The 281,139-nt window shown below is 52.9% G+C and overlaps 8 protein-coding genes and 1 long non-coding RNA gene across 14 annotated transcripts in view; 4 read left to right on the top strand and 5 right to left on the bottom strand.

Moving 5' to 3' along the window:
* LOC125443303 (zinc finger CCCH domain-containing protein 18-like) overlaps nt 1-1,002 on the top strand; it is a 27,005-nt gene extending 26,003 nt beyond the window's left edge. Inside the window, exon 10 of the mRNA XM_048515322.1 lies at nt 897-1,002. Within this exon, the coding sequence (XP_048371279.1) occupies nt 897-1,002 (106 nt within the window). The remainder of the gene's footprint in view (nt 1-896) is intronic.
* Nucleotides 1,003-32,907: 31,905 nt separating this feature from the next.
* Nucleotides 32,908-38,248, bottom strand: LOC125443770. Its single transcript, XR_007246174.1, has 3 exons — nt 34,876-38,248; nt 34,468-34,496; nt 32,908-33,617 (listed from the first exon to the last, which is right to left on the bottom strand). It is a non-coding gene; the product is annotated as an uncharacterized LOC125443770 (long non-coding RNA).
* Nucleotides 38,249-51,575: 13,327 nt separating this feature from the next.
* On the top strand, nt 51,576-59,090 carry CDT1 (chromatin licensing and DNA replication factor 1). Its single transcript, XM_048516122.1, has 10 exons — nt 51,576-51,910; nt 52,607-52,738; nt 53,069-53,298; nt 54,238-54,432; nt 54,575-54,723; nt 54,902-54,987; nt 55,437-55,625; nt 56,839-56,982; nt 57,685-57,886; nt 58,367-59,090. The coding sequence occupies exons 1-10, from the start codon at nt 51,578-51,580 to the stop codon at nt 58,528-58,530; spliced, it is 1,824 nt and encodes a 607-aa protein (XP_048372079.1). The 5' UTR covers nt 51,576-51,577; the 3' UTR covers nt 58,531-59,090.
* A 463-nt stretch (nt 59,091-59,553) lies between these two features.
* Nucleotides 59,554-63,474, bottom strand: APRT (adenine phosphoribosyltransferase). Its single transcript, XM_048516123.1, has 5 exons — nt 63,368-63,474; nt 61,533-61,636; nt 61,080-61,213; nt 60,808-60,886; nt 59,554-60,333 (listed from the first exon to the last, which is right to left on the bottom strand). Exons 1-5 carry the CDS (start codon nt 63,445-63,447, stop codon nt 60,191-60,193), a joined length of 540 nt encoding a protein of 179 aa, XP_048372080.1. The 5' UTR covers nt 63,448-63,474; the 3' UTR covers nt 59,554-60,190.
* A 1,746-nt stretch (nt 63,475-65,220) lies between these two features.
* Nucleotides 65,221-117,957, bottom strand: GALNS (galactosamine (N-acetyl)-6-sulfatase). Its single transcript, XM_048515568.1, has 14 exons — nt 117,757-117,957; nt 110,836-110,959; nt 109,169-109,243; nt 106,345-106,447; nt 102,753-102,896; nt 101,943-102,009; nt 101,714-101,841; nt 99,630-99,769; nt 99,097-99,200; nt 93,395-93,531; nt 90,635-90,737; nt 77,975-78,096; nt 70,295-70,412; nt 65,221-66,014 (listed from the first exon to the last, which is right to left on the bottom strand). The coding sequence occupies exons 1-14, from the start codon at nt 117,880-117,882 to the stop codon at nt 65,928-65,930; spliced, it is 1,578 nt and encodes a 525-aa protein (XP_048371525.1). The 5' UTR covers nt 117,883-117,957; the 3' UTR covers nt 65,221-65,927.
* Nucleotides 117,958-118,218: 261 nt separating this feature from the next.
* On the top strand, nt 118,219-123,517 carry TRAPPC2L (trafficking protein particle complex subunit 2L). The gene is made up of 5 exons (XM_048515569.1): nt 118,219-118,358; nt 120,610-120,785; nt 121,648-121,732; nt 122,098-122,177; nt 122,986-123,517. The coding sequence occupies exons 1-5, from the start codon at nt 118,326-118,328 to the stop codon at nt 123,029-123,031; spliced, it is 420 nt and encodes a 139-aa protein (XP_048371526.1). The 5' UTR covers nt 118,219-118,325; the 3' UTR covers nt 123,032-123,517.
* A 2,900-nt stretch (nt 123,518-126,417) lies between these two features.
* PABPN1L (PABPN1 like, cytoplasmic) lies at nt 126,418-143,483 on the bottom strand. Its single transcript, XM_048515321.1, has 12 exons — nt 143,369-143,483; nt 142,970-143,107; nt 141,995-142,138; nt 141,140-141,255; nt 137,999-138,240; nt 133,714-133,924; nt 132,980-133,085; nt 131,120-131,187; nt 130,638-130,744; nt 130,450-130,537; nt 128,927-129,072; nt 126,418-126,643 (listed from the first exon to the last, which is right to left on the bottom strand). The coding sequence occupies exons 1-12, from the start codon at nt 143,481-143,483 to the stop codon at nt 126,604-126,606; spliced, it is 1,521 nt and encodes a 506-aa protein (XP_048371278.1). The 3' UTR covers nt 126,418-126,603.
* Nucleotides 143,484-148,784: 5,301 nt separating this feature from the next.
* On the bottom strand, nt 148,785-173,269 carry CBFA2T3 (CBFA2/RUNX1 partner transcriptional co-repressor 3). 6 transcript variants are annotated; one of them, XM_048515980.1, is made up of 11 exons: nt 173,129-173,269; nt 168,194-168,271; nt 163,322-163,563; nt 161,236-161,325; nt 157,966-158,147; nt 156,094-156,344; nt 154,027-154,112; nt 152,750-152,948; nt 151,734-151,805; nt 149,906-150,096; nt 148,785-149,659 (listed from the first exon to the last, which is right to left on the bottom strand). In XM_048515980.1, the coding sequence occupies exons 1-11, from the start codon at nt 173,247-173,249 to the stop codon at nt 149,330-149,332; spliced, it is 1,842 nt and encodes a 613-aa protein (XP_048371937.1). In that variant the 5' UTR covers nt 173,250-173,269; the 3' UTR covers nt 148,785-149,329. The 6 variants fall into 6 exon arrangements, with proteins under 6 accessions (XP_048371937.1, XP_048371939.1, XP_048371938.1 ...); XM_048515982.1 differs by having other exon boundaries at nt 149,906-150,093; XM_048515981.1 differs by having other exon boundaries at nt 152,750-152,945.
* An 11,664-nt stretch (nt 173,270-184,933) lies between these two features.
* Nucleotides 184,934-217,629, top strand: LOC125443301 (basic proline-rich protein-like). The gene is made up of 13 exons (XM_048515320.1): nt 184,934-185,036; nt 191,591-191,604; nt 193,234-193,416; nt 196,480-196,617; nt 205,550-206,623; nt 206,888-207,406; nt 212,824-213,219; nt 213,874-213,929; nt 214,220-214,385; nt 214,591-214,759; nt 214,915-215,030; nt 216,555-216,706; nt 217,557-217,629. Exons 1-13 carry the CDS (start codon nt 184,934-184,936, stop codon nt 217,627-217,629), a joined length of 3,159 nt encoding a protein of 1,052 aa, XP_048371277.1.
* Nucleotides 217,630-281,139: the final 63,510 nt, after the last annotated feature.

Here is a 281,139-nt window from a genome sequence, read left to right as displayed (position 1 = left end):
TGGGGCATGTTCTATAATGTGATGGTGACTTTGAAACGCCCTGGTTGGAAAAAAATCATTGTTTGGTCATGGTGGGGGAGGGTGGCCACCCATGGGAGGGGCATCAAACTCAGGTTTTACCCAGGGCTCCAGTTTGCCTAGGTACGCCTCTGTTGTGGTGTTCTTCATCCCTCTTATGCTAGAAAACTTGTTGGTTGAGATCCAGTGTAGTACTGAACAGCCTTAAGCTCCTTCCCACCAAGTCAGACCCAGTGGTTCCTTCTGCCTAGTGCCATCTCTTCTGAGTGGCCGCAGCTCTCCAAGGTCTCAGTTAAGAGGAGGTGTCGGCAATTGAACCCAGAACCCTGTGCTGTGAACAATCCATGTGCTCTAACTGCAGTTCTCTGAAGTTATCACCTTCCAAATTAACAGCTACACCATCCACAGCTTAAGCTTCACTGCCAAAGGTCGTACGGAACAAGTTATTAAATTGCTTTGGCAATTATTTTAGTCATAACTCTCTGGTCAGCAGTGCGGAAGCTTTTAAAAACAGCGTCTGTTGGGCCTTGTGAGTGAACGCGCGAGGTGCTCAGGGTCCGGCCCAAAGCAGACCTGATGATCACGGAGAGGCAAGGAGGTGTTTGTGGTCTCTCCCCGCCCACCTGTGGCTGCCCCTGTGGAAGCGGCTGATTCCATCCACTTCCCCTCCAGTGGTCTTTCCTGGCGGCTTCCTGAGCGTGACCTGACATTGCCCCCTCCTCTGCACAGACCACCCCCACACCTAGGGGTAGAACCTAGTTGGTTCCGACACTCTTGCTGGCCTGGAGCCCCGGCCCTTCCGCAGCACAGCAGCTATGAATAGAGAAAAACGGCTGTAATTTAAACACCCAGCTGCACGCCAGGGACGTGTGACCCAGCCAGCCACGAGCCCACCCAGACCAGGGAGAGGGGAGACCACAAAAGGAAGGAGACCAGAAGAAGCGGTCCTCTTTGGCACTATGCACGCCCCTCTGTTCTGCCTAAATAGACCTGTGGGGCAGGGAGATGCCTAAAAGTAGAGGGTTGTGCTGACCCAAAAGCCGGAACTGGACTCAGAGCAGAAAGGGGCCTTTGCGTGTAATGCAGGGGTAGCCAACCTATGGTGCTCCAGATGTTCATGGACTACAATTCCCATCAGCCTCTGCCAGCATGGCCAATTGTGTAAGCGAAAGAAGTCATTGCCAAGTCTCTAATCAGCCATTAACCTGCTGTGCTTTGCTTTCAAGCAAGATACCCTCTCTAAGCAACGCTCCCCCTCCCCCCGCCATGTATAATATGTGAAGGCTGGTAAATAGCCACTTACCAGGCACTTTTGACAAACACAACACTGCATACAGAAACTAACAAAAAAGCTTTAAACAGTTTCTTCCCACCCACCCACCCAGTGGGGTTATAACTTTTATTTATTTATTTATTTATTTATTTATTTATTTATTTATTTATTTATTTATTTATTTATTTATTTATTTGGCCAAAGTCTGTTGCAACTTGGTGACACTTTCCACTATCAGTAACTTTTGTGATATTTGTAGGGTTGATTATGGGGATTACGCAGGCCTACCTCACAGGGATCTTGTGTAGATTAGTGCTGATTTCTCACGTGACAGACTGATAAATCAATATTATTAATGTTAACAACAACTTACAATGCTGCAGCAAGAGGCATGAATGGCGTGTTTGAATGTGTCTCATGTATAGGACATGGATACTATATGAGGCTCTCGCAGCAACATGCAGGGGTCTCGGCTTTGCAGAGAGGGCAGCTGCCCCCGGAAAACCAGTCCGGGGCAAAAATGTGTCTGGGTCCTGTATTCAAATTCATCCCCAGTTTGGCCTTCTCTGTTGCTGCGTAGTGGTACAATTAATCTGCGGTCTTGCCCCTTTTCTGAGTCTTCCCACATTTTCCCAGGAAACTGAATGCTTCTTTTCCACATATTTTGAAAGCCTTATCAGAGAAAAGGGATCTTTTGGACAGAAAAGCAAGGTGGAATGACTGTGAGAGCTGGGGTGAAGCATCTCTAGTAGACGCTGGGACCTTATTGTGATGCTGAAATTCCTCTGGCTAAATTCTGGCTAAAGCCTCCAGGGAGACGGCCGGGCAAAAACGCTCCCATCCTTCAAAACAGGAAGGATTTATTGTGCCTCCTATCAGAAACAGGAGGCAGCGCTGGCACGTGGCCAGGGCTCTGTCAGAAGGGGCCAGGCACGTAGAACTGGGCATGCTGCTCAGAAGCCCCTGGGCTGAGCGTCTCAGGAAGGAAACCGAGGCCAACCCACGCACGGGGGAGGAAGAACATAAAACAGGGGAAATGCAGCTCCACCTTCAGCATACAGAAACGCAGAGCGACACCAGAGGAGGGCAAAGTGAATTTTATAGCTGTGTTCTCCTCCCACGTGTCCTACGGCTTCTTCTACATTTCCCTCTGCTGCATTCGGTGCCCAGGATTGGTAGGAGGCCAGACAAGGAGGCTGACAAACACAGACTGTGGCAGACCATCAACTCTCAGCCAAAGGTTCCAAAGCTACTAGCCCAGTGATAGTGAACCTATGGCATGAGTGCCAGAGGTGGCACTCGGAGCCTTCCCTGTGGGCACGCACACACAGAGTTTGTCATGTGGGGGACAGAAAATCACACACACACCCCCACACACACATCTAGGCTGGCCTGGGCCACTGAGAACAACATGTGCACACCACAGTGAGCAGGGAGGACTCGGCTGGCAGGCCTGGTGCCTGTGCTCCGGGTAGCTTCTGCCCAAGGGGGGGGTGGGGCGCAGAGGAGGCAGAGATGCTAGAGAGGCACAGAGCGGTGCATGCAGTACTTGCTGGAGACTAGAGCAGGCTGGCCCCTGCTCGAGCGGGTGGGGTGGAGGAAGAGGGAGCCAACCGGTTTTTTCTAAACTAAAACCTCAGCATTCAGGTTAAATTGCCGGGTTGGCACTTTGCGATAAATAACTGCGGTTTGGGTTGCAATTTGGGCACTCGGTCTTAAAAAGGTTCGCCATCACTGTACTAGCCCCTCCCTCTTGCTTCAGTGACTACCAGGTGCCATGGCATGCCAGCGTTGTGCCCGAAAGGGTGAGGCGCTCAACCCTTCTCGCCTGTAGGAACGGGTATTTGGCTATTCACACCTAACTCATCCCTAATTGCAATAAATAAGTGAACACCTAACTAATCCCTAATTGCAATAAATAAGTGAACAAAAATCCTAAGAAATGTGCACAGGAAAACCTTAATTGTGTGTGTATATGTATATAAAAATCCGGCAACATATTACCTTCCAACTTCCACAGAACACAATACGTTTTCAAAAGTAGAAGTCAAGTTTCTAGATCTCATGCGCAAGCAATTTGCAGGATTATGTCACTTACAAATCTTGAGTTGCACAAAGTTGGGAATACCAAACACCTTGTTCCTACCCAGGTAGACAAAGCTGGACCAGTGTAAGGCTCTTACCTTTAATGCTGACTTCAGTAGGACCCAGGAACCATGGCAGGAGCAGGAGGTAGAGAAGATACACTAAGGAGAGGCCATTGAACCGGAAGAGGCATGCTGCGGAAATGAACAAAGAGAGACCAGATCAGCACCAGGGGGAAAAAAGATTCTTGAAGAGGAACAAACTCTTGCCTGGATTTTTCCAGGTTTCTTGCCTTTATGTTTTTCCATTCCTGTCCGTAAGAATTTGTGTGGGGAGGTGCTCAGGGGCTAAGACAGTGGCCTGCCAGGCTCCCTGAACAAGCTATCATTTTCCCAGGTCACACATAGATCAGCCATGGCTAACCACCCAGCAGGTTGGCAGAGAACAGAGAAACCACAGATGTTTCCTTCTGGATGGCTCCGAGTGAAGGAAAGACGGTTACGAAACCTGAGCAAAAGCCAAGTCCACGCGGACAAGGGCTATCTAAGGTCAAGCCACTCTCTGGATGGGCTGGCATTACTCAAGAGGAGGACCCAACAGATGGGACAAAACAAGAGAATCTGACAACACTTTAAGGAACTGAGTTTGTTACGACAAGACTTTTTGTGAGCAAGAACCTGTTTCACTAGAAACGTGGGATTCTGGAGGGATAGAGGGGCAAATAAGAACATAAGAACTAGCCTGCTTGATCAGACCAGAGTCCATCTAGTCCAGCACTCTGCTACTCGCAGTGGCCCACCAGGTGCCTTTGGGAGCTCACATGCAGGAGGTGAAAGCAATGGCCTTAAGAACATAAGAACGAGCCTGCTGGGTCAGACCAGAGTCCATCTAGTCCAGCACTCTGCTACTCGCAGTGGCCCACCAGGTGCCTTTGGGAGCTCACATGCAGGATGGGAAAGCAATGGCCTTCTGCTGCTGCTACTCCTGAGCACCTGGTCTGCTAAGGCATTTGCAATCTGAGATCAAGGAGGATCAAGATTGGTAGCCATAGATCGACTTCTCCTCCATCAATCTGTCCAAGCCCTTTTTAAAGCTATCCAGGTTAGTGGCCATCACCACCTCCTGTGGCAGCATATTCCAAACACCAATCACACGTGGCGTGAAGAAGTGTTTCCTTTTATTAGTCCTAATTCTTCCCCCCAGCATTTTCAATGAAATAATCTAACACACACAGATTCCTCAATACGAAGGCTGCAGGAAAAACCAAAGCACAAGGCAAAAGTCAAAGAGAAAATGGAATGCTCAGAACACATTCAGACAGCTACCTCGGGAAGGATGAGAACAATATAAAATCTGCATTTAATGAAGCATCGGTGCAGGAAGTGCAGCCAGTTGCTGCTGCACCTGATTTAAGGGGCGTGTGTGTGAAGAAACCCTCTTGGCAGCCAAAGGACCCAAAATTCCTTACTTAGGCGTCGAAACATGGTGTCAACCTCACTAATGCATTCCAGTCTTGTAGTTTCTGGTTTCAGCTGTCCCTGGGTATTTTTGTGCACGTTTTGTATAAAAATAGCAGCGAGAGACAAAACATTTGCAGAGGCTGAAATGCTTTTGCTTCTCCGTCTCTCCGGTCCCTTGTTATGTCAGCGAACATCTGAAACTGTCTTTCATCGAGTCATACCGTCTTTCAGTCTAGCTCCGCACGGCCTTCTCCGCAGTGGCACATTTTTCCACGAGTGGGCCACAGCTGAGTGTCAATCTGCTTTTGAGGGTTCCGTCTACATGCTGGGACTTTGTTCTAGCACAAATGGTTGAAAAGTTCGAGAACCAGATATCCCCCTCAGGTCATGGGCTGTCTAGGAACGACAGGAATCACAGGTCATCCAGCCGGCCCCCAAAGGAGAGGCACAGCCGTTGAGGACGTGACCTTACAGAGTGGCTACCCCCTCTGTCCCTCCCCCTCCCGGCAGGCTGTTAATAAAGGCTGTTCTCCATAGTTTTGCCAATGGCAGAGTCTGGCTTTCCCTCCCCTCAGCCCCATTTCCATTAAGGCAACCACTTAAAAAACAAAACAGAATTTGCTTGAAAGCAGCAGAATACACCAGACTCCCCTCTCCTAACGCCTCTACTGGCTCCACAGCTGTACGATTGCTCAATCGAAGTGCCCTGAAACTGCAGCTGCCGGTCACTCTGCCTCTCCCCTTCCACCTGGCTGGCTGCCAGCAGTGACTTTTTTTTACCAGGAAAAAACAAGCAGAACGGGTAAAGTGCAAAGTGTGTGTTTCTAAAAAATCAATCTGGGTGACGCTAAGTCTGGGCAGAAAGATGTTTGGATGGAGGGGGGCTGAAGAAAACTTCCACCAGGTGCCAGTTCATTGTTTCCTGCAAACTCCTTTCTGCTGCTGGCCCTTCCACCTCCGTCTCCCTGGAATAGCTCTACACCGACCCCAGACCTGGGGGGGGGGGTGCGTGGGAACGCTACCCCCTCTTCTCCACCTTCCTCAGAAGGACCTGTTCCTTGGTGTGGTGCTCCCTAAACTTTTGTTTGGAGTGTGAATGAAAAGGCACCTGGTTTGGGCACTGGAGTCACCACAAGACTTCAAAGGGCACACCTTCAATGTAAAGAGGGAGAATCTGAACTAGGAACCGGGAAGTCCCTGGTTCAAATCTCCTCTCTGCCACAAGATGGCCTTTGTCTTGCTGCGTTTTCCTATCCTCCATCTACAAAATGGGTGGTGACAGTATTTGCCTACCTTACATGGCTGTCGTGAGGATTAGAACAAGAAACATGCCTGGTGAAGCTCTTTGAACGTGCGAAAGCATTACAGAAGGGTTGATTATTACTACATACAGTCAACATATCATAGACTGCCACAGGAGGTGGTGATGGCCACTAACCTGGATAGCTTTAAAAGGGGCTTGGACAGATTTATGGAGGAGAAGTCGATTTATGGCTACCAATCTTGATCCTCCTTGATCTGAGATTGCGAATGCCTCAACAGACCAGGTGATCGGGAGCAACAACCGCAGAGGGCCATTGCGTTCACATCCTACATGTGAGCTCCCCAAGGCACTTGGTGGGCCACTGGGAGTAGCAGAGAGCTGGACTAGATGGACTTTGGTCTGATCCAGCTGGCTTGTTCTTATGTTCTTATGTTCTTACTGTATGCACATAGACTTAGGAAAGGAGTTGATAATAAAACTGCAAGGATTGTCCTTGCCCTTATATAAAGCTGTGGTGCGACCGCACTTGGAGTACTGTGTCCAGTTCTGGTCACCACATTTCAAAAAGGATATTGAAGAGATAGAAAAACAACAGAGAAGGGCAACGAGGATGATTGAAGGATTGGAGCACCTTCCTTATGAGGAGAGGCTGCAGCATTTGGGACTCTTTCGTTTGGAGAGGAGACGTCTGAGAGGGGATATGATTGAAGTCTATAAAATTATGCATGGGGTAGAAAATGTTGACAGAGAGAAATTTTTCTCTCTTTCTCACAATACTAGAACCAGGGGGCATTCGTTGACAATGCTGGGGGGAAGAATTAGGACTAATAAAAGGAAACACTTCTTCACATAGCGTTAATGATTGAAGATGTTTTGGAATATGCTGCACCACAGGAGGTGAGTGGTGATGGCCCACCTCCACCTGGATAGCTTTAAAAAGGGGTTGGACAGATTTATGGAGGAGAAGTCGATCTATGGCTACCAATCTTGATCCTCCTTGATCTCAGATTGCAAATGTCTTAGCAGACCAGGTGCTCGGGAGCAACAGCCACAGAAGGCCTTTGCTTTCACCTCCTGCATGTGAGCTCCCAAAGGCACCTGGAGGGCCACTGCGAGTAGCAGAGTGCTGGACTAGATGGACTCTGGTCTGATCCAGCAGGCTGTTTCTTATGTTCTTATGTACTGGCAAGGTTGGTGTACCTATAGGATCTGCTTCCTTCACGAGTTGCATGTTGAAGAATTTGCGCCCCCCCCCCCTCTTTCTTTTGCACAAGTGAAAAAAGTGCCCATTCCCTCTTTGGGCAGAGACTGAAGGAAATGGGAACCTATCATTGCAGCTCAAACACATGCTAGAATGAAAATGTCCCAAAAGAAAGGGGGGGTGGGGGGAACTCCCACAGATATTCCCTCCATCATCCCAGGTCAGCTCAAAATCTCAGCACTGGCTTATTTGCAACAAATTTAGGTGCAAAGGAGTTTGAAAGGAGCTGGCCACAGGAGAAAACTGCAAAGGGCACAAGTTTAATAGTGGCTTGACAAAGGGATAAGTTGGTGCTGGAAACAAACCCATTTGTCTCCTGTTAAGGACTAGCTGCTTGGCCCAGTTCTGAAAGACAACCCTCTTTCTGTTTTAAGTAGTGACACTGTCCTACTGCAATACTGTTTCGAGTAGTACCACCATCAGGCCTCAGTGTGTGAAAATCTGGAGAAATCTAGACACAGGTTTGGGAGGGGTTTTTTTCACTCCTTCGTGTACAGTATCGAGGCAGCGATGGACAACTCACAGTTTGGGGTTTTTCACTGAGCATGCTTTGGTCATGACGTTAAGCTCCAAATCACAGGAGCATCTGTTCCAAACAGAAGAGTAGGCACCAAAAATCAAGCAGGGCTGAAGGACTTCCACGGCACCCTTTTCTGTACATGGGATAATCCATCAGGGCTCAGCAGCCTTGGCCCTTTCCCCACTTACCCTTGTCAGAGGGTTGCTGCGCGCAATTCCCAGCGCGCACAATTCCTGGCGCATGCCCTGGCTTCCCTACGACCCTGCGCTCTGCGCGGGGTCATCAAAAGGCGCCATTTGAAAAGGCGCCAGGAATTACGCGCGCTGAGGAGGCGAGAGAGAGGCAGCGTCGGGGCGGCTGCATTCTCGCCGCCCCTGAAGTGGGGAGTGCAGCTGGACCCCGCGCTACTTTAGGAGAGTAGCGCGGGGCTTAAGGTAAGTGGGGAAAGGGCCCTTGACTCAGCAGCCAGCAATCTTCGGACTCTCCAGTTAGCCTGACGCTGTTTGTATTTTACTTGTTTTTCTAATCTCATATCTGCAGCGCAGGTCGAGTGAGTAACACAGCAAAGAAACTAGCAACATAAACAGCTTCACAAAAACAAACATTATCATTACATCCGGAATATAAGGCTACCCACCATGAGCACCCTTTTCCCCAAAGGTACATTTTTGTGGTGTCATCAAATTGTACCCCACCTTTGGTGACCCCCGTAGGGCTTTCAAGGCAAGTGACAAACAGGTGGCTTGCCACTGCTGGTCTATGCCAGGGGTCTGCAACCTGCGGCCCTCCAGATGTTCATGGACTACAATTCCCATCAGCCCCTGCCAGCATGGCCAACTGGACTCTATGCAATCTGGGTTTCCTTGGGGGTCTCCCATCCAAGTACAAACCTGGGCAGACCCAGATTAACTTCTGAGATCTGGGGCCTTTCCCCACTTTACTTCTTTTGAGTGCAACGCCGCAGCGACCCCGCGTAGAAAAGCCTCAGCGGCTTTTGAGCGCGGAGAAATTGTTCCCCACTCATTTGCCATTCATGAAATAATGCGGGGTTCCAGAGCAAGAGTCCCGTGGCAATCGAGCGTTCTGATTGGCTGGCACGCGTGCGCGTCATGGACACGCAGAAGTGGCGGCCACCCAAAGGCGGGCCTCCATTTTGATTGGCTGACACGTGAAGTTGTTTTTGATTAGGCTGCGCCGCGGATGCGTGCGATCTGGCGAGCGTCATCACAAAAGCTGGGCCAGCGTTGTTTTTTGAGCCGTCGACACATGCAGGCGTCGCCATAAATCAATTCGCCAGTCGGCGCTTTCTGTAGTCGGCCAGCGCGGGAACACGTCATCAACAGTCGCGTTTAGGTGTGAAAGCGGAAGCCCCCTCGCCTTTCCTATTCCTCCTTTTTCATCTTCTCATTCGCTCGTTGGTTGCGCCAGGGACGGGGACACCCTCCCTAAACAAAATGGAGGAGCCTGTTGCCTGATTGGCCGGAAGGCTGTGCGTCACAGCGAATCAACCACGCGTAAACAGCCGAGGTTCCCCACCACCCTGCGGCAACCATGGCGTTTTTGAAAATGTTGCTGTTTGAAGAGGAGCTAATTTGACGCGCACCAAGGAGGTAGGAGAGCAACAGATTCTGGGCAGCTGCGCTGTGGCCGCTGGTGCGGTGGGGAACGTCCAGGATCCCCGTGTCTTTTCAAGAGGTTACCCCGTGGCATATGGTGAGTGGGGAAAGGCCCCAGGGTGAAATTGGGCTAGCCTGGTCAGGCGACCTAGGTCAGGGCCAGCTACACTTTAGGGTTCCACAAATCTGAGAGAATCCCAAGGGCTGCAGAATAATATGAAATGTGAACAACAACGGGGGGGAGGGGTTAAAATAACAACCCTCCACCTCCAATTGCTGGTGTATTCTGTCTGTTGTATACTGTATTCTCTTCTTGTTCAACAGCTGGCTCTGCTCCATTTTAATAGCCAAGAAGGTGTTTGCTCTTGAGTTAAAGATAAGCTAGAAAAACACAATTGTCCTATTTAGTCGCTAATCAACAGCTGCAAATGAGCCGAGCTACTCTGTGAAATGGCAGGCTTCCCCTGAGCCTTGGCGCTCATTCACCTATGCAAACGCGCACTCAAGACAGATCAAGAGCTTCACATCCATGCAGTCTCACTGCTCTGTAAGTGCAACCAGCCTCCTTTGCATGCCAGCCAGAGCGTCAGAGCCAGACGGCAGGAGGACAGAGCTGTTTTGAGCCCCCATTTCTGATACTGGCCTCATGTCCACAGGCAACCAGGCACCCCAAAACCTCACAGAGTGGCGCAGGGGATCCAGAGCTGCAGGGTCACGTTGCTGGACACTAAGGCCTCCAAGCCGTCACAAGATCAGCTTGCCTCTTTGCTGGGATTTTATTTTTAGGCAAAAATTACAGTTTCATTTTTGGAGTAAAAACTATCTGGCCAGCACTAAGCTGGGGAGAGGAATGTAGAGCAAGGGTTCGACAGACGGCCTCGGGGCATTCTTGTGACTTATCCACTGATGGCACAGAAGCAGCAGAAGCAGCAGCAGCAAACTGCAGAACAACCCAAGCAACTATCTGGAGCTGCAGGCCATACACAGACTGCCACACAGAGACACCACTCTGGACAAATTATGCCAACAGTAGGGGGACCGGAAGTTTCTGTGCAAGTTTATGATATTGAAGTCAAGTGCCACTGGGAACTCATGAGGAGAATAGCCCTCACCCTGATTTCTGTGCCTAGCACCTGATACTGCAAGATACACTGCCACTGAGCCTGCAGGTTCCATGCTATCATACACACATCCCTGGGGACTCAAGGTCTTGGGCCACCAAGCATATTGTGCCCACCAAGATTGCAAATAATCTGGAAGTCTGATTTGGCCTCCAAACATATTTCTAGCTCAGCTGTCCACACACATACCCGGCGGAAACATCTCTGGTGCTTTGATGGCTAGAAGGGAAATAAAAAGAGTTCCTTCCAGTATTTACAAGTTTCCCTAACCTGGCTGTTTGGAGGTGATTGTGACAGGTGACAGGTGAACACAGAGTGTTCATCACAAACCCCCAAGCCCAAATACACATTTCCACTGGCTGGCATCACCTTTTCGCCACTTTTGGGTTTCTGCACAGCATTTCATTCACAAATATCCAGAATTTTAATGAATACTGCCAAAGTCATGACCCGTGGGTTTCATACATGTGTATCCAACCACTGGCAGGAACAGGGAAAGGGCCTGAAAGTCAGGTAAGGTGGCACCACCCACCGTTCACCCTGCAAACTGTGACAGTGAACACCAACAGCCTTACTTCCTACATTCTTGCACCAAGGGCACAGCCAATCCTGGCTCCAGAAACCGTAAAAATGCAGAAAGCCCTGCACGCATGCAGGGGGAGGGAGCACACCAACATAACCACACCCTGAGGAATTAGCAGGAAATGCTCAGTTCAAGGAAAGTCCCCAGACACTCACTGCTCAGGTAGCAAGGCCCACTCAAGAGAGACTGTTAGCCGCAGAGAATGCTAACAGCCTTTGTATCCCTCCCTTACCAGAGTACTAGTAGTAAATGTCAGTGGTGGCGAACCTATGGCACAGGTGCCAGAGGTGGCACTCAGAGCCCTCTTTGTGGGCACGCGAGCTGTCGTCCCAGTTTGGGCGCTCGGCAGGCGGGGGTGTTTCGGGGCATTCCAAGGGCATTCCAGGGCAGGGTGGGGGCGTGAAAGGGGCACAGGGCGCACATGTGCCCCAGGTACAGTTTCCCCTCGCTCCGCCCCTGGCACCCGGCCTCTAAAAGGTTCGCCATCACTGGTATATGTGCTGCCAGAGTACTAAAGGTGTGAACAAAAGAGTATCACTTTGGGCTTAGAAGACAGGAAAGGGGGGGTGACTACCTCTCTATCTCTGCTACTTCATGAAATCCCCCTGATGTTGCCTCCCGACACAGGGATTCAGAGGTTGACTGCCTCTAAACATGGAGGGTCTGTTTAGTCACCATGGCTAGTAGTCTCTGAGACCTCTGCTCTGCCACCTACATTCTCTGGCAGCAAATCCCACATTTTTAATACTTCTTTGTGTACAAAACACTATTTCCCTTGGTCCTGAATCTCCTGCCCATCACTTTCATTGGTTGCCCTCAAGCTCAAGTGTTCAGGGAGAGTATTTTGTTGGCCAGGGTGCGTACTTGTAAGGCTGTGCTGCTAGCTAAGAAGCAGCGGGCAGAGCTTGAAGGAGGTCCCGGGCCTGGCAGCAAAGCCCAGCACCTCTAAGAGTTCCTAAGTCAGTGATGGCGAACCTATGGCACGGGTGCCAGAGGTGGCACTCAGAGACCTATCTGTGGGCACGCACAAACAGAGTTCATCATGTGGGGGGGAAATCGCCCCCCCCCCACACACATCTAGGCTGGGCTCAATTATTAGCATTAAACCTAAGACCTAGTTTTGGGGAGGCAGTGTAGGTAACCCTGTTTAGCACTGTTAAACCCCACTGATTTTCATGCAAAGAACTAAAGCGTGATCCTTTACCTGGGAGTAAGCTTGGTTGCTGGCAATGGGCCTTGCTTCTGAGTAAACCCTCCTAGGGTTGTGATTCACCCGTTTGAAGAGTTGCATGGTTGCTTCAAAGCAAAGCCACCGACTACCACCAAGCTTATTCCTGAGTAACGCACGCCTCAGAGCCAACCATTTTTTCTTAACTAAAACCTCAGTATTCAGGTGAAATTGCCGTGTTGGCACTTTGCGATAAATAAGTGGGTTTTGGGTTGCAGTTTGGGCACTCGGTCTCAAAAAGGTTCGCCATCACTGTCCTAAGTCATAGGTGTCAAACTCGCTGCCCTCCAGATATTATGGCTACAGTTCCCATCATTCAGATGTTATGGACTACAGATCCCATCATCCCCTGCCAGCATCATGCTGGCAGGCGATGATGGGAACTGTAGTCCATAACATCTGGAGGGCCGCGAGTTTGACACCTGTGTCCTAAGTACTGATGACCTCATGAGCTGAAAGTGCCCATGAAGCAAAGATGGAGCATTCCTCGCTGCAGCCCAGAGTTCAGTAGCTTCTCCAAGCACCAGATGCTGAGTCCCTCGTTGCTTGCTGGACCTCTCTGGCAAACCAACAGATTCCTAGACTGGGTGACCCAAGAGACTGACTGACTGACTCCACCTCGTCAGGAACTGCAGGACCTTGCCAGCTGTGCGTTGTGTTTATAAGGCACGCTACAAGCGGGAAATTCGGTCCGCCAGGGTTTCAATGGCCGGATTCATGCGCTTCTCTTACTGTCCTACAGAACACTATTCCACAGCTCAACTGACCCTTCCATTCCCCTGACAAAAGAGCCACCGTTTGTCCACCCTCCTTGGCTGTCATCTTCCCCCACAACGAGGAACGTTTAGCATATTCTATAGCACAGCAGCTGCTTTGACAATCAAGCTGAGATTGGCAGATCTCTCTCACACACACGTACATCTTGGCTTGGAAGAAATGACAAGGAAAAAGAACTCCACCCCAGATCCTGGACAACACACACCCCTTTGAGGGGCCCGTGTAGGTGGCCAAGCCCCGCAGCAGAGTTTGCAGTTGAAGGAATGAAGAAACGCTCCGGCTGCTGACTCAGAGCCGAATCTCACCCGTTTGGAGGCGACCTATGAGCAAGAGGCCTGAAGCAAGCGCTGCTGAAGGCACCAATCCCCCCCTCCCCGCTTTGCTCCAAGGCTAATAGCTCAACCATATTTGGCATGGAAGTTGGAAGCACCAGGAACATTCTTGATACACGCCCTTGAAAAAGAGCTCGCACCTTCTTCCGCTTAGATGGCCGGGCCTCTCCTCTCCCATAAACCCCTACACACACCCCTCCCGTTGTAAATCCTGAAAGCAAACTTTCTGCATGTGGTATCCTGCCTGGATAGTGGGCCGAAGGCCTCCCGAGGGAGAGTTTCCCTCACCATTGCTCAGGGAGATGGCAGAAAACACTGTCCCTCCCTGGACAGAAAAGAAGTCCAGGAACAGCTCAGCCTCTCGCTTGCTGCTCCTGACAGCCCCAGTAGAACCGAGCACAGCATCCACACTGCCACCACCTGTGGCCATCCAAAAAGCAACCAGGTCCCCAACTGTCTGGATTGCACACTGCGTGAGACACCATGTCTGAGACTTCCAAACTGCGCATTGTGGTCACTTGGACAGCCTGAGTGTCATGATTCAGAAGTGGCCATTTGCCACAAGTGTCATTCAAGGAAATCCACTAGTTGACTTCTACTGAATGGCAGAGTTACTGAACAGCCAGGTTACACCCACTGGAATCGACAGCCTTATGTACACAACCCCTTGAAGCCTATCAGCAGCCCTACTCTGCGGGTACCAAACTGAAGGGCAGGATGCTGAGCATGCAAACTGCTCCCACTGGATGAGTGCTGAAGGCACTTGGTCCTTCCTCAGCAGCACTCTCCGTATTGTCAAAGGTTTTCACAGCCAGAATCACTAGTGTGTTGTGGTTTTTCAGGGTTGTATGGCCGTGTTCCAGTAGCATTTTCTCCTGACGTTTCGCTGCATAGATGCAGGCAAAATGTCAGGAGAAAATGCTACTGGAACACGGCCATACAACCCTGAAAACACACAACACACTAGCACTCTCTTCCATCTGACTTGACTTGTACTGGGGCAAGTTCTGACTCTGAAGGTCGATGCCAAGGCCAAGTTCCTCCTCAGAGCCTCCTTCTTTGTATGATGCCAGTGACCACAGATGGTCAGTCCATGAAGGGAGCCGGACAATGGCACCAGGCCCAGAACTAAGCTGGAGTTGCCCTGGCTTTCCACAAATAAAGCAAAACTGAATTATTCAAGAGGGCTTTTCCGTGCAAGTAACAGGGTGGCGTTACACAAAACGGTTTACAAAGTAACTTAGAAAAATGATAAGGAGCTGTAGTCTATACTACCATGTATAGCATACTGTAAGTAGGATTCTACTATGTAATTTTTATGCTGTTTAATGTGTCAGTTGTGCTTTGCTTCAATTCTATTTTTAGATTCTTTGTTGTTGTTGTTGTTATATATTTCATTAATTTCATAAATCCAGGAGCAACCAGGCAGAGTAAAGAGGGCAGAAGGCTTCAGTGGTCAGCTGCCTGCTAGGATGGACACGTGAGGCTGAGAACTGAAGTTGGGTCCAGGCTAAGATACCTTACAAACAACACTACTCCCCCCACCACCACACACACACCAGACAACTGCCCATAACTAGCGAGCAGCAGTCAGACTTGCTGTAGCAAAGAAAAGGAAGAGAGAGGTCAGCTGTCTTCCTCAACAGCTGTCAGCTGGGACGGAGAGCAAAAGCAGAAGAATAATTATGGACAGAGGGACGAGAGCTTGAAGCTACAGCACATGACCAACAGCTACTATTTATTCTGCTTATTAAAAACATTCCTCACTTTTTTGCTCAAGGGACCCCCTCCAAGCAGCTTCCAAATATAACCCAAATGCTAAAAAACAAACAAACAATGACATCAGCAACACAAGAAAAATACACACACATATAAAACACTGAAAAACAGTAGCAACAGGGAAACTCCAAACAAACATATCCCGGAAACGAGGAATATTTGTTTTGAAACATAACTGCAATTATTTATTGATTATCAGAGTTGGAAGGGAGCCCCAGAGTCATCTAATCCAACCCCCTGCCAATGCAAGAGCCACAACGGTAATACCCCCAACAAGTAGGTATTCAGTCTCACAAGGATAGACTGATCAATGACAGGATGTCAAGGCAAGGAGGGCAGTGAAGCTCCTGAGGCAATGAGTTCCCACATCAGGGAGCCACCACTACCAAGGTCCTGCCTCACATAAGCACCCTCCCTTCCCTCAGGTAGAGGTGGGACCGAGAGCATGGGCTTAGTCAAAAGATCTCAGTGCACGGGTAGCTTTGGCGAGAAAGAGGCTGCCCCTTACAAAACAACCTTCAGCTAAGCATTGCAACGAATCCCAGTTAGCTGCACCCTTTGGGTATGTGGAGTGCATCATGTATTGGCAACCTCTGCAGGGATATACAGGAGGCTCCCTGCAGCATAGAAGGTGCCTCCCCCAGCAATGAGGCTTGAGCTCCCACAGACTGTAAAAGGGCAGGGACACAATGGGGAGAGGCAGAGAGACTGCCTGGCACACTGACCCAGAAAGAGGAAAGCTCTGTGGCCTCCCATCTCCCTGCGCCAGGGTGCGCCCCCAGTCTAGCAACAGCACTAATCCAGATGTTTCTGCAGCAAGGGATGTTATTAGAAGCAGTTACGAAACTCGCCCTCCGTCCCAGAAATGCATCTAAAACAAAGAGTGAAAGATGACTCATGAGGTCATTCTTTGAAGTCGGCTGCCAGTTGTCTTAGACTTTAAGACTAATGCTCAGAAACCCCCAAAGAGAAGATTCTGCTTTTTGATGATTTTCCACTCTGGCAAACTCCAGGCCAGAAGGACAGGCTAATTGGGCGGTCTACCGTGTGCATTTTTAAATTTTAGTCCAACCTTCCCCTAAGTAAATCAGCACATCTTACATGGCTGTCTCTTCCATTTTATCCTCCCAGCAACCCTGCAAGGTAGGTGGCTGGATGAAGGCTGTGTGAAGCTCTGCACAAAAGGATGCCTTTTAATCTGCGGAGCCTCATTTGGCTTTGCTCACATTCTGAAAACACTTGGCTGGTGCCACAGAGGGTGTTGGTGGATCCAGCGTTGGGGACGCTTGCTCTACACCAGTGGTGGTGAACCTATGGCACGGGTGCCAGAGGTGGCACTCAGAGCCCTCTCTGTGGGCACGCACAGTCGCCCTCCCCCCCCCCACATACATCTAGGCTGGCCTGGGCTGTTGGGCTCAATTATTAGCATTAAACCTAAGACCTAGTTTTGGGGAAGCAGTGTAGATAACCCTGTTAAGCGCTGTTAAACCCCAATGATTTTCATGAGAAGAACTAAAGCACGATCCTTTAACTGGGAGTAAGCTCAGTTGCTGGCAATGGGGCTTGCTTCTGAGTAAACCCTCCTAGGGTCGTGATTCACCCGTTGGAAGAGTTGCATGATTGCTTCAAAGCTAAACCACCAACTACCACCAAGCTTACTCCCGAGTAACGCACGCCTTGGAGCCAACTGTTTTTTCTAAACTAAAACCTCAGTATTCAGGTGAAATTGCCATGTTGGCACTTTGCGATAAATAAGTGGGTTTTGGGTTGCAATTTGGGCACTTGGTCTCGAAAAGGTTCGCCATCACTGCTCTACACCATTAAATCACACTGCCCCTGCAGCTGTTCTCGGAAATCCTCAGCAGCTTCGCCAGCAGCATCCAGTTCAGTGGAGAAAAGCCTTTTCAAACAGCTTCCTTCCCTGATTTTCCACCCATCCCTGCCCTTGCAAAAAGATTTGAGCTGCAGGCCTGCAGAGGTCCACTTGGGGGCAAGAGCAGAAGACCCCTTTGGCATTCCAGGCTGTCATGCCGCAAGGAAACGGAGGGCTCCATCCAGCCCAGCACAGAAAGCAAACAGACGCTGCTTGCCAAGAGTAGCACGCAGCAGGGGAAAGCCAACGACCTCTCCGATGGAAAAAACTCTGTCCAAACACATACTTCTCGGGGGCTGCTGTTGCCCAGAGTGGAATGTTTATACAAACGGCCCAGGATGGAAAAAAGAATGAGAGGAGTCCCCAAACAGAAAGCAATTTTTTAAAGAGAGAGAGAGAGAGATATTCCTGCTCTGTAATTCAAATTATTAGAAACATTGGGGCAAGCACAAAGTATGGCCTCTCAGTGGAGTTTCTCAGGTGTTCTGTGAAGGCAAAATGGCGGAAGGGGGGCACTCAGAGCTCCTCTATGGAGAAGAGTGAACATAATAGGAGAGCCAGGAAGGTAGAGAGAAAATTTAGGATGCAGAGACACAGGTGGTCAGAGAAACACATGGTCGAAACAAACAAAAGCACACTTCCCCCTTGTTTTGCTTCTCCAAAGAAAATCTGTTTTCAGTTCCATCAGTTCCATCAAGGAAGGCTTTGGATCCTCTGAAGATGCCAGCCACAGATGCAGGCGAAACGTCAGGAGAGAATGCTGCTAGAACACGGCCATACAGCCCGGAAACCAGACAGCACCCCAGTGATTCCGGCCGTGAAAGCCTTCGACAATACAAGGATTTGATACTGGGCAGTTTCTGGCTTCTTCCAGCAGCCTTGAAAAGTATCTTTTCTTTGCCTGGGAACTGTGTGCTGTGAAGGCCATGAAGAGGCACTTAAATAATTCAGACCAAAGAGGGGAGAAAAAGAGGAGAGAACTCCAGGAGAAGGAGGTGTCTTTTGGCCACCTAGTGCAGGAGGCGAAGGGGGCCCTGACCTTTCTGGCCAAGGAGCTTCTATTGGGGGCAAGCAAGTCGTGCCTATGTTCTCAATCCTTGCAAAACACCCCTCCTAGGACCTGCCCTGCAAATGTCAACCAGGGCTTTCCACAAGAACATTTTCTCAGCACTTGTGACAGGCTGGAAGGGGCAGGAGAAGCAAACCAAGTGGGACTGTTTGAAGCTGGGAGGAGCAGAATGAAAGAAAAGTCCAGTGACACTTTGCATTTTATCTCATAGAATCTGGGGCCCCCTCCGCACACGCAAAATAATGCGTTTTCAAACCACTTTCACAACTGTTTGCAAGTGGATTTTGCCATTCCGCACAGCTTCAAAGAGCACTGAAAGCAGTTTGAAAGTGCATTATTCTGCATGTGCGGAATGAGCCATAGAGTTGGAAGAGACCCCAAGGGTCATCAAGTCCAAGCCCCTGCAATGCAGGAACACATAATCAAAGCACTCCTGACAGATGGCCATCCAGCCTCTCTTAAAAAACCTCCAAAGAAGGAGACTCCACCACTATATATACTACAAAAGACGAACAACTTGAAAAATACAGTTAGAGAAAAACAGCCAAGAATGCACATATGTGACTTTGCGTTAGGATTTTTCAAGTCCCTACTTCATTCAGTCAAGCAAGAGTTAACAGCTGAAGCCACGTGCCTGTGTAACCCCCATGCCCTGAATGGATTGGCCCAGAATGGGTTGACCCAGTAAGGGGGTGGAGACTCAGAGCAGCAGAGAGGCTGAAAGAGCTCTTTTGCAGAAGAACAAGGCTACCAGACTCGGACCTTGATTTCTATAAGCCCTGAACACCTTGTTAAGGTAATTTCAATATTGTTGGGAACTACTGGGAAGGTAGTTGTTGTTTTGCTGTGTTGTAAATGTTGGAGTTTATTGTTTCAGGGTTTTCTTTTTGTGGTTGTAATGGGTGAGAGTTCTCCTGGAGACCTTCATCATGTTGCAACCTGTTCATCAAGCCCTTGGAGTCTTCAGGAGCCAGCCAACTTGCAAAGAAGAATTTGGACCTGGCAATATCAGTAGACTGTAAATAGAAGGACTTGAAATGCAACCTGAACAGGACCTTGAATTGTAACGTTAAATGTTGATGTTTTAAAAGTGTTAATTGTAAAGAAAAGTAAACCATTTTGTTGTTTAAAAATTGTTGTTGCAACTCATTCCAAGTACTGCCCCACAGAACCCACAAGCTGAGGTTACACCTGGAATCACATAAGCTTCTGGAAAGATCTCTCCTTCCTTCTTCCAGCAAAAAAGGAGAGACAGACACAGACTGAGCAGACACCCAGACTGAGTACTTGCATAAGCAGAGTTTGTTGTTCCTAATTTAATGTCAATTCATTTGTTATCTAGTAAAGTTCTACAAAATAACTCACATCTCTGCCCTATTATTTACTTTGCTAATTCATTGCAATACAACATTGGCATAAGGGCAACCACAGTGATCCATGATGAATTTCTCTCCTGAAAAGTGCTCCACAACTCAAAAAGTCTGGGAATACCTAGCTTAAAGTATCACACATTTGCTGCTGCTCGTACTGCTGGGAGCTCCACCTACAGTGGCAGCTGCCCCTTCCCCAATTTTGTCTGACTGGGGCAGCCCACCTTTTCTAGGGAAGGACTGAGATTGGTCTCTGGTTCTGGAAGATACATGACGAAGCAATGCAACAATCCCAGCCACAGACGTCCTCCTGCGAAGAAAGAAGACTGAATTCTCCAGTCACTTTTGGAGTCTGGTTACACATCGGACAAATATAGATACATATATTAGGACTCCTCTGCAAAACGTGTCTGGCGTTAGAAATGGGTGCATCTGGAAGATGAGCTTCTATTTACAGTGTCATGCGACTTGGCTTCTGGAAAGGACAACAAAATTAATCAGAGAGAAGATTTTTGCCTGAGAATTCTCACACCTGTGAAATCTGAGCCCAACAGAGCATCATTCGAGCCAGAGACACAGAAGACATCATGGGAGGTCCCCACTCACTCATGCTAGAGGTCCTCATTGCTCCATTTAAAGTCCAAGGACACATCTGAACAATGTCCTGTCCTGTCTATGTACTGGAATGAGCAGGTAATAAATAGAATGGGGGGGGGGATTTTTGCTTGTTATATGAACTGGATGCAGAGCACACCTTCTGCCCCAGAAAGAGGACTGTGCATCAAATAGTAAGTCAAAAGGTCTGGAGTGCAGTTGAAGAGTGCAGGCATCCCAGCAGTATATACCTGACTGACAGAACAGTACCAGGAAGACAAACTGACATGGCTTTTCCCCTTGGCAGGAGCAGGTGAGGAGGGAATCCACATTCAAGCTACTGCTGAACCACAGGAACGGGGTCCCATCGTCTCATGGGCCTCTCAGCCCTCCCTCTTCATTTTACCAGGCCCTCAGTTGTAAAAAGAGCATCCCAAATGGGGGTACCTGAGGCTCAGAAGAACGGCAAGACTTCTTTCAGTCGAATACATGAATCTATATACTGAATTTATTATGAATCTATCATACTGAAGCAGACCACAGGTCCTCTGGTTTCTCTCCAGATCGTATAAATCTTCCCTTGCTTTTATTGAATCAGAAGACTGTGCCCTGAAAAGACTGCCACGATAGTCAAAACAGAGAGTCAAGAAAAGCAGGGGAAGCAGTCCTGCCCCCACTGCCCCCATCATGTTTTAGCGTCTGAGACACCTGTGAAGGTGTAACATAGCCCAAGGGGTGTGTCAGCATCCAAGAAGATGGAGCCTGCGATATCAGTGCACTGGTAACAATTCTGCTGCCAAGCAGCCAAGCTGGGACGGGGCCAAACCCTCTCCTTCTACCACACAGGACAACAGGAGGTCACGGATATTTGTCTTGCAACACAGCAGCGCTCCTCGCCTGTTGTCGGGCGCAGGAAGGCCTTTTATAACCCAGCCCCCAGAGGGCAGCTGCAGTTCAAAATAGCCTCTGGCCGGCTCAGTCGGTCAGCCCTGCCAGACTTTGCCGGCTGCCAGAAAAGCAAGGCTCCCCACAGACATTCACGCAGCCCATCTCCTCCACAGAGAGCTCGGCTGCGCTGCCACTGCACTTTTGCCAGTAGTACATTTGCAGGGAAATGCGCAGGGCTCTCTTCTGGGGGTGAGAACCAGTGGAGGATTCTGAGCCTCAGAGCTGAAGATAAAAGGTGGCTGATCCACCCCACAAGCGGCATTGTCTGGTTTGCCCTGGGGTTTTGCCTGCCTGCTTTGACCCTTCTGCTCTCCACTTGAAAAGTTCATTTCCCAAGCAAAATGGTCAGGATTTAGGATCAGGGCCCCCAAAATCAAGAGCAGCATCAGGAGCAGCAGTGGCGTATGAGGTTAAGAGCTCGTGTATCTAATCTGGAGGAACTGGGTTTGATTCCCCGCTCTGCCGCCTGAGCTATGGAGGCTTATCTGGGGAATTCAGATTAGCCTGTGCACTCCCACACACGCCAGCTGGGTGACCTTGGGCTAGTCACAGCTTCTCGGAGCTCTCTCAGCCCCACCTACCTCACAGGGTGTTTGTTGTGAGGGGGGAAGGGCAAGGAGATTGTCAGCCCCTTTGAGTCTCCTGCAGGAGAGAAAGGGGGGGGGGGAATATAAATCCAAACTCTAAAAAGGCTAGATGAGAAACAGAAATGGTCCAAATGTAAATGGAGGAAGTTAAGCCATTTTGTCCAGCTGACCAGGAGAATTGACTAGCAGCAAGGGAGGTTGGCCCAAGGTTTCGGAACCAACCCAGAGGCCAGTTATTTTGGGATGGGGGAGAAGAACACTGGGTCTACCAGAACAATTTGCCACCCCTCCTTCCCACAGAGGCCCCCTTCAGGGTGTCTGCCTCAGGTATTTCACATTATTTTCCATCACCTGGTCTTTTTAACAACAGGTGGCAGGGAGTGATCCTGGCACCTTCTTCATGCCATGCAGATGCTCTTCCCCTGAGCCACGGCCCCTCCCCAACCTGCCACACAGATTGCCATCCTGTACATCGCAACCCTGGCAGTTCTGCGGGAGGTTTCCCTTCTCCAAAAGCTCAATTCAGGCTGGGTCCCTGAACGCCACCGGGCACAAGGGCAAAACAGGAAAAACAGCACGTGGTTGCAGCAAGAGGCACACATGTGGAGACAGGCTGAGGGATAAGATGTGACAGAAATCAGCAGACGATCTTATGGCAGGCCGGGCTCCAGTGCTTCACCCAAGCTGCAATTTAGGCAGGCACCTGTTGTGCGAGAAACCTGCCCCTTGAGAACCACACTCAACATGACCTCTGCTTCAGCCGCTGGACGGCTGCCAGACCCTCCTAATCCCCTTCAGCACAAAGCGCACTGCACACTCCGTCGCACAGCCCGTCAACACGACTATTAGCTCTCCCTCAGTCCGCACCGTTCAGCAAAGTGAGAGAGATGTTGAAACCAAGTTCAGCTGGGCAGACGGAACAAATCTGGCATGCTTGGGAGCGAGGGGGCGTCAAGGAAGCAGCATTTTAACTGCAGCACAGCCGGTCCCGAATCCGGACAGTAAAAACAAGCTAGTGCTTGTTATGATGACTCCCCAGGATGTGAATTTCAGTAACTCTGAGAGGCCCGTCCACCAGCAAAGAAGCAAACGTTCTTTCTCCTGGGCCTGCCTCAATATCTCCACCCCCAGCCACACAACCATGCTGCTGCTGCTGCTGCTGCTGCATTACACAGTGCCCAGTGCAGGGAGTGTGACAGGCACGGTATGGCAGGGGAACCTCCATAGTCATGTTCATCACATACAAGCTAAAAGGGTCCGTGCTATCAGTCACAGACCAGGAAAGGGATTTGGGCGTCTTAGTGGATAGTTCCATGGGAATGTCAACTCAGTGCATGGCAGCTGTGAAAAAGGCAAACTCTATGCTGGGGATCATTAGGAAAGGAATCGATAATAAAACTGCAAAGATTGTCATGCCCTTATATAAAGCAGTGGTGCGACCGCACTTGAAGTACTGTGTCCAGTTCTGGTCGCCGCATCTCAAAAAGGATATTGAGGAGATAGAAAAAGTGCAGAGAAGGGCAACAAGGATGATTGAGGGACTGGAGCACCTTCCTTATGAGGAGAGGCTGCAGCGTTTGGGACTCTTTAGTTTGGAGAGGAGACGGCTGAGGGGGTATGATTGAAGTCTATAAAATTATGCATGGGGTGGTGAAAATGTTGACAGAGAGAAATTTTTCTCTCTTTCTCACAATTCTACTAGAACCAGGGGGCATTCATTGAAAATGCTGGGGGGAAGAATTAGGGGTAGTAAAAGGAAACACTTGTTCATGCAACGTGTGATTGGTGTTTGGAATATGCTGCCACAGGAGGTGGTGATGGCCACTCACCTGGATAGCTTTAAAAGGGGCTTGGACAGATTTATGGAGGAGAAGTCGATTTATGGCTACCAATCTTGATCCTCTTTGATCTGAGATTGCAAATGCCTTAGCAGACCAGGTGTTCGGCAGCAACAGCCGCAGAAGGCCATTGCTTTCACATCCTGCATGTGAGCTCCCAAAGGCACCTGGTGGGCCACTGCGAGTAGCAGAGAGCTGAACTAGATGGACTCTGGTCTGATCCAGCTGGCTTGTTTTTATGTTCTTATGTTCATGCCACAATACCCTCTTGCCCTGGTGAAAGTTTTCATCCACAACAAGGAACACGAGTTCAGGATGGTCCTCTGTAACCACAGCTTGGAGGATAGTGGCTCAACATTATTTATTTCCATCAAGGATTTATAGCCCACGTTCTCTGCTCAGTGTAGAGAATCCCGCAAGCCACAGCTTGTCATGACATCCGTAGCAGCAAACCGCAGCTAGCACCTGCCCTCCACAGCCACAACCCGAAACCTCCGTTTGATGAAGAGAGGCTGCGGACTGGAGGGAGGAGGAAATGTGGAAGTTCGAACGATCAGTTATGATCTTGTGGTTGCAACAATACATTTATCTACTCTACTCAGCCAGGAAGCTCCAACTATATATCTTTTTAATTTGGACAATCATCTGAATGGAGCAAACCACGACTCAAGCCAAGGGCTAACGGGAAACTGAAGCTTCAACACATGTTGAATCAAATCAAACCTTTGGTCCACCAAGGTCAGCACTGCCCATTCGGACTGGCAGCGGCTTTACAGGGTCTCGGGCACAAAAGGGTTTTCACATCACCAATTGCCTGGTTCTTTTCACTGGCGATGTGGAGGGTCAACCCGGGGTGCCTTCTGCATACAAAGGAGAAGAATTTGGATTTATATTCCCCCTTTCTATCCTGCAAGGAGACTCAAAGGGGCTTACAATCTCCTTTCCCTTCCGCTGCCCCCCTCCCACAAGAAACACCCTGTGAGGTGGGTGGGGCTGAGAGAGCTCCGAAGAGTTGTGACTAGTCCAAGGTCACCCAGCTGGCATGTGATGGAGTGCACAAGCTAATCTTGTTCACCAGATAAGCCTCCATAGCTCAAGTGGCAGAGCAGGGAATCAAACCCAGTTCTCCAGATTAGAGTGCACCTGCTCTTAACCAGTATGCTACGCTGGCTCTCAGTCCTTTCTGTTTGCTTGCCGCAGCGCAGATATCCACCAGAAAGCAAATGTAACTCTCTTTAGAATAGAATAGAATAGAATAGAATAGAATAGAATAGAATAGAATAGAATAGAATAGAATCTTTATTGGCCAAGTGTGATTGGACACACAAGGAATTTGTCTCCGGTGCATGTGCTCTCAGTGTACATAAAAGAAAAATACATTTGTCAAGAATCATAAGGTACAGCACTTAATGATTGTCATATAGGTCTAGTAAGCAATCAGGAAACAATCAGTAGTAATGAAAACATAAAATGTAAAATCCTCATAGATAATAAAAAATAATAAAATAAAATGTCAAAGCACAGGCTATAGTCATACACAGTCAAGTAAGTGGGAGCGGGAGATGGGTAATAGGAATGATGAAAAAAAAAAAAAAAAGAGTAGTGCAGTAAAATTATAAGCATGATAAGTATATAATAAATAGCTTTAACATTATCGAGGGAATTATTTTGGTTTAACAGAGTGATGGCATTTTGGGAGGAAAAACTGTTCTTGGCGCATGTCTAGTTGTCTTGGTGTGCAGTGCTCTGTAGCGAGGTTTAGAGAGTAAGAGTTGAATCAGTTTATGTCCAGGATCTTGCGGTCATTACCAATATTTTCACAGCCCCTTTTGACCCGTGCAGTATACAGGTCCCTCAATGGAAGGCAGGTTAGCAGCAATTGTTTTTTTTCTGCAGTTAGGATTATTCTCTGAAGTCTGTGTCGATCTTGTTGGGTTGCAGAACCAAACCACACAGTTATAGAGGTGCAGATGACAGACTCAATGATTCCTCTGTAGAACTGTATCAGCAGCTCCTTGGGCAGTTTGAGCTTCCTGAGTTGGCGCAGAAAGAACATTCTTTGTTGTGCTTTTTTGATGACATTTTTGATGTTAGGTGACCATTTTAGGTCATGAGATATGATGGAGCCTAGAAATTTAAAGGTCTCTACTGTTGATACTGTGTTGTCTAGTATTGTGAGAGGAGGTAGGATGGGAGGGTTTCTCCTGAAACCAGGGGTTTCCCTCTTTCTTCCAGGGTTTTTTTAAAAAACAGGTTTAGTGAAGCACTGACTGATAAAGCAGTTAAGCGACCTAGAACTAAGGATCCGGGTTCAGAACACCATCTGTGTTTGCACTGCACTGAACTTTCACACCTTCCGCCCTTGTGAGAGACCCAACCTTGTGCTTGCTGCTGCAGACAACACAGCTGGAGGAAGCTGGAGGCAGGATTATTTTCTTGTGCAACCACATTGCTGCCTCTGTGAACAGAGGGCCCAAATCAAACTTCACCTCTGTACCGTCCCAGTCGCTACCCAAGCAGAAGACAGCCTTGTGCAGACTCTGGACCATTGACACAGACTGCCACACTGCTTGGAAAAAGGCAGACCAGAGTTAGAACAACAACGAAGGCCCTTTCCCCACTCACCGTCAACCACCCTTGCTGCGCGCTACTCTCCGCGTGCGCCATTTCTGGCGTGCTCCCGGGCTTACCCACGACCCTGCGCTCTGCGCGGGATCATCAAAAGGCACCGTTTTGAGGAGCACCAGAGGGGGCGCAAGAGCGGCAGCGTCAGGGCAGCTGCGTTGTCGCCACCCCGCGCTACTTGGCAAGAGTAGCGCGCAGCAAACAGTGAGTGGGGAAAAGGGCCGAAGACACTGCCCCAAGATTGTGACCTTTGACAAGAGCCCTGAGGCACATGCCCCCACTTCACAGGCAAGGAGGAGGGCTATGGAGAGCGGGGCCTTCTCTGCTGTGGCCTCTTGGCCCCTTCCCGGGAAACCAAACCTACTGTCCTTCCAGTGTGAAATTAAGGCTTGTTTGCCAAGGATTTCCGGATTGCCAAGCCTTATTTTTCAAGGCATCTGAGAGAGGCCTTTGCTCACGGGGCTCATATACAGTTCTTTCAGCTGCTACTCTTAATTATTTTTTTCTGCTGACTTTCAGATTAAGTTTTACATACTGCAGTTTTGGCCCAACTTTTAAACTGCTTGCTTTTAAAGCTTGGTACTTCCTCCGTTGCATCCAATTCCTGCTGCAGGCAGCTTCAGGGCTTTTTGTTTTGTTTAAAGTTCAGAATGCAGAATATAAACATTTTAAACAAACAAACATGGGCTGCTTCAGAGACACAGGATGTTAGTCAGTGTGGAGGAGTACAGCAAAACGCTCCTCTTGAGACCCATCAATTGGATCTTGTTCGCTGAAATGGCAGCAGAGGTGGCAAACTGGTGTCTGGGCCACACCACCTCAGCCTACCAAAAAAACCCCTTCCTCTAGAGAACTTGCACATCAGGAAGGTCAGGCTACAATCCCTATCCCTGATGAATTAGATTTCCATGTGCAGAAAAAGCAGGGGTTGTATTGAGCAATATTCCAGTGCTCTCACATGCAATGTGAAGGATTAAATGCAGACGCCCTCATCTGCCAGATAGCCAGCTCTCAAGGGAACCAGGCTATGAAGTCTGGAAGCTATGAGGTGCTGTTTCATTGGCTATGTATCAGGCCTTTAAATTGACTGTGAGTGGAACAAATTTAGTCCAGTCCCCTGCAGTCCCCTGCTAGATTCATCTTCTGCAAGGATGGCAGTCGATCCCAGGAGGTTTTCTTGGTGGTGGTCTCCAAATCAGGGAATTTATCACCCATGGAAGTTTTAGGCCCTTGGCTTTCTAAGAGGGTTTTCAAAGACTTGCTTATTTGAACAAGTCACTTTATTAAACATGGCTATTTGTTTTTATGGCATGCTGTAAAATTTGCCTTTTCTGCTTATTATCCCCTTCAGATAGTTTGGGCTGACGGTCAAATTGTATCTTGGCTTCATTTTTGCTCTCTGAAACACAAGATGCTCATTTTCTAAATAATCACAGGGAGCGGCTGCAGTGGCCAACAGAATGAGTTGTGGCATGAGGATGTCCCAGCCTTTCTTCTGTCATGAACTCCTGAGATAGCTGGAGGTGAGCCACTGACACCCAGCTGCTCTCTCCAAGCTGCAAACATGAGATTTACAACACTGTCCTACTCTGCAGGGCTGTTGCAAGAATTAGAGCATCAAAATGCCTGAAGATTTTTGAATGCTAAAAGCACTGCACAACTATTAAGGGCCATTACTACTACTATTATTATTAATAACAGGAAGCTGGCCTTCCAGCCCTGCCAGATGGAGCAGAATATGCCACATCTCCAAATCCAGGGTGCAGAGACCCCAGGCAGGAGTACGGTCTCAGCCCAATCCGGAGACACACACCAGATGAGAACACACAGACCCAGAGCAGGGGAGGGCTAAAAAGCACAGCCTGGGACTGGTGGCTGGAAGTGGGAGCTGGCCTCCTTCTTAGAAAACAGAAGGAAGGAAGGAAGGAAGGAAGGAAGGAAGGAAGGAAGGAAGGAAGGAAGGAAGGAAGGAAGGAAGGAAGGAAGGAAGGAAGGAAGGAAGGAAGGAAGGAAGGAAGGAGGAGGAAGGAAGGAAGGAAGGAAGGAAGGAAGGAAGGAAGGAGGAGGGAGGGAGGGAGGGAGGGGGGAGGGAGGGAGGGGGGAAGGAAGGAAGGAAGGAAGGAAGGAAGGAAGGAAGGAAGGAAGGAAGAAAGAAAGAAAGAAAGAAAGAAAGAAAGAAAGAAAGAAAGAAAGAAAGAAAGAAAGAAAGAAAGAAAGAAAGAAAGAAAGAAAGAAAGAAAGAAAGAAAAGCCACCCAGGCTGTGGACTGGCTTGGCTTCAAACCACACAGACAACTTTACTCAGCAGTTTACAAACACCAGGCTGATCCCTGGCGCTGGTCTCCAGGAGGCGGCATTAGGAGGAAAAGCGATGCCTTGAAGGCATACAGGGACTCTGAGCAGACTGAAGAAAGGGAACTGCCACATTTGGGCTTGACGATCCAGGAGGACAGAGTAAAACTGTGCGATGGACAGGAGGCAGGAGAGCAGCCCTTCGAAGAAAGATATTTTTATTCTCCCTTCACATCAGTCTCCAGGTGTAATCTGGAGAACTGGGTTTGATTTCCTACTCCACACGAAGCCTGCTGAGTGATCTTGGGCAAGTCACAGTTCTCTCAGGACTCTATCAGCCCCACATACCTTGCAAGGTGTCTGCTGTGGGGAGAGGAAGGGGAGGCAATTGTAAGCCACTTAGAGACTCCTCAAAGGTAGGGGAAATCAGGATATAAAGATCAACATTTCTTCTTTTTCACCACAGGGCAGGTTCCAGGTTTTGGGGATCATGGGAAAGTGCTGTCCTCTTGCAAACCTGGCTGAGACACAGCCAAGACAGGTAAAAGCCCAGGGTCACTCTTCCAAAAGAATCTGCAGGCAACAGGCACCAACACAAAATCTCCCTCATGGGGACATTAAAGTTGCAACTCCCAGAGATGCTGTTTTTCAACAAGGAAACCTGAAAGGGACACAACCGTGTGTGTGTGTGTGTGTGTGTGTGTGTGTGTGTGTGTGTGTGTGTGTGTGTGTGTGTGTGTGTGTGTGTGTGTGTGAAGTCTGAAGTCGAATTTATCAATCAGCTTGACTGTACTTGGTTTGACCTCAACTGAGACAAGAGATTTGAAGTAAACCTTGGTTGTGATAATTATATCACCCTTATTATTAAATGCAGAGTTTGTGCAATAAAGAAGCAGAGGCAGTTGCTTAATGAAAATAAAGTTTACCAACTATAAAAGAAGGGAAGGGTCAACTTGGATATAAAAATAACAAGATGCCTTTCTAACTGGCTAGCTCCATTAGCTAGCTTCTGCTCGGCTATCATATGGCCAATAATCTACAAGAGAGCATGTGCAGAGAGGGAACAAAGAATACCGTGTTTCCCCGAAAATAAGACATTGTCTTATATTAATTTTTGCTCCCAAAGATGCGCTATGTCTTATTTTCAGGGGATGTCTTATATTTCTGTATTCTGTTCGTCGGGCACGCTTCCAAACAAAAACTTTGCTATGTCTTACTTTCGGGTGATGCCTTATATTTCGCACTTCAGCAAAACCTCTACTGTGTCTTATTTTCAGGGGATGTCTTCTATTCGGGGAAACAGGATATATACCTATACCCTACATACAGATCCGCATGTATCGCATGCCGGGTCTTATTGACCAATAGGGGTCACTGAATTCTAACCTCACTAGCTAATTAGCATGCACAACATTGACTCCTTACTGGATTGTGTGATTGGCACTTGCCAATTCCTCAGGACAGGTATTAAATTAGTTCAGAACAGCTACCCAAACGATGTTTTCGCCACTTGCTGTTTTCAATGGTCACCACACAGAAATGGCTTGCATTTCATCACCTCCCTTCCAGATCTTTCATGCATCTGAGCCACAAAACCTGCAGCCACAATTCAGTGTTGAATTTGCTTCAGAAATGAGCAGAACTTGACTCAATCCTAATTTACCTCACAGGGCATTAAGAAGAAGAAGAAGAAGAGTTTGGATTTATATCCCCCCTTTCTGTCCTGTAGGAGACTCAAAGGGGCTTACAATCTCCTTGCCCTTCCCCACCCCCCACAACAAACACCCTGTGAGGTGGGTGGGGCTGAGAGAGCTCAGAAGAACTGTGACTAGCCCAAGGTCACCCAGCTGGCGTGTGTGGGAGTGTACAGACTTAAGAAAGATAAAATGGACAGGAGAATTATGTAAGCTTCCTTGGTGAGAAAGGTGGGGTATAAATGAAGTAAAACATAGCACATCATTCCACAGAACAGAAGAGAAAGAAAACAGGCAACTTGCACAGCTGTCTGCTCATCTGGTTCTGGAGTCACGGAAGTTAAAACCTTGTGGATTCTGGAGGAAGCGATCCCAAAATTGTGTGTCCAGTTTTGCAATCCCTGAGCAGTTTCATGGACCCATGCACTGGACAAAGAGCTTCCAAGTGCTCAAAATGCTGGTTTCCACAAGAAAGATAATGTGTTTCCCCGAAAATAAGACAGTGTCTTATATTAATTTTTGCTCCCGGAGATGCACTATGTCTTATTTTCAGGGGATGTCTTATTTTTCGGCTCCACAGCTGCATGCTCTGGTCAACAGGCATGCTTCCAAACAAGGACATTGCTACATCTTACTTTTGAGGGATGCCTTATATTTGGCACTTCAGCAAAACCTCTACTATGTCTTATTTTCAGGAGATGTCTTATTTTCGGGGGAAACAGGGTATGACAAGAGAGAGGGTGCCATTAAGCCTTCCCACTGACTCCTGCCCTGAGGAGATTTTTCCCTCCAAAATTCTAATGGCCAATTATGCTCTTTCAATCATGTTCTTTCATATGTCAATATGCCACTCAGTAGCATGAATGTGGCAATTTAGACTTTGTGCATACACTTTGCATTTTCCCACTTTTATAAATTAAATTAAGCAGTAAGAATGGTCTTTGCTTGTTCAACCGGACACCTCATAGACAGGAAGATGGGCAGCTCTTTAGGGACACCAAAATAATATTTTCTGACATCCTAATGTCAGAAAATAAAATAAGAAACCGGAGTCTTGTACAGTTTAAACAATCAAATGTTTTTGTTTGTAAGAAACAAAACAGGAAGTTTTTTTGTCAAAGGATGAAATTGCAATTGTATACAAGAAGCTGAGCTTGGAGGGTTACTCTTTTGTACAGCTGAATATCTTATATTAGGTTGATACCTTTGAGACAGTAGTTTCTTTGGACATCCCATAGGTTGGTTTACAGTCACTTAAATTCTCCGCAAACTAAGGACTTCAGTTCTGGTCGCCACATCTCAAGAAGGATATTGAAGAGATGGAGAAAGTGCAGAGAAGGGCAACGAGGATGATTGAGGGACTGGAGCACCTTCCCTATGAGGAGAGGCTGCAGCGTTTGGGTCTCTTTAGTTTGGAGAGGAGGCGTCTGAGGGGGGATAGGATTGAAGTCTATAAAATTATGCATGGGGTAGAAAATGTGGACAGAGAGAAAATTTTCTCTCTTTCTCACAATACTAGAACCAGGGGGCATCTTTATTGAAAATGCTGGAGGGTTGCACGACCACAAAAAGGAAACACTTCTGTGGGATTGGTGTTTGGAATAACCTGCCACAGGAGGTGGTGATGGCCACTAACCTGGATAGCTTTAAAAGGGGCTTGGACAGATTTATGGAGGAGAAGTCGATCTCTGGCTACCAATCTTGGTCCTCCTTGATCTGAGCTTGCAAATGCCTTAGCAGACCAGGTGCTCAGGAGCAGCAGCAGCAGAAGGCCATTGCTTTCACATCCTGCCTATGAGCTCCCAAAGGCACCTGGTGGGCCACTGCGAGTAGCAGAATGCTGGACTAGATGGACTCCGGTCTGATCCAGCAGGCTCTTTCTTATGTTCTTATGTTCTTATGACCCACCAGGAGAGATATTCACTTTTCTGTTTGGTTCTCTAGCTAATGTGCTAACCAAATCTTAATTTCTCTCCTCAGGTGAGTATAACCAACATTTCTCACCTCAGGTAAGTATACCCTATTTCTGGTGGTATATGATATCTAAATTGTAATGTTAATCAGAGGTTTTACATGTATGTTATGTATGTGATGTTTGATTTTCTCTATTCAGTAATATTGTATGATAACTGTTTTTTAATCAGTATATTTCAATTTTATTGTAAAAATTGTTATCTCGTTATGTAGAATAGTTACTTTTTGATAAAAACATTATTTTCGGGGGGGGGGGGACATTATTTTCCTAAACCTTAATTTCTCCCCTCAGGTAGTATAACCTAAACCTTAATTTCTCTCCCCCAGGTAAGTATAACCTACTTTTCTCCCCTCAGGTAAGTATAACCTGAACCTTAATTTTCCTCCTCAGGAAAGTATAACCTACATTTCTCACCTCAGGTAAGAGTAACCTACCTTTCTCCCCACAGGTAAGTATACCTCATTTCTGGTGGTATATGATATCTAATTGTATTGTTAATCAAAGGTTTTACATGTATGTTACGTATGCGATGTTGATTTTCTCTATTCAGTAATATTGTAGGACAACTGTATTTTTACAGTGTATATTTGAATTTTATCGTAAAAATTGTTAACGTTATGTAGAATATTTTTTAACGTTATGTAGAATAATTTTTAATAAAAACGTTATGTAGAATAATTTTTAATAAAACCATTATTTTCTTTTAAAAAACCATTATTTTCCTCAACCTTAATTTCTCCCCTCAGGTAAGTATACCCTACATTTCTCCCCTCAGGTAAGTATACCCTGTTTCTGGTGGTATATGATATCAAATTGTTTTGTTAATCAGAGGTTTTACATCTATATTATGTATGTGATGTTTGATTTTCCTCTATTCAGTAATGTTGAATGTTTTTTAATCAGTATGTTTCAATTTTATTGTAAAAATTGTTAACTTGTTATGTAGAACAGTTACTTTTTAATAAAAACATTATTGTCATTAAAAAATCTATTATTTTCCTAAACCTTAATTTTTCCCCTCAGGTAAGTATAACCTACATTACTCCGCTCAGGTAAGTACAACCTACATTTCTCACCTCAGGTAAGCATACCCTATTTCTGGTGGTATATGATATTAAATTGTTTTGTTAGTCAGGTTTTACATGTATGTTATGTATGCGATGTTTGATTTTTTTCTCTTCAGTAATATTTTAAGACAACTGTATATTTACTGTGTGTATTAGAATTTGATTGTAAAAATTGTTAACTTGCTATGAAAAATAGTTAATTTTTTAAAATAAAAACATTATTTTCCTTAAAAAAAAACACTATTATTCTAAACCTCAAGTAAGGATAACCTACATTACTCCCCTCAGGTAAGTACAACCTAAACCTTAATTTCTCCCCCCAAGTAAGTATAACCTACATTTCTCCCCTCAGGTAAGTATAACTTAAACCTTTATTTTCCTCCTCAGTAAAGTATAAACTACATTTCTCACCTCAGGTAACTACAACCTACATTTCTCCGCTCAGGTAAATATAACCTAAAGCTTAATTTCTCCCATCAGGTAAATGCAACCTATATTTCTCCCGTCAGGTAAGTATTTAGCTCCTCCGGTAAATATAACCTAAATCTTAATCTCCCCCCTCAGGCAAGTATAACCTACATTTCTCACTTCAGGTAAGTATACCCTATTTCTGGTGGTATATGATATCTAACTGTATTGTTAATCAGAGGTTTTACATGTATGCGATGTTTGATTTTCCCTATTCAGTAATATTGTACGACAACTGTATTTTTACTGTGTATATTTGAATTTTATTGTAAAAATTGTTAACGTTATGTAGAATAGTTAATTAAAAAAAATTATTTTCTTTAAAAAACCCATTATTTTCCTAAACCTTAATTTCTCCCCTCAGGTAAGTACAACATACATTTCTCCCCTCAAGTAAATATAACCTAAACCTTGAGTTCTCCCTCAGGTAAGTATAACCTACAGTTCTCCCCTCATGTAAGTATAACGTAAACCTTAATTTCCCCCCTCAGGTAGCTATAACCTACATTTCTCCTCTCAGGTAAATATACCCTATTTTTGGTGGTATATGATATCTAATTGTATTGTTAATCAGAGGTTTTACAGGTACGTTATGTATGTAATATTCGATTTTCTCTATTCAGCAATATTGCATGACAACTGTGTACATTTGAATTTTATTGTAACAATTGTTAACTTGTTGTTTTGTAGAATAATTAATTTTTAACAAAAACATTCTTTTCTGAAAAAAAACCCCATTATTCTCCTAAACCTTAATTTCTCCCCTCAGGTAAGTACAACCTACATTTCTCCCCTCAGGTAAATATAACGTAAAGCTTAATTTCTCCCTTCTGGTAAGTATAACCTACATTTCTCCTCTCAGGTAAGTATAACCTAAACCTTTATCTTCACCCTCAGGCAAGTATAACCTAAATTTCTCCCTCAGGTAAGGGCAACCTACATTTCTCCCCTCAGGTAAGTATACCATTTTTCTGGTGTTATATGATATCCAATTGTACTGTTAATCAGGGGTTTTACATGTATGCTATGTTTGCAATGCTCAATTTTCTCTATTCAGTAAATTGTATGTAGAACAGTCATTTTTTAATAAAAACATTATTTTCCTAAAAAGAACATTGTATTTCTAAACCTTAATTTCCTCCCCTCAGGGAAGTACAACCTACATTTCTCCCCTCAGGTAAGTATGACCTAAACCTCCATTTCTCCCCTCAGGTAAGTATAACCTAAACCTTAATTTCTCCCCTCAGGTAAGTATAACCTAAACCTTAATTTCTCCCCTCAGGTAAGTACAATCTAAATTTCTGCCCTAAGGTAAGGGCAACCTACATTTCTCCCCTCAGGTAAGTATACCATTTTTCTAGTGGCATATGATGTCAAACTGTATTGTTAGTCAGGGGATTTAAATGTATGCTATGTATGCAATTTTTAATTTTCTCTATTCAGTAAATTGTATGTAGAATACTTTTTTTAATAAAAACATTATTTTCCAAAAAAGAACATTATTTTCCTAAACCTTAATTTCCTCTCCTCTGGTAAGTATAACCCACATTTCTCCTCCCAGGTAAGTATAACCTAAACCTTAATTTCCCCCCTCAGGTAAGTCCAACCTACACTTCTCACCTCAGGTAAGGATAACCTAAACCTTAATTGCTCCCCTCAGGTAAGTATAACCTACATTTCTCCCCTCAGGTAAATATAAACTAAACCTTAATTTCTTCCCTCAGGTACATACAACCTACATTGTCCCTCTAAGGTAAGTATAACCTAAACCTTAATTTCTCACCTTTGGTAAGTATAACCCACATTTCTCCTCCCAGGTAAGTATAACCTAAATCTCAATTTCTCCCCTCAGGTAAGTACAACCTACATTTCTCCGCTCAGGTAAGTATAACCTACATTTCTCTCCTCAGGTAAATTTAAACTAAACCTTAATTTCTTCCATCAGGTACGTACAACCTACATTTTTCCTCTCAGGTAAGTATAACCTAAACCTTAATTTCTCCCCTCAGGTAAGTATAACCTAAACCTCAATTTCTCGCTAAAGGTAAATATAACCTAAACCTTAATTTCTCCCCTCAGGTAAGTATAAACTAAACCTTAATTTTCCCCCTCAGGTAAGGATAACCTACATTTCTCACCTCAGGTAAGTATAACCTAAACCTTAATTTCTCCCATCAGGTAAATAGAATCTAAATTTCTGCCCTCAGGTAAGGGCAACCTACATTTCTCCCCTCAGGTAGGTATACCATTTTTCTAGTGGCATATGATGTCTAACTGTATTGTAAATTAGGGGTTTTACATGTATGCTATGTATGCAATTTTTAATTTTCTCTATTCATTAAATTGTATGTAGAATAGTTATTTTTTTTAACAAAAACATTATTTTCCTAAACCTTAATTTCCTCTCCTCTGGTAAGCATAACCCACATTTCTCCTCCCATGTAAGTATAACCTAAACCTTAATTTTCCCCCTCAGGTAAGTCCAACCTACATTTCTCCCCTCAGGTAAATATAACCTAAGCCTTAATTTCTCCCCTCAGGTAAGTATAACGTACATTTCTCCCCTCAGGTAACTGTACCCTAAACCTTAATTTCTCCCCTTAGGTAAATACAACCTGTATTTCTCACCTCAGGCAAGTATAACCTAAACCTTAATTTTTCCCCTCAGGTAAGGATAACCTCAATTTCTCCCCTCAGGTAAGTATAACCTAAACCTCCATTTCTTCCCTCAGGTAAGTATAAGCTCAATTTCTCCCCTCAGGTAAGTATAACCTAAACCTACATTTCTCCCCTCAGATAAATATAAACTAAACCTTAATTTCTTCCCTCAGGTACGTACAACCTACATTTTCCCTCTAAGGTAAGTATAACCTAAACCTTAATTTCTCCTCTCAGGTAAGGATAACCTACATTTCTCACCTCAGGTATGTATAACCTAAACCTTTATCTTCACCCTCAGGCATGTATAACCCAAATTTCTCTCCTCAGGTAAGGGCAACCTACATTTCTCCCCTCAGGTAAGTACAACCCACATTTCTCCCCTCAGGTAAGTATAACCTAAACCTTAATTTCTCCCCTCAGGTAAGTACAACCTCCATTTCTCCCCTCAGGTAAGTATAACCTAAACCTTAATTTCTCACCTCTGGTAAGTATAACCCACATTTCTCCTCCCAGGTAAGTATAACCTAAATCTCAATTTCTCCCCTCAGGTAAGTCCAACCTACATTTCTCACCTCAGGTAACTGTACCCTAAACCTTATTTTCTCCCCTTAGGTAAATACAACCTGTATTTCTCACCTCAGGCAAGTATAACCTAAACCTTAATTTTTCCCCTCAGGTAAGGATAACCTCCATTTCTCCCCTCAGGTAAGTATAACCTAAACCTCCATTTCTCCCCTCAGGTAAGTATAACCTACATTCCTCCCCTCAGGTAAGTATAACCTAAACCTTAATTTCTCCCCTCATGTAAGTATAACCTACATTTATCTCCTTAGATAACTGTACTCTAAACCTTAATTTCTCCCCTCAGATAAGGATAACCAACATTTCTCACCGCAGGTAAGTATAACCTAAACCTTCATTTCTCCCCTGAGGTAAGTATAACCTACATTTCTCCCCTCAGGTAACTGTATCCTAAACCTTAATTTCTCCCCTTAGGTAAATACAACCTGTATTTCTCGCCTTATGTAAGTATAACCTAAACCTCCATTTCTCCCTTGAGCTAAGTATAACCTTAATTTCTACCCTCAGGTAAGTATAACCTAAACCTCAATTTCTCCCCTCAGGTAAGTATAACCTAAACCTCAATTTCTCCCCTCAGGTAAGTATAACCTAAACCTTAATTTCTCCCCTCAGGTAAGTATAACCTAAACCTTAATTTCTCCCCTCAGGTACGTACAACCTACATTTCTCCTCTCAGGTAAGTATAAGCTAAACCTTAATTTCTCCCCTCAGGTACGTACAACCTACATTTCTCACCTCAGGGAACTATAACCTAAACCTTAATTTCTCCCCTCAGGTACGTACAACCTACATTTCTCCTCTCAGGTAAGTATAACCTTAATCTTAATTTCTCCCCTCAGTTAAATATAACAAAAATTAACTGTCAGAGAGACTCTCAAGAAGGACTTCCAGGATGTATTGTTGAAGGCTTTCACTGCTGGATTCAACTGTTTCTGTGGGACACCGTGTGTAACAGACTCCCCTCTGTGATACACCTCTGAAGATGACAACCACAGATGCAGGCAAAACGTTAGGAACAAGATCCACCAGACCACGGCCACACAGCCCGGAAAACCCTCCAGAACTAGCCGACTTCCAGGGTGTTTGGACAGCCACAAAACCATCGTGTTCAGGACAGGAGTTAGCTCCTTCAGCATCCTCCTTACTAGCAAAGACCAGCCCTTCTTAAATGGATCTTCACTGGGGTGGGCAGGCCATTCCAGGGAAAAAGGGGGCAAACTACAGCCGTCCTCCCCCCAAAAGTATATGTCACAAAGCATTTTGCTTGTCACCCCGGGACACTGTTTCAGCTCTGCCTCCTTTCCTGGCAGGTCCCCACCAGGAAATCTGTTTGGAGATAACCACTTGCTTAACTATTCATATGAAAAACCAATTTGATGCTAATTAAAAGAAAGACAGAAAGGCTTGGCAGCCCCCCCCATCCCCTCCCCCCCTCCAGCCAAGCCCAGGAATCTTCTTAAGAAGCAGCTAGGGAAAAGGCCACTGTCTATATTTCCGTTTACTGGAGGGAAACAATAATAATCGGCATCCTGTTTTCATGGAAAACTAATCTGATTTTTGAGCTGCAGGCATCCACTCATAGTCCCAAAGGATGGGGGAGGGCTAAGAGACCCCAGGACAGGCAGCAGCTAAGGCAGGGGCTACCGGATTGCAGTGCTGGCTGCTTGCAAGGCCCAGCCTGCCTCAGGAGCAGAAACAAAAGAGCTCTTTTTGTCTGAAGTGCTCAAGTTCGAAGATGTTGGTTTTGTCCTTTGAAGCCCCACAGAGTTTGGAACCTGGCATCTAAAAGGTTATTTTCTCCCATATGTTCCTGCCTGGGAATCAAGATCACAGGGAAAGGTGCTCCCAGCTGACCCACCAGCCAAAGAGGCTCATTTGGCAAGCACACGTGACAGGGACTTTTCGGTGGCAGCACTACGATTATGGAGCAGCCCCCCCAGGAAGGTGCGCCTGGCCCCTCCCTTTCAATCTTCAAGAGACAGTTGGAAGACAGACTGCATTTAACTGGTTTATAAATTTATAAATTATAACTGATTTAGCTTTTATAAATTTGCAGTTCTAATTCAGATTTTAAATTGTGGTCTTTTAGATGCTTTTTTTTCTTCACGCTGAAAGCCACTTTGAGTTCTGCAAGGCAGAAAGGTAGCTAAAAATGTTCAAAATAAGCATATAGCATACTTCATTTACACGCTTGCCTTCAAGGCAGCTTACATTGTTTTCTTCTCCTTCACTTTATCCACACAACCGTGTCAGGTAGGTGAGGCTCAGTACATCTGATTGCCGCAAGATCACCCCAGCCAAGTTACACGGGAGAGAAGGGATTCGAACCTGGGTCTCACAGATAATAGCCTAGCATTCTAGCCACTACACTACACTGACTCTAGAATAGCTAGTTTCATGGGCCAAGAAACCCCAAAATCACAGAGTCAGGGTGGTGCCCAGGCAAAGAAAGCAATGTTTGATGCTTCCCTGACCAGGGAAATGAGTCATGGAAGGTCAGGAGGCAACAGAAAGGATTTAGCCACAGGGTGTGGCAGAAGAAGTCCACCAGGCAAAGAAATGCAGAATCCCACTTAGGGGATTCCTCCCCAGGCGACCCTAGTCCCTTGGCTTCAGCCAGCTCCTGCCCAGACAGCTGGAGCACAGAGTAGATGTTCGATATGCACAGAACACCAGGAATGGTGCAGTATCCAACCCCCCTCCTCAATATAATCTGCTTGCTTTTGTTTTGTTTTGTTTTGTTTTGTTGAGTCTGCCAAGTGATAGCAGAAAGGCTACAGAACCAGGAGAAACGGAAACCGCCATCTTCACCACAGATCTCACTGACAGACTGATTCCCAAGAGGCGGAGCCATGAATGCATAGAAACCAGCACAGGGTGTCAAGAAAGCCGGACGCATCATTTGCACCGTGTGCCAAGTATCTCAAAAGCTGGCCTCATGCGCTTCGGGGATCAGTTAAGTAGCCGGACTTGCACTGTGCTGAGGAATCTACTTCACACACCTCTGCTCTACAGCAGGTTTGACCGGAATAATGGAGATGCTCCCCATGGGGAAGGGGGAATATCAAAGATGACCAGGGTGTGCCAAGATTCACCCACAATTCTCAGCATAGAACACAGGGAACAGAACACAATGTGGCAATTGCAGGCTAGGAACAAAGGCACAGGCTGGCCCTTTGATCAGTGAGCTGACAAGGTCACAACTGGAATTGCTGGTTTGGTCAGGATTTAGCCCCTGGCTCCGGGCTCTCTTCCATATCTTACTAGAGATAGCCTTGGAACAATGAATCAGGCTGCAAGTTTCAGTGGGCAGATCGACCCAGGAATACCTTCACTGTGGATTACTGTACCCCCTCCTCGCAGTTATTAGGTGGAGTTAAGAAAACAAAGGATAGGTTTTCCTTGGAAAGATCCACAATCTCCCACTTCTCTGGACCAAGTGCTCTTGCTTTTCCCATCTTGGAGATAACTTTTGCCTTTCAGGCTGGAAGAGTCCTGGCTTTCCCTCCAAGATTGAATGGGACAGCAGTTGACAGAGTCAACAGCAGTGGTATCTTTAGAATAGTGTTCAGTATAGTACTGATGAATCCTGAATAACGTTGACAGATATTTTAGCTCTGGTGCAGCAGAGAATGTCTTACCATCCATATCCTCAAATATAGTTAAAAGAAGCAAGAAATGCTTCTTTCAAGCAATGCAAAATAGTGGAGTGTTGTGGGGTTTCTGGGCTGTATGGCCATGTTCCAGTAGTATTGTTTCCTGACGTTTCACCTGCATCTGTGGCTGTCATTTTCAGAGGATCCTCTGAAGATGCCAGCCACAGATGCAGGTGAAACGTCAGGAGAAAATGCTACTGGAACATGGCCATACAGCTTGGAAAACCCACAGCACCCCAGTGATTTTGGCCCTGAAATACAATACAATGCAGAACAGCTTTTCTTTGCTCGTGTTGTGTTCTCGATTATAAAAGCAATTCCTCACCCTTTCCCTTCTGGCAGGTAAAAAAGGCAGTCTTGACATGCACGTGCACTTACAAATACATTTCCCCACTGAGCACCGAAAGACCAAGGGTCAGTCACTGGCATCTCCTGTGTAAGGATCTCAGGGAGTTGGCAAAGAACTTCCAAGCAAAGACCACCCTGAGCTAGAGGGACAGGTGGTCTCACTCAGCAGAGTCAGCAGCACTCTGCTGAAGGAGATCTCCAGTAGTTTTGGCAGCAGGAGGGGCTTGAGAAAGCAGGAAGTAAAACCCAAAACTCCAGCTGTGCAGGCCAGACGTGTTGCAAGAGAAAGATAGCGAGGCGGGCGGAGGTGAGGCCTAGAGCAACGTGGAAGGCTGAAGTGCCATCAGACGCAAACACCCACCCACCCACACACCCAGCCTGTCTGTCTCACATGACTGCACAGAGACATCCCGTCCTACAAGGCAAGGAAGTTAACTTGGACCAGGCTTCCAGACTCAGCTCTAGAACCTGATTCAAACGTCACAACTCAGGCCTGCACTAGTGAAAGGAGACATTTTCTTGCCAGTGAATACAGAGCGGCTCTCCCTTGTGACAGCCATCACTGCAAACACATGTGGATTTTGGAAGCAGAGTGTGCACAGGTGGGCGTTCCCAGGGAAGCTGAAGGGCTGGCATCCCTTCCTTTAGTGGCAAAAGTGAACCAAATTCTCACACCCACAAGGACGTGGCGAGAGATTTCAGCCACATTCATCAGTCCATTTAGGCATCCCAGGAAGCAAGACAGAAATGCCAGAAACATATCCAATTCCCATTTACTGCAGCTATGAAAATGTGAGCACAAAACCGGCCCACAGGTACACTGTGGTTTAAAATGGCAGACTGTCTTCGGCTTCAGTTTACCAGGAATCCTCTGCCTGGTCTACTGAGGAGGGGAGGAATCCTCGCCCTTCCACAGGTGGGCATTTTCTTGCAAGTCTGGTATGTGCGAGTCATATGCTACTTTGGCATTAGAACACCCAGGGCCTCTGTCAGTTCGTGCTGCATCTGCAAACCACAACTTTATGCTCTCAGGAAGAGCTGGAACCCAGAGGCTTATAAGCTGCCAGATACAGGTTGCACAAGGGTTGAACCCAGTCTTGGTGGCAAGAGGTGCTTGGCACCGGCTCAGCCCCTGTTCCTGGCAGCAGCAGCAGCCATTCAGGATCAGAAAAGTGGGGTGCAAACCAGAACGCACAGCAACACTTAGAGGCCCTGTTATAATTAAACTTCTCGCATCCTGCAGTGAGTCACCACCAGGAAAGAGAGACATGCTCAAATCCGGAGAAAGAAGCTCAGTGCTGAGTTAAGAAAGAGAAAGGGGGGGGATCCCTGTTTTAGTTGTCGGGGAATTAGTCTAGGCCCTGGGGAAGCAGTCTCTTAACCACAGAAAAAGTCCCTGCTGGCTCATTTGCAATGTGCGAGATCGTTGCCCCAATCTAGTGGTCTACCATGACCACAAACACAACAGTGTCACTGACGTGGAGTCAGCTGAGGTAGCCAAGTTGGCAAGGAGGGGGCGGGGAATGAAATGGGCCCATTTGGCAAGCTCTCTGAATGGGCAGCCAAGGAGCCTGAAGATGCCTTCTCAGACCTGGGCACCAAGGTGGGTGAGGATCTGCTGTAGCTGTCCCAGCACCCAGGGACTTTGCCCGCCTCCCCCTGAAGCCATCCTCAAACATCTTCCCCCCCTCCCCACACAGCTGCTTTAGCCTTGATTTAGCCTTGCTGGAATTCAGAGGCTGCAGCCAAGGGGGATTTTAAACAGCAAGGAGGTGTGAACCATGGTAACATGCATATGGGGGAGGGGGTATCATTAACCTCTCTTCACAGACTAAGTCGGAGGACACCAAGTGGCAGCCCCCACTGGCATTTCGCCCAGGGCCTGGTGGCTCTATCAGACAGAGAGACACCACAACTGGGCACCACACACAGCCTGCATTCTGTCTGTGACATGCATGTGTTGGTATGTCACGCTATGCCTTAACTGTGACACCCTCACCTGAGGGTGAGGCTAAACCCATCCCTAGAGTGGTCGTGCCCACCCTCAGCTTATGCTGACCCTTCTTTCCCCTGCAAAGCTGCACCCAGAAAGTAGCCATAGGCCTCTTAAGTCTGCTTGTACACACCCAGAGCCCAGGGTCATTCACACACCCCCTCCCCCCAATACAAAACTGATCTGCTCCACACCAGGAATGCAGGATGAACACACTGTCTTTGTGAACAGGCAGGGTGTCAACCAAGTGTTATCCACTCCCATGACTCACAGGGGACAAACACGTCTCCCCCGTAACCAGCCTGGGACGATGGGCACATAGGAAAGTGCTGTTTTCAACTCAATTATTCAGCTGGGAAATCCTTGCTGCCAGCTTCCAGCATGCTAGTGGGACACATTTCCAAGGTACAAACCAGAAAAATGCTCCCTGTGACCACAATGAATTGGATTACCCAAAAACTCCAGAGCAAATTAACACTGCACTCAGCGACCAGCTGCCCCCCCTCCCCGTTCTCTGCAGAGCTCCTTCATTGGTAGGACAATTTGAGAAGGACACAGACCCTCCCTTCGCTTTGCCTGACAACGCCCGCCTGTCTCTTCCCCCAACGGCTGGCTAGGCTGGCTATTTGAAGCAAGCAAAGGCTGTGGAAGAGTTTACCTTCGCAACCGTCCAAGACGGCCTCGGGGTTTGCTTGCTCATTAAATATTTGTGCAAAACTAGCCAGCTCAGTGTATACAGGGACTTTCAAACACAGAGCTCTGGGGTGAGGCGGGAAAAAATAATGGGATCTCTGGGCAAAGACCGCCTGACAACCCCACTGACGCAAGCGGAGTCCGGCCAACCCAGGCGAGGAGGGGCCAGAAAGAGCCCCCTTAGGGTTGGTCAGACTGCAGACGATCCATGCCAAAGAATTCTGAACCCAGAAGCAGCCCAAGAAAACTTGCTCCGCACCACCTAGAGAAGCCTCAGTGCAAGGCGTCCGTTTCAAACCAAACGGCCACCCCCAGAGGCAAAAGAAGAGGCCTAAAATAGGTGCTCTTAAAGCTGGCCTGTGGCACAGTGCCAGGCCCTGATTCTTCAAGTCAGCTGTCAGTGTGGCTACTCACAAAAGCCAACCCGTGCTTAGTTAACCAACAACTAGTAGAAGAAGAAGAAGAAGAAGAAGAAGAAGAAGAAGAAGAAGAAGAAGAGGAGGAGGAGGAGTTTGGATTTATATCCCCCCTTTCTCTCCTGTAGGAGACTCAAAGGGGCTTACAATCTCCTTGCCCTTCCCCCCTCACAACAAACACCCTGTGAGGCAGGTGGGGCTGAGAGAGCTCCGAAGAGCTGTGACTAGCCCAAGGTCACCCAGCTGCCGTGTGTGGGAGTGCACAGGCTATTCTGAATTCCCCAGATAAGCCTCCACAGCTCAGGCGGCAGTGTGACAGCCAGTGTGGTGTGGTGGTTAGAATGGTGGTCTAGGATCTGGGGTACCTGGGTTCGAATCCCCATGCTTGCTATGGAGCCTCACTGGGGGACTTCGACAACCCCAGACTTTTAGCCCCACCCACAGGGGTTGTTGGGGGAGAAAAAAAAAGATGTAAGTATAAGTAGCCACTGTGGGTCCCCACTGGAGAGAAAGGCAGGGTGCAAATGTTGTTTTTTAAATCAGTGCCCCCTGGAAATAGTCCAGCAGAACTTAATTTTGTAAGGGAGACTCATAAAGGTACTGATCCATCTGAACTGCGATGCCTTCCAAGGCTGCATCCTACAGACTCTTTCCTGGGAGTAAAATGCACGTAATAACATTTAATTGCTTGTTTCTAAATAGAGGACCACATGAGGCTCGCTCCCCAAGACGTTTCTCTCCTCCCGGCTGGAGTCTGCTTTTGATTGAGTTAATATGTGCAAAGCCCCTGCTGCGCCTTCTTGGACTTCACCAGGGAAGGTGCACAAGAGGTAGGGTCCCGCCCTGTGGAGTTCACAATCGAGCTGGAGAGTAACACGGAGACCACACGGAGGGAGGGAGGGAGGGAGGGAGGGAAGCGACAGGCAATCTGTTGTGCAGGGGTGGGGGGTGGGGGGTGCCGTTCCCGAGAAGGACTGACGGCTGCACCACCAACCACATCACCCGGCCGAGCCTTTGCGGATGAAGGCGAGACCCGCCCTGTGACAAAGCTGGAAAATTTTGCAAGCTCCTGCAAACTTTTTTTCTGTCTTTGCTAGGTGTCCGTGACCCAGAAGGCAAACTATTTCAACATCTCCACGAGTCTGCATCAGACAATGGGGGATTGAGAAACACGCGTCCCTGCTTTCTTTCCCTCTCCCCGGACTCTGGGACAAGTAAGGGACTTCTCTCCCCAGAAGCCGGCTTGTTTCACCTCCGCGTGGTGGGGAATGCCAGGGCGAAGGCGGCTGCTGCTGCTGCTGGCACGAGGTTTAGTGTGCTTCCAGCCACCTCGCACCCAACTCTGTTGGCGGCACCCCCGTCCCAAGCGCTAATCGGACAACCAGGGATGGCAGAAGCAACAGACGGAACAATGAGTGGCCTGGGGGCGGGGGGGGCTCCCGAGACCACCCCGGGCTAGCAGGGGTGGCAGGTTCCGCACCGGCCACCAAAACTGCGCGGCTGATGCTTTGGCTGGCCGTGAGCCACGACCTCCGGGTGGCACGCTTGCCCCTAAAGCCACGGGCAGCCACGTCCCCACGTGGGCCCCCGTCAGTGCGGAGGGTGGGACTGGCAGCTGGCGTGACCCAGAGTGGCCCCCCCAAGAACCCCCCTCCCACGCGACAAAGGAGCCGACGGAGCGCGCGCGACGCCGGGAGCAGGAGGAGGGACCCCCAGAGGTCAGCTAGCGCCGCACTTACCGGCGAGCAGGGCCAGCGGCAGCAGCAGCCACGAGAGGAGCCCGCACAGGACGCGGCGCTCCATGGCGGCGCCCGACGGCGCTCAGGCGCAGGTGGCCCGGCCCGGCCTCCTCCTCCTCATCGTCGCCGCCCCCCAGCCCCGACGGCAGCCACTGCCAGGCCGGCGCGGAGCTTCCACAGGCGGGCGGGCGAGTGCGGACGGCCGGGCTGCGGGGCCAGGCTGGGCGCAGCGGGGCGGGGCGGGGACCGCGGCGGGACTTCCCAGCGCCTCCTCCGCCCCCCCCCCCCGCTCTCCGGGCGCCGCCTCCGGGCCGCTCCCCCGCCCAGCTGCCCCGTCCCTTTCCGCGCCCCACGTGCCTGGCTCGGGTCGGGCGGCGCTCCTGGGCTTGGCGTCCCACCGCTCCGTCCGCAGCCCCGGCCGGGCCCTTCCCCGCGGAAGCAGCACCACCTAGCGCCGCCCGGGCCCCGCCGCAGCCCCCGCAGCCGCCGCCTTCTGCCTGGCGCGCGGCCTCGGGGAGGGGGGCCTCTGCGCGCGTGCAGAGTGCCGCAGGCTGCAGTCTACTGGACGATGCGCGGAGGCTCCACGGACGCCCCCTTTGGGCCCCACCAGATGTCGATGTAGTGATCCTTGACCGCTTGTGGAACTCCCTGCCGCCTGATGTCCAGGTGGGGGCTACTTGAGAAAGCTTTGAAGCTGGCTATGACATGTGCATGGGGGCAGATCAATAGCCACAGGCCAGGGGCAACTAAATGGAACCTCCATGGCCAGAGGCAGCATACCTGTAAAGATCAGTTGTGGGGGGGTTGTGCCAGTGAGGGGAGGTTTGGCCCAACAGCTACTGCTGATGGGATTTCTAGGGCCTACGAGAAACGCAATGCTGAACTTGTTAGATCTTTGCTCTGATCCAGCAGGGCTCGAAATCGTTGGCCTGGTACACCCTGTGAGCACTTGGGTACTGGTCCAACAGGTGCACTGGAAGAGGGAGGGTGCAGGGTACTCCTGACCCCTGGAATTATCTGGAGACCCAAACAGCTGCTGTTTGTTGAGTAGTGGAAAAGGAGAAATTCACACAAGTGCTCTCTAACCCTATTCACAGGCTACAGTGAACACCTGAACATGTATTTGTAAACAAGAGCCGGTGCACATTCACTTTATGAAGGAAACCTCTGGCAAGTGTCAGGTTTGTATTACACACCCACCGGTGCATGTGCTGACCGTAACATGAGAATCACACAACGAACATATGGAGAACAACCAAGTGTCCACTGTACATGGATTGCACATGCCTTCTCTGTAACTCATGCTTAGGGTATCTGCCAGGGAATGTTCAGTCCAACTAGGTCTTGGGTGGACGCAGAGGAAGGCACCACCCTCTGTTCATCTCTGGAACGTTAAGGACCCCCCACCCCACCCGCCATGCTCTGCCCCCACAGTTGGAAAGCTCTGCTTTGCTTTCTAACAGGAAACAGGAAATTCTTCAAATTCCCTGGCAGGAGGGCTTGCATTCTGAATAGGCGGAAACGTCATCCAATTGTCTCTACGGATTGCCTATTTCCCAAGAGTCAACTCAGCTGTTTCTTTGTAATGAACATAACAGCGGCAACAGCTATGGGCACAACAGGTTGCCAAACACCCCACCGTTCTCTTGGCCAGCCTCACTCTTCCGTCCCAAGTGACAAACCTAGAGGGTTTTTGCCGTGAGGGGAGCTTTTGCACAGATGACAGACAAACGGCCTGGCCCTCTAAGCCTCCTGGGCTGCCCCCCCAAAACTGCTTTCAGCATGATGCATTATTCATGTAATAAATAATCACCTCTGTGCATGCAGTGCCAACCTGGAATACGCGGCAATTAATTGTTACGACTGGGGTGCTGTGTGGTTTCCGGGCTGTATGGCCGTGTTCTAGCAGCATTCAGCATAGGAGAGAATGCTGCTAGAACACGGCCATACAGCCCAGAAACCACACAGCACCCCAGTGATTCCGGCCGTGAAAGCCTTCGACAATAAATTGTTATGGCTATTAATTATTTATGCATCAGGATCGGGGGACACGTGACCTTCTGGAGTCGGAGACAAAAATAAACAGCTCCCTGTCCCCAAGAGGTGTGCGCTGTAAAGTACCCAATGGGGAAAAGGTCTTTGAAGGTTTTTCAAGAGAGGCTGGATGGCCACCTGTCAGGAGTGCTTTGATTGTGCATTGCAGGGGGTTGGACTCAATGGCCCTTGGGGTCTCTTCCAACTCTACGAAAAACACTAGAGCAGCCCAAAGCAGCTTACGTTGTTCTTTTTGCTTCTATTTTATCATCACAACCACCTTGTGAGGTAGGTTTGGCTCAAGGTAACCCAGCAAGCTTCCATGGCTGAGTGGGGATTCTGGGTCCCTGGGCTGACAGTTCTAACCACTACATCACACTGGCAGGCACATAGTGCCATGATAGAGGTTTATAAAGTTATGCACAGTGTGGAAGGAGAACTTTGTCTCTCCCTTCCATAACCCTGGAACACAGGGGCGCTTGGTTAAGGGGCCTTTCCCCACTTACGGTTTGCGGCGCACTACTCTCAGCGCGAGCGATTTCCGCCGCGGGGTCGTGTTCCCCACTGCACCGCGCAGAAGGTGCAGTTTCTTCAGTGCCAGAAATGACGCACGCTGAGGGGACGTGAGAGCGCAGAGTCTGCGTTGTCGCCACCCGGACTTGTGGGGAGCGCCGCTGGACCACGCGCTATTTGGGGAGAGTAGCGCGCAGCAAATGGTAAGTGGGGAAAGGGCCAAGCTCGTGGATCAAAGATTCAGCACAGACAAAAGCGCTTCACACAGGGTGTAATGACTTTATGGAACTCAAGGCCACAAGAAGTGGTGGTGACTGCCAGATTTATGAATGGACTAAACCCATTTTAGGTCTATTCAGCGTGGTATAGTGGTTAAGAGCAGGTGCGCTCTAATCTGGAGAACCGGGTTTGATTTCCCTGCTCTGCCACTTGAGCTGTGGAGGCTTATCTGGGGTACTAGATTAGCCTGTGCACTCCAACACATGCCCGCTGAGTGACTTTTGGGCTAGTCCAGGGGTCCCCAAACTACGGCCCGGGGGCCAAATGTGGCCCCCTGAAGGCATTTATCTGGCCCACCAGGCATGGCGGCGATGGCTCCATTCATGTGCAGTGGGGGTTCGAGGGAGAGGAGGAACCGGCCCCAACGGCTGTTGATTGCAATTGCATGATGGCACCCCCAAATCTCCATGAATTTTCTGACCCAGAGTTGGAAACCTTACACGTGGCAACTCCTGCTCCGCCCTTCCCTTTCGGCTACTCCATGTGTTGCTCTCAGGCTTTCTGTTCCGGCTCACTCCCATTGGCATCAGCCAGGCTGGTGAATCGCTCGCTGGCTGCTAGGGAGGAAGAACCCAGGAAGATACCTGATCCTGGGTTAGATGGAATGCTTCATTGGGAAAGTTCTGCTTTTTTTTTACAGGGGAAGGTATTCCACAGCCTCCCCAACAATATTTGGAGCCCACCCTGTACTTGACATACTTTGGTCACTGTTCTAAAAATAGACCATGACAGAAAGGCTGAAAGGTGAAATCAAACATTTTACAATCATTTGTGCATAGGAATTTGTTCATAGTTTTTTGTAGTCCGGCCCTCCAACAGTCTGAGGGACAGTGAACTGGCCCCCTGTTTAAAAAGTTTGGGGACCCCTGGGCTAGTCACAGTTCTTCGGAGCTCTCTCAGCCCCACCCACCTCACAGGGTGTTTGTTGTGAGAGACTGGGAAGGAGATTGTAAGCCCCTTTGAGTCTCCTTACAGGAAAGAAAGAGGGGATATAATTCCAAACTCTTCTTCTTCAATGCTAAGATGAACCTCATGTTCAAAGAGGATGCTCACCTGAGTAATGGGAGAGGGGAGGGGTACGGCCTTGGCATGGGCTTCCTGGAGGCAACCATCTGTTATGGGGAACAGGATTTGGAAAATGTTCCTGCCCTTCATGCCAACCATGCGTGTGGGTGAGTGACTTGCACGTTGCCCCCAAAAGGCCTCTTTCGAAAGCTCCCCTGCTACTCCATCCAAACAAGCTAAGGCCCATTTGCGGCTGCCTCCTACACCTCACAAGCAGGCAAGTCTCATGACAGGAGCAGCTGTGCACCAGATGTGTCTCTCTGGTGGCTGGGGTGGGATAGCCAGAGAGGCCAGCTCCTGGAAGAAGCAGGCGTCTTTCAAACTCGTCCCCCAGCCCCAAGAGAAGCAGCCAGAGTGCATCTACATCCTGTCAGCAGCAGGAGCAATCTGCTTTGTGCACACTGGCTGGCTGGCCAGTCTGCCTTCTGGCTGAGTCAGGTTCAATAAGAGCATCTGTCAGGCTTTGGACAGGCATCGATCTCAGAAATTAATTCCAGCGGATTCATTATAACCACCCCCACCCCCCCAGGTGCTTGCGGGAGGCTTCCCCAGGCAATTCTGGGCTGCTCGCTTCAGAGTCCTGAAGCAGAGCTGCAACTAGCCGGGTGCCACTGCAGAGTGGCCGTGGAAACCAGATGCAAAGGGTGACTCAATGAGAGCCTCTACTTATTTGCACAAAGCATCTGTGGATGCCTGGTACCACTGGCGGGGAGGGATGTGATTCCCTTCCTTGGGAAAGCAGCTTTCCTTTGGCCTTCCTGCTACAATATCGGCTCACATAGGCCCACCTTGCAGGGGAGGCGTAAAGTGTCATTACTGAGCCATTAGAAGGGGATTGCAGGCACCCATTAGTCTCTCCCTGTGAAGGTGGTGGGGGTGGGAGGGGCAATTTGCCACAAAAACATGAGAAGAGCTGGATTAGCCAAATGGTCCCTCTTGAACCAGTGGTTAAGAGCAGTTGCACTCTAATTTGGAGAACTGGATTTGCTCTGCCACTTGAGCTGTGGAGGCTTATCTGGTGAACCAGATTAGCTTGTACACTTCAGCACATGCCAGCTGGGTGACCTTGGGCTTGTCACAGTTCTTTGGAGCTCTCTCAGCCCCACCTACCTCACAGGGTGTATGTTGGCGGGCAAGGGAAAGGAGTTTGTAAGCCCCTTTGAGTCTCCTTGCTGGAGAGAAAGGGGGGATATATAAATCCAAGTCTTTTTAGCCAACATCTTGTCTTAGGCAGGAGCCTTGGAGGATCTGCAAATATGGCGTAGAGGCTGTGTGGCCTGTGCTGACATTGCTCCTTAGTCCTGGTGAGGTTGACTGCCTCCAGATATGGAGGTTCCTTTTTATTACTGTGGCTACCACCCCAGAAGCAAATTCCTGGGCTTTGTGGAGTCCTCGGTGGCCTCTGGCTTGAAGTCAGCGAAGGTGCAAATCTCGGGCTTCCGTCTGTATGTACACTCCCCCTAGCCTAGGGGTCTCCAACTTGCGACCCTCCATATGTTCATGGACTACGATTCTCATCACATCTGCCGGTTGGCAGAGACTGATGGGAATCGTAGTCCATTAACATCTTGAGGGACACGGGTTGGAGACCCCGCCCCAGATGCTTCCACAGTGCAGCCAGTGGGGCAGGGACCCAGCGGAAGGCCCGAGGGACGAGCCCCTCTGTGCCCCTCCTGAGCGCGCCTGCGGCCAGGCGAGAGGCTCTCCCCCCTGAAGACGAAAGCAGCCACAGCTGCGCCACCGCCGGCATCCCAGCAGATTTGAGGACGCGGCGCCTTTAAGGAGTGAGCGGCGCCAAGGCCCTCCCAGCAGGGGGCGGGGCCTGAGAGTTTCCCGCGAAAGTCGGAGCCACCATTGCGAGGCGGGCGGCGAGCGGCGCCACATGGTCGGGACGGGCGGGTCAGCCATGGCGCAGCTGCAGGTGACCGACTTCTTCGCCCGGAGCAAGAAGGGGCCGGCGGGCGCCAAGCGCAGGAAAGTCCGCGGCGCCCCGGAAGAAGCCTCGGCGGGACCCAGCCCCGAGCCACAGCCGCCGCCGCCGCCTTGGCTGGCCTCGCCCCCCGCGCCCGCCCGCCCGCAGACCCCCGCCACACCGGGCAGCAGGAAGAGGCGCCGGTCGGGCGCGGGGCTGGAGGCGGAGCCCTCGGGCCTGGTCCCCGCGCGGCGCGGGCAGAAGGGCACGGCCAGGAAGAAGCTGGCGATGCCCCCGGAGGCGGTGAGTGGAACCGAAGCGCGGGCCCTCGCATCGGAACTCAGGCCGGGACCCGTTCTCTCACGACAGCCCCGTGAGGGTGTCTGGGCCGGGCCAGCAGCTGCTCCAGGGGAATTCGAACCTGGCTCCCCTTGGCCGTGGGCCGGGCAGCCTTCTTCATGTGGAGAGGGCCTCATCGGGCCAGCAGCTCCGAGATTAGCAGGGGCTGGATCTGGGCAGGCTGGTTGGGAGCTTCTCGGGACACCCCCTCCCCCTTGGAAGCCAGAAGTAGGCTATCTCTGATTATGGAAGATCCACTTAAGTATTTTGATTTAATAGCTTCTGATGGCGAACCTTTGGCACTCCAGATGTTATGGACTACAATTCCCATCTGCCCCTGCCAGCATGGCCAATAGCCATCCTGGCAGGGGCTTATGGGAATTGTAGTCCATAACATCTGGAGTGCCAAAGGTTTGCCACGGCTCTCCCCCTTGTCTGGAAATGTGTCCCACCCCCAAGACGTTATTGTTAAATATTTATTTATTTAAATTCAATATACTGCCCACCCCTGAAGGGCTCTGGGCGGTGTACACAATGCAATAAAATTTACGCATAAAGCCAGTAACAATAACATAAAACCATAAATACAAAATAAAGCAAGCCAGGCCTTTCCCCTGCCTGTGGTGAATTGCAGAATCCAAAGCACTGCTTCCCTTGCAGGTCCCGCACCCCTCTTTTCCCACCCCCTCCAATATGGACAAGAAGGAGAAGGATCTGGTGAACGTGAGCCTCTCACCGGGCCAGAAGCAGGAGGCCGGAGAGCTGCCAGGCCTGGCTGTGCCAGAGGAGAAGGTAAACAGGGCCAGGGTGGGTGGAACCCCTTCCCCAGCCACAGATGCAAGCGAAATGTCAGGAGAAAATGCTACTGGAGTACAGCCATACAACCCAGAAAAACCACAACACCCTAAATATTTCAAAAGCTAGAGTATAGGCTTCTCCACTTGCTGGAGACAGGCCTAGTCTGGCCTTCCACGGTGGGGGTGTCTGTGGTCTTTCTGGGCTGTGTTCCTCCTGGTTTTCTGAAACAAGGCACCGTTAGTTAATCACCTGCGAATAGCTGAAAGCCGCCATCTTCCTAACCGAAGCTGCGTTGCCACCTTCCGGCTTTTTTTGCCATGATAGGATCTGGCCAGAGAGACGCTTGCGCAGCTGAGGTGCCGGCTGGAGAAGGTCCAGGCGCTGACCCAGAAAGGCATTCTTCCAGTTGGCACCTCCAGAGCCAAGGAAGACGTCAAGAGCAGGCTGCAGCGGGCACGGCTGCTGGAGTCCAAGATCCACGCAAAGGAGGAAAAGAAAAGCCTCTCAGGACTTCAGTCGGTGGCGCAAGATCTCCAGCCAGAGGCAAAGGACAGGTGAGGCAAGAAGTGGCGTGGAGAACGGACTTGCGGGTGAAACGTGAAGGTGTCCTGTGGGTTCTCTAGATCAGGGGTCTGCAACCTGCGGCTCTCCAGATGTTCACGGACTACAATTCCCATCAACCCCTGCCAGCATGGCCAGTCCATGAACATCTGGAGTGCCGCAGGTTGCAGACCCCTGCTCTAGATGGACCCCTGTAGACAATCACAGTTCAACGCAGTCCTGGGAACCTCTGCAGATGTTCTGCTAGAAAACCGGGTCTCCTGGCAAATGACTGAATGTGGATTTTGACCTGCTTAGTGACCACTTTTGCAGTCTTAGAAGGGAAATATCAAAAGATACCTTACGCTGCAAGGTTATGTTTTTGCTCTCTGAAGTCTGTAGAAACTATAGAGCACGTGTTATTAAAGTGTCCCCTTTATGAGGAGGCCAGGAAAAAATGCCTGTCACGTCTACTACACAAAATGACATATTGTTCTGATAAAGTTTGTTGTGAAAAACTATTACAAGAGAAGAAGGAGAATATTACTAAATGGGTAGCAAAATTCTGTCTATTCATTATGAAAAAGAAAAAAAATGATCTGAATATGGTATCCCCCTTAGATATTTTTATTTTGTTTAGTATTTTTATGCTGTTTGGTGTGTTTACAAAGTATAATGATATATAGATGGATAGTGCTGGGATACGGGAGAGAGATCTGCATTCTTGTTTTGTTGTAGGTATTTTGGAGTTTTGTAATATATCTGGTCATTGACTGTAAATAAATTCTTCTTCTAGTGGCCACTTTGGTTATGTTGATGTAACTTTTAAAAACCTGGTTTTCACCTGGCATAGAACGAGTTGCTCCAGCCTGCAAATTTCTGTAGAGGCCTTTTTGCCAGTATTTGCTCCCCTTCCCACTGACTCTCCCTGCCCCCCTCTTGTTCTTTGCCAGTGAGAGAATGCCAGCCTACCAGCGATTCCACAGCCTTGCCCAGGATCTGCCCCCTGGGCTCACGCTGCCCTACAAGTACCGGCTGCTGGCCGAGATGTTCCGCAGCATGGACACCATCGTGGGGATGCTTTTCAACCGGTCTGAGATGGTGACCTTCGCCAAGGTCAAGCAGGGCGTCCAGGATATGTTGCACAAGTGAGTTTGTATCTTGGGCGCAAAGAACGTGTCTGGCGGCCATCTGGCTCTTGAGCACAGAGCGAGAGGATTTGGGGGCAGGGGCCTCCCCATGTCCTGATGCTAATTTCTGGCCCTTCTATTTTAATGTGATGAACGGAAGGCAATTCGAAGAGCGGAACGTGGGCCAGATCAAGGCGGTGCACCCAACTGCCTACACACTGCGTCAGGAGAAGAACATCCCTTCCTTCAGTGGCGGAGGCCTGAAGCGAGGTGCCTACCACCTCACCATTGAACCTGTGGTGGGAGAAGGTGTGTTCTATCACGCTCCTTGTAGCAGAGTCCGTGCGGGGGTGGGCTTAATTGAATTTGTGAATTATGTGCTTTTTGTGAACGGCACGCATGTCCCAGCCAAGAGGGCTGGAGTGCACCCAGATCCCACGGAGGTCACTGAGTGAGAAGAAACAAACCCCCCTCTTCTCGGTTTCAGGCGCAAAGCTGTCGGCATCGCGTTTGCTAGAACGCCAAAAAGTGTTCAACAGGAACCTAATTAACATTGTCAAAGAGCATCACAAGGTGAGTCTTTTCGCCTCGACGGGATCTCTTTTGTGGCTGTTTGATTCATTTATCCCCCACATTTATTCCGAGTGGAAGCCCAAAGTTCTCTCCTCAATTTTACTTTCACAACAACCCTGTGAGGTGGGTAATATAATCTGGAGATGACCAGAGAATAGGTGACATAAGCCCAGCTCTCTCTGTCCAGTACGGGTGCAACTGGGCCACCAGCCAAAATGCACTCTGAGCCACCTGGACCTCGATTGACCCCAGAAACACCTTAAGATGGCACCGGGAACACTTTAAGTTGCAAACCTGTTTTTTTCTGGGGAAACACAACTTTATCTAGGACAGGTTGAGGTTGCAGAGATTGGGATAGCTCTTATTTGCAGCTCAGGGTCAGGGATGGCTGGGAGGTGGGCCAAGCGACATGCAGGGCCCTTGTGCTAACGTCCCGTGTCTCTCTGCAGGCTTTTCTGGCATCCCTCAACCCTCCAATGGTGGTCCAGGATGACAAGCTGGCCAGGTGGCACCCTCGATTCAAAACTGACGAAGTGCCTGATATTGTGCCGGCTGAGCTGCCTCAGCCCCCCCAGGTGGATAAGCTCACCACGGCTCAGGAAGTCTTGGCGAAGGCACGCACCATGCTGACCCCGAAGGTGAGGACGTTTGGCCGGGCTGTGGGATATACAGATGCTGTCTTTCTGGCAGTCTTCCTGCCGCAAGATTTAGGAGCTCTTCTTGTTTCTGGCTGCAGAGGACGAGTGAGCTGGTTGCCGCAGAGCTGACTCAACTTTGCTTGGGTCCCAATCCCTGGCAACACTCCTCTTGAGGGGAAAAGACTTTCGGGGCAGTGTTGGAACCTGCTGGCAAAAAAAGGCCCGAAACTAACTGGGGAGGAGGGGGATTGGCAGTCTACCCTGTTCTGGTTGTTTGCCAGAGAGGAGCAGCCACCCTAGTACTGCACCATTAAGAATCCCTGCAGCATCAAGGTGACTGCCTACTAGCAACTGGTTGCCAAACAGCAATAATAATTGTGAATCCTAGAGTTGGACGAGACCCCAAGGGCCAACAAGTTCAACCTCCTGCCACGCAGGAACACACAATCAAAGCACCCCTGACAGATGGCCATCCAGCCGCTCTTTAAAAACCTCCAAAGAAAGAGACTCTACTCAGAAACCCCCCAAAAGTGCATTCCACTGTCGAACTGCCCTTTCTGTCAGGAAGTTTTTCATGATGTTTAGGTGGAATCTCTTTTCCTTCACCTTGAACCCATGACTCCTGGTCCCAGTCTCTGGAGCAGCAGAAAACAAGCTTGCTCCCTACCCAACATGACATCCCTTCAAATATCTTTAGCAAGCCTTTATAGCGCTTAACCTGTTCAATTTGGGTGCTTTTCATTGCCCATGTGAGCTTCTTAAAGCGCCTAGAGAAGACCAATACCTTGGTTTTTTCATAATTAATTGTCAGTCTGTTGGATTCACAGTAATCCACACAGCGCTTCCCTCCCCAACACCACATCCCTTCAAATATCTAAACATGGCTGTCATGTCACCTCTTAACCTTCTCTGCACGAAACGAAACATCCCCAGCTCTGTAAGCCTCTCCTCGTAGGGCATGGACTCCAGACCTTTGACCATTTTGGTTGCCCTCCTCTGGCCCCGTTCCAGCTTGTCAATATCCTCCTTAAATTGCAGTGCCCAGAACTGAACACAGCATTCCAGGTGAGGTCTGACCAGTGCAGAATAGGGAGGTACTGTTATGTCCCCAGATCTACACGCTGTACTTCTATTGACGAAGGGGGTGCATTTTTAAGCAGCACGTGAATCCTCTTTGCTTGCACTGACTGAAAGACGATTCCTCTGCGAACAGATGGAGAAGGCGCTGGCCAATCTGGCCCTGAAGACAGCCGAAGCCGGCCCCGCTGTGCTGGAGACTCCTCCGAGGTCTGCCCCACGCTCTCCAGCGACCACTCCCAGCAGCCTGAAGGGGGTGTCACAGTCCCTGTTGGAGCGGGTGAGTGGCTTCTCCTGCCTCAAAGATGCTGCTGGGGCAGCAGAGGATATGTGGGGTCCTGGTGAAAATGGAGAGGGCTGTAGTAGTTTCTGGCTGCCCCAAAGAAGATGGAGCTCCTGGTGACCACTTTTGGGGAGGAGGCCAGCCACAGGTGATAAGCTTCCTGTCAAGGAACTATCCCAGGGTTCATTGCTCACCTGGAACAGTAAGTGTGGAAAGGTAAACTGGCTAATGATCTGGCCTGTGACCTGGTCTCGCTCCCCTGCATCTTGCAGGCATCCCCTTTGGCCAGGAGGACCCTTGAGAAGCTCCAGCAGAGAAAGGCAGAGACCTTTCCACAGCCCAGGAGGGGACTGGGTGGAGGGCTACAGAGGAGAAGCCAAGCCAGGCTTTCAGCAGCAGTGGCGTGGTGGTTAAAAGCAGGTGCACTCTAATCTGGAGAACCGGGTTTGATTCCCTGCTCTGCCACTTGAGCTGTGAACCAGTTTAGCTTGTGCACTCCAGCACACGCCGGCTGGGTGACCTTGGGCTAGTCAAAGTTCTTCGGAGCTCTCTCAGCCCCACCTACCTCACAGGGTGTTTGTTGTGGATGGGAAGGGAAAGGAGATCGTAAGGCCCTTTGAGTCTCCTTACAGGAGAGAAAGGGGGGATATAAATCCAAACTCCTCCTCTTCCCACTGCTTACCTGCTGGCCCTTTTCAGGTCAGAGCCAAGGAAGCCCAGAAGCTGCAGGCGTTGATGACGCGTGACCCCCTGCAAGAGCTCCGCTTGGCCCGGCTGGCCCGGCTGCCTGAGATGGCACGGGTGCTGCGCAACGTGTTTGTGGCTGAGAAGAAGCAGGCCCTCACCATGGAGGCGGCATGCCAGCGGATGGCAGAGAGCTACCGGGGCCTCCTGACGCCGGGTGAGGAGAGAGAGCGGGAAGGGTGCTGCTTGTTTTATCAGACAAAATGTCCATCAGGGAAGGGCAGCTGCATCTGCTCTGATAACAGCTGCTTGCTGCGGGGGGTGAGCCCGGGCTCTTGTCTCTGCCGAAGAGCTGCTCCATCTGGGTCCTGTCTTCTCCTCCTCTTCAACAAGACCCACTGAGTATTCCCAACCTGAGCTCCCGTTGGCCAGAGAAACTGCCTCCAACCATTTCTGTCTGGGGGTGACTTTAAACATTGTTTAGTGTACTCTAAATTGTAGTCCAGCATCAGCTCTGTAAAGAAGGTGGTTACTAAATAGTTTAAACAAATAAAATGTGGAGCAGCGGAGGCCTGCCTTCTCTTGCAGAGGTATAGGCTTGCTGGCGTTTGTCATAGCCAAACAGGGATGATTGCTGTCCGGGTGATGCAGCAGGCCCAGTGGCCAGCCGTTGAAGTCCGAATGTTTGTCCTTGCAGGAGAGATGGAGCAGCACCTTCGCCTCTTCTCGGAGCTGTTGCCAGACTGGGTGAGCGTTCTGCCCATTCGGACTGAGACCTACATCAAACTGGACAAAAGCCTTGACCTTAATGTCATCACAGAGCGCCTGATTGCCCGGGCCAAAGAAGAAGAGAAGCTCTGACTCCGTGCTGCTGTGTCCAGAGATGTTCACAAGGACACCAAGAACTCTGCCTGGGCAAGGGCTTCAAGAGGGTTTTTCCCCCTTGGTCCCTTGCAGAAGACTGTAAGCTACAAGTGTTGTTTAAATTTATAGTTTCAGCATCTATCCCCCTTCTCCCCAAAATATTGCTCCTACTTCCAAGTTGCAAACTCCAGGGGAGGCACTTCTCGCGTTTGCTTGCTTCTGCAAGGCCAGGACCACTGGATGGATCACCGTGACTTTGGAAGGGCCCAGCTTCACTCTCTTGCAAGCTTGGAGGAAGACCACGGACTCCTTTTCCCGATGCAAGTTTCCACTAACCCAGGCTTGGGAGTTGGGCGGGGTTGCACTTTCCACTGGGAGACCGAGAAACCATTTCCTGTTTTTAAAACGTTCTTTTGGTTCTGCTTTTTAGGACTGATGAATTCAGACTTTAGTATTAAACATGAGTTGAGGGGCAAGAACTAACATGAGTTTTCCAGAGGGGTAATCCTACCAAGAAAGTTCTGTGTCAAAATAAAAAGTGCTCACCTTGTTCCCTTTCTATGTGTGCTGTGCAGGTGTGACTTCCAGGAGTGAAGAGTTGGGGGCTCTGGGGTACCTCTCCTACAGCAGTTGGAATCAGAGCTTACATGCAAGGCTTTGTGTGTGTGTGTGGGGGGGGGGGGTTGCTATTTCTGGATCCACACCCACCTGGCTTCTCTCAATTAGCTGGAATTTTGTTTCAACATCTGCCAGAATTCAAAATAATACACAGTGCAGAGTACCAACTGTTTTTGCATGTTTTAAAAACTAATGAATAAATAACAATGCTTTTGCCCTTGGAAGAGGGGAGCTGACGCATTCCACGGTCCAGATCCCCCCGCCTCTACCGTGCAGCCAGAGTTGCAGATGTTGCAATGGCACAGCCTCTCCTTGAAATAGAGACTTCACTCACCCCTCCCCCTTTAGCTGATTTCTCAGGCGTTGGCCCCCAAAAGCAAAAAAGAAAGTCAGATTCCTTGCGAGTTTGCATAATGCGTTCTTAACTGCAGAAGGGCAGCATGCATAACATTTGTCAATACAGATGAAACATTTCCTCAGCATAACTGCTCAGCTGGCAGGATGGCCCGCTCTCTGCCACAGATGGCACCAATTTAAAAAAACACCCCAGCAAGGCCAGTGTTTGATCTGGCAGTAGCCACCCAGCGGTTTCTGAGCAAGGCAGTCTTTGCCCCCATTTATGGAATCAGATGTCTCCACTTATCTGTCAAAGGCTACTAACGTAGATGTTGGCAACCACGGAGGATCTCACCATAAATAAGACAACAGCTTAAGTTGCAAAATCCAGAAGGGTGGGGAGTCCTCCATCTTTCCCCCACCACGCAAAAGTAGTATCTCAACATGCCAGGGTTGTTTTGGCCCCAAAAATAACTGGCATCTTCCCTAATTACTGTGCCCACCTGCTGTCAAGAGTTAACAAAGGTCAGTGCAGCTGTGGCTGCCCCTTTATAGAGACTGAACATGGCCTGCTTTCTTTCCTGAAGCAGGCTTACAAGGTACATGTGCGGGCCAAGTGAATGCCCGGCACAGCTGGAAAGATGCTTGAAATGGTGCAAGGAGGAGTCCCCTGAAACGCAGGCTGAGAGCCCTCCCCTGTGCCTCACTCGTACTGCAACACTGAATGCAGCGGGAAGGGCTTGAGCATGTCTGCCCCTTTGAGGAATTTTAACTCTATGAGCACCACACAGTCCAGGATCTCAGCCTTCAGCTTGGACATCAGTTCGCAGGCCGCTCGCATCGTTCCTGGGCAAAAGAGAACAAAGGTCAGACGGCTGCAGTGCAAACGAAAAACAACTCTTCTAAACAGGTTTCAGTCACCTGTCCAGAATTTGCTGCCTTAAGAAAGTGCACTGAAAAGCAAAAGGTGTGGAAAGAGCAAAAGGTGTGGAAAGGTGTGCAGTGTCTGGCGACAGTGGGGTAGTCCCAGAAGGGATGTCTGCCAATCAACAGAAGGAAGGGGCCATTCCTTGATCTGTGTGGAGTGTTAAGCTTGCAGCCTGTTGCTCTTTTAGGGGACCGGGGGTGGGGGGAGGTATTTCGCCCCCTGTTCCACACACATGACCTTTTTCATCACAAAAGCCCAGAACAGCTTAAGGCAATTAAAAGGAGATGAACCTCTCAAGGTGCTGTGGATTTCTGACCCAGGTGTGGCCATAAAGTTACAAACACACCACACAAGCACAGCTAATGGTTACACTGCCAAGTGGCTGTTCTCACCTCCCGTGGCAAGCAAGTCGTCGATTAAGATCACTTTCTGGCTCGGCTCCACTGCATCGCCCTGAACTTCGAGCTCTGCCTGCAGGGCAGGAAACGAGTCTTGCTTAATTGGTAAATAACAGCTGGCCAAGGGGGACCAGATCCACAAGCCCAGCTCTGTGTCTCCAAAGTCGCAAGCCTGGGCAACCGGAGCCGACCAAACTTGTGTCCGCCAGAACTGGGCCAGATCCCACGCCTGAGCGTTGCCGTGGCCTGCCAAATAAGTCCATTACCTTGCCGTATTCAAGAGTGTAGGAGACGGATTCTGTTCGGCCCGGAAGCTTCCCCTTTTTGCGGATCAACACAAACCCGACTCCCAGTCGCTGAGCCAGGACGGGTCCAAACAGGAAGCCTCGCGAATCCAGACCTGCCAAAAGCAGAAGTGAAGAAGTTGCCAGCTCTGTCGGTTAACTGGCAACTGTGCCTTCAGAGAGGCTGCGGACCTCCTCCTCCTCCTCCCAAGCAGCAGAGAAGATGTTCTACCAGGTGCGGGATGCTCCTCCACATGAAACAAGACTCCCTCCCTGTAAGAGAACTGCTCTGTCGGAGAAGGCCAGGCCACCCCCCCTTCTCCCTTCTGGTTGCAAGGGATGCTTGAAGGCGGCACATTCAGCCACCTGAGGCGGCTCCCATGTAGAGCTCCATTTGCTCTGACACTTCTGGAAATCTGACTCCTCCCAACTCACCTGCAATGAAATCCACCTGGGGATGCTTGTCTTTCACGTGAGTTTCCAGGATGTCAATAGCGGTCCTGAATGCCTCCGGGTCCTTCAGCAGCGGGCTGATATCTCTGGGGGGAGAGAATATTGCCATGGATTGTCATGCCCTTATATAAAGCTGTGGTGCGACCGCACTTGGGAGTACTGTGTTCAGTTCTGGTTGCCACATCTCAAAAAGGATATCGAGGAGATAGAAAAAGTGCAGAGAAGGGCAACGAGGATGATTGAAGGATTGGAGCACCTTCCTTATGAGGAGAGGCTGCAGCGTTTGGGACTCTTTAGTTTGGAGAGGAGACGTCTGAGGGGGGATATGATTGAAGCCTATAAAATTACGCATGGGGTAGAAAATGTGGACAGAGAGACATTTTTCTCTCTTTCTCACAATACTAGAACCAGGGGGCATCCATTGAAAATGCTGGGGGGAAGAATGAGGACTAATAAAAGGAAACACTTCTTCACACAACGTGTGATTTGTGTTTGGAATATGCTGCCACAGGAGGTGGTGATGGCCACTAACCTGGATGGCTTTAAAAAGGGCTTGGATAGATTTATGGAGGAGAAGTCGATCTATGGCTACCAGTCTTGATCTGCCTTGATCTGAGATTGCAAATGCCTTAGCAGACCAGGTGCTCAGGAGCAGCAGCAGCAGCAGAAGGCCATTGCTTTCACCTCCTGCATGTGAGCTCCCAAAGGCACCTGGTGGGCCACTGCGAGTAGCAGAGTGCTGGACTAGATGGACTCTGGTCTGATCCAGCAGGCCAGTTCTTATGGAAGGAAGTTCCTGGGGTCCGGAAGGCTCTGCGGTAGGTTGGGGTGGGGTGGAGATCTGGAATTTCCACTGATCCCTAGACAACAGAGGTCGGTTCGCCTGGAGAAAGCAGCTGCTTTGGAGGGTGGGCTTGATGGCCTTGTACTCACTGAGGTCCCCCCTCCCTCCCAAAATCTCCATGCATTTCCCAGCCTGCTCTGCCCTTTCTTTTCACACACGCTACAAATATCCTGTTTCTCTGTGGGATAACCACAACAAGGGTTGGTGCTCACGGGGCAAACCTTGCAGAGAAACATCCCAGCGAAAGCATCTGGGTCCCGGCCTTCTGCCATGTTGCTCCTCCTGGTAGGGCACACAGCCTTCCCCCAGCAACAACTCTGTGGGGTAGGCAAGGCTAAGGGCTCTTGACAGTCTTTTGTAGCGGGCTGATAAAAGGAATTCAGGACTCAGTACGATGCCTGAGAGAATCGGTTACAAATCAGGGAGTCTTGGGTTCAAATTTCCCTTTCCTCGCACACGGGCATTCTCAGCCCCAGCCCCTGTTCTGCGCTATGGGGGGAACGCTGCTGGTCTACCTTACAGGGCTCTAAAGGATGCAGAGCCAGCGAGACCGGCGACTTTATCATCCCCGTTGCTTTGCCCCAGGCTCCAGCTCAGCTTCAGCCTGATTTGGGGGCAGAGGACAGACAGACAGACAGAGGGCGAGGCGGGCCCCGAGTCAGCACGGCTTTCCCAGAAGGAAGAAGCACCGCCCGCGCTCCCTCCTCTTCCTCCCGCCAGCCTTCGACCTCTGGCGCTCCCGTAGCCTCTTTTCCCCACAGAATCCCGCATTAAGCCTGCAGAAGCGGAATCGCCAAGAGCACCTCTGACCATGCACAAAGGACACTTTCCCCCCCCCATCGGCAATCAGGTCCCCGAATGAATGGGAGGCTCCGCCGCGTGCCCCCTTTTGGCCAGCCTTCTCTTCCGGGTTGCAAAAACCTCGCGCCCTTTGCACATGCACAGAGGCGCCCGCCTGGCAGCTCCCGCTTACCGGAACAAAACGCCCGCCGTGGGGAAGTCCGGGAAGTCCCTGATCCGCGCGCGCACGACCCGCAGCTGCTCCGAGCTCATCGCGCCAACTTCGCCTAGTTTGCAGACGCAGCGCGCACGCGCGAGGATTCCGCAGAGACCATTGAAGGGGGGGGGAGGGCAAGAGGCCGGGAACAAACCATTTCTCAGCAGCGGGGAGGAAAGATGCGCTGGAGGGACGCGCATGCGCACGAGCAGGGGCTCCCATCCCTGGCTCTGAGCAGGTCTTCGGGGGAGCTGTGCGACTCCCTGGAAGAGCAGGCTCCACCTGACGGAACACGGGCTGGTTGTCAGGTCTTGGCCAGAGAAAGGGGAGCCCTAGCGTGCATGTGTTCATTGCACTGATTCCCCATCTTTCTCCCCAGGGAGTATCCCACACCAACTACATCTCACAACAGTCCTGTGAGGTAGCTTAGGCTGAGCACAGGTGACTGGCCCAAGACCATCCATCCAGTTTCCATCGCAGAGGGGGGAGATCTGAACCTGGGTCTCCCCAGCGCCGCACCTGCTGGCTCTCAAAAGGGCTTCTTCCCTCCCAGCAAGGTTAGGATGTTGTATCTACAGGGGGACTTCTCAGGCATGCAGAAAAATACAACTTTGCAAATTAATCAAAAGACAGTCCCGTATTCCCCCCCCCCCGCCCCGAATACGTTAAAGGCAGATGGGGGGAAAGGATCTGCTCGAACACTTGAATTCTGGGGGTGAAAATTTACAAATTGTTTTTTGTTACCCCCTGCCCCTGTGATTCCTCACCTTGTTTCCATATGAACTCACAACAATACAAGGGTTTTTCCTGTGTGCATCAGCTCTTTGGGCCACTCCACGCAGAGCGTTTGAAGCAAGAGCTCAGCAGCGGTGCTTTGCCCCTGCCTGCCCCTGCACAGCCACCCAGGCCTTTCTCGGTGCAAGGGCGAACAGTGGCCAACCCTGCTTCATGCCCAAGCCCAAAGAAGCTTGGGCCCGCCTGTGCTATTCAGACAACCACAGAGAATGGTCACCATTCCCTTCCCACACATTAAAGCAACAGGTCAGGTGATTCAGAAAGCTGCTTTACTCTAGGGCAGGGGTCTTCAAACTACTGCCCTCCAGATGTTCATGGACTACGATTCCCATCAGCCCCTGCCAGCATGGCCAAGTGGTAGGGCTCATGGGAATTGTAGTCTGTGAACATCTGGAGGGCCATAGTTTGAAGACCCCTGCTCTAGGGCATAGGTGTCAAGCTCATGGCCCTCCAGACGTTATGGACTACAGTTCCCATCATCCCCTGCCAGGATCATGCTGATAGGGGATGATGGGAACTGTAGTCCATAACATCTGGAGGGCTGCGAGTTTGACATCTGTGCTCTAGGGTGTTGTGGGTTTTCTGGATTGTGTGGCTGTGTTCCAGTAGCATTTTCTCCTGACTTTTTGCCTGCAGAAGAAAATGCTACTGGAACATGGCCATACAACCTGGAAAACCCACAACACCCTAGCAATTCCAGCCATGAAAGCCTTCGACAATACACTGCTTTACTCTCCTCATTACATTAGTTTTCACTATAGAACCACAAAGCAGAGTTTTTTGTGCAGCGTGTGTGCCTTTTTCCACAACCACATCATGCCTATACAACTGAGGCTGACCACACAGGGCCTGTCCCAGTCTCCGCCAGAACTTCAGGGTCGGCTCCTGCTGGCCAGGCAGGCATCACAGCGGTGGTTGTTCCTGGCCTCTCCAGCTTCCCTGGTATTAAAGTCCTGCGCTCCTCCTCAGCCTGCGTTTAAAACAGTCTCTTCCACAATCCCACTCCACAAATCCAGGAAAAATAACACAGCCCATAAAGATCAAACACTTTATTTGACTTCATTCCTTACGAACGCCAACAGTTAAAAGTTAAAAATCTGACACGCGTACTTTTAAAAAGTCAGCATTCTAACAAAAGGTACAGAATGAGGTTTCATGAGCCACAATTATGGGAACTTTTTTTCCAAGCAAAAGGTCCTTCATATTAATCTTTGGCACGAAAATGCACAATTGGAATCCAAGTCCGAAAGGAATGCCTGTAGGAGTGACAGCTGTTGTTTGCACAGAAAAGAACTCACAAACTTCCACCCAAGGAGCATTCTTTTTCCAGCCTGGTGCCCTTGGGAAAACCCGCAAGCAGAAAACGAAGGCAACAGCGCTTCCCACCAGCAACTGGTGCTTTAGGGGTATACTGCTGCTAGACATGGAGGTTCCAATGAACAAGTAATAGCTACGGGCAGCTCTGTATTCCACGACAGAGCCATGAACATTGCATAGTGCATGAGGAAGCTTTTGCCCCTGCAAGCTTCTGAACACTTCGAATTCACCCACATAGTACGTGGGCGGGCACTGCTTGACGCAGGCCGGGAGAGCCCAAAGGGGCTTTGTTTCATCAATCTGGCAATGGCTGCAACAGTCCTCTTCAAAGGCACAGAGGCCGCATTCACAAGCCCCTCCCCCTCCCCAAATAACCCTGAGAAAGGAAACACTCTTCTGGATACGCATGATCTCCAGCCGGCTGTCAGTGGGGCCAGAAGCACTTCTGTGGGTCCGAAGGGGGAGCCTTCAAGCACTTGCCCAGCTTCTCGCAGCCTTGAGGGGCCCAGTTCTGTTGCAAGAGAAAGAGGACCAAGGTCACTTTTGAGCAGTTCCAAGCACCTCGCGAATGGGGTGGAATGGGCCACTGGACAGAGAGCCACGGACTACCAGCTGGCCAGCTTGCAAAGACACAGAATGAAGCCCGGGGGCAACACAAAAGCATCCATTCCCCTCACTGGCAGTCTGCCTTTTTCCGTTGCAACTCAGGTGGATTACCGAAAAGTTACCCACAGGCATTTAAAAGAACCCTCCCCGCCTCCCCCCATCATGGTGGGCTTGCTTTTGCCAGGTGTGGCAACAGATTACCTGAAACGAGGAAATCCTTTGTGGGACGGCTGTTTGGTGCCAGTTTGGTCATGGTGCCAGGATGGCAGACACTTGTTGCGGAAAGCACCCCCCTACAATAAAAAGTTGACCAAGCCCCCCTTCCTTCCCACTCTCACTGCTTAGTTGCCACAGCCCTTGTCATAGCCCAGGGAGAAGAAAGAAGTTACTCGCTAAGTATGTTCCATTTTTGTGGGTACAAGTTATGAACAGGGGGCTTCAGGAGGACCCCGGGAGAAGGCAGAAGCGGAGCGCTGCAGCCATTGGGGTGGCTTGCAAAGGAGGTGAAGATGGAGAAGCTTACACTGTCCAGCAAGGCTTGGGAGTCTTCAGAGGTGTCCAACTCTGGCACTTCAGGCGTTCATGGACTACAATTTCCATCAGCCCCAACTAGCCATGCCAGCAGGAGCTGATAGGAATTGTAGTCCATGAACATCTGAAGCGCCAGAGTTGGACACCCCTGTCCGGGGGGGGGGGGCAGGGCACACGGGCCAAAGCCTCTTCTGCCCCCTCCCAAAGTTATTTCACGATTTAAAGCCCCCTTCCCATTCAGCTGAAAGACATATTTCTGCTAGAAGAGGCACCAAGTGCCAAGTGTCCAGATTCCCATGCCAACAGTCTGGGCAGCTTTGCCTTCTTGGCAACAGGGGCCTGCCTCGCCCTCCTCCCCGGCATGCCACCATTCTTGGATCGTCTGAATCCCTCCTTCTGGCATCGCGATAAGCGAGCGAACCTTTGTGTTGCTGACAGGAAGAAAGAAGCGGCCCCAGACTCTGAAAGGCTCTATAATTATTTTGCGCAGATGTATTTGCAGAGATTACCCAAAGAGCCCGGGAGGAGGCGGCCGTCTCCGAAGGCCAAGGGTGAGACAGATAAGAACATTTGTGTTTTAATGAGCAGTTTGATGGATTAGCCCGCCAAGTGATGGATTAGGAGGCATTTACATGGCGACACCTAAACGGGGGAACTGAGCCCCACGTGCCTCCGTGGTCTGCAGGAATTTCTCTTGCCCTAGTTAGAGCCTTGTGGAGGAGAGCCAATGTCAGGGAGGAAGAGTGGCAGGCTGGCACTCGCAGCAGAGGAAGCCCATATGGGCTGGGGGTCAAAAGTAGGGCTCGGTTGGGACTTCCGGGGAACGTGGAGATTCCCCCGGGTTGACTTGCAGAAGCTCCCTGCTGCACTTCACCGAAAGGGGAGCTTACTGGCATCAGAGCAGACTGGGTCTCACTCTGGCCTCTCCAGGCGTTAAGAACATAAGAACGAGCCTGCTGGATCAGACCAGAGTCCATCTAGTCCAGCACTCTGCTACTCGCACCAGGTGCCTTTGGGAGCTCACCGGCAGGAGGTGAAAGCAATGGCCTTCTTCTGGAGACCTTCAACTCGACAGGTGAATTACCTGCAGGACTTGCACCTGCTAGTTCTGAAAACATCCGGGTTCGGAAAGCGTGAGCTGCTTTTGGAGTTAGAATCTGCCCCTCTCTATTTTTTTTCTACCCCGCTCCCCATCTCAGTACTTCTTTTCCCCTGAATCCTTTTTATTGTTGTTTTGCGAAAAATTAATCATTTTATTTTGTGCTTCACAAGGACGATGCTCCGACCCCGTGACCCCTTGGATGACCCCTTTCCTGCACTTTTCCAGGTTTCTGAGATGCAGCCATCAGACCTGTGAATGGAGCCCTCCCTCCCATCACCACGGCTCATGAGCTGATCCTGACGCAACCTCCCCTTTTCCTTCTCGTGTCCCTCTGCTGCAAGGCCTCTGGGTTGCTTTAAAATTCTGCACAGCACCTAGCACATATCCTCTTGGCACATCCTCCTCCTCCTCCTCCTCCTCCTCCTCCTCCTCCTCCTCCTCCTCCTCCTCAGAAGAGCAGCCAAGAAAATCCTGCTCACCCCCCTCCCCAATCTATGGGAGAATCCTGCTGTCAGTTATTAAAGGTCGTTCATGCCCCATCCACTCAGTCTGCGCTGTTTATATCCGCTTTGTTTAGCAGGAGAGCCCTGCAGGGAAAGAGGGGTTGTTAAGTGGTTCTGTGCTGCTCACGCTAGGTGGAGCTGGCGGCCAGGCAATGAGAGGCCCAGGCACCCAACGAACTCGCAATGGAGGGACCGGTGGGAGTCGCACAAACGAGAGAGGACAGTTAGCGGAGCCGTAACCTGGTTCTGGCTTCCAAGATACCGCAGAAAGGACAGCAGAAGCGGTGCAAGAAGGCAAACCCCTCAAGGGACGCTTATCTTCATAAAATATCTTGGCTGGGGGGGTTCAGAATTCAAATGGTCTGGACTTTTAACAGGGATTGGCTTTCAGGCATGTAATTACGGAGCCATGAACTGAAGACCTAGGCTTGCATGGAAGAATTTTTCCAAAACAAAACGTCTGCCCTGAAGTCTCATTTGTTCCACACAAACTCCTCAAGTAGTGGCGTTACCAGTCCCATTTTACTCCTGACCCCTCCGGGCTAAACAGCTCTGCCACCCAGAGAGGCTTTGCCGCCCCCACCTTGAACCTTGGCACATTTTTCTAGCAGGTTCCTATGGCAGCAAATCCCACAGTCCCAGGGCATGAAATGAGTCCTGGCTAGTTCACTGCACAGGCTTCCAGTTTCTTCCAGCTGTTCTGTGTGCTCCCGTGCAAGGCGACCTCGGCACGCTGTCGGAGGGAACGCAACCGAGGAAGGGCAGTGCGACGAAAAAGTCTTGTGGCCCGTTTGTCACAGAGAACAGGATTAAGAACGGAACCTCCTTGACCAGCTAAATCTTCTTTCTGCAGAAAGTCCTCACCCAGCGTTTCCTCATGTAACGGCCTTCAGCCCAAATGGCCCTACTTTTCTGGATGCAGACATCTCAACACCCTCCACATAGCTCTGCGGGGCTGAGCACCGGCTTTATCCTTTCCTCAGCAGAAGCTTCAGGAGGAATCCAGAGAGGTCGGAACACACGCTAGGGAAGTGCTGCTGCCAAAGGGGGATTCTGCCCACCGGAGCCTCAAGGCACCGCCGGAACCTTGACTTGGCATCTCCTGATGCCACGTTCATCACAGCCCAGGTAAAGAGGTTCATTTCAAAGACCCAAGTGGCCACGCTCCGTCACGGACTGGAGCGTGAGCTCTCTCTCCACAGGGGACATCAAAGCCTGCTTTTGCCACAGGCGCACAGTAAAGGTGCAGGGCAGGGTGGAAGCCTAGCACAAGAGCGCTCTGGACAAGAGCATTGGACCACAGCTGTCCAACAGCAGCACATGAAGCTTCCGCCTTCTGGTGGCACAGCCTGGGCTCCTCTTGCTGAACGCTCCGACTCTGTGGCATCTTGAGCGCAGGTGATTTTTTTTGCATCACCTGCTGAGCAGCATCCAGTTGAAGTAGAAATGCTGGGGGCTGAACCTGGGAAACGATGCCTGCAGCCTGCCCCTCAGCTCGGCCCCCTCCCACCAACAGTGGTCCTGGGGGGATTCTTACTGCAGCCCTTAGAAGGCCGCTGAGTTCACTGGGTTGTCTAGAGTGCAGCTCCTCTGGGGACTGAACTGTCACTCAGGAGCCCAGACAGCTAAGCCTTGACTGGCAGGGGCTCTCCAGTTCTGCATTCTGCCATCCTTCCACCAGAGATCTTCGGGACAGTACATGGGCCCTTTGGCAGAGAAGGCTGGAAATTATACACCCCCCCTCGCCCACCCCCCGTTGAAATGACATTTGAGAGGCACCGTGATAAATGGAGGAGGAGGAGGAGGAGGAAGCCTCCAGGTGGTGTACAGCAATTTCCCAGGCCTGTTGCCGTGTGCTTTGCCCTGGTCTTTTAGCACCTCTGCACACCTCTGATAACAGATTTCTGGGCATTCTGTTGAGTAGCCTCAACTCCCATCAAAAGGAAGAATGACGGTTCCCTTTTTCTAATATAAAGGGAGGTGTTTAAGCTCTACAAAAGGCACGGGCGTCCAAGGATTTTAAGGCTTAGTTACGTGTTAATCCCTTACCATGACTGCTTTGTCACAGACGTTCAGCTGAGGTTGCCCAGGTAGCAACGTCTCCTGATGCCGCCGGACGACCGGAGAGATTCTTTCCAGGATGGTCTGGTACTCGACGCTAGAAAAACTAGAAGGGCAGAAAAACAGAGCACGGCCGTTACAGAGATGCCAGTGAGGGAACATGGCTGCCTGGGTGGACGGGGTCCCATCAGGGTCATGTCATGAGCCGCATTACAGTCTTGTAAATTGCAGTAGCTGTGCTGGAGCTTCACACATGCCTATCCTGCTGAGAGTAGAAGAAGAAGAAGAAGAAGAAGAGTTGGATTTATATTCCCCCTTTCTCTCCTGCAAGGAGACTCAAAGGGGCTGACAAACTCCTTGCCCTTCCCCCCCTCTAATCAGTTCTCCTGACTAGAGTGAACCTGCTCTTAACCACTCCACCACACTGGCCGAAGAATGTAAGACTGGCTCTCCTGGGTCCGCCACTGTGCCTAACACTCTGCCCTCTGATGGAGTCCAGGTCTGGATGCTCAAGGAGGCACAGGGATGGAGGACTACGGTGGGGCCCACCCTGGTCTATGCTTGCTTGGATGCACCATCCCTTTTGCACCATCATCAGGCGCTACCTGAGCATGCACTGCTCCAGCCCACTGGTACTGTCTGTGGCCGACATGCTGTGGGGCAAGGCCTGCCAGCATGAGAATATCACTGACACTGTAATGTCCGGGTATCCATTTAAACCAGAGGTCTGTAACCTGCGGCTCTCCAATGTCCATAGACTACAAATCCCATCAGCCCCTGCCAGAACGGCCAATTTGGCCATGCTAGCAGGGGCTGATGGGATTTGTAGTCCATGGACATCTGGAGAGCCGCAGGTTGCAGACCCCTTAAACAGATAGAAATCTCACCACCCCCAATTATACCAGAGGTAGCAAAACAAGTGAAGACACGGATATGTTTTATTTACTTGCTGGGTCGGTGTCTTTTAATCCTACCCAATTCCCAAACGGGGATCAAGGCAGGAGAAATACCAGAAATACACAGAACGTTGCTGCGATTTGGTGGGGGGTGTGTGTGTGTGAGTGTCGAGCCACACCCTGTTCCGTTGCTTGCTGGAACCACCCGAAGTTGACAGACAGATCAGACCCTTTTGAACGGCTCAGGTTATCTGGATTGTGATTTGCCGTATTGTGGTTTAGGGAGGAAAATAAAATCTGAGCACGGCGCAACCTGTGCTCAACACAGCAAAAGACACTGAAAACATTAGCCTTGCTTGACTTCCATCTGCACGCAAATCTGTGAGCACAGACCATCGTTTAGGCCAAGCTGGCGCCCACAAACTGTTCCACAAAATAGCACTTTAGTTTGACTCTCTCCTGTGTATGTTGAGGAGGAGCTGGAAACTGCCCCCCTCCACCAACTCCCTGGCAATTCACCCCTTACTCATTGGGATTATAACGTCAGCAGGTATTTGTTTAAGTGGCTTTAATGCTCCCTTTCACTGCGGTATCACTTCAAGTGCTTCTTAAATGAAGGATTAATAGCAGTGATCTCATTTTGTCCATCACATTAAGAATCACTGAGAAAACAAAAGAACAGAAAATTGCTTTTGGAGATAAAATAGACCAGAGGTATCCAAATCTGGTGCTTCAGATGTTCATGGACTACAATTCCCATCAGCCCCTGCTGGCATGGCCAATTGGGGCTGATGGAAATTGTAGTCCATGAACATTTGAAGTGCCAGAGTTGGACGCCCCTGAAATAGACACACCAACACACAGGCCTGAGCCTAAAATAGACCAGAGGTGTCCAATTCTGGTGCTTCAGGTGTTCATCGACTACAATTCCCATCAGCCCCTGCTGGCATGGCCAATTGGGGCTGATGGAAACTGTAGTCCATTAACTTTTGAAGTGCCAGAGTTGGACACCCCTGAAATAGACACATCAACACATAGGCCTGAGCCTAAAATAGACCAGAGGTGTCCAACTTTGGGGCTTCAGATGTTCACGGACTACAATTCCCATCAGCCCCTACTGGCATGGCCAATTGGGGCTGATGAGAATTGTAGTTCACGAACATCTGAAGCACCAGAGCTGGACAACACTGAAGTAGACGCACCCACACACAGGCCCCTTCCTTCCCTCACAGTCTGAGCCGGACACTGGCCCCAGGCTTGAGCTGGCCTCCAAAATCAATCGCAAAGTCTTGGGACGCACCAACAGTTTCCAGAAAGTCCTATAAATACCATACCTGGCTGGCAGCCTTCCAGCGGCAGAGGGAGAACAGATCCAAGTGAACCTGATGGTGGAGCCCAAGAGAATGTGGGGCTTGGGGCAAAATGGGGGGACGTTTGGGAAGAGCGGACTCTCGTGAACCGGGCTGACTTTTCACACCACCGGTTGCATTCTGGAGAGCTGCAGAGAAGCTGTCGTGGGAGACGGTCAGAACATCACAACGGACTCCAGGAGGGCTCCAGAGCTGGCTGGAAGACCACTGTGAGCAGCAACCATCTCATAAGGTTATCTGGAGGACATGAACCTCCCGAAGGCAAGACACGTTTCAAGCGCACACACGGAAGAGCAGAGATGATCCGGGGCTGGAACCGGTCCTTGGGGCTCTTTGCAAGCCTGAGGCTTTTGGGGAACGCTCGTGCAGCTGATGCCGAAGACACCCTCCGAGGAAGAGCCTCTGAGGAAGGCAAATGGCGCGCCAGCACCCTGCACTCAGAAAACCTGCCCCACCAGAACTCTCAGCTGCTCCCACAGCCCTCTCTGTTGGCCACCAGAAGCCACCAGGGGTCTCTACAGGGACTGCAGGTGCGATGCAGGTGGACCTGCTGGCAAAGCAAAAGGCTTTCTGCCTGGAGGTCTTGCCCCCCCCCCCCCTCCTGCCAACACAAGGAGAGGGAGAGGGGAGAACTGATGACCAGAACCCGCAGATATTTTCATTCTGGGAACCCTGCAATACTGGGGACGCCATTGTGAGAGGAAGCCGGCAGCAGCCCCCACTGCCCTCTGGCTGCCCCACATTTGCATCCCGTCTCTTTGAGCCTGCCAAAGGGAAGGTGGGGAGGGCAGTGGAAGAATGAGGGGGGGAGCGCGGCAGGGGGAGCAGGTGGTCTCGTGAGGAGTCGGCTGGGAGAGATTCGCCCTGCACGCGCGCGGAATTATTCCGTGCTGGGGTTGGAGGGGCAGAGTGGACAGAGTCCAGGGTCATTACACTAATTGACACTTTACCTCCGGGAAGCCCCAGGAGAGGCAATCAGGGGTGGCTCGGAGGCGCCAGGTCCCAGGCACAGGTGTGGCGCGTGTTTAGCTCATTTAGTGTAATTGGGCTCCTGCAATCTGTTCCCCTCGCCCTCCCACTCCGAGCGGATCCGCCTGTCACTCGCTCTGTTGTTAACCCCGCCGTGGCCTGCAGTGGAAGCCCAGCTACAGGCTGGGAGGAAGGAGCAGGAGCCGATATATCACCTTCCTCCCACGGCTATGACGGTTTTCCTCTCTGGACTCTTCCATCCCTTCCCCAGGGTCACCCAGATGTCTCCCGTGGTTGTCGGACTCAAGCGATGAGGAGCCAAGCGGTAAAACAGCTTTTCTTTTGCCACATGTCCATCCTGCGAGGCTGGGTGGTGCCAGTCGGCAAAGGGTTACCTTGCCTGCGGCTGCCGAATTGGGCTCCCGAGTCCAGGCAACCCAAGCAGGGCCTTGTAATGGGGGCCTCTGTGCTGGAGAAACAACTCTCCTCCCATCACTAACCCTTCAGATTCCCACCATTTCCAGCTTGGATCATCTATAAAGGCACCTCTGCATCTACCATCGGTCTCTGTTTGATATGCCAGCAAAGCCTGGCACAATGCCCACTGCTCACTCCCACGGGGAAGCCTTCCAGAGCAAGCTGTGCTCCTGGAGGGGCAGGAAGCCAGAACAGGGGAGGCCATTTCGGCACCTTGCCTCCGGGGACTGCAGAGTACTGGGTGCTGCTCTCAAGAGCAGGAAATGGGAAGCCTTTTGGCAGCAACTGAAGAGATGAAGGCCTTTGAAAACCATCAGGCGTGTCTTGCGGGACTGCGACTAAGGAGGCAGAAGGCTGAGCACAGGAGCCAAACGGCAGCTCTTGGCTGATTCACTAAAAAACTTTTTTCTGAAAGTCCAAGTCAACGGAGACATTGAATTTGGTCAGCTTTCGGTGCAACGACCTTTCGGAAGTATTTATTTATTATTTAAATTTACTATACCGCCCACCCCCGAAGGGCTCTGGGCGGTGCACAAGCTAAAACATCCCTTAAAACACATCATAAAATCTTAAAACCATACTGTTAAAAATCTGTTTTAAGTGGAGTCACCAGGGACTGTACACTAAATACGCAAAGTGTGCACTTTGCCACAAAACTACCTGTGATCCCCACTCCCCCAAACACTCTGGAAAGTGTGTTAGAATCACAGAATCAGAGTTGGAAGAGACCACAAGGACCATCAATGCCCCTGCCATGCAGGAACTCACAATCAATGCACTCCCAGGAGGTGGCCATCCAGTCTCTGTTTAAAAACCTCCAAAGAAGGAGACTCCACTCTAAGGCAGCATATTCCACTCTCAAACAGCCCTGACTGCCAGGAAGTTCTTCCTAATATTCAGGTGGGATCTCTTTTCTAGTCGTTTCAACCCGTTTCTCCGTATCCTAGTCTCTGGAGCAGCAGAAAACAAGCTTGCTCCATCTTCAACTTGACACCCCTTCAAATGTTTAAACGTGGCTATCGTGTCACCCCTTAACCTTCTCTTTTCCAGACTAAACATCCCCAGCTCCCTGAGCTGCTCCTTAATGGGCGTGGGTTCCAGATCTTTTGCCATTTTGGTCACCCTCGTCTGGACATGCTCTGGTTTATCCATATCCTTCTTGAATTGTGATGCCCAGAACTGGATTAAATATCCAGGTGAAGTTCTGACCTATGCAGGAAAGAATGGTACTATCCCTTCCCTTGCTCTAGGCCCGTGGTGGCGAACCTTTGGCACTCCAGATGTTATGGACTACAATTCCCATCAGCCCCTTCCAGCATGGCCAATTGGCCATGCTGGCAGGGGCTGATGGAAATTGTAGTCCATAACATCTGGAGTGCCAAAGGTTCGCCACCACTGCTCTAGGCACTAGACTCCTGTTGATGCAGGCCAGAATATACATTTCTCCCACTTTACCAGCTGCTGGAGAGACCACTCCCCGCTGAGGCCCTACTTGGACCAGAGGCTGCCTTGGCCCTGGACTCTCTCTCCGAGGTCTCTGGGGCTTTCCTGGCCCGGCAGCCTGATCTTTCTTAAGGGGAGGGGCTCCTTTCTGAAGCAGAGGGGCCGCAGGTCAGAGGTGCAGCATGACTTGGCAGGCAGATGGCCCTCGGCTCAAGGTCCAGGGAAAGAAGCTTCTCTGACAACAGCAGCGGAGGGGGCATGGCTGGGCCGCAGAGCGGGCGTGGCATTCCGGGGTGGGGGTGGACAGCGCCGCGGCAGGGCCGCAGGAAGCGCGCATGCCCCCGGCACAGTTCCCCCTCACTCCACCTCTGGACAACAGTAAGATAAACAGGCCAAGGGCCGGACTCACTACGTGGAAGCTTTTGGTGCAACAGCTGCCTGCTTGCACGGACCCGCTGAGCAGGGGAAACTTCCATTGCGCAGGTATGGATGCTATTCTTGTTTGGCAGCTGCTTAATTTTTAAGAATTTGGATTATGGTTTAGTTAAGTTTTAAAGCTGCTTTACTGTATTGTGGTGTTTTGTTTTGCTTTGTTTTGCAGCAGCAGGAGACACATGTCAATGTGAAAGAAGGTCCCACTGCCTCCGGGAGGGTGCGGGGGAGGGGGGGGAGCCCTCCCATTTCGGTCCTGTCTCTCCTGCACTGCAAGACCTCTCGGGGAAGCGTGTCTCTCAGAGCAGCTAATAAGCAGCCGTGTGTCCTCCAGCAGGCTCCAGAATATTTGCCAACAGCTGTAACCTCCTCCGGGCAATCTCCAATCCCACTTTTATGCTCCCTTGATCTGTAGCGAGGCCAGCTGCCCCTGGCCTGGCAGCCAATGTAAACATCCTCACCCAAGCCTCCTCCGACAGGCCCAAAAGGCTGGTGCTGTCCAAGGCTTCCCCACAGCGATCACAGGCAACCATCTGCCGGTTTCACAAGCCCTGGGAGGATCAGGCTGCTCCTGATACTGACAGCCACCCTCAAGCCCTCGGCTGTCCCTTCTCTCCGGAGGAGCACCTTTGCGCACCTCTCCGGAGGCAGCAAGAGAGAACCCAGCACCGGCGGAAAATCACAGAAAAGTTTCTGAGGGTGGCGAGGGAACCACAAGTTCAGGCAGACTGCTGCGTCCTCTTCACGTCTGGTGAGCACAACCACTGCCCAAGCCCTCTTCATTCCTGCACTTGCAGGCGATCCAGGCTCTTGCTGGGACCCATCTCTGTGTTAAATTATCTCTGGTCAAAAAAAATAATAGCGCTCCCTCTCCCTCTGAGAAGCACTAATGTGGGGACTCCCCACAGGCAGGCTGCCAAAGGGGATGATTAAGCTAAATCAGAATACGCACCAGCCACACTAGAAACAGCCCCGCAAATGAGGATAATTTAATTACCATGAAGGAGAGGATCCTACTTTCCAGGAGGCTTCCAAGGTGACCAAAGATGCGAGGGGATATAAGCATCAACTAGCCTCAGAAAGGAACTTTCATTTGGTTTATTATTTTGAAAGGGGGCGGGGGGCTTTCTATTAAGGTCTGCATATTAAAACAATGCCGTTTTCCATAATTGTGTCGTAATCTTGCCATAAAATTCAATCAAGGCAACAGCTTGCGTGCATTCAGAGAAAGCGGGGGAACCAGATGAGAAAAACCTGCCCGTGGAATGCTGGGAGGCAGGAAATGGGCTTTTCAAAAGGGACGATGCCCTCTGGAGCAAGAGCTCCTCAGCGTGGATCCCAAGAGCCAGAGGATGAAATCAAATGGACCCAATCCCTCCACCGCCACAAAAACACACACTCCAGGGTACCGTGCTTTGCCAACTGCAATGTGCAAGCATGTGGAATTCCAGCATTTGGTCAGCGACATCTTTTTCTCTTCAAAAAGTAAGTTTCTATCCCTTATGACTTACCAAGATAAACTTGAAACCAAGATAAACATGAAAAAAATTGGGCAAATTTGCACAGAACTTCACAGGGGGCCAGATCCGTCTTCCACTTGGGCCTCCTGAAGGGTGACCTCCTGAGGTCCACTGGCTGAAGCAACCTCCTTCTGTAGGCATGAAAAGCCAGTTCAGGGGTACTTGGCTTGAGGATACCTCTGCTGCTTCTCCGAGCTTCATGCCTCTGTCTGGTGTGCCTCTTTCCCCAGTTTTATTCTGCGCTTCCCAAGACCCTTCTTTATTCAGAGCATCTACCCGGGGGGGTCCACCTCCGGTGCCCCAGATGTTCATGGACTATGATTCCCATCAATCCCTGCCAAACATTGGCCATGCTGGCAGTGACTGATGGGAATCGTAGACCATGAACATCTGGGGCACCGGAGTTGGACACCCCTGATCTACACTGTTAAGCAGATTAGGCTTTGCGATGCTTAAGATCTTGCGTTTGTTTTGGCCGATGAAAGCCAAGTCAGTCAGGCCTCTGCACTTAACGCTCCTGTGCAATTTGTAGGACCGCTTCTAGCAACGCACCTTCCTCACCTGATCGGGTACTTTTCTCCAGGGTCCTTCCCCAGGTGGAACAGCAGCGGAAGCTGGGTGTGCTCCTCTTGCACGTGGGTGGTCACTCCGGAAACATTCTGCCCGGGGCAAAAATCAATACCCTGCATTGGGAAGAGGAAAATCATTTGCAATGATCAGTGACAATGACTGGCACAGCGGGGAGTGTCTCCCTGCAAGAAGCAGCCGGAGGTGGGGGCTGGAAGGGCCTCAGGAAAGAGTGAACAGTGAGAGCGACTGAGAATCAGTTCGAGGGAAATGGAGGGGGGGGGGGGGGCAGATAGAGAAACCTGCCTGCCCGAATGTCTGCTAACTTGGAGAATCTGGGGGGAAGGGATTTCAAGGGGAAACATTTCCCAACAGTTCTTTGTGTCTCACAGTTTCCCAGCTTCTGCTTCCCAATCTGAGCTATGTTTCTGCCCTTGCCCTTCCTTCAGCCATCTCTAGAGGGCACGCAGCAGAGGGCTTCCCAGGGGGTCTCCCATTTGGGCACGGAAAGACCCAGGTCTGCTCAGATGCAGCACTGTGTGCCTGCAGACCAGGCCCAGCAACCAAGATGCCAACCTTCTGCAAGGGACGGAGCTGGATGCCGCTGGGACAAGATGCGCCTGCAGACGCTGCGCACGTTTTCCTGGGAAGAGACTAGATAGAAGAGGCTTGTTTGGTGTCCAAGAAACAACTGATTGCGATGAGGAAGGAATCGGGGCAAAACTCTCTAGAGCAGTGGTGGCAAACCTTTGGCACTCCAGATGTTATGGACTACAATTCCCATCGAAAGCTACCAGCATGGCGAAATTGGCCGCTGCTGGCAGGGAAGGATGAGATAATATCTGGAGTAAGAGCACAGCTCTAGAGTCACCCTCTTCACTTCCAGAAGATGCGTGGGAGGCTTTTTTTCACTTCCTCCAGGTGCCTCCTCAAAAGCTTTTGGCACAAACTTGGGTTACCTCCTTCTACTCAAACTGCGCCTGGACCCCAAACCTCCTCTTAAGCAGACAAACCTCCAGCATATACCTCATGGCACAGCTAGAGTCAGGGCTGAGAGGAGGCCAGCCGTATCTGCCTGGTTTAAAAAAAATCAAAGCTCATCCTCATAAATCATTAACTACAAAGAGCAGAGGCCATTTAATCACAACACTTCTGCCTAGGAAAGTGATCACCTGCTCGCTGTTTCGGCTGCTGTCTGGAGGCGGTTCAGAGAGCTTCGTCCAGAAGTTCTGGCAGCAGCACCCTTGTGATGTCTGAAGCAAATTCTGCAGAACCGAGAAAGGCCGGATCCCGAGAAGCAGGACGCGTCCATCGGCACCTGCCCATTTCCATGCCACAAGGCTAGCTTGTCTGGCAAGAGGACTTCATAAATCTCAGCTGTTCCCCTACACTTCAGAACAGCAGCCTTGGCAAATACCAGCATTCCTGCACCCATCAGGTCCTGGGATCAGGTTTAAAACAACTGTGTTGGGTCTGGAAATGTCCATTCCGTTCTATACAGAGAACCTTCAAGTTCTCTAGCGGCATTTAAAAGAACATTGTAAAGGACCAACCAATGAGGTGGCTCGGGTAAAGGGGCCCGCTTACCCCCCTCCCCCAAACATCTCTCCTCTTCCTCTCTTACAGCCAGTGTGGTGCAGTGGTGAAGAGCAGGTGCACTCTAATCTAGAGAACCAGGATTGATTCCCTGCTCTGCCACTTGAGCTGTGGAGGCTTATCTGGGGAACCAGATTAGCTTATGCACTCCAACACATGCCAGCTGGGTGACCTTGGGCTGCTCACAGCTCTACGGAGCTCTCTCAGCCCCACCCACCTCACAGGGTGTTTATTGTGGGGGGGGGGGGGGGGGGGGAAAGGAGATTACAGGAGAGAAAGGGGGGGGGGATATAAATCCAACTCTTCTTCTCCTTCTCCTCCTTCTCCTCTTGCTAGAAAGAAACCTGCTCTCCAACCTAACCTTTGCTTCTCTCCTTTCTCCTTCTAGCCTTTCTGCCTGAGGATGGAGGGGAGCTTCAATAGACCCCTTCCACGCCCTTTGTGGAAAGCCTAGCCCTGGTAAGAGAGGACGCTGCAGCTACACCCAGGCAATGTGGTTTGCAGCTGGCCTCGGCTGCTGGCGGAAAGCCGCCCTCCCCTTTACCAAGCTCCAGAGGCCACTGGGGCCAGCACCTCAATTGCTTCTGAACTGGGGGGGAGGGGAGGGGAGCAGCTGGGCTGTTTGCACAGAGAAGGAGCACGAAGCTGAAAGGCTCCACAGACACTGGAGGGGGTTTGATTGGCAAACAATTTTCTAAAAATATCCCGTGTGTCTTTAATGGACAGGCTGGTCAGTGGAGCAGCTAATATTTCTGCTTTTCAATAAAGCAAGAAAGGTTGGAAGCCCATGACATCCCATTTTCTTGCACAGAGCTACAGAGTCCCAAATCAGCCGCTGGAAAAATAAGAAGCGTGGAAAAGAGCGAGGCTAGATAAGGTGCAACACCCTGTCCCCCCACCTCACCCCCACCCCTCCCACAGCTTTGAAATGGACACAGAGGTGCTTGACCCTTTAACCTTCCGGGCTTCCGAGTAAGAGGCTGGCAATTGTGCAAAGAGGAATTTCAGACAAGTCTGTGTGTATGGGAGGGGAGCGGGGTGTATCAGCTCATCAAACCAAAGCACAACACAGAAGCTGTAATTTGGATGCCAATCAAAAAGGCTATTTAATTAACAGCCCACTGATTTCTCTCATTAAAATGTTGTGGTTTGCGGCAAGCATTTATTCTCTTGGAGCTGACTTCCATATTGCTTGGTGTGGACGAAGACGCCTGGCCTCTGCCTGAAGACAGCCTTGAAAGAAGGCCAAGGGATCCCAACGGATGCCTCTGGGCACCATATTGCCCGCCAGCCCCTCACCTGGCACCTGTCAGGTGTTTTCAGAAGGTGGAAGCAGTCAAACCCCTCTTCCCATTACGGGGCCCCAGACTGGCATCAGAGCAGATTCCTCTGAGGACAGCTTGTGCACTCCATCTCGTGTGTCAAGTCTGCTTAGGAAGGCAGTTGGCCCCGGAACTCTTCCCCAGGCTCTCGAGGATGCCTGGCTGGGAAACGGGGCTAGCTAAGCTCCACCACATCACCCTCATGGGATTCCATCAGCGCTCCAAGCAGACCATGATTGACCTCGTCTGCCCCCATCCCAGCAATTCATCAGAATTCAAGAGAATAGCCCAGCCGTTCCCTTGGATCCTGTCATAAGAACACAAGAACTAGCCTGCTGGATCAGACCAGTCCATCTAGTCCAGCACTCTGCTACTCGCAGTGGCCCACCAGGTGCCTTTGGGAGCTCACAGGCAGGAGGTGAAAGCAAGGGCCTTCTGCAGCTGCTGCTGCTCCTGAGCACCTGGTCTGCTAAGGCCTTTGCAATCTCACATCAAGGAGGATCAAGATTGGTAGCCAGAGATCGACTTCTCCTCCATAAATCTGTCCAAGCCCCTTTTAAAGCTATCCAGGTTAGTGGCCATCACCACCTCCTGTGGCAGCATATTCCAAACACCAATCACACGTTGCATGAAGAAGTGTTTCCTTTTATTAGTCCTAATTCTTCCCCCCAGCATTTTCAATGGATGCCCCCCAGTTCTAGTATTGTGAGAAAGAGAGAAAATTTTCTACCCCATGCATAATTTTACAGACTTCAATCATATCCCCCCTCAGACGTCTCCTCTCCAAACTAAAGAGTCCCAAACGCTGCAGCCTCTCCTCTCCTCATCAAGCCTCTCACTTTCCTGCCAGCTGACCTCATGCCACCTCAAGACCTATTTTGGGGTATAAATATTGGCCCGGGGCCATTCATACTGTGTGTGCGCGTGCATATGCTTGCATGTATGTGTGTTCTGGATCCATGCACAACCCCACACTTGAGCAGGGGCTCTTTCCTTGGCCCGACTCACTATATGGGTGACCCCGGAAAAGGAATGGAAGGCTCCAGAAATTAAGACCATAACAGCTGTGGAAGGAAGGCGATATACGGATTGCCTATTAATTTCATGCTCTGGGGTGGAAGGCAGCTCGGTGTAGTCCCATCTCAGGAGCTGAGCAGAGTCAGTACTTGTATGGAAGACCACTCCGGGGAACTCTGCAGAGGAAGGCCATGGCAAACCACCTCCACTTCTCACTTGCCTGCGGTCACTACAAGTCAGCTGCAACTTGATGGCACTTGACACAAACCTTATATATTCTGTGATGGAGTCGCCAAACTCATGGAAAGAGATTTGGGCGTCTTAGTTGATAGTTCCATGGGAATGTCAACTCAGTGCATGGCAGCTGTGAAAAAGGCAAACTCTATGCTGGGGATAATTAGGAAAGGAGTTGATAATAAAACTGCAAGGATTGTCCTGCCCTTATATAAAGCAGTGGTGCGACCGCACTTGGAGTACTGTGTTCAGTTCTGGTCGCCACATCTCAAAACGGATATCAAAGAGATAGACAAAGTGCTGAGAAGGGCAACGAGGATGATTGAGGGACTGGAGCACCTTCCTTATGAGGAGAGGCTGCAGCGTTTGGGACTCTTTAGTTTGGAGGAGACGTCTGAGGGGGGATATGATTGAAGTCTATAAAATTATGCATGGGGTAGAAAATGTCGACAGAGAAAAATTTTTCTCTCTTTCTTACAATACTAGAACCAGGGGGCATCCATTGAAAATGCTGGGGGGAAGAATTAGGACTAATAAAAGGAAACACTTCTTCACGCAACGTTTGATTGGTGTTTGGAATATGCTGCCACAGGAGGTGGTGATGGCCACTAACCTGGATAGCTTTAAAAGGGGCTTGGACAGATTAATGGAGGAGAAGTCGATCTCTGGCTGCCAATCTTGATCCTCCTTGATCTGAGATTGCAAATGCCTTAGCAGACCAGGTGCTTGGGAGCAGCAGCAGCAGAAGGCCATTGCTTTCACATCCTGCATGTGAGCTCCCAAAGGCACCTGGTGGGCCACTGCGAGTAGCAGAGAGCTGGACTAGATGGACTCTGGTCTGCTCCAGCTGGCTTGTTCTTATGTTCTTAACTCTGCCCTACTGAGAACCTCTCAGTCAAGACTGGGATGCACTGAGACACTCCAAATAGAAAGCAGACCTCTGGATCTCCTCGGGGTCAGCGCTGCCACTCCTGCCCCCTGAGACGCGACCTTCGCCTCCGCCCTGACCTTGGCCACACTGCCCCGCAGCTGCCCTGCCCGGGCATCAATTTCCAAAGCAAACGGGTCACAGATGCTCAGTCAATATAAGCATGAGGCGAAACAGCAGGCAGTTGCCAGCTGGGCTCTCCGCCAAGCAGCCGAACTACCGCGCGTGTTAATAAAAGGCCTCTGGCAATCCATCATCTGGGCGCTCTCCCAGATTGTTCTGGCCTCATAAGCGACCGCGGATGAAGGTATCCGCCCGGGTGGACCCAGGGACCCTGATCTCTCCCCGAGGCACCTGCATTCCAACACACAGGACAGAGCACAAAAAAGGGACAGAGGGAGCCACCAGAAAGCAGAACTAGGAGAAAAGCAGGTTGCCTGGCCCAGGTATCCCCAGCATGGCAGAGTGTTCGCGGCTTGTCCACTACAGTCACTGCACGGGAAGGGAGGTCATTTGCAGCCTCGCAGAACCAAAGCCCCTAGAAGCAGGACATAGAACGACCCCTCCCAACTGTTGGATACAGCCATGTCTCGTGTGCAAAGGAACTGAGACGAAGACACAGCAGGGGGCAGGCAAGTGGTCTCGATTATGAAAGAGGGATGCTCAAAGTCAGTGACCCCTCTGTCCTTTTGTGTCACCCAGCCTGGTGCAGTGGATAAGAGCAGGTGCACTCTAATCTGGAGAACAAGGTTGGATCCCCCACTCTGCCACCTGAGCTGTGGGGGCTTCTCTGGTGAACCAGATTAGCTTGTGCACTCCAACACACGCCAGCTGGATGACCTTGGGCGAGTCACAGCTCTCTCAGTCCCACGCACCTCACAGGGTGTTTGTTGTGAGGGAGGAAGGGACAAGAGTTTGTAAGCCCTTTGAGTCTCCTTATAGGAGAGAAAGGGGGGATATAAATCCAACTCTTCTTTTCCTTCTCCTCCTTCTCTTCTTGTCTGTCTGATACTCTCAGGTCTAATATCCTGCTTCTTCTCAGAAGTCAGTTGCAGAGATTCTTCTTAGCTAGCAAGAGAGCAGCATGATATCTTTCGTTCTTTCCTATCCTAAAACTTATCTCCTAATAAATATTTACCTTTTACTTTTAATCAGTGAGTTAGCCGCTTCTCTGTGCAGTAAACTCCAACACCAACCCTCCCATCCCTGCTATTTCCTCTCGATGCCGGGCACTTTGGCCTTACTGAACAAAAACCTTCTCACGCGTTAACCATCCGGAAGGGACCGGAGGTGAAGGGCTGGCTCTCAAGCAGAAGCGATCAATGGCTCATCCGCTGCTCAGAGAACCACAATCACCTGCCATTATTGGCCAGGTTCTACTTGACTTCACAGCATCCTCCCCCTTCCTTCGTGACCTGAAGCAGAAAAGGTGCCGTCGATCGATCGCTTCATGTCTGCAAGAAGGACAACTGGAGACGGCGGCGGCAGCGGCATGAAAAACCCCAGTGGCATTTGTGCGTTAAACAACAGGGCTCTGGGTGTAAAACACAGGCACAAGAACCCTTTTCAAAATACACAGTGGCCTTTATGATTATTTTTTAAAAATAAATAAATCATTGCACGCTAACAAGACAGGAAGCTGACAGCACCAGAGAGGTGGGAGTTATTGGCTAATATGTCAACCACCTGACCCAGGGGCTTTGAAAAATGCCTCTTCTTCCGGAGGACAGAGTCAGGGCACCGGCATCAGCAACTCTGCCTCTGGGAAGGAGCAGCCCCCTGGGAGGGAGAAACCGGGACTGCCCCCTTCTGTGACTACCAGAAAGGCACAAGGAGGAGGAGGAGAAGAAAAAGAGTTGGATTCATATCCCCCTTTTCTCTCCTGTAAGGAGACCTGCGGAAACTATTCTGGCCCACGTTATAAATGCGTCCCAGAACTATTCAGCGGCAATTCCTCCCAAGAAACTTTGCTTCCGTTCAATGCAACCCATTCATTGCTCCCGAGTGTTGTTACAATTTGAAACCGCCTAGACAAGAGTGACTTGTAAATCCAAACAGCTTTTTTATAGCCCCTGGATGGCAGCTAAGTAAATACTCCTTCTGCGGCCATTCCGGGTGACTGGCAGCTGCAAAGTCACCGGGCCGGCCAGGTTTCCTCTGTGCACCCGGGTCTTCTGTTGAGTGGGCTTCTCTTTCTTCCTAGGGCACTTTGGAAAACAGGCCTTTGCTAAAGGACACAGACAAGTGAAGTCAGCCCGCGTGGGTCGTAAGGAAGAGGCGAGACGCAGCGATATCAGGATCCGGTGGAGAGAAGCCAGCGGCTAATCTGCCGAGCTAGCGGTCCCTGGCACCTTTTATTAGGGTTTTCGGGAGGCGGGTTCAGAGGCGGGAGAGCGGGAGAATCCTGTGCGATACATGAGTCATAGGGACTGCGTACGTGCGGGAGGAAGCATTCCTGTCTGGGCCTAATCCATACCTGGGGGTGTGCATCTTTTGTCCCTTTGTCCAGGGCATCCCATGACCGTGAGTCATGGGGGTCTTGTGACAGGTGAGCTCACCTGCCCAGAGGGCAACAGATGGCACAGGCATTCCTGTGCTCTGTCTGAGGCTCCGCTGGGTAAGGCTGGCTCTCCCCAACAGACAAGAAAGAGGGAAACAGCAAGGGGCTGTAGCTAAAAAATAGACTGGCAAGGAGCAGGAGAGCTCAAATCAGAGAACAGGAGCTGAGAGAAAAAGTGAGCCAGTTTCCGCTCTGTTTCTTGAGGTGAAGGTCTTATTGGAGACTGTGAGAATGAGGGAGGCCGTCAAGGACGCACTAACATCACAAGTATTTAAGGTGGGGAAGGCAGCCTGCATCCCAGCGCTCTCACTGCTGTTCCCAGAACTCGGAAGAACAAAAATGTAAAGCAATCGAGGGTGAATTCGGAAGTAGGGAGGAATCTCATGGGCACAGAAGAGGAACTGGAGTAATGCCAAGGATGGAGAACCCTAAATCATGACTCAATAGCACAGGAATAATGAGGAAAGAGTGGTCTAGGGCACCCACCTCACCTCACTGCCTGTGCTGGGAACATTATTTCAACTGCAGCAACGTCAGGAAGAAAACTGGCGTGCCTTCGACAACCACAGAGGCTGCGAACACTCTCTGCCACTCTGTCACAACTATCAGGACTGCTCTTCTGAAAACTGCTTCAGTCATCACTGGCCTAGAGGAAAGTCCCACCAGCCTTACCCACAAATGATGGTTTTTAGTTAAAACTCCAGTAGCTGCTTAGACACACCTGGCCAGCCTCAGTCCATTCCAGGCAGGTTCAACCTGAGTGAAAACTAGATAAGAGGCAAGCGGAAGTTCACCAGGACCGCTTTGAAACGGGAGCACACGAGCCCCACCAGTGAAGGCTTTGGGGAGCCTGTCTGGCTCAAAGGAAGTTAGTTTACCGGCAAAGATGGTGTTCCCTTGGGTTTGGTACAGCCAGACTTTACAAGCCACTAAGGAAACCCAGCAATTACCCATGACAAAAGCGGTACTCATTAGCCAAAGCTCCAGTGGCTGGCAGTTCAATGCCTGTTCTGCTGACGGCAGGAACTTCCAATGTCACTTAAAATGTACGCATTAAAACCCCAGTTCTGCAATGAAACCGGCACAAAGTCACATTCTGGCCTTCGCAATTCCCAGCTCCAGTTATCAATAAAATCAATAGGAAAACTGGAGGCAGTGAAATGGAGACGGTGCATCAATTAAACGGACGTTTCTAGCACCAGCGATCAGAAGTGTAACAATATTGAGCACCCTCAATATATATAAACAAACAAAACAATAACCAGGGTTATAATTAATTTCTGAACATCAGAAGAAGAATTTGAACAAATTTCAACCCCTGCACCCTCTGCATGCTGTTAATGACTGTTCTGTCCACTAATTCCATGCTCCAATTTTACCGACATCAATCCCGCACGACACCAGCGGCAGGAAAGCAAATGAATTTTTAATCATCCCTCTGATGTACAGTGTAATTGCTGACTTTTATCAACCAGCAGTTAAATAAAGGCTTAGAAAGGAATAAACATTCTTTAATTGCATGACTGCCACCATTCACAGGAGGGCAACCTTGGAGATGAACAACCAGCTCCCATTATCACAGCTCCCCACTGAGGCAGATGTGGAAGGAAAAGGGTCAGGTCAAATGTAGGTGCTTACGCTCTTCTTCCCAATGGAGGGTGTGTGTGTGTGTGTGAGAAAGAGAGAGAGAGAGAGAAAGAGAGAGAGAGAGAGAGAGTGCATGTGTACGCAAAGTGCTTCAAGCAGAACAATGCACCATTATCAGACTTCTCTTTGTGCTAGTGATGACCAAGTACACGGGGCTGCCCTAGTCCACAAGAACCGCCTGCAAATTGGGGAAGGGGCCCCGAAGACATAATATGAGGAAGAGAAGCAGAAACGACTGCCAGGAAAGATCCGAAGGGTTAACAGGATGAGATTCACAAATGCTCAATCTCACAGAAACAAGACAAACACAATTTAAAGAAAGCTTTTGACTGGATTTCAGTTGTGGGCAAAGAGAGAGAGAGAGAGAGAGAGAGAGAGAGAAAAGGAAAAGAAAGGCTTGAATAAAAATGGGGGTGAAGTCCAACAGCCAACCATGGGGGAGAACAGAGCTGAAGCCACCCCCTGAAATCTGATCAGGCTGCCTTTGCACTGGATATACTCCTGCAGGATCCATCAGAGAAAGGAAGGGGCCACCCTTACACACACGAGATAAATGCAGGGATTCCATGCGCATCTCTGCAACTACCCTCTGCAACTTACTGTTCAGCTGAATGGCCTTGCACTAGCAGAGGGAGACAGGGCAACCAGAGCCCCCAGGGATCACCCCCTCTTGACACAAGACAGATTCAGGCTTGGGAAAGCCAGGAATATTCATCACGAGGGCACCGGGAAGTCTGTCCAACACACAGCAAAGCAGGCATGATCAAGAGGGAAAGGACCCCCAGCAGTCCCCAATGGTGCTCCACAAGGATGTGGGGGGATATTGATCAGCACAGCACACTGTTCACGGTGCTATTTTCTGCACAGCTGTGCAATGAACTGGGTGCTTGGTAAATCTGATTCACCCCAAAATTAATCTTGTGTTCCTAGAAGAGTAAAGCGGCCTTTGCCAAAAAACCACACGTCCTCCTGCTTTGACTCTTCCTCGTTCTTAACTAAAGCTCTAAACTCCTGGGCACTTTGCAGGAGGTAACGCTCGGAGTCTGGCAGGCTGATTATACCTTTCAAAGTGAAGCAGGTTTGCGGTTCTGCCAGGAGGGCAGGGAAGTGATTCCGGTGATATTATTTTGCAAGCTGCGGGCTTTCCAGGGACAGCTGCGGAGGGCCTTGCAAGATAACAAATGCAGACTTTTCCAGTCTTGGGGGCAGAGGGGAACGTGTCGCTTGTGCTGGAATCAAAATCTGTTCTTGTGGCTGCAGTTTGTGCCCTCAGTGCCAACAAGGATCAAGGCACTTCTACATGGGTCAGGCCGAATTAGACGATGCTTTGCACTCCCCCTTTATATTTCTAGTCACTAGTCACTAGACCAGACACCAGGCTCTAGTTTTCTCCACTACATAAGAACATAAGAACAAGCCAGCTGGATCAGACCAGAGTCCATCTAGTCCAGCACTCTGCTACTCGCAGTGGCCCACCAGGTGCCTTTGGGAGCTCACATGCAGGAGGTGAAAGCAATGGCCTTCTGCGGCTGTTGCTCCCGATCACCTGGACTGTTAAGGCATTTGCAATCTCAGATCAAAGAGGATCAAGATTGGTAGCCATAGATCGACTTCTCCTCCATAAATCTGTCCAAGACCCTTTTAAAGCTATCCAGGTTAGTGGCCATCACCACCTCCTGTGGCAGCATATTCCAAACACCAATCACACGTTGCGTGAAGAAGTGTTTCCTTTTATTAGTCCTCATTCTTCCCCCCAGCATTTTCAATGGATGCCCCCTGGTTCTAGTATTGTGAGAAAGAGAGAAAAATGTCTCTCTGTCCACATTTTCTACCCCATGCATAATTTTATAGGCTTCAATCATATCCCCCCTCAGACGTCTCCTCTCCAAACTAAAGAGTCCCAAACGCTGCAGCCTCTCCTCATAAGGAAGGTGCTCCAGTCCCTCAATCATCCTCGTTGCCCTAGATTAGGTGTCTGTGAGACAAGCTTGCCCAGTTCCTCACTGGCACGGCGCAGGCTTTGTTAATGGACGTCGGGCACAAGGTCAAAACCTGCCCTTGTCGGAGATCTGGGAAACAGCCACCCATCCGCACTGACGCCAGCAGCATTCCAACTGGGATATACTGGACTCCTTGGAGGCTGGCTGGGGATGGTTCCTCAACAGGATAATCAGTACTATTAGTCAACAGGTTTTCAACACCACTTGGCTCTACACCACACTAGCTCCTAACATTGAACTTGGTTTATCAAGGTCAATACTGCCTACTCTTACTAGAAGCAGCTCTCCTGGGTCTTGGGGTCTTCAACGTCACCTGCTCCCTGGTCCTCTTAGCTGGAGGTGCTGGGGATTGAACCTGGGACTTATTGCATGCCAAGCGGAGGCTCTGCCGCTGAGCCACAGTCCCTCCCCAACACGAACATAGGAAGCTATCTTATACTGAATCAGACCGCTGGCCACCCAGATCAGCACTGTCTACTCAACTGGCAGGGGCTCTCCAGGGGTCTTTCGCATCACCTGCTGTCTGGTATTTGTACCTGGAGATGCCAGGGATAGAACTCGGGGCCTCCTGCATGCCAAGCAGAGGCTACACCTTCCTCAAGACGAGCACCAGGTCTGAAGGCGGGCTGCCCTGCCCCAACATTCACTGTGGCCTGAATTCAACGATGAGAAGACAGAGCATTTTCATGAAGAAGAAGAGTTTGGATTTATATCCCCCCTTTCTGTCCTGCAGGAGACTCAAAGGGGCTGACAATCTCCTTGCCCTTCCCCCCTCACAACAAACACCCTGTGAGGTAGGTGGGGCTGAGAGAGCTCCGTAGAGCTGTGACTAGCCCAAGGTCACACAGCTGGCGTGTGTGGGAGTGCACAGGCAAATCTGAATTCCCCAGATAAGCCTCCACAGCTCAGGCGGCAGAGCTGGGAATCAAACCCGGTTCCTCCAGATTAGATACACGAGCTCTTAACCTCCTACGCCACTGAGGAGGATTTCACTCAGGGGGGAGTGGTGGGCAGGGGCCAGAGTCTTCACGGGGACATGTAGGGGTCACATGATGTCCCCGGGCGCATGCCAGCTGGTCATGTTGGGGTGGAGAATCGCCCCAGACCCCTCGGCTCTGCCCTGCCAGGCTGTGCTGGCAGAGGCTCTGCTGGCTGAAGGAGCAGCCTGGAGGGCTGGGCTGAGGGGTGGCCAGTGGCAGGTTCCCACTGGCTAAGGTAAGTGGGGCACGGGGGCAGTGGGCGCCCAGAGCAGGTGTTGCCCCAGGCGCCATCCCCCCCTGCACACCTCTGGCGGTGGGCCTGCTGCCACAGGAGCGTACCAAAGGACAGGTGGAAAGAGTTTTCAATTACCTGACTGAATTGCTCCCAGGAGTTACTCCAGGTCCAGTAATGGGCCTTGTAAAGCCCGATCCGCACTGCCATCATCTCGTTGCCACGGTAATAAAATACTGGCCTGCGTGAGAGAAGGAGAGGAGGGAGGGGTCGGTGGGGTGGGGTGGGGACGGAGAGAGATGTACGGCCGCATGAGAAATGCAACGTGTCCAAACAAGCGGCTTTTTTGGCAGCCATGCAGATAAGGGAGACAAACACTTCCAGGGAGCCCGGCTGGCAACTCGGCTATCAGCCAGGAGCAGGCGGCCTTCTAATAGCCTCCGCGGCAAGGTTTTCAATTAGCATTTTTTTAAAGCGTCCATCAAGGAGGGAGAGAGAGAGAGAGAGAGAGAGAGAGAGAGAGAGAGAGAGAGAGGGCATTGCGTGAGCAAGAATGAAATGTTATGCAAGTCATCTTGCAGGGGATTGTTAATCCTTGAACTACCAGACCGTATAATTTCCCACAGAGCCTGATGACTTGAAGTATTTCAGAGAGCCGGGCACCTGTGCGATGGAGATGCCGAGGAGGCAGGAGGCCGGATCTTTAGCAGACCAGGCTGCGCAGGGCACCCCGAGCACGAGCAATCTGGCCGCACGAGGGGAGTAAGAACATAAGAACAAGCCAGCTGGATCAGACCAGAGTCCATCTAGTCCAGCTCTCTGCTACTCGCAGTGGCCCACCAGGTGCCTTTGGGAGCTCACCTGCAGGAGGTGAAAGCAATGGCCTTCTGCGGCTGTTGCTCCCGATCACCTGGTCTGTTAAGGCATTTGCAATCTCAGATCAAAGAGGATCTGAGTAGGGAGTAGGGAGCGTAGGGAGTAGTAGGGAGCTGACTGGGCAAACAGTCACTTTCCCGTTTGCCCTCGTGCCCACTGGGGTGGCTTTCCAAAAGGCAGAATTTCAGCCTGCAGGCTAGTGACCAGAAAAGGGCAAGGAGGCTTTCCTTTTCCCTGCCCACCCAGTTTTTCCAGTGTTCCCAGCACAAGCGGTGCAGATCAGGTAAGGATGAAAACAAGGCTCGCAGGGCAGCCAGAGCAGAGCAGACGATGCTAAGGGGAAGACTGCCTTGGCTCTGTCCTGCAGGGTGGGGGCACATGGCACATGTGATAGGAAATGCATGGCTGGAGCTCCCGATCCACACAAATGCAGCCGCGTGTGTGCAGGCATCAATTTCTTCAGAGCAATCCCAATAAAAATCTCTATGGCCTACCTCTGTAGGGGAACAAGTAGGGTGTTTTTCCCCCTGGTGCAGTGGTGGCGGACCTTTGGCACTCCAGATGTTATGGACTACAATTCCCATCAGCCCCTGCCAGCATGGCCAATTGGCCATGCTGGCGAGAACTGTAACTCGATGTCTGGGTGCCAAAATCACTACCAGAGAGACAGCAAACTGGGGGGTGGAGGAGGAGTCTGATGAAGTCAGTACTGGGGAGATTTAACGTCTCTCCTGCTGCTGCTTTGAAGAAGATGAAACCCTTCTAGGCAGCTGAATTTCACATATGAACCCCCTCCCCCAATATGTTGTGAGATCTAATCATGGGCCTCCCATGCAACGGGTGGTTTGATCCTGCAGATCCTGTGAAAATACACGAGGAGCTGGTGCAGCTTGCCCTTCATCCCCTGCCCTCTTGAACATGCATGAAGCTGCACTTGACTGGGTCAGACCCCCGGTCCCTCAAGGGCAGGACTGTCCACTCAGACTGGCAGGGGCTCTGCAGGGCCTCAGGTGGCAGCCCGGCGCATCCTCCTTTTTAACTGGAGATGCCGGGGACTGAGCCTTCTGCACGCAAAGCAGAGGCCCTGCCTTTTAGCCGCAGCCATTTCCCTGACTCTCCTGGGATTTCTTTTAAAAGTCAGGAATGGCCTTTCTCATACTGCCTCTTGCACGTTTTTAAGCAAATATCCCGCGAGCCCTCCCGATTCAGCCATCGTCCTGCTTTTTCTTCTCTGGCGACAGCTGGATTTGCCCACATCCCTCCGTCCGTTCGCCCCTTCCTCTCCTGCTGATTTCCATGAGGAGAAGATTGGCAGTCGTTTCAAACGTGGGTTGTCCCCCCAGGGCTGCGCGCTGCCTCAGAGTCATTCGGGACGTGAACAAAGGTGTGTATTCACCTCACTCAAGGCTTTAACATCCTCCACCCAGAAGCTCAATAGAAGGAAACCCCTATCTGTGGGCAGCCCACCAAGATTACACAGGATTTTTTAAAAGCCATTTGACTGACAAGGGCAACAGGAATAAAAACAGCAGTAACCAGGACTAATCCCCGAATGAAATCGAACCAGGGAATCCCCTGCACAAAACCCATCTCTCCCTCCTACCGCATTCTGTCAAAAAGAATTCAATAAAGGCAAAACGCAAAGTGGCACAATTCCCCAGTTCAGAGAGAAAAGTTCATCACCCGCACTGCTTGCTAAGATCATAAATATTGCATTGCTTTGCAAATATTGTAGTAAAGTCAATAGGCTGACTTGGGGGGTAAATGTTGGCCTCACACTACTGGAATCCTGGACGACTACCCTCAGCGTGTCTTTGGCTAATTGCATTTACGGAGCAGAAGCAGATTGACACAGGCCACTACGCTGCCGTGGACGGGCTCTGTTGAAATCAAGAGCTGCTTTGCACCTCTGAGTGTTCCTAAAGCAAGACGCTCTAAAAATAGAAAGTTGTTCCTGCTCCACATCACCGAGCAGAAGCACGGGGGAAGGAGAGGCAGTGAGCACCCGAGTTCATAACTCACCTGTCAATTAACTTGCCCTGCAGGATGACAGGTAAAAGGTCGATGCCGTCGATCTGTCTGTCACTGGGCGGCTGCAGTCCTGCCAGTGCGAGGCCGGTGGTGAAGAGATCCATCACGCTTGCCAGCTGATGACTCACCTGCAATTGACAAGACAAAAGGAGCGCTGGCGAAAACCCAAGCCCCGGTCTATCAGCCGAGGGAGCGTTTGCTCCCAGTGAGGCCTTATTGATAGGCCTGTCACCTTTGGAGAAAGACACGTCAGGATTCTGATCCCAGCTGAGTGGGTGACATGTCCACACCTGCCTTTTCTCAGCCAGACCGAGCGACTGAGTCAGCCCCTGCCTCTTCTGTGTCTTCTACCTGGCAGGAAATAATGTTTGGGGCTTTTTACCAGCTCCCTACAACTGAGGAGGGGGACGTGGCAGCAGCATTGGTGAGATCTAAAAAAGCGTGGGGTGCTGCAGCCCAGTCCATCCACTGGAGGAAAATGAGGAGACAGCTGTTCTGAGCCCTCCCCGAAAATGCTCTGCAGCAGCAAAGGGGCTGGAGAACTGTGGGGTGGAAGATGGTAGCCAAAGACTGAAATTACTAGTGTGGGCTGCACAAAAGACAAATCACAACCAGAAATACTCCAAGACGTGCTGGAGAATTTGGGGTGGGGGGCAGAGAAAGAGTTGTGTGAGGCAGGTCGAACAACTGGTGCACAAACGGTGACGCTTGCAGGGTACAGGATCAGGGTAATAATGACTTGGCCATCATTACAGAACAAGGCCCAGGGTAGAGGGTCCATCACATCCCTGCCCTCGTATGACATTCTCTCTGTAAGGGAGCGAAAACTTCTTCAAGAAATTAATTGCCAGCATTACAGCCACTTGGATTTATCTGCAACACCATATTGGAGAGGAGAAGGGGGGGGAAGAGGAGAGGGAGAGGAGGTTACTATTTATATAAACTTTGAAGTATTTTCAGAGAAAAAACCGGGGGGGGGGGGGGGTTAGCATTTTCTTGTGTCAATGGCTTTCTTTCATTCTACTTGCCATTCCCATAACAAAACAGGAAAAAAAATATTCCGCAGAGTAACCGACCAGTGAAAAATAAATAATGAAAAACAGAAGAGCAAGATCAGATATTCCTCATATCAGCCAGGAACAGCCAGTATTACGCACGCTAAGAAGAGGGTTGTGTGTTTTTTTTTATAAACTCTCGGCATACACAGAACGTCTTTAAGAAAATGAAATCCTTTTTGCTTTGGGCCACATTGCGAGAAGAAATAGCCACTGCTGGCGTTATCAGTGCTTTCAAGCTCTAACTCTGAATCAAAGGCGACAATTAATAAAGTTGCCCCCGCCAGGAATGGAATGGAGGAAAGCTAAATATTTGAAACTGGGTGAACAAATGTCAGGGTGTTTTTAAATAAAATCCTTTTACATTTATCACAGCAAGCAGACCTGATATCCCTGTCTAATTCAATTTCAATTTGTGCCCTGTGGGAGATAGCGGAGAAAAGGTTGCAATGCTGTCTTTGGGCTGATATGTTCTTTTCTCCTTCAGGGAGCAGAACCAGGAAGGTAGGGAGAGCAGCGTGGCGGGGTGGGGGGAGCAGAGGAGAAAGAAAAGGAGAAGGGGGGGCGGGGAAGAGAGAAATAAAGGGAAAGCAGGACTCCAAGAACTGCAGCATACAAATTCCTGCCAGTCGGATCCTTCTAGAAATCAGATGCAGCTTATCACAAAATAGGTGGAAACTTTGTTTACTGCTTATGAATTCACTTGGACTTTTCAGCCAAAGTGATGTTCTTGAGGGAACCTCCAGAAATGGTCTCTAAGAAGCTCCATTGCTTTAAACTGCAACAGAAAAGGAAATCTGAACACCTGAGATCCCGAAAATGGCACCACAGGAGTGATCCAAAAGCAAGATCTGCTCATTCAAATCAATCCTGTTGTGTCATTTTCTTCATTCTTTTTGTTCAAATGTCCTGAGCGTGCTCCCCGTCTCTTTCGTCAGGGCGCCCACTTAACAATCCTGCCATGGGTGGGCTCTCTGGGAATCTCAGTCTTTTGAAGGAGAAACAAAGCTCCTAGGCCTCGTGTCAGAAAGTTTATGGCCAGAGTCTTTGGAAAGCTCTGTGGTGCCACGGCCTCTGGCATAAAGCTTTCCAGGGCTGCTGGGATAAGGGTGACCCCAACAAGCAAGCATCCAGCCCTGATTTGCTGTTTACCAGCCCAGAAGTTGCCAAATCATTCTAAGTGCTGCGTAGAAGAAGAAGAAGAAGAAGAAGAAGGAGGAGGAGGAGGAGGAGGAGGAGGAGGAGGAGGGAGAGGGGGGGAGGAGGAGGAGGAGGAGGAGGAGGTAGAGGAGGAGGAGGGAGGAAGAAGAGGAGGAGGAGTAGTAGTTTTGGATTTATATCCCCCCTTTCTCTCCTGCAGGAGACTCAAAAGGGCTTACAATCTCCTTGCCCTTCCCCCCTCACAACAAACACCCTGTGAGGTGGGTGGGGCTGAGAGAGCTGTGACTAGCCCAAGGTCACACCCAGCTGGCGTGCGTGGGAGTGTACAGGCTGATCTGAATTCCGCAGATAAGCCTCCACAGCTCAGGCGGCAGAGCGGGGAATCAAACCCGGTTCCTCCAGATTAGATACACGTGCTCTTAACCTCCTACGCCACTGCTGCTCCTGTATAAGCAAAACAAACAAACCAGAGCCAAATTTGCAATTTGAGAAAACATTTTATATAAGTTGGGCTCTCTATGGTGCAGTGAATCACCTGCTCCATCTGAGCGAGATGACATGGCACAGGGGCACCAGCAGGATGTGCTTTTCTGTCAGCCAACCTCATCTGGAAAAATTTCTGGCTGGGAAGTCATTGTTTTCTACAAGAATGAGTTAAAGATAAAGGCTGCAATTCCACTGGGAGGAGTCTCAGCCCTGAAGTGAGCCCAAGGCTTAGTTTGAATGCTAGACTCCGTGCAGTCACAGGAAAGGGGGGAAAGCAGGTAGAAAAGGTGTTTTGGATGGGAAAGGACAGCAAACCTTTTGCCTTCAGGTGAAGCAGAAAAGGCAGCCAGCCGGGGGAGGGCATGAAGAAAAGAACGTAGCACCCACAATACAGGGTTAACCTGGGAGACTCTGCGCCCTTCTTCAGAGAGAGAGAGAGAAACAGAGCACCCCACCCCCGGGTGCTTCCAAGGTCAATCATGCACATCAACTGTAAGCGACCTCAACGAGGCACCGACTCACCACAAAGCAGAGACTAAACAATGCGTTTCAGAAGACAAGCACCAGAAACCTCTAAACATATTTGGCAGGAACAGGAGGGAGGGGGGAGGGAGAAATGAGAACCCAGCATCTTCACAACAGGCCCTTAAAACAGAGACAGAGCGGCAGGAAAGTGCACTATGGCAATCATGCGCGTGGAGCAAAGAAAGGCGGGGCTGTCCTGGACGGGAACCCAAACCTCCCCTTCCCTCTCACCTGCCTCCGGAACACTGTGGGGCTTCAGAGCACAGTAGTAGTCTTGGATGCAAGGAAGCAAAGAGGAAAGAGCTGTCAACATCCCCAATCCCAGGCTCATTTGGAAAGAGGGCTGCCGCCACAGACCCACCCAACAGAGAACAGGTTAGAGCATGCATCTCGTGGCACCTGAAAGAGTTTTTACCCTAGCCAAAGCTTCTGTGGGCGAGTGCCTGTGGCAAAGAGCTGGCTCTCAAGGGCCGATCACATGAACAAAGGAATGAGATGCTGGCAGGACAGGCAGAGAGGCTGGGTAGGTCTGAGGGGCCCGGCCGGAATTTTGTGCCTTCTGGGAATCTTTCACTGGTCCTGGCAATTATGGGCACGTCAGCACCGCTTTCATGCTCTACCAAAGGGCTGCCCACTTCACCTTTGCTTGCCAAGAGTTCCCCCAGAAGGGGTCGTAACAGACCCCAAAAGACTTCTAAAGGAGTCTTCTTGTGCGCAACACTTGTTAAAAAGAGACAAACCAAAACCGTCCATCCGCTTGATGCGCTGGGCCCATCCCTATCTGACAGCCCCCCTTTAAGTCAACGTGTCATTTCTACAATGCCTTCTTCCCAATTTAATTGAAAACCCTGACAGGAGATGTAAATGAAAAACTAAATGTTTTCTTTTGTCCATGCGCACAAAGGATGCAGAAAGAGCCCGGCTGGTGAATAGATCCTTCTCTCTGGAATTAAGACATCCTCAAAGGAGAGAAAACACCCATTATTTACAAAAGCAGCCTGCCTCCTGCAGACTCGATTGCGCTGGCAGTTAATGAAGGCGGGGATAATGGCACGGCCACCTGAGGATAGCTATCTGCCAGTTATTTCAGAGCGCAGAACCGCTCTCTTCTCTGCGTGCCTGCAGGGAAGAAACCCCAACCTGGGACAGAGAATTGGCTCCCTTACTGCACATAAAATGTCTGGCTCAAGTGGTTCAGTTCCAGAGGGTCGCCTGAGTGTTCCCAGCAGCCAGCCACATGATTGGTGCAGAGCAGAATTAGCTGCAAGACTGCGGTGTATAGCTAGAAAGATGGCCTTCGACCCAGGGGTCAGGACCCCCACGTAGATTGCAAAGCTCTATCAGCTGGGGCTTCATTTACAGCTGCTGCTTTGGAACTGTGCTGGTCACGACCGGCCTATAAATCCTCCACCCCCCACAGTCTGAGTAGACAGTATTGACCCTGATGGACCAAGAGTCTGACTCAAGATAAGGCAGTTTCACGTGTCCCTGATCTCTTCCATCCCTTTCTCCAAGAGACTCGTTGTTAGAGAAGGAGGACACTGGGTTTTTGGGATGGGGAGTCTCTTTGGCTGACTTGGCAAAGGACTGATGGAGCCCTGAGGGAGGATATTTCACTGGAGTTCACAACACAGAATATATGGGACAATGGGATTCTCAGTCCCCCTTAAATCCCTTCCTTTAGAACAGTGATGGCGAACCTTTTCGAGACCAAGTGCCCAAATTGCAACCCAAAACCCACTTATTTATTGCACAGTGCCAACATAGCAATTTAACCTGAATACTGAGGTTTTAGTTTAGAAAAAATGGTTGGCTCAGAGGCGTGCGTTACTCAGGAGTAAGCTTGGTGGTAGTGGGTGGCTTTGCTTTGAAGCAACCGTGCAACTCTTCCAGTGGGTGAATCATGACCCTAGGAGTGTTTACTCAGAAGCAAGCCCCATTGCCAGCAACTGAGCTTACTCCCAGGTAAAGGATCCCGCTTTAGTTCTTTGCATGAAAATCAGTGGGGTTTAACAGTGCCTACACTACTTCCCCAAAACTAGGTCTTAGGTTTAATGCTAATAATCAAGCCCAGCGGCCCAGGCCGGCCTAGATGTGTGTGGGGGGGGCACTCTGTTTGCTCGTGCCCACCCGTGCCACAGGTTCGCCATCACTGCTTTAGAAGAAGGAAGAGGAGTTTCGATTCAAACTCTGCTTTTTCTCTGCTTTTTAAGGAGCCTCATCGCAGATTGCCACTGCTTTCCCTTCCTTTTCTGACAACAGGCACCTTGGGAGGTAGGTGGGGTTGAGAGTTCTGAGAGAACTGTGACTGGCCCTAGGTCACCCAGCAGGCTTCACGTGGAGGAGTAAACACTGCAGTGCCATCCTCCAGTTGGCTCGCCTGCATCAGGGAAACCAGCCAATCCATTCCCCGGCCAGAGCACATCAGAGCCCACTGGTGGTAGGCGCACCATCCCGGGTTCTTACCTGCCCAGCAGGGATATGCCCTGGCCACCAGGCGATGGCTGGTTCCCGCATGCCGCCTTCAAAGGTCGTTTCTTTGCCGCACAGAAAAGGGCCATTGCTGCCTCCTGGAGAAAAAGAAAATAAGAATGACAAAATCAGGTAATCAGTAGCTGAACAAAAGAAAGACACTGGATGAAGTACACGCTCAGAAGAGACTTCTCATCCTGAGTGTTGCTAAAGCCCTTTAAAATCAAAGTCAGTTTCTAAGAGTTGCACAAGCCATTTCCATCCCAGCCAGGCAGCTACTTTAAGCATTCAGGAATAAACAGGGCCTTGACCACCCCCCTATGAGGCCTCTGTACTGTACATTACCTGAAGCCTCCAATTCACTAGCCCTGCACTGATCCGAGAAGACAGACCTTGCTTAGCTAGATTCGTGCCCAGCACTTCACAGACACAGGGTGCCACAGGACTCGAATCTAGACCTCAGGTGCTGTTGGACTTGAATTGGGCGACCCTCCTACAGACCAAAACGGCTGCCCTCTGAAACTGACCGTGTTCAGGAGCAGAAATGAGCGCGGCTCCGTTGTCGGAGGTGAAGAAGACCAAGGTGTTCTCGCTGACACCCAGCTTCTGAAGGTGGCTCAGTATTCTTCCCACGCTGCTATCAATCTCCCGCACTGCATCGCCGTACCTGAGAGGCAGGGAGAGGAAGCACACGGAGGTCAAGAGACGCTTGGTGCTCCTGGGCTCTTTTAAAGGCCTGCGTGCACAAATACTGAAGGGGACTATCAGCCCATCAGAGCCAGTTAGATTGACCACTTAGACTGGCACCGGCTCCCCCGGGCCTCATGCCAGATCTTTTAAGACAGGGGTCTGCAACCTGTGGCTCTCCAGATGTTCATGGACTACAATTCCCATCAGCCCCTGCCAGCATGGCTATGCTGGCAGGGGCTGATGGGGATTGTAGTCCATGGACATCTGGAGAGCCACAGGTTGCAGACCCCTGTTTTAAGAGGAGATGCCAGAGGTTGAACCTGGGAACTTCTGCGTGCCAAGCAGACACTCTACCACTGAACCGCTGCCCTTTGCCACCTACTCTTTCGGGGGTGTGGCCACAATCTACAATCCCACCAGTAAAAGCAGCTGGCACTTCTTCCTCTTCAAACGGCCAGTCCCCTGCCCCCGCCCCTGCTTCTTTGAGGACCTTGCAAAAGCCAGACTGCAATTAAGCTGGGCGCTTCCGCCTTGGCAAACAGCCTGTCATTATTCACAGCGCACCAGATGGGTCATCTGCACTTGACACAAGATTGTCCCTGTTTCCATCAGAGGAAAAAGGTCGGGAGGAGCAGAGGGACAGTGGCGCCAAGGGCAAAACATGGATCAGTCCCAGAAGGGACAGCTTCGGATCCGCATGGCCTGAGCAAAGAGGAAGGGAGGCTTTCACGTAAACAGACAGGCCACCTGGCCACGAGGAAATATTTTAGTTGTTACCAGGTTGATTCAACTAGCTTCCATTTCCCGCCATCTAAAAAGATTTAGGAGAGTTATCAGATTCCTCTGCTTGGGAACAACCCAAAAGCCGGTGTTTTTTTTTTCCTTTTAAAAACTGTTAAGATCGTTTGTAAGTAGCCTTCTCATGTATTTAAGTAACCTTCTCATGTTTTGATCCACTGTCTTGTGCTGGCAACATTTTTTAAACATTTCTCAAAACAATTGTCACAAATGCAGCATCCAAAAGCTGGTGAGGGAGAGGCTCTCTGAATGTGCTAAAAGGCACTCTTTTCTTTATCAGGAGCTAACCCCAGGTCGTGGAAATGTGTTTCCAGGGCTAAACACAATTAAGCCCTGGCTCAGAGTAATTCCTGCAAAAGAAAAGAAAAGAAAAGAAAAGAAAAAGAACCCTAACCCCTAGTGCAAAGATGCAAAAGAGGGGGTTGCCAATTGACCAAGGGGAAAAAAAAAGAGCTTTGGTTATTGGGGGGGGGGGGGGGGGGGGGGGGTGTTGCACCTTTGGTCCAGCTGCCAAAAAACAAAGAAGCAGGTTTCCCTCCCCCTTTCCCACTATTCCTGGAAGAGCCAGGATCCAACATGGCGCCCTCAAAACTATCAGGGGCTCAGATGTGGCTTTAAAGATAAAAAAACACACCCAGCCCTCCTTTAAATGAGCAGACGGCTTTTGCTCTGCCCTAAGATGCAAAAAGTTTCTCCTTTGGAACAAGGGTACGGGTTGCCAGCAGACCTGGAGAAAAATATCCTACCCCTTCAACAGAGGTTTAATGGGATTATATTTACCAGGGAATGCTAGCTATCTCAGTGCCACGAAAAGCTTCTCTTACCCATTTCCACATGTTGAGACTCTATTAAAAGGGCATATTTTCTCTTGGCCTGCTGATAACCCAATTGGCCCAAGAACTGGCAAATCCTGTTAAATCCTGCCACCAGATCTTTATGTCAAAGGGTCAGAGACAGGTTCCACCTAGGATGAGTTCTCTTCAGGCATTTGGTGCAATTTTTATGCTGCCCACAAACACGCACATACTTTAAGGGAAGGATGCTGTATGGTTTCAGGCTGAGCACCTGCACTGTTTTTCTTTTGGCGCTCCATGGGAAATCTTAAATTTAAAAAGCGACTTACAGTCCTCGTTGGCTGGTACCCAAGAATTCCCTGGAGGCATACACAGGTGCGTGAGTGGCATCGATTGCCCAGTACAGAAAGAACGGCTGCTGGATGGCTTGCTGTGCGCTAATGAAATTCAGGGCTTCCTGTAAGTGACAAGAGAACCGACTCAGAGGTGGTCCCTCGAGCCTTACAGGTACATGAAACTGCAGAAAGGATCAGTAAGTTTTTAAAGGATAAACACTACCTGCAAGTAGATTTGAGTCAGGTTTGACTCCCCTGTCTTATGATCAATTTCTAGATCTTCGTAATACCTAAAAGACAAACACAACGAGGAAAAACATTCCGCAAGTTTTCCACATCAGGCCATGACTTTCACTCCCGCAAACAAGAACTTGGCTCCCTGTGACAGCAGCAAGGAATAGAAAGAGCACAGGGGGGGAATCTGCATTGGGACGTTCCACCCACTTCAGCACACTGGCTGTCCTGACAACAGGCTCGCTTCTTCCCACGCTGAGACCCATCAGAGGTCATGACGGGCCTCTCGTGTTTAAATGGAGTTGTCATTGACAAGGAAAAGGGATATTATGAAGTGCCCCTCGGAAGTGATCTTAAGAGCACAATTGGCTGGTTTAGGAGACAGCAAATCGGGATTGGGCCTTTCCTAACTGCCAAGTGATTAGTTTTGGCAACTCAGCGTTGTTAGTGGAGTTCTTGTGCATTATGAAGAGCACCTGGCAACTCTGTGGTGAGGGCGGAAAACCCCTGCAGGGGCGCTTCAGTTCCTGCATTGGTTCACCGGGGGGAGGGGAGGGGGGGGGCTGGTATGTCTCTTCAGATATTGACAGAGTTTCTGGAAAAGCCCCGCCCTGTCTCCTGACTCCGAAGCCAAAAGCTCCCTGTCCTTTTATGAGGAAGAAAGGCAAGCACAAGCGGGCAAGGAAGGCAGCAGGACGGAGCCAGAGGCCTTTCCTCGCAGTCCAGCATCTAAGCGGAGAGCAACACCAGGAAGGAAACAAAGCCAAGAGAGGCAGCGGCACTACTGAGAAACGGCTACCTGCCAATCATCTCCCAGTCCCTGTAGACGGGGATATTCGGAGTGGCTTTATTGTCGTAAGGTCCGAAGTGGCAGTTGGGGGATCCAAACCACTTGTCAAAGCCGTGCTTCAGCGGATGGAACGCGGGCTGGTGGCCAAGATGCCTAGAAAAAGAGAGAACAGAAGGCCCCTCAGAGGGAATCTACCCACCGCGGCAAAAGGCGATAAAGAGGCAGAACTGGCCCAGCCCAGTGCTAAACGACTGGAGCCTGGCAGCCGGACTTGAACTGGGCTCAGACTTGAGTGCGAGGTTTAGCCCCTGCTTGATTTTCCCCACCCCACAAAGGTGCCCACTTCCCCCAGACAGCACTACCCGGAAGCTGAAAGTAAGCCACTGCTTGGAGTGGGAGGAGGAGGGGATAATGCCATGCGAGGCTTCCGGAATTACACTTGAAGTGCATGGTACACACGTTACAGAATTCACCATTTGGGGTGCAGAATTTGGACGGGCTCCTCAGGTAAGAAAGCACACAGCCCCAAGAACACTTTGGTTCATGCCGCACTCCAGTCACACCCGTGGCCAGAGTTATAAAAGCAGGGCGTCCTTGGCTTCCTCTCTCCCTGAGGTGGCAGCGTTTGGCCCTAGAAACAGTCTGATGCGATGGGCCAGGGGTCTAGCCAATCTGGAGTCTCCTGGACTCGTATGCGGAACCATGCTTCAAGCTCAGACTTAATTAGCTTTCCACTCTGCCGCTGAGGTTGTTCAGGGTTGGCTGCCTGCCAGGTCGCTCCCTGGAACCAATCTGTATCTGTGCCGTGGCCTCCCTTTCCCCAGGTGTATGCATTTGCATGTATTAGCACTCAGCTGCAACCCACTGCCTGCAGCCCACTGATCTGGTTTTGTTCGAAGGAGTCTGCCAGCTGGATGTGTGGCAATAAATAATTCACCGCTCTGGGTGAGCTCACTTCCTCCCCGGTGACAGACAATTGGACCGTGAGTCGGCGTTCGCCAGCCTGTGTGAGAGTCCCATCAAATGCACCAAACAGTCCTCTTTCTACCTGAAAACAGCATGGGGTGTTGCGGCACCCAAAAGACGAACACCTAGAGAGTGGCATTCAGGGACAGGAGTTGGAGTCCAGCCCAGAAAAGCTTCCCCCATAACCAATCACCTGGACTTTAGGGTTCCACAAGACTCCTTTTGGACGTTGGTTTCAGAGCAACAGTCCTTCTAGCCATTCCCTACTTCTGCATGGAAGTTCCCTACAATGAAGCAAAACTTTACCGCCTGCAAGAGCTCCTCCTGCCGGGCAACTGCCCAATCTGTGTGGCACCAATACGGTGCCTGCGTGTCTGTGCAGCTTACAAGGAGAGTTGTTTCGGGGGGGGGGGGGGGTTGTTCTTCAGTAGGACACCTAGATTTTGACTCCAGTAGAACCTTAGAGACAAATGGTTGTTGTGAGTTTTCTGGGCTGTATGGCCGTTAGGAACAAGATCTACCAGACCACAGCCACGCAGCCCGGAAAATCCACAACCACCAGTTGAATCTGGCCGTGAAAGCCTTCGACAATACACTTACAGACAAACATCATAGAAGCTTTCTAGTATCAAAGCTCCTGGGAGTATCTGACCAAAGACTGTTCCCTGAAAACCTTGTTAATCTCTAATGTGCTTCTGGACTGGAATCGAGCGGTTATTTATTTTGCTGCAGCAGACTCAGCCCTCTGGTATTTAGCCTAATTTATCTATTACATTTTTATCCCGGACGCTCACCATGTAGTCTTTGAACCTGTAAGGTCGAGCAATTGCCTCAAGGTCAGAAGGCCTGCTCTTCGCTTACAAAGGCTGACATCCACAACAAGGGCTAGGACTTTTACGGGAAGAACAAGGAACTGACTTAAGAACTGCACTGGTAGTCGAGAATATTCAGCTCTTTAAAATGAAATGAATTAATAAGTTGAAAGACGATGCAATGAGGTAGAATGTTATATATTGCAGACAATAAGATGAATTCCAGAAAGTAAGTTCAATCAGACTAGTATGGAGGATCATTGAGGGATTATGACAGTTTAGATAAATAGGCTTCAATTTTGAGGATCAAGTTAGGGAGATAAGTTTGGGTTTTCTTTTAACTTTTCTAAGATATTGAGAAAACAACAGAATTGAAGCTTGTTGGTCTTGACAAGGGTAACGCAATTACAGATAAGATTAGCAGGGGGAGACGAGCGGGAAGTCAATATAGTCTTGTGTAGTACATGTAGTGTGCTCCTCTGTTGTATATGTAGTTTGGAGTGTCTGGTTTACTTTCGTGTTAGATGTTGCAGTGATACAAAAACTAATAATAATTAAATTTTTAAAAAGGCCACCTTGTGAGATTCCTGGCTGAGTGAGGGTCCGAATCCTGGTCTGGCTAGCCAAAGTCCAGCCTGTTCGCCACCCCCCTCCCCTCCCCGGGGACTTAGATTCTGTTATCCAGATTAAAGTCAAAGTTACTCATAAGTCACCTGTGTTCAGCATCCACTTCATTCCAGGCTCTCCTCTTTACCAGACAGATTCAGCTACTGACTCAGTCAAGTGACAATTACACAAAAACAGCCATAGTTTCTTCACGCTGCTTCATAATGCACCTGGATACAGCAATTCCCAAATCCTCAGGTGCTCATTAAGTTCAGGAGTTTTTTTTTAAAGGTGAATGTCAAGAAAAGTTAGAGAGAGAGAGAGAGAGAGAGGGATATGCAGGTGTCAAGGGCAGAAGGTGGGGGCCCCATTGCAGGCCCGGCACTGAAATTTCCCTCTCGGCAACAAATCCAAACATTTCCCCACAGGCAACAGACAGGAGATCAGCGGGAAGAGACGCGGATGTTTCTGCACCTGCTCTTCCTGCCTTTTTCTTCCACAGTAGCTGAGAAATCAGGCTTCCTTTTATAGCTGCCACAAGCCGTTCCTTAACAACCATGATTTATATAAAAGAACTGTTTTCAGAGGCCCGGCAATTTCCTTTGTTAACACCTGCACCAGCACTGCGGAGGCCTGCCATCAATTTCAATGATTTGACTCTTAGCTCTTTTAAAGGAGCTTGTAGGATCCAACGTGGGCAGATTGTGGGTCAATATTTGTTCCCGAGTTCTCCAATTGCCCTCTGCTCGCCAACTGATTATACTCCGACTCTTCAGAACAACTCCAGCTTCAGTCCGTTTGCCGATGAGGACAGAGTGAAACCCTGAAGTCGCCAAAGAACCCTGTTATTCAAGCAGAATCAGAACGGGGGGGGGGGGGGGGGGCTTACAGTTCGGGAGGCAAGCGCCACCCCTGCAGAGATCTGCATTCGGCAGGGGTCAAAGATAAAAGATTTTAAGACGGCCGTGATGTGCTCCAGCAGAGCGGCATTGTAATTTGTGATGAAAATAAGTGCAACATGCTGCAAGTAAGATAGCACTTTCTCTCTATATATGACAGTACTCAGCTCTGAAATTAATCACAGCAGGTGGCTGGGGAGATACCCCGTCTGATGCTCCGAAGACAGGAATCACAGAATGAACCAACCGGCTCAGACTTGAATTCCTCCATACATCAAGGAAACCACACACAAAGGATGCAGTCGGAAAGAACTTTACCATTTGCCAACAATCTTATTGACGTAGCCGGCTTTCTTCAGCAGCTCTGGAAGGAGCAGTTCAGAATCTGGGATGCCCCCGACTATCTCCTGGGGTGTGTAGGCTGCATTAAGACAAGAACACGGCTGTTAAATTAGTATGCAGGAGGCAGAAGTTCTCAGCAGTAACAAGGGATTAACTGGGCTCTACGCTGGGCCAGCCTGAGGGCGCTTCAAAATCTGGATAGGATTTTGGAGCTGCAGATGAGCAGCTTAGGAAGAAAGATGAGGAACGGATGGAGCAGCAAGACAGTGCCCCACCAAGCCTGAGAAGACATTTCAAGGAAACCTCTCAGAAGTTCCCGTTCAGTTCATGTGCAGAACTTTCTCTGGTTAGCAAGCAGGCCTCATCAATCACAAGACCTGAAAAAGAAGACAGTCGGCCATCTGCTTTTTAAAAAATACACAAAGAAAGCAAAGGACATGAGCCTATCCTGCAAAAATTCACTGGCCTGTGTCGCAAATGTGCCCTTTGGCTCCGCCACAAACAAGCAGAGGAGAGCTGCACCCAGCCACCTGATTCAGCGAGGGGGAATAAACCAAACTCTGGATTTCAACAAGCTTTCTCATTGCCTATCATCTGACTCTTTACATTGGAGAAGCCGAGGACTGAACCTGGCATCTCCTGAAAGCCAAGGAGATGTTCTGCCACTGAGCCACAGAAGCCTGATGGCTTCTCAAGGCAGTTTCACTGCCTTGCCCTTCCTCCAAAAAGTTCTGGGTGGCATACAAGTCTCCACCACGACCACCACATACCTGGGCTATCTCTATCCTCTGTGAAGCACATGCGGTCTGCAACCTGCAGCTCTCCAGATGTCCATGGACTACAATTGGCCATGCTGGCAGGGACTGATGGGAATTGTAGTCCATGGACATCTGGAGAGACGCAGGTTGCAGACCCCTGAGCCTGAGAGATTGTGACTGGTCGCACAGTAAACGACACAACTCAGCGTGCCCCAAGCGAAGAGAACTCTGGGTCTGGAAAGGCAGAAGACTGTTGACGTAAAGGACAGCGGGATCTGGTTAGAGACCACCAGCTGGTTTAAACTGTGGGACGCGTTCCTCTGCAGTTAACTTGTGTTTCTAATGCACAAGCAACTCGTCCTCTGTCAGCTCGGAGATGAACACCCACGCCTGCCAGTACGCAGTGTGCATTGCTCCATAGCTGCAAATGCATGCGCTAAAACATATGGTCTCCTACAGCATCTGCCATTTTGGAACAAGCGACACTAACACCAACCAGATCGGCCTCCAATCAGCAAAAGTTGGCATCTCCCAACAGGAGTGCTGGAGCGGAGCTCTCTTTGCGGACAGCTTGGCGGTGCCCCCCAGATGCCCTTGCCTGGCGTAGCAGAAAGAACATATTTCTCGAGGACTGGATTTCAAACAGATTGTTAACCTACATTATTAACATGCAGCTCTTTCCACCATCCCTGTGGCTGCATGTTAATTAGCCCAGCCAATAAAACAAAATTATTTTATCGGGAGGCACAAGAGCAAATTAACAACTCGAACGCTCGCATTTGTACTACAGCATGAACATTTGGAGGCATTCGCATTTTGCACGTGTGGGAAGTTAGAAGCCTCACACAAGTCCCCGCAAACGGGGCTGGCACACCCGGCCAATCTGTCTGCAGCCGCCGCCACTCGCTCGGAAGTCTTCGCTGCGAAGCAGCTTTCGCTGATTTTGGTGAACTCGCTCCTGAGTAAGTACGCTTAGTGCTGGAGCCTAGAACACATGGCGCTGCCTTACACTGAATTAGACCCTTAAGAACATAAGAAAGAGCCTGTGGGACAGTCCAGAGTCCATCCAGTCCAGCCCTCTGCTACTCGCAGTGGCCCACCAGGTGCCTTTGGGAGCTCACAGGCAGGATGTGAAAGCGATGGCCTGCTGCTGCTGCCGCTGCTTCTGAGCAACCTCAGTCCACCACAGTCATTATAGGGACCGTCTTGCCCCACATGTCCCGAATCGGCCTCTGCGCTCAGCACAGGCAAATTTGCTGGTGATCCCTAGCCCCTCAATGATGTGGCTGACCTCCACTCGGGCCAGAGCTTTTACAGCTCTGGCCCCTGCCTGGTGGAATGCTCTACCTCCAGCTACACGGGCCCTGCGGGATCTTAAAGAATTTCACAGGGCCTGCAAGACGGAGCTGTTCCACCGGGCCTTCGGAGGGTCCGGCCGCTGATGCCCCCCCCCTCCTCTCTCCTCTTTTATAACATCTGTGGACCCTGCCGTTCCCCCCCTCCCTTCTCCTCCCCTTTTTCTTTTTAGGGGATTGCTAGTAGGTTGCCATCATTAATTTTGATATTAGGATGCTGCATTTTAATGGGGTTAATTTTAGCATATAGAGCTATATTTAACTTTGATTTTATTTGTGCTCTATTTGTTTGTTCTGTTCGCCGCCCTGAGTCCTTCGGGGGAGGGCGGTTTATAAATACAATCAATCAATCAATCAATCAATCAATCAATCAATCAATCAATCAATCAATCAATCAATCAATCAATCAATCAATCAATAGCTAGCCTACTCAGACTGGCAGGGGCTCTCCAAGGTCTCTGGCAGAAACCTTTCACACCATCCCTGACCTGATCCTTTTTACTGGAGATGCCGCCGGGGTTTGAACTTGGGACATTCTGCACGCCAAGCAAATGCTTTACCAGTGAGCCACACCCCCTCACCTGAAGAGGTCAGTGCTTGAAAAGAGAGCTTGGATCCAGAGCCCGGCCAACACCAGAAGCAACGTGCCAAAACTCAAGGGTGGCCTGTAGGAAGAGAAGCACGTACCATTTCTGGCGTGGGCGTTTGTGGTGTAGAAGCCGTTCCGGATCGGGAGGCGGCCTGTCAGTAATGCTGCCCTGGCTGCAGGAGGAAAAGGAAAATAGGTACAAAAGTGTACAACATTGCCCTTCTGTTCTATCACCAAAGTTGGAGACAGATAACCTTTAATGGCATAGTACAAAGATTTAAAATAAAAGGCAAAAATTAAAAGACGAAGCACAAAGCAAAATTAAGTTCGTTTGTTTATGACCGTGCATAAAAATCTGGCCATTCGCTGAGCATCCCTGGATTCGTTGTTGAACAAATAAACCAGTGGTGGCGAACCTATGGCACGAGTCCTCTCTGTGGGCATGTGCACACAGAGTTCGTCATGTGGGGGGTGGAAAATCACACACCCCGCACTCACACCTAGGCTGGCCTGGGCCGCTGGGCGTGATGTGCACATGAGCAGGGAGGACTCTCCTCGGGGGCCTGGTGCCTGTGCTCCAGGTGGCTGCTGCCCGAGGGGGGGGGGGCAGAGGAGGTGGAGATGCTAGAGAGGCACAGAGCAGCGTGCGAGGGACTTGCTGGAGGCTAGAGCAGGCTGGCCCCTGTTCCAGGAGGTGGGGCGGAGGCAGAAGGGTGGGGCAGAGGCGCTGGAGCAGCACAGGGCAGAGCTGCCGGTACACGCAGGTCCTGCTGGAGACTGGAGCAGGCTGGCTGCTGCTGCTCGAGGGGCTGCTTGAGGGGTAGCCACCGACTACCACCAAGTTTACTCCTGAGTAGTGTGCACCTCGGAGCCAACCGGTTTTTCTAAACTAAAACCTCAGCATTCAGGTTAAATTGCCGGTTTGGCACTTTGCGATAAATAAGTGGGTTTTGGGTTGCAGTTTGGGCACTCGGTCTCAAAAAGGTTCGCCATCATTGAAATAAACAGTCTTCTGCTGGCCTGTCCAGCACTCTAAGCCCATCAAGAAGGTTGAGAGGAACTTTGTCCTGGTCCAGTTATGAAGGGGGCAATAATACAGAACATGTTACCACCATTCTGGTGTGTGTGTGGGGGGGGGCTTCGTTCTGCCCATTCCCCATCTGGCCTCATAGCACTAATAATCCAGGTGGCCGGAGGACAGCTTGGACGGAAGGGCTGCTTCCAAAACTGTGGCGAGGCACCCACTCCCCACGGCACCATCTGGGAGCTTCGTCACGTTTCAGTGCTGATCTCAGTAAACACATTTCTCTAGTACTCAAGCACTGAGCTGCCCTTGCGCTGGATGGCATGTCTAATGCGCAAAGCATTTCACAATCTTGGTGTTTAACAATGAAGACAGCCATCGAGAAGAAGAAGAAGAGTTTGGATTTACATCCCCCCCTTTCTCTCCTGCAAGGAGACTCAAAGGGGCTGACAATCTCCTCCCCCACCCGCACAAAAAACACCCTGTGAGGGGAGTGGGGCTGAGAGAGCTCTGAAGAACTGTGACTAGCCCAAGGTCATCCAGCTGGCATGTGTGGGAGTGCACAAGCTAATCTGCTTCATCAGATAAGCCTCCACAGCTCAAGTGGCAGAGCGGGGGATCAAACCTGGTTCTCCAGATTAGAGTGCACCCGCTCTTAACCACTACACCACAACCACTCAGCAAACCCATAACAGATTCAAACCAGCCCAGCTCTTCTTATAGGTGTGGAGTTTTACTCACATGGAGAACAGAGAGGGTTGGCAGCATAGAAGCTTGGGAAAAGCATCCCTTCGGAAGCCATCCGGTCTAAATTTGGAGTTTCTTTGGAAGGATGCCCAAACACTCCTAGGTCACCCCATCCCATCTGCAGAAAGAAAAGGTGATTGCTCAGATTGTAAAGTGTAACTGACATTAACAGCGCAGCCTGGAGAACAGACAGGCGTGCGTTTGTTTTTCATTCAGCTACTTAAAAGCTTTGCTGCAAGACTCCTCAAAGCAGGAATTAAGCAACCAACCAACCCCCCCCCCCCCCACACACACACAAATTACTTCCAGTGAAGTAAGAGAGGAGCAACGGCTGTCAATTGCACTGGCAGGAAGACAATGCTGCTTAAGGGGGAGGGACTCCAGAAGGGGAAGAAGCTTGCAAGAAAACAACTAAGTCATCCCTGGCAAGAGAATCTCCACACAAGGAGTCAGGAGTCAGTTCTGTTCAGTACCAGCAGGAGGTCGTCAGAGGACACTTTCTCTCCCTTCCAAAAGGGCCAAGGAGGAGATCAGTTCAGAGCAACCATCCTCCGTCATGCTGGATCCAAAGGCCCACCCAGCCTGGTCCCCGCCATAAGAACCCCAGAGAAGGAGGAGGAGGAGGAGGACAAGAAGAAGAGTTTGGATTTATATTCCCCCTTTCCCTCCTGTAAGGAGACTCAAAGGGGCTTACAAACTCCTTTCCCTTCCCCCACCCCCACAACAGACACCTTGTGAGCTGGGTGGGGCTGAGAGAGCTCTGAAGAACTGTGGCTAGCCCAAGGTCACCCAGCTGGCGTGTGTTGGAGTGCACAAGCTAGTCTAGTTCCCCAGATAAGCCTCCACAGCTCAAGCGGCAGAGCAGGGAATCAAACCCGCTTCTCCAGAGTAGAGTGTACCTGCTCTTAACCACAACACCACGCTGGCTCTAAGCCACTACATCATGCTGCAGGGCCAGATGGAGACTGCCAAAACTCCTGCCGCTCATTTGCAACACAGGTTGATCAGAAGGCAGCCTGTGCTACACTGTGGAAGCTCCATTTCTAGCGGAAAGAGCAAATCCTTCTAATCTTTGTTAAAAGCTGCTGTGGCCATAGCTCCGTCTCAGGCAAATTAATTCTACAGGCAAATTATGTGCCGGTTGTTTTGTGGTGGTTGCGTGAATCCCCCTTTCGCGGGTCAAAGTCACAGAAACTTCCAGCTGTTTGGGGACCGGCACCTGCAGCTAAACCATTCTTGACCCTGACTTCGGCTCAACTTTTTCTGACTCCACTATACTGAACATAATAAGAAAGCACAAGGGGAAAAGAGAGAGAGAACCTTTTCATAGTATAGAAAACACTTATATCAACAGGAGCTCTTTTCTTAAAAAAAAAAAAATTACGCCAACAATTTAAGGCAACTAAAAATGGGAGTGGAAGAAATAATGGCCTGAAAACTAAAAATCAGGAAATTCAAGAGACACACTAGGAGTCGTTTTTCTAATGGTCTGCGTATAGCTGAGCAATGGAACAATTTGCCTAAAACGGCTGATGAATCACAATTGCCACAAGTCCCCATGAACAGACGAAGGCCTCGGGCAGACCTGGATAACGGCAGCGACTCTGCATTGCTCAATCTTTTGCTTGCACAAAATGACGGCCAACAAGGAGCACCTCTGTCCTTTCAGCAGAAATACATCGAGAGAATAACCGACCTGTGAGAGGTGGTCGGGAAGCCTGAGATAATACTGTCCAGTATTCACAAGCATTCAAAGTGCTCAACAAACATTCCCTTGCCGTAAACCTCACAACGGCCTTGTAAGGTCAGTCAATGCTGCACGGGGAGGGGAGAATGGGCAGTGACACAGTATTTGCTTATGTGGGGTTTCACTAAGTGAATGTTCTGTGTGTGTTTTATTTCTGTTAATTAATGTGCAGGTCTCTAGCATTTAAATGCAGGCCTCTAGAGCAGTGTTTCCCAACCTTTTCGACGTTGCAGTACCCTTGATCTTGCTCTTCATATCTCAGGGTACCTTTGAGGTTCGTTTGATTTTTTTTGCATTTTTTAGGGTTTTTTTCCGTTTTTGGTCTGTAGGTGGGGGGAGTGGCAAGCAGGGGGAGGGGAGAGGAGGGAAAGCAGCGTTGACAGACGCGTTGTTTGTTTGCCTAAATTCGGCATGGATTGGGGGGATTTAAAGGGAGAGCTCCCTTTAAATCTACCCCTCCAATTCATGCTGAATTTAGGCAAATAAAACAATGCTGGTTTTCAATGTAGGGAGCACATGAGGCTTCCACCCCCCCCCCTTCAAAATCCATTTGATTCTGATGGGGGGTGGGCAGGCAGTAGCATTATTATGGTACCCCTGGGACGTTCTCATGGCACCCCAGGGTACCACGGAACCCTGGTTGGGAATCACTGCTCTAGAGTCAGAAAGTGAGGGGCTGGTTGGGTAACCGGAGTGCGTCATGACTGCACAGTAGCTGTGCCCTGGTGATCAGAGCTGGCAGGCTAGGAGGGAGCATGTTCATTGTGTGCGTTGGAAAACAGAGCTGGAAGAAACCTCGAGGGTCATCTAGTCCAACCCCTGCACAATGCAGGAAATTCACAACTACCTCCTGTACTGCTCTGCGCAGGGTCCCTGGCCAATCTTCCTAGGAGGAGAACTGTTTCCAAACTCCTCCCTCCCTGCCCGCCCTCTCACCATCTGCCTGAGTTCACAGGAGGGAGACAAGAGCTGAGTGGGTGAAGAGCGTGGAGTGCCGGAGAAATCTGTCTTCTCTGGGGATGTTATCAGCTGAAGAGGCAAGTGGGGAAAAGAAGCTTTTGTGGCGAGAGGTCTATTTCAGGAACTTTGGGGAAAGCAGAACTGTGCCTGTCTGAAACCCTGGCGCCTGTGAATCATACAGAAACCGTTACGCTGGTGTACTTCCAAATAAACTCTATTTATGTTTAAATGAAAGCAGCTGTTTTGTTTGGAGTAAAGGGTCTCCTTTTAACTCTGAGGCACCCCCACAGGCTGACCATTTTGGTGTAGTGGCTAGAATGTTGGAGGAGGATCTGAGAGACCCAGATTCACATTCGGGCTCTGCTGTGGAAACTTGTTGGGTGACTGTGGGCCAGACCCACACTTCACCGGACTGTTCTGAGGATAACATGAGAAAAAAAAATAAGCCATGCTGGGTCTCCACTGGGGGAAAAAGTGGGGTATAAATGAAGTAAATGAAATAACAATAAATTCTGCCAGATCTAATCAAACCATCTTAGTCTTTGTGTTCAACTGAGAAGTTGAACGTAAGAATAAAGTGCATTGAAAGTGCTCTATTCAACATGTATGAAAATGTCTTGAGTTGAATCAAACATAAAGTAAAGGCAGATTTATTCCTGACATGAAGAGAAAACGGAAAAGGAAGGAGGCTGTGCAGGCGTTTAGGAACACAATGGCGAGACTTATTTATTGATGGCACATAAGAACTGCCCTATTAGATCAGACCAGCGATCGATCTACCAGGGGTCTGCAACCTGCGGCTCTCCAGATGTTCATGGACTACAAATCTAATCAGCCCCTGCCAGCATGATCAATTGGCCATGCTGGCAGGGGCTGATGGGAATTGTAGTCCATGAACATCTGGAGAGCCGCAGGTTGCAGACCTCATTCTAGTCCAACACTCTCTACTACACAGTGGCCAACCAATTCCTCTCAAGGCCCAACAATAGGCCATAGAAGCCAAGGTCTTTCCCTGATGTTGCAGACTCTGAATAAGGAGAATTTCTGTACTCATCATGGCTAGAAGCACTCATGGACCTCCCCTCCACAAATCTGTCCAATCACGTTTTTACAGTCCTATGCTTGTGACGATCACTACGTTCATTGACAGTGAGTTTGTTTATTTATTCAGTTGATTTCTATCCCACCCTTCAAATATATCCCAGGGCAGCTTACACCAATCTAAAAATGCTTCCCACGTTACAATAAAAATAACATCATAGCGAGATAAAAATTCTTAAAAACATACCTAAAAACAGTTAATCCATACTCAACACCCCCTCCCTGCCCCTCCCTCAGGTGCAGGTGGAGGGCAAGTTCTGAAAAAGCCCATTGGTCTCTGGGGTTATACGGCACTGAGCAGTCAAATGCCCGAGTGAAAATGACCGTCTTAATAAGGTGCGGAAAGATGTACAGTGTTGGCCTCTGTCGGACCTCTAATGGGAGGGCATTCCATGAAGTCTCACAACTGAACTTCACAACTGAATTACTTGATCAGCTAAAAGAAAAAAAATACTTCCCTTGTCTTGAGCCTATATTCTAAAAACATCATTGGGTGGCCCTGAGGACTAGAAGAAGAAGAGTTTGGATTTATATCCCCCCTTTCTCTCCTGTAGGAGACTCAAAGGGGCTTACAATCTCCTTGCCCTTCCCCCTTCACAACAAACACCCTGTGAGGTGGGTGGGGCTGAGAGAGCTCTGATAAGCTGTGACTAGCCCAAGGCCACCCAGCTGGCGTGTGTGGGAGTGCACAGGCTAATCTGAATTCCCCAGATAAGCCTCCACAGCTCAGGCGGCAGAGCTGGGAATCAAACCCGGTTCCTCCAGATTAGATACACGAGCTCAAACCCGGTTCCTCCAGATTAGATACACGAGCTCTTAACAGACCACTGCTGCTAGTATTGTGAGAGAGGCAGAAAAAGCTCTCTTTCTCCATCCTTTGCATAATGTTATAAACGTGTATCATGTCTCCCCTCGCCCATGTTTCTCCCAGGCTGAAAAGCTCTCAACTTTCTGCCCTTTCCTCTGCGCAGTTTCCCATATCAAAGGCAAACAATAGGCCCGGGCGCCCTTCTGTTCCCATCAGCTCCAACCTCTCCCTGCCCCTAAACTCTTTGACAAAGCACGGAGCAGAACTTCGACCAGAGCGGCCCCATTCCAAGGCAGCTTTTCTGTATTAAATCAAAGCTCCAGTCGTTCCAAATGTCCATCCAGGACCAGGAAGCCCAGGAGCCCCCAAGGCAGCCCCCTGACAGCAATTAGCAGCCAGACAGCCCCTCAAGCAAAAGGCTTCCACTCCTCACCAGCTCCTCTGTGGGCAAGCCAGAAACAATAATCTTGAGCTGTGAACGGTGGGGCTCACTGCCAGTGGAGGCTGGGCTGACCACAAACAGAGAAGGCTTCAAATGGGGGTTGAACAGATTCATCAATGGGAGGCCCATCAATAAAGGAAACCTCCAAGCCCAGGGGCAGTCAACCTCAGATTCCCCGTGCCTTTAGGAACCAAGGATAGTCCACACACAGGTCTTAGCAGATTCAGACGTTTAATGTGAACAGAGCAAGGAATCCAGTAACCTACAAACGAAACCACAACGTTGCTGCCACCAGCTAGCTCAGCTGCAACCTCTCTTTTTTGGCCAGCCTCCCATTCCCTTGTGCAATAGCCTCTTGCAGCTGGGTTACTCTAGTCCAGCTCCTGAAAAGACTCTGCATCTACTCTGGCTCGCCACATAGCTGCTAACCTGCTGCTGCACCTCCTTTGCTGTAAGCTAGCGCGTAGTCTCCTGTGTTGCTCCTGGGGCTCTAGAGACAGGGGGTGGTGGTGGTGGTTGTGGTGAGGGAGCTGGACTAGAGTCTCAGAGCTCAGCTCTTGCTGGGGAATCTCAGAGTTTGGGCCTGGCTGTGGATGCCAGCCTGAATGCTCTGCCTGAGGACCTGATCCTGCATCTACAGGTAGTGCCTGTGAATCTGGAACGAACACTATCCCCTCTTCCCTATCTGAGTCTTCCTCTCAGGGGTTCCCATCCAGGCCAGGCTGAGCCCCAACAGCAACAGTAGGGGAAGGCTTCAGCTGTGGTGCTACCTTTGCTGGCCCTCCAAGGCTACTGGTGGGACGCTTTGGGCAGCAGGGTGCTGGTCTAGGTGCCCCTGTGTGATCCACCGCCCCGTGATGAAGCCATGCCCAGTAGCTCCACTGGCTTTGCCAGCCGCTTAGGCGCATTCGTGGAGGACAGGTTCAACAGTGGCCACTGGCCTGGACCACAAAATGGAGACTCCACAATCCGAGGCAGGAGACTGCCGGAGAGCCACCGTGGGCCCTGCTGGCAGGCTTTCCAGGAGCATCTCTGAGACAGGCTACTGGACCAGATGGAGCACTGATTTGAGCCAGCAGGGCTCCAGGGGTGCCCAACTCTGGCGCTTCAGATGTTCATGGACTACAATCCCCATCAGCCCCTGCTGGCATGGCCTCAGCATGAAGCAGTTTCAGACGCTTGCACAATTACAAAGCACGTCACACAGGCTGTCGGCTTGCAATCCTTACAACAGTCCTGCAAAGCAGGCCGGCATTATCCCCATATCTCAGCTGGGGTGGTGGTGGTAGTGGGGGTGGAGCTAAGACGGAGAGAGGGAGATGGTGGCCTGCGAAGGGTTTGTGATTCTCAGCTGATTGTCCTCTTGGCCACTTTCATTGGTCCAGCCGCCTCGTGCCTCCAGCTAGGACAGGAGTCTGCAACCTGTGGCTCTCCAGATGTTCGTGGACTACAATTCCCATCAGCCCCTGCCAGCATGGCAATTGGCCATGCTGGCAGGGGCTGATGGGAATTGTAGTCCATGAACATCTGGAGAGCCACAGGTTGCAGACCCCTGAGCTAGGAAGTTAACGGGCACGCTTGCGCAGTCAGAGTACAGGATAATAAGCCTTCCACACAATGCGCGATTGGCTTGTGGAACTCACGGCCACCAGACCTCTGGAGAAGCACGCATGCCCATGAAAGCTTGTACCAAGGACAAACACTTTTAAAAAGAAGCCCAGTCCCATTCACGCTGCCTTCGGTGACAAAGGGAGCCTCCACCTTCCGAGGCAGTCTACCTCTGAACCCCCGCAGTCCCAGCTCCCCACCCCCAAGCCCCTCTCGTTCGCCCTCCAACCCCCCCCCCCCGGCGCTCACGTCGTCCATCAGCAACACGACCAGGTTGGGGGGCCCGCCAGTGGCGTTGGCGGCCCCCGCCAGGACCGCCCCGCAGAAGAGGCCGCACACGGCCGCCAGCCAAAGCGGCCACCGCCCCGTCGCCATGGCAACCGCGCCTGGCCGGAGCGAGACCCCCGGGAGGGCGGCGGCAGAGGGAAGCGGGGCAGGAAGGGGGGAAAGGGCTCCGCGGAGCTGCAGCACCAAAAACTTCCGGCTCTCATTCGAACTTGCGGGGCAGTTCCGTGCAAAGGGACCGGAGCGGACTCAGCGGAGCAGCATAGAAAGATTCGGACGTGGGGGAGAGAAGAAGGAGAGGAGAAGAGGGGATGACGGGTACGAAAAGCTGTTCCCTGAGACGCTTTCCCCGCTTAGGCGCATTGATCCCTGGCCCCGCATATGACAGCCTTCGAATGGGAACCGGACGTGTTTGAGCTACGGCCAACTTTCCTCTCTCCGCCTGCCTCTGAGGCAGCAAAAGCGGCTTTGTGTCGCGTGACTCGGCCGGCTGGTCACGTGACTGGAAGGGGGTCAGTCTGCCAGGATCCAAGATGGCGGTTTGCATCGCTGTCATCGCCAAGGAGGTGGGAGAGGGGCCTGAGTCGACCCCCGGGAGGGGCGGGGTACTGGGGGGACGGAGGCAGGGGGGTCCCCCAAGGGGCGGGGAGGGGATACAGAAGGATCTACAAAGCTAAACAGGGACGCTTGTGGATCAGTCTGGTGTCCAGTTTGCAGTGGAGAGATGGCTCCCAAAAGCTCCCAGGCAGGACAGAAAGGCATCCTCTTCCTCTCTGTGCCTTGTCTTCTGGCGACCAGTGTTATGTGCTAGACTGCCTCTGAACATGGAGGTTCCATTTAGACCTTTTGGCTAAGGGCACAAGTCTGCCTGGTCTAGCCAAAGTCTCCTTTAATATTCTGTTTCCAACAGCATACCTGTTTTGAGAAGGGGTTGAAGCTAGGGTCCTTGGTTTGCGTGCGGGAAATCCCAGGTTCAGTCACTGGCATCTCCAGTTAAAAGGATCAGGTGGTAGGTGAAGTGAAAGACCTGCGGGCTGAGACTCTCTGGGAAAGGACCACCAGTCAGGGGAGACTAAAAGACTGACAGAATGTAATGCATATTCATGTGGATTTAATGTTCTAAGGTCTCTGGAGCGTTGTGGGATTTCCGGGCTGTATGGCCGAGTTCCAGTAGCATTTTCTCCTGATGTTTTGCCTGCTGGCCAGCCACAGATGCAGGCAGGAGAAAATGCTACTGGAACGCAACCATGCAGCCCGGAAATCCCACAACACTCCAGTGATTCCCGCCATGAAAGCCTTCGACAATATCTGGTCTCTGATCACAGAAGTACCATTTAACCTTTATGGCTTACAGTTATCGACAGACCACTTCTCTGGAATTTTATCATCTAATTATAAAAATGGAAATGCTGGATCTGCTCGAGAGTTCCTCTAGGCCAGTGTCTCAGAGTGTCTCCAGCCATTGACTCTACGGCCATTTCGTTTTAAAATAGAATGGTTTTATAAAGTCTCTAGTTTCCTTACTGTTCTGCTCTTCCACAAAGGTCTGGGGTAAGTAACAAGAGTTTTACTGAGGAAAAGTAAGAATACAAATCAAACTGTCTTACCTCATACGTCCCTACACGGCCTCTACGTTCGTCAGAGGCCAATTTGCTGGTGGTCCCTAGCCGCTCGATGATGCGGCTGGCCTCTACCCGGGCCAGGGCTTTTACAGCCCTGGCCCCTGCCTGGTGGAACACCTTACCACCAGCTATTCGGGCCCTTCGGGACCTTGGAGAGTTCCGCAGGGCCTGTAAGACCGAATTGTTCCACCGGGCGTTTGGGGAGGCCGGCCGCTGAGGTGCGCCCCGCCCCTTCCTTCTTCCCTTCCCCCTTTACTTTCTGGGTTCTTCACTTCTCTGTTTTGTTTTTCCAGGGTGGATTTATGAAGTCTGTGTTTATGCTGGACGCCACTGCAATGCATTGTTATTTATATTTTATTTATTTATTTATGCTTCAAATTTCTATCCCGCCCCATCCCCGAAGGGCTCTGGGCGGCGCACAACATATAATGGATACAATCATAAAATATCATAAATAAACTAAAACTTATAAAAGCATTATTATAAGTTTATATGTTTTTTGTTAATATGTTTTAATGGGGGTTTATTGTAATTATTGTTTTTATCATGTTGTTCACCGCCCAGAGCCCTTCGGGGGAAGGGCGGTATACAAGACTAATTATAAATAAATAGATAGATAGATAGATAGATAGATAGAAAGAAAGAAAGAAAGAAAGAAAGAAAGAAAGAAAGAAAGAAAGAAAGAAAGAAAGAAAGAAAGCAAAGTGGCTGGTCAATCTATGAATCTAGAAAATTGACAAATTGGTTGGGACCAGATTAGATATGAGTGTGGAGAAGTGGAGTTTTGCAGCGGCCTCATCCTGCCTTACCCTAACCCTAATTGAAAGCAGGTAAATGTGATGTAAATAATCCAGCATCTGAGCCAAGGCTGAGTGTTGTTTTATTGTGTGAATCTCTCAGAGTTGGTGGCATGTAGAAATTTCAAATACATGAGCCCTTTACAGTGGGGAGGAGAGCCAATGCTTTGGGATTTAAAATGTTTTCTCAGTTCTGATTTTAGCTTTGGAGACAATCCTGCACAGCTATGGTTGCTTGATCAAATGGGAGATTCCGCATTAGGGTTAGTTTGAGATGCAGCTGCTTATAACTTTATCTCAATGGCCTCCTATTGTTGTGGGTTGGTGGAGGGGGGGTAAGACTCAGATCACCTGCCAGATTCCTTTGCAGTTCAACGCTTTCTCATTTTTCTCTCTAGAACTACCCTCTGTACATTAAGAGTACCCCAACTGAAAATGAACTCAAATTCCACTACACAGTGCACACCTCCCTCGATGTCGTGGATGAGAAAATCTCAGCTATGGGGAAGGCTCTTGTGGACCAGAGAGAGCTCTACCTGGGGTTGCTGTACCCAACAGAAGACTACAAAGTGTATCTTACACGCCTGTGGCATGTGGGCAGGAAGATCCTTTTTAAAAATAATCCCTTTAGAATGACAAAAGGGGGCAGCTATGTTGGTCTGCAGTAGGACAGTTAGATTCAAGTCCAGTGTCATCTGGGAGACAAACAAGATTTTCAGGTTATAAGCTTTGAGAGTCCAAGTAAAGGTATCTGATGAAGGGAGCTTTGAATTTTGAAAGCTGATACCCTGAAAATCTTGCTGGTCTCTGAAGGTGCTAAGGGACACAAATTCACTGCCTCGGAGAGTGGTGTCATCTTCTTCTTTGGAGCTTTTTAAACAGAGGCTGGATTTTTATGCCCTTGTCAAGGGTGCTTTGATTGTGTGTTCCTGCATGGCAGGGGGTTGGACTTGATGGCCCTTGGAGTCTCTTCCAACTCTATGATTCTACTCTTGGAATGAGTCAAGTCTAACAATTTGATTTTTTACTTCATGGCAGCAAGACAAAACCCTCAAAGCTATGCCACAGCCCTGCATCTTTCAGCTGCGCATCTGTCCACTTCTAAAGACATTCTGCCCCCTGCTGCATTTCGCCTGGGACTAGGCAGTGGCCCCATCAGTGCTCAACAGTTCCAGGGGCTTATTGGCTGTGACTGCGCGCAGCTTCTTCTGCCAACTAATTAAAAGTGCCTGGAATTTAGTGCCGCTGAAGCCCTTGAATTAAAATCAGCAGACATTTAAGTAGTTTGGCCAGTTTTGGGCCCATAGAGTCATAAAGGGGAACGGAAGCCCCCGCCCTTCCATTTCAACTAAATCCAGTTTCACCTGGATGAACAAGGGCGTAAAAATGTTTAGCTTCCTACAAAGAGCTGTAGGTGTATTTCCTGACCAGCCGAGCAGATATGTGACCAACTCCAAAGTGAAGTTTGTTATGGTGGTGGATTCTTCCAACACAGCGCTCCGAGACAATGAAATCCGGAGTGTAAGTATGGTGGGGGGGAGGGGCAAGAACAGAAAGTGGAGTGCTGTGTGGTTTCCGGGCTATATGGCATTCAGAGCAACAGCATCTCTCTGGCGTTGGCCAGTTTATGCATCTGTGGCTGGCATCTTCAGATCCTCTGAAGATTAAAATGCCCTGGTGATGCAGGTGCCAAACGCCAGAAGAGAATGCCAAGCAAAACACGGCCATGATAGCCCGGAAAGCTCACACAGCACCCCAGTAGATTCCGCCGCGGAGTTCTGACAATACAAGAACAGAAAGCTTGTTGGACCAAGACTCTGCTTCTTCACCCAAGGCCAAGAGCTTCCTGTTTGATTATAACAGCCCAAATCTGTTTATCCTTTTAGATGTTCAGAAAGCTGCATAATTCATACACAGATGTCATTTGCAACCCATTTTATAACCCTGGGGATCAAATCCAGTCCAGGTAAGCAAGGGGGAAGGGGGCTGCCGCCTCGCTGAATCTTCCTTGGTCTCTTGCAGCTATCAAAGTTTTGGTTCTTGGCTGAAGGATTTATTCTAGGGAGATCCAGTAGCATGCTTGTAAAGCTCTGCTGATCCCATGGGCTACGTCTGGCCCTTCAAAGAACATGGTCAGTCCTCACTGTAGCAAGTACATTGCATAGAAACATTCCAGCCAAAGTGGGGTACATGGAGCCAAGTGGCGGCCTCATTTGCTCTGAGCACCTGCGCTATCAGATCTTCCTGCAGAGCCAAGCAGTTTGCTACACTGCCCTTGGAGCAGGAGTGTCCACAGCTTAATGTCAAACCTTGGGTCTGTGATCCAAATCAGACTCCGTAAGTTGATGCTTAAGAAGTCCTTATTGGTAGATATATGGGTGAGAGGGATAAAGCTGGTTCTGCCAGAACCTACAAACAACCCCAGTATATGAAACCCAGTTCCTTCTACCCCCCACCCCACCCCCGGGTCCATAATATTATTTCAGACTATAGAAGACATGAAGAGTAGGAATGTAAGGTGAATTCAAGGTCAAAAGACGGAGACAAACCCTTTAGCTGTGAGAGTCTCTTCTCGGAAAATGAAAGTTATTTGTCTAATTCAGTGGAGCTCCCCTCCGCCTTGATGCCTCTCTGCTGGTTGCCAGCTTCCAGCCTGATAAGCAAACATACCCCTCTTTTTTGCTCGAAGCGTGGTAATGCAGCGCAGGTCAAAGTTTCTTTGCCTCCCTCTAAGTGCCTTCATAAGCTTTAACGTTGCCTATCCTTCTTTCAAGGGCCTTTGACAACATGGTGTCGTCCATGATGGTGCAGGTTTGTTGAAGCTCTCGCACCTTCTCATACCGCCGCTACCTAAAAAGGCCACCCCTTGTACAGTATTGTTTGTTGGTTGTGTTATGTGCTGCTTTCTTGAGTCCTGCTATGCAAAAATAAACTTTTTGAAAGGTCAGGATAAGGTAGTGACCAGATTCATGCTCTACCAGGACGGCTTTTCTACACAGTAAGCCGCTTCAAATTGACCGACGTAATTCCTATCGTCATGCTACAAAATGTTCTCAGAACACCACATGTGAATGTCCTCATCGGTGAGAATAGAATTCAGGTCCAAGCTCAGACAATGAATATCACACGCCCGGAGGTTGCGGGTCTACATGAAAAGTGACAGAGCTCAAAAGGAGACTTAAAAAAGAAAACAGAAGCTGTAATAAATGGAAAGAGTTTATTTGTGCCACAGTAGCAACTCACTGATCCAAAAAAAATTTTTTGTGGAGGTAGGTAACTCAGAAGTAAAAGAAAGTAGAAACTCAATAGAGGGAGACTTTTCCAAGTGCTTGTGTATCAGCATGGTTTCCTCATACCCTGCAGAACAGCATAGCACTGCTTTGATATTCTAATACTCTTTTTCCCTGACACTGCTTGTCTTCCATATTGCAGGCAAATACAGGGAGGGGCCGTGGCTCAGTGGAAGAGCTTTTGCTTGACATGTCCAGTTAAAAGGGGAGGGGGTGTAGCTCAGCGGAAGAGCTTTTGCTGGCCATCTCCAGTTAAAAGGACCAGGTAGTAGGTGATATGAGACCTTTCTTTGCCTGAGACCTCAGAGATCCCCTGCCAGTCTGAGCAGACAATACTGACGTTAATTGTACCGATGGTATGATTCAATATAAAGAAGAGAAAAAGAGTTTGGATTTATACCTCCCTTTCTTTCCTGTAAGGAGACTCAAGGGGGCTTACAATCTCCTTTCCCCTCCCTTCCCCCCCACCCCAACAAACACCCTGTGAGGTGGGTGGGGCTGAGAGAGCTTCGAAGAACTGTTACTAGCCCGAGGTCACCCAGCTGGCATGTGTTGGGAGTGCACAAGGTAATCTGGTTCACCAGATAAGCCTCCGCAGCTTAAGTGGCATAGCTGGGAATCAAACCCAGTTCTCCAGATTAGAGTGCACCTGCTCTTAACCACCACAGCTTCATGTGTGTGAAGGTTTGCACGGATATGTATGTGGAAGCCTTTGTAGAGATACACGTGCGTGCTTCATCTCCACATATGACGAGCCTTGCAAAACATAATCTCAGCCTTGACAGGCACAGTCTAGCAGATGCTGCATCGAATAATTTGGCGATCTCCAAAAGGGGAACATTTGAAGCAGGCGGCTCAGTGGAGAGAGAGAGGGCACTGGCATTCTGGGTTTCATTTAAGCAGCAGAATAATTTATTTTGTAAAAAATATTGACATCTTACAAAGACAGTTTTTACAGAAACTGCATTCTCTGTTCAGAGAGGCACAGAACACATGCTTAAAACTCTCCACTCTTGTTTGAACGTCTTTCCACTCATGAAGGGCACCATCCACTGCACTGTTCTCCTGCGCCAGTGGTGGCGAGCCTTTGGCACTCCAGATGTTATGGACAGTTCTCTTCCAGCATGGCCAATTGGCCATGCTGGAAGGGGCTGATGGGAATTGTAGTCCATAACATCTGGAGTGCCAAAGGTTGGCCACCACGGTCCTACGCAAATCCCGTTGGAGTTAGCAGTTCTTCCCAGTCAATCATTTCCAGGGGGTTTGCAGCAGGAGAGCAAGCCCATAACGTTTCTTTTTTTCCCAGTGACTTAGGGGATAAATTGCAATTTTTTAGCTTGTCAGAAAAAAGGTCATTTTTCATCCTGCCCATAAAGCCATCACCCAGTCTCCCCCCCCAACCAATCCTGCAATTTCAGTGCTTAAGCAAAAGAGCCCTAAAGAGATTAGAATTTGACAGAAATTATTGAAGTTTGACAGAAATTTTAAGTGCAAGAAAACTACAATTATTGGGAAAAGTGCAGTTCACAAGCAAGGTGATAAAGGGTCTTTCTCCCCCTTTTACCAGCTATTACTAATGGATTTTAAGGTACAGGTTTTTTTGACCTTTCGAGTTTCCCTGTTGGGTTGCAGAAAGATTCTGTCAAGTTTGGATTGATGAAAAAATCTGAACCAAAATGTACTGGGGTGAATGCAACAAATAAAAACTTACATTTCACTTGGGCAACTTTTTTTTAAAAAAGGGGGGGTAATTATGACAGGAACTACTATTAGACCTGCATAAAAGGGGCAGGATAATGAGATTCTGCCCTCTCCTCCTCTCAGCTTCCTCTGCTGGCCCCTCCTCACCGATAAAAGCCCCTTAATTCCCTGGTGCTTCAGAGCCCTGTCCAAGCTGCAGAGGTAGCCAAGATATGCATGCAATCCCAGCAGCCGGAGCTCAAAGGAGGAGAGTCAAGAAGCTCGCCGTCCCTGCAGGCGGCCAACTGGCAGAGACACCCCCAGGCCGCAGCCCAGAGGGGGGCAGCCAGGCTCCGTGGAATGAATGAAGGCAGATATTTAAAAGTTTTACACAAAATGTCAAAGAGGAGCAGAGCGGAGGGTGGCTTCTCCGGCTTCTAGTTAGTGGGAGCACTCTAGATGTTATGGGATATTCAGTCTTCCTGCCAGCATGGCCAATTGGCCATGCTGGCAGGGGCTGATGGGAATTGTAGTCCATAACATCTGGAGTGCCAAAGGTTCGCCACCACGGCTCTAGTCTGTCAACTTCCTCTGGGGTTTCTAATTTAACTCTCATGTTCTGGGCTGAGTAAGCCTGAGAGCCACCCCTCCCCCTCCCAGCGCAACAGAGGTCTCCAGTAACTTTACTGAAGAAAAAATCCCTCCACGAAGGTCCTGGACCCGACTGGCACCAGGAATGAGAGAAGAGGCTCCAGGGCGCTTCCACCCCTAAAATGGCGCAGCATCCATTTTTCTACCCAAAGAGTCGGAGCAGGCAGCCTTCATGGGAACCAAATCCAAGAAAGGGTTCAGTCTGATCCGTTCTTATCAGAAGACCTGCCTTCCCCACGTCTCAAGGCCTCCATATTGGCCCCAGTCCAGCGAGGGCTGCCCGAGCCAGTTAACCAACAGCAGCTCCCGCCAGTTAGGCTGCAAATGGAAACCGTCGTGAACGGCAACGCCTGGACCACAGAGAGTGGGGAATCCAGGCTCTGGCGGGGCCTGCTTGTCCCTGCACTGTTGAGATAATTCAAACAAATCCCACCCCCCACCCCCCTGCCAAATGAGGCACCTTGGCAAAGGAGAGCCAGAAAAATTTCTGCTCCTACCTAAGTGATCCAGGAGATCTTGCAACATGAACAATCCCCCCCCACCCCCCGCCGGTAGGACCCCTTTGCTGAAGAATTCCATCTTCTTTGTGGCAACGCAAGGAGCAGCGATCCTCTTTCTTTTGTAGATCAGCCCTCCCAAGTGCACCACAGATCTTTTCCAACAATGAATTAAAATATAGTCTTTGGCTTAGGTCCATTCCCAGGTTGTTGCTGCATCCGTCCCTTGCAAGTTCTGTCCTATAGCAGCTCCTGGATCACCTTGTCCTGCCACCTAGTAAGGTGCGTACCAATTGGCTATCCTTCCGCGGCCCCTGGAGAGGGAAAAACACACACGATGAGATCCTTTTCCAGGGGCTTCAGCTTCTTACTAACGGGCCTCATAAGAACAAGCCAGCTGGATCAAACCAGAGGCCATCTAGTCCAGCTCTCTGCTACTCGCAGTGGCCCACCAGGTGCCTTTGGGAGCTCACGTGCAGGATGTGAAAGCAATGGCCTTCTGATGCTGCTGCTGCTCCCAAGCACCTGGACTGTTAAGGCATTTGCAATCTCAGATCAAAGAGGATCAAGATTGGTAGCCATAAATCGACTTCTCCTCTATAAATCTGTCCAAGCCCTTTTTAAAGCTATCCAGGTTAGTGGCCATCACCACCTCCTGTGGCAGCATATTCCAAACACCAATCACACGTTGCGTGAAGAAGTGTTTCCTTTTATTAGTCCTAATTCTTCCCCCCAGCCTTTTCAATGAATGCCCCCTGGTTCTAGTTTTGTGAGAAAGAGAAAAATTTCTCTCTGTCAACATTTTCTACCCCATGCATAATTTTATAGACTTCAATCATATCCCCCCTCAGATATCTCCTCTCCAAACTAAAGAGTCCCAAACGCTGCAGCCTCTCCTCATAAGGAAGGTGCTCCAATCCCTCAATCATCCTCGTTGCCCTTCTCTGCACTTTTTCTATCTCTTCAATATCCTCTTTTGTGCTTTTATCACACTGCTCAGTGGTCCGACGGCACAAGCACGGAATTTGTTCTCTAGCACTCAGCGCAGCATGTTGGAATGGGATGGCTTCCTCTACACCACTCCTGCCCACCCCAAATAAGTAACATTCACGTTCTCAGGGGTGGTTCTAAATGCATGCAATGACTGGCAGTTTCTCAGTGGCCAAAGAGAGGTCAGTGACCAAGACCTCTCTAGAAGGTCACCACTAAGCAATTGCCCTGAATTCTCACAATTCATCCTGACTGCTGAATCAAATAACTGCGGATTCCCAGGTCCAGCGCAGGCTGAACACATTCTCTGTGTGTGGGGTGGGGGGGTGGGGAGGAGGTTTTCAACTAATTTGGGGCACAGCGGTCTGATCAAAAGACCAGCGGGTGTAGAAGTTGCAGCCCAAGATACCCATTTGCTGACAGTGACCTTTGGAACCGGCTCTCTGAGCCAGGGAAGTGATGCAAACTCAGGTGGCGGCTGCTCTCGGGCAGCTGCTTCCTTTGGGGGCAAGTCACTGCTCATTTTGGCCCCTGTGGAGATGCAAAAGCCGCCATCCACGGGCAAAGGCAAGGTGTCCAGCTTCTTCCTGGCTTGTGCGCCGGAGAGCCTGCTGGCCACACGGAGGCCCAGGTGACGCTAACGAAGCCTGACGGCAGCAGAAGCCAGAAGTGGAATGTGTTCGCTGTGGCCCTTCTGGTCTCTGTGCCACCACTTGAAAGTTCCTCAAGATGACAGAACAGGGGGAGATGACCTCTCCCCCACCTCTACTTATACGCCTCGCTTCCATGTGTTCGCACAATGCTGTCCTCTCTGGATGTCTAGTATCTCAGGTAGAGCTATTGCCAACACTCAAACAATCCCCAAAACAGCCCCAGAGCCGAAGCGTGACCTCCCTCCTGGAGTCTGAGAAAGCAGGAGGGCCACAGATCCAAAGCGAAGGTTTGTCAGGGTCCCTCCAGGCCTGTGTTCCTAAGCCCTCTGACCATTAGGCGGTGCTGTCAAGTTGTTATAATAGGTGTTTTTAAAAATCTATCTCTGCCAAGGTGGCTAACGGATTGCCTTGGGTTTGCATGTCCCGTATCATGCCTGCCCCAGATTGCAGGAGATTCACATGATATTTCGAAGGTGGCGAAACCTGCCACGACAGGGAAGTTAATTCTGCATGACAGGAGCTCCGCTCCTCTCAGAGATATTCTTGATCACAGCATCTTCCTAAAAAGGGAATGAGGGGAAGGGGCTGCAAGTGGGGAAATCGGGGGAGGACTGGACACCCCCCCTCCTGTACTGCTATGTCAGGAGGGGCATTATGCCATCTATGGGGTTTCCAGACCACCTGTGGGTTACACAGCCAGCCCCTGCTCTTTGTCCTGCTTCCAGTGCCTTTCTCCGGAAGAATTAGTGTGTACCCAAAGTTCCATTCTCCTGCTAGAGCGGAAAAGAGAAGCGGTCTTGCAAACAAACTAGTGGGGACAAACAAACAGTCCCAAGCTGTTTTTCCTAGTTGCCAACCATGAGCCAATTCTGGATTTTCCAAAAGTGGGGAAGGATCAAGCCTAGCCTCTTTGACGCAGCATCTCCTGTCCAAAACCACCTCCAAGTCACTCACCTGTACACTCTTCCATGTGGCCTTGAACGTGGTCCTCTGCAGAATCCAGGCCGCTGGGGCAGGCCCCCTCGGCTGTGGAAACGGCCCCGGGAACCTCCACGGTCAGTGGTGCTGATACCAGGCATGTTAGTCCTTTTGGGAAGCACCTGGACGAAGCAAGGCCGGGAAAGAATGAAACCGCCAAAGCAGCTTGCAGTAGAAGGCCCATCAGAACTCCCTGCCCCAAGGGGGTGGCGTGTCTTCCTCGCCTCCTTTCAGAGGCAGGTGAAATCCACCTTTCCCTCTGAGCATTTGAGGACAAGGAGATGGATGGTTTGGACAGGAATTCTCTCTGGCTTAACTTCCATGGCTAGCGAAGGATACGTGAAGTGTGGTGGATACGGCATTCAAAAATAACCTACCACATGAATGACACTGATTACACCAAGATATGTTGTAAAACAAATAACAGGAAGAGAAATTAAACAGCAAGATACAGCCAGCAAAAAAAGCCACCAATATACCACTGGAAAAGAAGCTATGGAATACATGCTATGACTGGAGAAACAAGGTGAGTCTGAATACAAAATACTAACAGGTAAGTTCTAGGAAGAATAAAGTCCTCCAGAGGCTGTAGAACCTTCAAAAACAAGGCGGGATGTTCCAGATCTTCCCCATTTTGCAGAATCCAAACTGCTTCATCAGCGGCATTAAGTGTTAAGCCTGTCCAATCATGGGGGAATATCGCCAAAAATTATTTAGAGAGTTAATTCAAAATCCCACTATTTAAAAAGGCTCGGCAGAGTCAGCGTCTTCTAAAGAAATGCTCACGAAGCGTGACACTCCCATTATGGGGCAGCCTTAACATTTGATGCTGCTGCTGAAGCCATTTGGGGACAACCCGTAACGTCCCAACTTGCTTTGAAAGATCTACACAGGGCGTTTCCCCACTCCCCGGGATCCCCCCTATGCCGCGTGCTGCATCCCTGGCACGCGCCCGGGCGTCGGGGGTCATCAAAAGGCGGCCTTTACAAGAGCGCCAGGGATGCCGCGCGCTGAGGGGGCGCAACAGCGGCAGCGTCGGGGCGACTGCGCTGTTGCCGCCCCTGTCGTGGGGAGTGCCCAGGGACCTGCGCTACTTGAAGAGAGTAGCTTAAGGTAAGTGGGGAAAGCCCACAGTCTCTGGAGGACTTTATTCTTACTAGAGCAGGGGTCTAGTAAGCCAATTGGCCATGCTGGCAGGGGCTGATGGGAACTGTAGTCCATGAACATCTGGAGAGCCACAGGTTGCAGACCCCTGTACTAGAGCTTGCCTGTTATTATTTTGTAGTCAGACTCACCGCAAGATCCCTGGGAAGGAACTATAGTTTGGCAAAGGTATTGTGCACCAGACCCCATTCCTCAAGGATTAGGGGAAGATGGAATGGCTGCTAAGTCTGTTTAAATCTGTGGTGTTGGACTTGCCCCCAAGTAGCAGAACTATTCAAACAAAGGGAAGCAAGACTGGGACCTGGTGCCAATCTTTTCCTATCCTCTACACCTACCTTGATGACTCTCCCTCGAAAATGGCTCTCATGTAGCTCCACAGCGGCCTGCACAGAGCTCTCGTGAGCAAATTCAATGTAGGCATACCTGCAGAAGAAAAGAGCATCATGCTTCCGTGGGGGAGCAGAGTCCAAGACAGGCTCCCCCCCCCCCATTCTCAAGCCCCAGCCTGAAGCCCCCCACTCACCCTTTGGGGTGTCCGGAGAACTTATCACAGAGGATGGTGACTCGGTTGATCTCCCCACAACTGTTGAAATGGGACTCCAGCTCTTCTGCTGTTCCGCCATAATCCACCTGCGAAGACCGCAAACGTTAGGCACTGTTGTGCACACTACAAGCACAACGCAACAGCTGCGTTTGCAAAAGCACCTGAAACCCCCTGAGAAATGGCCTCCTCTTGATGACAGGTGAGTCTGCTACACCCGCTCTTACCACATTCTCATTGCTGAAAACCAACTTTACTTTTTTGTGGGGGGGGGGGATTCTTTCACTTTTTAAAAAGCACAAGAGCTGGGATTTTGCGCTGAGCTGGCTTTGCATGCTGGCAAGGGTTACACAGGGGTGGGAGTCTGGACATGCTCAGAAACAGTCATTACTGTGAACAACTGACTGTTGATCCCAAGCAGGCAAACCTGGTTGTGGTTCAAATCATAGCCCCATGTCACTTACGTTTCCCACATAGACGGAGCGCTGGTCAGCTTCAACTTTTTCTTCTGCCAGGTCAGTGAAAGGAAAACCTGTACAGGGGGAAGGGGGTCAAGCACAGAGCCATTCCTACACGGCAGCACATCTGTTACCCCAGAGGTGGGATCCAACCAGTTCTCACCACTTCTCTAGAAGTGGTTACTAATTTTTTCTGAGTGCCAAGAAGGGGTTACTAAAGCAACCTCCCTGCCCAATAGGGACTGGAGGTGCGTGTGTGTGGCGGCACCACTGTTTGAATCCCACCACCATCGGAACCTGTTGTTAAAATTTTTGGATCCCACCACTGTGTTACCCCCACATCAGATTTCCCAGAGGGAGAGATCCTACAACCTCCACAGGTGACTTAGCTCTGTCTGCTCTCCTCCCACACACACCCCTGCCCTCAGCTGGGTGGGTGGGGTACCTCCCCCTCCCTCCCTCTGACTCGGACAAGCATTTGAACAAACAGAGCCAGCCCCTCACTATTTTAGTGTCCGCTAAGGAAACTTCCACAGTTGTTAAGGAACTTTGGCATTTTTGGCACCCCAGAGTACCACGGAAACCCCGGCTGGGAATCGCTGCCTTAGACTCTGGGTAATGGAGAAAGCATTAGGTATCAACAGTTCACAAAGGAATAAATATACCCCGCTGCCCCGTTAAGTAAAACAGGTCAACAGGCTCATTTTGCAGGTGGAACTGGTGTTGTAACTTGCATGAGGTCACCCACTGATCTGGAAGCTGAACTGAGCAGCGAACCTGTTTCAGGTGTCTCCAGCGGAGTGCCTGTGGGCACCGTGGCACCTGCCAACACCTGAGACAAGAAAGTGGGCAGAGCTTTTGCCCAGCAGGGCTTCTGATTGGCTGTGCAGATTAAACAGCATCTTGTCAAACAGAGCTTTTACCTGAAATGCTGAAGAGGTACTATTTGTTTAGTTATAGATAACCTGGTATTGTCGAAGGCTTTAGTTGTAGATAACCTTGTTTCCTGATGTGTTGCGATTGGCTCCACCTCCTCTGGCGGCCATCCTGGGATTGTGCCTGCTGAGTGTGTCAGAATTCAAACAGGTTGGGGACCCGGCCTGGACACAACTCATGCATTTGGCCACAACTCCAGGGCATTTTTCCACGGCTGTACAGGAATTAGGGTTCCCCTCCCCTCCCCACTGCCCTCGAGGCATTGACTTCGGCTCCCAGAAAGCTCGCTGGAAGCAATGCTATGTTTCCTTGCATGTGGAGCAAGCTACAACATCTGGAGACACTGATCAGCATTCCTGGAAATCCCTTTGGAACAGGAGCAGCAGCATCTGGAAGCAAGAGCTGGCCGGGGCTAAAATGCTCCCTTTGGTGCAGAGGGACAGAGAGGAGCGTAACATCAACCCCGTCTTGCATATTCTGGGCCTCAGCTTATTCCTGGCTAAAGATGAGCAGTCCATACCTCCTGTTCTAAGCCAGCCCATCACAGCACTAACAACACGGCTAGTTTTTAGTAGGACAGACCCGTGTTTGTGAGCACATTTTTGAGTTCTCCAGGACTGTTCCATCAGGCTGGGTGGCAAATAAACAGGGTGTGTGTGTGTTTGAGGCCCAGAAGCCTTAATGAAAAGGAGACCAGGGTTCATGTACTGTCGAAGGCTTTCACAGCCGGATTCAACTGGTTGTTGTGGGTTTTCCGGGCTGTGTGGCCGTGGTCTGGTAGATCTTGTTCCTAATGTTTCGTCTGTCTCTTGTGGCCGGCATCTTCAGAGGTGTATCGCAGAAGGAAGTCTGTCTTGGCTGCTGCATTCCAAGAGATCTTGGTTTGTGCATCACAGATCACCGGGTGCAGTTTGCCAGGGAGATCCATACCTGTCTCTGGGCCAAAGATGAACTGCTTTGCATCTGTCTGCAGGCCTTGGAACCTCTCATCCTCCTTCTCCATCTCCCGAATCTTGGCTTTGATAGCCTCGAGCTCCTGCACACCACAAGATGCAAGATATTACACGGTCATGCTCAGAGGCAGGTACGGCAGAGCATTTGTGGAGGGATTGGGACTCTCTGATATTGTGAGGCTTGACTCTTAGAGGAGAGAAGAAAGGTTTGGTTTTATATCCCCCCTTTCTCTCCTGTAAGGAGACTCAAAGGGGCTTACAATCTCCTTTCCCTTCTCCCCCCATGAGGTGGGTGGGGCTGAGAGAGCTCTGAAGAACTGTGACTAGCCCAAGGTCACCCAGCTGGCATGTGTTGGAGTGCACAAGCTAATCTGGTTCACCAGATAAGCCTCCACAGTTCAAGTGACAGAGTGGGGAATCAAACCCAGTTTTCCAAATTAGAGTGCACCTGCTCTTGACCACCACCCCACGGTGGCTCAGTTTCCCTGGAAAAAAATAGGTGCTTCAGAAGGCGGACTCTGAGGTATTTATACCCTTCTAAGGTCCCTTTCTCACCCCCAAACCCTGCCCTCCCCAGATACTACCCCAGATCTCCAAGAATTTCCCAACCCAGAAATTAAATTTTTGCTACAATTTAAAGCGCCCCCCCCCATGCCAGTAAGCTCCTCAGCACCGCATTTGCTCTGCCTGAAGGGGAGGGCACAGACTCACGGGGTCTTCTGCATCCAGGAATTCTGTGCTGTCTCCTTCCAAGGGACTCAGCTCCTTCTCTTCCAGATGCTTCTGCCAATCAGCTATTTCAGCCACGTTCCAGGTGGAATCCGCTGAGGCTAGAGGCGGGGGGTCACGCCACAAGGACCCATCATTGGAGAAAAGAGGACTTGGGGGGAAACAAGTGCCGGATGTCAGAGACTGAACCAAGCTGGGAATCAACAAAAAAGACATAAACAGGGTCGTATTTATTATACACTCCATTTCTATCCTCTCTTTCTTCCCAATGAGGACCCAAGGAGGCCTACGTCATTCTCATCTCCTCCATTTTATCTTCACAACAATTGTATGCAGAATTATTTATGCCTAATAAAGGTTTACTGTACTGTACTTCACAACAACAACCCCTGTGAGGTAGGCCAGGCTGAAAGCGTGCCACTGGCCCAAGGTCACCCAGCAAACTTCCATGGCAAAGTAAGGATTTGAACCCGGTTCTCCCAGATCCTACCCAAACAGCAGCAACCCCCTTGGCTACAAGCAATCAACCCAGCATCATTAAATGTGCCAATAATTTAATAAAGTGCAATATGTGAACAAGTGCACAAATATTCAAAACACACCCATGAAATGGATTTGGTCATCACTGTTGCAGATGCTTCTAATGGATTTCCAGCAAAGGCCTGAAGTGGCGACGAAGTGGCTAAGAGCCACAAAAAGGGCTTATGTGGGAATCCCCATCTATTCTATTCATATCATGGTCCCTGTTTTGGCTAATTTACACCACAAGGGGTGTGTATTTTTTAAGTGGACTTTGTATTTAGAAGTACTTGTCTGGACTATTGTCTATCTACAGGAGCAGCAGTGGCGTAGGAGGTTAAGAGCTCGTGTATCTAATCTGGAGGAACCGGGCTTGATTCCCAGCTCTGCCGCCTGAGCTGTGGAGGCTTATCTGGGGAATTCAGATTAGCCTGTGCACTCCCACACACGCCAGCTGGGTGATCTTGGACTAGTCACAGTTCTTTTGAGCTCTCTCAGCCCCACCTACCTCACAGGGTGTTTGTTGTGAGGGGGGAAGAGCAAGGAGATTGTCAGCCCCTTTGAGTCTCCTGCAGGAGAGAAAAGGGGGATATAAATCCAAACTCTTCTTCTTCTTCTTCTTCTTCTACATGGCATATGCTTTCTATGTGGGTACACATTTTGAACTGTTTGCATCAATGTGTTTAGAATATTTGTGCACTATAGATGCTTAGTTGATGGCCAATAGCCAAGGTGTAGTAGATTTGGTTCCCTTTTTGTTGTGTGGTTCTGATTCTCTCAGATCCTACTCCACCACTGAACTACATTGGCTACCATTATGGGATACTGGGGGTAGGGGGGTAGAAGAGGGCATCTTCCAGTTTCTATAAAGAGGAGTTGGACATTGAGTGCGTTAGGAAAGCTATACCCACTAACCCCAGATATGCTTATGGAAAGTCCAAAGCCTCCTGTGATGGCTGCTCTACTGAAGAAGCAAAGGGGCTTTGTACATGCTCAGAGGACGGTTTTGTTGCTTCAGCTACAGGAGCAGCAGTGGCATAGGAGGTTAAGAGCTCGTGTATCTAATCTGGAAGAACAGGGTTTGATTCCCAGCTCTGCCGCCTGAGCTGTGGAGGCTTATCTGGGGAATTCAGATTAGCCTGTACACTCCCACACATGCCAGCTGGGTGACCTTGGACTAGTCACAGCTTCTCAGAGCTCTCTCAGCCCCACCTACCTCACAGGGTGTTTGTTGTGTGGGGGGAAGGGCAAGGAGATTGTCAGCCCCTTTGAGTCTCCTGCAGGAGAGAAAGGGGGATATAAATCCAAACTCTTCTTCTTCTTCTACTCCCTACATTCTAAGTTTGAGCCTGGCTCAGATGGGAAGGCAAGGGGGAGTCTCCGCCATGTTTTCATGCCGAGAAACTAGCCGCTCCCACAAGCACATAAAATTGCAGCTTTTACACAAAGGTGCAAAATCCCACAAGGTTGTCTTTACTGATTTCCCTTAAACCTTGTTGTTCTCCCCAGCGGGACCTGGAGCAGCTTACAGTATTTTCCTTGCCATCGTTTTAGCCTCACAGCATCCAGGGCAGAGAGGGGATTGGAACTCAGTTCTCCCAGATACTTGCCTATGCTATGCTGCGCTGGCTCTCTCCTGCAACAGTGCAGAGACACTCCATGAATCACACAACTCCACACCACTCTGGCTACCGTGAGCCACGCCCACAGGGAAGGTGCAATCACACAGGGGCACAAGCAGGGGGCACATGGACCTCACACAAGCCAAGTCTCCCACGAGTGCATCCCAACTGACCAAAGCTCTCTAAACATGTGCCACTCTCTCTGAAACGGCATTGTTGGTGGCATATCTTGTAGCATCTTCCTTATTCCAGTGCCTTTCTAATTCTGTAATCTGTTCTCACAAAAAAGCAAAAGCAAAAAACACAGACTAGGGTGTTGTGGGTTTTCTGGGTTGTATGGTCATGTTCCAGTAGTATTTTCTCCTTACTGGAACACAGCCAGAAAACCCACAGCACCCAAGTGATTCTGGCCATGAAAGCCTTTGACAATATAAAAAAAACCCAGACTACTATTATGTTGTGGTGCGGACCCATACAAGGCCCACTTTAGAATACAGCCAAAGTTAAATTCCAACAAACCTCCCCAGCCATTATTTTAAGAACAGTTGTTGCCGTTGTGGAGACATGCAAACAGAGTTTCCATCTCATAAGAACATAAGAACAAGCCAACTGGAACACACCAGAGTCCATCTAGTCCAGTTCTCTGCTACTCGCAGTGGCCCACCAGGTGCCTTTGGGAGCTCACATGCAGGATGTGAAAGCAATGGCCTGCTGCTGCTGCTGCTCCTCCTGAGCACCTGGTCTGTTAAGGCATTTGCAATCTCAGATCAAGGAGGATCAAGATTGGTAGCCATAGATTGACTTCTCCTCCATAAATCTGTCCAAGCCCTTTTTAAAGCTATCCATGTTAGTGGCCATCACCACCTCCTGTGGCAGCATATTCCAAACATCAATCACACGTTGCGTGAAGAAGTGTTTCCTTTTATTAGTCCTTTCTTCCCCCCAGCAGTTTCAATGTATGCCCCCTGGTTCTAGTATTGTGAGAAAGAGAGAGAAATTTCTCTCTGTCAACATTTTCTACCCCATGCATAATTTTATAGACTTCAATCATATCCCCCCTCAGACGTCTCCTCTCCAAACTAAAGAGTCCCAAACGCTGCAGCCTTTCCTCATAAGGAAGGTGCTCCAGTCCCTCAATCATCCTCGTTGCCCTTCTCTGCACTTTTTCTATCTCTTCGATATCCTTTTTGAGATGTGGCGACCAGAACTGAACACAGTACTCCAAGTGCGGTCACACCACTGCTTTATATAAGGGCATGACAATCCTTGCAGTTTTATTATCAACTCCTTTCCTAATTATCCCCAGCATAGAGTTTGCCTTTTTCACAGCTGCCATGCATTGAGTTGACATTCCCATGGAACTATCAACTAAGACGCCCAAATCCCTTTCCTGGTCTGTGACTGATAGCACTGACCCCTGTAAATCTCCCAGAATTACAGCTGACCTCCAGACCACAGAGTGCAGTTCTTTGGGAGAAAATGGCTGCTGTGGAGCGCGTGGACCACGTGGCATCAGGCCCGCCCTACTAAGGTTCCTCCTCTCTCCAACCCCCCCTTCCCCAAGCTCCATCCCTAAAAATCCCCAGGAATTTCACCTTGCACCATCCCCAGGCAAAGTAGCAGCAGAGAGTTAGCTTGGCTTTCCATTTCTGCTGGGGGCAGAGAGCACAGCGGACACTGAGCAAGCAAGTGCTCTTGAGAAATAAAGAAGTGTCGTCTGAAACAGCATGCGGGAGGGGAGGACGCCCCCCCTCTTCGTACAAGGTCCCTATTTGGAAAAAGGTAAAAATAATAATGTGTGCAACGCTCAAAGGGGGAGGGCAGGGATTTAATTTCAGAAAAGTTCAGGTAGAAAGGCTCCAGGGAGAAGCCAACCAAGGGACACAGGTATGCAAAAAAGCCTCCCAGTCTGGGGCACCTGGGTAACAGGTGCAGCCTTTCCAAAGAGCCCACTTTCTTGCTTCTAGCTCCAAATGCTGTTTTCCAGGTGGGACCACACAGCCACCAAGAGAGCAGCCTGGGCAGACCTGCCTAGCCCTGGTTCTCTCCCCAACAAGGTCTCAAGGGCTCCCACCAGATTCACACAAGCCTTACCTGGCCCCACGCCCAAACATGGCAGCTCACACCTCCTGTTCACCAGGCAGCCAACTTCTCTTTCTCTCCAGCGTGGGAACAAAGTGTGGAACCCGGTGGAGGAAGCAACAGGTAAATCAGCCAGCAGGGGTTCTATTTGATGGATCAGTAGCCAATCAGGTGCAGAGCTGGTCTCTCCCAGGAGGCGGGAGCTGGGCCAGAGGTGCAGCATCTTGTCAAAGGCAGGCAGTTCAAGCCCTGCTGGGGTTTTTAGGGAGGTTCCTCCTACTTTAGCCTACACAGAAAGAAGAGGGGCCAAAGCCAGTGTGGTGTCGTGGTTAAGAGCAGGCGCACTCTAATCTGGAGAACCGGGTTTGATTCCCTGCTCTGCCACTTGAGCTACGGAAGCTTATCTGGTGAACCAGATTAGCTTGTGCACTCCAACACATGCCTGCTGGGTGACCTTGGGCTGCTCACAGCTCTACGGAGCTCTCTCAGCCCCACCCACCTCACAGGGTGTTTGTTTTTTTTGGGGGGGGGAGGGAAAGGAGATTGTCAGGAGAGAAAAGGGGATATAAATCCAAACTCCTCTCTTCTTCCCTTCCTTTATGCCACAAATTGGCATAATTGAATCCTGCTGTTCTGGGGACAAAGCTAGACAAAGTATCCCCTCCCCCCGCCAGCTGTTCTTGCTGTTCCTTGTATGGAAGGCAAAGGTGACATTTCCTCCAGCACAGGGGGGCAGCTGCCCCTCTCACTTTGGTGCAGATTTTGAAGGTATTATTATTATTATTATTATTATTATTATTATTATTATTATTATTATTATTATTATTATTGTTGTTGTTGTTGTTGTTGTTGTTGTTGTTGTTGTTGTTGTTGTTGTTAATTCGATTTGATAAACCACCCTACCCCCGAAGGGCTCAGGGCGGTGTACAGCAAACAACAACAAACATAATAAAACAAATCGAATAACCCCAATTAAAATACAAAACCTTAAAACTATAGCAGCAGCATCCATCAATAAATAGTTAATAATTAATGATAATAAAGGGCGTCTGGCATCACACCCCAGTGATCAAATCCTGGGAGTGGTCAAATTCTGGGGCGGGGCTGGCAGATGGTCAGATACACAGTCAGTGGGCAGGGCAATGAATTTATTTGCTTCTGTTTCTCCCTCTGGAGCTGCTGGTTCTAGGCCTCACAGTCACTACCTTTCTGGCTCATCCTCCTAAGCCGCCTTCTGCATCCTTTCAGCTTTTCTCATGAAGCTGTCCTAGAAGCTCTTGAATTGAGTGGGATTTGCTCACAGGTAGATTGTAGTCTGGTAGATTGTAGTCTGGATGTAAGATCTGGGGGGAAGGTGTTTTGGTTTTTATGGGTGGTGGCGGCAGTGTTGACTTATGGCGACCCCCTGCGGTTCTCAAGGCAAGAGACGTCCAGCTGTGGTTTGCCACTACTAGTCCCTGTGATGTTGTGTAATCCTTACAATAGCCCTGTACGATCTGCCAGGATCAGTATTACCAAGGAGAGGCAGAAAGGAAAGACTTGCTAGTGAGTTTGGGACAGAGTTCGTAGTTGAATCAGGGACTTCATTCTCTTCACCAGCTCCTTTTGTAATGGCCTTGAGGGGAGGCCTTTCTTAAGAAAACCAAGATATGCATGTCCTAATCATGAAATAAAAGTAGCCACATTTATAAGTGCTGGGAAATAACAGACCGGGGGCCTTGGTGGAAGAGACGGCCACACTTTCTCATGGGCACGCTGCAGCCTCTTTTGGCATCCGATGCTACCTTCTGGTTGGTCTCAGTTCTGGCTCCAGCTTGTGGACCTCTTTGTCAGCAGACACCTGGGTTGTGAGTGACCTTCCTCGGTTTTGCAGGGACTATAAGATGGAGATGGTCCACCAGGCCCTGTGGTTATTCCCTCTAATTCCACCGGCTTCCTGACCATTATCCACCATTACCATGGACCTAAACTGTGAATATTATGTAGAGGGATATACAACATGGACCCTCCTTCACTGGTATGATTTCTTTTTTTTGTTGGACGCCATCATTAGATATTGTTGTTGTAATATTACCTTTTTTCAATACCTATTTTAATTGTTTGGTTTTTATATGTTGTATGGCACTCTGAGCCTAACTGCATTTAGCAGACAACAAGATGTAAATTTAGTAAATGTAAAAGCATAAATAAAAATTCTGAAGAGCCAGACCGTGGGTCCCTCTAGGTCAGCATTGCTTGCCTGGACTGGCAGCAGCCGTAAAAGAGGACTGCTTCTCTTTGTGCGCCCGGCACCCCTGCCCACCCCCACCATGCTCTGGAATGCCCCTGCCACACTCCTGCACCGGTGCACACCTGGGGCATCGCCACCCCACCCCATTGGTGCTATGCCACTGGTTTGGATTTATACCCCACCTTTCCTGTAAGGAGACTCAAGGGGGCTTACAAGCTCCTCTCCCCACAACAGACCCCTTGTGAGGCAGGTGGGGCTGAGAGAGTCCTGAAAGAACTGTGACTAGCCCAAGGTCACTCAGCAGGAGTGTGTAGGGGTGAACCAGCGAACCCAGCAGAGCCTCAGACAGAGCACAGGAATGTCTGCGCCATCTGTTGCCTTCTGGGCGCACACGCTCACCTGTCAGAAGACCCCCATGACTCATGGGTCACAAGATGCCCCGGACAAAGGGACAAAAGATACATATCCCCAGGTATGGATTAGGCCCAGACAGGAACGTTTCCTCCTGCACGTACGCAGCCCCTGTGATTCATGTATTGTGCAACATCCTCCTGCTCTCTTGCTCTCCCGCCTTCCCCAAACCCTTAATAAAAGGTGCCAGGGACCCCAGCTCAGCAGATTAGCCAGATCCACTGATCACGCTATATCACCACTGGCTTCTCTCCACCGGATATCGCTGCATCTCGCCTATTCCTTGTGTCGACCGTAACGACTTCAGGAGTGTAGGAGTGCAGAAACACATCTGGTTCACCAGATAAGCCTCTGCCGCTCAGGTGAAGGAGTGGGGAATCAAACCTGGTTCTCCAGATTAAAATGCACCTGCTCTTAACCACTACACCACGTTGGCTCTCGTCCACCACCCATGACCCCTGCAACTGGAAATGGTATCACCTAAATCCAGGACCTTCTGCATGGAAAGTGGAGGATCCGCCCCTGAGCCGTGGCCCCTTCCTACATTCTGGTGGTCTTCCAGATAGTTGGCTGTCAATCTAGCACCAAAGCGCCACCGTTCTGGCATTTGTGCAACTAGGTGGACCTGGCAGAAGGGCGAGGAAGCCAAGGAAATGAACCCTGTTGGGTGATATTAAATTTTCTTTATTACACAGATACAGAGTTAAGAACAGACGTAACCTGAATCGTAATGTTTACATCTTTCACAGGTCAAACATACAGTACATTTAGAGAAAGCAGGAAACAGCAAGGGAGAAGGGACCGCATGCCGGAAGAAAACCAAAGCGGGGAAAACAACCCTCCTACCACAATCGCCATTTCTCTGGAACGGCCACAGAAACCCACAAACACCAGGGGGCAGGGGTGGGGGTGGGTGGGTGGGGGTTATGGTTCTTTTTGTTTAAATTTCTATTATTCTCCTCTCTGTAAAACATCTTTGCAAACACAGACACGCCCCCTCTGTACAAGCACCATCCGTCCCGCCTTCCTCGTCACAACCCCCCCTTCGATTCAAGTATTGCACAGTTCTAAGCGTAGCCCACCTCCCGAAACCCTGAGAACAGTGCGCTCCTCCACCTGGGGCTTCAGATGCTGCACAGTACTGGCAGCTGGGGGGTCTTTGGGCCAGGACTGGGCCGCCCCACCCCGCATCCAGGTGCAGCCCCCTTCCCACCGGGAACAGAGCTGGCCTCGAGGCCCCCCCAAAGCCCAAGAGGGGTGCTTTTTGTGACCCCCGAATTGCTTTGATTAGGTCATATATCCACCAGAGTGAGGTTCAGTGGAGGCTGTTTGTTGGTTTTGAAAGGATGTGGAATTCCACCCCCAGTCCTGAGGCTTTGTGTTTTGTTTTGCCTTCTACCTATAGAACTGCTGAAATGGAACCGGATGCCGGCATTTGCCTGTCTAGTGAGGTTCAGCACAAAGTCTTTAAAGCTATATCGGCCTTGTAGTTGTGTCCCCCAGGCTCCGCCGTGCCTCTTTGTTTCCTGACTCAGATCTTTCCCTGCAAGAGACGGAGAGCTCAAATGATGCAGCCCTCTCTTATTGTGCAGGGAAAGATAACCGGGGAAGAGCCTTTTGTCTCAGAGAGGTCTGCCTTCCGGAGTCTTTGCCCTGCTCAGAATACTGATACACCACTGCCCTTTCCCCCAGCTCATTTGCACACAAACTAATTTTGCTGCCCGCGCCATTCTCTTGGCAGGTCTCCCCGAACAGACGCTGCTCCCGCACGGACCTCTCTTGAATCGGCTGCAAAGGAAGCACCAGAGACTTCACTTTGACTCGGCCGTGCTGGAATCCCTGCACAGGGAGCTGCCTTGGTTTCCAGAGGAGCCTCAGTCAGTCTAGGGAACCGGTAAAGCTGGGTAGCGAGGGACAGCAGCTTGGTTCAGGTTGCCAACTCCAGGCTGGGGAATTCATTGGAATTTGGGGGTAGAGTCTGAGGAGGGAAGTTTTGGGGACAGGAAGGGGAACCTCAGCAGGGTCGAACGACATAGAATTCACCCCCACTCCAAAGCAGCCGTTTTCTCCAGGGGGAGGGACATCTGGAGGTCAGTGGTAATTCTCCGGCCCCTTCCTGGAGGTTCCCAACCCTAAGCTGGGAGGAGCTTCCTGGAGACATGGACGAAGGAGAAAGAAAGTCGGAGATGGCAGAGGAACGGGAGGACAGTGTTGGCAGCTTCCCAGATGACCGTGGGTCCTCCACATTTTGTAAGGACAGCCAAGACTGAGAGAGAGAGAGAGAACAAACTAACATTGCCAAAGGAAGAAACGTGGTAAGGATCAGAAACCAGCCTATTTGGCCAGAGGACCGTAGGAGGCCGAGAGATCAGACCAGCCACGAAGTCAGCCTCCTTCTCCACCCGGTTGGAGTTGCCACTGCAGGCAAGGTCAGAGGTGAGTGGCTGCAGGGAGTCAGCCAGCACCGGAGGGGCAATTGCCTCCCCTTGCTTGCTCCCAGCCGCCAGCAGCCCTGCAGAGCAGGAACTCGCCCGGCCAGCTCAAGGCTCAGCCTGCCCTGGCCTGAACCAGAACGGCAGTTTCTAGAGGCGGAAGTCAGATGGCTGCTCACAGGACTGCTCCTCTGCAGGGCAAGCCCATCCTTTCCATAGTGTTTTGACATTTTATTACACACCTTATGAATGACACAAACTCAGACCCAGACGAACAAAGCGGTGCTTATTCAAACTGTTTTTTCAAAGAGCTGAGAAGGCAAACCACGCGTGGGACTCACGCTGAGACATCCGCATGACCGATTCAGAATGCTGAAAGCTACCCGCCTGAAAGTAGCCGTGCGTGCTTGCTCCTGCCTGCTCAAACCCCCGTATCCAGCGTGGACACGTGGCCATTGTAGCACAGCTCATCCATCTATTAACTCTGGCCAGGAACCAATTATGTGTACAGAAGGGACAGAATTTGGCTGAGGGCGAAGACCAGAATGTAACTGAAACGACAAAGCTATTTTGCAAGTGACGCAGAGAACTAAATGTTTGCAGGCCGACCTTTCTGCTTAAAAATGTCTCTTTTGCTTTTTGGTGTGGCACTCAACTATTATCTGAAGGGATAATTTTGGAGACTGGGAAAATGCTGGCTGGACAAGGGCTTGGGATCCCACCACCCTCAGTGGCACTTGCATCTGAGTAAATCAGGCTCTGAACGTCCAGGGGAGGCTGCCCAGCGAGAGAGACAATTTCAACTTGTTTGCAAAAGGAAGACGGGCAAAACACACACCCTGAGGGGAACCAAGGGCCATGAAGATCTCAGTATCTGCACGTCGCAGGACATTACTAAACCTAGCCTGCTGCTTTTGGTTCCAGAGGAAATGGCACCTTTATAGCTGGCGTGGCAGAGGGCAGACTCCAAAGCAATGGGGAGTCGGGAAGTTGATCTATCCATAAAGAAGGCCTTCCTTCCCGTGTCCTGGCAAGGATAATCTAACAGCAAAATACCTGGGAAAGCTAGTACTCGGTTAAGTCCTCCTTGAGCAATGAACAATGTAAACAAACTCCTCCTGGATAACCGGAAAAATTCCAATTGGTTCCAGTCAAGGAGGATCGTTCAGCCCCTCACATCATCTCGTCTTTTATGGCTGCTACTTGCTTTTGCTCACTTCGGGTTGTCATTTTGGATGCCTCCTTAAAACAGGCATTATTTGGAGGGACAATGAAATATCATACGTTAAAGCTGTCCAGTCTGGGATGGCCACTTGACGCTCCAGCGAAGGCCGCCCCTCCCAGCCTCCCCATTGGTTTGGCTTTGAACGCAAGTCCATCCAATCCCTTCTTAATTGGTACATAATCAATTCCTCACTGATTTCTGTCTATCTGTGGTTCCAGTCGGAGGTAGCACTACAAGGTCTCGGTGCAGAGCAGACGATGAACAATGGACAACGAGAAAGAAACGAGGGAGACCATCAAAGCAAAAGAGACAATTTAGCATGCGGAAAGTAGCAGGGCAGCCCGGCAGGCCTCTTGTCTGTGACGACTGACACAAGCCATTCATATATTATTACCTCTTGGCATGAAATATTTTTTAAAACCATGTACATAAACTGTGTGATAAACAACCAGGACTCTCATTCCCACAACCAGCAAGGAAAATTCGGATCTATTCTGCCTTCTGTTCGTTTTCCAAAAGTGCCAGCCCAGAGTCGGGCTCCACAGGTCAGGTCTCCCACTGGGGACCACCGGCTCACAGGTGTGCAGCTACGTAGTGACCAGGTGGTGTAAAGCCTTCAACAATACAGGTGGTGTAAAGTTGGCTGGAGAAACAGCTGCTGTGGCTGCTCTCCTGGGCTTTCAATCACAGACCAGGCTGCAAGGGAGGAAAGAAACAGATGCCCGGGAGCACTGCTCTGGTCCCAGCTCCGGCCCTGGCACTAGGCACATTCCTAGCCTGCTTTGGGGAAGGAAGGAAACCCAGCGGTTTTGCAGCAGGCAGCCAGCCCAAGAGGCTACTGCTATCTCTTCCCTCCTACATGGAGCCGTAGTAAAACACCAGGGAACTTGAGTCTGCCTGCTTGGAGGTTCAGAGACCTTTCAGTGTCAAATGGGAAAACATTGCCCATGAGGAGAGTTTTGTGGGCTGGTTACAGATACAGACCTTGCCCTGCTGTCATCAAGACGTGGAGAGGGGCAGCTGAGTCCCAAAACAGGGAAGGGGCAGGAGGGGTGTGGCAGATTTGAGGGGTCATGGGAGGGTCCTGCCATCTGGCTCCTCAGGCCTGCTACGGGACTCAAGGTTCTGCCCGCTGCAGACCCCAGAGCCCCCTTTGGCAAAGCCGAGCCCCATCCGGACTCTGACCAGCGGCTCTTATTTGCTGGGGTCGTTGGGAAAAGTGTCTCGTCTCTTGTTTTTGAATGGAGGCACCAGAACCGGAACCTTCGGCATGCAGTACACTCACTCCACCTCTGATTGGGTTGCCAAATCTGGGCTGGGAGCTTCCTGGAGATTTGGAGTTGAGGCCTGGGGAGGGGAGGGTTCCTATTGGGGTATACAGAGGCGTAGCTCCAAGGAGACAGGGGGCGCACAATGCTCTGGGTGCGCGCCCCTGTGGGGGTGTGGTGAGGGAGTTCCGGGGGCGTGGCATGGGTGGAGGACGCACCGGTGCACTGGGGCTTTCCCCCCTTGCTACGCCTCTGGAGATATAATGCCATAGACTTCATCCTCCAAAACTGCCATTTTCCCCCCTAGGGGGAATTGATCTCTGTAGCCTGAAGATCAGGTGGAATGCTGGGAAATTTCCAGGAGATTATCAAACGGTTGCCAACTCAAGGCTGAGACGTTCTTGGAGGTTTGGAGGTGGAGCCTGGGGAGGGGAGGGGCCATACAGTTCACCCTCAAAAGCAGCCATTCTCTCCAGGGGAAACTGAGCGTTGTAGTCGGGAGATCAGTTATAATTCTAGGACCATGGTGGCGAACCTTTGGCACTCCAGATGTTATGGACTACAATTCCCATCAGCCCCTGCCAGCATGGCCAATTGGCCATGCTGGCAGGGGCTGATGGGAATTGTAGTCCATAACATCTGGAGTGCCAAAGGTTCGCCACCACTGTAATCTAGAAGATCTTTGGATATTGGCAAGCTTTCTGCTCAGAACTCAACCAAACTTGCTTTTCCCGAAAGTTACCTGAAATGTGGAGGGGCAGAAATGGAACCTGCTACTGTAGATTAAACAGCCACCCCTCTCCTTGCCCTGCAACCTTTAGCTCCACTGGACAGTAGTGATGCTGAAGGATCAGCCACCGCAGAAGGGGTACTGCCCCCAAACCAGAGGCCCTGGTTTTCACTGAGCTTTAACCTCACCAAGAACAACTCTTATTCCTTTCCTTCTTGAAATCAACAGCCAGTTTCCCTCCGCTTTCATGGTACAGGGTCCAGCCCTTACGGCAGGGGTGTCCAACTCTGGCACTTCAGATGTTCATGGCCTACAATTCCCATCAGCCCCTGCTGGCACGGCCAATTGGCCATGCCAGCAGGGTGCTGATGGCAGTTCTAGTCCATTAACATCTGAAGTGCCAGAGTTGGACACCTCTGCCTCATGGCTTCTGATATGGGAACCGAACAGAGAATAGGGACACTGGATTTAACCCTATTCTTGGATTTCTCTCCCTCTCTCCGTCAGCCTTCCTTGCTCGCCCGGTGGAAAAGCTCTGTTAGGATTGCTTATTAGGAACCACACTGGACATCTCAAGAGACAGTAGTCCCTGGACTCACAACAGTCCGCCTCCAGGATGCTCCACCACAGAGCCTGCTGTGAACCCACAACCGCTTAATGACAACACCTCTCTCAGGACACACAACTTGGGCGCAGGCAAAGTGTGGGCCTGCTTCCGTACTGAGGAACATCAAACCGAGGAAGGGCATCTTGTCCATCCCATGAGACCTCTTGGGATGCTGGTGTGGGGAAGAGAAAACAAGGTGGAGCCCAGGAAGGAAGTTATCTTCAACTCCTGTCCCACAAACCCCTCTTTTCTATAGGGTAAAACTGAACTGGACACCATGACAGAAAATAACTTGCAGAGGAAGGAGAGGAAGGAACAAGCCATCTGAGCGTGCCACCTGCCATGCCCTCTGCCCAGCCGCTCTGGTGCTGGCACAGCCAACAGCCTGCCCGTACTTTGTTCTTTACAAGAAAGAAAAGCCAAACTGAGCATGAAGTAGTCTGTGAACGCCAGGAAATGGTACCTCCTCACAAGCAAGGGTTTTGTCTTCCTCTGAAAGCCTGTTTCCTAACCTTCCCCCACATGTGGTTTATCTTGTGTTTTTTTAATATTATTATTTGGCAAATGTCTCTTTATTATCACCATTATTATTATCATTATTATTATTTTTGGACCTCTGCAAGTACTATATACATTCACATTAAAGGTACAACATTTAGGCCCTGAGCCCCTGGTTGGGCAGTCAGTTCTCTTGCCCCCTCCCTCCCTCCCTCTCTCCCTCCCTCCCTGCTGCTGGGCCCATTCCCCGTATTGCACTCCCGTCCTCAGCAATTTTGTACAAGGATGCGTGGCAACGGGACAAATCGACACCATCTCCTTCTTCTTCTTCTCTAAGGACAAGCATCTGTTGGTTTCCTCCCAGAAAAGATGGCCTGGTGGGAATGGAAGACAAAAGGGAAAAGAACGAACCCAAAACCGAAGCGGGAGGGGAAGAAGAGCAGAGCTTCCGGGAGAGATTTTGCCACAAGACATTGGAAAGACACGACAGGGGAGCCGGGGGGTATCTACAGGCCTTCAAAACAGTCTTCGGAAGAGGAGGGCAGGGGGACGAAAGGCTTCTTTTGAGTCTTGTGGTTGTTTGGAAGAAGTCAGTATGGCAAAGCGCAAGAAGCTGCCCGGGGTTTGGTAGGTTACGGAAAGCCGAGAGAGGTAGTGGCAGAGAAGCCCGGCAGAGAAGCCCGGCACACTTAGGTTCTGCTTTTTGTTCTGAAAACAACCGAGAACAGGCAGAAGAGAATCACAGGTTTTCTGAAAGAGCGCTCTCTCTGGAACAGGCTGGGCGCGTGTATCAGTGGCCCCGTAATTTCTTTTTAAATGCTCTCTGAGAGAGGAAAAATGCAACCAATTTATAATCCACCAAGGGAGGGATCGCGGCGAGTCACTTCTGCCTCACACACACAAACACGCACCTGGGAACACATACAAAAGCGGCGGGATTTCTTTGTATGTATGTGTGTGCGTGTTTGCTTTATTCTGCGCAACATCTCTTTCAATTCCGCAGATGTTGTCTGTCCTCCTTTGAGGAGACATCAGAACGGCGAAGGTCCAGCCGGCACACCAACCGCCCTCCCGCCCCATCCAAGAACGCGAGGAGAGGAATCCTGCCATCTGCAGAGAGCCCTCCATCGGCAAAATCTGCGACGCGACTCCTCAGTTTGCAAAAGACATAAATAAATAAAATCCCCCAAAAATGAGGAGAAAGAGGAAGAGGGAACCAACCAAACAAAAAAAAGAAACTTTGGCAGTGGAAAAAAGGTTTGGATTTTTTTTTTCGGTATTTGGATTTCCTTTGGAGCAGAGGTGAAACTGGTATCTTCTTGGCTAGCTAGCAAGGTAGTTTATAGGTCAGCTTCCTTCACTTGGTTGGGTTCTTTTTGGATTCTTCTCTTTTCTGTTTTACTTAAAGCCAAAGAGGTTGATGTTTTTATTGTTTGTTTATTTTTTATTTATTTATTTTTTTTACAAAAAAGAAAAAAAATCTTGCTTCTTGTAAGTGAAATCCTGGTGGGTTTGTTTTTCCAGCCTTCTCAAACCCTTCTCTTGTCGTGGAAGGGGATTCTTGTCTTCCCTTTCCCGCACGCATCTCTAGCAGAAGAGAGGCAGAAATCTCTTTGTATTTCCTTTTCTCCCCCCCCTCCCCCCGAGAGTCAAGATGCTTGCAGACAAATTCCTCATCCAAATCAATAATCAGAAATTCCCCCAAATCATATCGGTAAGAATTAGAACAAGAATTCAAAACAAAACTGACATGTGAACGGAGAAGGTTGCTATTCGCCTTAACTCCACTTAAAGCCCGGTTTGAGAATTCGTGAGGATTTCATGTGTGTGTGAGAGAGGTCATTTTGGAGGTCAAATACGTGTCAGGTAGCTGAGGATTTGCATTGAATGCAGTTTTTTTTTCATTTGGAGAGAAATGTTAGCAGCAGCGTCAGTTGGTGGTCGGTGTCTCTGTTTCCTTTCCCTTCCGCCTTCCTAGCGGGATGCCGGGTCCAGGGGAACTGGCGTGGCTGGTGTGCCAGAACGCGAAGCGGTGGCCGAACCACTGTCACTGGGGCTCACGGCCACGGCCATGCTGGGGATGGAGGTACTCGCGGCCACCGTGTCCGGCTGAGCTGATGCCGTGGCCAACACCACCCCGCCCGAAGAGGTTGCTCCGGTGGAGGCGTGGAGGCCTTGCAGAGTCTGTCCACAGACGTGGTGGTGCTTCTCCCAATCTTTGTGTTGGCAGAAGGAGCCACAGTAGCGCGCCGTGTTGCAACCACTGCAGGTCTCGCTGGCCTTGCGCCCACAGTTCCAGCAGCTCTGCGGGAGAAGGCGAAAGCACACAGATCAGCGTGGACGGAAAGACTAGCTCGGGGCACCAAGACCGTCTCCACCAGGGCTAGAAGGACGGGCGCTCCCTTGGCGGCATTCGCGGGGGGCTCGAGTCCAGACTGCTCTCAATTCACTCATTAAGGAACAGGAGGGACCCGGGAACCCTCCGAGTCATTTCCGTTTCCAGCCCACCACTCTGGCGCCAAAATCCAGGTTGGGAGAGGGTGTCACTACCTCACTGGAGTCCTCCTGCTGGTTAATGACAGTCAAGGCGTCCTCCGAGGCCTGGCGCTTGGCCTCTGCCAGGGCCCGCTCCATCTTGGCCCGCTCTGTTGTGATCAGCTCGTGGGCTTTCCGCTCCGCGTCAGATACGGCCTTCTGGAGCTCAGAGACAGCCTGGCGTTTCACCTCGTTCACGGCTTCTTCTGAAAGGAAGAGCACAGTGCGAGGCGCACATCATGGAGGAGATGCCAGCTGAGGAGCAGCACACGGCTACGGGCAGCAGCCGCTTGACAAACGCATGCACCCGAGAGCCTCCGTTAGCAAGGCTACCACAAGGGAGGCACAGTTTGATCCCTGGCCAAAATATCATACGCTGGACCTCAAATGATGCGGCTGGCCTCCACACGGGCCAGGGCCTTTACGGCTCTGGCCCCGGCCTGGTGGAACGCTCTCCCACCAGCTGTCCGGGCCCTGCGGGATCTCAGTGAGTTCCGCAGAGCCTGTAAGACGGAGCTGTTCCACCGGGCCTTTGGAGGGACCAGCCGCTGACGGTGCCCCCTCCCCCTCCCCATGCTTGGGACTGTACCATCTGACGGGATCTGCCGTTCCTCTCTTAGGGGAAGGATTTAATGTCGGGTTATGGGGCGCCATCTACACCCATATCTATACTTGGATCTTTATTTAAGAGTTTACACTTAGTTAGTCCTCGCTGCTTTTATAGGTTTTATTTAATTTATTATGGTTTTATGACTGTACTTATTGTATGTTGTGCACCGCCCGGACGGGGCGGTATAAAAGTTGAAAGTATGAATGAATGAATGAATGAATGAATGAATGAATGAATAAATAAATAAATAAATAAATAAATAAATAAATAAAAGTATCATACGCTGGACCTCAACCTATTGGCTAGTTGTGAAGACCCGGATACCACCAAGGAACCCCACTGCTCTCTACAGCTTGCAAGATTTCCCTGATCTTCCTGTTTTTCAAGAATGGAAATTGAATCCTCCCTGGCCAGTCAGTCAGCATTTCTTGCTGATCTTTGCAGCCCAGGAGCTTAGATGGGGCTTTCCTGTTTTATCCTTATAACAACCTTGTGAACCGGGTTAGGTTGCAAGCGAGTGGCCAGGGCCACACAGCATAGAGATTTGAATTCTAACCCTTGCCCATCTCCCATCTAAATATAACATTTTATCTACTCCATGCAGCATTAAGAGAGAACCTGAACATGCATCAGAGCATGCAGAGTCAGAGGGAGCCAAGCGTCCGTATCAAGACCCCTGTACCCCCATAGACATGTCTCTCCTTTGCTTGGGGTGTCTAATTGGGAGATAGAGTGCACTTGCAGGATGCTCTGCAGAAGGGGGCAGAGCCTGGCTGCTCAAATTAGGAAGAGTTCTTTCTGTTTGGGGGTTTGGAAGATTTTAAGAAGAAGAAGAGTTTGGATTTGTACCTCACCTTTCTGTCCTACAAGGAGACTCAAGGTGGCTGACAAGCTCCTTTTCCTTTCCCCACAACAGACCCCTTGTGAGGCAGGTGGGGCTGGGAGAGTTCTGAGAGAACTATGACTAGCCCAAGGTCACCCAGCAGGAGTGCAGAAACACATCTGGTTCACCAGATAAGCCTCTGCCACTCAGGTGCAGGAGCGGGGAATCAAACCCAGTTCTCCAGATTAGAATCCACCTGCTCTTAACCACGACATCCACGCTGGCTCTCAGTTTCAAAGGAAGGGTCCTTTGCAACTATCTGCACTTGCTGCTGATCTCCAGCGCCAGTCATGGAGTGCTGGAGGCCGACAAAAGAAACAAGCACTTCCTCATTTCCCATCCGGACTCACCAGCTTTCCTCCAGATTTCTTCAGGCATGTAGCCAGAGAGGGTTGGCCTGGACCCAAATTCACGGTGAGCATCTGTGAGGAGACAGAAGGAGACAAGAGATGCCCTGACTCAGCAGGAGAGAGAAGCAGAGCCCAGAGGAATGACCTGAAATGCCTAGATGGCAGAGGCCCCTGGCTGTTTGGGCACATCGCCCTCTGCCCTCCAGCTGTGAGAACAGCTAGGGCGAGGAGTCCGTCGGCATCACCAGCCAAGGAGGAGCGGAAGTGGTTCGACCCAGTGGGGCTGGCTGTGCCTCTGTTTTCCAGAGGGCTGGTTGGGCCCACAGATACATGAAGGGTCCCTTTGAAGAGACACGAAAAAGGAGGATCTAGGTCTGGAAATAGCAACGGCCAGACCAGAAATACACTAATCTCCACCTGCATATGATAGTGGGCAGAGGTGGGATCCAGCAGGTTCTCACAGGTTCCCGAGAGTAGGTTACTAATTATTTGTGTGTGCCAAGAGGGGGTTACTAATTGGTGATTTTGCCACGTGATTTTTGCCTTAGTTACGCCCCTCCTCTCAGCAGTAGTGCACAGAACTTGAAGCAATCCAGCAGGTGGTGCACCAGCGCGCATGGCAGCCTGCACCTGCGTGCATTCGTTTCCCACCCAAGGACCGGCGCAGCGGCTGCGTCCTTGCCACAGCCCCGCCCCCGGAATGCCCGGCCATGCCCCCGTCGTGCCCCGCCCAGCCCCATTGGCGCTACGCCACTGTTTGAATCCCACCACCATGGGAACCTGTTACTAAAATTTTTGGATCCCACCACTGATAGTGGGTCCCACCTCTAAGCCCAGCAGCCCCTCCAACAAGGCTGCAAGGGACAGGGCAAACTGGAAGGCTTGCTTGCAGACCCCTCACCATCACCAGAACCACTGTCATGCTGAGGGGCTCGTGAAGACCCCACCCCAACTGCCCCCCAGTCTTTCCCAGCCAGGTCATCCCTCCGCCCCCTCTGCAGCTCTTGGCCCTGTACCTAGCGGTGGCGTCTCAGTGCTGGCAGAGCTGTTGTGGGGGCGGGGGGCAGGGCTGGATCCCTTCTTCATGTCTTCCACATCGCTGTAACGGCGGATCCAGTGGTTCAGCTCCTCGCGGTCTGCCTCTTGGCAGCGGCGCAGAACGGTTAGCGACCGGCGTGTTTTCTCCACCATGTCCATAATGCAATTCAGCAGCTGCTGAGTAGAAGCCACAATAAGATCTTGGGTAGCCTGGGATTATGAGCCTCCCTAAACCTTATGGAGGAGAGGTCTATCAGTGGCTACCAGCCATAGTGACTAAAGGGAACCTCCATGTTAAGGGGCAGTCAACCAGTGCCAGCAGGCAACATCAGGGGAGGGCCTCTGCCTCTATGCCCTATTATTGGTTCTCCAGTGCAGCTGGTTGGCCACCATGTGAGACGGGATGATGGACTAGATGGTCCCTCACTGGTCTGATCCAGCAGGGCTCTTCAGATGTTCATACATTCTAACCCTCTCACAACATTGTCCTCCATTACCCACATATAAGAATGGCCTACCTCACAAGAGGATCACTGAGAAACAGAAATCAATGTGATTGTGTTTCTTCCCTTTCTTTCCCCTGCACAACACACTTTGTTTATACTTTCAATATGGCAGCCAAGTTGTGGTGCCCAGAGAGAGGGAGAATCCGCTTTTGTGTGTTTGTATGAGAAAGAGAGCATGACACAAAATGTTACCTATTCTAGAGTGTTGTGGGTTTTCCGGGTTGTATGGTCATGTTCCAGTAGCATTGTCTCCTGACGTTCCGCCTGCATCTGAAGATGCCAGTCACAGATGCAGACAAAACGTCAGGAGAAAATGCTGCTGGAACACGGGCATACAACCCGGAAAACCCACAACACCCTAGTGATTCCGGCCGTGAAAGCCTTTGACAATACGTTGCCTATTATTTTGAAATTCTCAGGTCAAGGAAACTTGGCAGGGAATCCTCTAAAGCTGTAAAAATCTTTCTGTTCATTCATGTGAAATGTTTTTCCCATCACGGCCAGGTGAGATTCCTCACCACCCGTTTGCCGGCCAAGACTGGGAGTGAATGGAGGTGCCTTCGCCAGGAAGGAAATAAAAGCAGGTGGATATCCTCTCAGAGCAACAGGTGGCAGCCAGGGAGCCCCAACGGTGTAAGCAGTTCTTCTCTGACTGGCACATGGCCAATACTGACTTCCCTTTCTCTCCGGTTCCATCTAGCAACAGGCTCCCCCTGCCTCCAGACTGTGCAGCAGGATTTGGTACGTACATTGTTGAGGTGTTTCCACTCCTCGGCCCATTCTCTGTCTGTCAGCCTGTGGTCGATCACTTCCTCTTGCCGGGAACTGTGCACAGCTAAGGAAGAAGAAGAAGAAGAGTTTGGATTTATATCCCCCCTTTCTCTCCTGTAGGAGACTCAAAGGGGCTGACAATCTCCTTGCCCTTCCCCCCTCACAACAAACACCCTGTGAGGTAGGTGGGGCTGAGAGAGCTCCAAGAAGCTGTGACTAGCCCAAGGTCACCCAGCTGGCGTGTGTGGGAGTGCACAGGCTAATCTGAATCCCCCAGAGAAGCCTCCACAGCTCAGGCGGCAGAGCTGGGAATCAAACCCGGTTCCTCCAGATTAGATACACGAGCTCTTAACCTCCTATGCCACTGCTGCTCCTTTGGAAGGAAAACACTCTGTCAGCGGGAACACTAAACCCCTTCCTTTGGCTTCAGGGCTTTAGGGAGGTGCTGGAAGAAGCAAGATGCAAGACGGAGCCACGGAAAAACTGTCCAGGAGCTGCGCCTTCCCTAACATTCTCACCCATCAAAACTGCCCAGGGTGGCAACTCCATAAATGGCTGACGGGATGCCCCTATGACTCAGGGCCTTTAAAGACGTCAAGCACAGAGGCGGCGAGGGCACTCCAGAAACTGTACACGGCTTCTGGGATTCTTTTTGATTCCACAATGATGTCAAACCAAACTGATGCTCCATGTTGGCTTTTTCATCTAACACTAACTTGTATTGGAGCAATAACACGTTTATTTAATTGCAATCAATGAACTGATTGACCAGTCTATCAAAATCTGCAGGGTCAGACAACTACGGCTGAGCAGCGAGTTTCACAAGAGCTGAAAGTGCTTTGGGAGAGTCGCCTCATAAACAGAGATGCATTTTGTTTGCCTCTGGTCAGACTCTACTAATTGCAAAATTGGAACCCTGAGAAACCCGTTTCCCAGAGGAAAACCTGCAGCGGAGTGCGCACCCACCGGCCCATTCCAGCAGGATAACTGTCTTCATCTCTTTCAGCCAATGCAACAGAGAATTCTCTGCGGCATCTAAAGACTGACAATGCATTTGTTGTGGCAGAAGCTTTTGTGATCCGGAAGCCCAGTTCATCAGAAGAACCATGAGCAAGGATCCCTTCCTGAACGGGCCTTTGGCCCTCTGGGAAAAAAGGCATGGGCTGTTTCTCACTGAAAAGGCTTTTGGTGCTCAAGACCCTGATCCAGATGTTGGGTTTGGAATGCGAAGCCTCCCCTCATCTGACCCTGGAGAGGTGACAGCCTCGGAGAGAAAAGCTGTGCTCTGTCTTTCTCTGGTTTGACTGGCTCAAAATAACACCCACCTTTAAGGTCATGCCCCCCCACATCCAATTTTAAAAAGACCCCAAGCCTCCTGTTCTTAGGGTGGGCTGGGGCTCAGTGATAGAAGAAGCAGAAAAAGAAGAAGAGTTTGGATTTATATCCCGCCCCTTCTCTCCTGCAAGGAGACTCAAAGGGGCTGACAATCTCCTCTCCCCCCCACAACAAACACCCTGTGAGGTGGGTGGGGCTGAGAGAGCTCAGAAGAACTGTGACTAGCCCAAGGTCACCCAGCTGGCGTGTGTTGGAGTGCACAGGCTAAATAATCCCTTTAGGATGACAAAAGGGGGCAGCTATGTTGGTCTGCAGTAGGACAGTTAGATTCAAGTCCAGTGTCATCTGGGAGACAAACAAGATTTTCAGGTTATAAGAAGAAGAAGAAGAAGAGTTTTGGATTTATATCCCCCCTTTTTCTCCTGCAGGAGACTCAAAGGGGCTGACAATCTCCTTGCCCTTCCCCCCTCACAACAAACACCCTGTGAGGTAGGTGGGGCTGAGAGAGCTCAGAAGAACTGTGACTAGCCCAAGGTCACCCAGCTGGCGTGTGTGGGAGTGCACAGGCTAATCTGAATTCCCCAGATAAGCCTCCACAGCTCAAGTGGCAGAGCGGGGAATCAAACCTGGTTCTCCAGATTAGAGTGCACCTGCTCTTAACCACTACGCCACGCTGGCTTTGTGCCCCTCTGCCCTGTGCATCCACTCACCAGCTTGCCGATGCCGTTCCCGAAGCTCTCGAGGGTCAGGGTGCCGGTAGGCATCCCGGTAGTGGTGTGCTATGGCCATGTCTTCGAGGCGATAGTGCTGAGGAGGGGGAGGCGTCGGGTGGGGCAGTCCGTTGGGTTGGGGGCCGAGTCCGTTGCTGGGACTGTAGCGCTGGGCAGGGCTCATGGTGCACGGCCTTTTGCTGAGGTGCTCGGGGTGAAGGGGGTCCCGGTCTAAGCCATTCTCTTTGGTCCTGTTCCAGAGAGAGGGAACAGCATGACACAAACGTCCCAGGTTTGGCGGCCGACGTAGGCTAAGCAGCGACTTTGAGCAGCGGCCCTTAACAGCCAGAGAGACTTTCTCCAGGGAAACAGCACTGCTATCGAGGACCTTCCAGCCTCTGCCATGCTGGGGCGCCTTCACAGGCAGAGTTCAAAATGAGCTTGTGACCAGGAGAAACCCTTTTGCCTCCTGCTGGCAGAAAGTCATCCAAAGTAGCACTCATGTTCTCAAGAAAGGTTGTTTCCATATTAGGGTGTTGTGCGTTTTTCAGGTTGTATGGTCAGGTTCCAGTAGCATTTTCTCCTGACGTTTCACCTGCATCTGTGGCGGGCACCTTCAGAGAATCTGGATCAGATGCCAGCCACAGATGCAGGCAAAACGTCAGGAGAAAATGATATTGTAACATGGCCATACAACCCAGAAAACCCACAACACCCTAGTGATTCCGACAGTGAAAGCCTCCGACAATACATTAAGAACATAAGAACATAAGAAAGAGCCTGCTGGATCAGACCAGAGTCCATCTAGTCCAGCACTCTGCTACTCACAGTGGCCCACCAGGTGCCTTTGGGAGCTCACAGGCAGGATGTGAAAGCAATGGCCTTCTGCTGCTGCTCCTGAGCACCTGGTCTGCTAAGGCATTTGCAACCTCACATCAAGGAGGATCAAGATTGGAAGCCATAGATCGACTTCTCCTCCGTAAATCTGTCCAAGCCCTTTTTGAAGCTATCCATGTTAGTGGCCATCACCACCTCCTGTGGCAGCATATTCCAAACACCAATCACACATTGTTTCCATACTGTTCGCTATTTGATCAGAGCCCCTGTAAAATATATCCTCTTTCTTGACTTCTTGCTTTGCTGTCTATTGAAGCGGGGGGGGGGGGGGGGTCCCAAAGTCAGAGTTTGTCCTGGGCATCAAAAAACCTTGGTCAATCCCCAAAAGAAAGAAACTCCCCCTCCTGCCCCCAACCCCAATTTCCTGTTAGAAAAGCCACTCCCAGCTGCTTTTACCCCTGCTGCAGAAAACACACAGATACTATTATCCCTGCCCCAGTGAGAGTGAAAGCAGTTAACTTCCTCCAGCAAGAAACGGGCAGGGAGAAAAGGAAGAAACTGTACTCCTCTTTGATAAGGAAATGCTGGAGGCATCATTTACCCCACTGGGATGTCCACCTGTACTGACAGGTACTCACAGAATACCCTGTACTGTATCATGTTAAGTAAGATGGGAGAATCTTTGGGATCCTCTACTGCAGGGGTGTCCAATTGTGGCCATCCAGATGTTCATGGACTACGATTCCCCTCAGCCCCTGCCAATGGGAATTGAAGTCCATGAACATCTGGAGGGCCACAGTCGGACACCACTGCTCTACTGCATGCTATGGTCTCAATCCGAATTCAGGGGGATGGATGGCTCCCAGAACATCTGCTGACCCAACCTCAAAATGTACCCAGGAAAAATGAATCACAGCAGTTGAGCCCAGAGAGTTCTGATGGGAAGATACAAGACCCCAGACATGGTCCTGCTAGCCCAGCACGTGGTCTCCCCGCCCCCAGCTCCCCTCTTCCTCTCCCCACTGAAGCAGGTACCTGTCTGGCGTCCTCCTCTTCCCGCTCTCGTTCACCTCCAGCAGCAGTTCCGAGGAGCTGATGGGCGAAGAGGCGTTGGCGTCCAGCAGCAGCTGCTCGTGCTGCGCCAGATACTGTGCCGGCGTCTGCTTGGCCATGCGGGCGCAGTGGAGGAGTTCACGCTGCAGCAAGGGCAGGTTGGCCTAGAAGGGGAGCAAGAGGCAGACAAGGAGGTCAGCCTGCACGGCTCCTTTCTGAAGGAGGGTTTGGCCTTTGACATGTAGGAATGACAGCTGACCTCCAGACATCAATTCCACCGGAGAAAACGGCTGCTGCGACTCTAAGGCATTATACCCGCCCCCCGGCTCTACCCCCAAATCTCCAGGACACTTTTAACCAATGCAAATGGTCTTCCTCCCACCCTGGACATTCCTCAGGTATATATACTCCACTTGCTTTACTACCATCAGATCCATTGAAGATGCCAGCCACAGATGCAGGCAAAACGTCAGGAGAAAATGCTACTGGAACACGGCCATACAATCTGGAAAACCCACAACACCCCAATGATTCCGGGCGTGAGAGCTTTCGACAATACATAGAGCAGAATAAACCGTGCAGCCGTCCAGTCACTGAAACTGGATCATGCCTTAGGGGACAATCGCTCTCATTACTCCAGAAAAATAATGGTGTAATTCTCTAGCAAGGGAGTCATGTGGCTCGGCCCCCTGGGATCAGGAACAGCGGCCCCATCGCACAAGCCCTGGCCTGTGTGACAGAACATGTTTGTAAATAAGCTGCCCCACTCCCATCCGGCGACCCACCCAATGAGTTTCTCACGAAGCTCCAACCCTGAGAAGAGCATCTGCAGAAGCAGAAACGATTAAGGCTCTGAGCGGAGCCAGCCCGGCTTTCCTATTTAGGCAGCTGACGGCCAGCCAAATCCCCATCTGTCGAACATGTTAGAGCACGAGTTGATGCAATGTACCGCTGCGGATTCCAGGGCAGCAAACATCCCCTCTGCCCCCTCCCGTTTTCTCACCTCCCCCCACATCTCAAGGAAGAAAAATAATAAAAAGAAATAAATAATGTCTCTGGGAAAGGCACGCCTGGGGCCGCCTGGTTGCAGTTAGCGTAATGCGAAGCATCTGGAGCCCTGGGTGGAAACAGCTGGACACAGGGTGCCAAGGAACAGAACAGCCATGCAGAAGAAGACGGGGAGGTTTGTCAAAGAGCTCTTTTCTGGTCAGAAAGCCGGCATTTCTCTCACGCTCCGCAGACTGGCAGGAAGGCGCCGAATAGGAAGGCTGCCCCCAAACCTCTGCCAGAAAGAGCCAAAGAGGAGGGGAAGGGAAGCGAAACACAGACCCGCTTGTTGCAGAGCTGGCTGGACTTGGTTCAGCCAAGAGAGCTGCAGCCGGACTTTTCAAGTCATGTGCAGAGTGTTTTCTCTTCCCAGGGGGCAACATCCTGACTGGAAACTCCTGCCAGGAGTCATGCTTTATGGTATATACTTAGTGGCGAGAAAAATATACTCTGCACGTGCTCAAAGTTACTCTTCCTGAGCTTTTGAGGGTTGAGTCCAGCTTTTGGATCCATTCTAGAATTCTCCTGGCTACTCAGCTGCATTCTGCCCAGAGGGGGTGTCTGTGGGGCTGCAGAAACAGGCTCTGCTCACGTGACTACTTGAGATGCCACAGCGGCTTGCGTCCGGATGGCAGCACCGCAAGCCACAAGGCAATTGCCGCATTTTGCTTGCATCTGCTCATAAAAGACTTCTAACAGCTCCTTCAGATCCCTGGGAACAGAAGTGGCAGAAAACTGGCTGAGCACGTCTGTGCCGGAGGGAAGAGTTAAGAAGGGAGCCCGCGTTTCTTGTTTCCAGTATCCTCGATGAACAAGGGCAGCCGAACGCCACCTTGCAACAGTTCTGCAGAAAAGTTGGGATTTTTTTTGACCCAAGTGCAGACATGCAACTAACAACCTCACTGACATGGACTCAACCTGAAGGATGGTGTGATGGTCCAGGGGAAACTAGGACCGGGGAGATCTGGGTATGAATGCCCACTCTGCCAGGCCCACTGGGTGACCTTGGACTAGGACTCTCTTTCAGCCTAACCTACCTTGCAGGGTTGCTGTTGGTGCCAAAATACAAAGAAAGAGAGGAGAAGCCATGCTGTGAAGTGCTTTGGGTCCCCACTGGGACCGCTGTTGCTCATTTGATGTCTCCTCATATTGACTGTATTAGCCATCCTACACAATACTTACTAGATGTCTCTTTATATGAACTGTCATCGACTTTTACTGCGTAATCTGCTTTCAGCCTCAATGAGAAAGGCAGACCATAAATAACTACAGGCTTCGAAATAAAGCGGCAGTACTCCAAGAAGAAGAAGAAGAGTTTGGATTGATATCCCCCCTTTCTCTCCTGCAGGAGACTCAAAGGGGCTGACAATCTCCTTGCCCTTCCCCCCTCACAACAAACACCCTGTGAGGTGGGTGGGGCTGAGAGAGCTCCGAGAAGCTGTGACTAGCCCAAGGTCATCCAGCTGGCATGTGTGGGAGTGTACAGGCTAATCTGAATTCCCCAGATAAGCCTCCACAGCTCAGGCGGCAGAGCTGGGAATCAAACCCGGTTCCTCCAGATTAGATACATGAGCTCTTAACCTCCTACGCCACTGCTGCTCCACAAGAAGCTGTGTCCATGCTAACCTGACAGTCCCTAGATTCATTCTGGCTTCTGACTTGTGTTTACATTCTAGGGGCAAGCCAACCATTGTAGCAGCGGGAGAATCAGCATCCTGGTAAAGATCTGGGGATCTCGATTCTCCTTTCCATAATCCCAGGTTACCACTGTGAAGAAGAGCAGAAACTCCCATCTGCTTCCCAAAGGCCAAGATAATCTTCAAGCAGGTTTTAGAAGGGAGCTCCTGTTAGGAGTTGCACACTTGGAATCTCCAACTACAAACCAACATTTTCTGGAATCTTTTTCATGGCACGCTCAACTCTGACCACACTTGTGGCAAGGCTCTCTGGGGGGCACAACCAGTTTCCAGCACCTACATCTGCTCCTCCCCCCCCCCCCGCTTCCCCAGAGAACCAGCTCTTGCGTCTATAAGCTAAGGGGGCGCCCACTGGATTCTCCCAGTTTTCTCCCCAGATGTACACATCACTGAGAGAGTACGCTGCCAGCCTCAATTAAGAAAAGGGGGGCTGGCATTCCTGGAATGGCTGAGCCACGTTAGGATAGGAAGAAGCCGTCTCTGAGCCAATGTCTGGTAAAAGGGCTACCTTTAAGAATGGGATGACGAAGGGACGCAGCGGGAAGTTGGTGGCCTCCTGCAGTTTGGAGTGGAATTCCTCAATGGTCAGCGTGGAATTCTGCAGAGGAGAAGACGTGAGGCCAGTGATCAGCGGTGCTGAGGTTGAAGCCACCCCTGGGAGCAAAAGTGTCAGGAACAAAACCCCTTTTGGGTGGAGTGCTTGTGTTCAAAACCTGGTTGACATTGGCCTCCCTTTCTGCTTATTGCGTGGAGGACATCGAGAGAAAGCACAGGAAGTGATTTGCTCACCAGAAAGAAATATTTCAGTTCTAAACATTGTTCTGATATGCAAATATCCTAGTGAAAAGCTAATGCTAATTCTAGAGTGGGGGGGTGGGGGGGTTCACAGGACAGAAAGAGCAGTCAGGGGAAAATGGGTGGTTTGAATGTCCTCCTGGTCATTTATTTATCCTAGGAAAAAACCTCCCCCCCCCCATGTAATTGTTTCCATCCAAGCTGAACTGAGTCTGTTCTCTAGAGACCAGCTCGGAATGACAGCAGGGCTGGGGGGGCGGGGGGGGGGACGGGGGCGGGGGGAGTTAACCTTTCTCTCCCTTTCTTGCCATTCGAAACAGACTTTCCCCTGAGGATGTTGTTCTGTCTAGAAGGGCAAGAAAAAGACAAGACTGCCTCTGAGTCTGTCTTTTTTCCACAGAGGGGCAGGGAGGGATCGGTTTCAAGCAACGCAACTGCACAGGCTGACGGAGGTTAAATACCTGCCCTTCCGCAGGGGGCAGCCTCATCTGAACACCTGGCCACTGCTTATTTCCCTTCAATAATGCTGCCCAGACCCAGCCACCCCCCATCTGCCAAAGTCAAGCCTACTTTTGGGCCTCAGTCTAGCCTTTGCCTTTGCCGAGAGGATGGTGAACTCCACCCTCCTCTGTTCTGAATGTGTTCGTGCATTCTATTAAAATCACTGGCAACCAGCGTGGCCCACTTTTTCTGTTGACCTCAAGAAAGGAAACCAGCCCCTCTGGCCAACAGGCCTTTGGCCCTTTCCCCACTTACTTTAAGCCCCGCGCTACTCTCCTAAAGTAGCGCGGGGTCCAGCTGCACTCCCCACTTCAGGGGCGGCGAGAACGCAGCCGCCCCGACGCTGCCTCTCTCGTGCCCCCTCAGCGCGCGCAATTCCTGGCGCCTTTTCAAATAGCGCCTTTTGATGACCCCGCGCAGAGCGTGGGGTCGTGGGGAAGCCGGGGTGCGCACCAGGAATTGCGCGCGCTGTGAATTGTCCGCAGCAACCCTCCGACAAGGGTAAGTGGGGAAAGGGCCTTTGTCAACCTCTTTAAGCACAAGAGCCAGAGAGCCAGCTGGTCAGGGGGAGACAGGTTCAAATCCTGCCTCAGCTTGCCAGGTGACCCTGAGGCATCTGTTCTCCCATATCAAGGGGAAGGGGGGAGGGGGAAGAGCCACAGGTGCCCACCTTGCTTCTTGGAAAAGGGCAGGCTAAAACTGTGAAGAGCAACGGGCAGAAGTTTCCCCCTGCTGCAGAAGTCGCCAGGATGGCAAACGGCTTCTGTCTGCTCAAGCAGTTGTTACCAAAGGAGTAGGGACAGTTTTTAAAAGTTGGTAATCTAAAGTGGATGGCGGGGTGTGTTTTGCCAAAATTGTCATCTCTGGCAGGGCAGGGGAGGGATTCTTGACTATATTTATAAATAAGCCGAACCCATGTAGTTGGGCGGTTTTGGGGGGTCAGTCTGCAGTAGAAGAGCTCAATTTGCACCCAGAAGCCCCTTGGAGACCAAGAAGGGTTTCAGGTCATGAGTGGTCAAGAACCCTTACCTGATGGAGGGACCCTGGTCTCTCAAAGCAGGCACCCCAAAGACGCTCCTGGCCTGTCAGGTGCTGCTAGACTCAATCTGCTTGTCGTAAGAGGTGCTTTAGTGCCGTAGCAGGGGCAGCAGGCCTAATGGTTGGTCCCCTCCCCACCCTAGTGCAGATGGGGCAGGAGTTCCCCTGAAAATCCAGCGCTCATTTGCAAGCCCCCCCCCAAGATTTGTCCTGCCAGGGGGCTAGTTCATTTATTAGATTGCTTGAGAAAAAAACCTTACCACTAGGCCCAGCACGAGGGTGCGGACGCGCTCCCCAATCTCCGGAGAGATGTCATTCCCAAACTGCTGCAGGGTGGTGAGGAAGCGCTTCAGTTTGCTGAGCTGGCGGGCCCCACAGGCAGGGGGGAGCTGGTGGTTGGACAGCGAGGCGGTGGAGGACGTGGCTGGCCCATTGCTGAAGCCGTTGGGGGTGGAAGGGGCGCCGTTGATAGCAGTTGGAGAATGGCTGCTTCCGTTCATCACTGCAGGGGGGGAGAAGGAAACAGGCATTGGGGGGGCTGGACGTCGCTTTGCAAACAAAATCTTCCCCTCTGCTTCCATGTCAGCGTGGCTCTTGGCCCCCGTCTGGCAGACATTTAATTCTCATCCTTTAAACAGCCCAATTCAGCAATCAAACGCACGGAGAAGCCACAAACGCTGCGAGGTTTTCCAAGCAAGGCTGGGAACGTGCCGTGGTGTCCTCTCCAAGGCACAGCATTAGTGTTACAAATGCGAGGGGGGGGGGGCTCATTGGGGCTGTTGAATCAATAGTTCTGTCGGGGCTCTGAAGGTTCGATCAATAGACCAGCCCACCCAGATGTGAACTGCACGATTGTCTCTCCAAAGGAGAGTGGAGGCGGAACCGGACACGCTGGCCGGCTGTGGCTCTTCTGGGATCGGCAAAGAGCTCTTTCCAGGGGCGTAACGAGGCAGCCCCGGGCAAACTGTAGCCCTGGGCAAAACCTGAGTTGGATGCCCCCCCCCCCCCCCCATGGGCGGCCACTCCACCACGACCAATTTTTTTTTGCACCAGGACATTGGTACCTGCAGGGGGTGCATTTTTAGACATATCAGCACCAAAACTTCAGCATATCATCAGGAGACTGCCCTAATGATACCCCCAAGTTTGGTGCAGTTTGGTTCAGGGGGGGCAAAGTTATGGACCCTCAAAACTGTAGCCCCATCTCCTATTAGCTCCCATTGGAAACAATGGGGGATAGGGGCACCCCCTTTGGGAGTCCATAACTTTGGACTCCCTGAACCAAACCTCACCAAACTTGGGGGGTAGCATAAGGACAGTCTCCTGATGATACGCTGAATTTTTGGTGCCGCTAGCCTAAAAACTGCGCCCCCTGCAGGCCAAAAATGGAAAACCACTAAAATACCCAAAAACGAACCCAGCATTTTGATGCCCCCCACAAGGTGATGCCCTGGGCAGCTGCCCACCTTGCCCAATGGGCATTACGCCAGTGGCTCTTTCCCACCATCCCTGTCCTCTGAGGCCCTTTCGGCTGGAGATCCCAGCGACCGAGCCAGGCCCTTCTGCTTGGCACGGAAGACTTGGCACCCCTGAGCGATGGGCCTTCCCTTTCCCTTCTCCTCTCCTGGGAAGGAACACCATTTTCTTTCAAGGGTGCAGAAGAGGGGGTGGGTGCAGTGGTGGGATCCAAAAATTTTAAGTAGCAGGTTCCCATGGTGGTGGGATTCAAACTGTGGCGTAATACCAATGGGGCTGGGTGGGGCACGACAGGGGCGGGGCATTCCTGGGCGGGGCTGTGGCAAGGATGCAACCGCTGCACCGGTCTTGGGCGGGAAACGAATGCACGCAGGCGCAGGCTGCCACGCACGCCGGTGCACCTCCTGCTAGACTGCTTCAAGTTCTGCGCGCTACTGCTGAGAGGAGGGGCGTAACTAAGGCAAAAACCACGTGGCAAAATCACCCATTAGTAACCCCCTCTCAGCACACACCAATAATTAGTAATCTACTCTCGGGAACCTGTGAGAACCTGCTGGATCCCACCTCTGGGTGGGTGGGTCCTGTGCCATAGAGGGGGTTTACACGGGGCACTAGGAGTATCTGCCAAAGCCAGCAGATGGGGTGCTCCACAGCACAGGCTCAAAGAGAACAGATTATATTCCCAAGTCTCCTGATTATTTGCAAGCTGCTCTTTTTGCAGTTGTAAATAACACCCCCCCGCCCCCCGACGTGCACGTACACACATACACTTCCAGTACAAAGGAAGTTCAGACCTTCATAGGGTTCCCTCACTGTGACTCTGAGTAGCTGCCCCAGACTAGATGGGCAGCCAAAGTGCAGGAGGAATACCCACCAGCAGAGAAAAGCTGACCCCACCCCAAGCTGGGAGGGACTGCCAAGGCCCCAGTTTGGTGCCAAAACAACCCTGCTCAATCTAAGGAAGAGACTGGAAATGCTTGTGGACAGGGAGCCGGAATGGAGTTCTGTAGGGAGAGGTTTCAAAATTCATCCTGCAAAACAAAGGCGGTCTGGAGAGCGGGGAAAGATCACAGCAGACCACCCAGGCTGCACACGGGTCACGAAGTGGTTGCAAAAACTGGTCGGTCCTTTGGGAGACAGTTTTGTAGGAGAATCGCATCCCAAGTCAAGCTGATGTTTGTAGAACGTCGGGATTTCTCAACGCAGGCTATATTTAAATGACAAACCGATGGAAAAAGGCCGAGGTGGGAAATAGGAAAAGGATGCGTGGGCTGGGAGAAGGTCGGCTGGGATGACCCTGGGTAGCCCCCGGTCTTTGGTTTTCCACCCAGCTGGATTTTCTCTGCACGAAGAGGAGTCATCTTATGCGAGTGTCCATTTAAATCAGTTGACAGGTGCCCAGTGAGGATCCCTCCCCAACCCTTCCGAAGGAGACAATCTTAAAGCACAGTTTAAGCACAGAAATAGGGATTCTCCCTCTGAGGAGACGGCTGCTCCTCAAAGCTCATCACAATAGGGCAGGAGGAGGGCGACCGCATTTACTCCGAAGGAGGGGAAATTCAGGGCTGATACTCAAAAGACTTTGGCACCACTTCTCAATATCCTAAAATAAGATCTGAAGACGAGTCCTCCCTCCGCCGCACACAATATTTCTCCCCTTCCCTCCCTGAAGCAGAAAGCAACTGAAGGGAGAATGCTGCCTTGCCTACAACATCACGTTGTGCCACCTGGAACAGCAGCCTTGGAAATATGGACTGACGGGCAGTGTTGCCCCAAACCAGGCACAGGTTGCCCGTTTGGGTCCAGTGGGGTTTTGGAACACCAACAAATCCTTTTCCTCGGAGGCAAACAGGTGTGGCAGCGGCCCCTCTTTCCAGCCACCTTCGCTGCAGAATCATAGAGTTGGAAGAGACCACCAGGGCACCAAGTCCAACTCCCTGCCACGCAGGAACACACAACCAAAGCACTCCCGACATACGTTCATCCAGCCTCTGTTTAAAAACCTCCAAAGAAGGAGACTCCACTACTCTACAAGGCAGTGCATTCCACTGACAAACAGCCCTGACGGTCAGAAACTCCTTCCTAATCTCTTTTCCTGCACCTTGAATCCATTACTCCATGTCCTGTAGTCTGTTGGGAACGAGCAGCCCTGATCCCCAACTCTGCTGGGCAGACCACCCCCAAACCCCAGTGTTCTTGCTCCAAGGCAAGCTTTGGAGCAGGCCTGAGTGGGCCCCACGGTGGTCTTTGTTCACATTCGGTGGTCACTAACCTGTCCCTCTGCTCTGAAACCTCCTTGGGAAACTGCAGCCGTGGCGTTCGCCGCTTCCCCGGGGCTCCTGCTCGCTGTCCGGCACAGTGAGACCCACCACTTGCTAAAGAGGTGCCGAAAATAACCGTCCGGCCACAACTGCTTTTATTCCAGTGACAGGTGCGTTGCTAAGTTAAACTCCACACATGTCTCTGACACCAACGTGCTGTGGATGGGGGCTGCATCCGTGGGTCTTCCGACGCTCGGGGGAGAGGGGGCTTGGGGGAGGAGGGGTTTTTTGGCCAAGAAGGCTTTGGAGTTGCAGGAGGGCAAAGGCTGTATGGCCTCGATCTGGGAAATAAGCTCCATGAGTCCAGACTGCGGAGGAAAGTCTGCAGAAGCCCCTCTGCATGGGTGAGTGAGAAACTTGGGGGCAGGAATGTGGAGGTTCAGCCCCTCTTGGCCCTTCGGTTGCCAGCTCTGGGTCAGGAAATCCCTATATATTTTTGAGGTGAAGGCTCAGCAGGGCAGAGTGCCATAGAGTCCACCCTCCAGGGGCAAATCCCCTGCGGCAAATGGCTACTTCAGAGGGTGGACCATGTGGTCCTCTGGAGGCCGGTCACAATTCCAGGAGGTTTCTAAGCCCCCGCCTGGAGGAGGATTTGGCTTTTCCGATGCTATCTTGATGCAGAGCCTTGGACAGTGCTTTGAAGGGCAAGGAATGCAGGGGGTCAAATTTCCCCCCACTGGCCAAGGATGGGACAAGAAAGCCTTGCTGGTGAACCAAAACAGCCGTCTGCCTTTTCCACGGCAGAATCCTTGCCTGCAAAGGCATTTCAAAAGGCAGCCCTTGGGAAGAAAACATTTTGCCTCCTCGGTACAAGCAGAAAAGGTCAGGAGAATCAAGGCTGGAGGGGGGAGGAGAGGAAAACTGAAAGGACCCCAAGCCTTGGACTGGCTGCAGCTTGGACAGCCCCACCTCTCAAGATTTTGCAGGAAGCAGCTCTCTGTTGCCTGCGTCGCCTGCCAAGGGATAGAACTTCAAGGGATAGAACTTCCACATTGCTCATATCTCTTTACTTCCCAACTGCAGACATGAATTGATGTAAGCATGTGCAAATATTAAATAGCTCTTGTTAAACAGCTCTTGCAGGTGATCTGGACCCCAAGAAGCTGGCGAAGGGGCTAAAATAAAATGGACCGGCCTCAGTTGGTTGTGGCTCTGGTCACCTGGTACCTCCAGTGGGCACAGGTGGCAAGGGGGCTGCCTTGCCAACCCACGGGGCTGCCCTCTGCTGGCAATATCGCCTGGGTGTCCTCGCCCGGTGCTTTCCCCTCCCCACTTCCTCTGGCTGAGCTACAGCCTCTGGGCCTCTCCCTGGCAGGCGCGTTTCATCTTACTTACAGAGACACACCATGGACCATTTCAAGCAGCCATGAAAACGGCCGCGGGGCAGAAACATCGGCGGCCCAGCTTCGCGATCTGCAAGCAAAATAAAACAGACGCCATCAGGAGAGACCAGAGGCAGGGAAGCCCCTTTCCCGAGTCCCTCAGCTCCCCGCTGAAGCTGCTCCCTGAGAGGAGGAGGAGGGCGAGCATCAGACTGGCCATTTGGCTCTGAGGTCACGGGCCAGATTCAAGGGCACCTCATCTGTGGGGCTGTGCAGTGTCCACAGAAGGACTGCAGCCAGGCAGCCTTCAGGCAACTTGCTCAGGAAGAGGCCCCTACACTGGAAAGCAGGTCCAGGGAAGCCCCTTCAAGGAGAATGCTTGACGAGCTGCAGGATTACCACAGCTTGTGGTACAGGAGTCAGAGACCAGCGGCCTTTCAGCTATATCTGGCTCACAAATGGTCACCATTCAGCCCAATGGACAAAGGACCCCTCCTAGCCAGTGGTTTATGCTTGGTGCGTATTTCAACTCTGTGTTTAATACAGTTCTTTGAACGAGGTCTGTTTGAGAGGGGTTTTATTTTAATGGTTTTATCATGTAACTTTCATCACGTCTGTTTTGTATTGTTAAGTTGCCTTGGCAGCCCTTGTAAAGGCAGAAAGGTGGGATAGAAATTTCATCAATCAATAAACAGAAGGCCCCTTCTCTTGCTTTTCTTATGCACCTTCCAGCCTGTCATATGGCTGGAGTTTTGGCCACTTCATAGCCAAGGTGGGGGGGGGGTGTTGGCTCTTCCAGAAGGGCGGAGCATGTGAACCGTTTCCAGGTAAGAATTCAGCATTGCAGCCCACTGTTTCTACAGTCCCTTGCTTCACGTCACCCTGCCCCCCCCCATGTGATTTGCCTGGCATGACGGCATGACCCGAGTGGTTTTTCCAGGGACACTAGGAGGCTCTGGACGACCCCACAGCCCTTAACCCTTTCCATGCCCATCTCTGTGCTTTCAAAAGGTGTCCGCTGGCTGGCAAACTGTGACTTGGGATATCAGTACGAAATGGCCTTGCCCAGGACCCAAAGGAAGGCAAGCCATACAGGGAGGTGGTTATTAAGGCCCATTGTTTATGCCGCAGATCTTAGCGGAGCTCCTGGTGGAGGGCCCTCCAGCACCTGCCTGCCAATAGCCACTCCAGTCAAGTGCCCGCTGACGGCTGCCGATTGTTCTCCTACCCCTGACTTCCGAGCATCATCAATGCACAGGGAGCATCAGTGCGGTGGGGGGAGGGGGGCTCTGCCTGGCACTGGGCATTGCAATAATGGCTGGGGATTTTTTTTTCCTAGAGGGGAGGGCAGAGGTAGCCCTTTCCACCAAGCATCATAGGCCTTAAAGAGCCGACACATCTGCTACCCGAGGACGATTAAACCTGAGCTCCAGCAGATCACAGACGAGCGGAATCCGATTTCTAATTAGAGGATGAACATCTGGTTCAAAAAAGCAAGGCCAGCGCTGACTTCGGACTGCCACTCAGAATTGGGTGGGGGGGAGGAGGCAGCACCCCCCCCCCCGCCCGCACAACATGCAAGGAAGGGGGAGGAGAGGGGATTCCTTGCCCTGATCTTCCCAGATGAGAAGGCTTTGTGGTTGGAAGGCCAATGCAGGCAGAGCGGGGTGGGGTGGGGTATATTTTTATCCCTTTGCTTGTGAGTAGTAGGAATCCGTCAGTTTGGAGTGGGGCTGCAGGGCCTGCAGCCGAAAGGAATCTTGGAGCAAGCTATTCTAGCAGCAGGCATTTCAGCGTAAGGCTGGAGCGGCCCATCTGCCACCGCATCTCTCTCATCTGAGAAGAAGTATGCTTGGTGCGTATTTCAACTCTGTGGACGGCACTGTCTTCCTGCCATGGAGGAGGAGGAGGAGGAAGAAGATGATGATGATTTTGGATTTATATCCCACCTTTCTCTCCTGTAAGGAGACTCAAGGTGGCTTCCAAGCTCCTTTCCCTTCCTCTCCCCCAGCAGACACCTTGTGAGGTGTGTGGGGCTGAGAGAGCTCTGAAGAACTGTGACTAGCCCAAGGTCACCCAGCAGGAGTGCGGGAACACATCTGGTTCACCAGATAAGCCTCCGCCACTGAGGTGGAGGAGTGGGGAATCAAACCCAGTTCCCCAGATTAGAATCCACCTGCTCTTCATCACGACGCCACGGAGGCTACATTTGCACTCCACGGTGCAAACCCCGCAGGACAGCCGCACATTCTGCTGGTGTGCAGCTGAGGATGTGACCCCCTCCCCCCCCCACACACACATGGATGCCACTGCAGGGCTGGTGTCCTCTGAGAGCAGAGATGTGGTTCAGGAGCCCAGTTTGGGTCAACACTGTTAGAGCAAAACAGTGGAAATGACCAACTCGTAGGATTCTCAGTTGCAAACAAGAAGGGCCATTTATGGAGCTTCCCCTTCTGGAATCTCGGGGGGCTCAGAGAAGACAGTCATGGGTAAATTTCCATCCAGACAAACACAGCATGGAGGGAATGGCCTGCTTTTTGCGGCCCGCCTTGAGCTACAGGGCAAGCAGCTGGCTGGCCACGATCCATGGCAGGGCACCAGTTTGTGGGCTTGCACTAGAGCCAGGGTTGTGTTCCATCTGCCCACAACTGCACCATGCAAGAATCTGGTGGAGAATCCAGCATCTGCCACTTTATATACGGAAACCAAAGACACATAAGGGACATAACTGCCCTTCGTAAAGGAGACCTGGTACCATTTGGGCTCTGCAGCAGGTCACCCATGAACTGACTGCGGGAGCTGAAAAAGAAGTGTGTGTGTGTGTGGGGGGGGGGGGGTTCAATTGTCTCCCCTCCCCTCCCCTCCCCTCCTTCCTGGCCAGTCATTTTCTCTTTTTTTTCCTTTCAAAAAGCTGAATCTTGCAAATGGAACGTCCTAAAAAAATCCCTCGTTCAAACCATGCTGTTTATTCTGGCATCAGAATGTGGTGCAGATTGAGTGAGGGGAGGGGACATTTGGCATGGAGGGAGCCTAAACAAATGCACGGGAAGGTGCGCTTTCTGGGATGACTGGCTACAGGTAAATCCCACAGGAGCGTTCTGTGAAATGAATCATGCGACAGCTGGAAGCCAGAAGCAGCCCAGGAAGGCCTGGGCCCAATTTGCCAACCTGTAATGCAGTGGTTAGAATTTCAATCCGCGACTGGGAAGGCCCAGGTTTAAATCCCTGCTCAGCCATGAAATGCAATTTATCCCACCTCACAAGACTGTTGTGCGGATAAACGGGGAAGAAAGAACTCTGCATCTGAGTTTTCTGGCCGAAAAGCAGGAGAAAAGTGTGCTCAGATAATTCAAATCAGAGCTCCTTCGGATGTAGCACTGGAACCCAAGGACAATGGCAGAACTCACAGAAAACAACAGCACCCGTGGGCTTGCACTGAATAAAGCACAGCCCTGCATGTTTTAAGGGGGTAAACATGCCTCAGTTTTTAGCATTTTAGCCTGTGCTGGGTTCGCTGCCCGTGGGTCCAGATTGGCTGGCCTCCCCAGGCTGACTCCTCCCCCTTTCCATTCCCTTCCTGACTTCCTAATTGCGAATTCCACCTTCTCTCTTCAGCAGCATGGCGGCTGGCATCCCAAAGAGCAGGCTCTTCCCAGCAGCTGCTTTCCTGGCACTCCAGCACAGTACCAGATGGCAGTGCCATGAGCTTGCAAGGAGAAGCGGCACGAGGCGAGAAGCAGCCAGAACGGAGGTGGACCACGTCCAAGCCCGCCCGCCCCGGCATCGGAAGCAGCTCGGAGGCTGCAGAGAACCGGAACTGCCACGCCGGAGAAAGGATGAGCGAGGCCGGGAGACCAAGAGGAGACCGGAGACCCACCCCACGTCTGGTGCAACACTCTACGCCCATCCTGCACTTAAGGCAGGCTGGTAAATATTCCCCGCTTCACACCCCCATCATAGGACGCCTGCGGTCTGGACGTTTGCAGAACCATGAAGGTGGGAGCCTTTCCCCAGTAGGCTGCAAATTAAATACCAGGACATACGTGGCGGCCAAAAAAACCAATGCAATTCTGGGCTATATCAATAGGAGCATTGTATCAAGGTCGAGGGATGTAATTGGACCTCTCTATTCTGCATTGGTTAGACCTCACCTGGAATATTGTGTACAGTTCTGGGCACCGCAATTCAAGAAGGATATTGTCAAGCTGGAACGGGGCCAGAGGAGGGCAACCAAAATGGTCAAAGGTCTGGAATCCATGCCCTGTGAGGAGAGACTTAGGGAGCTATGGGGTTGTTTAGTTTGGTGGAGGTTAAGAGGTGACATGACAGCCACGTTTAGATGTTTGAAGGGATGTCGTGTTGGGGAGGGAGCAAGCTTGTTTCCTGCTGCTCCAGAGACCAGGACACGGAGTCATGGGTTCAAGGTGAAGGAAAAGAGATTCCACCTAAACATTAGGAAAAACATCCTGATAGGAAGGACTGTTGGACAGTGGAATGCACTGCCTCGGAGTGCGGTGGAGTCTCCTTCTTGGGAAGTTGTTAAAGAGAGGCTGGATGGCCATCTGTCAGGAGTGATTTGAGTGTGTGTTCCTGCATTGCCGGGGGTTGGACTTGATGGTCCTTGGGGTGTCTCCCAACTCTATGATTCTATGGCACAGCTGAGTAGAGTTGCTGGTCCAGGTGGAGAAATACCTGCAGACTCAGGGGTGGAGGGTGGGGAGGGGCCGCCCCCTAGCAGGGTCTAATGCCACCCCAAAGTGGCCATTTTATCCATTCCACTAGAGCCACAGTCCCACGGCTGCACGGCTGACCCAGCCCTGAAGAAGCGGTGGATGGATGCTCCTAGAGACCAGAGCACCGGAGGATGCAGCAGGAAACTCCTTCCTCCAGACCGAAGTTGCTGGGCAACGCCAAAGGCAAGGCCAAAGGAGACTGGCTGGCTACTCACTGGGGTTGGGCGTGAAGGTGGGGTGTCGGGTCGCTCCCTGTGTGGCGGCTGGTGATGGGGGTGGCATATTTGGTGGCGTGGATCGGGACTGCGTCTTCACATCGGCCGGCGAGTCAGGCATTCTTGCTGCTCTCTTCTCTGAACTACCTGCGCAGTAGGAAAAGGGAGGGAGAGAGAAGGGAGAAGAGGTCAGGAGAACCGCTTGGCCACCCAGACAGGGGAGAGGAGTGTGCGAAGAAGTCACAACGGACCAGGCCCACATGGGTCAAACTCATGACAATTTGGGGTTGCCAGCCTCCAGGCGGGTCCTGGAAATCTCTAGGGATGAGAGCTGATCTCCTACTGATTTCCCCTGGGAAAAGTGGCAGTTTTGGAGGGGGGACTAGAAGGCATTACACCCGTGGTGGCGAACCTCTGGCACTCCAGATGTTATGGACTACAATTCCCATCAGCCGCTGCCAGCATAGCCAATTGGCCATGCTGGCAGGGGCTGGTGGGAATTGTAGTCCATAACATCTGGAGTGCCAGAGGTTCGCCACCACGGGTGTAATGCCTTATAGTCCCCCCTCCAAAACTGCCACTGCCAAAGGTTCGACACCACTGCGTTACACCATAGGTGTCTAACTCGGGGCCCTCCAGATGTTATGGACTACATCATGTGAAAATATTTACTGACCCCTCGCATCCTGGACATAAACTGTTTCAACTCTTACCCTCTAAACGTCGCTACAGAGCACTGCACACCAAGACAACTAGACATAAGAACAGTTTTTTCCCGAATGCCATCACTCTGTTAAACAAATAATTCCCTCGATAATGTCAAACTATTTATTATATATTTATTATATAATTACTGCACTACTTTTTTCATCATTCCTATTACCCATCTCCTCCCAATTATGACTGTATGACTATAGCCTGTGCTGACATTTCATTTTATTTTATGATTTTACATTTTATGTTTTTATTACTATTGATTGTTTCCTGATTGCTTACTAGACCTATATGACAATCATTAAGTGCTGTACCTTATGATTCTTGACAAATGTATTTTCTTTTATGTACACTGAGAGCATATGCACCGGAGACAAATTCCTTGTGTGTCCAATCACACTTGGCCAATAAAGATTCTATTCTATTCTATTCTATTCTATGCTGGCAGGGGATGATGGGAACTGTAGTCCATAACATCTGGAGGGCCACTAGTTTGACACCTGTGCATTACACCATGCTGAGCTCCTTCCTCTCCCCAAACCCCCACCTTCTCTGACTCCATCCCACAAATCACCGGAAATTGCCCAACCCAGAGCTGGCAACCTCGCAAGAGACTGTGGGGTTGCTCTTTCCCCATCCAACGTGCTGCACTCAGCTGACAAACCAGCAAACCAGCCTCTTTTCATAATGGTGCACATCACTTGGGATCTTCCACACCTTCAAAGAGAGAGAGAGAGACACACACACACACACACACACACACTCACTCACTCACTCACTCACTCACTCACTCACTCACTCACTCACTCACTCACTCACTCACTCACTCACTCACTCACTCACTCACTCACTCACACACACACACACACCCCGCTGAGGGCCACTCAGCTCTGAGGGCAGGTCTCACAGTCGAGATGGTGAGGCGGGAGGTTTCTGGTGGGGGTTGGGACCTGCTCAAGGAGATGCCCACCAAGGCCTCCGAGGCAGTGGGAGGAAGGAAACCTGTTTCACTCCTGACCCCTAAGTCACAATGGAAAGGGAGCCCCCACCCCACAGGTTCCCCCTTTTCATTTCTCCAAGCTGGGTGAACGCCTGCTGAGCAGAGCACAGGAAAATAGTGATTCCTTGCGGGGGGGGGGGGGGTCCCCGAGATATGTGGTTTCCCCCTCCACCTATTAAGGTGATGCATGCCGCTCCACTAACGGGGCTTCCAGACTTCCAAATTCCAGATTCAGGGGCGGAGCCTGGGGAGGGATGTATTGTGGAAGGCTTTCGTGGCCAGAATCTACTGGTGGTTGTGGGTTTTCTGGGCTGTCGAGTAATTTTTACTGCTAATGTTCTGCCCACATCTATGGCTGGCATCTTCACAGGCATGTGTTGCTCAACCACAGAGAGAAACACGTCTCACTATGGCATGCCTTTGAAGATGCCAGCCATAGGTGTGAGCAAAACATTAGGAGCAAAAGCTACCCGACCACAGCCACGCAGCCCAGAAAACCCACAGCAGCCACCTGGGGAGGGACCTAGGAGGGGTACAACCAGAGGTGGGATCCAGCAGGTTCTCACAGGTTCCCGAGTAGGTGACTAATTATTTGTGTGTGCAGAGAGGGGGTTACTCATTGGTGATTTTGCCACGTGATTTTTGCCTTAGTTACGCCCCTCCTCTCAGCAGTAGCGTGCAGAACTTGAAGCAGTCTAGCAGGAGGTGCACCGGTGTGCGTGGCAGCCTGCGCCTGCGTGGATTCGTTTCCCGCCCAAGGACCGGCGCAAGCGGCTGCGTCCTTGCCACAGCCCCGCCCCCGGAATGCCCGGCCACGCCCCCGTCGTGCCCCGCCCAGCCCCATTACGCCAAGTACACCACAGTTTGAATCCCACCACCATGGGAACCTGCTACTAAAATTTTTGGATCCCACCACTGGGTACAACGCCATGCAGCCCCCCACCCCAAGGCAGCCATTTTCTTCAGTGTAGCTGATCTTCTCTGCAGTGTGGAGAGGAGGTGTAATTCCAAGAGCTCCCCAGGCTCAACCTAGAGGTTGGTAACCACAACTAGTAACAACAAGGTGTAGCAATAACAGAGTCTGTGACTCTGATCAGTCCAAGGGACAGGATGGGGCAGGACGAGTGAGCCCCCCCCCCAACAGCTGCCAATGCAAAGCAAAAACACCTGCCCCGGAGCTCAGGGGCCACCAAGTTCATTTTCCCCTCTCTCTCCTCCGCTAAAGAGGATGCACTCCGGGCTGATGGCTGGGCGCAAGTGTGCCGGCAGCTGCGGCAGTCCGTCAAAAATCCTCGCGGCTGCAGGGCCCTACAAGGCCCAGATGAGAACCAAAGAAGGCAAGTGCCCCCTTTGCCGCCCCAGCTTGGGGTCAGCCAGCGTCTCCTCGAGGTGACACGGCCTTTAGAAGACCCGGAGAGCTTTTGAGCAGACAGCGCAGCTGATAAACTGAGATCTGTGGCACATTCCTAATCCACTCAAACTGTTGCACGATTAATTGAACCTTGCCAGGGAGAGAGAGAGAGAGGAAGAGAAAGAGAGAATGCAGGCCAGGCTAAATAAAGCCACAACCTCAGCCAAACAGAGAGGTTTATTGGGGTTTGTGGAACAACCTGAGCTGACGCTGAAATTAAATGCTCACAGAACCGTTTCTTTGTTATGGCTATTGGACGTCTCAATTCTGCAGGTCTGGTGCCTGAAGTGAGCAAGAAAGCACAGCTTCAAAGCAACCCACAAAAACTGCCCTGTTGCCCTCCAGGCAGCATGCAAGGATTGATGGGGTCTTCTCGCATGATGGGCTGAAGTGCTCGTGCCTCAAGCTGTGATCAAGTCTTAGGTGAATTCAGCAGAAGGTCTGGGCAGGTTGTGACAGCTGGGCTGGATCGAGTGGCCACTTCACTGACAGCCTCGGCCAGGGCACTTTGCCTACTTTTCACGGCACTGGCACATCCTAGGAGCAGCAGTGGCGTAGGAGGTTAAGAGGTCGTGTATCTAATCTGGAGGAACCGGGTTTGATTCCCAGCTCTGCCGCCTGAGCTGTGGAGGCTTATCTGGGGAATTCAGATTAGCCTGTGCACTCCCACACACGCCAGCTGGGTGACCTTGGGCTACTCACAGCTTCTCGGAGCTCTCTCAGCCCCACCCACCTCACAGGGTGTTTGTTGTGAGGGGGGAAGGGCAAGGAGATTGTCAGCCCCTTTGAGTCTCCTGCAGGAGAGAAAGGGGGATATAAATTCAAACTCTTCCTCTTCTTCTTCTAGGAGGAAAATGAACCATCCTTTTCTGGCTGTGCTTTCTTAGCTCTACATGATGGTTCTACACTGCAAATCTAGAAATGTGGGCAGGGCAACAGGGGAGGGGGGAGACTCCAGGGGTTCATGTCAGCCGGAGTACCCCTGAGAGTATGTGACAGGCCCAAAGTCACCCAAGAAGTCTGTCTATCTGTCTCTGTTTCACTCACACACAGACACGCCACGTTTTCCATCCCTGGTTGCTTACAGGGCAGTCCAGGGAAAACCTGAGCAATTATTCATTTGACGATCTTAATTCAAATACAAACTAAAATAACATCAGCGGCATAAAAGTCCAGCCAGTTTAAAGTGTCCAAGAATTGCCCCTCCCCCCCCCATTTGCCTCCTGGCTCCCCATAAATGGGTGGTGACTTGACAAGCCTTTCCATCACCACCAAGCAACGAGTGATGCCAAATGGGGGGGCGCCCAAGAATACTGCTTCACTGTACCATCACTCTGTGTAAATAAGGAGGGCAGGAGGCGGAGCTTAGTCCCAGACCTGCATCGGCCTGCCCATTTGTGTCAGGCATAAACTCACACAATCAGATCTCAGAAGCTAATCAGAGTCAGTACTTGGAAGGGCGTCTTCCAATGAAGACTGCAGAGAAAGCCAATGGCAAACCACCTTTGAATCTCCCTTGCCTTGGTCGCCACAAGTCAATGGCAACTTGATCATAGAATCATAGAGTTGGAAGAGGCCCCAAGGGCCATCAAGTCCAACCCCCTGCAATGCAGGAACACACAATCAAAGCACTCCTGACAGGTGGCCACCCACTCTTTAAAACCCTCCAAAGGAGGAGACTCCACTACATAAGAACATAAGAACTACCCTGCTGGATCAGACCAGAGTCCATTTAGTCCAGCTCTCTGCTACTCGCAGTGGCCCACCAGGTGCCTTTGGGAGCTCACAGGCAGGATGTGAAAGCAATGGCCTTCTGTGGCTGTTGCTCCCGAGCACCTGGACTGTTAAGGTATTTGCAATCTCAGATCAAAGAGGATCAAGATTGGTAGCCATAAATCGACTTCTCCTCCATAAATCTGTCCAAGCCCCTTTTAAAGCTATCCAGGTTAGTGGCCATCACCACCTCCTGTGGCAGCATATTCCAAACACCAATCACACGTTGCGTGAAGAAGTGTTTCCTTTTATTAGTCCTAATTCTTCCCCCCAGCATTTTCAGTGTATGCCCCCTGGTTCTAGTATTGTGAGAAAGAGATAAAAATTTCTCTCTGTCAACATTTTCTACCCCATGCATAATTTTATAGACTTCAATCATATCCCCCCTCAGACGTCTCCTCTCCAAACTAAAGAGTCCCAAACGCTGCAGCCTCTCCTCATAAGGAAGGTGCTCCAGTCCCTCAATCATCCTCATTGCCCACCACACTCTGAGGTAGTGCATTCCACTATCAAACAGCCCTTCCTGTCAGGAAGTTCTTCCTGATGTTTAGGTGGAGTCTCTCTTCCTTTACCTTGAACCCATGACTCCTGGTCCTGGTCTCTGGAGCAGCAGAAAACAAGCTTGCTCCCTCTTCAACATGACCTCCCTTCAAATATCTAAACGTGGCTATCATGACTCCTCTAATCTGTCGAGGTCATTTTGAATTCTGACTCTGTCCTCTGGGATATTAGCTACCCCTCCTATTTTGGTGTCACCCACAAATGTGATTAGCATGCCCTCTATTCCATCATCCAAGTCACTGATAAAAATACTGACTAGCACTGGGCCCAAGACAGAACCCTGCGGCACTCCACTAGTCTCTTCTCTCCAGGGTGGTGCTTATGTATGCGTAAGTAAATGACCTGTATTCTCGACTGAAGAAGAGAAGAAGAGGAAGAGTTTGGATTTATATCCCCCCTTTCTCTCCTGTAGGAGACTCAAAGGTGCTGACAATCTCCTTGCCCTTCCCCCCTCACAACAAACACCCCGTGAGGTGGGTGGGGCTGAGAGAGCTCAGAGGAGCTGTGACTAGCCCAAGGTCACCCAGCTGGCGTGTGTGGGAGTGCACAGGCTAATCTGAATCTCCCAGATAAGCCCCCACAACTCAAGCGGAAGAGCTGGGAATCAAACCCGGTTCTTCCAGATCAGAGTGCACCTGCTCTTAACCTCCTACGCCACTGCTGCTCTCTCTGAGGTGAGAGGGAGGAAAGAACTCTGTTCATGCCCAGGACTCATGAGGAATTGCTCCACTGCTTCCTCTGCCAGGAGGCCTGCACTTTTGGGGCTGCAAAGCAGACTGCTCGGCCTCAATCTCGAAAGCTCCCCCCCTCCAATGATCTATGCTCCCCCTCCGTGAGTCTGAGAAGGAGGCTCCGGCCCAGGTTGCCTTCCCTCTTCACCATTCCCAGCATGTGGCTGAGTCTGGGCCAACAAACATGAGCTTTGCTGGTTATAAATCAGCTCACGGAGCAGCAGCTCGGGCTGCAGCCAAGGAAGAGAGAGGCGGCTTCTTAGCATCCCTTTGGCTCTGAAGCAGGCCTGTCATCCCCAAGCTATGGGGGTGGGGGGGGGGGGAGGATGTGATCACCATTCAGCTAGCCTCCGTCTGTCTCTCAAGGGCATTTTGGACTCTGCCATGAGGACTGTTCTCTCCTCCACACAACTACCCTGCAAGGGAGAGGGTGCTACTGGCCTGAGGTCACTTGGCAAGCACAGAGCAGGGATTTGATCCCAAATCACCCAGATCCTAGACCAGTGGTGGCGAACCTATGGCATGGGTGCCAGAGGTGGCACTCAGAGCCCTCTCTGTGGGCATGCGCAAACAGAGTTGCTTCCTCTCCCACATCTAGCTGGCCTGGGCCACTGGGCTCGATTATTAGCATTAAACTTAAGACCTAGTTTTGAAGAAGAAGTGTAGGTAACCCTGTTAAGCGCTGTTAAACCCCACTGACTTTCATGCAAAGAATTATAGCCAATTCTTTACCTGGGAGTAAAGTAAAGTATTACCAACGGGTGCCTTGGTTGCTGGCAATGGGGCTTGCTTCTGAGTAAACCCTCCTAGGGTCGTGATTCACCCATTGGAGGAGTTGCATGGTTGCTTCAAAGCAAAGCCACCAACTACCACTGAGCTTTCTCCCGAGTAACGCACGCCTCGGAGCCAACCGTTTTTTCCTAAACTAAAACCTCAGTATTCAGGTTAAATTGCCGTGTCGGCACTTTGCGATAAATAAGTGGGTTTGGGGTTGCAATTTGGGCACTCCATCTCAAAAAGGTTCGCCATCACTGTCCTAGACCAACCCTCTAAGCCTTCTTGCACCACCCTGGTTGTAAATCCAGGCCGAAGCTCTCCAGAGTTCACTCTGGAACCTGCCCCCGGTGGGATCCCACAGTTTCGCCTGGAGAAACGCAAAGTAATCTTGGAACGCAAGTGAGTATGTGTCAGAAATCCTCCTCCGGCACATGCTGCCCTTCGCTCACTCTAATACACCAACCCTACCCATTGAGTAGCGACAGACCTGGCCTTGCCTTCAGGTGTACACTGAACAGGGAGTTCCAACCAGCTCCATCACCTGCCTTGTATGATGTGCATGTTCTCAGACACATGTTTCATCCCATTCATGCTTCACATGTACAGGTATGCACTGATACCAACTTTTGCCCTAGGCGCCATCCCTCCCCCCCCCCCCCCCCCGCAATGCCTCTTCATGCACGGCACTGAGACAGGTCCTAAGTGGGCTCACCCAAGGAAGCCGGTCGGTGGATGCCCTCCATGTCCACTGCCAACAGAATCCCCACAGAAAATGGTCGGAGAGGGGGCAGGGGGGGAGGCTCTGAGGGCTCTGGTTCTGGACAAGCTCCAACAGCCACAATTGCTCTGCGAAGGCAGTTGACAGCAGTGGAGAAATGCACCAGACGTGAATGAGTCAGACGTGCCCAAGGGAGCAGAAGGGGGAGGAAAGGACGGGCTGCTGCGTTCACACAGAAAAGCCTGGGAGTAGCAAACGGGGGGGGGGGGGGGGGATGCAGGGAACCCAGCGGAGGGATTCCAGCACTACCTGAAAATCTCCTGGATTTACAACTAATCTGCAGGCTACAGAGATTCGTTCCCCTGGAGAAAATGGCTGTTTTGAAGTTGGATTGTATGGCATTATGCTCCATCAAAGTGTCTCCCCCCCCCCCCCATAACACACTACAATCCCACCTTTCCCAGATTCCGTCCCCAAAATCCCCAGTTATTTCTCAACCCAGACTTGGCAACACTAGTTCTGGGGCATGTGGTGAAACTGAGCAGGCATTCCGGCCCCTGTTTCTTTCTTGTTGTGCTTTGATTTATTCTGTGGTGAAGGTTGCCAAATTACACCCCGCCCCCCACTCCATCTCTGGCCACTGTTGGGGATGCAGGTTAGGAAATTCCTTGGGATTTAATGATGAAGAAGACGAGTTTGGGTTTATCCAGAGGTGGGATCCAGCAGGTTCTGACAGGTTCCCGAGAGTAGGTTACTAATTATTGGTGTGTGCCGAGAGGGGGTTACTAATTGGTGATTTTGCCACGTGATTTTTGCCTTAGTTACGCCCCTCCTCTCAGCAGTAGCGCGCAGAACTTGAAGCAGTGTAGCAGGAGGTGCACCGGCGTGTGTGGCAGCCTGCGCCTGCGTGCATTTGTTTCCCGCCCAAGGACCGCCGCAGCGGCTGCGTCCTTGCCACAGCCCCGTCCCTGGAATGCCCCACCCCCCGGAATGCACGGCCACGCCCCCATTGTGCCCCACCCAGCCCCATTGGCGCTACGCCACAGTTTGAATCCCACCACCATGGGAACCTGTTACGAAAATTTTTGGATCCCACCACTGGGTTTATCCCCCACTTTTCTCAGCCATAAGTCTGCTCAAAGCAGCTTACAAACTCCTTCCCTTCTTCTCTCCCCAACAGGCACCTTGTGAGGCAAGAGGGGCTGACAGAGTTCTGAGACTGGCCCAAGGTCACTCAGCAGGCTTCATGTGGAGGAAACACATCCAGTTCGCAGTCTGCTGCTCAGGAGGAGGAGAGGGGAATCAAACCCAATTCTCCAGATTAGAGTCCGCCACTCTTAACCACGACACCACGCTGTGGATGACGCCTGGGGCGGACAGGGACCTCAGTGGGGCACCAGGGGCCCATAGCACCCACTCCCCAAAGCATCCATTTCGTCCAGGGGACTGATCTCTATAGTCTGAAGCTATAATTCTGGGGGATCCCCAGGCCCCACCTGGAGGCTGGCATCCCAATGTGCAGAGGACAGGCAGGGATGCGAGGCCCCCTGGGCCTGGAGCTCTGTGTAGCCCTGGAGTCTGCGCTCATCCTCCTTCCAGCAGAGCCTCCCCACAAGCCCATAACTGCCTCCCACCCCAAGTGCTTCGGTGGGGAAAGGGCCTGCACCCCACACAGGAGAGGGGCCCGCTGCCCTGTGCTGCAGAGAGCAAGAGACCCACGGCTTCTTTCCTGAGGCTCACAGAGTCCTGCTGCCTGGACTCACTCAGGCAACGAGGCAACCAAGGAGCTGCTTTTGGGGCACCCTCGCTTGTGCCAGGGCACCCCCGTTCCCCTGCGCCCGGGAACGGCAGTCCTCAGCTCCTCGAAAGCTCTGCTGGGGCTCCAATCCTGTTTATTTCCAGACTGGCTGCCTCCAATAAATTTTCCGTCCCTCTCCCTTATCCCGTGCTGTTTTTGGAAGTGTTGAAGGCTGGGAAGCATCATGTGAAATGCTGCACATCGCTCCAGCTGATGACAGCATTCCTGCAACCATCAATGCCTGAGAACAGAGCCTGGCATGGCTCGGGACAGGGAGTCTCCCCCCCGCCCACCCGCTTCCTGCTTTATTTATAAATACAGTCCTGAATGACAGGGCCCAGCCAAACAGCAGCTGAGAGCTTCACACAGCAGATGGGAACCAACAGAAGCCCTGGCATGTCCAGAGAGAGCTGTCATCCTGGCAAGGCTGGGAGGGGAATAGCGGGTCTGGAATGCCGGCGAGCACGTGAGAGCCGGGGGGAGCCACAAGAGAGCGGCCTGCACGGCAGGAGGGCAGCGGGGACCGGGGCAGTGGAGGGGGGGGGGGCAGGGGCTTCTCCAAGGGCACTGGGGCATTTGCGGCTCTGGACAAGAATTGGCACAGGAGGCTTCTAGACTCACATAAGAAAAGGGAGTGCAATAATAAATATTAATAATAATAGAACTACCACTACTGTTGCACTCTGGCTATAACTAATATTTCAAATGCGTATATCTATATACATGAATTTATTTCAACTTATTTTTAACAACTATAACAAATAGATTCAGGGTCATTCAGAGTCAATTCAGGTAAAGGCTGATTTAGCCATACTCTCCCATCCAGTTCAACATCATGCTAAGGTATGTAGAACACTGATGGGAGAATACCCTGAATCTACCTAATGCTTTGTCTAACAGGAAAGGCTTCTAAGCATGAGACTTATAAGCAGGGGAATGTATGGGGTCAAATGTTCCCAGGCTGCGGCAAGTTAGTCACGTGGGGGGGGGGCAGAAAATTGCCCCCTTCTCCTCCCCCCCCCCCCCGGGTCCTTACACTGACTTCAAGACCTGGTTCAAATATTTTTGTTTGGTCGTGGTGGGGGAGGGTGGATGCCCATACTGAGGGGGGGGGGGGGGCGCAGAAAACTCAGATTTTGCACCGGGCTACATTTTCCCTAGATACGCCTCTGCTTCTAAGCAGGGGAACAGCCTGGGCCCCTGCCCCCCCCCCCCCCCGCCGACTGCAGGCAACGGTTTGTGGGAAAGGGATGCCTATAAGAAGCAAGGGCTTGCAAAGCACCAAACTAAAGGGCTCTTTCGACGCCACAGCAAATGGTGGGGGGCAGCCACTGTGACTCTGCAAGGGATCCCCCACTCTCAGGAGCAGCAGTGGCGTAGGAGGTTAAGAGCTCGTGTATCTAATCTGGAGGAACCGGGTTTGATTCCCCGCTCTGCCGCCTGAGCTGTGGAGGCTTATCTGGGGAATTCAGATTAGCCTGTGCACTCCCACACAGGCCAGCTGGGTGACCTTGGGCTAGTCACAGCTTCTCGGAGCTCTCTCAGCCCCACCCACCTCACAGGGTGTTTGTTGTGAGGGGGGAAGGGCAAGGAGATTGTCAGCCCCTTTGAGTCTCCTACAGGAGAGAAAGGGGGGATATAAATCCAAACTCCTCTTCTTCTTCTTCAACAGCACACTGGCACCCCCAAGCAGGGGATGGGCTGCCTGTACGGTCGAGCTGGCCCTGGGTTCGAATGACTGGCTCCCTCGGGCCTCACAGAACTCCTCCCTCCGAGGGGGGGTCTCTCTGAATTGCAAACACAAGGTGCTGCCGGCCCCGACTAAGCAGGCCCACCAGCTGTGTGGCCGCCGTGCTCTAGCAGTTTTTGCTCCAAACGTTTTTGCCCACGGGTGAAAGTGGGACCGAGGCTCCCATGTCCTTTGTTCAGGCAGGAGCCGGGGAAGCAGCAGCACCAATTCCGAGGCAGCAGGAATGAACGTCTTTCCTGGGGGTGGGAACGGGAATTAGGCGGAGGGAGGGAGCGAAATAATTTGTCCCAACTGCTGAGGGCTGTGTCTGTTTCCCGCCATCTGCTTCCCATTAGGGGCTGCGCAGCACTCACTACGAAGCAAGAGTCTAAAAAGGAAAAGACCGATCTTTTGCTCCTTCGCTGGGCCGGAGGGCGGCCCGCCCATCTGCACCCAGCGCCTCCCGGAGGGAGCTCCGGCCAATTGCTGCTCTTTGCCTCCCTGGTCCCACTGGGACTGCAGACCCTTCACTTGCTCCGTAACGGGCAGCTGGGCTTCTTTTGGGCTCCAGCCAGGGTTGGAAGCAAGGCGGGATGGCCATTTGGAGCAGAGGGGCAGGGGGGCTTTCGAAGCATGGCCAGACCCTCTCATTAGTGCAGGGACTCTTTGGCTGGTGCCTGGTCAGTCCACACTCCGGTACGGACCCTCCGTGTGGTCCGCAGCCAAAAGATGCTCGCAGTGGCGTAGGAGGTTAAGAGCTCGTGTATCTAATCTGGAGGAACCGGGTTTGATTCCCCGCTCTACCGCCTGAGCTGTGGAGGCTTATCTGGGGAATTCAGAGTAGCCTGTGCACTCCCACACACGGCAGCTGGGTGACCTTGGGCTAGTCACAGCTTCTTGGAGCTCTCTCAGCCCCACCCACCTCACAGGGTGTTTGTTGTGAGGGGGGAAGGGCAAGGAGATTGTAAGCCCCTTTGAGTCTCCTGCAGGAGAGAAAGGGGGGATATAAATCCAAACTCTTCCTCTTCTTCTTCTTTGCAATTGAAACCATCCACTTCTCAAGACCAAACTGATGCCAAGTAGCGCAAGGGCCATGGGGCTCCCCAAAATCACCTTCGCAGTGAAGCAGGCATGTATTCACTTTACCAAGAGAACAGCTTCCACACACGGGACCACAGCAAAAGAGCATTTTAATTTCATCCTCAATTCAAGCATCCAAAGCCTTTTAAAACATTTGTTCCCCCTCAGTTCAGGGGCTCCAGAAGCAACGCCGCTGTTGAACCCCGACATGGCACAGTAGATATGACTCCTTCACTAAAGGTGGGGATGCTGTTTTTGAATTTTTCCCCCATATGAAAATAAAACTCTCTGCAAGTAAAGATCTAGGGCACAAGGAGGTTGCCCGGTCCCCTGCCTGATGTGCTCCTGTTCTACTTGTGGTGAGCAAAGTTCACCGAAACATTTCCAAGAGATATATTTCCCCAGCTGCATGCTATTCACTCTACCTGTTGAAATCTTTCCTGCATCATCATGTAGATCTGGCCCAAGCAAAGTGGAAACCCTCATCCTGCCCTCTCCTACATCCCAATTTAATCCCAGTGAATCAAGAGCAAGCAAGAACCCTGCATGAATAAGAAATCGGGGCATTGTATTGTCGAAGGCTTTCACGGCCGGAATCACTGGGGTGCTGTGTGGTTTCCGGGCTGTATGTGAGTGGAGTGGTTCCAGCAGCATTCTCTCCTGACGTTTCGCCTGCATCTGTGGCTGGCATCTTCAGAGGATCTGGTGGTAGTAAAGTAACACATCTGAATCTATAAGATATATATACTCCACTTGCTTTACTACCATCAGATCCTCTGAAGATGCCAGCCACAGATGCAGGCGAAACGTCAGGAGAGATTGCTGCTAGAACACGGCCATACAGCCCGGAAACCACACAGCACCCTAATGCTGGCATTGGTTGGGGTCTGGGCCAGAGCCCCCTGGCAGGCACTAGCCTCTCAACTTTTAGTAGGGGCAGGGTGCAGCCACAGCAGTGCAGAGTCTGAGAACTGCTTTTCCTCCCAGCCCTTTTCTTCCCAAGCCCCCTCCCCTCCCCCCCCTCAACCGGGAGGGGGAAGACGAGTGAGCGAGCGAGGGTTAAGAGGCAATTGCATGAAATCACAGAATCGTTTCATGCTCTCCAAATGAAACCCAGATGCCGGCGGAGCTGGGCTGCCTCCTTCCAAATAAAGGCTGCGCATTCCTGCTCCTCAGCTGCTGGTGCCAGTGGTGGGGCCAAGAACAACCCCGCCGTGGGCTCACCAGGGACGGAGCGGCTCCATCTGGATCGCGTTAGGCAAGGCGCTCCGTGCCAGAGACAAACAGTGGATGAACTGCAGGCCGCAAGCATGTGGGAAAGGTCCGAGCGAGCGAGCGAGCGAGCAGGCGGCGGAGGAGGAGGAGGAGGAATAAAAGGACACAACCTGCCTCCTCCAGCCCTCTCCATTGAGGGCCCAGCTGCTGCCCCACACATAAGCGGAGTGAACTGGAGACTTTGTGGAGCACACCCAGAGACTTCCCATCCATCTTCCAGCAGCGGAGAGGCTGGGCAGCTGGCACGCCTGGCACCCATGGGCTATGCTGCCTCTCTTGTGATGCCAATTTGACAGCAGGGGCATCTCAGCCTGGCCCGCCCTTTTTCTGAAAGCACCCAGCTGGCAAGGGGGGAGTCAGCTTCCAGCACCCATAAAACAAAAAAGCACAGTGGGCCCGGACGGGGAATAAAGACTTGCTAAATTTCAATACACAAATTGCACGCCCTCACACTATGGGTGTTGTACAGACAGTAATAAACAGTATTTATTATTCTTAAATGATGTTCAATGAGGGGGAAGGAGCAAAGGAGGTGCATTATGCCTAAAGCCGCCTTTGAGTCTCACTGCAGGAGAGAAAGGGGGGATATAAATCCAGGAAACCCTCCTCCCTCCCTCCCTCCTCCTCCTCTTCCATTCTTCTTCTTCATCTATCTATCTACCTCTATCTATCTATCCTAATATCCTATCTATCTATCCTATCTATACATCCTACATACATCCTATCTATCTATCCTATCCCTATCACTACATCTATCTGCATCACTATCTATCTATCTATCTATCTATCTATCTATCTATCTATCTATCTATCTATCTAATGTGTGTATATATATATATAGTGTGTGTGTGTGTATATATATATATAATGTATAAAATGTTATTTATAATAATTATAATACATTGCACCATGTATGTTTTGCATAGTTATAAAAAAACCATGGCATTTTGTGATAAGTTTGTGTCAGTGTACATATGTATTGTAACTGATTATGCCAGAGTGCAGCTTCAGAAATAACCAGGGAAGCAGTAAGATTTACAAGAACGCCGAAGACCCTGCGAAACGAGAATCATTTATGAGCGACCAGCAATCTCGTTCTCCAGTCCTTCGAACCGGGCACTAAACTTTACTGAGTGTGATACTGTGTTGACACGGGTGGACTCAGAACTTAGTTTCCACGACCTTTTGTGTTTCGTGTCTCTAGCCGTTGAGAGTAGCGCAAACATATTGGTGGGTGCAAATCAGATTCTTGTCTGTGCAACCCCCACAGTGTGAGAGTGTGCAATCTGTGTATTAAAATTTGCAAGTCGGGCTAATGGTGCTTCTTTGCTTTATGGTTTGCGTTAGACATTTGAACCTGTGTATTGTTACTTGGTTTTTGCTTCCAGCATGTTGCTCAGAATTACAGCCAGAAACATCAGGGGTGACGTGTGTGATTCCAGCAGCCGGGGGATCCTCCTCATAGGAACACCTGAAGTGTTTTATACTGAATCAGACCATCAAGTGGTTGACTGAGGGTGACCTTCAATGCTGTATATTACGGTGTGGCTTTCACGCTCCTTACACTCCCCTCTCCTTTGTTTTGTTACTCCTTTCATTGTCTTCCATATGCTGCGTTGTATGCTGCTGTTGCTGTATTTCCCCCTCGTTTGCTTATTGTGTCTGCTTGCCAGCGCTTTTTAGCACGTGACTATTTTGTCTTCCTCTTTTGCAAATATATATTTTGTAGCCTGACTTTTTACGCTTAGAACTTTATTACAGGATAGCTCCTTTTTATAACTCTGCTGCATTTTGGTTTTTTTACTCTGCTAAAGAACTGGCTAGTTTCAGTGCTTCTCTCGTTTCTCTTTCGCTTTGCGCAGGGCTTGATGAATGTGCACGAAACCTCTAAGCTGTGAGAAAGAAAAGGGATAGCGCAGCCCTTTCTTCCCCTACTCTTCCTTCATTCCTTCCACGGGGAATTCTGAGCCCCCCGGAGCTATTAGGAGATGCTGAACACCCTGACAACGCTGGCTCTTGGCTTGACAGGAGTGATTCAGTACCTGCTGAGATGGAAAATCGCTGTGTTAAGGAGCAAAGACTCGCCTCTCCTTGCCCCCTCTTCGATATTCATTAGCGTGTGATGCCAAGCCTTCCTGGGACCGTTCAAGGACTCGGCACACCTGAGACCAGCCGGCTCTGCTCGCAGCTGGGCCTCCAGCCATCTGGTCTCTGCCAGCAGCTTGCCAAGGCCACTTCCTAGCGTCAGCCAAATGTTTTACTCTCATATATCTGCGGTGGGCTGGGACTCCAGGAAGGCAAGGCGTGTGGTGCCCCGCTCCAGTTGGCGCCCAGAACCTGCCCATGCCAAGGAAGGCCCGCACATTCTCATCAGCTCTGAGGCAGGACTTTGCCTCTGGACTGGCAGGAGGAAGAGAACCTGAGAGAGTCACATTTATTCCACTGGGCTTTTGGAGGGGCTGGCCGCGGTTCTACCGCCCCCCACTGAAATCAAAGCCGCCTGTCTGGACCAGCTTGGTTGGGCCCTAATTCCATCTTGGGCCCTGCCTATTTCCTCCCCTTTCTTTTGGCCTTTAGATCGGGCGCCTGTGTGTGTGTGTTTTTACACAACCTTGTTGTTTTAATCTATATTTATTGTTATTAACTGCTGCTTGAGTTTTAATGGGTTAAGTTTTATGTTGTATTAATTTGCTGTCTTGGAAAACAGCCATGTTGTAAGCCGCCTCGAGCCCTTTGGGGATGAGGCGGCCTATAAATTTAATAAATAAATAAAAACAAATAAATTTAATGTGGGATGCTGCCAGTTCGGGTTTCTAGAGGTTGTCCGAGTTTTTAAAGACATCTCCGTGACCCCGTGACCTCTTTCACAATTGGCGTGGACTGACAATCTCTTGATGCACAGACTCGGAGCAAACCCAAGAGTGTCCTTAGAAGCTCAGACTACAGAGCTCAGTGCCCCTGGAGGAAATAGCGGCTTTGGAAGGAAGGCAGATTTTGTAGCATACCGTAGATTCTTGGAAAAGTGCCCCAACCCCCAACCTTCTCAGGTTCCACCCCAAATCTCCAGGAATTTTCCAGGCTGGAATTGGTAACCCTAAATTGAGAAGCTGTGTGACCAAAGCATGCCCCCAGACAGCAAGGATGCCAGAGTGTGCATAGGAATATCTCCCGGTGGTCTGGGGCAGAGCCTGTGAGGGATGTTTTTTTTCCATATGGGGAGGCCCCACATTACCTGGCCCAGACATTGTGCAGTCCGGCAAAGGCTTTGAACCCAGCCCCGCCCCTTCTGTATCCCCCCCCCCCCCATCAGTCCAGCCTCAGGTTGTGTGGGAAGGAGCGAGCAGCCTGTTGGATTCTTCGGTGCTCGGAAGAAAAAAAAAAGTCTGTTTTACAAGCCTTCGTTCACTATTGTTTATATAAACAGGTAAATTGTTTCGTATCTCAATTAAAAACATCTGCCACATAAATGAATACCAATTAACTCATCCTGTTTTTAATTACTCTGTTAATTACACACAGGCAGAAGCAAGGATGGCGGGGGACATAAAGGGGCCAATGACGTTAACAGAAGCGAGAGAAGTTGCCCCCTCGCACACGCATAAGCGCACCAGAATTGCGCTTTGATGGCTCCAGATCACGAGAATAGCTGCTGCCCAGCTAATGATGGATTAAGGTGGGGATGGCTGGTAGCCATCCAGGCGGATTGCCGCTCCCTTCCTGGCTGCTAGCGAGAGAGCTCTGCGGAGGAGCCGGGGAGAGCTGATCCCCAGGAGCCGCCCCCTTCTTTGAAAAGGTCCAGGACTTTCCTTCTTCACTCCGGCGGCCTGACAGTGAGGCTTGGCGGCTTAAGTAACCAGCTGCGCGGTTTAAGTTCACCTTTCGGCTCTGCGGATTACATAGGAATTATGCTGCACTATGGCTGTGGCCAAGGCTTGCCAATCCCCTGGGGGTGGCTGGAGAGATCTCCTGCTAATACAGCTGGCCTCCATGCAAAAGAGGTCAGTCCACCTGGACGAAATGGCCCCTGTGCAAGGTGGTTCTGCAGCATCATACCCAACTGAAGTCCCGCCCTTCCTCAGGTTCTTCTGGGGCCTCCATCATACCTGAGTGAGCCACCTCCTCCACCCCTTGCCCCGTGCCTCCTTTCCAAGGCCCCAGTGAAACTTGGGATGCTCCTTTCTGGGTGGCCCCCTATTATTATTATTTTTATTTTTTATTTATGGGATTTCTATACCGCTTGGTCCCAAAAAAGAGATAAAGGCGTTGTGCAGCCATGTGATTCCACATACAGTATATAAACAAAACCCCATTAAATTAAAATGTAAGTTTAAAAGTTTAAATATTTAAAACGCAGCAGTAATTCAGTAAAATGGCGTCAGCAATACCCCAGATTAAACCCTCCCAAAAAAGGGGGAACAAGACAATTCCCAAACTTTCATCCCAAATCTGGGGTTTCTTTCCAGAAATGCTGCAAGCCGCTCCCGCCCAAACAAATATAACTGCTGAAGGATCAGCAGCTGCCACAATTCGTCTCTCCATTGTCTATTTTGTGATTTTTAAAAAACGTTACAACCTTGGCCCTGCAGGGAGTGGGTGGCGTGGAAATCTTGCAGAGAGGTTTTAGGGCTCCCAGACCAGAGACGACAGAACAGAAGCACACACAACCATCAGAAGAGTCCTGTGGCTGATTTGCACCAGTGTCCCATCCTACGGAGCAGCAAACCAGTTGTCTGGAATGCTAAAAAAAAAAAAAAAAAGGCCTTCCCCTGACGCTGCCTCCTAGTGCTGGAATTCAGAGGTTGACTGCCTTTGGATTTGGATGCTCCCTTTGATCCACAAGCCTAGTAGCAGCTGACAGGTCATTTCACCCTGACTGCCTATCTTTTCCCACACAGGGTTAAAAACAAAGGTAGGGGGATTGTGCGCATGTCTGAGAATTTTAAACATGAGGGAAAACGGTTAAAAGCCCCTCCCTGTCTATTGGATGTGGCAGTGTCTAATGTGCAAAGGAACAGAGAAGAATACCCAGCAGTGGGCGGGCAAATGGTCGGCTAGAGAGGGCTGTAAAGTCATTGACCCCTCCATCCTTTTGTGTCACCTCTTGTCTGTCCTTAGACTGATACTCCCAGGTCTAATATCCTGCGTCTTCTCAGAAATTAGAGCAGAAACTCTTCCTAACTAGCAAGAGAGCAGCATGATATCTTTCCCTCTTTCCTATCCTAAATGTACTTCCTAATAAACATTTACCTCTTGCCCTTTCGATCAGTGTGTCCACCATTTTTCTGTGGGATAAACTCCAACTCTGTTTTCCACTAGGTTCCACATTGAACTACAGACTCCGCATGATTGATGTATTCAGATCATTCACAGTCTGCCTTTCTCATGGGGACCCGAGGCAGATTACAACCAATAGGTCAGTTTTTATTTTATTCAATTTCTATCCCTCCCTGACCAAGGCCAGGCGCAGGGCGGCGTACAAACATATTTAAAACAATGTATTGTCGAAGGCTTTCACGGCCGGAATCACTTGGGTGCTGTGTGGTTTCCGGGCTGTATGGCCGTGTTCTAGCAGCATTCTCTCCTGACGTTTCGCCTGCATCTGTGGCTGGCATCTTCAGAGGATCCATACAGCCCGGAAACCACACAGCACCCAAAATATTTAAAACATTTTATGCATAATTCATAAAACTAACTTACACATTCCTAATATTAAAATGCAAGATGGCAAAACAATACCAAAAACCTACGCAAAACCCACTTGTGCAGCCAACAAAATGGGATATTCAGTAACCCATGCAGTAGGATTTTAGAAGTCTGGAACTACTAGGAGGAACTGAAACAGAGCATAAATATGAACATGGCCCATATCCATTCATTTGTTTATTCTGATGATCTGAAATACTTTTATCCTACTTTGCTCCAAAAAAGGGCTTCTTGCTCAGCCCAGAAAAAATGCACTGGAAGTTGGCCAATAAAACACATTTTTGCATGAGAGCCAAGCAGGGGAGACTTCTTGGTGATCTGCCTCTCCTGCAAGGGTCAAAAAGCATCCGTGTTGTGATTGCCCAGTGTCACCTGGAAGCAACCGACTGAGGGAGAAGGGTTTTAAAAAACCCACCGTCATGATGCCTACCTCCTAGATGTGGCGTGCCCCTACTGGGGAGGAATTTTGCAGGCCACTTCAAGTGAGCCCATCGCGAACAGGCATGTGGAGCCCGTGTGGTGGACTGACCCCTCTTGCTATTGGCTCCGTGGAACTAGATTCCCTTAATCCTACTTTTCTTGCATGCATCCCAGTTGTGGGAAACGTTCCAAGCGAGCAGATGGAGCATTTGGAGTCGGGTGTTGGGGGCGGTGGGGGGGGGGGAGGAGAGAGAGAGAGAGAGAGAGAGAAAGAGAGAGAGAGAGAGAGAGAGAGAGAGAGAGAGAGAGAGAGAGAGAACAGCTCACGCAGCATCAGCAAAGGGAGCCTCTCTTTTCTCAAGCTACATTTTTCTGTGCATGGATCTCTTTTGTGCTTTTCGATCATGCTTCCAAGGTGATGTGGGTGCAGCGTTGGTGTGTGACTCTGCAGGCTTGTGAAATAACAGAGTCCCCTCTCGCGGAGAAGGTCTGTGTGAGGTTTCAGACACTCGACATCTACCTTCAGGCACAGGAGACAGCAGCCAAATACCAGAAGCTGCATTGTGATCATTGCTACCAGATGGCAGAAAATGCCTATGTGAGCAGCATGGGCCCAACGGCTTGGCCTCAACCCCAATCCTCCCCCCCAAATACTCTGCTCCCAGGTTTCACAAAACTACCAAGGGACCAGGGCAGTGGTGGGATCCAAAATTTTTAGTAACAGGTTCCCATGGTGGTGGGATTCAAACGGTGGCGTAGCGCCAATGGGGCTGGGTGGGGCATGACGGGGGCGTGGCCGGGCATTCCAGGGGCAGGGCATTCCTGGGCGGGGCTGTGGCAAGGACGCAGCCGCTACGCCGGTCCTTGGGCAGAAAACGAATGCGCGCAGGCTGCCACGCACGCCGGTGCACCTCCTGCTAGACTGCTTCAAGTTCTGCGCGCTACTGCTGAGAGGAGGGGCGTAACTAAGGCAAAAATCACGTGGTAAAATCACCAATTAGTAACCCCCTCTCGGCACACACAAATAATTAGTAACCTACTCTCGGGAACCTGTGGGAACCTGCCGGATCCCACCTCTGGACCAGGGGCATATGTATAGAAAATGGTGCACAGGGCAAGCACCAAAACTGCATCCCGCCTGCCCACCTCCAAATCCAACAGGTCTTCCCCTTCTCGAAAGGTCAGTTCTCTGGAGGCCAGGTCTACCCATTCCTTTCTATTCTCCATGGCAGTCAGGTCTACCCATTGCTCCTTAATGGTGGGTAGACCAGCCCTCTGAGCGGCTGTGGCTGCAGAGGTGTGGTCTGGGTGCCCTCAGGCAAGTAGCCCCCAGGGCTCATGTCCCAGCTTGCCCCACCCTAAACACCCCAGCGGAGGGGCACAGAGGGCACCAGGAGGGGACTTTCGTATAAGAGTGGGGAAAGGGCTGCTGCATTGCCTTGTGCCTTTGTAATCTCAAATCAGACACTGCTGGCGTGGAAGAGATGCCAACCAACAGGTGAAGCCTACAGATCTCCTGGAATTTCAACTGATCTCCAGACAGCAAAGATCGGTTCCCCGGGAAAACGCGGCTCCTTTGGAAGGCGGACTCTGCAAATTATGCAAAACTTCATTATTTCAGAGGTCTTTTCCATGAAATCAATAGTCATATTACTGGATGACTGGAAAAGTTACTTGGATAAATGATCCTGTGGTCCATACTCTTGCACTTAGCTTGCTGAAACTAGCACCCTGCATCATTTAATGTGTCATGCTAATCTTTATGCTGCTCTTCAGTTCTGTTGTTCAATTTCTTGTTGGGTCTACAAGCCTAATTCTATTGCATTATTTACTGAATGTCCCTTCCGGTTGATTGCATTGACTCGCTCTGTGGAATCGACCTTGAATCCATGTGAGCACGGCAGACCTTTCTGTACTCTGTAGCCCGCCTTGAGTCTTCGTGAGAAAGGCGGGCTGCAAATGAACTAGAGACATAAACCAGCAGGCTCCGTGTTTTGCCGCACTGAACATTGTGCAGTTTTCTGGGAACAAAAAAAGGAAGGCTCAAATCTGTTTCATGAGAGAAACATTCCACAAGGGAGAGACGAGTGCAGAAACTTTCATTCTGTCTCAGCCACTGCCAGTAAAGGTCTCGAGAATCTTTGTGGACGTGAAGTCCAAACTACTTCCCAGGCCTTCTTTCCCAGGATTTGGCAGAATGTGAACTGAGCAGAGCGTTTGAACGCCCCTTCTCCTTCCTGCATGCAGCCTTCGCTTCTCAACCAACTCGGACTTTGGCCACAAATTGACAAGGCCAATTCTGAACGGCTCCTTATCCTCTCAGTTGACACTTCAGAGTTGGCGGGGAGCCCCTTTGGCCTGCCACAAGCCTGTTATGGAGACACCATCAGCTCTGCCTTCTTGTCAGCTGTTGTCAGGAAACAGGGACGGGGCAGGCAGGTTATTTCCTATCAGAGTAGGTGGGATCAAGTCACTAGATCCAGTCGAGCCGCTGGGCAAAGTAAAAGCTGGTCATGAGGTTCCCCCATCCTTGTGGACTAGTCATCTTGCACTCTGGGAGGCCACTATGACCACCTTGAACTGGAGTGGCCAACCTGTGGCGCTCCAGATGTTCATGGACTGCAATTCCCATCAGCCCTTGCCAGCATGGCCATGGCCATGGGAATTGTAGTCCGTGAATTGTAGTCCATCTGGAGCGCCACAGGTTGTCCACCCCTGACCTAGAGCAAACAGAGCAATATGGATGGGTGGTCTCCCCTTGCACTGGGATTGCCAGCTCTGGGCTGGGAGAGAGCTGGAGATTTTGTGGGTGGAGCCTGAGAAGGGTGGGCTTGTGGGAGGGGAGGGGCATCAGCAGGACACGATGCCATACAGAGTCCACATGAAATGTGGGGCTTCATGTTGTGTGGCTCAGCCAGCGTGCTACCTGCTTGGATCAGCTCAGAGAGCAACACTGCAAAACCAGGTGTGTCAGACAGCAGGTACCACCTCCTGCCCTCTTTGATGGATGGGTGCTGCCACATTCCTCTGGAGTCCAAGTGAAGCAGACTGAAAGCTCTCAGCGGCTGGAGCTACCTGGCTTCTGTACAGGACAGCACCTGTGGAGCTGCAGAAGGGCTTCTCTCTCATTGTCCTTTCCTCTGTCCTTGGGGCTCTCAAGCAGCCTTTGAGCTGAAAGGCTCTGGCAAAAATCTCCCTTTGACCACCGGGCAGCCTGTTGAGGACCAACATCAGCCAACCCAGGCCTGTGGAAAGAAGACTGAAGGGCGGCAGGTTACCCCTAAGAATTTGCTACTGAAATGCCAAGAGCGGCCACGAATCAGAAGCAAGGAAAAATAAGCTTGGAATTCCCTGAAAGAAAATGTGTGATTCTTTTCAGACGTGTTGGCAACTTGTCCCACCTGAGAATTTCTTTAAATTAGCAGTTTGTCACACTTTTAGTAAATCCTTGCAAGTCTATTGTTTTTGCAATGCCGCTTGGACTTCATCTCCACAGCCTGTGGCAAATCCTCTGAGCATGCACAAAGTGCTTCCTCTTACATGGGCATCTAAATTTTAGGTCAGAGTTCCTGAGCAAATATCCAGCCTAAGAACTCATTATGGAAAATTACGTACGGGTTCTGTCTGAGGCAGACCAGACTTTTCTCGTCAGCATCATTAGGACAACAGCGATTGTCTCATCACCACGAAACGCCTAAGTGGCTACTACAGAGACGCAAAAGGGGGCATGAATGAGCAGAAACGAACTCAGATCTACAAGGCGCCTGGTGCAAATTTCCCTTCTGCAACAGACTCCTCAGTGGGCCGTTTTCAGTCAATGAATGCCCCCCAAGCCTGCAAGGGGGGCAGAAAGGCATTTGCTTTACTTAAAGGTTCACTGTGTCCATTGTAATACACAAATGTATACGAAGCCCTTTGAGCACTGAAAATGCTTGCCTTTAGGGGTTACTTTATGCCTCATATCTGTACTGTCCTGAAATGGTTCAGAAAGCTGCATGGGTCAAGGGATACAGATTGTGGCCTCTAGAAGAAGAAGAAGAGTTTGGATTTATATCCCCCTTTCTCTCCTGCAGGAGTCTCAAAGGGGCTTACAATCTCCTTGCCCTTCCCCCCTCACAACAAACACCCTGTGAGGTAGGTGGGGCTGAGAGAGCTCCGAGAAGCGGTGACTAGCCCAAGGTCACCCAGCTGGCATGTGTGGGAGTGCACAGGCTAATCTGAATTCCCCAGATAAGCCTCCACAGCTCAGGCGGCAGAGCTGGGAATCAAACCCGGTTCCTCCAGATTAGATACATGAACTCTTAACCTCCTACGCCACTGCTGCTCTACTATTGTATTGCCACCTATCAATGTGAATCTGCTCCACACCAAGTTAGGGTTAGGGAGGGAGGGGCAGCATGCAAGGGAAGGGAAGGGAGGGGAGGGAGGGGTGGCATGCAAGGGAGGGGGGTGGTCATGCAAGGGAGGGGAGGGCGGGGCCCCAGCATCTGGACATGGCCCACCCACCCTAGCAGAGGGAGGGGAGGGAGTGAAGGGTGGCATGCAAGGGAGGGGAGGGAGGGGGTAGTTAGTTCTACATCATATTTCAAAGCTCCTGCTTTGTTTCTGTTTTCTGATTGTCCAAACCCTCGTGTGGTGCCCACTGGATGTCACATCCTGTCCACTGTACCTTACTGACACCATCAAATCTGCCTGGAATCTGGGTGAGAAAATGACCAAGTCAATAAAGAAATAATAAAACATCTCAGACTTTCCAGGCGTTTGCCGCAAGGCAGCCTTTCTGAAACTGAGCTTGCAAAGGGCACTCAGTCCACACACCCCTCACTTGCTCAATCTCCACAGAGAAAAGCTCTGGGAATGGCTCGATTCAGTCCTTCCTTGAGAGCTAGATGTTGAGGAAAGGGGGGATCCAGCTGCTGAGCCAGGAGTTCAAAGTGGTAAGACAGGAGATTGGGAGCTCAGTGTTTGTGTCCTCAGCTCTCCACCCTGCTGGCTGTATTCACAGAATCATAGCGTTGAAAGAGACCCCCAAGGGCCATCAAGACCAACTCCCTGCAATGCAGGAACACACAATCAAAGCACTCCTGTCAGATGGCCATCCAGACTGTCTTAAAAAACCTCCACCACACTCTGAGGCAGTGCATTCCACTGTCCACTGAAGTTTTCCCAGATGTTTAGGTGGAATCTCTTATCTTTCACCTTGAACCCATTATTCTGTGTCCCAGTCTCCGGAGCAGCAGGAAACAAGCTTGCTCCCTCACCAAGCTGACATCCCTTCAAATATCTAAACAGGGCCATCATGTCACCTCTTAAACTTCTTTTCACCAAACTAAACATCCCCATAGCTCCCTCAGCCTCTCCTTGTAGGGCAGGGATTCCAGGCCTTTTACAGTTTTGGTTGCCCTCCTCTGGACCTGTTCCAACTTGTCAATATCTTTCTTGAATTGCACTGCCCAGAACTGTACACAATATTCCAGGTGAGATCTAACCAACGCATAAGAACATAAGAACATAAGAACAAGCCAGCTGGATCAGACCAGAGTCCATCTAGTCCAGCTCTCTGCTACTCGCAGTGGCCCACCAGGTGCCTTTGGGAGCTCACATGTAGGATGTGAACGCAATGGCCTTCTGCGGCTGTTGCTCCCGATCACCTGGTCTGTTAAGGCATTTGCAATCTCAGATCAAAGAGGATCAAGATTGGTAGCCATAAATCCCCACCCCCCCCCCCCCCCACCCCCCCCCCCCCCCACCCCCCCCCCCCCCCACCCCCCCCCCCCCCCACCCCCCCCCCCCCCCACCCCCCCCCCCCCCCACCCCCCCCCCCCCCCACCCCCCCCCCCCCCCACCCCCCCCCCCCCCCACCCCCCCCCCCCCCCACCCCCCCCCCCCCCCACCCCCCCCCCCCCCCACCCCCCCCCCCCCCCACCCCCCCCCCCCCCCACCCCCCCCCCCCCCCACCCCCCCCCCCCCCCACCCCCCCCCCCCCCCACCCCCCCCCCCCCCCACCCCCCCCCCCCCCCACCCCCCCCCCCCCCCACCCCCCCCCCCCCCCACCCCCCCCCCCCCCCACCCCCCCCCCCCCCCACCCCCCCCCCCCCCCACCCCCCCCCCCCCCCACCCCCCCCCCCCCCCACCCCCCCCCCCCCCCACCCCCCCCCCCCCCCACCCCCCCCCCCCCCCACCCCCCCCCCCCCCCACCCCCCCCCCCCCCCACCCCCCCCCCCCCCCACCCCCCCCCCCCCCCACCCCCCCCCCCCCCCACCCCCCCCCCCCCCCACCCCCCCCCCCCCCCACCCCCCCCCCCCCCCACCCCCCCCCCCCCCCACCCCCCCCCCCCCCCACCCCCCCCCCCCCCCACCCCCCCCCCCCCCCACCCCCCCCCCCCCCCACCCCCCCCCCCCCCCACCCCCCCCCCCCCCCACCCCCCCCCCCCCCCACCCCCCCCCCCCCCCACCCCCCCCCCCCCCCACCCCCCCCCCCCCCCACCCCCCCCCCCCCCCACCCCCCCCCCCCCCCACCCCCCCCCCCCCCCACCCCCCCCCCCCCCCACCCCCCCCCCCCCCCACCCCCCCCCCCCCCCACCCCCCCCCCCCCCCACCCCCCCCCCCCCCCACCCCCCCCCCCCCCCACCCCCCCCCCCCCCCACCCCCCCCCCCCCCCACCCCCCCCCCCCCCCACCCCCCCCCCCCCCCACCCCCCCCCCCCCCCACCCCCCCCCCCCCCCACCCCCCCCCCCCCCCACCCCCCCCCCCCCCCACCCCCCCCCCCCCCCACCCCCCCCCCCCCCCACCCCCCCCCCCCCCCACCCCCCCCCCCCCCCACCCCCCCCCCCCCCCACCCCCCCCCCCCCCCACCCCCCCCCCCCCCCACCCCCCCCCCCCCCCACCCCCCCCCCCCCCCACCCCCCCCCCCCCCCACCCCCCCCCCCCCCCACCCCCCCCCCCCCCCACCCCCCCCCCCCCCCACCCCCCCCCCCCCCCACCCCCCCCCCCCCCCACCCCCCCCCCCCCCCACCCCCCCCCCCCCCCACCCCCCCCCCCCCCCACCCCCCCCCCCCCCCACCCCCCCCCCCCCCCACCCCCCCCCCCCCCCACCCCCCCCCCCCCCCACCCCCCCCCCCCCCCACCCCCCCCCCCCCCCACCCCCCCCCCCCCCCACCCCCCCCCCCCCCCACCCCCCCCCCCCCCCACCCCCCCCCCCCCCCACCCCCCCCCCCCCCCACCCCCCCCCCCCCCCACCCCCCCCCCCCCCCACCCCCCCCCCCCCCCACCCCCCCCCCCCCCCACCCCCCCCCCCCCCCACCCCCCCCCCCCCCCACCCCCCCCCCCCCCCACCCCCCCCCCCCCCCACCCCCCCCCCCCCCCACCCCCCCCCCCCCCCACCCCCCCCCCCCCCCACCCCCCCCCCCCCCCACCCCCCCCCCCCCCCACCCCCCCCCCCCCCCACCCCCCCCCCCCCCCACCCCCCCCCCCCCCCACCCCCCCCCCCCCCCACCCCCCCCCCCCCCCACCCCCCCCCCCCCCCACCCCCCCCCCCCCCCACCCCCCCCCCCCCCCACCCCCCCCCCCCCCCACCCCCCCCCCCCCCCACCCCCCCCCCCCCCCACCCCCCCCCCCCCCCACCCCCCCCCCCCCCCACCCCCCCCCCCCCCCACCCCCCCCCCCCCCCACCCCCCCCCCCCCCCACCCCCCCCCCCCCCCACCCCCCCCCCCCCCCACCCCCCCCCCCCCCCACCCCCCCCCCCCCCCACCCCCCCCCCCCCCCACCCCCCCCCCCCCCCACCCCCCCCCCCCCCCACCCCCCCCCCCCCCCACCCCCCCCCCCCCCCACCCCCCCCCCCCCCCACCCCCCCCCCCCCCCACCCCCCCCCCCCCCCACCCCCCCCCCCCCCCACCCCCCCCCCCCCCCACCCCCCCCCCCCCCCACCCCCCCCCCCCCCCACCCCCCCCCCCCCCCACCCCCCCCCCCCCCCACCCCCCCCCCCCCCCACCCCCCCCCCCCCCCACCCCCCCCCCCCCCCACCCCCCCCCCCCCCCACCCCCCCCCCCCCCCACCCCCCCCCCCCCCCACCCCCCCCCCCCCCCACCCCCCCCCCCCCCCACCCCCCCCCCCCCCCACCCCCCCCCCCCCCCACCCCCCCCCCCCCCCACCCCCCCCCCCCCCCACCCCCCCCCCCCCCCACCCCCCCCCCCCCCCACCCCCCCCCCCCCCCACCCCCCCCCCCCCCCACCCCCCCCCCCCCCCACCCCCCCCCCCCCCCACCCCCCCCCCCCCCCACCCCCCCCCCCCCCCACCCCCCCCCCCCCCCACCCCCCCCCCCCCCCACCCCCCCCCCCCCCCACCCCCCCCCCCCCCCACCCCCCCCCCCCCCCACCCCCCCCCCCCCCCACCCCCCCCCCCCCCCACCCCCCCCCCCCCCCACCCCCCCCCCCCCCCACCCCCCCCCCCCCCCACCCCCCCCCCCCCCCACCCCCCCCCCCCCCCACCCCCCCCCCCCCCCACCCCCCCCCCCCCCCACCCCCCCCCCCCCCCACCCCCCCCCCCCCCCACCCCCCCCCCCCCCCACCCCCCCCCCCCCCCACCCCCCCCCCCCCCCACCCCCCCCCCCCCCCACCCCCCCCCCCCCCCACCCCCCCCCCCCCCCACCCCCCCCCCCCCCCACCCCCCCCCCCCCCCACCCCCCCCCCCCCCCACCCCCCCCCCCCCCCACCCCCCCCCCCCCCCACCCCCCCCCCCCCCCACCCCCCCCCCCCCCCACCCCCCCCCCCCCCCACCCCCCCCCCCCCCCACCCCCCCCCCCCCCCACCCCCCCCCCCCCCCACCCCCCCCCCCCCCCACCCCCCCCCCCCCCCACCCCCCCCCCCCCCCACCCCCCCCCCCCCCCACCCCCCCCCCCCCCCACCCCCCCCCCCCCCCACCCCCCCCCCCCCCCACCCCCCCCCCCCCCCACCCCCCCCCCCCCCCACCCCCCCCCCCCCCCACCCCCCCCCCCCCCCACCCCCCCCCCCCCCCACCCCCCCCCCCCCCCACCCCCCCCCCCCCCCACCCCCCCCCCCCCCCACCCCCCCCCCCCCCCACCCCCCCCCCCCCCCACCCCCCCCCCCCCCCACCCCCCCCCCCCCCCACCCCCCCCCCCCCCCACCCCCCCCCCCCCCCACCCCCCCCCCCCCCCACCCCCCCCCCCCCCCACCCCCCCCCCCCCCCACCCCCCCCCCCCCCCACCCCCCCCCCCCCCCACCCCCCCCCCCCCCCACCCCCCCCCCCCCCCACCCCCCCCCCCCCCCACCCCCCCCCCCCCCCACCCCCCCCCCCCCCCACCCCCCCCCCCCCCCACCCCCCCCCCCCCCCACCCCCCCCCCCCCCCACCCCCCCCCCCCCCCACCCCCCCCCCCCCCCACCCCCCCCCCCCCCCACCCCCCCCCCCCCCCACCCCCCCCCCCCCCCACCCCCCCCCCCCCCCACCCCCCCCCCCCCCCACCCCCCCCCCCCCCCACCCCCCCCCCCCCCCACCCCCCCCCCCCCCCACCCCCCCCCCCCCCCACCCCCCCCCCCCCCCACCCCCCCCCCCCCCCACCCCCCCCCCCCCCCACCCCCCCCCCCCCCCACCCCCCCCCCCCCCCACCCCCCCCCCCCCCCACCCCCCCCCCCCCCCACCCCCCCCCCCCCCCACCCCCCCCCCCCCCCACCCCCCCCCCCCCCCACCCCCCCCCCCCCCCACCCCCCCCCCCCCCCACCCCCCCCCCCCCCCACCCCCCCCCCCCCCCACCCCCCCCCCCCCCCACCCCCCCCCCCCCCCACCCCCCCCCCCCCCCACCCCCCCCCCCCCCCACCCCCCCCCCCCCCCACCCCCCCCCCCCCCCACCCCCCCCCCCCCCCACCCCCCCCCCCCCCCACCCCCCCCCCCCCCCACCCCCCCCCCCCCCCACCCCCCCCCCCCCCCACCCCCCCCCCCCCCCACCCCCCCCCCCCCCCACCCCCCCCCCCCCCCACCCCCCCCCCCCCCCACCCCCCCCCCCCCCCACCCCCCCCCCCCCCCACCCCCCCCCCCCCCCACCCCCCCCCCCCCCCACCCCCCCCCCCCCCCACCCCCCCCCCCCCCCACCCCCCCCCCCCCCCACCCCCCCCCCCCCCCACCCCCCCCCCCCCCCACCCCCCCCCCCCCCCACCCCCCCCCCCCCCCACCCCCCCCCCCCCCCACCCCCCCCCCCCCCCACCCCCCCCCCCCCCCACCCCCCCCCCCCCCCACCCCCCCCCCCCCCCACCCCCCCCCCCCCCCACCCCCCCCCCCCCCCACCCCCCCCCCCCCCCACCCCCCCCCCCCCCCACCCCCCCCCCCCCCCACCCCCCCCCCCCCCCACCCCCCCCCCCCCCCACCCCCCCCCCCCCCCACCCCCCCCCCCCCCCACCCCCCCCCCCCCCCACCCCCCCCCCCCCCCACCCCCCCCCCCCCCCACCCCCCCCCCCCCCCACCCCCCCCCCCCCCCACCCCCCCCCCCCCCCACCCCCCCCCCCCCCCACCCCCCCCCCCCCCCACCCCCCCCCCCCCCCACCCCCCCCCCCCCCCACCCCCCCCCCCCCCCACCCCCCCCCCCCCCCACCCCCCCCCCCCCCCACCCCCCCCCCCCCCCACCCCCCCCCCCCCCCACCCCCCCCCCCCCCCACCCCCCCCCCCCCCCACCCCCCCCCCCCCCCACCCCCCCCCCCCCCCACCCCCCCCCCCCCCCACCCCCCCCCCCCCCCACCCCCCCCCCCCCCCACCCCCCCCCCCCCCCACCCCCCCCCCCCCCCACCCCCCCCCCCCCCCACCCCCCCCCCCCCCCACCCCCCCCCCCCCCCACCCCCCCCCCCCCCCACCCCCCCCCCCCCCCACCCCCCCCCCCCCCCACCCCCCCCCCCCCCCACCCCCCCCCCCCCCCACCCCCCCCCCCCCCCACCCCCCCCCCCCCCCACCCCCCCCCCCCCCCACCCCCCCCCCCCCCCACCCCCCCCCCCCCCCACCCCCCCCCCCCCCCACCCCCCCCCCCCCCCACCCCCCCCCCCCCCCACCCCCCCCCCCCCCCACCCCCCCCCCCCCCCACCCCCCCCCCCCCCCACCCCCCCCCCCCCCCACCCCCCCCCCCCCCCACCCCCCCCCCCCCCCACCCCCCCCCCCCCCCACCCCCCCCCCCCCCCACCCCCCCCCCCCCCCACCCCCCCCCCCCCCCACCCCCCCCCCCCCCCACCCCCCCCCCCCCCCACCCCCCCCCCCCCCCACCCCCCCCCCCCCCCACCCCCCCCCCCCCCCACCCCCCCCCCCCCCCACCCCCCCCCCCCCCCACCCCCCCCCCCCCCCACCCCCCCCCCCCCCCACCCCCCCCCCCCCCCACCCCCCCCCCCCCCCACCCCCCCCCCCCCCCACCCCCCCCCCCCCCCACCCCCCCCCCCCCCCACCCCCCCCCCCCCCCACCCCCCCCCCCCCCCACCCCCCCCCCCCCCCACCCCCCCCCCCCCCCACCCCCCCCCCCCCCCACCCCCCCCCCCCCCCACCCCCCCCCCCCCCCACCCCCCCCCCCCCCCACCCCCCCCCCCCCCCACCCCCCCCCCCCCCCACCCCCCCCCCCCCCCACCCCCCCCCCCCCCCACCCCCCCCCCCCCCCACCCCCCCCCCCCCCCACCCCCCCCCCCCCCCACCCCCCCCCCCCCCCACCCCCCCCCCCCCCCACCCCCCCCCCCCCCCACCCCCCCCCCCCCCCACCCCCCCCCCCCCCCACCCCCCCCCCCCCCCACCCCCCCCCCCCCCCACCCCCCCCCCCCCCCACCCCCCCCCCCCCCCACCCCCCCCCCCCCCCACCCCCCCCCCCCCCCACCCCCCCCCCCCCCCACCCCCCCCCCCCCCCACCCCCCCCCCCCCCCACCCCCCCCCCCCCCCACCCCCCCCCCCCCCCACCCCCCCCCCCCCCCACCCCCCCCCCCCCCCACCCCCCCCCCCCCCCACCCCCCCCCCCCCCCACCCCCCCCCCCCCCCACCCCCCCCCCCCCCCACCCCCCCCCCCCCCCACCCCCCCCCCCCCCCACCCCCCCCCCCCCCCACCCCCCCCCCCCCCCACCCCCCCCCCCCCCCACCCCCCCCCCCCCCCACCCCCCCCCCCCCCCACCCCCCCCCCCCCCCACCCCCCCCCCCCCCCACCCCCCCCCCCCCCCACCCCCCCCCCCCCCCACCCCCCCCCCCCCCCACCCCCCCCCCCCCCCACCCCCCCCCCCCCCCACCCCCCCCCCCCCCCACCCCCCCCCCCCCCCACCCCCCCCCCCCCCCACCCCCCCCCCCCCCCACCCCCCCCCCCCCCCACCCCCCCCCCCCCCCACCCCCCCCCCCCCCCACCCCCCCCCCCCCCCACCCCCCCCCCCCCCCACCCCCCCCCCCCCCCACCCCCCCCCCCCCCCACCCCCCCCCCCCCCCACCCCCCCCCCCCCCCACCCCCCCCCCCCCCCACCCCCCCCCCCCCCCACCCCCCCCCCCCCCCACCCCCCCCCCCCCCCACCCCCCCCCCCCCCCACCCCCCCCCCCCCCCACCCCCCCCCCCCCCCACCCCCCCCCCCCCCCACCCCCCCCCCCCCCCACCCCCCCCCCCCCCCACCCCCCCCCCCCCCCACCCCCCCCCCCCCCCACCCCCCCCCCCCCCCACCCCCCCCCCCCCCCACCCCCCCCCCCCCCCACCCCCCCCCCCCCCCACCCCCCCCCCCCCCCACCCCCCCCCCCCCCCACCCCCCCCCCCCCCCACCCCCCCCCCCCCCCACCCCCCCCCCCCCCCACCCCCCCCCCCCCCCACCCCCCCCCCCCCCCACCCCCCCCCCCCCCCACCCCCCCCCCCCCCCACCCCCCCCCCCCCCCACCCCCCCCCCCCCCCACCCCCCCCCCCCCCCACCCCCCCCCCCCCCCACCCCCCCCCCCCCCCACCCCCCCCCCCCCCCACCCCCCCCCCCCCCCACCCCCCCCCCCCCCCACCCCCCCCCCCCCCCACCCCCCCCCCCCCCCACCCCCCCCCCCCCCCACCCCCCCCCCCCCCCACCCCCCCCCCCCCCCACCCCCCCCCCCCCCCACCCCCCCCCCCCCCCACCCCCCCCCCCCCCCACCCCCCCCCCCCCCCACCCCCCCCCCCCCCCACCCCCCCCCCCCCCCACCCCCCCCCCCCCCCACCCCCCCCCCCCCCCACCCCCCCCCCCCCCCACCCCCCCCCCCCCCCACCCCCCCCCCCCCCCACCCCCCCCCCCCCCCACCCCCCCCCCCCCCCACCCCCCCCCCCCCCCACCCCCCCCCCCCCCCACCCCCCCCCCCCCCCACCCCCCCCCCCCCCCACCCCCCCCCCCCCCCACCCCCCCCCCCCCCCACCCCCCCCCCCCCCCACCCCCCCCCCCCCCCACCCCCCCCCCCCCCCACCCCCCCCCCCCCCCACCCCCCCCCCCCCCCACCCCCCCCCCCCCCCACCCCCCCCCCCCCCCACCCCCCCCCCCCCCCACCCCCCCCCCCCCCCACCCCCCCCCCCCCCCACCCCCCCCCCCCCCCACCCCCCCCCCCCCCCACCCCCCCCCCCCCCCACCCCCCCCCCCCCCCACCCCCCCCCCCCCCCACCCCCCCCCCCCCCCACCCCCCCCCCCCCCCACCCCCCCCCCCCCCCACCCCCCCCCCCCCCCACCCCCCCCCCCCCCCACCCCCCCCCCCCCCCACCCCCCCCCCCCCCCACCCCCCCCCCCCCCCACCCCCCCCCCCCCCCACCCCCCCCCCCCCCCACCCCCCCCCCCCCCCACCCCCCCCCCCCCCCACCCCCCCCCCCCCCCACCCCCCCCCCCCCCCACCCCCCCCCCCCCCCACCCCCCCCCCCCCCCACCCCCCCCCCCCCCCACCCCCCCCCCCCCCCACCCCCCCCCCCCCCCACCCCCCCCCCCCCCCACCCCCCCCCCCCCCCACCCCCCCCCCCCCCCACCCCCCCCCCCCCCCACCCCCCCCCCCCCCCACCCCCCCCCCCCCCCACCCCCCCCCCCCCCCACCCCCCCCCCCCCCCACCCCCCCCCCCCCCCACCCCCCCCCCCCCCCACCCCCCCCCCCCCCCACCCCCCCCCCCCCCCACCCCCCCCCCCCCCCACCCCCCCCCCCCCCCACCCCCCCCCCCCCCCACCCCCCCCCCCCCCCACCCCCCCCCCCCCCCACCCCCCCCCCCCCCCACCCCCCCCCCCCCCCACCCCCCCCCCCCCCCACCCCCCCCCCCCCCCACCCCCCCCCCCCCCCACCCCCCCCCCCCCCCACCCCCCCCCCCCCCCACCCCCCCCCCCCCCCACCCCCCCCCCCCCCCACCCCCCCCCCCCCCCACCCCCCCCCCCCCCCACCCCCCCCCCCCCCCACCCCCCCCCCCCCCCACCCCCCCCCCCCCCCACCCCCCCCCCCCCCCACCCCCCCCCCCCCCCACCCCCCCCCCCCCCCACCCCCCCCCCCCCCCACCCCCCCCCCCCCCCACCCCCCCCCCCCCCCACCCCCCCCCCCCCCCACCCCCCCCCCCCCCCACCCCCCCCCCCCCCCACCCCCCCCCCCCCCCACCCCCCCCCCCCCCCACCCCCCCCCCCCCCCACCCCCCCCCCCCCCCACCCCCCCCCCCCCCCACCCCCCCCCCCCCCCACCCCCCCCCCCCCCCACCCCCCCCCCCCCCCACCCCCCCCCCCCCCCACCCCCCCCCCCCCCCACCCCCCCCCCCCCCCACCCCCCCCCCCCCCCACCCCCCCCCCCCCCCACCCCCCCCCCCCCCCACCCCCCCCCCCCCCCACCCCCCCCCCCCCCCACCCCCCCCCCCCCCCACCCCCCCCCCCCCCCACCCCCCCCCCCCCCCACCCCCCCCCCCCCCCACCCCCCCCCCCCCCCACCCCCCCCCCCCCCCACCCCCCCCCCCCCCCACCCCCCCCCCCCCCCACCCCCCCCCCCCCCCACCCCCCCCCCCCCCCACCCCCCCCCCCCCCCACCCCCCCCCCCCCCCACCCCCCCCCCCCCCCACCCCCCCCCCCCCCCACCCCCCCCCCCCCCCACCCCCCCCCCCCCCCACCCCCCCCCCCCCCCACCCCCCCCCCCCCCCACCCCCCCCCCCCCCCACCCCCCCCCCCCCCCACCCCCCCCCCCCCCCACCCCCCCCCCCCCCCACCCCCCCCCCCCCCCACCCCCCCCCCCCCCCACCCCCCCCCCCCCCCACCCCCCCCCCCCCCCACCCCCCCCCCCCCCCACCCCCCCCCCCCCCCACCCCCCCCCCCCCCCACCCCCCCCCCCCCCCACCCCCCCCCCCCCCCACCCCCCCCCCCCCCCACCCCCCCCCCCCCCCCCCCCCCCCCCCCCCCACCCCCCCCCCCCCCCCCCCCCCCCCCCCCCCACCCCCCACCACCACCACCCACACCCACCCCCACCCCCCACCCCCCCCACCCCCCAACCCCCCCCCCCCACCCCCCCCCCCACCCCCCCCCCCCCCCCCCCCACCACACCCCCCCCCACCACCCCCCCCCCCCCCCCCCCCCCCCCCCCCCCCCCCCCCCCCCCACCCCCGCCCCCCCCCTCCCCCCCCCTCCCCCCCCCACCCCCCGCCCCTCCCCCCCCCCCCCCCCCCCCCCCCCCCCCCCCCCCCCCCCCCGCCCCCCCCCCCCCCCCCCCCCCCCCCCCCCCCCCTCCACCCCCCCCCCCCCCCCCCCCCCTCCCCCCCCCCCCCACCCCCCCCCCCACCCCCTCCGTGCTTTCCCCTTCTAATTCCTCCAGTCATGGAGGTGCTGACGTTCCAGGACAGGGAGTGGGCAGGGAGGGGTGTGTGTGAAACCGGGTCTAATGAGTTTCTGTCAGTCATCCAGACGCATGATTGATGGCTCCGTGTGCAAGAATTGAGCCCTGGGGATTAAGGGCCCGTGTTCTGTCAACTTCTCCACTCTCTCCTGAGCACTTCGATATTTTTTTTTTAACAAGAAGGCCTCTCTTCCTTAATCGCTCCAATGACACATGCATTAAAATCCACTCCCTCTATGTAAATCATCCTCACATACAAGGGGGCTTTTGCGGGGGGGGGGGGGATCCTCCCCTTTGTTATTAAGCAAGAGCTTCTGTCCTTTCTAAGGAAAAATAATTTCAGTTCTTGCCAACCACAAGCTGTGACGTTTCCCTGCAACTTTTATGCCTAGTTTTGGGGAGGGGAGCAGGTGGGTGGGCTGCCTCCTGGCTCAGAACTCACCCCTAAAGGAGCAGAGGAAGATCTTGTTTATTTCTGTGCCTGCACACACACACACGCACGCACACACACACACGCACACACCCATGGGGTTGCCAGACAGATGGTGTCTCCCAGCAGGACTTTGGAAGGAGCTGCCAGCATCATGTGGATCTCTTTAATGCAAAGCAGATCCCTAGATCCACTCATCTGTCCGTCTGGTCTCTGAAGTGTGTCAGGTGGATCTTCCAGAATTGGGGACAGAATTGGGGACAGGCAGCCCCACTGCTTTGTGCGACAGAGCAAACAAGCAATTTGCTCCTTAGCCAGCCAGTGGTCCGGTCTCCTCCTTGCTAGTCCAGCTGCTCTTGAATCCTGGTTGGATCAACCATGCATAATAATGGGGCCGGTTTCAAGAGGTCGTCCTTTCCCAAGAGCCCAGTCCTTGCCCCCTGGCTCTGTTAGCATCCTGTCTCCAACCTTTACAAGCCTCTGGCTGAAAAGTGACCTGGGCTCAAATCCCACCCCCCAGCCCCAGCCCCCTGCAATGAGGGTGTGATGTGCTTTCTGCATTCAACAGTGGGATCGTATCTGGCATGGCCTGCACCATATTTATGTGATGGCCCCAATCTGAATTCTGATGACATGGCTATTGTGTCACTTCTTAACCTTCTCTTCACCAAACCAAGCATACCCAGCTCCCTAAGTCTCTCCTCGTACGGGCATGGATTCCAGACCTTTGACCATTGCATGGAACCTGGAGTAGACAATACTTGATGGGTGTGACCCAGTAGAAGGCCGTTTCCTATGTCTTCCTGTGTTCTCACTTGCCCTGTATGGAAAACCGAGGTGACCCCAAACCCAGACATTTTATTGGTTTGTATTTTACATTTTGGTCCAATCCTCCCTTCAAGCAGCTCAGGGCAGCCCAGGAGCAGCAGTGGCATAGGAGGTTAAGAGCTCGTGTATCTAATCTGGAGGAACCGGGTTTGATTCCCAGCTCTGCCGCCTGAGCTGTGGAGGCTTATCTGGGGAATTCAGATTAGCCTGTGCACTCCCACACACGCCAGCTGGGTGACCTGGGGGGCTAGTCACAGCCGCTCGGAGCTCTCTCCCAGCCCACACCCACCTCACAGGGTGTTTGTTGTGAGGGGAAGGGGCAAAGGAGATTGTCAGCCCCTTTGAGTCTCCTGCAGGAGAAAAGGGGGGATATAAATCCAAACTCCTCCTCCTCCTCCTCCTCCTCCTCCTCCTCCTCCTCCTCTTCTTCTTCTTCTTCTTCTTCTTCTTCTTCTTCTTCTTCTTCTTCTTCTTCTTCTTCTTCTTCTTCTTCTTCTTCTTCTTCTTCTTCTTCTTCTAGTTTTCACCCCAACAACCCTGTGAGGTGAGCCAGTTTGAGTGACAGGGCCAAGGTCACCCAGAAAGCTGCGTGGCCTAGAAGGATGCCAGCTTACGTCTCCCCAGGTCTAGCTCTTACCACTACATTGCACTGTCTGTCGGGCAGTGCACCGGTGTGCCCATGCTGTGGGCAACTGAGCCGCAGGCCTGCACCGCTGCAGACCAGCCTGATTTCCTTCCGCCTCTCCCCTGCAGGTCTGTGTGCCATTTGTATGCAGGGGGTGCTGTGTGTTACCCCCCCCCCAAAAAAAATACGCCTGGATGTGTTTGTCCTAATCTCGGAGTCTAAATCCTGCTGGCAGCTAATCCCAGGAGGCGGGCGGGCGGGCGGGCGGGCGGCAGAGGGCAGGTTTCTGCCTTTTAATTTCATTGGAAACAGAAGCGCTCTCCTTGCCCGGCTTTTTAATTCAGGGCGGAATGTGCGGAGGAGATAAGGGGTTTGGAAGGAGCCGGTGGGCTGAGGGAGAGAGCTCCCTCTTGCTCCAGACTTATCGCCTCTCGCAGCTGCATCCGTCGGGGTGACAGATGTGGGCCAGGAAGTGCCTCTTGCCAGGGCTCCTTGGGAACAGAGCATGGGAGAGGGGGGGGCGGGGGGAGCAACTTTTGTTTGGCTGCGGTTGGGCCGGCCATCTCTTTCTGCGTGTTTATTTGCTGCCAGGGATTTTCATGGCTGTCTTCCTCTTTCTTCTGAGCCAGATTTAAAAAGGGAGGAGGGGTTGCTGTCCAAGAAGAGGCGCCTCTTGTCCTGCAGAATTTCCCCTCCCTCCTCCCCATCCCAGAGTTTGTGTGGTTTGTCGCAATGGGCCGGCTCAGTACCTGCCGAACGTTTGTTGGCTTCATTTGTACCTTGCCCTTCTCCTCAAGGGGGACCCAAGGTGGCTTACAATAGAAGAAGAGGAAGAGGAAGAGGAAGAGGAAGAAGAAGAAGAGGAGGAGGAGGAGTTTGGATTTATATCCCCCCTTTCTCTCCTGCAGGAGACTCAAAGGGGCTGACAATCTCCTGGCCCTTCTCCCCTCACAACAAACACCTTGTGAGGTAGGTGGGGCTGAGAGAGCTCTGAGAAGCTGTGACTAGCCCAAGGTCACCCAGCTGGCGTGTGTGGGAGTGCACAGGCTACTCTGAATTCCCCAGATAAGCCTCCACAGCTCAGGCGGCAGAGCTGGGAATCAAACCCGGTTCCTCCAGATTAGATACACGAGCTCTTAACCTCCTACGCCACTGCATGGCAGGGGGTTGGCCTTGGTGGCCTTGGTGGTCTCTTCCAGCTATGATTCTATGATTCTAGTTTGCTCCTTGACCTTCTGCCCACAATACACGGCTTGGCTTGCTGCCATGAGGCACTGCGAGGGATTCGCACTGTCGGCCTCCCTCTGCAGCCCCCTGGCCCAGTGATGGCCGCACAGTCAGACTGGGGTGCGGGAAGGATGGGGGAAGCGGCAGAGGTTGGACCAGGGAGCCTCTGTGCCGCAGGGCAGCTCCATGTCTTCATGAGCTGAGCTACGGGAAGTGCTTTGCTGGCAGTTAGGTAGCCAAAGGCAAAGAAGTGGCACACGGGGACAAACACTGGTCTTGGATGCCCCAGGCTGATCCTGCATTGAGCAGGGGGTGGGGCCGCTAGATGGCCTCTGTGGCCCCTTGCAACTCTATGGTTCTAAGTGAGGAGCCAAATGGAACCATGGCCCAGCTGGGGAGGGCAATTCTGAGAAATTCTCGGAGGTTCGGGGTGAGGTCTGGAAAGGGCAGAGTTTGGAGACGTGGTGCCGCCGAATCCACCTTCTGCAGCTAGCATTTCCTTGCAGGGGTCTGCAACCTGCGGCTCTCCAGATGTTCGTGGACTACAAATCCCATCAGCCCCTGCCAGCATGGCCAATTGGCAGGGGCTGATGGGAATTGTAGTCCATGAACATCTGGAGAGCCCCAGGTTGCAGTCCCCTGTGTAGTGCAACTGATCCCTGTGGCCTGGAGACCAGGCATCATTATGGGAGAACACCAGCCCCACCTCGGGGTTTCCAGCCCCACGCAGCCCTCGCCCCACTGAGGACAGGCTCTTCAACGTGCGCCCAGGCCCCGTCCGCTGCTCGCTGCTGGCTCCCGCGGATGGAAAGGCCTAGATGCGCAGTGGGAAGGCAGCCAGCTGTTGCAGTCCGGCCTTGGCTGCCGGGGCCGTTTCCCAGTTCCCAGGCTAAAAACAGGGCATTGTTATCCGTGGCAGAGGGGCTGCCCGCCCTGCTCCGGTCCTCTTCCCTTTCCCCAGTCCCACCCAGCCTGCACCGGTGCACTCGGAGATAACAGGATTTGTGCGCCACAGCCAGGGCCAGAGGTGGGCCAGGATGGAGCTATCACTCTGCTGAGAGCCACCGGGGAATCAGGACTTGCGCTGAGCTGATAAAATAAACACTTCTCTCGCCAGCATCCAAATGGCATCTCACTCCCCCGACCTGTGAACTTTGGCAAGCACGGCCACAAATGCTTGCGGAGGAGCTGCCCGGCCATGGTGCGCGTGTGTGTTGAGCCCCGCTGGAAAAGGACAGCCGTTCCTTGCATTTATCCGGAGAGTCTTCAGTGGGAGAGGCGTCAGAGGATGCACATACCAGAAGCCCCCAACTTCCAGTTGAAGCATTTCCGGCTGTTAATCTTGAGAAGGATGCTGGAGGCGCTGGCCTTTCAGAGCGAGAATCTTTGGCTAGAGCAGGAGTCCCCAACCTGGTACCTGCTGACACCACTGCACCTGCTGAACCTTTCTTGGCACTTGCCAAGTGTTGTAAAGAGTGGGCAAATAGCAGTTTCGCAGGACCATTCCAGACGGGCAAGATGAAATGACGGGTGGCTTAAAACCACCTCCCCCTGAACTGTGGTCACAGCCAGAACCAGAGATGGGATCCAGCAGGTTCTCACAGGTTCCTGAGAGTAGGTTACTAATTATTTGTGTGTGCTGAGAGGGGGTTACTAATTGGTGATTTTGCCATGTGATTTTTGCCTTAGTTACGCCCCTCCTCTCAGCAGTAGCGCGCAGAACTTGAAGCAGTCTAGCAGGAGGTGCATGGCGTGGCAGCCTGAGCCTATGTGTATTTGTTTCCCACCCAAGGACCAAGGACCAGCGCAGCGGCTGCGTCCTTGCCACAGCCCCGCCCAGGAATGCCCAGCCCAGGAATGCCCGGCCATGCCCCTGGAATGCCCCTCCCAGCCCCATTGGCGCTACGCCACAGTTTGAATCCCACCACCATGGGAACCTGTTACTAAAATTTTTGGATCCCACCACTGGCCAGAACCCTTTGCACAGGGTTAGTTCTAAGGAGGAAGACGCTCCACTCGGGGAGCTCCGTGGCCCTCCCAACATCACACGTGGTCGAGCTCTGAGTTTCATGGTGGGGTGGGCATTTCCGAGTGTCCTGCTGTCCTGGAGAGTCCTCCCCTCCTTAAACTGGCCCTGTGGATGCCTCCTCTTCCGGCTCCCTTGCAGGTTTATTTCAATGTTTCAGCTGCCGAGGTTGCTTCATCAGGGAACAGAAGGGTACGGTGAGTTAGCTCTCTCCTTCCCTGCCATTTTCTTGGAAAAAGCTACCCCAAGCACCTGGGAGAAACGTGCAGGTCCCCAGACGAATTCCCCCAGCGGCAGCTGCTTCCTTGCCTGCTTCTCCCTCCTTCCAGCTTGTTTGCCCTCCGAGGTGGGGTCCGTGTGGCCAGCCAAGCTTCCCTGTCATCCCTGGGCAGGACCCACCAGACCCCCGCCTTGAGACAATAGGCGCATCTCCCATCTGCTCGGCCAGGATCTGCCACTTGAGTCCTGCCGTGTGCCGTGTTTGCAGGGTCCGTTTCCTTTCGGCTAACACCTGTCTTCCTTGGGGAAGACCCTCCCCTTGCCCTGAGAGTCTGTTTGATATTTGGGATGAGTCAACAGCTCAGCCCGGTGTGTGTCAACAGAAGTGGTGGCTGGAACTTGCGGAGAAAGAGGTGGAGGAGGAGGAGCAGAAGGTGAATTGCTCTTTGCCGGCCGTTCTGGTCCTCCTGCTGCACGTGGCCCACTTGAAGTCTGGAGCCCAAATCTGCGCAGCTGCTCTGCCAAAGTCTGAGGCATAAAGCCCGTGAAAAGTTTGGAAAGACAGCCTTGCAGGGTAGGCCTAAGAGGCTTGAAGGGTCTGCTCTGATCCTTTGTCTGCCCCTGTGTCTGTGTCCACAGACGAGGATCAGCAAAATTGCAGTCCTTGCCTGGTTTTCTGAGTTCAATGGCAGAAATCCAACAGGGGAAGTTTTATGCAACGAAAGGCGAGCTTTGCCGGTTGGATTTCAGGCCGCTATTCAAGGACCTGTGAGCCGGCCTGGCTCCCCCAGAGTTCCCATGCTGGAAAGTCAGGCAGCCCCTAGTGCAGGACGGCGGCTGTGTGAGAGATGGAAGGAGGGTCATGCCCCACAGCGAAAGGGGAAGGCGAAACAGCTGCACGGTAGCGATAGTGCCGCAGGCGAGGGTGGGGCGGCAGCTGCACCCTCCTGCTTTCCCCGACAGGAACCATCTGCGCTGGTGGCCCAGCCCGGCTCCGCCTGCCCTATCAGCAGTTCAGACCTGATTTCCCAATCACTTCCCCTTTGAGCTTCCCCAAACATGGAAGTCAAGCAGAAAAGGTGTGTCCCTCCTCCAAAGGAGGAAGGCTGTGCGGAGCTCAACTTCAGGGCTTTTCCATCTAGACCGGGCCAAGGTCAGCCTCCGTGTGAATCGCTGCCCAGTTGAGATGTGATTTTACAGGTGCTGTCTGCCGGTGGAACAGAAGGGGCCAGTTTTATTCCCCCCTCCCCAAATATTTCAATCCCATTTTTTCTATTTTAAAAACAAAATTGCAGCAGCTAACAACACATTATTATTAAAACAATGGAAATACAAACCAGAAAAAGTTAATTAATTAAAAACCACAGCAGCGGAATTCATTTAAATTGCAACAGATGTTAAAATCACAGAGGAGGTAAAGGAGAGAAACAACATGAGTCAGTCCCATCTAAGAAAGTTCCAGAGCCCCCCGAAGAGCCAGCCTTCCTCTTTTTCCTTTTTATCTAAAGGGGAGCAGTGATGGCCATGAACAGATGCTAGCAGGGAGGGAGGGGGGAAAAGAGGACAGTCCCCTGTGCCCCCCCCGTGCCCCCAAAGTGCCAGATCCAAATGCAACTGCCACTTAAAGAAGAAGAGTTTGGATTTATACCACACTTTACTCAACCATAAGGATTCTCAGAGTGCCTTACAAACCCCTTTCCTTCCCCTCACTGCTACAGGCACCTTGTGAGGTAGGTGGGGCTGAGAGAGTTCTGAGAGAACGGTGACTGACCCAAGGTCACCCAGCAGGCTTCATGTGTAAGAACGGGCAAACAAACCTGATTCACTGGATTAGTGTCTGCTGCTCACGTGGAAAAACGGGGGGTTGAACTCTGTTCTCCAGGTTAGAGTATGCTGCTGTTAACCACTTACCATGCTGGGTAAGTAGGCAGAAGATTGGAATATGGACCCCCAGAAGATAACGGTTGAATAGAAAGTTGATCAAGCAGTAAGGCACACTTCATTTGGCCCAGTCAGGGGGTCTTGCCGTGAGCACAGTGCCTTTGGAAGCCCCCTGGGGTTGGCGCCAACCGTGGTCCTTGCAGAAGGGAGGGGGGTCAGTGGACTGTACTGGCAGAGTCCACATTCCAGTGCAGCCATTTTCTTTAGGTGAACTGATCTGTCGTCTGGAGATCCGTTGTAATAGCGGGAGATCTCCAGCTGCCACCTGGAGATTGGCGCCCTACCCAGAGCCAGTGCTGTGCATTTATCCCTCTCATCCATGCCCCCCCTTTCTCCACCAAGCTGCTTACATCGTTATTTGGAACCCAACGCGGCTTACATCATTCTCCTGTCTTCCAGTTCATCTTTACAACGACCCTGTCAGGTAGGCTAGACTGAAAGTGGGTGGGTGCCCCAAGGTCCCCCAGCAAGCTTCCATGGCAGAGTGGAGCTTTGAAACTGGTCTTCCAGATTCTGGTCTCACTCTGTAACCCTGACACCCCGCAGACTGGTATAGCGTCCCAGAGTATGGAAGGTGCTTTTCTGGCTATCACGGTTTGCAGAATCCACCCCTTCATTGAAGCTGTTTAACCTGCAATGCCACCAAAACCTTCTGACCCAAGCATGGCTGCCCTGGGGCTGTGCTCGAGTGCCAGCCTGCCTCCGGAGACCCCTCCGCCAGTCCTGGGCCTGAGCAGCTGGCTCTCTGCGCTTCGGGTGTGGATCACTACCTGCAGCAGCCTTCGTTCACCATGAGCGGGCTGATTCTGGGCCCGTCTGTGCTTCCGTCCCGTCGTGCAGATGCCCATTTGTTATGCATCCTTGGCACAACTGCAAGGGATACCGGGGGGTCCCTCCACATGCCCAGACTGCTATTTTGGGGTGGGGATCCCCCCTCAGCGCGCTCCAGTTTCACTATGAACAAGAGGAGAACATTCTGTTGCTTTCAGCAGAACCGCGGAAAACCCCTGAGCTCGTTCAAAGACACGGCACTACAGTTCACATCCTCTTCCACAATTCGGGTCCAAGGAGGGTCGAGAGGTTGGGACCTCCCCAAGAAACTGACACCTGGCAAGTTCTTTTCACATGTATTAGGGTAGGTTGAGACCTTTACGCTAGGCAGTCAGACTGCAAAAGCTACGCAGGGTCGACCCTAGAAGAAGAAGAACAGTTTGGATTTATATCCCCCCTTTCTCTCCTGCAGGAGACTCAAAGGGGCTGACAATCTCCTTGCCCTTCCCCCCTCACAACAAACACCCTGTGAGGTAGGTGGGGCTGAGAGAGCTCCGAGAAACTGTGACTAGCCCAAGGTCACCCAGCTGGCGTGTGTGGGAGAGTACAGGCTAATCTGAATTCCCCAGATAAGCCTCCACAGCTCAGGCGGCAGAGCTGGGAATCAAACCCGGTTCCTCCAGGTTAGATACACGAGCTCTTAACCTCCTACGCCACTGCTGCTCCAGTTAGTTCTTGGGTGGGAGACTCCCAAGGAAGTTCAGCATTGCTACACAGAGGCAGGCAAAACCAATTACTTCAGTTTGCCTCTTGGAAATCCTGGGGCACCACCAAAGTTGCTCTGACTTGATGGCACTTTCCAGCACAACCAAATTCTTGATTGCCCTTCCCAGAGGCATGAAGGGCTATCCTGGGAAGACGGCCACGACTTGTCCTCGGTTGCTTCAAAAGGCAGGGGAAGATTGAAAGGGCTGCTTTGATTTGTGTGCTTGTGACATTATTTTACCCTTCAATAAAATTGCAGATTTCTTGGGAGAAATACCTACCGTAAAAGTTTGTGGAAAAGATCCTGAGCTCACCCTGACTCTCATTAAAGCATGGTCTGCCCTTTGCTAATTCCTCACTCTAAAGGGGGCGGACGACCCCAGTGTTTAGGGTAACATCTGTGCTGGTGGAGTCCGAGGAAATGCTAATGCCAGAGATCCATGCCAGTACAGTACCATGGTGATGCTGGCGTGGGCGTTCCACCCGTGCAAACCTACCGGTGTGAGAACCAGAAGCAGAGAGCATTGAGGAAGGGGGTGGCTAAAAGCTTGGAGGGGGCTTCCATTTAGCATCTTGTGGTCCCTCACTGGTGAATGCTTGCCTTGGGATCTGCTTCATATCATGCTGGGAAGAGCAGCGGTGGGAACTAGAATATTGCCTTTGAACTGCACAGAGACCCCAAATGTGTTCTCATCTTGTCGTCTTGCTGTGGTGGAACATAGCAGTCAGATGCATTTTGCAGCCAGACAAGGTGGACCAGCGGTGGCAGATTTCCCCCACCCCCTTCCCGCATACTTCAAAACCCTCCTCAGGGAGTGGAGGGACCCGTGGGTCAGTGGTGGAGTCTCTGCTTTGCCTGCATAAAGTCTCAATTAGCCAGTGCTGAATGAGTGGCCATCTCGTTCTCAGACCCTGCCCGTGGTACTGGGAGCAATGTGGAGGAAGACTCCCCCACCCCCCAGCCCAGGTGGTCTACCCAAGCAATTCCCCATCTACAAGTGCCCTGCCCCCCAAATCATCAACCCATATCAGAGTCACAGAGGCTGCTGGGGTGTTTGGGATCCAGCTTCACGTCTTGCCAAAACTCTTGGCCACTTCAGTTCGATTTGTGTTGGAATCTGCTGGGTACAAAGTCGCTCTTGAAAGACGAGACTTATCAGGGAAGGGAAGAGATCTGGAAAGAAACAAACTGAAAAGAGACATGAGAAACCCAAATAAATAATCATCTCTCTCTTTTTTTTAAGCACGATCAAAGAGAAGTGTGGAGTGGGTGATAAGTGAAGAGACAGAAGGAGGAAGTGCAGGAAAAAAAGAGGAATGGGAAGAGAAAGGGAAGGAACTACAAGCTGGAGGAAGAGAGGCAGCCGGTTGGTGGGAGTGGATGTGCCCCCCCCCCCCCCGCGCCTATTGCCCCTCCGTGTCGCCCGGCCCAACCACAAGTAGTTTTTCACCCAGATCACAGCAATCAGGTCCTGCGGCTCTCACAGCTGCTGTGAGACTGGTGAATAAGCACCTGCTTATCTCTGCCCAACGGCTGTGAGCTGCTACAGATTGTCTTGGGGATGAGGTGTTGGCTGCGTGCTGCAATTTCCATATCAGCACCCTGCAGCCGCTCGAACCGAATAAACACAACAGCCACGTGGACAAAAGGTTAATTATCAATTTTCAGAGAGAGAGAGGAGAGAGAGAGAGGAAGGAAGGAAGGAAGCCGCAGACCAAATGGAGATTCTGGTTAAATCCTATGCTCTGCCTCCTGCCTCCTGCCCTTCAGGGCCCAGATACCCTTCCAGAAGCTGCCCGGTTTTCCACATCAGATTGGTGGATGGTTGGGAACTGTGGCCGATTTGAAGGCCTGCCCAGCCAGCTTCCGTTTGCTACATTGGTCTAGCCTTGCACCCTGATGTGCACCTTGATCTATGCACCCTGCCTAGTCTTTGGGGCCAAGCTATGCATTAGCTGCTCATTGACACACAGCCATGGCGCATGGAATGTTCTGCAGAGTAGCACTCCTGTTGGTCCAGTGTCTGCCCAGTTTTTGAGGAATGTTGGAGTGGAGCCACCTGAAGAAGAAGAGTTTGGATTTATACCCCCTCCCCCTTCTCTCCTGTAAGGAGACTTAAGGGGGCTGACAAGCTCCTTTCCCTTCCTCTCCCCACAACAGACACCTTGTGAGGTCGGTGGGGCTGAGAGAGTTCAGAGAGAACTGGGACTAGCCCAAGGTCACCCAGCAGGAATATAGGAGTGCGGAAACACGTCTGGTTCACCGGATAAGCCTCTGCCGCTCAGGTAGAGTGAGGAATCAAACCCAGTTCTCCAGATTAGAATCCACCTGCTCTTAACCACCACACCACACTGGCTCTCCTGGAGTTGTTCCTCATGGGGCTTATTAACACAAGGTGGCTCTGATCCTCGAAACCCACTCACTTCGCAGCCAGCGATGATCTCTGTCTGGTCCGTGAAGCAGAAGTAGGAAATTGCCTCCTACGCATGGGTGGGACAACTTGCCTTGTTCAACAGAAAAGGGCGCTGGAAGCTGTGTCAGAGATGTTTATGAAAAGCGTCCAGAGGCACCTGGTTGCCTGGAAACAGGATGCTGGGATGGGTGACTCTCAGACTGATCTCCTCTGGCAAGGCTAGGGTTCAGTAAACGGATCAGTGAATTCCTGGAGATTTGGGGGCAGAGCTAAAGTAGGGCAGAATTTGGGGAGAGGAGGGTGTCGTGCCCTTTTCTCCAGGGGGACTGACCTCTGTCGCCTGAAGGTCGGAGGTCAGTCCAGGAGATCTCCAGGCCCTGCCAGGAGGCTGGCAACCACAGGCAAGGCAGTATTTAGGCCAAAGATTCCTCCAGATGTTTCTGCCCTTTTTTTTTGCTTCAATATGACCTGTCAAACAAACTGAAGTGGAGCGCCTTTGAAATTTCAAGTTGTTCCCAACTCTGGCATGCTAATTTGAAACCACGTCCATTTTAAATTGCCTGTCTTTAATGAGTCCCCGTCAATCAAGGGGAGGAAAGCTTGAAGACTGGATTCACAAATAACAAGCCCCGAGATTGCAAAGCCCCAAGGGAAAGTAGGCAGCCCCCCCCCCCCCCGCCAGAAATCCTGGATCTGAATGCTCTGCATTGCTGTCTGGGGGAATTCCATAAAGAACTTCTGCGTCAAGACTGGCTAGAGAGGCCGGGCTGGGTCTTCTGGCCTCAGAGCTGGAATGGGATTCGATGCATTTTGATTTCTTTCCTTTGTTGACACATGCACCACGTTGGGTTGTATCACGAAAGCAAGCCTGGGAGAGCCACGCTTGTTTCAGTAAAACCTGGGTTCTTTTCTCCAATAACTCCAACCAGCTGAGGTCTCAACGATTTTTTATTGAAAAACAGAAATCAAAGAAATAAAACTTAAATGCACGGAGGTTGCTCAGCTGGTCACATTCCTTTTGGTTCCTTGTCCCCATTCCGGGAACCCATGGCCCAGAGATGCTTCCCTGACCACGTCTCAAGATGGAATTCCAAACCTTTGTTTTCCCCTTCTCAGGAAAACTCTGTTCAAGCCACGAGGTAACTTAGGCCTTTGAAGTTTCATCCTAGCACCTCTGCATAGTTTCCTGTCCTCCCTCCAGGATATCAAAAGGCAAAGATGCTTTTCACAGTCATATGTGACTTTGCTAGTTTTACAGTACTATTCCATCACAGGTTGCCATTCTCCAGGTGGGATCTGGGGATCTCCTGCAATTGCAACTCATCTCTGCTCCACTTTCACCCACACGAGGCCCACAGGAGAATGCATGGCCTGGGAAGACAGGGAATGTGGCCAGATGAAGGGGACCAGAGAGGAGCAGAACTAGCCCCTCCCACTCCCACTCCCCAGCTTCTGCCATCTGCAAAGCTCTTCTAGCTGCTCAGGTCGTCCTGCAAGCATCAGACCTCGGCCGGATTGGTGCTTGGTTGGGCCAGAGGTCACGGATTGGTGGTGGGGTGAAGAAGGAACAGGAAGGCCCTGCTTCTGAAGCCCCGGCGCCTCCTGAAAGAGAGACGTGGACGTCGGCTGTGGGGCTTACATTATCTTGGAGTGCGGCTGCCTGGGCCGGTCCTTAATCCTATTGCTCAGGGAGCTTGGAGCCCCCCCTCTGCCCCCTCAATTATTCCATCATCTCCGGGGCAGCCACGCAGGAGTAATAAACCATTAAGCGGGGCTCTGAACCCAGCCTGCTTTCTTGCCACCAAGAGAGCTTAGTGGCTGATAGCGGGGGCAGAGGTCTTGTGAGCGAGCTGCTAAGCCTTTTACCCTTTCGGTAGACTATCGCTTGTGGAGGGGCGCACGTCTGTGTCCCCTTTAGTCGTTATCCTGGAGGCTCTTCCTTTCCTGCATGCGCCGTCAGCCGTACATGGCAACCAAGCTCCTTTGCAGAGTGAGCGCACGGAGGGTTAGTTATCTTGGCGATCCGTCAGCCCTCTTCCTCTGCATCTGCTGTCTTGACTGCTGTCTGCAGCTGGCATTATCTTGAATAAATGAGTGTAGAACTGGAGCCAGGCCTGCCTTTGTGGAAGGCGTAGGAAGGTGCCTTCTGCGGAGGGTGTCCACAGGTACATCTCGCCCTAGCAATGGCTGCTCCAGTGGTAGTGGAGAGCCAGTGTGGTGTAGTGGTTAAGACCAGGTGCACTCTAATCTGGAGAACCGGGTTTGATTCCCCGCTCTGCCACTTGAGCTGTGGAGGCTTATCTGGGGAACTAGATTTGCTTGAGCACTCCAACACATGCCAGCTGGGTGTCCTTGGGCTAATTCTTTGGAACTCTCTCCAGCCCATCTGCCTCCCAAGGTGTCGGTGGTGGGGAGAGGAAGGGAAGGCATTTGTGAGGCACTTTGAGACTCCTTACAGTTGAGAAATGCGGCCTATAAATCTTCCTAAGCTCACCTCCCCACATTACCACTTGCGGAAACTGTGGGTGATGTGTGGGATGGCTGTCTCCATTTCCTTTCCTCTTTTCAGGCCTGAATGCTGGGTGATCTGCCTATGAGGCACCACAAGGTCATCTAGCATGACTACAGCTGGAAAGAAAAGGAAAACCACAAGGACTCAAAGTGGGGAGGGAACCCCCTTTTTGGACACTGGGGACTGCAGACGCTGTGAGGACAGCCTGCAGTCAGTCCTGGGCCATTGAGAGAGGGTTGCCAGCCTCCTGGCGGGACCTGGAGATCTCCTGGAACTACAGGTTGTCTCCAAACCACAGAGATCCCTCCTTCCCCTGGAGAAAATGGAGGGTGGGATCTGTGCTACTATACCCCGCTGAGCTGCTTCTCCTCCCTGAACTCTGCCCTCCCCCAGCCCCACCCCCAAATCTCCAGCAATTTCCAAACCCAGAGTTGGCAACCCCACATGCAGCCGTTGATGCTCTGCTGTGTCTCTCCAGCCTTTTCCTTGCCTGCCGTGGCTTTCTAAGTGTGCAGTCCCGGGGGGGGGGGGGGCTGTGACTACTGACAGTGCCACAAACACCCCAAAGGCTGTGAATTGGCAGGATGGCCCGATTTGCCAGCAGCAGGACTGAGTGTCCTACCCTGGTTCTCAGCCAGCCCCACGGAACAATATTCGACGGTGACGTGTGCAAAGGGCCCAGCCTCTCACAGTCCAGTTTGCAGCTAGATTTGAGTCCAGGAGCACCTTAGAGATGCCGAAGAGTTTTGGGAAACTCCCAGGCTTTCGAGATTCAAAGCTCCTTCTGTTGGATGCCATTGGCAGGTTATCTCAGCCAATGATGGCAACTGAGTTTTTGCTACTTTTGCATGCCCGTGTGTGTGTGTGTTGTGTGTGCGCACCCGCGTTCTGCTGCTAGTTAGAAAGGCTCTCCTTCTGCCCATCTGTCTCTCTTCAAGCTGTCCCTTAACAGCCCGTAGAGTTTTTCTCAGTCCATCTCCTTAACCTCAAGTTTTTTTGGCATCTGTACTTGCAGCTGGGTTCCCTCGAAACCGAGCCAACGAGGAGGCCTGGCTTCCCACCAACAAAACCCCTGGCTTGGTAGACAAAAACAACTCACTAAAAATAATCTGAAACCCAAGCAGCGTGTGAAACCCGCCCCCCCTGCCCCCCCCCCCCCCGCCACTGGGTTCCCTCCTGCCCTCTCCCTCCTCATTCAATTCCTCTTTGCCTGGCTGCTAGTTTCTTAGAGCTTGCATTGGGTCCTCGCCGCCCCTCGCTGTGATCTGACCCCCCACTTCCTGCCTGGAAGCCGGGCGCCTCGTCCGCACCTGCGCTCTGCAATCAGTTCACATCAGCTCCTAAATCTAACCGAATCCAAAAATATTAAAAGTGGGGCCCATCTGTTGTCCAACTGATCGGAGCAGATGTGCGGAGGATTTCAGAGGCTGGCTGGCAACCATTCAAAACTGTCAGGACTTGCACCTGCCACGGCTGCGGTTCCCCTTTTTGATTTAATCCCCTCGTTCTCTGGCCCCCTCCCCTCGTGCCATGAAAGGGGAAAATCCTCAGCCCACCCAGCCCACCCACCCCCTCGCTGCTTCCCCGGGTTGCTGGAGGATGACAGCACAGCCAGAACGTCCCCCTCCGAGGCTGTTGACGGGCAGCCCGTATTGTAGGCACATGAATGTGCGGATATCAAAATAATGTTGGGGGGAAGAGGAATGGAAGCCGTGCCAGCAATCCGGTCTCCCTGCTCCGCCCACCAGACACAGCTGCTGGGAACTGGGATTGCCTGCTATGCCAGTGGCTTGGGAATACCAGAGCTTCTGTGTTGCAGGAGATCCTTCAAACAGACCTGCCAACCGGCAGTCCTTGAGTGGGGAAGATGTTTCTATCTTTCTTCACTTCTGCCAACACAACACACAGCCCAACCCTAACCAATTGGCCATGCCAGCAGGGGCTGCTGGGAATTGCAGTCCATGAACAGCTGAAGCGCCAGAGTTGGACACCCCTGGCTTTCATCATCTGCCTCTCTTCCATTTTATCCTTCCAGTAACCCTGTGAGGTAGGCTAGGCTGAGAGTACATGACTGGCCAAAGGTCACCCACCGAGCTTCCCAGGCAGAGTGAGGATCTGAGCCTGGTCTCCCAGACCCTAGTCTGAAACTCTAACCATTGCCCCATACTGCCACCCTTTCCATGCCAAGGATCCCGTTCTGTTGCTGTACATCTTAAGCTGTAAACTTGTCCATCTGCCAAGCGGCCACCACGGGCAGCCAAATTAAGGGGACTAGAGTTATTGTTTCCTCGGCTCAGATGGTGACCCCGTAACAATCCCACAAAGCATGAAGTGCATAAATGCCAATAATCCCCTTTTAAACTCAGGCCTCGTGGGGGTAGGATTAGAAGCAGCGGAGCAGTGGGGGCTGGAAAGGCTGCGGGGTCTCTGCTCCACCAGCCCTGCCGTGGCTGCGGAGCTATGCTGGAGGGAGACCCTGGCTGGGGGGCAGGAGGCGCGGGGCACCCTTCGAAGTGGCCCTGCCCGAGGCCCTGTGATGTGGATGAGCTTTATAGGAGCAACTGAACGATCAACTAGCCTCAGAGTGCTCCGTATTAGCCATGCCAACCTCCAGGCGTAGCCTTGACACCTCCCCAAATTAAAATTGCTGTCCAGACTGTAGGGATCAGACCCCCCCCCGGAGGAAATGGCTGCTTGGGTGGGGAGACTGTGCCATTGTGCCCCACACAGGTCCCTCTGGAGCAGAGGGAGCAGCAGTGGCGTAGGAGGTTAAGAGCTCGTGTATCTAATCTGGAGGAACCAGGTTTGATTCCCTGCTCTGCCGCCTGAGCTGTGGAGGCTGATCTGGGGAATTCAGATTAGCCTGTACACTCCCACACACGCCAGCTGGGTGACCTTGGGCTAGTCACAGCTTCTCGGAGCTCTCTCAGCCCCACCTACCTCACAGGGTGTTTGTTGTGAGGGGGGAAGGGCAAGGAGATTGTAAGCCCTTTTGAGTCTCCTGCAGGAGAGAAGGGGGGATATGAATCCAAACTCCTCCTCCTCCTCCTCCTCCTCCTCCTCCTCTTCTTCTTCTTCTTCTTCTTCTTCTTCTTCTTCTTCTTCTTCTTCTTCTTCTTCTTCTTCTTCTTTCTTCCTCTTCTTCTTCTTCTTCTTCTTCTTCTTCTTCTCCTCCTCCTCCTCCTCCTCCTCCTCCTCCTCCTCCTCCTCCTCCTCCTCCTCCTCCTCCTCCTCCTCCTCCTCCTCCTCCTCCTCCTCCTCTTCTCCTCAAATGCGGAGCCCAGGAGTTGTTTCTGAAGTGCTCAGATAGAAAGCAGACATAGGGAAACCCACAGACTGTTGGGAAAGCTGGCTCTGCCTGGTTGTGATGGGGCTAAATTGGCTCACGTTTTTTGCAGCTCAGGTGAAAAAGCAAGAGACAGTGATGCAGACAAAATGCTGGAAGGCACTGCTCCCGACAAACGCTCAGGTTGATTTTCTGGCACATAGGACCACCACGGGAGATTTCAGGACTGGCACCCGAGACCTTCCACATGCCAGGTAGGTACTGCCTACTGCAAGCAAAGAGGCAATTGAAGATCCAAACCTTACACAGTACAGTGCAACTGACTTCACAGCCCTACTGGTAAGTCAGGAGTAATCCTTAAGTTGCTTTCTAAAATGAGAGAGGGAGAGAGAGGGGCAGTTGACAACGGGACCTTTAGCAAAACAAGATCTCTTTCCCTGCAAAGTCCTGGACTGTTCATAACTCAGCCACATCTAGATTTGCCGGCCTCCAGGTGGCTAACTACTTTTTACACCCAAAGAGCTGACACACTTGTTCTAAGACAGCGATACATTTTAAGTTTTTACAATGACAATTCTTGTGTTTACATACATACAAAAGCACTCCTTGAATCTCTAACCCAAACAATGCTTTTCAGCTTATAATATACACTCACGTATAGCTACAGTGCATGCAATACAAATATTATTAACATGCAAGTAGTCAATCATCATTCCACAATCATGTTTGGTTTTGGACTAAGCTGAAAAGCATTACTTGAATTACAGATTCAAGGTGTGCTGTTGTATGTATGTAAACACAAGAATTTTCATTGTAAAAACTTTAAAATGTATCACAGTCTGTTGCAGGATAACTCATAATTAGATAGCTATGGATTCATATCTCCCATTCCCTGCCAGCATGGCAAATTGGCCGTGCTGGCAGGGGCTGATGGGAATTGTAGTCCATAACATCTGGAGTGCCAAAGGTTCGCCACCACTGTCTTAGGGCAAGCGTGTTAACCCTTTGGGCGTAAAAGTGGATTGGCTGTAGTTACTCAGTGCACCCACCCCACAATTTTTTGAATATGGTAGCCTCCAGGTGGGGCCCAGAGATTTCCCAGAATTCCCTGGAGAAAACAGCCCCTTTGGAAGGTGGACTGTGTGGCATTGTGCCCTGCTAAGGTCATGCCAACCCCCAAAGCTCCAGAAGTTTCCCGCCCCAGAACTGGCAATCTGAGATGTGGCAGCCCCCCCTCTGCAAGGGGTCCCGAAGCACAGTGCTTAGACAGCATGTGGGCAGCAGGCTCCACGCACTGAGCATCTAGCTGGCCTCTTGTGCCCGAGCCAGCCCTTTTCTCACAGGCCGCCCTTCCTCCCGACATGTAGAAACAGAGGCCACCTTGTCGAGGAAGCAGATGGGAGCCAGAGAGAGCTGTGCGCCTCGCAGCAGATCCCGCACAGCTGTTCCCCGCCTGACAGCTCTGGTGTGCTGCAGAACAGCGATAACGTTCGTAGGGCCTGGCAAGTGAGGTCAGGGTGGCTGCCCAGAATCTGCCTCCAGGTGGGGCGGGGGGCGGGGGCGGGGGCGGGGGGGGAGTGCCCGGAAGCTGGCCCACTTCCCTGCCCGAGAACAATAGTCTGGAAAGACTGACGAGGAAGGGAGGGCACGGCCGGCCTGCGAGGGAAGCCGCCCCTGGTTTCTTTCCACAGGAGGAGGATGTGGCTTGACCTTCCCTGGGGTCATGGCCAGGGAAACACTGACCCACGAGGGTCAAGGACAGAGAAGGGAGGGCCAGTGGGGGAAATGCTGCCAGATGGAGACCCAGTTTCCATGGGGGGGGGGGGAGGTCCAAAAGACAGCCAGGCCAGGGCTGAGAGGCCACGCTTGGTTAGACCAGCTGGGCTTTCTGCTGCATGTCAGGTCAAGCAAATGGGCATCAGCAGGGTGGGAGGATTGGGGCCGCTGCCCCAGGGGCAAGCTGACCAAAAATGGGCAATATTGTCTACTTCGGTGGGCAGCTGCTCAGAGGGATCTCAGCCCAAGATCTTTGGCTTCACACAGGACCACGGGAGATTTCAGGACTGGCACCCGAGACCCTCCACATGCCAGGCAGGTACTGCCTACTGCAAGCAAAGAGGCAATTGAAGATCCAAACCTTACACAGTACAGGGCAACTGACTTCACAGCCCTACTGGCGAGTCAGGAGTAATCCTTAAGTTGCCAACAGTTGAAGGGGAAGGATCTTTTGTTTTATGTATTGTTGAAGGCTTTCATGGCCGGAATCACTGGGTTGCTGTGTGGTTTCCGGGCTGTATGGCCGTGTTCTAGCAGCATTCTCTCCTGATGTTTCACCTGCATCTGTGGCTGGCATCAGAGGATCTTTTGTTTTGCTCAGTGGCTCCATAGCAGGAGTAGTCTATCTGAGAAGGGGAAATCTGGGGCTGCAGCGGTCTGCCAACACCCTGGAGTCCTGCATAAGGGAGAGGTCACAGGACTGCAGGTGTGAAAGTGGCAGCCTTGTCCCAGCCCTGAAATGAGCAATCACAGCCCTGGCTGTTAGCAAGAGGATTCCTCTCTCCCCTTTCAAGCCCCTTAAACATTTCTAGACCCTGAACTACTCTAGAGCAGGGAGGCCTTTCTGTTATCTTTTTGTAGAAGACAGTATATGATTAAAAAGAAGGGAGGGGGAAAGGCAAACGGCCCATTCTGCACAAATCACCTTGACACAATTCATAGGCGCCACTAGCTGTTTTTCCCCCTTTTAAAAAGTTATTTGCGTTTCAGGGCTTCTTGCTGCCATTCTGTATAGCTCATATAATCAATGCTTCAAAGATTTTATCCCCCCTCCCTCCCTCCCTCCCAAAAAATAAAACACCAAGCAGAAACGATGAACATAAACACTGTGTTTTTGGTGCAAGACTGAATCTGCAGCAGCAAAGAGGCACCGCCGTAGCTGACCCTCATCAGGCTAGCTGGGCCTTCCTGCCACAACATCCCGTGTGTGACTCACATTTCAGCATGAGGTGGGTGGGACCAAAACCTGACCCCCCCCCCCCAAGTGCTGCAGAAGCCCTCCCTGCTCTCATACTCTTCTTTGGCCCTCCCCTGCAGAATGTCTCCAAACTAGCATCAGCACCATGGAATCTTTACATGCCACCCCTTTGCCAAGGAAGCAGATTAAGCAAACATTTCCTATTTGGGATGTACATGATCTCTGGCATTTACATTTCTCTGGGCAGTCAGAAGGAGTACGCTGTTGCAGATTGGTGGGGCAGGGGGCCACAGACCCTGGGGTCTCTGGGGGTTTCAATGACAGAATAACAAACCATGTTAACCCCCCCCCCCCCCGCACAAATCCAACCAACATCCACAGTTTGATTTGATTTATATCCTGCACTTTTCCTGGCAAAGCCTGGCTCCGTTCGGTTCCTGGAATCTCATCCATTTTGGGCAAAGAGTAAAAATTCCAGGATGTAGGCGAAAATAAACCCTCAGACATTTGGATTCTCTGTCATTTAATGTGATCAACCAGATTTCCCCTTAAAACTCAAGGTGACTCCTAAAATATATTTGAAAAGAACCGTTGAACATTTGCATGAGAAAAGCAGTCATAGCAAACTGTAGATCAACTTTTTTTTCCAGTTGCCAGAGAGCGTACGAGGAGGCATATTTGGCAGCGCCTCAGCTAGGAGCCCTGTACCAGGATCTGGGCTATTTGCACGCTTTCAGAAATAAAAGAGAAACACTCATATGACTCATAAAAGTGGGGTGGGGGCTGAGGGAGTGGGCATGTTACACGTTTGCAGCAGAAATGTGCCTGCCATGCAACCCAACAATAGCCCTTTGGGGTCGGCCAGGAAAGGAACTGTCCCAAAGTCATCCAGTGGTCGGGGCTTGCGGTCGTAGCCCAGCTGCCGTTGCACAAGATGGAGGGTTATGCAGGCAGCGACTCTGCGGCTGCCTGGTTTATAAACGTGGAGAGAGCAAAGTTTGAAAACGCTTTAATTGAAGTGCTGGCTGCTGTTAATTATATTAAAGAGTGAGAGAGCGAGCGATGGGCTTTTTATTAGCTAATGAGGATTTCTATTTTCCCACCCTTTGATGTTTGGGAGCCTAATGGCTGTTGAATAAAAATGCTTTGGTTTCTTCCCTCACCCCCACCCCTGGTGAAGATCTAGTGACAGGGTCGCTTGGGTTTTGGGACAGCAGGCACAGAGGCCTGAGTCAGGAGCTGATCTTGTGTCATGAAATGATTTTAGCTTTTTAGCCATGGAGCGCCCCCCCCCCTCTTTGTATTTGCTGCCGGCACTCTTGTGCATTAAGTAAATGTCTAGTAACTGCACCATTAAAATCATTATTTGGCTGAAAGGTTACAGGGGCTGTGTGAATGCGCAGGGGCAAGGGATTAAGCCCCAGGGACCAGGCCCAAGCGGACGCTAATGGCTGCTCTGAAAATTCTCCCATCACTGCCATGTCCAGGAGGAGACCTGTCCCAGCTCCTGGCCTTTCCTGCCTCCACCTGACTGGACAGAAGGTGAATAAGGTTGGTGCAGATGATGGAGGGGGGGGGGAGACCAAGTTATCTCAGGCTTGCAGTATGGAAAAGGGAGGCACGGGCCAAACTGTAGACCACAGAGCCTGTGCTAGAAAGGGTTTAAACTGGATGATCCCAAAAGGAAAAAGGAAACACTTCTTCACGCAACGTGGGATTGGTGTTTGGAAGATGCTGCCACAGGAGGTGGTGATGGCCACTCACCTGGATAGTTTTAAAAGGGGCTTGGGCAGATTGATGGAGGAGAAGTCGATCTATGGCTACCAATCTTGATCCTCTTTGATCTGAGATTGCAAATGCCTTAACAGTCCAGGTGCTCGGGAGCAGCAGCCGCAGAAGGCCATTGCTTTCACCTCCTGCACGTGAGCTCCCAAAGGCACCTGGTGGGCCACTGCGAGTAGCAGAGAGCTGGACTAGATGGACTCTGGTCTGATCCAGCCGGCTTGTTCTTATGTTCTTATGCTCTCAGATTGCAAATGCCTTAGCAGACCAGGTGCTCGGGAGCAGCAGCAGCAGCAGAAGGCCATTGCTTTCACCTCCTGCCTGTGAGCTCCCAAAGGCACCTGGTGGGCCACTGCGAGTAGCAGAGAGCTGGACTAGATGGACTCTGGTCTGATCCAGCTGGCTTGTTCTTATGTTCTTATGTTCTTAATCCAAATCTGGGGCAAAGTTCTAAACCTGACTGTATTAACAAACAGGCATGCATTTGAACTCTGCTTGGCCGACAGAAAGAAGAGGAGGAGTTTGGATTTATATCCCACCTGTCTCTCCTGTGAGGAGACTCAAGGGGGCTGACAAGCTCCTTTCTCTTCCTCTCCCCACAACAGACACCTTGTGTGGTCAATGGGGCTGAGAGAGCTCCGAAGAACTGTGACTAGCCCAAGGTCGCCCAGCAGGAATGCAGGAGTGCGGAAACACATCTGGTTCACCAGATAAGCCTCTGCCACTCAGAGCAGATTGGCAGATTAGAAGCCTGCTGGGGAAAGAGCCACCTGGCCCCACACATTTTCTGAAAACACTTGGAGGATGGCCCGGGACCTGTAGGCACTGTGCTGGAGTCCCTGGTATAGATTCTGGGGAATGGGGGTGGGGTGGAGGTCCAGGGAAGATCGCATTGTGCTTTGCAAATGTTGAAGTGGAAGCTCTGAAGAAGTCTCTTGGTGTGTTCTGAGCCTGCGTTGGTTCTGCCTTGACCAGCCGGCCCAAGGTGGCTAAAGGGCCCTATGGCCTGTTTGCAAAGGCCCCCGAAATAAACCTCTGATCCCTGAAAGGGACTTCTGGCTCTTGGAGAACAGCCCAGCCTTGGAAAGCAGCTGAACCGGGGAAGCAGTTGACAAGAAAATTCTCTCCCCCTGCCCTGAAAATTTAATTCCTTCTCATCCTTTTCTCTCAGTCTGCAATGTGGGAAATGCTGGGGTGGGGGTGGGGGTGGGGGTGGGGGTGGGGGGGTGTTCCAACGTCAGCTATCAATGGCCCTGCCTTGATGGGAGTAAAATATGCACTGAAAGACATTAAAATGGAGTAAATAAAAGAGATAAAAATGGAACGATCAAGCAGGGAACTTCTCCTCCTCTGATTAAAAAGAGTGGGGGGGGGAGGGGGCTGCACAGCAGCCCTTGAAAAGGCAGCTGCTGCCGGGCGGGGGGCTGATAAAGCGGCTGCGGCTGCGGCCTGTTTGCGCGAGATAAAGGCCCGTCGTGGCGCTCACTGTCCTCAATCCAAGCCTCGCCATCGCGGTTAATACAGCCTGACAAACTGGCATTTAAGATAGAATAAATAAGGCTGCTTCTGCTATTACCTAGACTTTATTAATCTGCTTGCAGGCATTTAAATGGCGTACAAAATATGGAGTTTACTACCCAGCGCCTGAATAGCTGCGCAATTCATCACGTCGCCTTCTCTCAGGTCCCCCCCCCCCCCACCACAATTGTTTCTGAGTCTCAGGTGACCCTTGTTTTCTCTTTCAAGTCAACTTTCAAAGAGGGGTGGGAGGGCAGAGACACTTCAAGGACTCGGCAGAAGGCGGGGAGCCAGGAAGCAAGGGGGGGGGGGTGCCTGCAGGGACATATATCCCGTAAGCACACTGCAGAGACTGCAGTGCTTGAAAGAACAGGCCCTGCGCACTCCCATGAATCTCTGGATGCGCTGTCCATCAGGGGGCATCTCTGTCTTCCCCCTCTTTGACCAAATAGTTCCAGGAAGCTTCTATCCAATATCCTATTTCAGCTTCCCTGCCCTGCTGAGAACTGGAGCTGTGAGCAGTCCCTAAGCAGGGGCGTATCTGTGGAAAATGGCTCCCAGGCCAAGCACTACTGGCTCCCCCCACCCTCCCCAATTCCATATGGAGTTCAGGGGTTGGTGGGCCAACACTGGGCTCACCTCAGCCCTCTGAGTTGGTCTCCACCTGGCCCCAAGCCCCTTCCATGGTTCAGGGTGTAGCTTTGCTGAATGAATTTCCTTTCCAGAGTTGAACATATATATGAACATACGAGCTGCCTTCTACTGGGTTCAAACATCAGGACTTTGATGGGCAATTTCTCTCCAAGGCATCAGTTGGAAAAGGCTTTTCCTGGCATTTCCTTCTGAGATCCTCCAAGGAAGAAGGCCGGCCGGTGGAGACCTCCATAACAGAGCCACAGGGGGTGCCCTTGACTGTTTGGGCAGGAAACAGATGCCCGGTGTCTCTAACCCCCAGCAGGAGGTCTCTCTCTCTCTCTTTTAAAAATCAATAACAGGAGCCTCTTGCAATAACAGCAACCCTGTTATTAGCCCCGATATGTTCACTTGTCCCCCTCTTGGCTTGGAGAGCCAGCGTGGTGTAATGGTTAAGAGCAGATGCACTCTAATCTGGGGAACCGGGTTTGATTCCTCACTCTGCCACTTGAGCTGTGGAGGCTTGTCTGGTGAACTAGGTTAGCCTGCGGCAACACATGCCAGCTGGGTGACCTTGGGCTAGTCACAGTTCTTTGGAGCTCTCTCAGCCCCACCTACCTCACAGGGTGTTTGTTGTGAGGGGGGAAGGGAAAGGAGATCGTCAGCCCCTTTGAGTCTCCTTACAGGAGAGAAAGGGGGGATATCACAGGCGTAGCTACCATGGGGACATCCGGGGACAAGCGCCCCGGGCGCCACCTTGTGGTGGGCGGAAAAATTGCAGGTTCGTTTGAAGCTTTCTGTATTTTTTACTGTTTTTTCCAATTTTGGTCTGCAGGAGGCACAGTTTTTAGGCTAGTGGTGTAAAGGTTTCAATGGTTTCAATGGTGTTGATGGTAAGGTAACCTCCCCCCCCCCCCCCCCTCTCTAACCCCCCCCCCCCCCCCCCCCCCCCCCCCCCCCCCCCCCCCCCCCCCCACCCCCCCCCCCCCCCCCCCCCCCCCCCCCCCCCCCCCCCCCCCCCCAACCCCCCCCCCCCCCCAACCCCACCCCCCCCCCCACCCCCACCCCCCCCCACCCCCCCCAAACCCCCCCCCTCCCGCCCGCCACCCCCCCCCCCCCCCACACTCCCCCCCCCCCAACCCCCTCCGCCCCCACCCCCCCCCCCCCCCAACCTCCCCCACCCCCCCACCCCCCCCGCCCCCCAACCCCCCCCGCCCCCACCCCCCCCCCCCCCCACCCCCCCCCCCCCCCACCCCCCCCCCCCCCCACCCCCCCCCCCCCCCACCCCCCCCCCCCCCCACCCCCCCCCCCCCCCACCCCCCCCCCCCCCCACCCCCCCCCCCCCCCACCCCCCCCCCCCCCCACCCCCCCCCCCCCCCACCCCCCCCCCCCCCCACCCCCCCCCCCCCCCACCCCCCCCCCCCCCCACCCCCCCCCCCCCCCACCCCCCCCCCCCCCCACCCCCCCCCCCCCCCACCCCCCCCCCCCCCCACCCCCCCCCCCCCCCACCCCCCCCCCCCCCCACCCCCCCCCCCCCCCACCCCCCCCCCCCCCCACCCCCCCCCCCCCCCACCCCCCCCCCCCCCCACCCCCCCCCCCCCCCACCCCCCCCCCCCCCCACCCCCCCCCCCCCCCACCCCCCCCCCCCCCCACCCCCCCCCCCCCCCACCCCCCCCCCCCCCCACCCCCCCCCCCCCCCACCCCCCCCCCCCCCCACCCCCCCCCCCCCCCACCCCCCCCCCCCCCCACCCCCCCCCCCCCCCACCCCCCCCCCCCCCCACCCCCCCCCCCCCCCACCCCCCCCCCCCCCCACCCCCCCCCCCCCCCACCCCCCCCCCCCCCCACCCCCCCCCCCCCCCACCCCCCCCCCCCCCCACCCCCCCCCCCCCCCACCCCCCCCCCCCCCCACCCCCCCCCCCCCCCACCCCCCCCCCCCCCCACCCCCCCCCCCCCCCACCCCCCCCCCCCCCCACCCCCCCCCCCCCCCACCCCCCCCCCCCCCCACCCCCCCCCCCCCCCACCCCCCCCCCCCCCCACCCCCCCCCCCCCCCACCCCCCCCCCCCCCCACCCCCCCCCCCCCCCACCCCCCCCCCCCCCCACCCCCCCCCCCCCCCACCCCCCCCCCCCCCCACCCCCCCCCCCCCCCACCCCCCCCCCCCCCCACCCCCCCCCCCCCCCACCCCCCCCCCCCCCCACCCCCCCCCCCCCCCACCCCCCCCCCCCCCCACCCCCCCCCCCCCCCACCCCCCCCCCCCCCCACCCCCCCCCCCCCCCACCCCCCCCCCCCCCCACCCCCCCCCCCCCCCACCCCCCCCCCCCCCCACCCCCCCCCCCCCCCACCCCCCCCCCCCCCCACCCCCCCCCCCCCCCACCCCCCCCCCCCCCCACCCCCCCCCCCCCCCACCCCCCCCCCCCCCCACCCCCCCCCCCCCCCACCCCCCCCCCCCCCCACCCCCCCCCCCCCCCACCCCCCCCCCCCCCCACCCCCCCCCCCCCCCACCCCCCCCCCCCCCCACCCCCCCCCCCCCCCACCCCCCCCCCCCCCCACCCCCCCCCCCCCCCACCCCCCCCCCCCCCCACCCCCCCCCCCCCCCACCCCCCCCCCCCCCCACCCCCCCCCCCCCCCACCCCCCCCCCCCCCCACCCCCCCCCCCCCCCACCCCCCCCCCCCCCCACCCCCCCCCCCCCCCACCCCCCCCCCCCCCCACCCCCCCCCCCCCCCACCCCCCCCCCCCCCCACCCCCCCCCCCCCCCACCCCCCCCCCCCCCCACCCCCCCCCCCCCCCACCCCCCCCCCCCCCCACCCCCCCCCCCCCCCACCCCCCCCCCCCCCCACCCCCCCCCCCCCCCACCCCCCCCCCCCCCCACCCCCCCCCCCCCCCACCCCCCCCCCCCCCCACCCCCCCCCCCCCCCACCCCCCCCCCCCCCCACCCCCCCCCCCCCCCACCCCCCCCCCCCCCCACCCCCCCCCCCCCCCACCCCCCCCCCCCCCCACCCCCCCCCCCCCCCACCCCCCCCCCCCCCCACCCCCCCCCCCCCCCACCCCCCCCCCCCCCCACCCCCCCCCCCCCCCACCCCCCCCCCCCCCCACCCCCCCCCCCCCCCACCCCCCCCCCCCCCCACCCCCCCCCCCCCCCACCCCCCCCCCCCCCCACCCCCCCCCCCCCCCACCCCCCCCCCCCCCCACCCCCCCCCCCCCCCACCCCCCCCCCCCCCCACCCCCCCCCCCCCCCACCCCCCCCCCCCCCCACCCCCCCCCCCCCCCACCCCCCCCCCCCCCCACCCCCCCCCCCCCCCACCCCCCCCCCCCCCCACCCCCCCCCCCCCCCACCCCCCCCCCCCCCCACCCCCCCCCCCCCCCACCCCCCCCCCCCCCCACCCCCCCCCCCCCCCACCCCCCCCCCCCCCCACCCCCCCCCCCCCCCACCCCCCCCCCCCCCCACCCCCCCCCCCCCCCACCCCCCCCCCCCCCCACCCCCCCCCCCCCCCACCCCCCCCCCCCCCCACCCCCCCCCCCCCCCACCCCCCCCCCCCCCCACCCCCCCCCCCCCCCACCCCCCCCCCCCCCCACCCCCCCCCCCCCCCACCCCCCCCCCCCCCCACCCCCCCCCCCCCCCACCCCCCCCCCCCCCCACCCCCCCCCCCCCCCACCCCCCCCCCCCCCCACCCCCCCCCCCCCCCACCCCCCCCCCCCCCCACCCCCCCCCCCCCCCACCCCCCCCCCCCCCCACCCCCCCCCCCCCCCACCCCCCCCCCCCCCCACCCCCCCCCCCCCCCACCCCCCCCCCCCCCCACCCCCCCCCCCCCCCACCCCCCCCCCCCCCCACCCCCCCCCCCCCCCACCCCCCCCCCCCCCCACCCCCCCCCCCCCCCACCCCCCCCCCCCCCCACCCCCCCCCCCCCCCACCCCCCCTGGGGGATATAAATCCAAACTCCTCCTCCTCCTCCTCCTCCTCTTCCTCTTCCTCTTCTTGTCTCCCATGTAGGGTTGACAGACCCAGGCTGGGGACTTCCTGCAGATCTGGGGTTGGAGCGGGCGGGGGGGGGGGGGCAATGGGGAGGTTAATGCCACAGAGTCCGAAACATCCATTTTTCTCCAGGTGAGCAGATCCACGCAGTCTGAGGGATGCGCTGTCATTTCACGGGGTCCCCAGGCCCACCTGGAGGCTGGCATCCTTACTCCCTTTGGGGGTTCTTTGGCCCGGCGAGTCCTTTCCTCAGGCCAGTGGTGTTTGGATGCCCCCCCCCAAGAATGCTGCTGCTTCTCCCACCAGCCATTAACAACCCTAATGATTTCCCTCTACTAAGCTGAGCTGCTTAAATAGCGTCTTTAATTGCCCCCTTTGATGTATCTCTCCCATCCAGGCTTTACTTTATAAGAAAGACATACAGTCATTAAGACAAGCTCTTAGCAGAATCAACTATTAATGAGCCAGCCAGGCCAAGGCGTGATGATTTCCCAATTCTCTCGCCTGCTGCTGGAATAATGCCACGCTCCCCAAGGAAGCCGCACTTGCACAGCCGAAGGCAGGCAGGCTGCAGGGGCCCTGCCCACCCCACCCCCCAGGAGAATCCACTGAGAAGATGTGCCATTGCTACAGTGGGCGGCTGTCTGAGTGGCCATCCCCAGCCCTAGAAACGAAACCTGCATTTTGCAGGGGGGGGGCAGCCTGGCCTTCCAACCCCTCCCCCCAAGCCTTCAGGTGTCAACAAGCAAGGAGGGGACCTGAAGATAAGGCGTGCCTGGAAGTCACCTTCCTTCTCCTTTCCTGTTGACTGGGTCACGATGGGGACAACAAGCAAGCCATTTTGAGGGTGGGATACCCCTTTGGTTCACCGTGGGGCTGAGCATCGCTGACCGCTTGCTCCAAGCAAGCCCCACTTCATGCTGGGAAAGGGAAGGTGCTGCTGCTTCCGTCTCCCTGACCCTTTGGTTCAAAAACCTCAGGACTTCAGGGTCATGGCTTGTTCTGGGGAGGAGGAGGAGGAGGAGGAGGAGGAGGAGGAGGAGGAGGAAGAAGAAGAAGAAGAAGAAGAAGAAGAAGAGGAAGAGGAGGAGGAGGAGGAGGAGGAGGAGGAGTTTGGATTTATATCCCCCCTTTCTCTCCTGCAGGAGACTCAAAGGAGCTTACAATCTCCTTGCCCTTCCCCCCTCACAACAAACACCCTGTGAGGTAGGTGGGGCTGAGAGAGCTCCGAGAAGCTGTGACTAGCCCAAGGTCACCCAGCTGGCGTGTGTGGGAGTGCACAGGCTAATCTGAATTCCCCAGATAAGCCTCCACAGCTCAGGCAGCAGAGCGGGGAATCAAACCCGTTTCCTCCAGATTAGATACATGAGCTCTTAACCTCCTATGCCACCACAGGGACCCCTGAAGGTCAGCTGGTGCCTCCTTGGCAACGGCAGCGTAACAGGCAGAGATGAAGTCTAGGGCTGCCCACTCTGGGTTGGAAAATTCCTGGGCATTTGGAGGTGGAGCCGAGGAGGGTGAGGAGGGGAGGAGCCTCCGCAGGGCACGCGGTGCCATAGAACCCGCCCTCCCAAGCCTCCATTTTCTCTGGGGCAACCCATCTCTGTCATCTGAGGGTGAGTTATAATCCCAGATCTCCAGGCCCCGCCTGCAGGTTGGCCGTTTCCATTCTACCACTTTTGACTGTCAGAGAGACCCCCCCCCCCTTGGCCCAACAAGAAAAACAGAGTCGGCTAAGATTGGGTGTGGGGGGGGGGCTTTGTTCTCTGACGTAGTAACCCCAGCCAGAAGGGAAGGGGGCAGGAAAGGGGGTGTGCTGGGGGGGGTGTATCTCTTGACAGCCTGGCCCTGCTGCTTCACTGGGGAAGCCCAAGGAGTGAGGGAAGGAGGAGGGTGCAGATGGCAGAGGAGGAGAGGAGAGAGCAGGCAGGCAAGTTGGGGATCCGAAGGAGCTGTTCTCATTAGAAGTGGATTATTCATCACCAGCTTCTGTCGCCTGCCATCTGCTCCTCACCACAGAGTCAGGCGGGCCCTGTCAGCGGTGTATCAGGGCTCCCAGCAGCCCCCTCTTGCCGGCACACCTAAGCTCACGTGGTGGCCCCAAGGTGGGGAAGGGCTCCGGGCTACCGGGAAGCGTTCCAGAGCAGAGGAGGGAGGGCTCCGGCTCTGCCGCTTGTGGGGGGCTCTGGGGCCGGGGCGGGGTGGCAGTTGCTTGGCTACGGCTCTTCTTTGGCACGCTCCCCCACAGCTGTTCTTTTGCAAGCAAAGGTGACCCTTTGCCTCTGGCAGAGAAGCACACCTGGGAGAGGCGGAAGGCCAAAGGCAGGTCAACCCTTTCACAGCTTGTTTCGATCCTGTTTGCTCCACGACTCCTCCGCACTGGTTTTAAATGTCCGCATGCTGTCTCAAGCAGGTCTCTGGAGAGGTAGCAGATACCTTGTCTAAATTTAAAAACAATGTCCACAACATGACTGTACCCAGAATTGGTCTGTTGAAGCTGCTTCAGATGGCATCTCACTACACAGGTCTGACTTAAATTGCCAATGTGTGCCTCTGTGTTGTGTGCACATCTCTGTGTTTTGTGGTGTCCTCTTGAAGCATGCCCGAGGCCCAGAGGTGGGATCCAGCAGGTTCTCACAGGTTCCCGAGAGTAGGTTACTAATTATTTGTGTGTGCCGAGAGGGGGTTACTAATTGGTGATTTTGCCATGTGATTTTTGCTTGTTACGCCCCTCCTCTCAGCAGTAGCGTGCAGAACTTGAAGCAGTCTAGCAGGAGGTGCACCAGCGTGTGTGACAGCCTGCACCTGCATGCATTCGTTTCCCGCCCAAGGACCGGCGCAGCGGCTGCATCCTTGCCACAGCCCTGCCCAGGAATGCCCCGCCCCTGGAATGCCCGGCCACGCCCCCGGAATGCCCCGCCCAGCCCCATTGGCGCTACGCCACAGTTTGAATCCCACCACCATGGGAACCTGTTGCTAAAATTTTTGGATCCCACCACTGCCGAGGCCTTTCTGCTTCCTCTCCCACCCCTGCCTTTTCCACCCCTGGCTTCTTGGGTGCTGTCAGGGCAGAGTTCAGCAGAGTATTATGGGAGGTTGAATTAGCTGGCTGGTTTTTTGGTGTCTCTTGGAAGGAGGCCATTAAATGAGAACGTGCTTTCAGTCACTGCATGCAGCAAACACAACCTATTTCAGTGGTGAACGGCAACTCCGGTAACTCAAACCAAAAGTCTCTTCTCTCCCTACCACTAAAATGAAATCATAATAATAACTATGTCTTTCCACCAACCTGGGTCCCCTTCTCATCCCTTCTATACCCCCCCCCAGTTCTTGTTTGCATAATTTTTGACACCTGAAGTGAGTACCTCTGAGGCCATGCAAAGTTCCAGCCTCGTGTTGTTCCCGAGGACCTGCACATCAACTTACATTTGTGGCAGGCCTGCTTCCTCATTGGCATGGAAATTCTGCAGACTTCCTGTGGCATCTGGTGTCCAGAACTTGCACTGAGGGGAGGGTGGGGTCTCACTGGGATCACTGTTAGCAACAGTAATTATATGTATTGTCAAAGGCTTTCACAGCTGGATTCAACTGGTTGTTGTGGGTTTTCCAGGCTGTGTGGCTGTGGTCTGGTCTGTAACACTTCTCTCTGTGATACATCTCTGAAGATGCCGGCCACAGATGCAGGCAAAACATTAGGAACGAGATCTACCAGACCACCGCCACACAGCCTGGAAAACCCACAACAACTGGTAATGATATGGCCTGCTTTTTTTGGACTCAAAATATCTAAAGGTCCAAACGCAAACATCCTTGAATCATAAACTAACCTTAATTTAAATGCTATTTATTTACACTGTTTATAGTCTGCCTGTCTCGCTGGGACTCAAAGCAGATGATACAAAATGAGCCAATACGATTGACAAGATGGGACATTCAATAAATAATGCAATAGGATTAGGGTTGCAGAACCAACCTGAAAAATAAAACTGAAGCAAAGCATAAGTGTTAACATATCACATTAGGTGATACAAAATGCTAGTTTAACAAGCAGTAGTAGAGACCGCAGTCAACAGCAGCAGCAGCACCCAGTATAGTACCTGGTGACACCAGGACCAGAGGTGGGACCCAGCAGGTTCTCACCAGTTCCCGAGAGTGGGTTAATAATTCTTTGTGTGTGCCGAGAGAGGGTTACTAATTGGGTCTGCTTTTCCGTTAGAAATTCCATTAGGTCCAAAAATCATAAAGTCCTGTTGTTTCCTATGTGGCTGGTTAGCGAAGGTAGAAAACGGGATAATTCTCCCTGGTGGGCTGTTTTAAAAACATGTTTTAGAAATATGGTAAAGTTCCTTGTTTAAGGAAAGTATCCTTCTTTTGATTTCTAGAAACAACATTAAGTATTTGAAAGTATTAAGTATTTGACAGGCAGTCAATGAGAGGAGAAGTAGTTGTTTCTGTTGGCAGCAGACGATAGGACTTGCTATAATGAGTTTAAATTATGGACAGAAAGATACCAGCTGGAAATTAGGAACTTTTTTTTACAGTAAGAGTTTTTTACAGTAACAGAGAAATTATTAATGCCCCGCCCCCGGAATGCCCGGCCACACCCCCGTCGTGCCCCACCCAGCCCCATTGGCGCTACGCCACTGTTTGAATCCCACCACCATGGGAACCTGTTACTAAAATTTTTGGATCCCACCACTGACCAGGACTGATGAAAAGATGATGAAATACCAAGATCTGAGAATGAGAGATTATGACACAAACCAGCATTTGTGGTCCCAGAACTTATCAGCACACTGGATGCCACACTGGGCGGCACTTGAACCATCTACATGTCGATAAAATCTCCATCTATCAATTACAAAAAATCACATTGCTTGGATCCGCACACATACCACACCGATACTTTACAACATGCTAAGAACTTGGGAAGAACTCGATGTGTACGAAGACCAGCACCGGCTAAAGATCTGGTGGCTGTGATTTCATAAAATAATAATAATAATTTTAAAAAAATAAAATCACAACTTGGTCACCACCTAAAAATCACCATCTCAGGAAAAACAGCAGTCAAAATGCCCTTCTCAGATGAAGGGAAGTCTCTGTGGTAGAGGGCGGGCTTTGCTGCCAGAGAAAACTAGTAAGGGAGGGGGCCAGGCTGGTCATTTCTAATGGTGTGAACTGTTTGGGGTGGAGTCACAGTGGGTCAGGCCTTGCTTTCTGTTCCTGTGGACTGTTACGTCATCTGACTAACCAAGTGGGGCCTTTCCCATAGATCTGAAAGGACTAGTCTATAGGGGAAGACATCGACAGCCTTGTCAAATGCACCTTGCAGAGAAATTGTCTTTAGTTTTGAGTAAATGCTTATTGTTAGTCTGTAGATACTGGATATGTGTTAACAATTGTTAGCTGACTAAAGCGGAAGTCACAATATTATATACTTTTTCACTAAATCAATTGGGTATATTGCTTATATTCCATTTAAGTAATATTATTATTATTATTATTATTATTATTATTATTATTATTATTATTATTATTATTATTTGTATTTATAAACCGCCCTCCCCTGAAGGGCTCAGGGTGGTGAACAAATAGATAGAGCACAATAAAATCAGTAATCATTAAATAATGGCTCTCTATATATTAAAACCAAGCCCATTAAAATGCAGCGTTCTAACATCAAGTATATCGAGTATATTACCCGAAGACTCAACTTTCTTTTCTCGGTTTTCTCACTTTTCATTTCTTCTTCTTTTCTTCTTGCCTTTATTCCTTTATTCATTTTGTTTTCCTATTATTAACAGTGTATTGTAAAGACCTTGAATACTTAAAAGATTCTCATGCATTACTGTTATAATTTTTTCTAAATAGAGCATTTTTAAAATGCACCTTGCAGGACAGTGATGGTCCCAGTGTCACTCCTGAAGGGGCGGGCATCCAGCTCTTGCCCCATGAGGAGCATGTGTTTGCATTCAGACACTGCAAATGCAGGCACCCTCCCAGGTGATGTCTTCGCACTCACGGATGCTCTAAGGCTGCACACCCCTCCCTCCCGTGCCCTTTTGCCCGGTGTCAGCAAACTTTGGCAACAGCTGGCTGATCTTAATTAAACCCTGCTGTGTGCAGTTCCACCTAGTAAGGAAACAGCAGCAAAACGCCAGGTTCAGGTTGGGGAGCATCAATGCATTTTTGCAGCAGGGCCGCATAACCACAGCTCTTAATCATGGGCACGGATCCAGGCTGTGAGGTGCCAGGGCTGAGCTCATATCCCAGAGTGGGCAGGGCAGCGTCCGTGGAGGGAAGGGCAAAGCTGGAAGCCTGAGAGCCATCTAAGGGCCAAGGGGAAACGGGGCAGCCTCAGCCTAGTCCAGTGATGGCCAACCTTTTTGAGACCGAGTGCCCAGATTGCAACCCAAAGCCCACTTATTTATCACAAAGTGCCAACACGGCAATTTAACCTGCATACTGAGGTTTTAGTTTAGAAAAAACGGTTGGCTCCGAGGTGCACGTTACTCAGGAGTAAGCTTGGTGAAACAACCATGCAACGCTTCGAATGGGTGAATCATGACCCTAAGAGGGTTCACTCAAAGGCAAGCCCCATTACCAACAACCGAGCTTACTCCCAGGTAAAGGATTGTGCCCAGGCCAGCCTAGGTGTGTGTGGGGGGGTGATTTTCTGCCCCGCCCACATGATGAACTCTGGGCGCGCGTGCCCACAGAGAGGGCTCTGAGTGCCACCTCTGGCACCCGTGCCATAGGTTCGCCACCACTGGCCTAGTCCCTAGTGGAGATCAGGTCAAATGATAGAGTGGCCACTTTACAGAGATGCCAGTGCAGAGGCATCGGTTGGAGGGCAGGGGGAGAAGGAACTGAAGGACACAGCAGGGGTGGGACGAAGAAGGACAGGCCAGCTGGAGGCTGGGGCAGGGAGGAGGAAGGGGCCAGGTCCCAACATGGGAGGGAATGGAGCAGAATGCCTTTTGAAGAAGATTATTTTGGATTTATACCCCACCTTTCTCTCCTATAAAGAGACTCAAGGTGGCCTACAAGCGCCTTCCCCTTCCTCTCCCCACAACAGACCCCCCTTGTGAGGTAAGGGGGGGTTGAGCGAGTCCCAAAGAACTGTGACTAGCCCAAGGTCACCCAGCAGAAATGTAGGAGTGCGGAAACACACCTGGTTTTCTTTGCTTCCTGGGACTGGGTATTAATCTCCTCTCTGTAGCTTGCTCACTCTTTGCAACGGATGGTTGCTGACTTTACTGGTGATTGTTTTACCGCTTGTTGCAGCCATTGAATGCAAAGCTAGACATGCCTTCTTCTGTCATTCCAAATAGGTACAGGCAGAGCAGCCTTATGCTGAACTAGACCCTTGGTCCATGAAAGTGTTGTTTGCTCAGTCTGGCAGTAGCTCTCCAGGGTCTCAGTCAGAGATCTTTCACATTTGCCTTCTCCTTGATCTTTTTCAAGTCTGGGATGTTCGGGATTGAACATGGGACCTTCTGTGCACCAAGCAGATGCTCCGCCCCCAGTGCTGGATTTACCTAAATGCTTGGCAGAGCCTCAAAATCTAGTGGGCAAAATATTTTTGACACTTTCGTCAGGCCTTTCTTAAACATGCTATCATAGCACACTGTAATCTGTAAAGATGCCTTCGGTAATTTTCCTTGCACTCCCTTTTAAAATAAGACATTCTTAAGCAGATAACTCAATACCAGCATTGATTTCTGTATTGATTTTGTCCTTCCAGGGCTTCACTGAAGCGGACCCCATTCTGTGGACCCCTCTTGTGTAACTTCCTCTAGTCATGAGGATGGGGGGAATTGGGAGGAGCTTCACATGTGGAATAGCCTAGGGCCTGTCTTCATGGCCGCCTTTCCTTAAAGAGATTTCCCTCCCAGGCTTTTCTTGGCCTGAAACTAGAGTTGGCTGCATCCTCTGCAAACATCTTATCAGACAGCAGCACCCCTTTCCCTCTGTGCCCCAACAGATTCTCAGCCTTGCTTGCTTGCTCAAGGAAGAGACCCAAACTACAGCCAGAAAGGTGAGAGAGCGTGGAGCCTACTAGCCCTTTCTCAGGTGTGCTGAAGAGCTGTGGTTGGAGGAGTTAGGCCAGGTGAAACTGACCTAGGTACGCATCATGGCATCATGCACATTTGCAGTGGTCTCAAGCAGAGGGATAGAGGCCTTCCCTTGCAGCCATGGCTTTGTGATGGAGCCTTGCATTCAGGCCCGAATGTGGGACTTGGTAGAGGGCAAGGGAATAAGCACAATGAACATCAACAGTCATTGTTCTCGGGTGGCTTTACCTGCGGGCTTTCATCTGTTGGACAAATATTAACTGGAGGTGGGGCAGAAGTTTGCATTGAGAAAACGGGAGGGGTTTAACTCCTGCTTTTCCAGCACAACAGCCTCAATCAAACTAGGCCTTTCGACAGTCGCTTTTAGCCTGAGGGGGGAAAACTACAAGAGATTCAAATTATGGATCTGCAAATTATGAAACTGCAAGAGATTCCGATTATGGATCTCCTAGCAAAAAGCCAGAGCCTCCAAAACAGCCAGGTCACCTCCAAAAATCAGACCAAACCATGAAGCTGCCTTATATCGTAAACCCCTTGAATTTGTGCTTCTAGAATCTGTGGATGGGGAAAGAGGCCAAGACCCTTCAGAGCAGCTCTGTCATTCTTCTCTCTCTCTCTCTCTCTCTCTCTCTTTCTCACTCACTCACTCACTCACTCACTCACTCACTCACTCACTCACTCACACACACAGAGGACGGAGGAAGGTTTGCTCATTTGAGTTTCTCCCTGTCTCTGAAAGAGAAAGCTCTCCTCTTGGTGATAATAATTAGAAAGTTCAGAGGAGAGAGAGAGAGAGAGAGAGAGAGAGAGAGAAGGAACCTGGGGAAAGCAAGCTATTAAAATGCATGTGCACAGCTTGTCTTTGCAGCAGATGTTGGCATAATTAGAGAGGAAAAAATTATGAAATTAATTTGTGGTTCAATGTAAATTTCAGCAATGGGGGGAAAAGCGTGGCTCCAATCACCTCTTGCGCATAGATAGCAGCATGTGCCCACACTCTCTCACACACACACAAAACAGCACACACCAGCTGCCGGGGAAGTGGTAATTGTCAGAAGGTATCCAGGGGGAGAGACTGGCATGAAAAACAAGGAGAGGAGAGGAAATGGGAGAAATAATTCATCCTCTTAAAGGTGCAGGCACTCTTTTCAGCACAGGGCTGGGTTTTCCAGACAAAGGAAAACATTCTAAAAAGGTGTCAGCGGCTTCCTGAAATGGGGAGGATGGAATTGCAAGGAGGAGGAATTTCAGAATGGGTGTATGTGTGTGTGTGCATGCATGTGTGTGTGTGTGTGTGTGTGTGAAATCATGGCACCAGAAGAAGCAAAGAGGCTGCCCAGGCCAAGCAGGCTATGTGCCATACTCACCACTTTGCATGGAAAGGGCAGGGCCATCACGTGGTGGCCCAAGATGAACCCTTCAAGAGGGACGTGTGAAAAGAACCCTTTCCCAGCTCCTTCGCTGGCTTCTGTCCATCCCTGGAAAACAACATGGTTGGGCTAAGAGACAGGGAATGCTCTTGAGAGCTGCAAAGACAAACTGTAACTCTGAGCCCTCAAAGGGGCTCAGCCCAGGCACGGCTTGGGAGGAAGGATGATTTTCAGAGTCCCTCCCCCAAATCGTTGCCTGTGGCACACAAACACATGAAGCCGTGGTGTACTGAATGCATTACGGTCAGCACTGTCTACTCTGACTGGCAGAAGTTCTGGGGCTAAAGTAAGCGTCTTTTAGATCACCCAGTACCAGATCCTTTTAAAAGCAGTAGCCAACAATGGAACCTGGGACCCTCTGCATGCCAAGAAGATAGTTTACCACTGAATAAGTAGCGTAGGAGGTTAAGAGCTTGTGTATCTAATCTGGAGGAACCGGGTTTGATTCCCAGCTCTGCCGCCTGAGCTGTGGAGGCTTATCTGGGGAATTCAGATTAGCCTGTGCACTCCCACACATGCCAGCTGGGTGACCTTGGGCTAGTCACAGCTTCTCGGAGCTCTCTCAGCCCCACTTACCTCACAGGGTGTTTGTTGTGGGGGGGGGGAAGGGCAAGGAGATTGTAAGCCCCTTTGAGTCTCCTGCAGGAGAGAAAGGGGGGATATAAATCCAAACTCGTCTTCTTCTTCTTCCTCCTCCTCCAATGGGATAATTTGCTCCACCAAATGTCTACCTGAACATGAAAATGGGGTGGGAGAATCACATGGGAGATTTAAGCAGCATTACGCTTTATAATGCTCTGGAACATGTAACCAGAGCTTATGGGGGCTGGGATTTTGTGCATTTCCTCTTTCTCCTGCATAGGCTCCACGGGGCATCCGTAGCGGGAGAGAAGCACGTGGCCGCCCTGTCAGATGCCCAACGCATCCTGTCAGATGCGTCAGATGCCCAACGCAGCTCCCTGGAGAAAGGCCAGCTAGTGGTGGAGCTGTCCACAGACCTCTGGTGCTGAAATCCACGAGGAAGGCCGATCCCTGACTCTGTAATTCATCATCAGGGCTGACTATAGATATTGTTAATCTGATCAGGGTCAGGGCAGTGAAGCCATTGGTCTCAGGCTTGGGCTCCTAGTCTGCATGGGAAGGAGGAGGGGATTGGTGCTGAAAACAAGCATTTGGGGACAAATATCAGGCTGAAGCCCTGACTTGGATAGCTCAGGCTAGCCCTGTCTTGTCAAATCTTGGACACTAAGTAAGGTCAGCCCTGGTTATTGCTTGGATTGGAGGTTACCAAAGAAGTCCAGGGTTGCTGCACAGAGGCAGGCAATGGCAAAACTCCTCTGTTCGTCTCTTGCCTTGAAAATCCTGTGGGGCCGCCCTAAGCCGGCTGCTACTTGATGGCAGTTTCCACCACCAGAGGGCTCAGGGATCCACCCAAGGAAGTGGGCAAAAAGCAATAAAGACATATCACAGGGCAGCAGAGCTCACTGTAGGGCTGGGCACATTGGGTCTGCCTCAGGTCAGTTACAGGTACCTCTGTCACCCGGACCAGTGGAACAGGTTGGAACCGGGCCTTTCTTTTAAAACCAGTTTGAGTGTGGAAGTGCTTACAGGAGACCAGAGCACCAGACCTAATAGAACACAGGACGCACCCACCCTCCATTCCCCCTCCATCCTGGGGTCTCAAGCGTGATCCTTCCCAAGACTGATTGGGAATTCCTGCGTCTAAGAATTCATTAAAGCCACCTTGTTAATTCCAGAGCCCCCTTTCCTGCAGTTTGTCCCACTTGGCCCTCATTTGGTTTCCTTTGGGTCTGGAGCTCATCACGGCATTGAAGCGGGCCTTCTCAAAGTCGCTTGCTATTCAGTGGTTAGCGGGGTGGAGGGCGGAGCATCTTGCTGGGGAGAATGGAAGGGTGCCCGTGTTCAGGCCCTGCTCAGCATGGCTTTGTGAAAGATGAGAAGGAATCCTTTCTTTGTGGCCATCATTAGCCAAGAGGTTTTCTTCTCCCCTGCACTGAACCGGGGCTGGGATTCCAAACAAAAAAGGAAGCATGAAAAGAGTCCTGCATCACCTGCATGTCTCTGATCCCGCTCTCCTTCCTTTGTTGCCCTTTCCAGGGCCCTTTGATAGCTGGAGGCTTTTGGGGCCCATATTGACTCCCACTTCTCCTCTTCCCTTTTTCTCTCGCCTTTACCGTCCCTTTCTTCTGATGCTTGAGAGGCGTAGACTTTCTTTTCAGTTCCAAATTCCCCTGCGGCTTCTCCAAGACCAGAAGCTGAGATCTACATTAATGGGGTCTTTGGTGTCCATGACGACTGCTTGTATCTTTTGATTAAATTTGCTCTTTGCCTGTGATACACAATGACGTATTTTAACTCTCCTTCTCTTTTGTCCCTTCTCAATTTGCTAACTAAGGGCCTAGATCTAGGCACCGGAATAAGATTCTCATGAGAAATGGGGAAGCTGGGTGTTTGCATGGGATGCTGCAAAGCCCAGAAGGCAGGGAATCTCCCCAGCATTAGAACACCAAAGTTGCATGTAGGGGTGAGCCCCGCGAACCCAGCAGAACCTCAGAAAGAGCGCATGGAATGCCTGTGCCATCTGTGTCCTTCTGGGCGCACACGCTCTCCCATCCCCCAGACCCCCGTGAGTCACAGGTCATGAACTACCTGACTCACGGTCAACAGGTGTCCCAGACAAAGGGACAAAGGGGCTCCTGCCCCCAGGTATGGATTAGACCCAGACGCGAGCGTTTCCTCCCGCACGTAGGCAACCCCATGATGTCATGTATCATATGATATTCTCCCCCTCTCCCGCTCTCCCGGTATGCCCCCATTGCCGCCCCTATTGTAAACCCTAATAAAAGGTGCCAGGGCCAAGCACACAGCAGAGTTGCCGGATCCAAGGATCGCACGCTTCCTGCTGCTGGCTCTCTCCACCGGATGATATCACCGCGTCTCGCCTCTTCCTTGCGACCCCCGGGGGCCGACTTCAGTTGCATCTTTGGGAATCAGCTGCAGAAGCCAAACCTTGAATGGTCCCTTCCCTCTGCAAGCCTCACTGTGTTTGGTTGCAACTAGCCAGAGCAATTTTCACTTCCAGATTAATAAACTGAATGTGAGGAGATAGAGTTTTATTACTTGGTGGATCAACATCGTCAGTATTTAATGGCACTACGATGTGAATCATTAAAACCACTCTAGCTGCTGCCCTGCAGGCCTCCAGTACCCTCCCCGTGACCTCCTCTTGCTTACTCTGCAAGGCTGCCAAACTTGAACGAAACCAACACATGAAGAGGAATTGGCAGAACGTGTCAGGTGTTGTGCAGCTGTTGTGCGTGGGCCTGAAATCATAGAGCCATTATATTCAGAGACTTCCCACAAACGGCTGCAGCAGGAGCCCTCTCCTCCCTAGCTCAAAATAGGCCGGTTCTTAATTCGTTACTTCCTCATTTGTCAAACTGGACCTTCTGTGCTGCAGAAGGGCGCCGTCTGTTGCAGACGCATCTCCTGGATTTGGTTGGGTTGAAGGGGCTGCTCTCCCGCGTGGCGACTTCAGCAGAGCAAGCGAAGGGAAGGTATCTTGCAGCGTTAATGCATGGGTGGGTTTGTCCTCTTCACCTCATTTAGGAATTGAACCCAGGTTTCCCTAATCAACAGTCGATTCTGTTATGAATGCTCTCCAAGTGGACTCCCCAAGTATAACAGCTGTGCGATTATCTCCTCTTTGTCCCAGGTAATTTAGACATGTGTGAGCTTTCGGGCTTCCTCCCCTTACCAGAACCCATATTTTATAGCTGAACTTGTGTTGGCACGTTCACCAGTGTCAGCTTCATACACACACACACATACACACACACACACACTCACACACACTCACACACACACACACACACACACACACACCGCATATACACACAAGGGAAGGTCAGTTTGAGCCGCAGGACGGGATCCGCCAGCTGGTGTCGGAGGTGGCTGAAGAGCCATCTTTGTTTGGAAAGGTTCCCTTCCAGAGGATTACAGATAATGCCTCTGGAGCACCCTTTGCTCATCCTGCCTTGTGATTTATCTGGAAATCAAATTCCAGTAATCTTGCCCACCATCTGGCTTCATGTCTGCAGCACTCTGGCGCACACTTGTATGCGCGAAGACATAGGAACACAAGCATGCACGATCCCAGGCATGCACGCTGCTCAGGCAAAAGGGGGAAAGTGGCCTTTGGAGCAAGGGGCAGGGAGAAGGCGGCAGACGCTCTGCTTGAGCTCACTGAGGTAGAACTTCTGGGCAGGGATGACGAGCGGGAGAAGGGGACAGTGACTGTGGGCATCAGCAGCCAGCGGGCCTGTCTTGACTCTAGGGAATGGAGTAGCTGCCTTATACAGATGGAAGCCACAGGCCTGCCTCATGCCACATTTTCCAGTTTTCCAGGATGTCAGGCAGGCAGAGGAAGGTATATGAACACACACCTGTGAACAAATGTAGCTGCCTAATACTTGGTTCATCAAGATCAGCCCTGCCTGCTCAAACTGGAAGCAGCTCTCTGGGGTCTCAAGTAGAAAAGGGTTGTCAAAGGCTTTCATGTCTGGAATCACTAGGATGCTATGGGTTTCCTGGGTTGTATGGCCGTGTTCCAGTAGCATTTTCTCCTGATGTTTCACATCTCTTGCTGCCTGGACCTTTTAACTGGAGACGCCAGGGATCGAACCTGAGACCTTTTGCCTGCCAAGCAGAATCTCTACCACTGAGCCATGGCCCCTCCATGGAGCAACAGGGACTGGACTTGAGAATTTCTGCTTGCAAAATTCCTCTCCCCATTAACCTTGGGGTGTGTGTGTGTGTCTTTTGCTCCAGGTAGCAATAGTCTGCTTTGCATGTTGTTTGGAATGATATGCAGAGATATCGTGCATTCCTGCTGAACCCAAAACATGCAATGTGGCATTTTTCAGGCCTCCCTGTTTAGCTCAAGGGTTGCCCATCCCTCGGTCTTCCCGCCCATCCTCATGACATGTGAAATGACCGAGGCTTGGAACTCTGGAAGGACTTGGAGAGGAAATCAATGCCCTGATCATTAAAGCCCATTCCACATTCCACATTCTGCAGCTTCTAGCAACCTCTGCTCCCTGATTATCTGATGCATGTATTTATTTGCCTGATTTTATACTCCCCTTTAATATAAATTTCCAAAGTGGTGAACAATATAGTATTATATGATCAAATCATAAAACAATTTAAAATGCAACAGAAGCAACATCGATAAACAGCAGAGCAGAGAAAAAATCTCGGCGGACATGACTTCCAGAAGCATGGCTCATTTTGCCAGAAGGATGCCAGAGAAGGTACCACTTTGATCTCTCAGGGGGGGGAAAGAAGCTCAGAGTCCCGGGGCTGGGGGAGAAAAGGCACTGCATGAATGGGCCTTCTCGTAAGACTGTACCCTCAGCAGGAATTCAGCAGTGGAGTCTCCCCGTTGCAGGCAGAGGAGATGCTGTACACGAGGAAATGTTCCCTGCGATCCTCAGGACTCAGATTGTTAACAGTTTTATAGAGCAAACCCAGCATCTTGAGCTGAGCCAAGGAAGAGATCTGCCATTCCATACAGATGTCTCCCATCCATACAGATGTCTCAAGGAGATTATGGTCTCTTGTGCCTGTTAACCAGTGGCGTATCTACCTAGGGACAAGGGGTACCCCTTGTCCCTGGACACCACTCTTCTGGTCATGTGGGGGGGGGGCGCAAAATCTTGCTCTGCTGCATCAGAGGTGGTCGCCTAGGTGCCTTCAAAAGACTCCCCCACGTGACCAGGAAGTCCTGCTGCTCGTCGTTTTCGCATGCCTCGACCTGTCCGTGTCAGTCAAGGCATGCAAAAATGACGAGGCAGCAGGAAGTCCTCCAAGTGTCCTCAACCCCACCCTGGACTCCCCCTCCCTCTCTTCCCCTCCCCAGCCGGCAGGGGGAGTCTGGGGGGGAGGTGGGCACCCTAGACCTTGCCCATATCTATGGCGACATGGGCAGGGTTGAGGGCAGTGGGGGATGGAGCCTGGGGGCATCAGGGGATGGAGCTGGGGGGCATCCTGGAGACAATTTGTCTCCGGGCACCATTTATTTTATTATTTATTTATTTACCCCGGGTACACCTCTCCTGTTAACAGGTCAACATCAGCACTCTGCACCAAGTGCAGTTTCTAGGCTGTCTTCAAAGGCTGCCCCACATCTGTGCATCACAATGATTACATCTGGAAGTCATCAAAGCATGAATGACCGGAGTGGGGTGGGGGCGGGGCGGGGGCTTTATTCTAGTGGAGGTCTTGACTGGAGCATCAGCTGAAGCTGACAAACAGACAGGGCCCAACTCTCCATTTGAGAGGCCAGCGATGAACCTGATGCATCTGGCAGGATGTGGCTTCATCTAGAATGGCATTTTGGCAGCTCACTGCTCCCAACCACCACTGACTCCCTCTTATCTGGATTAAGCTGAAGTTTGCACACTTTCACCTGGTCCATCCCAGATGTGTGTTGACAGACATTAAAGCCTCACCTGGATTTGATGAGAGAGTCAAGTCCCTGTGATCAGACTCTGCCAGCTTTTCACTGGACTCTGGTCTAAGTGTTGCCTGGGAGAGACAAAAAGTGTTGCCTGGGAAAGACAAAATTCAGATCCTCTGAAGATGCCAGCCACAGATGCAGGCAAAACGTCAGGAGAGAATGCTGCTAGAACACGGCCAGACAGCCCGGAAACCACACAGCACCCCAAAAAGCTCTTGTTTGGTCAAATAGCCTAGACTCCCCTGTTCCGACTCCCATGCGCCACCCCCACCCCCACTAGGCCAGTTCTGATTAACCGTATTGCCTTGTTTTCTGTGTATGCCGTATTATCCTCCTTTTGCCGAAGAGCCCCACCCTGGATCCTGCATGTTCCTGATTCCATCAATCCTCTAAGGTGCTTCCTGTGCAGATTTGTGAGGGCTGTCGATCTTTCTCTTTTCAGTGCCTTCCCTCCCTCCCCAGAGCTGTTCTTTCAAATTGGCGGGTCTGTTTTCTGTGGGGGTGCAGAGAGAAATGTGCTGAAATTCGTCTCCGAGTTTGGGGCTAAATTCCTGCAGGAGGCAGGCACATATGTTCATGTAATAACATTTCTTGCTTCTACCACCCTGCAGAATTTCCCCGTAATCTCAGCCAGAACAGAATGCCAGAGAAGCCAACTCCCAGGGGTGGGGGCCTGCACCGTTCAGCTGCTCCCGCCTCTTGGTGCCCAACTTCACACTGCAGCCTGGGCTGGGTGGGGGTGGGCGGTGGGGAGAGCTTGCCCTTCCCCTGACTCCCTGGGCACAGCTCCCTTTCCTCTTCCCGGCTCATCAAGACTCCCCCATTATTCTGACATTTGTGTGCGTCACGTACTGGGAAGAAGTAATTTACTTAGAAGAAATTAAAAGTTCATTTTAATTGAGCGCACACTGCAGTATGCAAATGAGTAGTGCATTATGTACACTGATGCAGAGACAAAGGCAGTAATCACTGGTTAACCCTTGGCACGCCAAGCCCCTCCACACAGTGCAGCAGGCTCTCTCTTTGCCAGCTTAGGAGCCGCAGCTGAGCCTTTGCAGGTGGTGTGCAAGGTCCCCGGGACGGGTGCGTGCCACAAAGGGCGGGATCCAGCACCCTCTCTAGATCTAGTGCATTTCAATCATGCCTTTCGTTCGAGAAGCTCAGGACAACATATGAGGTTGTTTCATCCTCACAACAACCCCATGAGGTTGGTGAGACTGACCCAGGGTCACCCAGAGAAGTTCATGGCCAAGCACGCATTTGAACCCAGGTCATCCAAATCCTAGTTAGCCCTTGAACTATTGCACCATCCTGGCTGCTTCATAACTGTGTGGAGAAAGAGTGTGGCAGATGTGTCTGGCTGCGTCAGAGAGCTGCAGGGAGGAGAAAAGCTGCAGAAATTGAATTTTCTTCTGCATGACCATTCAGTGGTGAAGGGGCCGTGCCTTCCATTGAAGGGGATGACCCCGTCTGCTTCCTTAAACATTTTATTTGCCTGCCCTCTGTCTGACACAGGGCAGGTATTTCAGAGGCATGTCGTCGCTGTGGTCTTCGGAAGCCCCATTCAGTCAGGACAAGGATGCCCAATTAAATCAGGGCTGGGGGCAGCCCGTCTCTTGCTCTGCTGCATCAGAGGTGGTCACCTAGGTGCCTTCAAAAACCACCAGGGCTGCCACGCTTAGTCATGTGCTCACCACACTGCTCTGTACTATCATGCTCACCTTTAGGCTTGAGGGGGCAGGTAAAGTCAACCCTCCAAAGCAACACATGGCAAAACACCTGTCCCACCTTTCCTCTGGCTTCATAACATAGTAAGGCAAACTGACCTTTCTCCCTGCTTATCACAAAGACTCAGACAGCTTTAAAAGAGAATTAGGGAAGAGCAGAAATCTAGTAATGGCTTTAGCTCTGATAGCTAAGTAGAACTTCCATGTGCAGAGGCAGTGTACCACTGAACACTAGTTGCTGGGTGGTGGGGAGAGGGTAGCTAGTGGAAGCTGTTGCTTTCATCACCTGCTAGTTGGATTCCTGGCCTGAAAACAGGAATCTGGGTAAGATGGACGGTTGGTCTAGTCCATCTGACACCCTTTCCTCTTTGACATAGTCTCCGAAGTCGTTTGCAATTTTGACAAACATATATATCAAAAATATTTTAAAAATCACCATCACAATAAAAACCACAGATTTTTGCCAAAATAGCCCAAGACAACGGAATTAAATTAAAAATCAATCAGATTTTAAAAGTAGCAAAACACAAATCTTCAGCCTTATGTGTGTGTGTGAAAGATTTACTCAAAATTTTGTATCTAATTTTTAAATGTTTATTTTATGAAACTTTTATGCCTCCCTTCCTTGCTCAGGATGGCTGACAACATATCAAAAATTACAGTTTAAAACGTGGGGCCAAAATGCCACAAATACTTCAAAATAAAACCATAAGCCCAGAAAAACCCAGATTTGGTATTTCCTGTTGCCACCTTTATCCTACAAGCAAAGACGAAGCTGAATGCTGCTGGGAGGGGCACGAAGCCCCCAGGCCTGCTGCTAACCCTGCTCCTACTGAATTGGCCACCCAGGCCCATTTTGTGTTCCCTGCCTAGCAGTGCCCATAAGAGCCCCCAACCTCCTGGTGATCTCCTGGAGTTACAATCGATCTCCGGATTACAGAGATTAGTTGCCCAGGAGAAAATGGTGGTTTTTGGAGAGTGGCCACTATACTCCACGTAGTCCCCTCCCCTCCCCTCGCCAAACCCCACACTTCCTGGACTGCACCCCGAAACCTCCAGGAATTCCCCAACCCACAATTGGCATCTGTAAACTGGCTCTCCCAGGCAATGAAAGATCCCAACCCACGTGCCTCTTCCAATAGAGCAGCGATGGCGAACCTTTTCGAGACCGAGTGCCCAAATTGCAACCCAAAACCCACTTATTTATCTCAAAGTGCCAACACGGTAATTTAACCTGAATACTGAGGTTTTTGGTTAGAAAAAATGGTTGGCTCCAAGGCGTGCGTTACTCAGGAGTAAGCTTGGTGGTAGTCGATGGCATTGCTTTGAAGCAACTGTGCAACTCTTCCAACGGGTGAATCATGACCCTAGGAGGGTTTACTCAAAAGCAAGCCCCATTGCCAGCAACTGAGCTTACTCCCAGGTAAAGGATCGTGTTTTAGCTTAACAGCGCTTAACACTACTTCCCCAAAAGTAGGTTGAATGCTAATAATCGAGCCCAGCGGCCCAGGCCAGTCTAGATGTGTGTGGGGGGGGGCACTCTGTTTGTGCGTGCCCACAGAGAGGGCTCTGAGTGCCACCTCTGGCACCCGTGCCATAGGTTCGCCATCACTGCAATAGAGCTTCTGTCAGGTTTTGAACTTGGAGCCTTCTGTGTGCCTTGGTCCTTCTGGGGTCAGTGCAACCAGGAGTTTGGGAACTTACCCATTACCTGCCATGAACTCTTAAGTGGAGGGCAGCAGGCAGTAGCCCCACACAAATAAACAATGCTGACTGAACTCAATGGGACTTACTCCTGAGTAAGTGCACCTAGGGCGGCAGCCTGGCCAGAGTTGTGATTCTCTGTCCCCCTCTAGTGGCAGCTCCTGCCCCTGTCCCCCACCTGGCTTGCCCTTTTCGCTTTGGTCTTGGCCTGAGCAACACCCCCCCACTCCCCCCAGCAACCTTCCCGGCCAGTTCTGGTCCTCTGCGCTCTGCCTCTGCCATCACAGGGCCCACACACCTTTCCCTCCTCCCTGCCCGTCGGAGCTCTTCTGCTCTTCTGCTGCCCCCTGCTTTTCTGAGGAAGAGAAGAGGGGTGTGGGGGTGGCTGCCGCTTTCTCTTTACTACCTGTCAAACCTGGGACTCTTTCTTTTAATGACGGTGCAAATGAAACTGGTTCACAGATGTGGAATGACAGCCAGCTGCAGGAGACAGACAAATTATTGCCAAGCCTGGTTCGAGACGCCCACAGATTCCAAACAAAGGGAGCCATCTCGGCTCACTCGGATGAGCAAGAGACAGCGGGGAGCCCGGGAGGCAAGCTGCTCGCCCCCTCCCTGCCTCCTTCTCCCTCAAACAGGCTTCACGCTGTGCCGCTGGCTCTGCCCCCATCCTCCTCGGCACATTCTGCCAGAGACAGCCCCCCCCCCAGCGCCAGCAGAGACACACTCGGCCCTCCTCCCCTTGCAGAGAAAGGGCCCGGCCAGAGGGACCTGGGCAGGAGGGACACACCTGTTCCGGCCTCAGCCGTTTGCTGCTCCTACCTGCTGCCAAGATCTGACCTCTCCTGCCCTTGTCCAGCCTGGGGTCATCTCTCTGCCGCCTCTTCCTCTTTGACTGTCACCCTCCCCAGCCCATGAATTTAGTTTGCTTTCCACCACTGTGATCCTGTCTCTTTTTCTTCCCATTCTGGTTGGAGGACCCAGGAACCACCTGCACTAACTTCCAGGTTCCCAGTCCTCACCTTTAAATCACGTATACGCGCTTTCTTCTATTGCACAAGCATGCCTCGTTTAACGACATCGCTAGGCACCGCTTGGCCTACCTTCTGTTTTTTAGAAGCAGTCTGATGGACACCTCTAGGAACTCACAGACAGGCCCTGACATTTGTCATCCAGGCATACTGCGCTGGGCACGGAGGTTCCATTTAGTTAACAGGGCATTGATAACACAATGTATTGTTGAAGGCTGTCATGGCCAGAATCAACTGGCTGTTGTGGGTTTTCCAGACTGTGTACTGGAAAATCCACAACAGCCATTAATAACACACTCTCCCATGAATGTGCCTGTTTACAAAGCTACCTAAGTTGGTGACCACTGTGATCCACAAGTTAATGTGTCAGGCGAAGACATATTTTTCAACTTCACCATCTTCAGTTTCATTGACTGTGCCCAACTCCTGACTATTACAGAGTTCTAGGATATAACAGCAGGATAGAAGGAAGGAAGGAAGGAAGGAAGGAAGGAAGGAAGGAAGGAAGGAAGGAAGGAAGGAAGGAAGGAAGGAAGGAAGGAAGGAAGGAAGGAAGGAAGGAAGGAAGGAAGGAAGGAAGGAAGGAGCCCTTCGGGGGAGGGCGGTATATAAATATAATAAATTTTAAAAAAATAAAGGAGGGACGGACGGACGGACGGACGGATGGACGGACGGACGGACGGACGGACGGACTGACGGATGGACTTAATAGAATTGACAACAAAGGCAGTTTGTGAAAGTCAGTAGCTTGGATAACGTGCTAAATCTTGGGGGGTTTCCAAGGCTCTTCTCAACACAGAAATCTTGTCCAGCAAAGATCTGAGAGGTGTCTGTCCAGGCCTTGGAGCGGGAGTGAGTGCAGCAGCCATCACCTTTCTTATTTCACCTGCAAAAAAATGTGGCCCAAAGTACTCTGTGACGTACACGTTCAACACAGTCCTTGAGCTGGGAGCAAAAAGCTTTCATCCTGTGCAAAAAGGATAATCTCAATTCTTTATTGTTGGCTATTTAACTTGTATTCACCCAGGCAGCACGCGGGAAAGGTTTTTATCCTCAAAATGCACTGACGTCGAAGGGGTACACCTTCACTCATAAGCCAAGATTTTAATCCCACCTGTTTCTTCCTGCTTCCCCCTTGAAAATGTTTTCCGCCTTCCCACCTGTCCCTTTGTCCAGATGACATTCCCTGGTGGGCACGGTGAGTCTGCTTCCGTGGATCAGTGTCCGTTACCACTAAAAGTGCTGCTTCTGTCTCAGCCAGGATGGGAGTGTCACAGGAGCATGATGGGTGTGTGTGTGTGTGTGTTGCTCTTTCCCCATGAAGGCCTTTCTGACCCTCCTTCCTCGTATTGTCTTGAACCCTGAAGTGGCAGCAGACCATGTTCTAAGTTTTGGGGTGCGGCATACCTTTGCGACTACTGACACTCTCTGCAGCATAGACTGGCCCTTACTTGGCTTTCTGGCCGGTCAGATACCCTCTGCTCTGCCTCCTCCCTTCCTCCTCTGCCGTGGTATGCTCCCTGTACAGATTGAGACCATCTTCTGCTGGGATGTCCTCTTTGACCTGAGATGTAGGGTGCAGAGGAGGGAAGGCCTGAGAGAGGAAGCCCCTCCCACTCGAGCCCAGGGCACTTTCCCGGTGACGGCTGCCAGGAAGCCTCTGAGGTCTGGTGCTGGCCCCACTGCCCCCCGCCCCCCCCCCTCCAGAGGCCCGGGGCATTCTGAGGTTCCCGGCAGAGCCGGCACGCGCTACTCCGAGATCCCCGTCTCTGCTTCCAGGGGTGTTTTGCAGCACTGGGCTCCACAGCTCCAGATGGCAAAGCGAAAGAGTTAAGTCCTCTGTGATCAACACTGAGGAGCGAGTGGTAAACAATTTTTTTCCTCTCTCTGCTAAATTAATATGCAAATTCCAAGGCCCCCTTCCCCCCCCCTCCTCCCGCTTCCACTCTCTTCTCCTGCTTCAAAATTAGCGAGGTAGAAGGCGCTGGCTAATTATGCACTCAAACGAGCAGGCTTCGTTAATGTGGCGCTAAGAGGAGGCTGAAGCTGATTGTGAGAGGATGAAATTGAAATTCAAGCATGGAGGGGGGCCCCCCCACCTCCCACTGTACATCTGGAATCGCTCTTGCGTGTCCCTGCACATGGAGCCGGCCAGTGACCACCAAAAAGAAGCCCTCGGGGGCGCAAACGCCTCCCGTCTTCAAGAAGGCACTGAGAAGACAATGCCCCCCTCCCACCCACCCCCCGTTCAGCATACTCAAGTGCAACACACAGCGTAGACAGACATGTATGACCAGCAGCCCTTCAGAAACAAACGAAAGGCCTCCAGATCCAAACCTCTGTTCTGGGCAGGATCTACCCGCAGATTCCAAGGTTCGAGGTTCAGTGAGAGTGAGCAGAGACAGACACCAGGGGACAGTTGAACCCAGGCAGGGAGGGGGCTGGCTGGAGCCGGCCGGCCGGCCTGTCTGTCTGGGAAACAGCCTGGTTTTTAATTTCACTGATTTGTTAGGGGCTGGGCCAAAAGATATTTCATTCAGCAGATCTGTTGCTGTGGGAGGAAGCCAGCCAGGCGTTGGGTCTGATGGGGGGTCTGGCCCACCACTTCTCTCCACCTTCGTCGCAAGCTTGGGTTTTGCCCCACTGAAAATGACAGGAAATACTTTTAAAATCTTCACGAGAATATCCGGATTTTCTCCAGCCAAGAACTGTGGATCCAAAAGTTGTCTTGGGTTTAGAGGACAAACTGCTGACCTTGCTTGGAAGGGCTCCTTATTTTCAGCTGTCCCCTTTGCCTGAATTTCTCCTGCAGGACCTTGGCGGGGTTGGGCGGCACCTCTGGGATTCTGGTACCAGATGAACCTGAAGCGAGTCATGATTGTGACGGCCACACAGCTAGATGGGTAGAGGCTTGTCAACGTTCCTCTTTGAAGTCCTTGCCTGCTCCTTGGATGGGGAGGATCCAGGACACGCCACCCCTTTGCAAGCGGAGAAGCTTCTGGAGGAAGAGGGTGGAGGCCTTGCTGAGAAGACATTGATGAGCTGTCCTCTGCACCAGCAAGTTTTTGTCTTTTGGAGGAGGGTCCCGTGAAGGAGGACGGCTTCTGCGATCAGCAGCACCTGCAGGGACACCAACACACCTGAGTTTAGGCCCTCCATGCTGGTCCTCATGTGTGAGCGCTCCACCTCAGTCAGAACCTGCATAGAGCACATCGTATCAGACACAAAGTCATTCAGTGGAACACATAGGCACACTCAGCATCAAGTTGATCGCTCAACAACCAGGTCACGGGAGTGCGTGTGTGTGAACTGGTCATGACGTGCCTGGACAAAAATGTTCTCTTGGCTCCAGAGCCCAGAACGATGGTATCGCAGGCCCTGAAAAGCTCACACCTTTGATGTGTCCATGAAAACTGTGCGCCTCTGTCCACTGCAACCAGGTTTACGCTGGAAAGCTTCCTAGCTCGCTTCCTGGTGGATCGTGCCCTCTGCCCCCGCTCCCCTCCCTCGTTCAGCTGGTATTCTCCCTCTGACTATGATGCATGGCACAGCTAATTTGGCGCACTGCCATTAATTCCAGCACAGCTGCTGCCCCCCCCCCCCTCCCTCAAGGCATCTTGCTAATATGCGGCTTCGGAGCCTCTCAGCAAATTAACATCGTTTGTTCTCCAGAACATGTTTATATTTCTACACGACATGCATAGCTTATTATCATCCGGACGACCCAGGGAGCCTGCCCACGGGGGCAAGGAGCCAAAGGCCACTGGGCCACCGACTCCTGCCAGGCCCTGCCCACAAAAGGAGGCTGCCCCCTGCTTCCAGGGTGGCCCTGATGCCCAACAAAACCGGGGCGGGCAGCCTCTCTGTGCCAAGAGCCTCCTGTGCTCCTGATTTCATGGAAAGTTTCTAGGAAAACAAACGGACCGGTGTGGGCTGCAGGTGTACTCAGGAACAAGATTCCTTGGGTGATATTAGCACTGTAGGTTTGTAACAGCCTAGCGTGGATTCTGTTTCCCTTTTGGACCCTGCGAAGAATAGCACTGAGGACAAAGGTCAGGATGAATGGGTTAGGGGTCGCTATCAAAGTTCTTAGCACCCTCCCCAACAAACTACGTTTCCCAAGTTGTGACAGTCATACTGATTCAGAACTGGGACGTGTCTGTATGTGTAGGGGCACACACTGCAAGGCTGGCCTGACTGCCCAAGCAAAGTGATCTCATATGCAGGTGTGATTCACAGATGCAACTGGAGAGAGAGGATCCCCCCCACTTGCGCTCCCCACCCCCCGCCACCAGTGTAAATTCTGGAGTGCCAAGCTGGGCACGTTTGAGAGCAGCCCTCTTGCGAGACATGGCGGCATTGTGACATGAGGCCAGGGCTGTGGGCGTGCTCACCCTCCTGGTGGGTCTTCGGCCCTGATGAGAGAGAGCAGCAGGGCGTTCTGACCTTGGAGCCTGCCCTCCAGAACCCCACCTGTTCTTGGCCCCCCCTTGCCCCACTGTCACCTCTCCCCCTCCGAGCGATGCTCTCCCTTCCCTTCCCATATTTCACAGTTCCTGCTTCCTGCATAAAGCCCGGAGCTCTCCAGAGACCCCAGCCAGATGTTCTCTGCAGCGCAGCACATTGCTTCGCTAATGAAATATTCATAGAGCCTCGCTCCCTTTCGACACGAACGCTTCTGCAGCTTCCCGAACCGCGGGAAGGAAAGCAGCCCTGGGCCTGCCGCATTCCAATAAAGGCACCCGCGACTGGGGCCTGGCCCCCAGGGACCAGACTCTTCCTGGCGCTGAGGCAGCCACAGCCCCCTCCCCCCTCCTCCCATCCTCTTCCTCCCTTGCCTGACCTTGAAGTCAGGCTGAGCAGAAGCTCTGTCTGGGCAGTTCCCCTGGCATCCCACGCAGGCAAGATAGTCCTCTTCGGGACTGGGTGGGTTAAATACTTTGCACTTGTCAGCCAGGGGGCTTCAGGGGGACCCAGCGGATGTGTTTGTCCCACAGAAGACAAAGCAGGTGAGACATTTGTCAGCACCAGGTTCAGGATTTTGGAATGTCCTCAGTTTGGAGGGCCCAGGCCAGCCTGACCAAGCTAAGCAGGGCTGGCGCTGTTTTGTACTTGGATGGAAGGAAGAAGAAGAAGAAGAAGAAGAAGAAGAAGAAGAAGCAGCAGCAGCAGCAGCAGCAGCAGCAGCAGCAGCAGCAGCAGCAGCAGCAGCAGCAGTAGTAGTAGTAGTAGTACTCTCCAGCACTGATTTTCACCTCCTGAAATATCAGTCATGGAGCAACTGCATATCATTGGACATGCCCGGAGCTGCCATGCTATATCCAGCCAATGCCCAAGTGCCAATCTAATGGGGATTGCATTGTCGAAGGCTTTCACTGCCGGAATCACAAGGGCGTTGTGGGTTTTCCGGGCTGTATGGTTGTGTTCCAGGAGCATTTTCTCCTGACATTTCACCTGCCTCTATGGCTGGCATCTGAAGCAGGTGAAACGTCAGGAGAAAATGCAGGTGAAACGTCAGGAGAAAATGCAGGTGAAACGTCAGGAGAAAATGCTCCTGGAACTTGGCCATACAACCCAGAAAACCCACAACACTCTACTGCTGGGGATTCTTTTCTGGCACAACTTCTGGAGCATAGCAATTTGACACAGCACAGAGGACATGGACACACACCCTATTGTAATACACCAGTTGGGTAGGTTCTGTACTTTACAGGGCCTCCAGAAAGCCAAAATAACTTTTTCCCCCAGTGCAAGTGTATTTCAAAATGTTTTATCTTATTTACATCTTTGATTTATAGCCTGTCTGTTTCTCTGAGACTCAAGGCGGATTACAAATTACATATGAATGTCCTCAGGTGACATAAGGGTCAACACGCAAAGCAACTGTTTCCAACTGTGGCATCCCCAACAAGGAAAGGCCACCTTGGACCGAAGCCAGGTAAGCCCAGCCTGTTTTCTAGGCCTTGTTTACAGAGGCTGGCTTGGAGAGATGGGGGAAGAGCATCATGGAACCAGCCGCCTTTCCTAGCTTTGGCCCTGAACAGGAGAGTCTCCCAGTTGAAGAACAAGCGGTTTTCCCCTGATCTGTGTGCAAAGTTCACCTTCTCTGGTGTTCTCCAAAAAAGATTTGGGAATGTGCACAAGAAGAAAGCTAAAATGGAGACGGGGCACAGAATATTCTCCAGGAAATTTTTGCAATTCACATCGGCTTGCAAAATCCATGTTTCTGTCTTCCTAACTAAACCTGTCTTCCTTGTAGGATCTAAGAATTCGAGGTGGCAGACCGACACTTCGTAACATTGCCTGATCATTCACCAGCAAGGTTTAAGGTTACAGGGTTTTTTTAAAAGCATCTATCAGAGCAGAATTTTGAGGGTTTTTAAAAAAAATCATTTTTGAATTCTGCCCAGTTTCACTTTTATGCAAACCTGTGCTTTTTCGCTCCAGGCAGGGGCCAGAAAGATGCCTTTGGGGTATTGCTGGGGCTTCTGTTGGCTGCGTTGGACTGCTCTCCTGTGTCCCTGACAAGAACCAGGGGGCATCTGCTTTGACCACTGCCAGAACTCCCCACCCCAGCCAGTCTGGACCTCTGCCCAGGCGGCCAAACCAATCCAGTGCCTGCTCTGCTAGAAAATAAAATGTATGGTTCAGACTCTCAGTGCTCAGCTCACTCCTGGGGCAAGAGCAGCAGCAGCAGCAGCCCCTGGATATGGGACAGGCCCACTGGGTGGGGGGCTGTGGGACTCAGTTCTCTCTGCCCAGATTCAGACCGAGCCTTCCAAGGCTTGGGAAAGGGTAGGCGTTAAGCGTGTCCCTCGAGAGCTGGCACATGATCCTTGGGCACGAGAAGCAGAGGGATAAAAGCCCTGGATCAAGAGGAGCGACGTGTTCTGCCTTCTGCGGAACCAACACACGCCTAGCCAGATTCCAGCCAGCTTGAGCAGCATGACCACGCACAAACGCACCCTGGCACGCCACAGACAGGCAAAGAGCCATGCATGTTGCACACACAGATGGACACACAAACACAGACACACAAATGTCCTTTTGTCCTGAAAAGTGAAGGCAAATACCTTTTCCTTCCTCCGGCTCCGCCATGCTTTCCCGGCTTCCGTGCCTCTTTCTTTCTCTCTTCTTTGCCTGGGCTGCCGCGTCTCTCCAGCCCATCCTCCATGGCACCTCTGCCAACTCAGCTGCCACCTGCTTCGCAGTGGGCTGCCAGCTTCTCAGCCTCGTATGTTCCTTTTGGCCCCATGCTGCCTTCTGGCATCCTGGCACGCGCTCCGCTCTGTCGATGGCATGGGTCCATGTTTCCTCCGTTGCGATCCAGCCTCCCCGGCTTCTTCTTCTGGTTGCCACCGGAGCCGCCTGCAGTGCCAGCTCTCGCTCGTAGAGAAATTGGCAGGGAATAAGCCAGAGGACTGAGATCTTCTCAGCGACTGATTGTAGCCACATATTTTTGGAGGAGGAAAAAGAGATGGAGCCTGAACACACGGATCGTCCTTCTGCTCAGAACCAGTGCCAGGGTTGGGGGCCTTGGGGGCTGCGGTGGGCTCGGCAGTTGTGATCCAGGAAGGAGGAAAGCCGCTCCGCATTTTCCTCCTCGTGCCAAAAAAGGAAGGGGAACAGACAGTTGATAATTTTTGTATCCCAGGTTTTCCACGGGAAGGGCCACTGTTCGTCCTCCTCTGGATGCGGGGACTGCGTCTCTTGTCTTCCTGGGCAGGTGGAGGCTGCCGGAGCTCCTGGGCTTCTCAGCAGGTGCTTCCTCCTTGGATTTCATTCCAGTTGCGGAAATAAAAGGGGGCAACTGCTCCAGGAACAGCAGCCTGATTCTTGGCTACTTTCACCAGCAAACCTTGGTCTTGGTGCTCAGCAACAGGAACCCTTCAAGCCCCACCCCTTGACTGTCGTCCCTCTCTTCCTCAGGTTTGCAGAGATCTTGCAAATGGATGAAGGACACACAGAGGAGAGACTCTGCACTGAAGGCTTTGAGTGGCTGGTGGCCAGAGAGACGCGGGTTCTGCTCCAAGCCTGGCTCTTGGAAAGGCTTCGAATCAGGTCCTTTCTCCACAGACAGCCGGTCCCTGTGGGTCTGGAGATCCGTGGTGGGATTCAGCCGGTTCGCACCACTTCGGCAGAACCGGTGGCTAAAATGGTGCTTGTAAACAACCAGTTGTTAAATTATTTGAATCTCACCACCGGAACCGGTTGTTAAATTATTTGAGTCCCACCACTGTTGGAGATGTCCACCATTTTTGAATGTCCCTGGAAGGCAGCCATGTTTATTTGCAAGAGCTGAAAGCCCGTTCTTTTACTACTGGGACAAACTACTGGCCATCTGCTGGAGGACCACAAAGGACAGTTTTTGTTCGCTGAAGATGCTCCAAGAGGGTTCAGAAGCCGACTGGGACAAAGTCGCCAGCAGTGGTCCATCCTTCCCAAGACTGTCCGTGCTGGCTTGCCATCCAGAAGCCCAGTCCAGGAGCCCAGGCCACGATCTCCCCTGGGCTGGAGACCTCCAGTCCTGTTGGGGAAGAAAACTCAGGAGAACGTCAGGCTGCACCACAGTGATTGTGGCCAAGATGTTGGGGCCAACATCTCGCCTCGTCTAAGGATCTGCCCACCTGTTAAAATCTCCTCGCTTGAATATGTCTCCAGTCCAGTCTGTGCAGCTGCAAGTCGCAACTTTGAACTCATGTATCCAAGCGCCCTCAAACAGCCGCTCACACGACTGACCGAGGACCAGGTGGCGTGAAACTGAGCAGCACGTTTGTCCCAATGAGAACAAAGACTGGAGATGTTCTGAGGGCCATCCAACCTGGGCTGCTTGCAAGGGGCCACGAGGCTCCCAGAATGCACCACGAGCGTACACAAGGGCACGGCCATGAATCTTAAAAGGACTTTCAGCCTTCCCATCTGAAGCACCTGCTGCGGAGGAGTATCCAGGGAAATGTCGCCCGGTGCAAAATCTGAGCCCCCCCCCCCGCTGCGGTATGGGTGGTCACCTTCCCCCCCCCCACAACCAAACAACTTTTTTTGCACCAGGTCATCTCAAAGTCACCATTACACTATAGAACATGCCCCAAACTCACAAATCTGAACACAGCAAATGGTCCATATCACTTGTCTTGAAATCAGTGTGTGGACCCAGGAAGGAGGAGGGGGGCGGGGGTGATTTTTCTGCCCCCAACGTGACTAAATGGTCACAGCCCCCATTTAACCCCATATGTCTCCCTGGCTGGTACGCCCCTGGCCTGCTGCGATAGACATGAGGGAACTCAAATTGCACAACAGGGACAGACGAATTGGCACAAATGACCCCCACAGCAGGCTGGATGAAGTGGCCCTGGTGGTCCCGTCAGGGGTTGGGGGACAGGCCTCTTCGTGCTCCTGGCTGAAAGCAGCCCCCACTCAGAGCGACAGCTCACAGGGAATTTGGTCTTCTGGAAATTACTACTGATCCCCAGAGGGCACAGGTCTCTTGAGATGGTGGACTACGTGGCATTTCACCCTGCTGGGGTCCCTCCTCGAGCCCACCCTCTCTGGGAATCTCCAGGAAATTGCCATTCTGCCCCCTCGGGTGGCACGTGAGCCCTCTGGGCCTGCATGAGAAAAGGATGCCAGTAGCTGCTGGGCAGGCCCCTCTCTCTCCACCCCCTTTCTCCCCAGCGGTCTTCCGTTTCTTCCCTGGCCCTTTGCCTCTGGTGGCCCAGGCTGCTGCTGCTGCTTCTGCTGCTTCTGCTTCTGCAGCAAGTCAGCATCACCAGAAGCGTTCATCTCATTTCCATGAAGGAGAAAAAGAAAATCTTCAAATCTCTGTCAATCACCATTTGACACAATTAGGATAATGGGGCTGTTTCACACTCATCTCTCGCCTCTCCAAGAGATGTGGCAGCCACTTGAGGCTGGCAATTTACCCTAGAGGAGCTCTGCGTTGTTGGGATCTGTGCTGACAGCTCCATCGCCTCCATCTCCCGGCACCCCAAGTGAGCCACCTCTGAGAAACACACAAGACGCCTCCTTTGGAGAAGCAAAGGCCAGGAAGGCAGCCACGGTAGACGACTAACAGGAGACCTGAAAGCAAAGGTGCAGAATTGAGGCAGGGCAGAATATGAGAAATCCAAGGTTTTTGGATTGGCCCCGGCCTGGGCCAGCAAGTCCTCATGGCCCCCTCCCTGGCACACTCAACATGAAGGCGACAGGACTTCTTATTTCAGGGCTGGGAAATGCAAACATGATTTGGGAACTGAGAAAAAAATAACCTGTGTAGAATTATTCTGCCTTTTGCTTAGGAATGTCAGCAGGTTCGGCTCTTGCATCTTGTGACCTGGAGAATTAAAGCCGGCCAGGAAACAACCGCTGAATGAAACCTGAGCCTGGATGAATCCTCAGGGGAAGGCCATTTGCCTCAGGCAAAAAAAAAAATCATCACGCTGACACTGAGCAAAGGAATCTCCTGTTGTCTCTCTGGGGGTATTCGGTGGGGCGGGGGAACGGAGCCCAGCCGTCCTTTACGCAGGGAAGTACACTTTGAAGTTTAAGACTGGAACGGCCTGATCTCTGCCAAAGAGTGAGCAGGGAGTTGGGTGGTCCCTTTCCTCCAATGCCTGCCCAGCCTCAAAGACCCTAAAGGAATGGGGTGGGAGGGGGGCTCTGTGGCCATGCCCCTGCTCGGAACTCTGAGGGTCACCCTCTCCAGCTCCAGCTAAAGATCACAGGTTGTAGAAGGTTCCAGGGAAGGCCTTTTTCTGCCTTACAGGCTTGTACTTCATTTTTTTTTTCCGGAAGGTCAGTCAAAATCTCCCCCCCCTCCCAGCTGCCTCTCATTCCCTGTGGTAAAATCAGTGTTGTGGGCAGGAGAGAAAAACACGACCAAGGAATGGTTCTGTGCCAACTGGCTACCAGTTGCTCAAAGCCAAGTTGAAAGAGCATAGCTGACCTCTGCTGACCTCTGGCTTGGGTGTTTGTCGCTGTCCAGTGCTGGAACTGATGCTGTCTCGCATTGTCAGGTGGGAAAGGAAGCTAAGTTTAAGGCAGAGGGAGGTGACCAACTTCCTCTTGCCAGGGTATTGCATAGCAGGAATCCTGCCTTTGGGGCGTGGCCACTCTTTCCCTTGTCATTTCCCTTGGCTCAAACTGGGGAGGGGGGAGCTCACAGCGGCCTCCCCACAAGTGTATCCCTGTGCAGCTACAGTGCCAGCAATCTCCAACACATGAGAGAAAACAGATCACACTCACACAGGCCAGGAACTGCCCATTTCGAAGGAGCAAAGGGCAGTCCAGCTGCTCCACAGCACCCGTGCTGGACGTGTTTTTGTGCCAAGAGAGCACATGAAAGAGAAGAAAACAAGCGGGCAGAAATGCACCTGAAGAGCATAAGAAGAGTGCTGCCGGATCAGACGGAAGGCCCATCAAGTCCAAAATTCTGTTCACACGGCAGCCGGCCACCTGCTTCTAGGAACTGTTTGGCTGCAACGGCTTCTCTCTCTCTCTCTCTCTCTCTCTCTCTCTCTCTCTCTCTCTCCCCATGCTCTCTCTCCCCATGCTCTCTCTCTCTCCATGCTCTCTCTCTCCATGCTCTCTCTCTTTCTCTCTCTCTCCATGCTCTCTCTCTCTCCATGCTCTCTCTCTCCATGCTCTCTCTCTCCATGCTCTCTCTCCCCATGCTCTCTCTCTCTCTCCATGCTCTCTCTCTCCATGCTCTCTCTCTCTCTCCATGCTCTCTCTCTCCATGCTCTCTCTCCCCATGCTCTCTCTCTCTCTCCATGCTCTCTCTCTCTCTCTCCATGCTCTCTCTCTCCATGCTCTCTCTCTCTCTCTCCATGCTCTCTCTCTCTCCATGCTCTCTCTCTCTCTCCATGCTCTCTCTCTCTCCATGTTCTCTCTCTCTCTCTCCATGCTCTCTCCCTCTCCATGCTCTCCCTCTCTCTCCATGCTCTCTCTCTTTCTCTCTCTCTCCATGCCCTCTCTCTCCATGCTCTCTCTCTCTCTCCATGCTCTCTCTCTCCATGCTCTCTCTCTCTCTCTCCATGCTCTCTCTCCCCATGCTCTCTCTCTCTCTCTCCATGCTCTCTCTCTTTCTCTCTCTCTCCATGCCCTCTCTCTCCATGCTCTCTCTCTTTCTCTCTCTCTCCATGCCCTCTCTCTCCATGCTCTCTCTCTTTCTCTCTCTCTCCATGCTCTCTCTCTCTCTCTCCATGCTCTCTCCCTCTCCATGCTCTCCCTCTCTCTCCATGCTCTCTCTCTCTCCATGCTCTCTCTCTCTCTCTCCATGCTCTCTCTCCCCATGCTCTCTCTCTCCATGCTCTCTCTCTCCATGCTCTCTCTCTCTCCATGCTCTCTCTCTCTCCATGTTCTCTCTCTCCCTCTCCATGCTCTCTCTCTCTCCATGTTCTCTCTCTCTCTCTCCATGCCCTCTCTCTCCATGCTCTCTCTCTTTCTCTCTCTCTCCATGCCCTCTCTCTCCATGCTCTCTCTCTCTCTCCATGCTCTCTCTCCCCATGCTCTCTCTCTCTCTCCATGCTCTCTCTCTCTCTCTCCATGCTCTCTCTCTCCATGCCCTCTCTCTCCATGCTCTCTCTCTTTCTCTCTCTCTCCATGCTCTCTCTCTCCATGCTCTCTCTCTCTCTCTCTCTCTCCATGCTCTCTCTCTCTCTCCATGCTCTCTCTCTCCATGCTCTCTCTCTCTCCATGCTCTCTCTCTCTCCATGCTCTCTCTCTCTCCATGTTCTCTCTCTCTCTCTCCATGCCCTCTCTCTCCATGCTCTCTCTCTCTCTCCATGCTCTCTCTCTCTCCATGCTCTCTCTCTCTCCATGCCCTCTCTCTCCATGCTCTCTCTCTCCCTCTCCATGCTCTCCCTCTCCCTCTCCATGCTCTCCCTCTCTCTCCATGCTCTCCCCCTCTCTCTCTCCATGCTCTCTCTCTCCATGCTCTCTCTCCCGCCGCATGTTCCCTCGCGCGCCGAAGACATGGAAAGAAGGAAGAAGGAAGAAAGGAAGGAAGAAGGAAGGAAGAAATGGAAGGAAGGAAGAAATGGAGAGAAGGAAAACAAACGCCGGCTGTCTTTGTGCTGATGGGGTTGATATTCATCAAAACTAGCAGCTATTGACTAGCAGCCATCTTCAGGCATGTGAAGGGAAGCTTGGCTGGAGGCAGGGATTTCAGTCTCGTGTGGCAGGCAGTGCTGCCTTGACAGCCAGATGGAGGTGGATGCATTGCGGGGAGGTCCTGCCTCTGGGGCCTCTGGGACTTGGGAAAAGCCTCGCCCTGCCAGAGGCCCAGGAGAGCTGCCATTCCCAAACAGCACCCAGAATGAAACTTGGTTGGTCTGAAAGGTGCCACCGGACTGTTTCTTCAGGCGCCACCCACCTGAATACAGGGTTCCGTGGACCTGTGGTCTCCAGCTGTTATGTGGCAGCCTCATGTGCTCCATGGGGCAGGGTCTGCTTGACTATTACAGGATGTGGCAACAGACCACAGGTTCCGGAAGGGCCTTCGCTGTGGTCAAAGGGGATACGCTTCAGGAGGGCAGAAGGGAATTTGGGGACAGGGGTACAAATGCCACCAACCATTGTTCAATTAATCCCATCCATGGGTGGGAAAAGCAGAAGCCAAAGGGCTGGATCCCACTTGCTCAGGCCCCGAAGGTCAGGGGAGGCTGCCTGCATCATGACAAAGGCAGAGGGGAAGAGGCCATATGGACGGCCGGCCTGGCCTGGCTCCCTCCTTCCATTGGCACCTGCTCTCCAATCTATTCAGATTAAATTAGTGTTTTGTGCAGAGGCTGAGAGGGGAGGATGGGAGGCTTTTTGGACTCCAGATATCCGCTGGACGGGAGCCCCCTCTGTAGGGCAGACAGGGATGGGATTAGCTATTAGGACCCCTGGCATATGGACAGACACACAGAGAGGAAAAATATTTCTTGTCTCTGGGGGGAATTGCTGGCAAAATATAGGAGCTGAGGAGGGGGCAGGAAAAGGCCGCCTGGCCATATTTGTCTTGTATTGGCGCTGCAGAGTAGTCAGTCTGAGACCACGCGTGCCCAGAAGGGATGACCTCGTGTTTCAGAGACTCAGGCAGGAGACCAGGGAAAGCTCCACTAGCCTCCACCAGCACAACAGACCTGCGGGTGACGAAGAAGAAGAGTTTGGATTTGTATCTCGTCTTTCTCTTTTGTAAGGAGGCGCAAAGGGATTTACAAGCTCCTTCCCTTCCTCTCCCCACAGCAGATACCTGGTGAGGTAGATGGGGCTGAGAGAGTTCTGAGAGAACTGTGAAGGGCCCAAGGTCACCCAGCAGGCTTCACATGGAGGAGTGGCGAAACACATCCAGTTCACCAGATAAGAGTCTGCCACTCATGTGGAGGTGTGGGGAATCAAACCTGGTTCACCAGTTTAGAATCCACTTGCTCTTAACCACTCCGCCAGCCCACCATGCCAGGTATGAAGGAATCAATTCTCTGGGTGTCTCCCTTGGGGACCTTATCTCCCTAGTGTGAGGCACCCCACTTAGCTTTGCTTTCTTGAGAACGCAAGAGGTCTGAGTGCACTCTGCTTGTGGGAGGCAAGATTGGGAGAGCAGGTTTATGGGGAGGGGTGGGTGGGTGGACATCCCGGCCGGGAAAATAGGGAGAAGAGTGAATGAGATGAAGAGGCCACTGTTGTCTAGGTGAGAAAGAAATCCTAGCTCAGACACAGTTTTGATTCTTTAATGGGGATGGGAAACTGATAGCCTTGTATCTCTCCCCCGCCCCCCACCCCATACACACAGCTTTTTGAGGCCAAATTCTCTGAATTCTAAGCTTTTCTTCATCTGAATTCCCTGCCAGGCCGAGCATTGCCCCCCAGGGGACGAGACAGGCCATCTCACAGGCACAGTAAGAACATACTCTGCTTAATTTGCTTAATTTGATACAACCCCACTCCATCTGTCTCAGGAGTTGGCCCGTGTGGCTGTTCAGGGAGAAGACAAAGCCTAGTGTCTTGCTAAAGGGAGAGACCGTCTCTTTTGGCCTTTGGCTAACTGGCTGCTGGGCAAAGAGAACGGGGGTGGGGGTGGGGGCAGCTTTAAGAATCCCAAAACAATTGGCCCCGCAAAGAGAAATGGGGTACCCCCAGTGGTGGGATTCAGCAGGTTCGCACCACTTCGGCAGAACCGATGGTTAAAATGGTGCTTGTAAACAACCAGCTGTTAAATTATTTGAATCCCACCACTGGGTACACCTATGGGTACCCGAAATTGCCTCCTCTGAATGGGTGATATTCCAACTGCCTTCATGACTTGTCATTAGGAGTCCAGTGGGTGTCTCTTGCAAATCGTGCTTGGAACGGAGAGCGACTTCTCCCATAAAGAGAGTCCTCTCCCATTGTCCTGAATGCAGAGTAACTCTTGTACCTGCTCTGTTCTTAACTGCTTGACTTGAAAAGCCAGGAGGATGGGGGTTGGTTGAATAGATTAAACCTCAGTCGCTGAGAATCAAATCTGCCTGACTGTTGTCATGTTAGACCCAGACTCTCTAATCCCAGTCTGTGAGGGTGGGCTGCAGTGACTTTTGTTAAAGGAAAGGCGTTAGCCATACATGCTCAGATGCCTGTTTCCCAGGGTTGAGTCTTGCCAGGGAGATCTGGTTCCTTCCTGTGGGGACCTGAGTTTAAGTCTGGCCCTGGTCTAAACACCTAGCAGGTTTGGAGCTCTAGTTCATGCTACTCCTCTTCCTACTTGGCATACTCCATCCTCCATTTCTACCTGACAAAGGTCATGACAACGAAGCCATTCATGCCCAAGTCCCATTCCCTGTTTGTTTGTTTGTTTGTTTGTTTGTTTATTGTTGCATTTTTATACCGCCCTCCCCCGGAGGGCTCAGGGCGGTGTACAACACTAACAAACAGACAATAAAACAAGATAAAAATAAATTAAGACTTAAAATGCAGCATTCAATATCAAACCCTTATTTAAGTTTTAAAATAGATGGCATCCGACTATTAAAACCTCCTCTTAAGAGAGGGACAGTGGGTCTAGAGTGTTTCACAGCATGTTTGTTTCGGGCACCCACATCAGCGGCTGGTCTCCCCAAAGGCCTGGTGGAAAAGCTCAGTCTTACAGGCCCTGCGGAATTCATTGAGGTCCCCCGGACAGCTGGAGGGAGAGCATTCCACCAGGCAGGGGCCAGGGCTGTGAAACTGTTGCACAGTTTATACTGAAGAGAATCAAGGGAACAATCTCTTGGAGGTCTGGAAGATGAGCCACAGCACAGCACGAAGTGCCGCTTGTTAATATTCCATAACCAACGATGCAAAAGTGGCTCCTGGCATCTCAGCATATCCCACTGACAGCGACGGCTTCTGACTGAAGTGTTTTGTCTCCTGCTTGACACATGCATTATTGCCAATTCATGGATGTCTTCTTCCTCAAGACCTCTAGGATAATTTCACCTTGGTTGCACAAGTTTGTGGGAAAGTACACAGGCACAGGGCATGGGGGCGACCTCACAAAAATGTTGAGTTACATCACAAAACTTGAGCAGGATCCCATTAGGAATCGATTCCGATATTAAGCGACCAAAACATCTACCTCCAAATCTCTAGCTACTGATATCATTATGACAACTGCTGCTCCAGACTGAAAGATCAACTGGAATCATAATACTTGGTACTCTTCAGATGTGGTACTAGTTATTCCAGGGCCTAGCTATCTAGCCTAGAAAGCCGGTGTGGTGTAATGGTTAAGACCGGTGGATTCCACTCTGGCCAGCTGGGTTCGTTTCCCCCCTCCTCCACGTGAAGCTTGCTGGGTGACCTTGGGCCAGTCACAGTTCTCTCAGAACTCTCCCAGCCCCACCTACCTCACAAGGTGTCTGTTGTGGGGAGGGGAAGAGAAGGAGATTGTAAGCCCTTTGAAACCACTTAAAGCTGAAGAAAAAGCAAGGTATAAAAACCAACTCTTCTTCTAGAGTTCACAGAGGTCAATGTGAGTGGGACAGAGTCGCTCATCAGATACCTAGCTGACAGAAAGGTTTGCCCACCAACAAAACTGTGCAGATCTTGCCACTGAATAGGATTGTGCTGACTGCTCCAAAGCGCTCTCTCTGTTAACATTCCTGCCTCACAGGCTGAGAAGGGCTCGGATTTGATTCTATACAAGCAGTGGTGCCTTGTTGCTTGAGCTGTTTTGTTCTCTGATCTCTGCACAGAGGCAAATGTTTTGATAACACACCCTGGCATGCAAGAAGCGTTGCGGATTGTGGGTGAGGGAATTGCTTCACACACACACACCCCTACCAATTGACAGTGTAGTTGGAGGGGGCAGACATAGACCGGCTTTTTGCTTGTGCTTCCCGGGGGAGATAAAGGCAAATGCTCTTCTCACAAACCCCACCCCCTACGTCAAGCAGCATATGCGATCTTCTCTCAGCAATGTACCCGCACTGAGATTGAACACACACAGAGAGGCAATGGCTCTATAGCTGTACGGACTCCTTTCACTAAAAAAATACACTCTGGTTAAGATTGTGGAATTATGTAAGGAAGGAGGAATGACTTACAAGTCGATGCCATAGAGTAGGCAGAGCAATTGGGTGGTGGCTCTGTAAGGTAACCCTTCACCTGAACTCATCCCCTGTTTGCCTAGCACAAGCAGGGTGCTTACCAGAGGGCATTTTGTCAAGGGCCTATGCTGTGCTTGCCTTGCCTTGCCAAATGCCTCCTGATCTTTTAAAACTGGGGACTGCTCTGTCCTGCCCTTGTGTGAAATCTTGCAGAGGGGGAATGCCCACTGGGGCCTGAGAGATTCAAACCCTGAGAATTCCATAATGGTTGGATGGAAGGGGAACATGAAAACAGGTTCCCCTCGAAACCAACAGAAATGAAAAACCAATTGAGTAAACAAATTTGTATTTCTATTGGTCAAGGCTTTCACGGGCTCGACTCATTGAAGTGTGCCGTGGTTCGGTTGTCATGGTTGCGATCGGTAAGAATTAGCCTGACGTTTCGCCTGCATCTGTGGCTGGCATCTTCAGAGGATCTGATGGTAGGAATGGAAAGTGGAGTATATATATGTGAGGTGAAAATGCCAGGCTACTCTATTCAGATGGCCTCACCTTTTCACCTCACAGTATATATACTCCACTTGCTTTCCATTCCTACCATCAGATCCTCTGAAGGTGCCAGCCACAGATGCAGGCGAAACGTCAGGAGAGAATGCTGCTAGAACACAGCCAGACAGCCCGGAAACCACACAGCACCCCAAATTTGTATTTCACTTTGCTAGCCTCGCAGAAGACGCGGGGCATCAGTTTTTAAAGCAAATAAATCTCCCGAGTGTCTGTTTCTGTGCTGTAGCTTCTGTGCTGTGACTTAGGCAGTCCTGGCAAAGTTTTGCCCTGTCCTAAATGGATAATGGCTTCTCTCTGAGTGAGCCTTTGCCGAGGACTTCGGCTGAAGCTGGCTGGGACAGAAGTTAGCCAGCTCAGACAGAGGGAAGCCAGACTGCAGCCAGCAGTGGCCGAGGGGAAGAGAAGGCCTTTGAACCAGCAGTGAGCACTGAGCAGCCTCCCCGCCATGCAAAGGCCAGATGGCCCAGCTAAGCATCTGAGGAGGACCACTGGGCAGGCGCTGCCAGGAGCTGTCGCTGAACGCCACTGCCCTCTGCTGGACAGCCGGGGTCCTCTTTGACATTTGGTTAAACAGCTTGAGGTGTGCAGGGTTGTGTCCCAGAGGGGTTCTTCTGCACTTGATTATATTTTGATATCGGCAGACCACGCAGATTGTCTCGAAGATTTTTGTTAGGTATCCAATTTTGTTAGTGACCATCTTCCCTTGGGGAAGAATTAGGACTAATAAAAGGAAATACTTCTTCACACAACGTGTGATTGGTGTTTGGAATATGCTGCCACAGGAGGTGGTGATGGCCACTCACCTGGATAGCTTTAAAAAGGGCTTGGACAGATTTATGGAGAAGTCAATCTATGGCTACCAATCTTGATCCTCCTTGATCTGAGGCTGCAAATGCCTGAGCAGACCAGGTGCTTGGGAGCAACAGCCGCAGAAGGCCATTGCGTTCACATCCTGCACGTGAGCTCCCAAAGGCACCTGGTGAGCCACTGCGAGTAGCAGAGTGCTGGACTAGATGGACTCTGGTCTGATCCAGCAGGCTAGTTCTTATGTTCTTATATTCTTATGTCTATTCATTCTAATTTCTTAGGAGCTAATATTCCAATCCTAGTGGACAATACTGACCTATCTATACATCTAGTAAGAATGAGATGGTCAAAACGGAAACTGTAGACAAACTCCAAAGCCAGGAACTTGTGGGATTTAGATCTGCATTTTTGCAACTCAATAGTATGACTGATGCTTTAACTTGGTTTGGAAGTTTAATTCAAGTGATCGTAGACAAAACCTGCTAGGCTTCTAACCTTAAGAAATGGCCCTTCAAGAGGAATCCGGAACTAAACGGCGACTATTACCAACTCAAACAACTGCTTAGAGATGTTTATGCTAAATATAAACAATCAGGATGCAGCAGCAATTTACCCCAAGAGTACTTTCGTACCCGAGAAATGCTGCGCCGGCTGATTGAAGAAAATGTGCTAAAAGAAATCAACATGCATTGGGATTCTCTCTTAATTGCCATTTCTCAGGATGATTCTCAGAAATTTTGGTCCCTAACGTCAGATGCACTTCAACCATCCAATCCTTTACCTACCAGAATCTCCGGTGATAAGTGATAGGGTTGTGGCCGAAGGCGCCCCTAGTGGAAGGGGTTGCCTTTGCAGTGTTTTTACGTGGCATGCTAAAAAGCCCTCTTTTTGCTTCTGGGGCCAGCTCTCCCTGCCTTCAGCCGGAGTGCCCCCTTCCCTCCCTTTTGGAGATCTGGAAAGTGGCATGCCAGAAGGGCGGCTGCTGGGCTCATCTGCTGCAGCTGAGTTGTAGAAGAGGCTTAAGGACCAGGGAGCTTTTGCCTGCGGCTCACAGAACCTGACAGCACAACAGCATAGCCTGTCTTTAGGTCGATTCCGCACTTGCGTTATCGACCTAAGTTTGAGCTGCGTTCGACCTAAGTGCTCCGCACAACCACTGGGATCGACGTGGTTTTGTACCAGCTTCGCCCCGTGTAACGGTCAAATTTCTGACTCCAGTTGGGAACGACTACTTTTTCAGGGAACCACGCTCGAACTCAGCTCGATTCCAGTAAAGTGCGGAATCTCTGGTGCCAGGAGTCCCCCATTCAGCCAGTCACAGCTGAGTGTTCCGGGCATGCGTACAGCTGGCCAATCAAAAAACGCCACCTTCGTCCCTCCATTCCTGTGGCAGTTTTTTTTATAATGTGTGTGGGGATAGACGGAACATGGCCATAGAACAGTAGCCAATCGGAACGGAGGGGCAAAGAGGCACAGGATGATTCCGCCCTCCGAGCTGGGATCAAGCTGGTTGCAGTGGGGAACAACAATGGCTTTGACCTAGGTTAGTACCCTTCTCAGGGAACTGGGTCGAACCTATTTTACTCATGTGCGGAATCGCCCTTTAAGAGGCCACAAGGTTCCCTGTTCTTTTGACAAGGGCAAACTCTGCCTGGTAAACAGTCGAAGGAGCTCCCAAAACTGTTTTATTGTTCTGGCCTCACAGGGTCAGAGTTCCTCACACTTTTTCTGTCTGGCCCTTCCTTATTGTGCCCTTTGCCCCCCTAGCCCAGTACCAACCACTTACTCCACAGCCAAGCAGTAATCCTGGCATGGAGGCAAGTACAGCACATGTGGATCCAGGGACCAGGATGTGACTCCAATAGTGGCAACAGAAAAGGAATGCAACATAGTGTGTCTGGTACTCCCCTACAACACCCCTGCAGGAGAGAAACATCCCAGGAACAAAGCAGCGCTTCCTTTGGAACTTCCTCCTTTCCAAATTGCATTGGGATGTTTGGGGAATGAACAGGGAAAGAAAGATCCTGTACATTAGGGTGTTCTGTCCACTGGGGCCTGATTTTTATCCAGTCACCCAGAAAATGTTAGGACCTTCCCAGTCCCTGGGCTCTGTCCCTGACTTCTTGTCAGATCCATTTGGGCTTCTGGCTGTGGGTCTCACCTGAGTACTTACATTTTTGTTTATTTCCAGAGTTGGCATCTTATTTAACCCAAGTCTTCCTAAACCATCTTGATCCATTAATAACGCAGGAAGTTTTGCATGAGAAAGGGTGGTTTGGCACAGCAGCCGCCTTTTCCTAGCAAGAAATATTCCCAAACAAGTGGCTAAAACAGGGAAAACGTTACCCGACAGGGAAGCAAGCCTCACAGCGATCGGAAGCAGGGAGGAGGGTGGGGTCAGGATTATCCTCACAGCTCACCTGGCCAGGCAGACACATCCATGAGGGGCGTGTGTGTGTTCCTATAAATAGCTGGACACCTTTGAGAAGCATTTACCAAAATCTGCCATTGTACCTGTCACCAGGAAAGTGGGACTGAAACATAAGCAAGTAAATAAATTCAATAACTGGAACAGCATGCTCTGCAGCACCTGTTCTATTTGGAAACAAAGCCGGTCTCCAACTGCTGGATGCTGTGGCCACAGCCACAGGTTGCTGACAAAGTCACAGTGCCTGGCGTCCCAACTGGAGTGCGGCACCGAGGCAAAGAGGCAGCCCCCTGGCAGCTGCTTTTGGGCTGGCAGATGCGCCTGGCGTGCCACGTGTGTGAAAACAGAGCCTGAGTCTCGAAAGCGCAGGGCTGTGCCAAGTCCGCTCATGTCTGCCACGCAACATATGCTCCGGTGTGACAGGAATTCCCCCGTAGCTCCTGCGTAGTTGAAGCAACCGCAACGTACTCCGTGGCAGGAAGGGAGCAGCAAATACCTTTTCTTTGAAAAGGGGCATGGACTTGCGTGTCCCATAAATTTTGCCCTCTGACTTGCCATCCAGGTGTGTGGGGAGGCTGACTGTAGCTCTGTTATCTCCACATAACAGAGATGAGGAGATTCGACGGAGGAATGTCGGCCAGAGAAACAGTATAATTTGGGAAGTGGTAATGGCTCAGGAATGGAGCCCCTGGTTTGTACACACAGGAGGCCAATATTTGCCCAGAGGAAGTGGGCATCATTCCCTGAAAGAGAATTTATATTTTTGATAAAAGCTTCTTAATGTATGCAGTTATTTTTTAAATTTATCTATGTCGATGTCATCTATTTACACCTCCAAAATTATTGTACTGAAGAACATGAGCAGATGCTGTCAGATAGAGACATCTTTTAAGAGAAGGGGGAGAGATTTGCTATTTTATTCTAGCTTTTATCTAACATCGTTTTAACTCCTATTCTGAACTGCCTTGAACTACGAGAAAGGCAGCATGAACAAACAAGCAAATAAATGTGGCTCCAAGATTGAATCCCAGTGTGTCAAGTCCTCTAGCTACTCTATTATTGTTGTAGATTTCACAGCTGCCAGATCTTTAGCTGGTTGTTGGCCTTCATTACAATTCGAGCCTCACCCAGAGGCCTAGGAAGTTGCAATGTATCGGCGTAGTATTCGTGCGGATCCCAGCAGGGCTGCCTTCTGAATTTGACAGATGTTAATTTTGTCAATTCGAAGATGTTTCAAGTGCTGCCCTACTGTTTTTGGGATGGCATTTCAGCTGCCGATACTCACTGGGACTAATTTACCTTCAGCTGGTTTGTTTTCCAGCCATAGGACGCCTGAAGCTCCTCGCATTTTGTGTTCTTTTTCAGTGACCCTGCTGTTACCGAGGACTGCTATGTCGATGATGGTCACTTTCTTGTCCTTGATCACGGTGATGTCTGGCGTACTGTGTGTCAACACTTTGTCCGTTTGGATGCAAAAGTCCCACAGGATCTTGACCTTCTCATTTTCCATTACTTTCTCTGGACAATGTTCTCTGGAACATCATCATCATCATCATTATTGTTGTTGTTGTAGATTTCACAGCTGCCAGATCTTTAGCTGGTTGTTGGCCTTCATTACAATTCGAGCCTCACCCAGAAGCCTAGGAAGTTGTAATGTATCGGCATAGTATTCGTGCGGATCCCAGCAGGACTGCCTTCTGAATTTGACAGATGTTAATTTTGTCAATTCAAAGATGTTTCAAGTGCTGCCCTAGTGTTTTTGGGAGGCGCCCAACATGCCGATTACCACTGGGACGCCCTCAGCTGGTTTGTGCCATAGACGCTGAAGCTCGATTTTCAAATCGCGGTATCTAGTGACCTTCTCGTGTTCTTTTTCAATGACCCTGCTGTCACCGGGGACTGCTATGTCGATGATGCTCACTTTATTATTATTATTATTATTATTATTATTATTATTATTATTATTATTATTATTATTATTATCATCATCATCATCATCATCATCATCATCATCATCATCATTATTAATTACATTTCATATACTGCCCAACCCACGAAGGGCTCTGTAAAACTAGCTGGTTGCCAACTCTCCAGTCCAGGGAATCCAGATGATTCCTTCCAGCCTGGCATTTAGGCTCCTGCTTTTCTAGGACATCTTTGACAGAGGTCGATTTATGACCTCTGTCTTCTTGTCTTGGTTCCATTTAATTGTATTTGATTTGTAGTTCTGCCTATGGTATTCACTATTGCATTATTATTTCTATTTCAATGCTGTCTTTTAAAACTATTTTAATATTATTTAGTTCGTTAGGGGCTCTACGGGGGTGGAAAGGTCAGGATTTTGGAATAAATAAAATTTTTTTAAATCCATTGTTAAGGAAAGAAAAGGAATGGCATTCGGGCTGGCCTTGGAAGGATTCAGTCTGTTCCCAAAAAGTGAGTGATGGCTGCAGCAAAGGAAGTGCACTCTGCACATGCTCTACGGTTCTCTCTGGGAATAGGAAAATAGTTCAGAGGTCTTGCCAGGAAGGGACTGGGGAAGGGATCTCTTTCCTGCAAAGAGAAAGATAGAAATCCCTTCTCTGGCTTGTTATTGTTTGTTCATTTGCAGGAAGTTTCTAATGTAAGGAAGCCTTATAAATATGTGATCTCTGCCTACAGTTTGAAGTTGAGCTTTCTAGACTGTGGCTCTGGCCTGGTGGAACTCTTGTCGACTAAGATCAGGACCCTGCAGGACCTGGCTCAGTTTTGCCAGGC

Source organism: Sphaerodactylus townsendi, linkage group LG14 (genome assembly GCF_021028975.2).
Source record: "Sphaerodactylus townsendi isolate TG3544 linkage group LG14, MPM_Stown_v2.3, whole genome shotgun sequence".
Taxonomy (NCBI): Eukaryota; Metazoa; Chordata; class Lepidosauria; order Squamata; family Sphaerodactylidae; genus Sphaerodactylus; species Sphaerodactylus townsendi.
The sequence above is the reverse complement of the archived record's forward strand: the minus strand, read 5'-3'. Positions and strand labels throughout refer to the sequence as shown.

Excerpts from the sequence above, each read along its gene's own strand:
- CDT1 (XM_048516122.1), top strand. The coding sequence starts at position 51,578 with ATGGTCGGGACGGGCGGGTCAGCCATGGCGCAGCTGCAGGTGACCGAC. Across the intron at positions 51,911-52,606 it reads TGGCGATGCCCCCGGAGGCG|GTCCCGCACCCCTCTTTTCC; the intron begins GTGAGTGGAACC and ends CTTCCCTTGCAG. Across the intron at positions 52,739-53,068 it reads TGGCTGTGCCAGAGGAGAAG|GATCTGGCCAGAGAGACGCT; the intron begins GTAAACAGGGCC and ends TTGCCATGATAG.
- APRT (XM_048516123.1), bottom strand. The coding sequence starts at position 63,447 with ATGAGCTCGGAGCAGCTGCGGGTCGTGCGCGCGCGGATCAGGGACTTC. Across the intron at positions 60,887-61,079 it reads ACACTCTTGAATACGGCAAG|GCAGAGCTCGAAGTTCAGGG; the intron begins GTAATGGACTTA and ends CCTGCCCTGCAG. Across the intron at positions 60,334-60,807 it reads CGACTTGCTTGCCACGGGAG|GAACGATGCGAGCGGCCTGC; the intron begins GTGAGAACAGCC and ends TCTTTTGCCCAG.
- GALNS (XM_048515568.1), bottom strand. The coding sequence starts at position 117,882 with ATGGCGACGGGGCGGTGGCCGCTTTGGCTGGCGGCCGTGTGCGGCCTC. Across the intron at positions 106,448-109,168 it reads AAACGCCCACGCCAGAAATG|CCTACACACCCCAGGAGATA; the intron begins GTACGTGCTTCT and ends GTCTTAATGCAG. Across the intron at positions 90,738-93,394 it reads CAGGGCAAGTTAATTGACAG|GCCAGTATTTTATTACCGTG; the intron begins GTGAGTTATGAA and ends TCTCTCACGCAG.
- TRAPPC2L (XM_048515569.1), top strand. The coding sequence starts at position 118,326 with ATGGCGGTTTGCATCGCTGTCATCGCCAAGGAG. Across the intron at positions 118,359-120,609 it reads TCGCTGTCATCGCCAAGGAG|AACTACCCTCTGTACATTAA; the intron begins GTGGGAGAGGGG and ends TTTTCTCTCTAG. Across the intron at positions 120,786-121,647 it reads ACAGAAGACTACAAAGTGTA|CAGATATGTGACCAACTCCA; the intron begins TCTTACACGCCT and ends TGACCAGCCGAG.
- PABPN1L (XM_048515321.1), bottom strand. The coding sequence starts at position 143,483 with ATGGCCACGTGTCCACGCTGGATACGGGGGTTTGAGCAGGCAGGAGCA. Across the intron at positions 133,925-137,998 it reads GGCTGCCTGGTGAACAGGAG|CTTGGTTCAGTCTCTGACAT; the intron begins GTGTGAGCTGCC and ends GTTGATTCCCAG. Across the intron at positions 130,538-130,637 it reads TTCTCCGGACACCCCAAAGG|GTATGCCTACATTGAATTTG; the intron begins GTGAGTGGGGGG and ends TTTCTTCTGCAG.
- CBFA2T3 (XM_048515980.1), bottom strand. The coding sequence starts at position 173,249 with ATGCCTGACTCGCCGGCCGATGTGAAGACGCAGTCCCGATCCACGCCA. Across the intron at positions 151,806-152,749 it reads CACTGAGACGCCACCGCTAG|ATGCTCACCGTGAATTTGGG; the intron begins GTACAGGGCCAA and ends GTCTCCTCACAG. Across the intron at positions 149,660-149,905 it reads AGCAGGAGGACTCCAGTGAG|AGCTGCTGGAACTGTGGGCG; the intron begins GTAGTGACACCC and ends CTTCTCCCGCAG.
- LOC125443301 (XM_048515320.1), top strand. The coding sequence starts at position 184,934 with ATGGCCATTTGGAGCAGAGGGGCAGGGGGGCTTTCGAAGCATGGCCAG. Across the intron at positions 193,417-196,479 it reads AGATGGCAGAAAATGCCTAT|GACAACAGCGATTGTCTCAT; the intron begins GTGAGCAGCATG and ends CAGCATCATTAG. Across the intron at positions 215,031-216,554 it reads ATGGAAGTCAAGCAGAAAAG|CATGGCTGCCCTGGGGCTGT; the intron begins GTGTGTCCCTCC and ends TTCTGACCCAAG.